This window comes from Nymphaea colorata, chromosome 2 (genome assembly GCF_008831285.2).
Source record: "Nymphaea colorata isolate Beijing-Zhang1983 chromosome 2, ASM883128v2, whole genome shotgun sequence".
NCBI classification, from domain to species: Eukaryota; Viridiplantae; Streptophyta; class Magnoliopsida; order Nymphaeales; family Nymphaeaceae; genus Nymphaea; species Nymphaea colorata.
The window spans coordinates 8,887,943-9,144,329 of record NC_045139.1 but is presented as its reverse complement, the minus strand read 5'-3'; the positions used below and the strand labels follow the sequence as shown (position 1 = coordinate 9,144,329).

Sequence of the window (256,387 nt, the reverse complement as noted above, 5' to 3'; positions counted from 1 at the left end):
AAGAATTCAGTGGGTACAGGATATAATAGCCTTATCGTGGTTGTTGTTTATGAAAGAGGTCAAGTGTTTGGGCAAAGCATATGTTCTGTTACTCTGTTTAATAAATGAAATGTGTATAGTTTAGGGAATTTCATACCAGGGACCCTTTTGTGATCACCATTCTTGTAAGTAAAAAGCATCGTAAAAAAGTTATTTTACTGGGTGCACAATACGCTAAGTTTATGTATTTTGCAAATGGGTGGTGGTAGCTTATTTTACACTTCACAGGAGACCAGTAGACTCCAGGTGTTTTGCCATCTTGCACCTTTAACCAGATATGGGTCTGAAGTCTCTGAGCTATCCAATCTTAATGATGTGCAACCTGCTTAGAGCGAGAGAGAAAGAGAGAGAGTATACAATGCATCCTATGTTTGAGGGTGAACCTTCAAAGAATGAGAAAAGATAAAAGAGGTACGCCATAAGCTTTTCACTTTCCCTCTGGAGCAAGCCATTGATCTGTAGAACCAAGAAATAATAGGAAGAGGTTGTCTTAGGCCTGCGAAGAACCCAAAAAAGCACAGTAAATTAGAGTCCCCATTAGTTCTGGCAGTTGTCACAAACACAAAGCAAGGCTATTTGGAAGCCAAGTGCCCACTATCTCTCCCAATGCCTGAGCATGCTATCACTGATAAAGTCACTGAATTCATCATCAGGACATTCTTTTAAATCAAATAACAATAGCATTTTCAATAAGATAATTCAATGACAACGGTGCCACTCTTAATAATGGACATTTCGACAAGGAAAAGTCATTATCCTTGATAATCTACACTACCTTAATGCTTCAAATTAGGTCTAGAGGTCAATATGTTGCCGCTTCTCTTTTACCAGGGGCAGATAACTAGAAAGGATTAAAACATCCACCCCTTATTCAGTAGATCTATGTGTTGAGAAAAAAAATCTCCGATATTCCTGATCATTGAACCCAAAGAAGTAGCTGTCCTTCTGTTGCTATATGAGATTTAGGATAGACTTTTATCAAATAAACTTTTTTATTCTCAAGTCCTTTGATGAGCAGCCTGTTAATTTCTTTCTCCACTGCATAGGAAAAAAAAAAAGGGTAGCCCAACTAAAAAAAAGGAAAGTTATAAGCATTAAAATAACCTGGTGTTACCACGAAATATTTTTGGATGGCCTGATTATGCTGAGAAGAAGCACACTATTTAAAAGGAAACTTCCTTTAAAATATATCCTGCTTTATTCTGATGAAAGAAAGATGATTTTTTTTTTTTACTTTCTTATTCTTGCCATTCACATTCTTTTACATATTTACTCATACCAGTATCTTCCTCGTGAATTCATCTCATGAGTCATAAGTTCTTAACATAACACCAGATTTTCCCAAGTACAGACAGAGGAGTACTTATTTTTTCCTCGTCAGTTTATTTTCGTTTACCGTGGTTTAATTTGCCAAACACCATTTCTAAATAATCCAGGAGACTTGATTAAACAACCACATGAACAGCTCGCATATGTTCACTGTAGCAACCTATGCACCTTTAATTTTTTTAACATTGCCATACCGATGCTAATCATGGCGTCTTCACCCACAACTCAAAAGGAAGACAGGAGAAAAGTAATTCCACCATCATGATCGTTGTTGTTTAGTATTAGGGACCCATTAAAAATAACTGCCACCATGAACGGCGCTCATTGAGCTCCAGATGCTGCAAGCTATAAAAGTGTCAATGGTGGTGTATTTGGTGCAAGCATGAAGAAACTTCTAACGTCAGAATGGTCATGCTGTGGCAGAAGGAGGTTCTTTCAAGCTCCTTATGGAAGGCGCCAACGAAGGCGAAGGAGCACACTAAGGCTAGGGAATAAGAGGAGTTTGTCTGTAGGCTTTCGAGTTGGCCGGTCATGCGTATGCTTGCGCTTTCGATCTATGGTGGCACTCATCCGCAGGATCAAGAAGGCATTGCTTGATAGCCAGTTGATAGACTCATGCTGTGGTTCATCGAATGCCTTCCCTTTCCTATGCTCATTTCCTTTCCCTGCCATGTGAAAAAATCTATTTCTTCAAATTTTCTGCAAAATTTGTATACTTGGCAGTCGAACTAGCTTATGCTATCTTTTTGTGACAATGCGTGCAGCTTGATTGTCGTTCATATTCTCCTTGTTCAGTGTATGTGACTGAGCATTTTTACAGATAGAAAATCAATCTTCCTTTTCATTTGGTTATGGTTGCAAGCATGTGAATCGAACCCGAATCAGCTGAGGACTTAGTCAGGGGTCAGTGAATTGGCTCAGAAAGACAAGCAATTACCATCTTTTTAGCATCGAACCTTCAGAAGTTAATATAATTTCAACCGTTAAAAGAAATTATCACCTTTCTGTGCCTTGAAAGTGTAACATAACATCCCTTCTGTATCATACTGTAACGTATGGTACACTATATTGTACATTATTCAAGAGTATAATACAGTAACACCCTGATTATGCTGCAAATCATAACAGTAGACTACCATACTTGAATAGCTACAACACCAATAGAGATAATTGTTGCCCAGAAAAATCTATGACAGAATACAGGAAGTTTCCAAATTCTCCCATTGAACTTTTCTCTCAATAAAATAATTAATGCAGGTATACCCATCTGCAACAGTGGGGCAAATTAGCTTGGCCCTCTACAGACTATGGGTGGGAGCAATTCAAATGCCAAGATGGGCAAATGGCATAAAGAAAAGGCCGCGCATTTGAAGTTGTTCGGTTTGTGGAAAATTTTGCTTCCTGGGACAGACAGAGCTCTGTGAGATCCTTTTCTTTTGTGGATAATCGTTTTCAGAAAACTTGCCGAGCGAAATCTTGAGGTTAAAGGACACAAAATCTGCCCTTGAACACAAGTTGAGGTTAATGTTTGACAGAAAAGCTGCAAAGTCCAAAGGGGTGGATGAATATGGCCGTTCGACAACCACATAGTTCAATTCTCGTGAGGACAGTGGTGTTTCTACTGAAAACAAATTCCAGGCACAACTACCATTGTCGTGGATCGAGGTACTCTCAAGGAGCTTCATGTTAACCCAAACGGTGTTCAAGTTCGAGCTTTCCCTTGACCAATCAAGAAAAAAGGTTTTGTAGTTACATTTTTGAAAATTTTTCATTTGGCAAATGTAAAATTTTTGAAAAGTATTGTTTGGCCCATGTATTAAATTTTGAAAACACTATTCGGTCCCCCAACAAAAAAATTCTTGACTCTACTCTTGAGTGTGTATTATATAAATTAATTCAGTCCAAAAGCCTGTAGACACGATGAAAGAGGAAACCTTTGGGCCTTCTCCCGGGTTTCACCCAAAAATGGCCCTACCTTTTTATTTTTATTTCAGAAAAAACTTACAAGAGGATTAAAAAATACAAAACAAATAATCCCTGAGAAGAATTTCTTCCCCACGATGTCATCTATCCCAAGATCCCAGTTCTCATCTGTTGCTATCTTTGAGATCCATGACTCCTTTTCCAGGAGAAAAGTTGGAAATATCAGCATGTAGAGGCTGCAACCCATCAATATGTCCCTGAAAACTACCTTCTCTAGCGACAGCTGTTCGCTTTAATCTTTATCAGATTTGCCATGAGATCGATCCTGTGCGGCGTTTCATTCAACATGCTTGTCTTAAGAAAAAAACATGTCATCTCACCCTACTGTTTACCCGTGTTAATGAGACAGCTCTGTGGAACCAAAGAAGGACAAGACATCTGAATGAACCATTGGCTATTATTGAAGCTATCTCGATGACCCAGCCTGTTGGAATCTGAGATTCTGAATCAGTCAGCACTCAGCAGGGACTAAGCTTTCTTGTACTAAACCTGAGTTTAATAACAAGCGGAACGGGAGCTTTTCATGCTAAATCCACCATTCGAATTCATGCTAAATCCTGCATAGGAATTCTTTACAAGCTAGTCCAAGTAATCATGATCCACATGTAAATTAGTTAAAGAAGGCCAAGTAAATAGAATATGATGCTAATCCTTAATATATTCTTACACAAACACATCTAGAAGCTAAAGAGATGCCAGCATGTTGAAACTGGCTTTATATGCAAACCAGCATCCACCAGAGAATCTCTCCCCATTATGCTCCAGTCCTCTTTCTTTTGATGTTTTGCTAGACCTGATTTCTAAAACATGTCAAAGTAAATATAGAGATCATCTAAAAGAAACAGCTGAAGATATTCTTGATTAGATTAAGATTTATTGATCGCAGCCGTTCTCTTCAATGGTCGACTCCTTACATGGCTATTATGTGGCTGTGTGAAGGGTACTTCTTTTCCTTTTAAGGACATTTTTGTTCTATTCAAATAGTTGGTATTTTAGATCATCTAAAATATATGTTGGCAATCGACCTCCGAGCATAGACTTCAATGAGCAGAGGACGAACATTAAATCTATTTACAAACGCATTACTTATTCATGGTGCTTGCTGAATTAAAAATGAGAGCCCCAGGCTTGGTGATTTCACCCTATGCTTCATACACTTGTTTCATTCCAGGCACTAAAAAATGACAGGTTATAAGAACAAAAAGAGAAAATGGACACTACGAATTTGTTCTACCCTTTGTAAAAGTAAAAATGTTCTTTAGAACCTGGTTTAATATTCTTTGGGCCTCGCTTTTTGCTGATAACTACTAATGACAGTTGAGTTACAACATAACGTCATGCTGGAACAATTAAAAGTTTGTTCATTCCAAAATTGTACTTTTGAATTGAAAAAAATTCTTGTTCAAATCTTGTTCACTATTACATAAGAAGAAAAGGTCTCACTGTTGTCTTCTTCATTTTAACTGATATTTTAGTTAAACCGTAACAGGAAACAGCATAGTTAGACCCTTATTTATCTGTTCTAATAAAAAGCAAGAACGACCTCGAATTAAGGGAAGGAAGCATTTTTAGATTATAGGTAAAAGCCGTCCCCACATTAAACCTTGCCAAGGTAATTTTCATGATATTATATGTTCTGGTGCTGATGATTAGGGTTCCTGTGCATTTTTGTTGACTATTATTCTACTTTCTGCCAGCAGAGGAGAAAGAGAGAGAGAGGAAAAAAAGCAAGCTTTGTACTACTGCACACCCACATGTAGGTGGGCCTACAAGTGCATGTGGCTTTCACATCATTCGCTTTTCACATCTGACTGTACTACCATGTTCTCTCTCTCTCTCTCTCTCTCTCTCTCTCTCTCTCTCTCTCTCTATATATATATATATATATATATATATATATATATATATATATATATATATATATATATATATATATTAGTGAGATGGAGCTCACCTTTCTAGTTATTCTGGTTCTATGTTCTTTCATGCTAATCGTTTGATCTTTCTTTTTCATTGATATTATTCCTAAATACTAACATATATTATGTTCTATTACTATGGACGTCATTCCTGTCATTTCTAAAGTTTTGCATCAATCTTTTATTTTTCACTTCTTGTGCAAGTTTCTTTTGTCCTCTAGTGAAAAACGTGACCTGCCTGCTTCCAGAACGTATATTATACTTGATTCCCTGCTTTTGCCTCTTGTATCCTATAAACGATGGTCTATCTTATTAACTACATTTTTAATTAGATCCTTTATCAAATTTCATAAATGCGTGGTTCCTCACCTTGGACAAGGAGATATGTACATTTAAGCGTTTTGGATTATTTACTTGCTCTATTAGCTTAGTAATCTGCCCTAGATTTAGGTTTTAAGATCATGGCGTAAGTACCAATTTTGAGTGGATTTGTGAATGGGACAGATCTGGAATACTTAATGCATTTGGAGTCGGATAAGAATCAAATCGAATATGGCCGAAGTACCAACTAAAAAATGCTGGAATTACTCCCAACTCATTTTAAACCAATTTAATTTCTGTTTAGCTGAATGTAGAGACTTTACAAGGAAAATAATAACCCAATTATATATTGTAAGAGATTACATTTATGTCATACTCAAATCAATCCGAATAACTCATTTTACCTGAACTCCAACATGAAAATGTCATCATCATTAAAGGGATACCATAAAATATAATATTACAATGCACAGAAAATAAGAAGGATCAAGAGAAATGAAAAAAGCGAATAAGAGAGACGCATAGATTTTACTCTGGAGAGGTCACTATAAAAGCATTCTTTTCATTTTTTTTTTCTCTGATCTTCACAAAACAAGAAGGGTTGAAGAAAATGAAGAATAAAAAATTCCTTCGTTATCTTCCTCTCTGGCCCTGGTCCTCTTTGTAGTTGCAATAATTGGCGAGCTGTCTCTCCCTTACTCTTCCTCTCTATGTAAACTATACTTTCTCTTCTTTTCATTTTATTTAGGGAGCTGTTCACACCTTCCATTGCAAGCAGGGTTGATCCTCACTTGTCATGAACAGTGTTCTCCACATAGAGTGGTTCCAGTCACACATATCTCCTACATCAATTATATGGAAGAATGTCTCACTAGACCATCGATGGAAAAACAAGCTTTTGAGGCAAATTCTATATTTATCATGTTTGTATCATTCTTATCTGCATGAATCCTTTCATGCTCTGACAATTTTTGCGACTGATATATCACATATGGAATGATAATTCATCCATCAATGTTATATGTTTGTAAATTTGAAACTGCTAAAACTTTACATTGCATGTAGAAACAATCAACGGAGTAACGTAAATTTCTTCAAGACAATGTTATATTTGTGTTGCATATGAAGTAGATTTTTTTTTTCTTTGTCCTTGAGCAAAGGCTTAAATTATCTGCGCATCAAATGTATTGACAATCCACTTAGTGCATTCAAATGTTTTTTTTTCAAGATTAGGGAGAAACCCAAACTGAATGGGTAATTTTTAGCTTTATACACACCACAACATACATTAAGCTGTAAAATCTTTTGCATCCACTTTTTTTTTTAATAGATAATCTTTGCTTCATACTGAGCTTGAATAATTTTCTAAGTGGGGTGCTTATTACCTTTGCGTTATCCATGTGTGTGTGTTTTTTTAATTATTTTCTCAATTTGCGGTGGTCATATTCTTTTAGTTTTCTTACAATGAATAAACTTCATGCCTAATATTTGCCTTATAGGATCCAAAAATTTGATGCATGGAGATGATTTAACTATCCTTTGTCCAAATTAACAATTTTTGGAATATTTTTTCCGACATCAAATATGTCATTAGTATAGAAACATAAAATAACAAAATCATTATTTTTAGAAATTACTGTATAAAAACTCAATAATAACTGTTTTTCAGTCATATTCGCCCATAAATGGCTCACACGTCTTTGTATAATTGTCTAGAAATATGCTCTAATTCATAGAACTTAATTTTTAATTACAAACATGTATATTCCTTTCTTTTCTCTACTAAACTTTTTAGGTTGCTTTGACTTTGTTCTTTAAGTTCATAATCAGAAGTTCTTACGTATACTGAACTTATAAATTTGGAGTTGCTACAAGAGTCACTTATATATGATATTATACTACATTCTCAACATCTTCAACAGTAGGATTCCTAATAAAGGCCAATTTTTTTTCTTCAGAATCATACGTCATGTATCAAAACTCATCATGTCCCAGAATAGATACATCATTATATCTTTATGTGCAAATTATTTCTCTCATGTTTCAAACTTACATAAAAACTTTGCATTAAAAAAAATCACCTAATGTATTTATTCTAAAATAACTCTTATCATAACATCACTTTCCTAATGTGCATAAACAGACAAACTAATTACATGTCCAGTGCCTGTAATGCTTTGTTTCAAAAGAGCTTTAACAGAAAAATGTCTAATTTTTTCAATTAGAGTCATATTCATTCTTTCGACTACACCATTTCGCTGAGGAGTCTTACGAGAAATATTTTGATAGTTTATGTCATGCATCGTGTAGTATCATCAATTGGATCCAACTATGCACTTCATTAGCAGTATGTACATCTTTCAAATTATGTAGTTTCTACTAGTCTTTAAGAAAACATGAATTTATGTGAATGCATCAAGTATTTGTTTTTGGCTTTTCCAACCATACAACAACCATATTCTTTAATGATCATTTATACAAATCATAAAATAAAATGAATTTCTATATAAAATCTTCTTTAAAAGGTCAAAACACATTTAGTTGGACAAGTTCTAACAACTTCTTCTTCCGAGGAAGAAAGACTCTTACAGTAAACTCATGTTTGTTTAATTCCTAAACCATTAATGAGCACACATATTTTTGAACTTAATATTTTTATTCAGATTAGTTTTGATTACATGCTTCAAATTCTTTTCACTCATTTATGATTGAATCCTTATGTCATAATGCCACATATTTTAAGAAATTGATGCTTGCATAACATATAAATTGTTGCATTTTTTCCACATGAAAACTTCACAAGTATTGCTGCCAATGATGGAGCCAAATGTGGGCTCGTGTGATGCCCAAGGGAGTTGGTAAATGGCTAGTCTTGGTTTCGAGCTCCTGTGGTGTCAACTACATATGTATGTGTATTTTGACGTGTTATTGGGTGGCCTTTGCACATGCAAACTTCACAAGTATAGGACAAACATGTTGGTGTCTATGCATATCATGTTAAATATCTGTCTACCATAAGTACCCAAAACTTAAATTCCAAAATTGAAAAGGTCAAAACACCTTGTTACCCTGACCTGATGGTATCAGTGTTTCACAGCACAGCTGGGGCTAAAGAAGATGCCCCAGAAAAAATAAGGTTGCTCAGCCATGGGGACATGTCACGAATGACATATATGCCACATATCCATAGTACTTGGTGCAACTTGCCCTAGCAATTGGCCAGGATGTGGGTCAGGGTGTTATAATATTGCTACCACAGGTACTCCCCCTCTTTGGTACTGGCTAATTGAAAGGTCTCTTGGAAGGTTATTTCTTTTCAGAAATGCCCTTTGCTCTAGTTACTTTTTCAAATACATGACATACTGTGTACTTCTGCTTTGGCATCTTGGCATATATATATATATATATATATATATATATATATATGTGCCTGCAATAAGAACCACATAAGTACTCGTGGTTCATAATTACAATACGAATTTAAACAATATAAATCCAAGCAGCAAAATTTATAAAGTAATATTCCTCAGACACATGCATGTACGTCATATTGATCTTTCCTTTTGTTTTCCTGAGAAAACCGTAACGTGATTTAGTCACAATCTCAAAAGCATAAAACCATATAGCTACTACCGTCACTCTCGTGGCCTAATTTGAGGCTTCCATAGATTTCTAACATGATTCTTTGTGTCCAATACACTTTACGAACGTCGACGTTTGTTGGACGACTTGAAATAATATATTTTTTTTGTTAAACTTCAACGTTCTTTTTTCTTCTCATTTCTTTTAATATATAGGAGAGCTTGTGTACAAGGGAATCGGCCGAAAACTACCAGTCAATAGAGAAAGGCTTCTTAGACAATGTTGCATGCATACGATTATGGTCGTCATCTTCATATGACTCTCTACTCTTATAATTGTTTATTAGGAGTCTCTACTCTTCTGGAAAGTTTATTTTCTTTACATTAATTATAGCGCTTTCTCATAGCCATCAACAACCACATAACTTTATGAAATGGCTTCTGCCATCTTTTATTGGACTGTAAATTAAAAGTTTTTTTTAACTTTGATCATTAATTTCTTTTTTCTGAATCATTTGAGAAAACTGAAAGTAAGTACTTTCTCACTTAAGTTATTGGTAAGAAGCACTGGGTTCTCTTGTACGCTAGAGAGTAGTACACCGAACTTCAAATGAAAAGAGCAGAAAAATTTTGGACTCTGTGCCGCGAACTGCATGTTTGAGGATTTGAAACTTGTGATGTCCCTGTCAACTTGGTGATATTTTATGAAATGTTTCTTAACAAATGAATAAGAACCATCTCTTTCAGCCTATCATATGCTTGGTACTGAGAATAAGAAACCCATATCTGTGTAAACATACTGATCACCAACTCCTGCTTCTTTGGGCCAATTCGGCTGTTCCCAGACCGGTATGGCTGAAATCAGGAGGCCCAATACTATGTAAACACACTGATTACCAACTCCAGGCTGTTGGGTCCAATTCGGCCGAGCCCAGACCGGCCTGGGCTGAGACCATTAGGGAAACTCAAAATAAACACACTGAATGCCTCTCCATGGGTTGTCGGGTCCGATTCGGCCGAGTCCAGACCGGCCTTGGGCTGTGACCATCACGGAAACTCAAAATAAACACACTGAGTGCCTCTCCATGGGTTGTCGGGTCCGATTCATGGGAGCCCAGACCAGTCCCACGGGTGGGTTTGAAACTTCATCCTCTTGTCTAGCTAGATAGACATGAAACTTCATGTTTTCACCTTCAGTGGGGGATCAGTACATGAGATGGGGAGCAAGCGCCAGTGGGAACGAACAGTGGAGGCTCTCCCACCCCTAGTGGTGCTCATGTCAGTGGCCTGTTCGTGCATGAACTTTGGAAAAAAAAAAAAAAAAGTTATCATGGACGCTTTTGATGTGAAAAGTTTCTCCGATGACCAATGTTGCTCGTACAAAGTGTGAGGATAAGGCCGCCTCAAAAGGGCGTCTCGGAAGGCGTCCGTTGCTCGGCCGCCCTTGGCTCCTTTGTTCTTTTACTTTACCATCTTCCACTGTCGTCTTCCTCCACATTCCGTGAATCATCTTATCCTGAAGCTCGCTTTTCTTTAATAAGTTTTACTTTTCACTGTTCTGTTCAGCGGGCGCATGGTCATGAATGACGTACAGTCGACTTTATTAATGCAGAGATTTTGGTTTTTCTCTCCTCTTTTTTCAGCTGCGAATATTTTCTCTGGTATTCTGTTTGCTTGGTGGCAGCGCCTACGGGCATAAATGCTGTTAACCCTCCCACTTTGATGGTCCTTGAGCCCTCATTTAAGCGCTTAAGCTTCAGATATCCGCAAGAGAGAGAGAGATTAACTTTGCCAAGTCTGAATGCACAGGTCCCCCACCAAAAACATGTGAACTTTATAGAATTGAATTTCAACTGTCCAATTCTCAAAAAAAGGGAGGATGCTTGTCCTCCAGCGGATGGTTTCATAAGTTCAACTGTTCATACATGGGTTATTTATATGCTTAGACGAATCTGCGAAGCTCCTTCCTGATGTAATGGAGACTCTCAAGCACTACTTTTAATGGCATGCCGAGGTTGGATACACTTACAGAATGGAGCAGATTGAAATAATTAAACGTATAGAACTCGAGAACTAAAATGGAGAGGCACTACAGATTGGGATCATTCCAGTGGGAGAGAGCTGCATGTGGTTCTGTAATGACAAGTTGCAAGCTCTAAAAAATGGGAAATAGGCTTGATCCTAGGTCCTAAAGCTGAGCGCTACCTTCCAACTAGAGAGCTAAAACCCCTCACCTTTCCTCTCATCCTCCACTGTATCATGCATACTTTGGATGCCTTGGGACGATACCCCTGCTATAATTCAACTTTCGAATAGGTCTAGCAATGTAAACTGCCACTTTTGGACATAGGTGGGCCTTAGTGTGTCTCTTAGGCAGATATTTCGGGCTTTGTTGTTGAATCATCAACTAACTTAGAATTATAATAACGTATTTGGCAATAAGAATAATAACACATTGTTTTATATAGTTCGGGCTTTGTTGTTGAATCATCAACTAACTTAGAATCATAATAACGTATTTGGCAATAAGAATAATAACACATTGTTTTATTACACCAAAGATTGAGGGAGATTCATAAAAATATTGTAGTATAACATTTCATGAATCTGCATCCAATGGTTGATACTGATTTACAGAATAGCTTGTTAATTGGCATTACCAAACGGTTCCTAAAAGCCACATTAGAGCATTGCATGCACCCTTATGTTGGCTAGGAGGTCATGTGTTGATGCAAACACAAGTTCAGCTCCCCAATGGAATGTCACGCCCTCGTCCCGAGCATGCAACCAAAGAGTCCTCACGCTGGGGCGTGCCATGCATTGTTGTCCATCACAGGAGGCCATGTCGGCCAATGAGGCCCCAGTCAAATATAATGCAATCGTTCCCTCTTTCGTTTTTGGTGGGTGGGAAACACTTCCAATGATGCCATACATTCACCTTCTTTTCTATTTAACTTTTCCTTTCTTCGCGGGGGAACTTTGTAGTGTCCTTTTACTAAATCGCAACTTCACCTTAGGTTAGAGACACCTGATCAGATATGGTTGGAAATGATGGTAAAGTTTAGGGCTTATCTCACACATAGATGAGAGGAAATGAAACAAGAAGAAGTGTGCAATGGTAATGGGAATCTTGGGTGGGATTGGATGCCTTGGGTGGGGAGTGAAAAGGCAGACCTTTGGTCCTGGCCACCTCCTGCCAATCTTTTACAGGGTAAAGTGAGAACCCTAAAGAGACCCCTGTCCTCTCACCCAGCTACTGATGAGGGAGCTAGCTAGGGTCATAGCATCATTCAACTCCATTGATCAACAAGGCCACCTTTCCAATGCAGGACACACTCCCTCTCCTTCTCCCTCTCTTTGCTGAATTATTTAAGTTGTCGTTTCTCGTAGGCATCGGCTGCCCATGACAAAAAAGTACAAGAGGAGTTAAACTGAAGTTGGGAAGTGGTTAATTACCCTAATTTAGATCCATTATGGCTTTATATACCAAGGAGGACGAACCACCCTGCTCAACTCTCTCTCCTCTCTTCGTCTCGTCACAGTAAATTCATCATCATGGCCAATGGGAGAAGAGAGAGAGTACAGCCCTAGCCTCTCTTTGGAGGGGGTTGCAGTGCTGTACCCTCTCTCTTCTTCCGTTGGTCCTTGATGAAAGACCAAAGAGGGACTGCATCTATCTGTGACAGTGCCCCTCCCAACGGTTTTCATTGAAGTTTGAACCCCATGAAAAGGGTTTTTGGTTTTGATGGGTAAGTAGTACTTCTGGTGTTTCACTTCCTCGATATTCCAGGGCTTTCATTCTTGATCCTAACCAGCTGATCATCTGATCACTTGGCCAGGCAAGTTCTTTAATCTTTCTTTCTAAAGGTACAGGTATTGGTGCAAGGTCCTCGTCTCTCCTCGATCGTTATCCTTTTGATATGGATCTGCCTCCTCCTCTCTCTCTCTCCTTCTCTCTCTCTCTCTCTTCTTTCTATCTCACGCCCGCGCGCCCGCACAAACACACACACTAACCCTGCTCATATATATTTCTGTCTCTCTGTCTATCTTTTCACTCACACACACGGTCTCCTGGTTAGGTAGTTTTCTCCCTCTCTTCCTCCCTCCCTTCCTCTCTTGCACACACACAGATGATCTCCTAGTTAGCTCTCTCTCTCTCTCTCTCTCTCTCTCACACACACACACACACACAGAGAGACACACAGAGCATTCCCCCATCACGCGCGCGCACACACACACACGGTATAGACGATCTTCTGGTTAAGTAGCTCTCTCTCTCTCACACACACACATGCGCCTAATCGTCGTCCCCTGAGCTTCCTACTTTACATTCAAGCTTCACATCACACTCGTGCATTTAACTTGTTAAGTGAATCAAAGTATGTGAATGGATTTTTCTTGGACGGTTTTCAATCTATTTACCCCTAACTTGATTTTATTCTTCAAGGATTTTAAAGTTTGTTTTTTAGTTTCATTGGAAACCAAGACGGGGTTGCGCAGATACCCAAGCGGCATTAAATTAAATAAAAAGGGAAAAGAAAAACAAGGATAACAAAAGGCGCCCAATTGGGAGGCTCCTTCTGCCACTGTTTCAGAGGGGAGTTTCATAACTTCATTCACTCACGACTGACCACATACGTTTGTCCTTCAAAATAATGTCATTAATGAATTTAATGATGTCCCCCTTTTTCGTAACTCTATGATCTTAGGTTGTACTCTCAACCAAAAGTTCAGCTCCATTTTTTTTTTTGTCAAGAACCGAATCTTCTCTTCAAAAATATTACCAGTCAAAATGGAAAAGACATCTTCATCCCTTGCTGGAAAAACCACCTTTCTATGTATAGATCCTCTCTTGTTCAAATACTTGCTACATGATCATAAACAAAAGGAATGACCCATACATATGTCATAGACAAGCTGAATCTAACTCTCTACTATTTTTGTCATATATAAATGTATGTTGCATCTGCATAAGATTTGCAAGGAGCACCATCTTATCAACCTGCTGATGTTTGGAAATAATAATTTTGAATATTGATTGCATTTTCTTCTCTATCAGTACTTATCAACAAGCCTTTTTTTTTCTGCCAGATAATCTCAAGGATTCTTTGAGACTTTTGAATTCCAGCTTGTTAAAGTTAAAACAATTACATGTAATTAGATGCCAAATTTCATTGGTTATTTGACAGCTCGTGAACATATGATCTTGTGTTCTCACCTTTCATATAACAAAATAAGGCCCCACTGACAAGAAAAAGATGTTGAGTTTCATGGTCAGCATAACTTGCACTCTATGAAGAAAGAGAAGAAAGACAACTAGAGATCCAGGGTTAGTGAGTAGGGTAATTTGGGAAAGAAAGCCTCCTGTAAACAGAGAGTAGACAATGATGATTATTCTTTTCAATAAAAAATACAAACACTTTTATATGCGGTTACATTTATGAGCTGTAAGACAACTGTATGCCAACTGTACTGCACTAGATGTAAGAAGGCTCTCGAACCCTTCTATAGTGGCTTCTTGAGGAAGCCTCTTCCAACACAACTCCTCCAGTTGATTGTCCTATTTCAAATAGGCCCAACTTGTCAATTATTCTACATAAATCTTCTTTGTTTAGTGGTTTTGTCATTTGCTCTTATATGTTTAGTAATGATCTCCTTAGCCCAAATCTTTTCTTTGATAAACTAGTAGCTCACTTCAACGTGCATTGTTTGCTCATGAAATACAAGGTTGTTCCCCATGTGAATAATAGCTTTACTATCACACGTTAAAGCCATCTCCTTTGTGGACTAAATACATATATCTCTAAGCAAGTATTTGATCCATAGTAATTCATATACCATAATGCCATGGATCGGTATTTAGATTCTTCTCTTGATTGTGTAAACAAAGTAATGAGAACCTAATGTTGACCTTCTATCATTGGGATCACTTGCTTAATCAGCATCTGCAAATCTGTTTACATGCAAGTCAGCACTTTTTTTCATCACCAGATGTTAATTTGTTCAATATTTTCTTTAAATACCATAATACTCAATGAGTTGCTTCTAAGTGAGGTAGTTTGGGACAGTGTATGAATTGACTTAGCAAGTTTATTGAATATGAAATACTTTGCCTTGTAGTTGTTAGGTATATCGGTCGTCCAATCAGCCATTTATAACAACCTCTGTCTATAAAAACTTTTCCTTCGACTTTCATAGTTTGAGGTTGGCCTCTATGGGCATATGTGCACCTTTTGCCTCCATCATACTCGTTTCTATTAGCAAATCTAATATATATTTTCTTTGATATATGCCACTTATAGTCCTAAGAAATAATGAAGTGTGCTTAGATCTTTAATCTCAAAATATGTTTTTTAATGTTTTTTTAATCAATTCAATGTGACTTTTATCATTGCATTTGACTATTGGGTCATCTACATATACTGTTATTGTAGTTATTTTTTTTCATGTTGTTGTAGAAATTGAATTGGTTGTATGGCTTATCTTGAAACCTTCTTTTAATAGTTTTGTACTCAGTTTGGAGAACATTTTCTAGGACTAACAGTAACTCTATTTATCTCCTTATGTAGATCTTCATGAAGAAATGCATTATTTACGTCTAACTGATAATGACTACCTCTTGGTTGTTGTTATTGATAACAATATATATGAATGAAGTTAATCTTTTTCGGGGCAAAGGTCTTATGATAACAATTCTATGAATCTGATTATAGCCTTTGACTACTAGGTGTGTCTTAAACCTTTCAATTTCTCTTATGTTGTACTTTATCTTGCATGTTCACATGCATCCAGTTGGGTTTTTATTTTCGAGCAGCTCTACTAGTTCCTAGGTGTTATTTTTCTTTAATGTAGTAAACTCTTCTTGCATTGCCTTGTACCATACTTCTTTTTCCTTAGGTTCTTGGAAGTTTGATGGTTATGATTCAATATATAACTTTTGTAACATATGTTTTATGTTTCTTTGATGTATTGTTGCTGTTCTGCACACTATAGATATAAAAATGTTTTAACCTATTGGGCATTGTTCGAATTCTTGCAGACCTTCTAAACTGAGTCTAATTACTTTTATTTTCATTTTCTACACCAATCATATCACTTGCACTAGCCTATTCTGTTTTTGTTTCATATTCATTTTCATTAGTACTTTGCATGTTGATTCCATTCATTTTAGCAATTTGTAGAAGTGTTTTATCATATTCATCTTAATTGAAAACATCATGACTGGGTTTTTGTGAAGTATAGCTGATCCTCTAAGAACTTGACATCCCTAAAGTAGTAAATTTTACTACTCTTATCTTTACATTTGTATTCATTCGGTTCACAAAATACAAAAAAAAAAAAAAAACATTTGATAGCACGTTGCTCTGTTCTATTCCATTGCATGATTTTGAACAACAATCAAATGTTTGCAAGTGTTTCAATGATTGTGCTTTATGTTTCAATATTTTTATTGGGGCTCATTAGATTTAGCCTTCGAGTGGGGGTTCTATTTATAAGATAGCATGCACATGCTATAGCTTCAAGCCAAAATGGTCCTGACACATTCATGTGACACATGTTCATTCTCGTTTCCACCAGATGTTTGTTTTTTCTTTCACAAACACTATTTTGTTGAGGGATTCCATGATAGGTTTTCTATTAGATTACCCTTTTTATTTGTAGAATCTATCAAGATTTTTATTTTCAAACTTTCATCCATTCTTAGATCTAAGAGTTAAGATCTTTTTACTATACTGAGTATCAATATATTGATAGAACTATTTGAAAGAATCATACACTTCACTTTTCTTATTGAGAAAGTACACCTAGGTAGTTTTTGACTTGTTGTGAATGAAAGTTATAAAGTATTTAAACTTTGATCAGGTTGATACTAAGGTAGATCCCCATATGTTTGTGTGTACCAGGTCAAACAATAACTCACTTTCATTTTCAGACTAAGTGAGAGGTTTTCTAGCCATTTTTTGCTAGTGTGTAAGTTCCATAGTATTTTGGATTCAGTTTCAAGTTAGGAAACAAAAGTTTTTCAACACATTATTGATTGGATGCTCCATATGAGAGTGCCATATATTTATATTCTTATTATGAGTAGTTGCATACATAACTGTATTTTGCCTTAGTTTTATGGTGTGTAACTCTTTTTCTTCGACCCTTTCACCAAACTTCATCATACTGTTGCTGTTCATTAGAGCCTCCTTTTGTTCAGAAAACACAAAATAACAATTTAATTGTTTGGTCATTTTGTTAACTTAAAGTAAGTTCATAAATAATTTTGGTACCAGCAGAACATCACCTTCATCAAATATTGCTCTCTTCATACGACAGACATGAAAACATGATCTATCAATAATCTTAACTAGAAACTCACTGCATTCATGCATGTCTAATATTTGATCTCTATCATCAGAAATATAATCTGTAGCCCCACTATCCAACATCCAATTACAAGTAGTCAAACTAATGAGAAAAATGAGAGGTTTACCTACCTCAGTGTTCACTTTTGGTTTGGCAATGGTTGTGATCACGATGTTTGATTTTGTTGTGACATACCTCAATAACTTAGTTAGCTCTGCTACACTTTCATCATGTTGCATTTCGGTTCTCTGACATCTTTTATGTGCTAGTTTACAACATAAGGCTCTACTAACTAGATGTTGAGTTTCTTGGCAAGCATAACCTACACTCTTTGAAGAAGGAGAAGTAAGAGATTGAGGGTTAGTGGACAGATAAGTTTGAGTAAGAAAGCCTATTGTAAACTAAGAGCAGACAACGATGATTCTGCTTTTCAGTAGAGAATACAAATACTTTTATATGTAGTTACATTTATGAGATGTATGATAGCTGTGTGTCAATTGTGCTCCACTAGATGTAAGAATGCTCTCGAACTTTGTAGTGGCTTCTTCAGGAAGCGTCTACCAAAAAAAAGAGAATCCCAAGTTAAGCAGTGAGTCTATCATCTCTAAGCACCCGATTTTGAAAAATAAAATACAATGTAATAGAAGCATAGGTCGGAAATTTGGGCTCATTTATTTCATAATGTAAGCGCTGACCTTCTTAAATTGAATGTGCCTTCACATGCATGCCACAACTGGAAGTCATCTTTTATGAAGAAGACCCATTCATGTAGCTTAACATAGTTCTGAATTGAACAGGAAACTCTAAACAAGCTGATTTCTTTCAACTAGCATCCCCATGAGAGCCTTAAATATGTCCAACATCTTAAGGGCCTTTTATTTTTTAAAGATTTCTTAAAACTTTCTTTCTAGAGGCACCCAAAAGCATTTGTATTAAGAGGTTGATACAATACCTAAGGCTATATATATATATGTGTGTGTGTGTGTGTGTGTGTGATGTTCCTTGAAATTGACACATTGTGGGCTTGCTGCTCAAGTGTCATTTGTCAATATATTAAGAATCATACATGCATGCAACAATTACATTATAAGGTTTGATGAGTGAGAAACATATCAAAATTTGTAAACCATTTTTAAAAATAAGAATAGGTGCTTGCTTTGAAGAGCACCTTGTCATATTACAAATTATGTGAATTCTATATATTTTCACGTATGCAGGAGGAAATTCTATCACTTGAGTGAGAGTTGAAGCTCCTCATATTCTCCCTATCTAAAGGTCTAGGGCTATGTTGGTGCATAGATATAAACATATATTCCATGTCAAATTAATGTTTTGTTTTCCTTATAAGGGTTATGAAATCCAATGCCACTCAAACTAGCAATCGGCCACCTAATTGCCAGCCACTCACCCAAAATCATATATTAACACAGTTGCATCTTTACATCCTATCAGCCAGCTGCCATGGCAATGATACGGGCCGATATACACAAACATTGAAATACCCCTCTATTGGTTCTCTCTAATGCAGGTCTAAACTCTTACATTCTAGATCAATATAAATAAATTTTAGTATATTAATTAATAAGGCTAATCAATACATGACAAACATGCTATATACATGGGCCTAGTATGCATGAGGTGCAAAGTGACCAGAGAGTACTTGATCTTTTAAAAAAAGAGTCTCTATATAAAGGCAAAGAAGGAAAGCATAAATTGTAAGATGTTTTTAGAATTAACCAAAATACCCCACATACAAGGCTGCATGAGGATAGTGCATTTGCCAGAGTTTTGGACAACGAATATGAAATGCAATGACTGAATGCACTTGCTTATAAAGGCATGTTGTATACACAGTGACTACAAAGAGGGCATTTGGGTAGGAAAATTTTTTCTTTTTGTGGACATATTCGTGGAACACTACATTCTAAAAAATACAGCATTCTTGTTGCAGAACACACTCTTAGTGCAATTAGCTTAAAGTGTCCAAGTTGAAGAGGTGCACTAGTCAAGATCCATCTTACATTAATGTGTGTGGTGTTTCAAACCATTCAAGCTCGGTGAGATTATGCAGTCAAGTAGTAAGAATGATAATTCAAGTTTGGCTTTTCAAAATCACCAGCTATCTAACACGGTTGTTTGTTCCAAACATGATGGATGGTTAAGAGAAAAATAAGCAAAAAAATTATTAGTGTTTTTATCATTTAGTATTATTTCACACATTTTCCTCCTTGTTTTTTCTCTAAACCATTCATCTTTTTTAGATGGATGACCCTGGTTAGATGGGTAGAAGACTCTAGGTAACTAGAGTCATCATTCACTCACTATCATTCACTCACTATATGTATATATATATATATATATATATATATATATATATATACACATATTCTTATGCATCATGGTCAATCCTTTGGAGCTTAAGTTTTCCTTTGGAGCTTAAGTTTTCCAAGTTGAAAGGAATGTGTATTGGATCCATTAAGTCTCTTGGATTCATGTGGGAACCTCGATCCTGTTTAATTAGTTTGTACGGTGCAGGACTTCAGCTATTGAGAAATTAACCCCTTCCACACCACCACCTCCCCCCCTCTCAACATCTCTTTCATTTCATCATATCGCTTCATATTGTTTTTATGGATCAGATCCATTGGTCCATTTGATGCTCTCTCTCTTACTTACATACCTTGTATCCTTCTTTATTTTAAAAATCTTTAGCCACATGGGCATGCATTAGCGACAGTTGATGGTACATTGATGGCTTATATGTTTTAAATAACAGTTTGTGGTGCTTTTAGCCACAGATTTTAAACTTTTTGGCCATTTGGTTGCATCTATCTGGCAGCGAGCTGATCCCAATGATTCTAAATATTATATTTATAGACTATAGTGACTACAATATATAATTCACAAATGAGACGAAAACCTTGCGTTCATAATCTGCATGTTGATGAACAGGAACTTTGATGTATGGGCCACAAACTAAGGAGCTTTTAATGAACCAAACCAAGCAGAGACATTATATGCTGTTTGATTTTTTGCTGAGGTCCACTCTGGTAGAGATTCACTGTTTAAACAAACAGTGGATTTCAAAATCACGATTTTAAAATCCATTTTATATTCCCCTGGATCCGAAATCCGATAGGAGGTTCAGACGAGAAGACACAAATTAAAAAAAGCAAAAAGCAAAGGGAAGGATAAGAGATTCCGGTGGGCCACTGGAAGCTTCTGCTGACCGTCGCTGAATATACTTTTCACCAGAATATTCCTCTATGTTTTGAATATATTTAATGTTATCATTAACATTTGATAATGCCCACGTCGACCAATTGTTTGTTTAAAAGAACAACTCAGAACATTCTTCACAAATCTATAGACCATCTGTTAATTTGAGGATCTTCAAGTAAGATGGAAGCCACTTACCACGTTGCAGCTTGACATTCCATTTATATATCAACCAAATTCATTTCAAGCAAAGATTTGAATCAATCAATTCAAATCGATTTTTACAACACTCCTATAACCTTTGTGATTTTGGCAACCAGCAAAAAAACAAAAAAAAAAATATTCTTTTAAAAATAATTTTTAATTGAGATAAGAAAAGGTACCCCATTTCTATAATACACGTAGTCAAAGGGGCCTATCTTTTTGCTGACAACCGTTTCACAAGTTTTAATTGGTCATGAAAAGATACAAAAACCTCACCTTTTTTTTTAAAGTAAATAGTTGAACTACAAATAAGCCTGGGCATCGGGCCGGGTCATCGCCGGGTACCCGGTACCCGGCCCTCCACGGGTTCGTGCCCGGGCCTTGACAAAAAAGTTTTCGGGCCAAATTTATCGGGCTCGGCCCGGCCCGGTAATTACCGGGCCTGCCACTGTGATCGGTGGCGGCCCGATAAGCCCGACATGAGTTTTTTTTTTCTTTTCTTTCTTTAAAAAAATGAAGTTAGAGAATTAGGAACTTAGGGTTATAGGTTAGGTTTTTTTTTCCTTTTTTCGTTTCATTAAGAAATTTCATCGCCGCGAGCTCGACAGTGCCTGCTCTAGTCTTCCTCATTGGCCGTCGCCCCTTCGCTGCCTCCTCCGGTCCTCCCGTCGGTCGCCGCCATCGCACAGCTGCTCTACTTGCTTCATCGTCGGTTGCATCGAGTGCTCTTCCAAAAGACTACTTTCTACTGGTTGGTGTTGTTCTTGTTTTTGTTATTCTATTAAGTACACATGGTTTGTGTTCGTGCTCATTTTTTTAGTAAGCTAGAGGCTAGCAAGTAGCAACCCGCCTCAAAGCCCGGCCCAGCCCGCCTAGCCCGTTAATAATCGGGCCGGGCTGGGCCTCGGGCATAAACCGAAGCTCGAGGCCTGATATTACATGGGCCCGGCACAGCCCGTTTTGAATGCCGGGCTTTGATTTTTTTATTTTTAACAGGTCGGGTCGGCCCGGCCCGGCCCAATGTCCAGCCTTAACTACAAATGGTGCCGAAAAGAAATAATCCTAAATTCACTCAAAATCTGAGAACAACACTAGACTAAGGGATGGGTTTCGGCCTATTCAGGATATCTCCCAAAGATGAAAGGCAATTTATTGTCTCATTAATATCACAATTCACAACTTACGTGTCATTTTTAAATTAAAGAAAAGCTACTCAGTGAGGAGCATGATTTTTTTCTTTTCAAAGTCACATGTCTTAATCGATGCTTTCTGACAGAATTTTGTGTTGTTGGAACATGACAAACATGGTGCAAAATTTGGAAAAATCCTACAGACTTTTTCTTTTTTTTCTTGGACACCTTGCACATCCTTCCAAAGCGACAAGTCCAATCACCAACAATGAATGATCGATTAGGAATGTCCAGAACCAGTTACGCTCTAAATCAGGAACTTCCGAAGTCCAAACAGGATCAACATTTTCTAGAAACATAAGTCCCATCGTTTCTCCATAAAGAATTCTGTCAGTGTCAGAGCGATGATCTGACAGCAATATTGAGAAGACACCACATAGAGTTAAAACCGAGGAATCGTAAACAATTGAGCCTGATCGAACTGAGTTAACCTCTTGCTTGGGGCGCGTCTTCATATGAATCCTATTTTTTGTTGTGGCCAAAATGATCTACACATAAGAATCAGATCTAAATCATATTACAAACATGATTGATTTGCAAAATCTCACAACTAGTTTGGATCCATTTGCATCCCTAGTCACGGTGTTGAACGTGCACATACATTAAATGAGGAGAAGATTAGAAAAACTTTGATCAAGACTGCACATTATCAAAGCCTGCTGGATCTGCCTGAAACCAAATCATGTCGCTCTTTTTTTATCTTTCTTTGGACCTTTCCTCTTATCTTCAGTTTCATAAATATTTTAGAAATTGGTAGTGGTAGTTGATATTGTAGAGATAGTTTGGTAGCTTTTTCTGCAAAACCAGCGCACAGTAATTTGCATCGGAGCTATTCTTGTTCTTTGAGTTCTCAGGATTGAATTACCCTAGGGATGTAAAGAGATTAAATCACCATAATTAACCCACTGTTGGGCATGTATAATTAAATGATTTTCTGTCTCTATATCGGAAATTTCAATCTTCATTTGTTCTTGTTCAATAACAAACAATTGAATGACGAGAAATGGGGAAAATTATTTAAGAGTCATCATGATCCACACATGACATCGTGGAAGCCAATGGCTCTAACTCAAAAAAAAGAGTGGTTATATTCAAAGGGATCCAAAGAGCATTAAATTCGACCCATATCTACTAAAAATTAACTTCTCTTTGTTATATTAAGATTTATTTGCTGAATAGAATAGTTTGTAACTGTTCTATGAATATACACCCAAAGTTGAAGCAAATTTATAAAATATTTTTTAAGGTCTTTTATGAATCTGCTCTAATCTTTAGACCTTATTCATAGAATAATTGTATATTGTTCTGTTTGCCAAATAGGCCTTTAAGAGTCATTTACCATGATGAATACTATGAGAGTGTTTCATAAATCTGCACCAAAATTGAGCAACCATAGACCTGTCTCTATTTTGAGGCATGGTGTTTCCGAAACAGCCTGTTAATATCCTTCAACCATTCTCAATAAAATAAAAAGACTCCCTCGTTAGAAAGTACAATACTTACACACTAAAAACTCCATGCATCGAAAAATTAAGATTCAAATTAACTTTATATTACATACTTTCTCTTTAACTTTTGTCTTTTTAATCGTGGTCGTGTGTCTTCTAAATCAAACTATCTCCTTGATTTTCGTTATGAGAGAAATCCTGTATGATGATTGGATTCAAACTCCAGCAATTGAGCCCAGGGTTAAATGGGTGAGTCCTAGTATGAAAGTTTTGCTATTTTTGGCTGCATGAGACCTCATTATTAGTTCTGACTAGTCCATGAACACATTCAGCTGTTCTCCACCCCACTCAGCCATGAAAAAGGCTTTCCAGCTTCCTGATTCCAAGCATGCCTCAACATGTTCCCCCTTTATACATTACATCAGTTTGGATCAGCATAGTGGTGCCACAGTGGAAAATGTTTCCGTTTCTTAGGAAAATTTCACGAAGAACATGGGAACATGTCTCCCATTCGAAACATTAGTTAAATCTTGTCAAATTTGAGCTTTTATAACCCGGAAAAGAAAATGTTTCATGGTTTAAGTTAATATTTTGGCAGAAAAAGTTGAAAAGTTTGTCAAATTTCTCAACTACTTTTCAATTTATCTATATTTCTTAACATAATTTTAAACATTTGGTCATCAATCTTGCGTATCTGGCAGGTTAAATTGCTGGAAAGCTAAAGAGAGTATAGGGCATTGTGTAGGCCAGGTAGGACTATAAACTTACCTAATTTTAGGCACAATAATTCCAGCAGTATGTATAGTTCCCTACCTCGGCTTCCATTTTCTAAAGCATGTCATTTTCTTTTGTGGGTCTATGCATCAATAGTAACATGAACAGATCTACAATCATTTTGAACTCGAACAGGACCAACTGCGACTGATTGAACTAGCGGAGCAGACCACCCAGCAGGTTTGCAGAATCCGCGTACAGAAGACAACCCCAGAAGCTCGGACAAGTTATTTTGCAGCTTTCTCAGGTAAACTGGATTCTCTTAAGTGTGGGAGTGCTTTTACCTAGGAAATTAATGGAATAACTTTCTCATCTAAATTAGTTAAGTGGGCGAGTCCCGTTTCCTAAGACATGAAGCCACCTGTTTTGCTAGCTATAGTTCTGTCTCTCAAGAAATTATTATTGGCCCACATCATTGCACAAAATTTATCATGTTTGCAGACAAATATTGCAGAGGATTTTAATGCCAGACTCCCTCCCTGCTCTTGTGGACTTGCACATTCTTTTTGAGAAAAGAAACCTGTCATTATTTACATATACAAAAAGTAGACCTGTAAGAATCTCTCCACATGGTGAAGTTATACATATATGTAGGAAACCAAGTAGCTATCAGACCCTCATATACAGATTTTCATGAGAAGTAATTGGATCATCGATTCCAAAGATATTAAACAGTAAAGATTGATTTGAAAGTTAGGAATTCCCCGTAAAAGAAGTGAGAGGGAGAGAGAAAGAGGTTAGTTTCCTTACACGACAGCACTTGTCTCTCTGGGAACTTTGGTCTCTTGAAAAAACTGATTGACTTCAGTGTTTACAACTTAAACTCTATAATCTAATCTGCTTATAATCGATGGCCCAAATGACTCCGATTAAGTTTAGTATACAAGAGTTTGATAGCTTCTTTTCTCTCTCTCTCTCTTTCTCTATATAGATATATATATATATACATATATATATATATATGGGGGACAGAATATGCATGCGTGCGAAAATTCATTAGTTGATCAGAACTGGTACTGCGCCAGGCCCTCAGCAGGATCCGCAGCTTAATATTACTTGGGGTGTACTTCTTGATGGTCGGGTCCAGAACTAGATCCAACCTCCTAATTTGGATCTGAACAAGTCGGATCTGTCCCACGTCATGAAGTTCCCGCACACCACAACCATCACAAGACATGCGGCTCTTTTGGCTGCATCTCGTTCACATGCTAACAAGCACAGCCACTGTTTTCGATATTTTCTCATACACATTAATTTTGTTTTCAATTGATTCAACTAAGCATGCCGTCTTAAAAGCACAATGCTCAAAAACAGAAACTTTTAAATTAAAAAGAAAAAAAAAAATCTAACTCTGCTTTGAATGCACAATGCTGCGTTGATATCTTAGTTTCACCATATTTTGTGTTCTTGTTTCAGGACTGACAGACTGGTGAAAGTTTGGTCTTTAGTTTGATTTTTGTGGGTGCTATTCTTATAAAATACAAACTATGGACGTGTGATACTTTAGTTGATGGGTATACCATTCCTCACATATGTTTTGAAGCCGTCTTGAACCCCATGAGCAAAAGGAAAAGGAGAGAGGCTTTGGCCTGTTATGGGCATCCCTCCTCTGTCCATATCGCGTGTTCTTAATTCATAGTTTTAAAATGGCATCTTTTAATTCTTGTGATCACCTTTTAGAATATCAGATTTTTTTAAGAAGAAAGCTCCAATCCCACATCAATTTGCTACCGAATTCTCTGTTCTTTTCTAAACCAGTGAGCTAGCAATTCCGATTGAAAAACTGACTTGTAGACAATATTGGTCCGTGAACATTCATACAACTAGATGGGAATGAACAAGGTCCAGCTCATGGACAGCCCCTTCACATATACATCAGCCCAGCTGGTTCACATGGGCGGACGATGCAAATTCTTAGTCCACAAGGCGAAAACCCTAATTTAGTCAAGGTTCCTGAAAGAGAAACTGAGAGCACGAGAACCAAGGAAGCCAACATAGTTGGGTGGCCACTAATGCCCAACACAAATTAAGGAACAACTTTGAAAAGATCGAAGCTGGTTATATGTTGGGTCCCAATTATCATACAAGGCGTTCGGTAACAGGAACACTGTATGTATTTTTTGGAACGGTATTCCATGAATATGCCTCAAAGACTTAAAACTACTACTTTCCAAAGAATGCAGCATTCCTGTTATCGAACGCCGTCTCATGGTGCTGGTGCATCTTGAACTGTCAGGGTTCGAGACTGGGCTTTCCTTTTGACCATTGAATTTTGAGAGAATGGATAGAAGAACGTAGCTACATCTTAGAAACAAGCATTTAAGAGACACCACAACTCTTTTGTCTCCTCATGAAGAAAAAGATCTGTGCTTTTTCAAAGGGCCATGTGCACTGGTCCAAAATTGCCCACCCACATGACTTGCATATGCACTCCCACAAAAGAGAAAATGATAGTCACATGCATGCTCTCCCTTGGATCACAGCCATTGATTGTGATCACTCAAAAACACATGCCACTCCCTTGGTGCTTGGGCTTTCAATGGGTTGGATCTCGGCTCGAGTCCGACACCACATCCCCACTCTGGGCCCATTCATGTATTTAACATGACCCTAGCTTGGTTTCATGTGCTCACTATCACTACCATGTAGGCTTTGCACTGGCAAAACTGAGCTAGAAATCAACTAAATATTCCCTTGCATGTATATTCCTCGGTCTTAGGAGTCAAGCCAAGGTCTTTCTCTCTCTCTCTCTCCCTCTCTCTTTTGCAATTTAAAATGAATATAATAAGATGGAAAACTGGACAAAAGTTGTTCAGTGGTGGGTGTTAGGTAGGACGGACATACACAAAAACCAGCTCAACCTCAACATATTGGAGCTATTCACGGAGAAGAAGACAAATACATGTCTGTAGAATTTTGTGAACAACAATGTTACACAACATGTTTGCCTTACATCATTGTAGGGCTACTAAAATACTGAAACAGTATACATCGTTGTAAACAGTGTTTAAGTTAATTAATTTGATCGCCATCTAAGTTGTTAATTTTTCCATTAGAGTAACTTTTTAAGTATGTATATATAGGGAAATAGGTAGCTGCTAAAAGCCTCATATGCCAGACTTGATTGGAATTGCACTAGCCGTGGATTTTAAAAATATCATATGGTGGAAACTGAGTTTAAAAAAAAAAACGAAAACTAGTTATATTTTCAAAAGATTGAAATACCACTCAAAAGATGCAAGGAGTCTCTTTTAAAGAAGCTCGTTTGCTTCCTTCTTTGGGAGACATTTCAATTTCTTAAAAGTACATTGGATCTCTATTTTCTTTTTTCAACTTAGTCTCCATGACATGAATTTGTTTGGCAATTGTTAAGTCTTGACATATAAGGGTCTGGTAGCTACTAGGGGAGCTTTCTTCCTGTTCACTGCACTAAAGCTTACAATATCCACAAAATTCCTTAAAGTAATATTTGTTTCACATGCAAACTCGAATGATTTAATTTGACATTGGATTATGACAACTACCATTCTTAACAACCTAACTTTTTGATCCCTCTCCTCATTAAATATACTCTTTCCTTTCTCCTTTCTGATTAGATATGATTTGGTAGAGAGGTGTATATATATATAACACACATCACACACACACTCACGCACACAAAAACACATAAGAGAAGAAAGCGAGAGAGAGAGAGATGCTCCGTTGTTAGGGTTTGGATAAGTTAGTATCGAACCGATGTCTCGTTCACTTGTGTTGAAGGATGGCAAACGAAGTTTGAATCTTGGCAACACGTTTATGGCATCAATTAATTGCTTGCTGAGGCAGGTGCCAACCTTCTTCAGTGAAAAATTGACACATATAATTATGGCCTTGTTTCTTATTGTGACAGATAACACCATAGAAGAATATCAATAGAAAGATTGAATATCCGATGCAAAGCTTCTATTATATATGGCTGCCCTCCACTCAATAGATTTAAATATGAACAAAAGCATTGACTTCACATTACTGGAAAAGGAATTTTTGTGATTCAGCGTGACACATGCTACGAACATATAGCCAGGAAGCATGCATGCATCTTACTCATGAAAATGTTCGATAATAAACAAATTACTTTAGAAGTTGGTCACCTTCCGGCGGGTTTAGCCTGTGATACCCCCAGTCGAATTCAGACAGAATAGAACTAAAAGTTGATACAATAAATATAACTGATAATTTTAGACTACTAAGTTTCTCTAGAAATTAAGTGCTTCCTGGATGGGTGTCCATATATTTAAATTTCTCATTTATTTTGAAGAGCATACTTTAGTTTGCAATCTTTTTATGCTTAGATATATATTCTCTAAAGTTCTACTTTATATATTATTCTACATGAAACGTATTCTAGCTAAGATTTCCACTTCTATAGGCAGGAAAACATATAAAAAGGGCATTAATGTAATGTACAAGGATCAGACATGCGAGATTCCTAATTCGCATTATAAGCTGTCATGTAAGAGATATGTATGGCCGAACATGTGCATGCGATCAAGGTTGCGCATGAGCAAGCATGTGAATACGTGCTTATTTTACACGCATAGAGTTATTGAATAACTACAAATAAAAAATGAACGAAGATGATGCATCAGACGTATAGATATGAGGTTAAAGCAGGGAACTGTTAGCTAGAGGCCCGAGATTAAGCAAGACCGGAAGATCAAAGTGCCAAGAATCATGACTGATCATGTTAGTTATTCATCAAACACCCACAAAAAACATATGACTATGCGGTTGACGAATAGTTATAGTCATCAAAATTCGGGCAGTTGTAAACACACTATATAGTTCCATATATATATATATATATATATATATATATATATATATATATATATATATATCAAGACAAAGAACTTTTTCTCTCTCATACACAGTACCCGTCTTATATGTGTATGAATATTGCCTAACAACCTTTTGGTCCGATAAGAATTTCCAAGATGCAAATAACACATATACTGTACACATACGCATGGGCCAATGTATCAGTTTATGCTTTGGATGGTAGCAGGCTGAAGACATAATCACATCTAGTTCATTTCTACGCAATCTTAGGGTAGATAACTGATCTTTTTTGTTTTTCTTTTCTTTAAAGTAGATCTCAGGAAAACAGCTACATTACACAACCTTTTTTCTTTTTGGTTTGTAGATCACTGTTATCATATAGTGTAAGTTGTTGGCTTAGACCAGCTAAGCTTCTGCTTTTCTGTCTTTTTACATCAGTTTAAGAAGAACAATCTAGTGATTCCATATAGAACTAGGGATCTTCAGCATGATCATTTTCATGAAAATTACTGAGGTTATTAAGTCGGTGGACTAATGAAAAAATATTCACAGAAAGGCTTGATATCCCAAACTCCCTTGGAAGAATACAGAGATCCCTAACGTCTGATCTTAGAAATCTAATCTCACAAAGAACATGAAAAAAATACAGAAGATAATAGATGAATTGCCCCTAACAAAGGTAACAGAAGATAACAAGTATATCTAAAAACTTAACCCCGTAAAGCGAAGCAGAAACACGAATTCAGATGGAAAACAGTAACAAAAATGAAACTGGCTCAACGGTGGGAGAATAAACGAGAATGACCAATACAAAAAGAAATCAACCACCGACTAGGAAGCAACTTTTGCATCTTACACTCTAAAAACTGCACCATCCGAGTGAAACTAAGAAGATCACGGGGCTCGCGAGAATGATCGAAATTAGGTTCAAATTTGCAAAACTTAAGTAGCGACCAGAATATGCTCAAATTTGGAAACTCAGTTGCGGTTCTCATGAAGAAAGAAACAATGGAGTGTTTGCAAAGTTGTGGTGCTGCCCCCTTACCATAGTGCCTCCAGCTTGCTGCAGTTGCTGTGGAAGAATCTTTACCAAGCAGAGAAGAAGTGTGACTTACTTCTTCTAATGCCAAATGAGAACGACCAACTGCAATTGACTAAAGGTATAGATGTTGAATATTCTATATTTTGGTTAAATCTTATAATTTTTTTGCAGGTCTACGTCTTCTCTGCATGACACTGTACGGGTGGATCAGAATGAAGATTACTTCTGTTCAACTCCTAAAGAAAAATGCATCTGGTGTTCAGAGAGAAAGAGAGAGAGAGAGAGTCTAGAATCCTATACTGTATCAGAGGCTTGTGGACAGCCTAATAATGTAAAGCTAGTTTGTTTGTGGAATACCCGGGAAATGGCAAGGCTAAAAAAAGCTAAAAGTCTTGTGCCTGTTTTCTTGTCTGGGCTATGTCTTTTTTCTAAATATATCATATCCAGCAGAAGCAGACCGCCATCATAGCCATCTAAACGAGAGGGAAAGATTGGCCGGAAAATTTCACGCGTCGGCTGCTTTTCCGACACCCTTCATCAGCCCACCAACAGTAACTGGTATTTTATCATGAAAATCTTTCTTTCGCTGGTCCAATGTCTTTCTGCAACACTAGCCGAACAGTTATTAGTAGAAGAAGAAAAGTAGAGCTCTGATCGATGGACAAGAAAAAGAAGAGAACAAAAAAATGGTAATCGCAAGAAAGTATGTGGGGTTTACCACGTATTAATATGCTTTAATGTCTCATAATGAACAAAGCAGACTGTAAATTGAAAACACCAAAAATCGTCCCCTCCTGGCATGTGCTTTTCTTCAGCACCACTAAATCACCAAAGTAAAACAACAACCTCATGCACTCAACAACAATCATAAAAGAAAAGGTGGAAACAGCAATGATTTCCACACAGCAAAAACTATTCCTTTTCCATCACCTTCTTACTATTCACTCACAAAGGTGCACACGCATCCAACAGATCATAAAAGAAACTTCTCGTTTTGATACTAAAATCAAAGAAATATCATTACCCAAATAATCTAATTTTCAATAGACATCAATATGGCGGAGAGAGAGAGGGAGAAAGAGCAAGCGATAGTTTCCATCACGCACTATTACTAATTTACATGGAACAAGCAAAGATGAGAGGCCCGATTATCATTTTACGTCTATGAATACTTATGTATTTGGATGTTTATTTCCTCTCTTCTTCTTATTCTTCTTCTTCGTCTTCTTGTCCAGATAGATTGTTCTTCTTTTATATGTATAAAGAAGAGACCGAGTTTAGCAGGAAAGCGAATCGGCGATGCACTGCATGACCTGTACCTGAGCCTTCAACGACTTAATATAATCGGCCGCCTCCTCTAACAAGCCGCAGAAATCCATTCCCACTCCTCCAGGCACCAGCTGCCGCAGCAACTCGGCTCGGCCTTGTTGGCAGCTCTCACTCTTCGGGACGGCCATGATCCGCCGTCGTTCTCTCAGCTGCCGCCGCCGCTGCCTGCAGAGGACGGCTCGGCTGCGTTTGAGCACGGCTCTGCTCCACGCTCTCTTGGCATTGCATGCAGCGGCCGCCGAAGCCAAGCAGACATCGGCGGCCTGTTTGATCCGCCGGGCGCGCGCGGAGACGGCAGAGCGCCGCCTGCTGAGGTTTATGGTGGTGAGGGCCTTGAGGAAGCGCCTCGCGAACATGGGTGGCAGGGAGTTAGGGTTTCTTGAAGGTTTCATTCTTCTTCTTCGAGAAAGAGAGAGAATCAGAACCAGAGAACGAGAGAGAGAGAGAGAGAGGTGTATGTATATGTCTGCGCCGGCGTAAACGAAGAAAGTATGGATAATCCAAAAGGGCGGTGGGTTTTCTTGGTTCTTGTGATTTTAATGTGAAAAAATGTCAGAGAAGAGGATTTGGTTTTCTGACAGAGAAACAAAGGGGACCAACTGCCGTGTGATCATCCGCGAAGGACGCAAAAGGTCACTGGAATTGGAAGACCAACTCTGACACACAAAGGAATTTGCTTTTAAAGGAGTTGGCTCCCCTGTTTTGCTTTGTCTCCAGGCCCAAACCAAATAATTGGCACAGAAGAGAGAGAGAGAGAGACAGAAGATAGATAAAGAGAGTTGCAGGCACATAGGAGGAAGAGGGAGGAGGAAGATGAACGAATGGTGGGAGAAGAAGTAAACGTGGGAATCAAGGTTTTAGGGTTGTGGGTGGGAGAGAGGTGAGAAGGCTGTGGACCACACCCAACCTCTTGCACATGGCGGCACATGCTCTCCTTGTCCCACCATGATGATGCTCAACCTCCTCTCCCCCTTTCCCTTATTCTTCTTCTTCTTCTTCCCTTTTCCTTTAAATTTCTTACCTCCTCTTCTACTTGCCTTCAATTCTCTTCTGCATAAGCTGAATTTTCTTTTTATCATATAATAGTTTTTCTGTTCTTTACAGAAACAAGAAATAAAGATATTCTATTACTCTACTCTTCTTTTTAGATGCAATATGAAAAATAATATATTATCATGCATTAATGTAGTATTTTCTTCGTTTTTTTATTTAATATCCATGTCTGTGAAAGGCATCATATCTTATCTATACATGTCAGATACTACTGTTGTTTTCATGTTGTGAAATTTCCTGTGTTTCGTCATGCATATTAACCTACCATTTGGCAACACTGTGGACCATTCTGTGATTCACTACCCGACCCACTTGTTCTATGGGCCGCGGCACGTTTTCCAATTGCCAAGATGGTTCGGGTCTGGTCTCTGGATTCGATTTGTTTTCTTGCAGATCCGGATGTGACCACAACCTTACCACCAGGTTCAGGCTCAGTAATATTCGGACCTCGTTGGAGTACCAAATAGAGTATTAGATCCAGATGTCAGACCCGGACCCGGATAAACCATGCCGACTGAGAAACCCGATTCAACCGGTCAATGCCATCACTCTCAATGAAACAGACGCTTGAGATTATTGATTTGATATATATATATATATATATATATATTATAACAAGCATATTTATATATTATATTATAAAGTTTTTTATTTTATTTTTTTCTTTTGATGAAATATAATAGCCAGTCATTTGGCAATTGTAGGTTCGTTTTCTCCCATGGGTTGATGTCATGATCAAAGGGCCTTTTTCTTGTCAATTTTTGTCCGTAGCTGAAGCCACTCGTGAGCATTGAAAAAATTGTCCATTATTCTCCATTATTGAAGGCAACTAATTTAAAGAATCTGCATTTTTTTTTTCTTATATTATTTTCAGGTTCTTGACAAATAAATAGTTTATTTCGCTTTTTTTTTTTTCCTTCTTTCTTCTCGTTCGTCTTGTTGTGTTGACAGATTCCCCCAACTTCTATAAATCTTTCTTTCTTTCTTTCTTTAACCATAAAATTGGTACATTAAAAAATATATATATATTTTTTCGTTAAAGAGAAAAGAACTAACTGTTCAGAGTTATGATATCAATCATCTTGCATATTATACATTTTATTCGATTCATTTCACTTGATCAATAATTACCATGATAAGGAAATTAAGAGTCGTACTGCCAACCGCATAGGCGGCTAGATTCTTCTTCATAGCCCTATGCGCTAATAATTTAGAATGCATCGTGATTTGGCTTCTTCCTCACTTCTGTTCTATCCACTCTTTCAGAAAAGTTCCATTCATCCCCCAAGGTTGAACTGAATCTGGCAGGCTTCTCCACCGAACCAACTGGCCAATGAAAAACAAAAGTTGGTCCGGTGGTAATTGAATCATTCTAAATCCAACTAATCGCAAATAGTTTCATTTGCATTTCACTTCTTTTGTAAGTCAGAAATTAAAAATGTCAGACTTTCATCTACAAATTTAACTCTCTCTCTCTCTCTCTCTATATATATATATATATATATAACTGCGTGTGTGGGGCAAAAACCAGACCCTTTAGATATGATATTTAAAGTTTTTTTAAATATAACCATACCTATATGATCTTAAGGATTTTTACCAATTTCACACACACACACACATATATGTATGTATGTATTAAGAATTTTAATTTGCTTCAGCTTTTTATGAGAAAAAAGCAAGTAAAAAAAAGGGGCATGCATGGGAGGAATATTTATGAAAAGCCTTGAACATAGAATAAAAAAAGATAGAGAATATGGAGGATAATGGAGAAGCTAAATGATTGACAGGCACAAGGATTTGTAGTGACTTCTTTATTGACATTTAAAATTTGTTTATGTCCGCAGGAGCTCAATCCATTTTTAACAGGTATTGAAGAATGATCTTGACCACACAAACAGATCAAACATATATATATATATATATATACACACACACTTTTATTTGGGGAAGAAGTGCCCATTGAATTTTTTAATATAAATTGCATTCATAATTATATCTAAACATGGCATTAGTACTCCAAAGTGATCCCAGTTGATTTCATCTCAATATTGGATCTCTTCAAGGGCAGAGTCAGAAATTTTTATTTAAAATACTCTAATAAAAAATTTTAATTTTTTAATAGGCATGAATTATATGTGAATGAGAAAAATTATTCTAAGGTATCAATATATTATGCAAATAAGTTCTTCTGTAGGGCGGACACCTGCCTCCGCCCTTGTGATCTCTCCTTAAATTCATGCAATCTAAGAACGTGGAAGTGAAAATAAATGTATCCTGTATAATGAACTGCTGCATGAACTCTTATTTCTGTGACAAATTTAATTAATTTTGACCCTTTATACACGACCGAAAAAAGATTAACCTTCTCTGAGCTAATTAGCTTTCGTGTTACAAGTTGACACTAAAACTTTTAGCGACGCTTTTCTCGGATCGGCTGAAGGCTGGGTCATCAGATCATAGAGTTGACTCGATGACTCGGTTGGTTAAGTTATGATTTTGTGTACTTTTTCTGTTATAGGTGAAGAAGAAGCTTGGTAAGTTAGTTGCATTGACGGAGCCACATACTGACTGGTGTGGGCAGTTGCTCACACCAGCCTCACAAACTTTATTTATTTTTATGTTAATAATTTCATATATTTAGTTGTTTATATATATAGGTTCCCCTTAAAACATTAAACTTGTTGAACTAGTGTCCCACCAGCTAAAATTTATGCCTCCGCTAGTAGTTTGTTGGGGCTTTATCTTTGATTTTTTCATCAACTAAAACTAAATGACATGTAATATGAACATTTGTGTATATTTAACAAAGTTTGTGATATTTCATAATTCAAAAATAAAAACTTCAGTATTCAGCAGCACACATCTTAGAAAAGAACATGCAACCCAACTAATTCAACCATCCCGGGCTCGTAACCCAAGTAAATAGATGTTCTTAGCCCAGTGGGGCGATTCGTTACTCAGATCGGCGAGTTTGCCAACTATGGATTCTAACATAAGCTAATTAAAATGATTAAATTAGGCATATGTTGTGTGCATGCATGCATGCATGTGTTTGGGAGGGAATGAAGGTGGAGAATGAGCACTAGCGAAGCCAGAAATTTTTTCTGGTGGAGGCACTCATTTAAAACCTTTAATTTCTTTAGGACACTCGTATGTATAATAATCAAATATATCAAAACATTAACATATATATTAAACTAATTTTGTAAGGCTGGTATAGGCAACTACCCACACCAACCACTATATGGCTCCAGCACTAAGAAGGAGCAAGAAAAAAGAAATCCTATATATTTTGAGAGACATGGTTGAACATGCATATGCATGCACGCATGCAAAGACGTGGGGCTCAACCAAGAGGTTCCAAATTTAATTTGGAAGATATGTGTGAGAGAGAGAGATGCTTCTGGTCCCTAGCTAGCTAGCTTCTCGCTTCTCATCTGCCTCTCTTTTCAAAATTGAAGGTGCTTACAGCAAACCTCTAGATTATTATAATGACTTTGATTAATTGCGCGATGCGTCCGCGTTTGTCCACATATGCTGTCGATGTCAAACATATGTCCACACGTCAAGATTCCCAAACCAACAACGTGCCGTCGTCGACGTGGCGCGCCGAGAAACGTCCGATCGCAAATGCCTTTGAGTCTTCATTAGTGACTAATCAAAGCAAGATTAGAAGTTTCTTTTGGTTTAATAATGATAAGTGGTAGGGCCTGAAGAACTTAATTCATATGCCTTTTTCCTCTTTGAAGATTTTTCCAAGTGGAGTGCATGAAGCATTTAGAGCTAAGTGCGTCCAAGTGAATCTATTCACAATGTGGAGAAATTCTCACTTTAAGAAGCAAAAAATTACAAACTTTATCTATATTTTGCAATCAAGAATGATCCAAAATATTTGAGTATCTTCAAGTTTGTGGTTCTCCCATTTTCACAAACGTACAAAACTTTTCCATCAATCCCAAAATCCACCCCCTTGAAAAGTCTTGTACACACACAAAAAGAAAGCAAAGAGTACATATTTTGGTTATTTTGCAGAAATTAAAGAAAGTTTTCTGCCTTCCAGTTTTTGCCCTCGGACAGGGGGCCTTCTTCTATATTTGTAAGGGCATTTTGGTCTTTTGATTATTTTCCCTTTCCAAAAAAGATCCGCTGTTCATATGTTTCTCAAATATACTCACTTTCCTGGATGCTTATCCAATTTGTACGACAAGATGACTCCCCTTCTTTGTTATTTTGGGATTGGATTCAACGATCCGTTAAATACTCTCCTGGTTTATCATTTATGTTCATATAGGAAGCCGACAAAAACCTCAATGTTAAATTGTCCGCTGTCTGATAACTACAATGGAGCAGGTGGTTATATATATATATATATATATATATATATATATATATATATATATATATATATATATATATATATATATATATATATATCGTCTAACCGTATTGACATTTGCATGCTGCTGAATGTTGGTGGATGAAAAAATTTTTAAAAGCTTTGGCTAAATAGTTTATAGTTAAAAGCGTCAGAAATCGCATGGCGAAGCCAAAAAAATTGGCTGGAGGGGCAACTGCCCACACCAGTCACAAGGCGGCTATGCCACTGATAAATCGTTACCAGTTTTTCCATTGATTGGTGTTTTAAGCAGTGATGGTGACTTGTACATATATTTGGTCATCTTGCAACATCTAGCAGCCGATTGATTTCAGTTCATTCCTCAATATATTTGGTATCTCATACATGCAACCCGATGCAGTGAATGGGGTTGGGTGTGTGATAGGCCACCAATTGGTAGGTGCTAGACACTCACATGCTAAATGAATGGATAGAGAATGCTTTCAACCTTTGATTTTTTTTTTTTTAATTTATTTGGTGATTCAAAAGAACAAGAAAAAAAAAAGTGATGAAACTTTTCCATCATATAATATTAGGTGACATCCTTTTTTTTCTTTGTTTTTCTCTCAATTGCCGACTTTGAAAAAAATTAAGGATTTATCAATTCACCTGTAAGTGTCTACCACTTATAAATTTCTCCCTCTAGGTTATAATTCAAAGATAGAAGACCGAAAGAAAATCAAAAAGAAAAAATTATGAATTAATGCTAGGTGACTAAAATCTCCTATCTCATTTTGCTTATTGATTTTCTCTCAAGCCTCCCATCTTGTAAAGGTCAATAACTAAAGAAAAGTTTATATCTTAAAGTGTGGGTCTCTTTGTACTAAACAATTGGGTTTCCATCTAAATCTTTCTCTATTTGTGTGTGCTGGTGTATGTTCAATGCGTGCATGCACACACCCACATGTAGATGTATATGTATCTTAAAGAAAGAGAGGGAGAGAGAAGATGAGGGAAGAAGGAGGGACAATAACCGGTTCACTTAGTCTCTATAATAACATTTTTAATCCCAAACTCAATATTTCTCAATACCTTCAAGATAGTAACCTTCAAGATTTGAACTAAGGACATGGCTATAACACGCCACTCAAACCAACCGGTTGCACTACCCATCACTTCGGAGTCGAACCAGGTTACTTGTTAGGCTGGGGTCACGTCAGGTCTCATCATTCATGGACACTCAGCTTATCGACCCTACTGACTGCAATTAAAAATTCACATGTTTTACACCAGACCTTACATGTGGGACCCTTTTGAAAAAAAAAATTAGAAAAGAAAAATTGTGTACATTGGTAGTATGAAATTAGACAGAAAAGATCACATTGGCTCTCTCTCTCTTTTTTTTTTTAAAAAAAAACTTTGCCCTAAGATTGATACTTATATGCGAGACTTTGATATCGATCATCTGGATCGTTGATTTCAAAAAGATTTGAAAATTAAGTTGTAAATATACAAGTCAAGTTGTCTTTTCAAAGTTTCAAACATCTATACTTTGTGTTGAACAATATGCAGTGAAAGGCGAGATAAATGGATGGGTGGATCGGCTCCTACCCAACATTCTACAACTTTTATGTATTTTTCAAAAAAAATTAGATATATGGATGTATTAAAAAAAAAATTGAAAATGTAAGGTGTGAAAACAAATCCAATTGAATGCGGATCTAGATCCAAATCTAGCACGCTGGGTTTCATGCATAAACACGGTATGTCTTATGAGATCAAAATCTGCCTGCAGCTTTAATAATGTAGGCGATTGAAGTAAAGTAGGCATTAGTGATGTCCCCACCCTAGGCCTGCGAAGCGGGGTCGTCAGCAACCCTGACCCGGATTTTTCTTGCTACGAATCCAAGGAGCGAGTCCTTTTAGCGCCTCAAATTAGAACGTCACATCATCACCATCTAATGGTCCAGATCATCTGGGTCGCAATCAATCTCGTTATCTAAGGTACCTCATCCATTCGGAAACGAGGCTCAGAACGCCCCCTTATTTCCCTTGCCTCCACGTCCTAACTGTATTGCAATAGCAGCAATGTACCACACCGAAAAAAAGGTCGTTTAAAGGTACTTTTATATATATATATATATATATATATATATATATATATATATATATATATATATATATATAAAAAGGATAAAGGGTTATATAACATTATAGTGTTATGATAATATAGAGTTATAGTGTTTCATAATAATGTTATAAAGACAATATAAAGTGGTAGAGTGTTATAGTGTTTTATACTGTTACAATGTTATATAGTTATTCAATGTTATACATTACAAGGTGTTATATTGTGTTATATATGTTATATAGTTATTCAATGTTATACATTACAGGTGTTATATTGTGTTATATAATGTTATAACATAATATAGTGTCATATCATTTAATAGTATTATAGTTTTATATTGTTATATAATATTATATATTGTTTTACAGTACTATAGTGTTATGATATAAAGTTTTATAATGTTATGGTGTTAAAATGTTATATAGTGTCACATTTTGTTAAGAAACGTCTAGGGCTAAGTGGAAGTGGACAGGGCTAAGTGAAAGCTGACAGGTAGGACCCAAATTTGTTCGGTTCGATTTTCTCTTATTTTGATCAGACATTTTTAAGTTAGTCATCTAGATTGGATCAGAATCGAAATCTGATCATAATTCCTAAAGAGAGTGGCACATATCTAGATTCAACTTATTTGGATCAGAAATTTTTAGTCATTTGGACCGGATCAGAATCAAAATCTGATCCTAATTTCTAAAGTGAGTGGCACATATCTAAATTCAACTTGTTTGGATCTGATTCAGACCTTAGTCTAAGCTAGCTAGGTAATGACAAAATTTCAGATTCGGATTCATACTGTTAGATCAAACCAACGCAGTATCCATCAACTGCGACCGAATTGAGTGCCCAAAAATAAAAAACAGAGCAACAGCCCGGACAAAGCAGCCTGCTGGCATCTGGTTGGGAAGAATGTCTCATAATATAGGAAAAATATAGGAAACAGCTCAGCAAGTTTTTCTCCTTCTCATAAAATGCAAATTAATATTTTGAACAATAATATTCGATTAAATAAAATATGTTTCTTCCATGTACAAAATCAACATATATATGCCGATTAATTTTCAATTTGACCTAACGTGACAAAACAACAGAAAAAATGTACGTATATGTTCATTATATAATCTGTCCTATCACATCATCTAATACATATCACATCATCTAATACAAATGGTCCTTCTCTCTCTCCCTCTCTTCACTTTTGATCACCTACAGCACCTTGCCATCATTTTAGTTAACCAGTATCCTCTAATCTAATACATATCACATCATCTAATACAAATGGCCCTTCTCTCTCCCTCTCTCCACTTTTGATCACATATAACACCTTGGCATCAGTTTGGCTAACTAGTGTCCCTTATGCGACTGAGTCTCGGGTCCACCTTTTTACTTCTTGCCATTTTTTCTCTAATGTCCTTGCTTTTACTTGGCATTCCCTTGTTAATAATCTTTCAAACCCACCATCCATTCGTCTTTTAGTGTCCTTGCTTCTACTTGGCATTCCCTTGTTAATAATCTTCCAAACCCACCATCCATTCGTCTTCTCTTCCTCTTTTGTCCTTCCCCCACTTGACTGCTTCCTAGGGTTATGTCTGGAGGCCGTGGCTCATTTAAGCTTGGTGGCGCATTTGAGTGGAGCGCAATAACAGGGTCTTCAGGAGCACCTTCTCTTCACCAGATTCTGTGGCTCGTCTTATGCAAGAGGATATCCAGTTCGTCATTCGATTAAAGCGCCGCCGCCTGACTGCGGTTGGGTGACTGTGCCGTTTCTTTCTTCTTTCTCTCATATATTTTTCTGTGCATTATATTGTATATTCTCTCCTTATTTTTCTGTGCATTATATTGTATATTTGTTGTTCTCTCTTATTTTTCTCTCTTCTGTCTCTTGTATTATATTATATATATTTGTTCTTCCTGCTTGTCCCAAATTTTGTTATATATTCTCATTTTATCGGCTCTATATCCCTACTAAGCCGCACCCTACGAGTCGAGTAAGTCTCATTCTCATTCTCCAGCTTGTCCGGCTTGACTGATGCCTTATCCCGAAAAATCAATACACAATTTCCCTTAGACGAGAGGGTTTTCTCATTCTCCAGCTTGTCCGGCTTGACTGATGCCTTATCCGGGAAAATCAATACACAATTTCCCTTAGACGAGAGGGTTGGTAGCACAAGAACACCATAATGATAACATGACCATAAGGACCATTTGATTTACGAGATTCAACTTAGTCGGATTTTAGTTTGCTTAATCACATTCAGACTAACTGGACTTCGATTTCGAAGTTAACATAGAACCTGAATCCCATTGCATACAATAGGATAATTTAAACGGATATATTGAACCAAAGATCTGTGGAGTAAATTCGGAGGCAATATACACCAACAGATGAGAATAAAAACGCACGCAAAATGAGATCTTACAACAAAAGCATTTTCACATAAAAGCATAAACTTCATGAGCTCCATAGAAGCAAGCTAAGTTAACGTATATTACATCTACAAACAACTACGTTGGAGAAGAAGACCACACTACATTACGCCTGAGCTGCTGCAGCTGCTGCCGCCGCCGCCATGGAGATGATGATGGTGCATGATCGATCAGACAAAAACTCGAGCGGTGGTGGTCGCCGTCTTGACGCAGTCGGTCTCCCTGAGCTCCGCCTTGATTCCCCTGCCGCTCTTCCACGAGTCCGCCAGCGGGTGGATGCCGTGCTCCGGCCCCCTCATGTACTGCCGGCTCTCCCTCTCACTCTCGAACGACACCCCCATCCTCTTCTCCACATCTGCACGCCAAAACATGTTTCAGTTTCAGTCTGGCCGGATAATGGGAATGAAGGAAGGAATTAACGAGAGTGGAGATTCCGGAATACTGTGCCTCGGGCAAGGAAGTCGTCGAGCTGGCCATCGCCGGTCAAGGCGGCCATGAGGTTGGGGAGTCCCAGCGGTAGGGCGTCGCCTCTGTCCACCTGCCAGAAGTGGAAGGTCTTGCCGTAGGTCTTGCAGACCTTCTCCAGATCCTGCCGCTGCACCGGCCCCGGCACCCCCGGCATGAACAGCACCCCGCTCTTCACCTCGTATACGTGGGAGTGCCATAGCTGCTTCTCGGAATCCGGCAGCGCCAGGAAGAGCGGTTCCGATATGATGTACTCTACGCCGATGAGCTTGGCGTCGGAGTCGGGGCCGTCGTAGATGAGGCACTGCCGCATCTCCTCGTTCTGGTGGGAGCAGAAGTGGTGCGCCTCCACCTGCTTCGTCATGTCGTACGCGTAGAAATGGAACCTGCCGCCATGCCCATTTGCATGTTTAAGGCCACCACCAAGTTTTAATGGAGGGGGAGAGAAGACTTACGCGCAGAGGTGCTGGTGGATCTTTTTGATGGGAGTGAAGGACTGCATGATCTCCGCTGCCGTCTCTGCCATGGATGCCTTCATCGGCGTCGGCTCCCCGGGAACATCCGCCATCTCTCCCTCTCCCTCTCTCTGAGACCTATCACAGGCTTGCAAAACAGAGAGAAACAGCTCTCTATTCCGTTGTGACTGTAATAATGCAGCACCTTTTATGACCTTGCTGCTCCTCGTGGCAATGGGGACGACACGAGCGTCAATCTACTGACACTTGTATCGAGAGGCGTCTCCAATCCAACACCCGGCAGCGTCCTCATCATCACCTGGCATTCATCTGCCCTCTCCCTCCATCCATAGTCCATGCAAATCCATCCTCAGGTCCAACGATTTGAATTGGATAAAGCTTGAGCCCGGTCTAAATCTGACCTACCTGAATTTACATATCTTAAAGGCGAATTTACTATCATCTTTCCATCCAACAAAAGCCAATACTTGTATATCCAACCAGCAAAGATGGCAAACCTGGATATTACTTTAACATCGATTAACAGGACCCAGGCAAAATCGATGGTCTTATACATAACAACATAGATTAGATTACCAATATTAGCTTGTGCATATAAAGTAAACATTAAGTTTTTGTTCTCCTTCTTTAGGACATCCACTTTTGCTTGCTAGTGGAGCTAGACATTTGTACCGCATACCAACACGTGCCAAAATAAATATGTAGAAAAACTAATAATATGAAATTAAAAGAAACTATGTGGGCCTTTGTGGGCAATTGCCCATACAAGCCCACACCAAAGGTTACTCCTTTTGTAATAGGATGTTCAATTGTTTTACACTTATAAGTTTTAAATCACTTTCAAACATGTTCAATCTATCTTTCTTGTCTATGCCTTAGTAACTTTGCTTTCCTGTACATGTGATTTTTATGTCTAAAATACATGAGGCTTTACCCATTATTTTATTTTAAAATTCTTATTCGACCGATATTTCATTCTTTATACCATTTCCCTATCATTTTCATGAGCAACAAGATATCGTCAATGCGAAGTAATGTATGCAAAACATGCTTCCCACATTTGCAAACGTAGATCGAGCTTGTTTGATATATATATCAAATCTTAATAATCGCTTTATGAATAATAAAATACAATTGCCTATGTGACTTTTGAAATCATGTAAGATATCTTTAGTTTATACACTTTTCATGATAACTTTCATTCACATATATTTCTAATTGTTTATATATATGACTCACCATATAAGAAGACGTTTTTGCTATATATCGTGATCAATAAGAGGCTTCTACGGCTAGTATAATCTTTAGTGAGGCCAACTTGGTTACAGGTGAATAAATTTCCATGTAATCTATTTCATCCACTTGAAAAAGCCCCTTCGCCAATAATTCGCCTTATATTTGTCGATGAAGCATTTAGCTTTAAATTTTTTTCGTAAGACCCATTTACACCAACTAGTTTTATTCCTTTTGAGAGATCAACCAATTCCTAATTATTATTTCTTTTCCATCGACTCTATGTCTTCATTAATTGCATACATTTTCTGATCAATTAAAAAGTACATAGATGATGTAAAATGTTGATCAACAATTTGTTTATGGCTGACAGCGCTACATTTAGTTTATTGTCTAACTAGTATGTAGTTGGCAAAAAGATCATCAGATTCCTCTACTTAATCATCAATTTGATTACTGAGTTATTGAAGAAATTCAATATCCCAACTTTCGATTGAGCATGCGTCTGGCAATATAACTAATTGTATGCCTTGGATCCCATCTAATCTCTAATATAATTACATCAGACGGATCTATTGTCAACCTACCTATTAATTTTACGTGTACTACTCATCCCTATTTTTTCATAATATTTTGTAAATTAAAAAAGTATGTATCTGCTTTTCATAAAGTGTATTTGGCATTACTCTACATGATACTTTAATATACACATTATTGTATGTGCAATTTCACCTTTTTTTTTTTTGTTAAAGAGTGCTTCTGCTAACATGAACTTTGTTCATGTTTAAGAGAGTTTTAGTATACCTCTTTGTATTACCAATTTGTTGTGGTGCTCTGCGCAGGATTCTTTGTCTGCCATATATTTGTGATTATTCAACATGTCGACATACTCTATGTTTTAAGTAGATATGCATAACATTGATTATCAATAGATATCTGGTAATGGCTCTCGTTCCCGAGTTTTCAAATGTTATTCATCTATCATATATTCCGCTACTTTGTTTGATCCAAGAGCTAAACTAAAAATGCAAGTTTCTAGGATATCCTCACAATCGAAAAGGTTACAAGATCTATGACAATGAAACACATAAAATCTTTATCACTGAGACGGTAAATTTTTTGACAACATTTTCCCTTTTGCAGATCAAAATCAAACCATTCAAATTGTCCCACCTTTACATGTTGCCAATCGTAGAAGAGAGAAATATATGACCGAGACATGGTAAAAATGACTTGTTAATCTTGCATGATCAATCACCTGAAATAACCAATATTTCAGAAAATTATATAACTTTACATATTCAGATTATCTCGAACCAGGCTAGGAAAATGAACTTCATTCTAATCAAAATTTCAAAAACTTCTCATCAACTTCGTTTTCTTTGTTGTTCTCAAAGAGAATCAAAACCATCTACCTATTAAGGAATTTACAGTATTGTAATGTCTCCACTCAAGAATTACACAGCCAATCAATGTCTAATCTAGGTAGTACGACAGATTATCTTATCTTCAATCATAATTCTTTAGTAAATTCTCTACTTTACATAAGTACTCCTTGATAGCTATTTTGCACACTATCGAGCAAAAATTTTGCAGTGAAATAATGTAGCATGAAGATTCGTGTTATCAAGGGAAATATCACTAAAAATTTTAAAGACATCAGAACACGGAGTCCCACCTACAAAAATTTTGCAGTGAAATAATGTAGCATGAAGATTCGTGTTATCAAGGGAAATATCACTAAAAATTTTAAAGACATCAGAACACGGAGTCCCACCTAAGTCAAACCAATAGATTGTAATTAGACATACGATATTAAGTATAGAACATGTAGAACTATTGAAACTTTTCAAAGGCATAATTAGTGTAGTCAAAGAACATGATCAAATATAAGGGCTCGATGGCAACAAAACTTATGCTCCAATACATGGAACATCTCTAACAATGGCCAATTAAGTTTTACTTTCACATTGGTGGTGAATGGACTGGGGATATACCTTGTTGCTGATATGAATTGAAAAATATTTGACAGAATCTAGTAAAGAAATTTGAATCTAATCACTAATCAGATTCAGAAATCGACGCCACTTGAGCGATTATCCACGGTACCGTTACTGGAGTCCGACGGGGTTAGGTTCGGTACCCGTGTTATGTAGGCCAGGAGCAGCAAGAAATCGGCAGATAGGGTACTCTACCTTTCTCTCGCTCGCTCTCTTCCGGAAAGGAAAGGTGGAAAGATGGCTCAACTCACGTTGGTTCGTAGCAGAAACATGAACTTTCTCTCTTTTTCTCCTTTAGAATTTTTGGGAGAATCGGAAGGGTTTGTAGTCTTCGTGGAGGATGGAAAAGAAATCTTCGCTACTTGGTGTGCTTTCATGTGATAAAGCGATAGACTGGGGTTGTCGTTTTGGTGCGGGAGTGGTGACTTTTTTGCATATCTTCTGTGAAGTGCGTGGGGTTTTAGGTGGTTCTTTTAGGGCTTGGGTAGTTGGTATCTGGCCTTTTTGTTCTGTTGCTTTCAATTGGATTTTGGGTGTGTGAATGTTGTGTTTGCTTCGATTCCACCTAATTTCGCTCATTATTTGCTTTCCTTCATTTGTTGAGTGAAAAATAGCGTATCTTTTCTTCGAAATTCGAAGATCGGGAATTGAGAAATCAAAATGTCGTTTGTTAATTGACCAGCGCGGGGGTTGTTTGGGAGGTTTAATTGTTTCATTTGTAACCGAGTGAAGGTTTGCCTATTTTTTGCGTAATACGTTAAAGTTGTTGGTTTAAATTACGATCGAAATGATTCTCTATGTGCAATTCTGCCTTAAGAGTGCCTAGAAGTAAAGGAATGACGGTGGTATTGGAAGAAGTTCATTTCTTACTATCCTAAGTTGTGGCAGTGAAGTTCATCTTTGAACCTGGATATGGCTTTTGGATATGATTGGTCTTCCTGGAAATATATGCTATATGCAGCAGTACCTTTAGAAAGAATATCGTCTGGACCTGTTTCTTTGCTCTTTTTGCTGTTAGTTCAGAATATCTAATTTAGATGGCTTCAGCTTTATATGAATCCTAATATTTTCTGCTGTATTTCATTTTCGTGTTTCAAGAAAAGTAATTCAACGTTTCTTCAAAAACGTTTAGGTGGAGGAGTTGGCTCTTCTTATTAAGGACAATTTACCTTGCAAGCATCTTGTTCTTTCTATGGAGGAATCTCTAGTTGAGTTTCTTCAAAATAACACAAGGTAAAAAGCTCCTCTCTCTTGTTGAAAGTCAAACTAGTTTTTCTTTTCCATTGTTGGTTCTCAGGACTTATACTCTTTATCTGAGCGTAAATGATGTGAGCGCATTATGAAGAAATAGAACATTCATGGTGATGCAGCTGGTGCTAGTAACTGATGTGCATGTGCATGTAATTGTAACATCTCATTTGGCTGGTGTATCTTAGATGCATTTGATTGTTCTTAGCTTATTCCTACTGTTATATTTCCAAAATGAATTCTTGTGCCAAAATTCAAAAAAAAAAAAAAAAAAAAAAAACTTGTGTCATGTTTCCTCTTTATCAATTGGTCCTCATGAATTTCTTTCACTAATTAGTCAAGTTATGATCAGTGAGTTCCCCTAATCAAACATCAGACATCTGCTTTATTTGGCTTGACATATAAAATTTCAATTTAAATTCCTTAGTTTTCAGTTCAAAGTTGACCAATGAAATGTAGCAATTCAAAAATTTAAGCATGTTTATGAAGAGTTGAATTGGGCTAATATGCAAACTGAATTGGGCAGCTATTGATAGGAAGAGCTGTAAACATAAGACAGTATTTTAACTTTTTCCAGTATTACTAGTACCATTGAAGGTGGAAGCACTACTGCTATGCTAATCATACAACTGAAATCAGAAGTACTGCCCCTTCCCCCACAAAAACTCAGGCTTCCATCCGTGTGCATGACATAAGCACTATTGCCACTCTGATCACACAACTGAAAGCAGAAGCACTGCCCCTTTCCCCACAAAAAACCCCAGCCGTCCATTCTTGCATGGCATACACACATACACACACACACAGAGACAGAGACAGAGAGAGAGTAATACACTTTATTTCTCTTCCATAATGTCTTTGTGGTTTACTGCAAAAGCTTTCTGAACATGCAGTACAATGGTGAACAGCCATCTTCTGTTATCAATAACTTTGCCCTTTTTTTTTTTGGGTTTTGTGTTTATACTTTATAGTGATTATTTTGAGATTATGTGGACAATGATCTTTTGCTTATGTTATTTAACAAATCAAACTTTTTCTTAACTCAGTCCAAATGCAATCCTGGAGCTGGAACCAATGACGTCTTATCACCGCATGCTTCTTCATCGTCTAGCAGATATATTTGGGTATACCTATTCTTTCTGAATTTTCTGCCTTATATTTTTGTATCTTTTGGAATCTGTTATGTCTTCCACATTATCTCAATCTTGCAGAAATTGCTTTTGCTATGAGCTTTTTGTTCTAGTGTGTTCCCATTTTTTAATATTGGAAGTTACTATGTATGTGCATTATATTTGCCAGGTTGGCCCATGAGTCTGTAGGGGAAGGAAATGATCGCCGTTTGATTTTGGAGAGATCTCCAGAGTCTGCAATGTGTGTTCAACTCTCAGGCATCTTTTCAGTGCCTTTGTGTTATAATTCTTCCCTCAACTTCTAATTTTCCATTGAAAGTTGATTTTTTACTTTGTTTTGTTGCTAAATATATATGATCAGAACAATATTTAGATGAGTTTAATTTGATTTTCTGATCTCTGCATATGAAACTTCAATCATTCAATGTACTATGTGATAAAGTGTAGCACCACTTGGGAGTTGGTACACAATTTGCAATCACTAATCTACTACTATTAGGGAAATCAGCATGTCTGTTCTTGTTGTTACGCTAGTTGTCAAATGAAAATGGTTCTTGAAATGTGTTGAGATGGGTAAGTGAAAGAGCTTCCATCTTTATGTTGGCTAAGTTTTGGCAACCAGCAGTTATGAAATGATGTCAGTGGGCAAAAAGAGGTTGCCTGAAAATGGGATCTGTTAATGCTGTTCAGGCCTTTGAATAACTAACATGGGTACATTGTGGATTGGCTTTGAAGCAGTTGCCTAACTTGCCTTAAACATTCTAACAGGGTTCCTCTAGACCTGAAAGAGTTTGCCAGGTGCATCGCTTAGTTATCAATGGAAGGCTCATACAACATGGGGGAACAAGCACATTGGCTCTCATCCTGTTCATTGTTGGATTGTGTTTTTTCCTATTACCAATAGGAGGCAGGATCAATATCATCTTGGCAAAGCTAATCCAGAGATAGGCAGTCTTATCATCTACTTTCATCAGAGAAGCCCTCCCCCTAGCATGCCAAAGAGCGGCTTTTGCCCATTTTAAGTTAAAATACAAGTTTAATATTTGGGTGGGTTAATAATAATACATCAACCTCCTATATTCCTATTAAAGAATGCCTCACTTTGTCATGTTCTTACAAGATAATCAGGGTGCCTACCTATTAACCCAATGCATGGAGGGTCCAAGGCTGCATTGGGGCGTGGCCATGGGGATGGTACACCTTCAGTTTGGTGCCACACCTCAACCTATAAGGGCCAGGGGAATAATGCCCATGGAAATTGAACGGACGGCCTGTAGTCTGCAAGCCTACCAGCCCAACCAGCTATGCTAACCTATTAACCCAATGAATCAAAGCTCTCTTCCTGTCAATTGATCATCTAAGAAGTACAAACTACAATACCCCATTAATTGTGGTATATTTTTTCTGTTTTGTTGTATATTGTTTGTTTTCATTCGTTTTCATTGGATAGCTGCATTGATACTTGTGGTCAGAATATTTTGGGAATATTTCTTATACTTGATAATCATAACACAGACCTGCTGTTTTGGTTAGCGATATCTTATGGCAGTTTGATCATCATCAGTCTCCAGTGGTTTCCCATCAATTGTTAAGAAGGAAGGAAGTTCTACCAGGTACAACTATAATCCTTTCCTCTTATCTATACTAGGAATTGCCTTGTCTTATCGATGTCTATAAGATGATGGATTCAATTAAATAATACTAAATGGCACAGTTGGCAGAAAGAGTGCAAATTCACACTTAAATCTGAAGAAAAGAATTTGAAAGTAGGAGATTGAAAGTTTTCTTAATTGAAAGGGTAAACTAGGAGAAGATGGGCCCTTGGATTCAGTATGACCAGGTAACACCTGCTCACAAATGAGAAGGGGGGCATTCGATAAGCTGGAAGGAATAGTTCTACAGCTAAAATGCATTCTAATGCATTTGATCTTGCATAGATGTATCTATTCAAATTTTATACAGATTGCTTTGTTCTTCTTCCTTCATGTTGATATAATGTCCAGTAGATTCACTCCAGCTGTTTTTTTTTTACTCTGCAGATTACAAGAACAGGCAAACAGCTTCTTTCTCACCTTCGATATCCGTTGAAGAGAGAGAAGCAGCTTATATGGCTGCACGTGAACGTATCTTTTCATCACACAAGGATGACGGCTGTGAGATGAAGGAAACACCAAAGCCTCGAAATGTCCCTGTGGTTGCAAGGAGAATGATTGCACATGCTCTGGGGCGTAGGACCTATTCAACTTCACCAAGTACAGAACGTAAAATGCAAAACAATGTCTTGGGTTCTGCAAGCATGAATACAGTCACATCTAATGGTCTTCAAAGTGCTTGTATTGACATGGAACCTGTGCAGGGAACTGCACCATTGCATGACCACAGTTCAAATCTGAATGGGGGGAATGTATCTGTATCAGCCATTGGAAGTGCAAACTCTGAGGGTGATGTTTTGCCCAATGAAAGTGGAAAGTCTACGATCAGGGAGAGTTCAGACGAGGAACATCTGGGAGCAGCAAAGAGAATATTTGCACAAGCATTGGGCCTTTCTTCACCAAAGGATGCCAATAATGTTCAATTTCGTTGCAGTAGTACAATCATGAACCAAAAGTCGGGCAGAACAAGAGGTTAAGACAGTTTCTCTGCTATTATGGTTGAAACCATGGCTCCTGTTCTGAAGAATACAGTTGAAACCATGTCTCCTCTATTCACTATAAGAATGGATTTTTGGCTGCATAATCTACAGACATGGTAAAGTGCTGCTTGGGCTCTGCTATTGGCATGAGAGTGGATTTTGAGCTGCATGATCTATTGACAAGGTTCACTGCTGCTTGGTATCTCTCAATGGCATGAGTATGGACATCTTTTACATCTGGAATTCTCTGTCATAGTCATACAGCCATAGGTACATGAAGCATTCTATCTTTGTATAGTTTCAGTTGAGAATAACATATAAAGATGTATTGCACGTGGTTATGTTGGAGTGCCTTTGTGATATGACTGAAATGTGTTCTTGATAGTTGTTTGGATGGGTTAGGTTCAGTTGCCTACCAAGGAAGCTATGAAAGGTATCAGGTAAACAGTTTTGGCCCTTTCTTCTGAAATAGTTAAACTTACAAAAAACTGTGGGTCAGCAGCAGGATATGGAAGCCTTTTGCTATTGAAAGAATCGTCAGACATGTTTTTTTTCATTTTACCGTTCTTTTTATCGTGAATTTTGCTATCCTCTTGGCGTGCAATGTCTCAGTGAACGGTTGAAAGAGTATCCACATCTTTGGAAGATATCAGCTGATGCAAGGAACAACCGTAAACATGTTTGAGTATCGGCCCCTCTTCCTTCCGGAATTCACTGTCGATGACATGGAAATAGCCTCTGTTCCATGTCTTCGATGTCTCTCAATCCTGTGCTTGTTTACATATTACCAGTCAGCAGCAACTAAGGGAACGGCTAACTTCTTAAGTACTTGCTTGTTCGGCAGTGACAGAAGCAGGGTGTGACACTAATGCATTCTGCTTCCTAAGAAGTTTTTCTGCTTTCTGTGTTTTCTCTGGGCAGGAGATGGGTATCCTTCTATTTAGTGACATTAGTTTGACTTCTGGGGCTGCCATCTACGTCTGCATTGTTGTAGCGACCAATGTTCATACTGTTCAGAATATATTCTATCGAATGCTTACGAGTTAATTCAAGCTTCATATCTTCGCGTATGCTTTGTTCAGTGATTAATGCCCTTTTTGGTCGTACTGGAATAGAAGTAGATGACATTTCTAATTTTTTAGACCAAGTAGTTAACTTAATTTGGTAAAAGTTTTTTGCCTTGTTTCTTAAGGTTCTTTTGGCTGGTGGAAGTTTCTCTATTGCAACTATGTTTAGTTGATAAAACCCAATTTATCTGAGTGGATGATTCATGGTAACCTGCGCAGATACGGCCATTTAAATGTATTTTATAAATTGGTAACCAATTTTATTGATGCATTATTCTCTTGGTTTCTTTTTTTTGTTAATGGTCTTAATACGAGTCCATTTGTTCACTATTGTTGTCCAAGTCAAACTTGGTACGAGAAACCTTAGTGGGAAGATATTTAAAAAACAGAGGTCTCAAATGTTCAAACTGCACGTGAAGTATAAAAATGCGGAGACTAGACGCGAAGGATGCTACCACAGGAGCAGTTCTCTGGAGGGGGTTGAGAACTCCTTGTTATGCTCCTGGAAATGCCAGTGTCTCCACAGTAAAAGGTTGCACAACTTTGTACGGACAGGTGTGCTGGTCGTTGGAACCACGTCCAGGAGTCTCTCCGACTGATCTATTAATCATGTTGACTCCTAGCACGCACTCTATAATATATTGTTTGTAGACACCTTGAAGTCTTGTGATGAAACCATTCTTTGTGGCCGTCAAACAATTGTCTAAAAATAGAAGCGCATTCTTAGCTAGAAATATTTACAAACCAGAACTTGATGTGTTATCACGTGATAGCAAGAAATTTACTCAAGTTCAAACCTGCTAAAAAGGCTCAATCATCGGGCACCATCAATCATGGGGCACCCAAGGTCTTGAAGCAGGCCTGGACCATGGGGTGGAGGGAAGGGGTGGCTTTGCCTCCACCACCACTTAGCTAAAATAACAACCCGCCGCCACCTAACCAAAATACTTGAAGCTGAAGAATTCAAGAATTTGATAAGAGGTTCTTTTGCGTTAATCTGCATAGGTGTCTTCCTGTCTCCCAAAGAACAAAACAAAGAAAACCCGGATGTGGGTAAAGGGCCCAGCTTACCCAACGACCTATGCAATTTTAGCAACATGAGCAAACCTAAACAAAATGAACAGTAACGAAATACAGTGTCATTTTCCAACAACGATCGACCAGGACCTCTGGCGCATAAAGCCATGCAGACAGACCAAACCTGAACACTACTAATCAAAGAGAAACACAAGTACGATTTCCTACATAAGAGAACTTGTTATTGTTCCTTTTTATCGGCCACGAGAGACGACTACGGTATTCTTGGAATAATTTGAGAAATCCTGGTTCAGAAGGCAGGCTGACGTACGCTCTTTGTCATAAGTGTAGCTTCTCCTAGACTTTCAGTTGGTGGGACTTCATCCATGAAGGAATTATAAACCTGCCGCTTCCACCTTTGGTTAAAGTCATTTTGCAGTATTTATAGCCTGTTCCAGGACCAGCTGAGTGTTCAAACCCTGCCCCTCTTTCAACAAATCAAGATTTCGACGGATGTCTTCTCTTGTTAACCTGCTTTTGAAAGATGATGTGCGCCCCTGAGATGATTTCTGTTTTTTATGATAAAGACCAATTATTTTGCGCTTACGCTGAGCTTTCGAGGACTTGATTGATTTCCCGAAGTGTTGGTTATGAGGATTGCAGGTCGATGGCGCTGAGTTAACTTCCTGATCCTCGTCGCCTGATATGTCCAACTTATTTATTAATTTACCGGTGGCAAGACCAGATGTTCGCGTTATATTCATCTTCTCATCCATGTTGGGAGATCGCCCAGTGCTCAACTCTTCATCAGAACTCAATAAAACATCTATATCTTCAGACCTCTCCCTCCAAGGGTGGCTAGCGCAGGAAAGTTGACTGCCTGATTCATCTTCAGGCTCGTCTTCCAGTAGCTTCCAATTACATTTTTCAAACGATCGACTAGGTGCACTCTCCCTGCTATTAAAGTTGTGCAGATTTACTTCCTTTCCATTTGAATTGACATCCAGAAGTTTTGGGAAAGATGCTGATGCAAAAGCCTGTGACATGATTGCTGGGTTTTCCTCCATATCACAACTATGAGAAGCCAAAACAGTTATCTCATGACGATGGCTCATGGCATCACTAGGCATAATAGGATGAGAGACAACCCTGCAAGTACTTCCCGACTGATCGAATATGACAAATCTCTTCTGCCAATCTTCAGCAGGATATCCATGTAAACCAAAATGGAGCTTCATCTTCTGAAACCCAATATTGTATCGTTAAAAATCCTAGATTTGTATCCCGAACAAAGTGTGTTGAAGTTCCCTAGGAGGCAAATCTGCCACTAGGAATCAAGAAGCTAGTCCTGCAAATGCTCTAAAACTTTTTTAGGCTGGAGATGACACCAGCTGAATCCTTTCATAAGAGGGAACTTGCGTGTTACTTGAATGATTTAGACTTCCTATGGCAACATAGGCTCCATGCGGCTGCAAGAGAAGAAATATGCAATTAATCTCTAAAATGACCAACAATCAGCTCAACAAAACTAAGGTAGAAAGACATGAAATGACATTAAGTCCCCTTTTGTATAAGACTTACCCGCTCCAAGTGCTTTCAGTTAGACACCAACAAGTCCCAGATAGAAACAATCAGACTATAAGATTGAACATATGTCTTAAAGACTCAATATCTAATTTGTCACAATCACAAGTTGCTCTAAACCATGCTCTTGAAGAGCAAACCAGAGATGCGATGTAAAAAGATGGATCCTGATCAATTTAACAACAGAACTGCTGAGCAAACCTCAAAATTGAAGGAGAATAGTGTGTAGCACCAAGAATTGACGTTGAGAAGACAAATATTGTCCATAAACTGCTTCTTGATGCTTTCTTCAAGAGATCTACTGATCACTACTAGAATGTTACGTGACAGGTTTAAGGAGCTGACGGAAATACTCTGCCTGCACATGCCACATTAATGCACTCTTATCATTTCAGGCTAATAAAACGATGGAAAGAGCTTATGATGAAAGAAACCAATAGAGTTGAAGTACAACAAAAATTATAACGTCATTGCAATTGCAGCAGTATCAGCTAAAGAGGCTAAAATTGCATATAATTTGGTATGAATGCTCACTTGACCGCCCCCACAAAAATCCTACCAATTCAGAATTATAGATCTCAATTATAAGGGAAACTGAAAATAACACAATGGAACAAAGAGAAGGCTAAATGTTGTAGCGGTGTTCAATCAAAGGTTTAAAAACCCATACTGCGGGCCGCAGTATTAGGAGAAGGAAACGAATATTCCAATAAGAGAATCATGGTATAAGTAAAAAACCACGTCAATATATTATCACCAACATCTACAAGTCAGAGTTATACATATGTTGCTCCTATACAAGGTTTTCATATATAGTGCACGTGATTGCGCCTGAAAACTTCACGGAGATCCTATTGCAAAAAGCCCCAGTGCATGATGAACTAGCTAAAAGAAAACCCAACTTCTAAGTTGCAAACAATGCATTTCCATTAGCTTGCTACTAGATGTACTCGGAAACCATACTTAATCGGTTAATCCTATCAAGGATCACCATTTGGTAATTTGCTGTAACTTATCCCACCAACATTCTCTGTAGCTTTTAAAGATATAATAACTAAATCCGTCTCCGTAGATATGATTTTCACAGTAGTTTGGGAAAGATATTTGTAATGACTATGAAAAAATTTTCTGCAAGCTGCCAGAAGGCAATCAGCGATCTGGCCTAATTCCAGGCCCAGAATTACATTTGCCCCTCTTGTGGCTCCATCTCAATCTCTCACATGGCCAGAAATAAACACTAGCGAGAAGAACAAAGTAAAATTTTCATCAGGAAAGTACATGGCTTGCATCCGGTGGACTCTTGGCAGAAATCAGACGAAAGCATATTTATAACCTTCAAAAAAAGCGCCAATACAAGGACTTATTCCTCCATGTACAGAATGAGAAACCAACCCTTGAAGAAGAAGAGCTCTTCCTCTGGCCCCTTCGCATACACAGAACAAGATTACCAAAACCATCGAGAGCAAAACAAGACCCAGAACGGCCACGATTCGGCGAGTCTAAAACGTTCTATAGCACGCATGATCATATGCAAGTACCACGAAAAAGAGGAAAGGACATTTCGGCGAAAAGAAAGACAAACCTGGCAATCATATAAAAGACGGAAGAAGACTACGATTCTCTCTAACATTGTCCGGGTCTCATCTGCGATTTTCTCCTTGTGCATAAACGATCGAAATCTTGTTCCACTGGCCAACTGAAACGATACTTCCATTCCCATATAATACCTTCCCTGTTAGGTCTGTGAGGGCAGCAACCAAACTACAGAATTTTGGGGGCTAAATTCCGTAAAGCTAAAAAGACGATAGGAGTACCGATTCCCAACACTCGGGAAAAATCAAATAAAAGGGTCCATGGAACCATCAAAGCACCGACGAGAACGCGGAGCCATCAGAACATCAACGAGAAAGAGAACTCTAACGGCCAAATAGAACTGTTAATCTTAATAAACGAATAGTACGTCCTCAGCTTCGTTGTAGAGATGGAGCATGATGGTAGTCACCAAAGCCACAGGAACGGGACAAAACTTCGATCAAAGAAAAACAGAGAGACAGAGGAACACTAGGAAATGAGGTATCAATGCTTGAAAAACTACAAGGCTAATAAAAAAGTCGAACAAATTCCAGATGGGCTCCGAGCTAAACAGGGATTTCAAGGACAGAGACCCAAAAAGGAGAAGAGCTGACGAAGAAAATCAGATTTCCTGCTTAACCTGCCGGACCTCTCGGAGAGCAAAAGATCAAAAACCCGGAAGCACAAAGAAAACAGAAGGACCAAAAACTCAAACCATTTCCAACTTAACGAATCCGATCGCTCTCCATAACTAGAATAGTAAAGATCACAACCTCAAACCAAAACTTTCTTCACTAGTGAACAAGGTAAAGACCAGAAAGCTACAAGCTAAGCGATCGGCGATAGACCTCCACCTTCAAACCAAAGCGCAGGAGCTTGATGATTTCTTACCATAATCCAGCACCTAAAAAGACCAATAAAGACACACGAATCGTATCGCGAAGGAAGAAAAAGGAACAAACGTAGACCGTCGAACCTTCAGAAACGGAACCTCAAGAAGGTACGACTCGAAAAAAATCAAGGAGGCCTAGCCATGGCGGAGATCAATCAGACTCAAAAAAGTGATCGAGGAAGCAACTGATTCTGTAAATCAAAATAGAACCAAGAAAACCCCGAAACCAGAGAGAGTGAGAGAGAGAGAGAGAGATGAAGGATCAAGGCCGCAGAGGAAGGATTTAAGCGCGTGAGAAGTGAAGGAGACGATGGACGACGAAAGACTCCGCAGTTCCTCGGCGATCTGATCGTCGGCAGCCGCTCCGCGCGTGCAGGACGTATGTTGAAAGGTCTATTTTGCCCCCCCTCCGTTGTAATTTTATATGTTACGCATGCCTTCACTATGGGGACAGGCTTGTTTGACGTATTATAATAAAGAGCCCGCGAGGTCGTGGAATTTTATGAAACTTTTTTCACTTTCAAGACTCCGTTTTTATCCGAATTCGAATGTAGGTCAGTTTTCTGAGTTTTTTTATTTGGTTGTCACACTTTTTTCAGAAGGTAACAGCGTACCACGTTGGCCTTGCAAGAGGGTATATATATATATATATGAGGATTCAAATGAGTGATGCAGGGAATCTCATGTTGCTCAATGATTAAAAATAAAAAACTGTTGTTGAAAAACACCATAAACTACTGTTGAAAATACAATAAACCATTTTTTGGCCATAAATTATCGATAATGTGCATGTGGCAACTGTTTTTAATTGATAGATTTTTAATTTTTATTCGTATGACACTTCCAACCCAATCTTTCATTTGAGGCTGCTGAAATTATCAGGCTCTGTTTGTTTACTAGGAACCTAAGATCCATGGCAATCTAAGAGGCCAAAAGATCTACTTGTAAAATTCATGATTCTTCAAACTAAAGATCTTACCAAAACCTAAGATCCACATTTAAGTTTTTTATGTTATCTTTTTAAAATGAAAAAAAGGTTAAATGTATGGTTGAAGGGGAAGGGTCTGATCTTACATCCACCGTTCTCAAGTCATGATGAATTTATAACCAAGGTAATCAAATGCACTTTTTTGAAGATCTCAAGTTCAGTTTTGAAGAATCAGTAGGGATCTCGTATCCACACTGTAGTAGTTTGTTTAAACTATGGATTTCAGTAAAAGGGAATCTGAGATGTAAGGCTGGGGCATTGGGCAAGGTCGGGCTGGCCCAAGGCTCAACAAAATCGGGCTTTGGGTTGGCCCCAAGCAATTGTTGGTGAAAAACCTTAATATTTCATATTTTAATATCTTAAAAACCTTTAGTTACCCGTTGTGAGCTTCTAAGAGTATCATTGCCGACTTATGAGGAGTTTCTAAGGGTGTCATCGGCGACACATGAAGAGCCCGGCCCAATAAACTTTTTTAATCAATCAATCTGACCCAAAATTCAAAAAACCAGCCCAAGCTCGTCCCATCACGGGTCGGGTATCCAACTATCCATTGGGTACCGGTTGCCCACCCTTATTGAGATTCACTCATATGAGAGACTCAAAAAAGTTGTTAAATGAACTTACCCTAAAAAATAAAGTAGATTCATATAACACCATGACAAGTGTTTCATAAATTTGTTCAAATTTTTGAAGCAGATTCATAAGTTAATAACAATATGTTATTAACGGGCCAGGTACCCAACTATCCATTGGGTACTACATCGGTTGCCCACTCTTATTGAGATTCACTCATATGGGAGACCCAAAAAAGTTGTTTCATGAACTTATCATAAAAAATAAAGTAGATTCATATAACACCATGACAAGTATTTCATAAATTTGTTCAAATTTTTGAAGCAGATTCATAAGTTAGTAACAATATGTTATTAACGGGCCGGGTACCCAACTATCCATTGGGTACTACATGGGTTGCCCACCCTTATTGAGATTCACTCATATCGAAGGCTCAAAAAAGTTGTTTCATGGTAACAATATGTTATTAACGGGCTGGGTACCCAACTATCCATTGGGTACTACATCGGTTGCCCACCCTTATTGAGATTCACTCATATCGGAGGCTCAAAAAAGTTGTTTCATGAACTTATCCTAAAAAATAAAGTAGATTCATATAACACCATGACAAGTGTTTCATAAATTTGTTCAAATTTTTGAAGCAGATTCATAAGTTAAGTAACAATATGTTATTATTGTCAAACAACCTCAAACAAATTTTCTTTTCAAATATGGTTTTCCAAGTTTTAGGCCTGAAAAAGTTTCCTTAAAAAAGCACTTTTATAATAAATTATCATCCAAAACAAATAAATTTTTAAGAGTAAAATAATTTTACGTACACTACCATTTTTTTTTCTCAAAATCTTTGAGCTCGCAAAGTGTTTCGGCCTAAATCTTTACTCCAAAGATTTTTTTTTTGTTTTTCAAAAAAGTGCCCTTCATTCTGGTTGAAAACCATGTTCCAGCCACGGTTTCAATTACATAGCACATTTACAACCAAACTAGCACATTATTTTAATTATTACAGTGCATCATGCAGGTGTTATTTTCTAATATTTTGCAACTAGCAAACTGTCACAAAAAAACGGATTTTTAATCCAATCAGGTTCGGGTATTGACAGTCGGCCGTCAGTTAGATTGCTGTGGATCCGCAAAATATATATATATATATATATATATATATATATATATATATATATATAAAATTAAAAATGAAAACCTTTAAAATTCTTCAGAAAATAGAGAAAAAATCCATAATTTTCCGTATGTCGCATTCAATCAAATCAAATTTTCACTTCATTTAGGCTCATGTCAACAGAGCTACATGTGGGCTAGCGTGGGCCATTGCCCACGCCAACTAACACCAGCCCTGAAAAAAAATTACTATGACGAAGCTGGATTTAGGTTCAGCCAGACGAGAGAACCACACAGCTCGTCCTCCTTCTTTTACTTTAGAAAGTACGTGCCTAGACAGACTTTTTTTAATACCTATGGCTATGGCTCAAGTTAAGATTGGTCCCTAGGACCAGATTATAGTTTCAAAACTTTAATAAAATCTGAAACATAATCTTTTAAATTATTAATATAAGTTAAACTAAACTTTTTAAAAATTTGTACGTAATTTTTTTATTTTTCTATTTACTTTTCTAAATGTTTTAAGGAATTTCTTAAACCCTAAATTAACTCGGAGTAAGCATTAATTGAACTTAACTGAATTAAATGTTTTTTTTCCTCTGCGACTGAATTAAATTATTAAAAAGCCTCCAAAGTACTGAGCTTTTCTAGAATGAAAAAAAAATGCCTCGGTGAATCCTCGACGTGATTGCCTTGCAAGAGAAACTGAAGCAAACAACTTTTATTGGAAGTTAAATATACACGTCGGCCTAAATTAAAATATATATTATCTTATATTTTACACAATTTATTATTCTTCTATGTAAAGCTTAGCTGGTAACGACTTACTTTAGCAAAAAATCAGAACCTTGCTTCTCATTTTTAAGGATTATTTGTTCCCTAGGTTTCACATAACTGCAGTTTTTAGCAACAAATTTTTTAATGTTTAGCCATTTAATAATATCCAACATTCAGTAGATTTTAGATATATATCTATATATATAATGAAAGAGAAAGATAGAAATTGATAGGTACGTGACTTACATGCATGATTCATACTAGATAGAGTAAATTATCATATATTTTTTTCTCCTTGATTTTCTTTAAACTTTCATTCGGGAAAGATCTATCGGTAAGACCATTCCTATACCTAAGAGTTAGTCACGTACTTACTAATTTCTCAATACATTTACAAAGAGAGAGGCGTATGATTTGAAGAGTGACTCAGGAAGAAACATACAATAAGGTAAGGATTTATATTTTAACTAATGGCTCTTGTAACATCAAAGTTTTATAGAAAGTCAATAACTGTCACAAAAACTAAAGCATGCTTTATATTAAATTATTATTCATAAGCATGTTAGCATATTTTATTTCATTCAAAATAATCTTCGCTAAAAATTTAAGAAGTCTAATTTTTGTCATTGATCTATGCGGTCCCAGATATATCAATTCGGTTTACATATGTACAAAGATGACATTTAGATAATATTCTTTTTTTCGCTGCTTTTGCGCTTTTTGTATGGATTTCAAACCTGCTGACGGCACTGACACAAACAGTTTGGCGTTCAATAAATGGCATGTAAATAAACAAATATTCTAATAGCTGTATTCTTTTAATTCCTCGTCCCACTTTTAACCAGTACTACTGTATGTTTCATTAATGTGCATTTAAAGAGTGGACTTACCTCCTGCGAATATATATGTCTGAGAATATATATATATATATATATGTATATATATAATCACACAATCATGATCCATTATCATGAATGATATTAAGAGAAAACAAAGATAAAAAATAATGAACATTTTGATCATCTAATATTAGTTTTGATTTTGTTTTGTCGTCAAGCAATTAAGTTCACGATAAAACAACCTACAATGGGGATATGTGGTTCCCTTTTATTTCGCATCAAAGGTCAACTACTGACCTCTTATTGGGGGTGATGTCAAGTGCAGTTGATATTTTGGGACCAACTCTCCATTTCTCCGTCTACCAAAAGACAAAACATAACTTCAACATCGCACAGTCTTGGTTGCGTCGATGCTCATGTAAACCAGTTAGTGGCTAGAAGCCTAGAAGAGATATTTTTAGCTAAAAAAAAAAATCCCAGACAAATGCAAGGTCTCTCTGTATGTAAATATCTTAGCAGACGTAAGAGCTGCTGAAAGTGCTGAAATTTGGAGTGTTGTAAACATCGAACTGAATCGGCCGATTCGGATTGGTGCGATGGAAAATGGGTTTGATTTGTTGAATGATACAAAGGGAATCGCCTATTAATTTTAAAAAAGGTTTTAAAATGTTTGAGGTGACATTCTTTGGTTTCATCATATATATATATATATATATATATATATATATATATATATATATATATATATATATATATATATATATAAAAGTAAAAACCAGACCTATTGAAATTAATCATTAAAATATATTTTTGTTTAAGTTGAACCTTATAGATATAATCTAAAGAGTGATTCCATGAGAAACATACATTTAGTTGTTTTCTGACATGAATTTAAGAGGTTTGGTCTTTATCCCCCATCCTGGCACCTACCAATCAATCAATATATAAATATATATATATAGTGAGAGAGTGAGAGAGAGAGAAAAAAAAAACTCCAACCATCTTAAAACATTGAAAGCATGACTAGTGAGGCAGGAGCTGAAATCCTCCAACCATCTTGAGCTTCGTCCAACATAGTCACAAATCCGGATAGAGAAATCCACAAATCTATATATATTGAGTATTAGTAGCCTGTTAATTTGATCTGGTATCTGATTTATATAGCTTTTGTTATCTCATTCATGAGAAATTTGTCCCCAAAGGGGTTCTTTTAAGGTGAAAGTTGGTATGCAGTCAGTTTTCATTTTGAGTGTCTCTTATGTTGTAAATAAAAGGTTACAAGTTGAAGATCAACAAGAGTAACGCCTCAAAACATTGGAAGCATACCTTGTACTTTAAAGAAAGCAGCAGAAGAGAGGAGGGAATAAATTGGTTCGGTCAGCATTGTGGCATGACAGGAAAAATCAAAGAATCTCTACTGCCATAAAATGGAAAGACATTTTTTTTTTAGAAAAAAAAAGGTACATAAAGGGGAATGCAACTAATAAATATCTTGACAGTCTGTTTGAATCCGTGGCTAACAAGACATATACGCTACTTTCAAGCAAACTCCTCTCATGTATCCTCTCCAGAAATAAAACAAAAAATTTGGCATTTTATCGTTTTTCTTGTTAATTCCTCTTTTTATTTTGTAAAAAAAAAAACGCCTTTCTTTTTCTTGAAAGATGTCGGATATAGCATCTCTCGACCAAATTTATTGAGTTAAGTATATCGAGTATACAGAAGATCTTGAGTTGGCTAACAATGGACTCTTGAAAGATGTCGTTTTTCTTGTTAGAGCAGCAGATCGAGTATACAGAAACAGCTGCCAGAAGTTATGCCTCCATCCATTTATTGCCTAATGTGAGAAGAAAGAAAGAAAGAAGAATTCAGAAAACTAAAAAAAAGAAGAGTTTACTCCCCACCATATAAAAAATAAGTGAGAAGCTCAAGCTATATATTTAAACCATGAAAATGTAGGCATTTCTTCATGGTTAAGCATGCCCAGGGACTAGCCAAGGCATAAATTTGGAGTGCCCAGCCCCCCAGCCAAGTGCTAAATACCGCCTTCCTAAAGGTTTGCACAAATAGATCTAAGAAATCAAATGCTTTGGAGGCCTGGATTCCACCCTACCCTACAATCATTTAACCATGACAGTGATTCGACGAGAGGCAGAAACTATCTTTCATTCTCCCGTTCATTCATTCTATGACTACTTCAGGAGGAAGTTGGACAACCATCAACTGGAGCGTAACACATCCACCCTTTGCACTTCAGTAGAGTATGATAAAAATAATTCTAAGGTCCTGGGGTCCTCCAACTATTTAGGTCGGAGGAGCACTAATTCCATGAAATTAGTATATATATATATATATATCAAAGCATTAACAACATCCAATGCAATGCAAGAACAAAAGAATAAGGAACTAGTCAACAACAGCAGGAAATGAGCTAAACAAACAGGTTAAGAAGCGTAATAAACAGAAACAGAAAGCTCAGCATCCATCGTAATAGACTCATCCGTAAATCGTAACATATCAGTCCAATGCCATCTTCAATTTTCTTTCTTGAAGCCATCTCATCGAAATTCTGCTGTTGGATTCAACAGCAGTAGACTGCTCGGTTCTTGGAACCATGTGCAAACGGGAGGGAAGTTCCAACCATGCCAATCTCTTCATGATCTGATGCACATTTTCTGCAAAAGAACAGCTCCACACAGATGAACCCCTCTTGACAGCATACTAACAATTTCAATGTCATAATGTTAAATGAAATGCTTTCTTCTTTTGTACTTTCTCAATGTGAATGCCTTCAGAGGGTCACGCTTTTTATTATTTGATATTGACATCCTGCAAATGCTTTTTTTTCTTTTTTTTTTTCCATTGTTGGTGGTATTAGTCGTGTAACTTTATAAAGTTCATCCTTGTGGAATTCTTTAGCTGTTTCTTTCTGTCGTTTTTTTTGTTGCTCCTTTACTCACATTCTCTGCAACACAATTCACCCAATATTCATTTTCTGTTTGATGTGTGTATATATATATATATATATTAAAAATCAAATACAGATTTTAATGCAAATGAGAAAAAGTCTATTATCACTTCTCACCGGGACTTTAAATTAACAAGCAAAATCGGTTTCAAATCTACTTTTAAATTCGCAACCTAATTTGATCCGAAATCCAATTTGAATGCAAATATATTGACTAATACTGAAAAAATTTAACCAATCAAAATGAATGTTATTAACCAATCAAGTCATTTTTTAAATTGAATAAAAAAGTCTCATTTGGTTTTTTAATATATTAAATTCCATGCGTGTGGAGAGAGAAAGATGGTCACAAAAAGGCGGAAGAGAGCCACGCCCACGATCTGAGGGGCGAGTAGTCGGTAAAAGATCGGCGAGGGGCGTGGGCGCGTGCCTGTAGAAAGAGGGCTTTGACGTTTTTGACCAGAAAATGGTCAACGGTTGGGTTCGGAGGGGGCGGCGGTGACGCCAGGAAGCACGGGCGCCGCCGCCGCCGCTATCCCGGGAACGCCGCCCTCCTCCTCCTCATCCCTATCGTATTTTTTTCTTTTAAGCCCCTTCAAAATTGCTAACAATAAAAATTACCTGTTACTTTTATAAATTTTCATTGATCTGCTAGAGAAATTTAAAAAATTAAATTTCTGTTAAAATTTTTTAAAACTATAATTCAACACCTTAATAAATAATCTCTAACTCTGCCCTGCGACGGGTACATAAACATAATGCCCATTTCTCATTCTTTCTCTTTCTTTATGCCTATAACAGTTTCAATGTTCAACTAAAACAGTTCAGATTGTACGTTCAGCTTGTATTATTTATTCGTTTTATGTTCGTATGCTTTTAATATACAATTGATTCATTGCATGCTCCATGTAAATGGTAGTAACTGGAGGTTGGAGATTTTCGAATCCCATTCGATGCTATTTACCAATTAATTTTTTCATTATATTCCTCAAAACTAATAATGGATACTGTAAACTTAAGTGGCTGTACTGTTCAACTATGAAAATAAAAGCAATGCTCGTAATAATACTAAAGCACGCTTGCATTTATTTTTTATTTTTTCTTGTCGATTCAATTAAGTGATTCCAAATGTTTTCATTCCTCACCATGTGTAGCACGTGAAAATGTGATTCCAAGATGCTTGACCCTCTCAAAGCAATTCAAGAAACGCACCAATTGATTTTTCAAGAAATTTAATGCAATGTGCATGGATGAGGCTTGCTTTGGAATTTGAACTAATTTGGTCTTCTTAGTCAAAATTACTTCCAAGTAAGGGCAAGGCAGGGGGTGAACAACAACGAGCAGATCGAACTCGACTCGTTAAAGATTGGCTAGAACTTGAGTTCGAGCCAGTTTTTTTACTCGATGAGTCGAGCTCGAGTTGATGGTTCAACTCGTTTATTTATCGAGTCGAGCTCGAGTTCGTTAAACAAAGCTCGCTTAACCAAACTCGGCTCGTTAACTCGAGTTGAGTAACCGATATTGTTCTTCCATCGATGGGTCAGCAGCGTCACTTTCCCATCTTTTTTATCTCTCTTCCCAGACTTCTCTTGGTTCTCATGAACCCCCACCCTCATCACTTTCCCATTCTTTTTATTTCTCTTCAGTGACTTTCACCCTCACCGGCGGCCATTCTTCAATCCCTCTACTCTCCCATTCTATCTTCCCCTCTTTAATCTCTCTCTCTCTCTCTCGTTTTGCCCAACCCTCTCCCTCTACTCTCCCCTTCTCATCTGACACTCTCTCGTTTTGTGTTTTGCCAAAGGGAGGCTTTCTGGAACCCTCGCTTGGGCAAGGGTTTTGCCCAAGCGAGGGTCTCACTTCCTCCCTCTTTTGGGTGAGGGCATGCCCAAATGTGGGGTTTTAGAAAAACTTGCTTGAGCAGGCGAGGGTTTTAGAAACCCTCACTTGAAACCCTTGTGTTGGGTGAGCGTTTCTTGTAGGTTCTGGGTGGAGGAGAAGCGGCAGTGGCTGAAAAATGCCAAGAGTAGTGTTGGCAGTGTTGAAGACGGTAATTGGGGGTGGCGGTGGTTTTGGGTTCAAAAGCACAAAGAAAGGCCACAGTGGTGGTGGGGGTGGTAGATCTCAAAGATTTGAAGGCAAAGCAGTGAAACGAGTTTGTCGAGTCCTATTTGCTTGAGCTCAACAAATAAGGACGAGTTGACGATCAAACGAGTTTGTCGAGCTTAATCGAGTCGAGCTCGAGCTTAACGCGTGACTATCAAGTCGAGTTCGAGCCAGTTTAGTCGAGCTATTTTCGAGCTCGAGGTCTTGTTTAGTCGAGCCGAGTTCGAACTGGCCTAGCTCGAGCTCGACTCGGCTCGTGTTCAGGCCTACCCCCAATCACCGTCTTCAACACTGCCAACACTACTCTTGGCAAGCAAGGATTTATCTTTAAGGGGGCTGAACAGTGATGCGACTAGTAAATAAAATTTGTAATGGGGACCAACCCTTATTTTTTCAAAAATTATGTAGGGCCAAACAAAAAACAATTAATAGTTAAATGTTAAATTTCCAAAACTTGAAAGGGGGGACATGGCCCTTGTCAGTCCCCTTCCCTCTGCCCTTCTTTGGAAGTGGCTAGTACCCTCCTCGATGCTATGTCTACATAAGTTTCCGTAGAAAGTGATGCCCACGAGACTAAGGGTGGGCATCGGGCCGGGCCAAGCCGGCCTGGGCCTGTTAGCCCGGATCTTGGCTCGAGCCATTTAAAATTAAAAAAATAATTTTTAATTATAAAATAACTTTTTAATATAAAATATATTTTTTAATAATAAATATATATTATTAAAACAAAAAAAATAAAAAAATAATTTTTTTATTCTTAACGGGCCAGGCCGGGTTGACTCGGGCCAGCCTATCGAGCCCGGTCCAGGCCTGGCCCAGGCCCAATCAGGCCCGGCCCAGGCCGACACCCACCCTTACACGAGACCTACATTTTATCATCTTTCTTCTGATGCAAAACCAAGGTCGAGGTGAACGAGAGGTTAACGGCCATTTTTTTGACTGGGTCACTACAATTAGCAACCAGAGAAGGAAAAGTTGGTAGCTACCAACTCTCTTAAGGCTTTCAAGAACAACAAACCTATGATTAGGCATTTGTATTGAATTCTTATTGAACTTCAAGATTGATCTCATCTTGTACTCAAAGTCAATCCAAAATTGCATACTTAATCGACAGTTTTTGTTACATATCTGAGGCGGTATGAGATCCGCAGAGATTTGGACATCCGCACCTGATTACATGTGAAAATTGAAATATGCTTTGTGTTTTTCTATATTTTAATTTGAATCCGCACTCAGTAACGTCATATTAATTGGCCAGACATTATAAAATACCTATAACCGATTCATATCCCTTCGATCCGTTGACTTCTAGGAGCATGGGGAGATGGCTGCCAAGTTGCTTATTAGCACAAATTGCAGATGCCATGTTTCTCTGCATTCATGTAAGATTCAAAAGTGTCGGCCCATGTCTGCCAATCAATGAAGAGCGTGAGTATCATATATAAGCAATACAGGGGGTATGGTACTCTCTAATTAGGAGGGATGAAATGTTTTATAAAATGAATGAAATGTTTTATAAAATGATATTGGAGGATTGCTTCGTACCCATTGCACCAAATTAGGTAAATCCTTAGTTTATTCTCTATTTTAGAAAATAAAACTATTTAAAACTTGTTGAATAACAAAAAGAGAAAATGAAATTGAAAAAAAAAAAACTAAACGTTTTCACAAAAACTAAATTAAGATATAATTATTTTGCAAATAACGGTCAACATTCTACTCATATAACAGAAACATGCAGACATCCGCCTAGGTTAAAAAGTCCTTCACAATAGCCCATGCAGAGAGAGAGAGAGAGAGAGAGGTTAATGGAATCACGCCACAGAAATATGACTTGATACCAAGAAACCTACCTGCCTCTAAGAAGACTCACTTCCTCACTTACAATTTACTCGTTACGCACCACTTCTACGAACCTGTTTTCCAGACATGCTAATGTGATATTTTCCGTAATATTTGTCTCATTGTTTCTTCTTTATTTATTGCTTCCTGTATCCTTTTTATTTCGCTGGTAATTATCGAGGGGATAATTAAAAATGATGTCAGCTACCAACTGAATGGTCACTGTAATGCAACAACATGATTTCACAAGTATCTAAAACGAACAAAAGTACACATTTACATTATTGCTCATCAAGAATGATTAAGTGTAAGAATCCAATCAATACAGAACGCATGAAACAACGCATGATACATGAGAAAGAATTCCTATAATGATTCCTATATTCTAAATTTGCATGGCTATGGATGTTCACCTCGTGTAATATACAGGTATGTCTCTCTAGTTACATACAGCAGCACCACTTCTCAGAAAAATACAGTGCAGTGCTGCAGGTAATCATACAACACCGGATCCCTCTGGGTCGCTGCACAAGAGAAACAATTGCAGTACCAGCTGTCTGATGAATGCCAATTCTTCAGAAGGTTGATTCATAGAAACTCCAGAAATGCGACATATACCACTCAAACCGGGCTACAACAGACCATGGCACATTTGTACAGGGAAGTTTGTTATTTGCCGTCACAATTGGTTAGATGCTTCTCCGTCTCTGCTAGAATCACCAGAAGGAGAAACCTTCTGTCTCAAGTCCTCCAGAAGAACTTGAGATTCTAAAAAGCTCTTCCTCAACTGAACGTTGTACTCATATAGGCTTTTGAGGTTACTCTTCATTTCTGATGTGTCCATCCCACCGTCAGTGGAAATTTCTGAAATATACAAGGTAGGCAAATGAAAAATAAATCAGGGTGTACCATCAGTGTCTCTGTGAATGAGGTTGAAAATTTTGCTAAAAGCAGGGGTTAAATGCTAACCTCTGCAGTGTTAAAGATTTAGCATGTTAAACATTGTAATCCAAATTTGCAAGGGAATACTTTGAACATGAACTATCAGGAGTACAAGAGGAAGAATAAATGCCATAACGTAATAGAGAGAATCTCACACTATCTTCAATTTCAAGGGGGTGTAGGCTACTAAAAACAATTTTTGCTTGCTCGTTATTGATGTCAGCTGAGTGTAATTCTTAAACATGTTATAGAAATCCAATTAGATTGACTGAATTGGTCACATATCACTTCAAAGGTAACCATTTGGAAGCACGTAGGTCACAAGTAGTATGAGTTTATCCAGCTACTTGAAAGTCAGTTTGCAAGTCATCATAGTGGCCCTTGTGAGTTCTCAAAATTTACTAGCTTTATAGATATATATTTGCTACAATTGTGTACTAGAATCTATTTCACATTTTATAATAAAAAATTTTTTGACCCAATCCAATCGTATAGATGTGTTCAACATGATGAAAACCTGTGAATCAATTCTATCTCTGTGCACTTTCACAATAAAAGGGAAAACTTTAAAGTCTGTAAGCTTTGAACTATTCCGTCATTAACCAAAAAAAAAAAACATTGATACAGGTCGGATAGTGTATTCAGAATTTCATCCCACTAAACCAACTTCATGCTTATAGATCTCACTTATTGGGTCCAATTTGGAAAGAAACGAGAAAAATAAAACCATCTAAATAGTACACAAAAACACACACACAAACATGTATGAACCATGAAGTTTACAAAAAAAAAAAACATGTATGAACCATGAAGATTAAAAAAAAAACATGTATGAACCATGAAGATTAAAAAAAAAACATGAAAACCATGAGTACCACTGCGAGTCATCCAATTAATCTGTTGGAATTTGACTTATAAATTTCCACATCAAATTATGGAAATTTTAACATAATCTACGCCTGGACTGAAACTCTGAAAATTCAAGAAACGGAGGTTCAAACAGCACACTGCATGAACAAGCAAATAATGCCAATTAACATGGAGTCATACCTGGAACAGGTGGAAGGGGTTGCATGTAGTTCTTCAAAAGAAGCAGCTTAGACCGACTGTTTGCCTTGACTTCATTAGAGATGGCTCTTTTTTCTTGCGCCTTCATGTCAGACACTTCACATGATTGAACCTTTAAGGCACAACATGTCAACGATGTCAGACACCAGAGACTGACAAAAATTATTGATAGATTTTTCAAGTCAAAATACCTCTTTTGCAAACAAGAATAGAAGACCTAGATTTATCAGATTATTACTTCACCAACAAAAACGATCAGTGATTGAACTTAAACTAAACAAACAAGTGCATAGCTGAATCAATCGGGAGAAAGGGCATTCACATGTAGTTAGCAATAATTATTTGAGAAAAGTTGGATAAACCGTTAACTGAATAACAACGTAGGGAAAAAAAAAAAAAATCCATGGGATAGAATGTAATGAACCAGCCCAAAACTAATCAGAGTGTCAGGTATTAGACATACCAAATAGCCCATAGGCAGCTTTCATTTGCTTTCAAAAAGACTGCAAACCAGGACGACTGGTAGAAAAGCGCATAGACGTATAAATCACTCAAGTTTCTTCACAACCATTCCTACACGCTAAACTATGCTACATTCTACCCCCCTTTCGGCACGTGTCTGTGTGCATTGACCTTGTGTCTGATTCTAACTGTGATGAGTGACGACCAAAGCCAAAGTGACCCAAGTACCAAGTATGGCAGATCCCAACTAATACCATCCCGTAGCTGATTTTGTTTAACTCCTGAAAAGGCTATAAACTAAGACAATTAATAGTGGGACATGGACATATAGCACCCAAGCTTCCTCACAACCAGCAAACATGATGCCAACATTATCCCACTTTGGGGCATTACATAGCAGATGGTTACACCATGTTACAGCCAAGGACTTCCAGTCTGTCCAATTCTAAGTGAAAGATATAAAGAATAAGGGAAAGCAGAACATCACTAGGAATGCCTAACAAAAATGCCCTTGCTCCCATATATATATTGATTGCACTAACATACTTTGCACATGTCCAAGAGCAATGTAAAAGAGAATCATAAAGAAGATGAAACTCACATAGGCAACCTCTGAAGTTGGTAAACTTGTTTGTGTAAGAGTGCTTTCTGGGACAGTGGCCTACATAAACATATAGAGCTTAAAACAAGGTACATTTTATGCATCACATGAAGAACAAATGCACATGTACACAAATGCCATCATCCCAAATATTATTTTTTGCCTTTCAGATTTTTGTCAGCAAGGTTTTCTTCTGAAGTCATTCTTTTTCATGGGAAACTCTTGAAAAGAAAAAAATTAAAAATACACACAAAATTGACAGAAAAAAATTGTGAACAGTGAGCTACTTTTTTATTTTCTTTCAAAATGATTGAAAACCATTTATAATAATTTTTCAAATTTCAAAGGGAGAGTGAGGGGAGGGAGGGGGGGGGGGGGAGAGAGAGAGAGATTTTACTTTCCTTTTGAGGGAAGATATTGTCACAATATTGTGATAAGCATATTGTGGTGATAAATTCAAAGTATCACAAATTTTCCTTTCCTCAGTTTCTTGAATTTTCCTAATATTATAGCAATATTTTGAATATATTGATGACATATGTGACAATGACACATACATACAGGTGAAAGCGCACACACACATAAAAAACCAAAAGAGTAGTGTAACCTGCTTAGAAGCATCAATATAAATCCCAGGATGTTGCTTTCTCTTGTGCAACAATCCAAGGCCTTGAAAAGGTCCAACCACCAAGCTACTAATAGAATCCTTTTTCTGTCTAATGGGTTGAGTCATTCCACCAAGCACGCTGTGTCCCCACCTGAACATTACATACTTCCTCAACTGGACAAATCATATAGATATTAATATCCCATCTTGAATAATGTTCAAGCAGTGGAAGTGTGTGCCCAATAAGTTTTTTGTAACTATCTGCAAAATGGAAAATATATGTATTTCTAGGTACTCCCCCTTTATTATCAAACTAGCAAAGAAAAAGGTAAGGATTGAGCGCCCTCCTTTACTCCTTTTTTGTTACATCATAAATGGAAGAAGGAAAACATGACTATGATTTTATCTTGTACTTTATATGTGCATGTGAGTGTGTTTGCATGCATGTGTATTCTGTGCAGTGCCTGACATTCACAAGGTCTGATACAAGTCTTCATGTCAATGTCCACACCATACATATATTTAAACATTAAAAGAAACGATTCATCACAGGGGATATGTAACTTCTTCTGCAAAACAAAGAGATGCCCATTGTTATAGGTAAATTTCATATTAGATCCTCTCTCTCTCTCTCTCTCTCTCTCTCTCTGTGTGTGTGTGTGTGTGTGTGTGTGTGTGTATAAACTTCTTTCTGTGTATAAACTACAATACATGAACCTATGTACTCAAAGCTGTCATAGGCAAAGTGGTTACTTTCATGACAAAAAAGAAAGATAATCTGATTTTGCAGATACCTTACATTTAGTTCAACTACACTGGATAAATGTAAAATGCAAAGCTTTTACACACAACCACTCTAAAGAGATGACAAGGTAGAGCAGGAACCTGTGACTTTCTTTCTTTTTTGTCATGAAAGTGGTTACTTTCATGACAAAAAAGAAAGATAATCTGATTTTGCAGATACCTTACATTTAGTTCAACTACACTGGATAGTTCAACTACACTGGATAAATGTAAAATGCAAAGCTTTTACACACAACCACTTTGAAGAGATGACAAGGTAGAGCAGGAACCTGTGACTTTCTTTCTTTTTTGTCATGAAAGTGGTTACTTTCATGACAAAAAAGAAAGATAATCTGATTTTGCAGATACCTTACATTCTAAGTCACATGGGTACTTTAGTGAGGTCCACGTACCCGTGTCGCCGTACCCGTACCCAAAATGAGTACTTTGACACTTGGATACTTATAGATCAAAACTGCTTAATTTTACTTTGATTTAATTTTTTCCACCTTACTTTTTATTCTATTCTTTGGATATGAAAATTCGATTGATGTTCATATTTGACTAGGGAGCTGTTTGGTTGTCCATATGTTTAAAGTTTTTCATAGGTTTCTTAAACACACTACTGCAAGAGCTGTTGATATATATTTTCTATGTTATTTATTTGTTTATGTTGATGTATATTCTTTATTTTGATGCATATTTTCTAAGTATTTCTTATTGTTTTTATATATATATATATACGGTCATACCCCCGCACCCAAATTTTTTGAAAATGGTCAGTACCCATACCTACACCGGCACCCGTACCCATACCTATGTGACATAGCTTACATTTAGTTCAACTACACTGGATAAATGTAAAATGCAAAGCTTTTACACACAACCACTCTGAAGAGATGACAAGGTAGAGAAGGAACCTGTGACTTTCTTCTCTGGCCATGCACAAATGGCCTTGTTATTCAATGAGATGTCAAGGAAATCATATGGTAGAACATATCTTTATTGACATTAATGGTTTGCCTTGTAAAAATAGGAGTCTTCAAAATAACTTTGATAGAATTGTTTACTTGATTTTCTTAATTAAGGCCCGCCCTTGGACTATCATTTCTACTAGATTGTGTGCTGCAACAAATGCATCCACTAAAGAAGAAACCACATTGCTTGTCTTTTAAAGTATTGGTTCCAAATATCAAAAGAGTGTTATTTCTGTCAGAGATTCCAGGTAAATACCTTATCCCAATGCTTTTGTGCTCTTTTCTTTGCTCTAATATCTCGAAGTTTCACATCTTCATCATGAAGCTTCTTGATTCTGTACTCAAGCTATAAACAAATAAAACAGTGTAAAGTTAAGATAAAAAATTAAAAGATATGGAACTTATGTGTTTAATGAAGAGTTGAAGACCAAAAAGCTTAATCCAACAAAGAAGGATCGACAAGTTAAATCTTTAATAAGTTGATGCAGACAAAGGCTCAAGTTTCCGTAGTCTTTTTTTTTTCTTAAAATATTTCCCTGCACGTAATAATATGGAAGGAAACTTTTAATATAAACAATTTACTGTTTGGTATTCCTCATCTGGAGTCCTGGACATAGACCACAACTTGCAGACGTTCACATGTTAGATCGTATGTATATAAATGTTACACACAACTAAGCCCTTTTGTTCAATTATTCATGCTTAGGTTTTCATTATATTACAGTATATTTACCTTGGTATTTTTGTTTTTGTCCTTGTGTACTTTACATAGACCACAACTTGGAGATGTTCACATGACACTGGTTTAAAGAAAGTAAAAGATGCTTCACGACCACCTCCTCCTTGCTTGACCCAAGCAAAATCATGAGGAGGGTGTTTCATGACATTCCATTCCTGGGATGCACAAGAATGCTGGAAAAGGGTGGCATGCTCCAAGAGTTTAAGTTTACTATTCTAAGGAGAACACACTTTTAGAATAATTTGTGGAGCAACGAACAGAAGGACAAAACCACAAATGGACACAGTTTGGAACTTCAAAAGCCAAGAAAAAGAAAAAGACGAGTAGAATGACATTATTAAAGTAAAACCAAACTTGAATCATAAGATTGGAGACCTATATAACAATCATAGGTTTCAAATGTATGGATAAGATTTTCTAAATGTCTAAACGATGATGGTCTTGAATTTCCTCTGGTTAACATCTATGTCACATAGGTGAGGGGTGCGGGTGAGGGTGCCGGTGCGACACATCCCCAAAAATTTAGGTGTGGCGGTGCGGTGAGAATATTTATTTGTTATTATTAATTGATTATTATAATATATATATATATATATATATATATATATATATATATATATATATATATATATATATATATATATAGACACACACACACACACACATAAGAATTAAGAAATTTAGAGTATACACTATAGTCTATACACTTTACACTACACACTTTATGGATAAATTATATATGAATATTATATATTACATACTTATAAGTTATAATGTATAGTGTATATGAATGTAACATATTAAGCATTAACACGCATACAAAGTACAAACATTAAACAAGTAAACAAAAAACAACAAAACCAGGACAAAACACAAAAATGGAAAAAAATTGTTAAACCCTCTTTTTAACGTTAAAAATTCTTAAAATAAAAAAAATAAAGAAGGACGAAAATAAGCTTGACGAGGTTTGACTGCACCCGACTCGAATCAAACGCGAGTTCGGTGTGTGTCCAAAATGGACAAAAATGATCGGGCGCGGTCAGCCGCACCTGACTCTTGTTGACCCAAGTCGAGTGCGAATCCGAGCCGCACCCACACCCGCACCCAAGTCGTGTTGACATCAGTGCGGCAGTCAAATTGCAGCGTTCGTGTGACTTAGGTTAACATGACTTATTTTACATAAAAAAAAAAAATATGCTACATTTTTAGACATGAAGATCACATATGTATCAATGTCACACAGGTACTGCTTTTATGCAGCAGCACCCATACCATAAGGGTACGGGTACAGGGTCAGCGTACTCAGGATCGTCTCCATTCTTTTTTGGGCTTGGTCAACATTCACCAAGTCCAATTTAGTCCAAAAATAGGATTTTATTTATTTATTTATTTATTTTTAGTATGTTTATTACTTTCATACCTTGTTCATTAGTTTCTTCTTTATAATCTACCCTTTTTGCAGCATGTTTGGCTTGTGGAGGTTACTCTAAGCATTTTCTTCATCTAACTTGATATGATGTCTGACATAAGTAACATAGAGCAGTGAGCTACAACACTTTGTGGATGCAATTAAAATGTTAAAATGTGTTTAATTGCTTAGAGTAACCTCAAAGTGTTGTAGCTCACTACATTGTTACTTATGTCAGACATCATATCAAGTTAGATGAAGAAAATGCTTAGAGTAACCTCCACAAGCCAAACATGCTGCAAAAAGGCTATTGTGGACCATACAGTTTGTTCCCTAATAGCATCTCCAAGTTCAGCCTTTGGCATAACAAATTTTTTGTCACACTGTAGCATAAACATATACAATGTCAAGAAGAACCATACAAGAGAATGATTAGAGTCTGAAACTTACCTGCAGCAGAATGAAGAAAAAAGTAGCAATACTGAAGGCATAGAGGCCGCCAACATTTGCAAAAAAAGTAACTGCATACATAAAAGGATCACAACAGGCATCAGGTGATAAATGAAGTAGGTTTCACATAAAGAAGTCATAACACCATGCTCATACAACAAGATAACCCCCTAAAATTCTTGAAACAAATAAGAAGATTATACGGTAAACACATCATGGTGAAATACATAGAGTAATACCCCAGAAAATCTCTGTGAATAGTTCAACAATGGAATAATAAATAATCTATTATCTATCAACTGCATCGTAGCATAAAATGCCATCATTTCCAGCACATACATATAAGCTATTAACTGAGGCCACCATTTCTTAGCTGCTCCTTTCTTACTTTGCTCAAGCTTCAGTAATTCACATGAAAATTTTATATAATCCTGGTTGTAACAATGTAATTAGAAAAAATTAACTAAACTGTTTATATAAACAGAACTGATCAGTCAGCCTAACAGTTCTTTGAAAATTCCTAACTGACTCAAAATATAGCAGAAACTATGAGAATCGCTCACATCAACATCACATGATGATAACATAAGAACGGTGCACAGATCATCAGGAGATTAGACAATGCAAAGAGTCAAAGCAGAATGTGGATGCAGTACAGTGAAATAAATTTTGGCCTTGAGACCAATGGAGGAACATATGCAGATAGCATTGTCATGATCAAGACGTTTCTTACCTGGCCCAATAATGTTTGCATTGTCAACCTCAACAATAAAATCGGAAAGGAAGCTGATATATAATGTCATATTAATCAATCCATCAGCTGGATTCTGTAGTGAACTTTGGAGTTGACTTGCCTCCACAACATTTGAACCAGGTACAAATTCACGAAAGAGTGGTTGAATAAGCTTCAAGTCATGAACCTTACGATATATTCTAGGAACCAAGTGGATCTTAAATATGTTTCCATTCACCCCCCTGAATGTCGCTGTCTGGTTTGTGCTGTCCTGAGAAGCCAGAGTCCCACTGACAAAACTGGTATGTTTAGTATCACCAGGCCTCTTTGCAGTGATGTTAAATAGAAACCCAACAGCAGTAGCTGGTTCATTTGGAAGATCAACAAATTGCCATGAAATGAAGTAGCTATCCTTAATAACATGACAACCATTACATCTAAGGGTTACTCTTGGTCCTAAACTAGTGTTAAAACAATTGGCATCCACAAATTTGGATAAAGGTAAAATTCTATAATCAATAAAGCCTGGAGTTCCCGACATTAAAGTTCCAAGTCCACGCAGATGCGAACAAGTCATGCTAGACACTGTTGTAAGATTAAACTCCATGTCATTGACAAATGATGATAAATCTGGTGCATTTACAGGTCTGACATTGTACACCTCAATTGTCCTCTTGGTAATGATCTGGTAAAGTAATCTGAGAGGAAAACACTAAACAAGTCAAGTTGATGCATATAACTTGATGTCTAAAGGGTCAAAGACATCACTCACGTAGAAACTAAGCCAATAAATAGTATTGCAGAAGCAACAGAAAACATTCCACCCAGCTCTGTCTTGCGCTTAATTACAGGCTTCTGATCCTCCTGCAATAGATGTCAGAATCCATTAGAAGTAGCATTCCATCGGAATACTGCAACCATATTCCACCAGATTATACTACAGGAAATCCTACCAAACAGTAGAAGCAGCATACTATTAGCATAACTCCTCTAAGACAATATGCCTAGTAAATGGAAAAAAAAAGCATTGCCACAAATGTTGCCAGTTTTTTCAAAAAATGAAATGGAAAAATAGCAAAAAAAAAGGAAAACCATGATATTTTAAAAGAAAATTGCTAAAATGAAAGCTCGGTAATTTTTCTTTGCTTTTTTCATAAAAAATGTTCCTAAGGTATTTACATTTTTTATGGTTATCTAATATTTGAATAACTATGCAGAACATGTCTATTTAAACTCAGCTTGAGGTTGATTCATCTAAAAGTCCAGCTGAAGCTTGACTCACCTGTTAACAAGTCAAGCTCGTGCTTTAGCCTATGATGTAATCTTGTATAAGCGATGAGTCAAACATAAGCTTCATTCCTCAAGCTCGACTAGGATCTTTAAAATTTTAAAAGAGATACCAGTACATTATATAATCTATTAACTATAATCTATTCTGAAACATTTAAGATGGATCTTCATATGGTGGCTTCATTTTCTCTTCTAAATGCAGAGTTCCAAGTTGAAACCATCCTCTACAGCTCTACTTCTCAACCAAGCCAAGCTCCTATTTTATTTATTTATTGATACATATTTTTTGAAGTAAACCAAGTAGGATCGAGTTTAACTCAGCTATAATTTGGCTTATTTAAGCTTAGATCAAGCTCACTGGTTTAGACAAACGAGTCAAGCTTGAGGAGAGCTCCATGCTCCTTTATCTAAAAAGGCCAAGGTTGAACACCCTAAGCTCTGCACTTGTGGTTATGATGCACCATGGGAAGCGCTGCATCCTGAGTAGGCTTCTGCCCAGTTACGACCATAACTGCAATAGGCTTTCCTAATAAACAGGTATGAAAGTGTTGGTTGAGTCGGTGTATAGCCGAGCGCGCTAAAGCTTGAGAACTGAATAAGAAGTTGCACTAGATATAGTTGCAACATTCTCAAAGGGAGAAAAAAATAGTTCCATATTCGATTTGCAATCAAATAGCTAATCGGAAGTTATTGATTGAAAACCACGAGAAAATCCTACTGACACATGTACACGCTAGCTCACAAGGTTTGAGACCTTAAATAAGAAGTTGTATAGGCTTGAGTAGCAGCATCCTGACAGAACGGTCTGAAGTTCAAGTTTGAAAACCTTCCAAATTAGATTCACAATCAAGTAGTACTTCACATTTATTAGGAATCATTTACAGTGCGAATTTAATCACATTTTGTCGGCCATATAGCAAATTAGTTAATTTCTTTTCAAGTACCCACCTAACCGAAGCTCTTCCAATTCAACCGAACGACAAATTTCTAGAAATTATTCTCCTCAACGCCCAAGAGACAAGAAAACTGATCGAAGAACATGCTGAATTCACGTTCACTGAAAGAGAAGCCTAACCCTAAAAAATTTCACCTAAGTGAGCAATTATAATCGTAAACCAACCGCGTAAGAGGGAACAGAAACGGAAAAGGAGATAAAACGGAGAGAGAAATTGAAGCTGACCAGCCAGTGCTGCGTGGAGTAGCAGACATCCATCCGAGTGATCCAATACCTCAACCGGAACCACACCGTGGTCCCGCCGTTGACCTTCCCGGCGCGAAGGGCAACAGCTAAAATGATCCACGCGAGCACAACTATGAGCGTGATCTCGAGGAATAAGGCCTGAGATTGGGTAAACTTCTTCAGGGAGTTGAAGGAGACGATGGAGTTGGGGAAAAGGCGCGAGTAATCAACCCCAGACTCGACCGTCACGTTGTTGCTCGATGTCCGGAAGAGCGTGCAATTCCGGCTACCGGCTTCCATCAGGTAGCCGGGAGCACACGCGCACAGCGTCGAATTGAAGCGGACGGCGTTCTCCGGGCACGCCGGGGCCGACGCCATGGCGGCTTTGCGGTGGAAGCGCGTCGGAATTCGGCGACAGTCGGTCAGGACAGGAGATTGGAGGGAAGATGCACCTGCGTGTTTCCCCGTTTGACTCGTCAATTTTACTTCAAGAAAATTCTTCAGAACTCAGCACTAAACTTTCGTGGGCCCGGATTTCCAGGTGAACGGGAAGCTGTGTTTGCCATTTGGGTAGACCTACTATCCAAATACTTTTTAACTTGGAAATCGCCATGATTTCACCTCAACTCCGAAGTCTCAAACATGAATAAATAAATAAATAAAGTATCTCGAAAATTTTATGCTTTCTGCAAGTTAAAAAATGTTTTTAATGTTAAAATATGTTTTTTTCCCTTCCTATTCCGTCTTTAAAAGAAGGCATTTTGGTTACACTAAATTTAAAATTCGTGAATTTGGTGTGGATTTAATGTGGTATACTTTTTATGAGACAAAATATTCATAATAAAATCTATGGTTCACTAAAATTACGTCAGACTTAAGATCCACACTTAAAATCTTTATGATCAGAAAAAAAAATTGGACCTTAAATCCATGATTCTTCTCAAATCCCAGGCTACCAAACGCAAAAAAAACAAACAAAAAACAAATGAATATTTAGATCCACACTTAAAATCTTTATGATCAGAAAAAAAAATTGGACCTTAAATCCATGATTCTTCTCAAATCCCAGGCTACCAAACGCAAAAAAAACAAACAAAAAACAAATGAAACCAACCAAAGCAGTATCTATTAAAGCAATATATATATATATAGAAGATAGCGTCTTTCGAACATGTAATTAGAAATATAATGTAATAATTCATCAAAATTTTACTCACATTTACTAATGGTACTTACAATGAAAAATTAACATTGCTTCTCATTTCAAATAACATTTTTAATAAAAAAGAGTGAACGGGTTTTAAAGGAAAAAAAAATTGTAATTTTTGTTTATCAAGATGACCAGAAAATGAAGTCATTTTAACAGGAGGTTCTAGGGGCTTCATATTTATAGCTTTTACGAATTGATGTGACAAAAAGGTTGCATTAGACTGTCAACGAGAGCTGCCATGTTGTGCTGCAAGCAACAATTGCTTTTTACTTGGAGTCTAACTATTATAGAGCTCAATTTGAATCTAAATATGTGAACATCTAATAAATTACATGTACCAAAAAGGAATATCTCATTCAAATCAGACCCTTTTAAAAGTTACACTTCATGAGGAAAAATACTTTAATTTCATGAAACCATCCATTATTTGTTATTCATGTGGAGTTTTGGAGAAAGATCAAGCCACGCATTACTTGAGGAGGAAGAATACTTTGCCCTGTTCCTCAAACAAGTAACCCATAAAAGAAAAAGAATCACCAACAAATCATAGCTAAGAAAGTTGAAACCCATTAAAAAGGTGAGAAAGTTTATTTACAGCTAAGGATCATAGAGCTTCTTTAATTAGAACCTTTGAGAATCATTATACAACTCTAGAAGGACTGCAACTCTTTGAGTGTTGGGATTGATTAGGAATTGTCTTCAACAATTGACAACCTCAAGATTCCAACTTTCTGGTGCAACCTTGTGGAAAGAGATCGACCTTTCTATTAATTAAGTAATAAAGAACAAGGAACTGTACAGACCCGTAGAAGAGACAGAAATTTTGGCTAGTGGAGGCACTCGTTCAATAACATTAATGTTTTAAGGGGTACCCATATGTATATATATAGTCAAATATATGAAATTATTAACATAAAATAAGTAAAGTTTGTGAGACTGGTGTGGGCAACTGCCCACACTAACCACTACGTGGCTCCAAAACTGGTACAGACTCGGTCCCAATTTATTGAAACGATTCCGCTCTCTCATTGAGTTTATGGTAGGTCGTGTAAAAGCATATCACTGGCTTTCATAGCTAGGCTGCACTGATTTGGAGGGAAGCTCCGGTGATGATTATGAAGCACTAAAACAGATATCGCGAGATTTTCAAAACATCGGCAAAAAATGAATATCCCTCTATTTTTTAGCAAGATTTTCATATTTTTTGGTGATTTTTTTCGTTTTTTGTGATTATTAGTTTCTCATTTATTTTATTTTTCTTCAACTTTTAGTATTTTTTATCTATTTAATTTGCCAAGATTTTTCTTATATTTTTTTCGAAAAAATAACTTTGCCGAAAGATACTTGAAAAAAAAAAAACCTGGTAGGTATTTTCACGAGAACAATATTTATGACAATGCTAAATACTCCATGCCTCCACCTTTTATATCTCCCAATGGCTCTCTTAAGGCAGGGGGCTGGTAGGGGCCCAGATTTTTAACATCTCAAAATTTTACATATAAATTATGAAAATTTATATTTTGGATTCCATTTAACTTTTATATATATATATATATACATATACACACACACACACATACACACATATATATATATATATATATATATATATATATATATATATATATATATATATACTAATTCAGATCTACTGCTGAAATATAGATAGTAGATATTCTTGAGAAAGTATGTATCCATGTAGGTGAGTGGCGAATATGATAGGCATACATGTATGTTTATCAAGGAAATTGATGATGGCATTATGTAAACCGAGTTTAACTCTTCATGTTCTGTATGTTGTTTGCCCCTAGTTCTTTTGGAATTGAAAGTAGTCCGACTGATTTTTCTTCGGAATTGTGTCCAAGATTGGATTCCATGGGAATAATTAGAAGATGATTTTTAACGGTGAACCCTGTGTAGATGAATAAAAGAAAACACTGGCTGGGTCTTAAGCAATGGCACATGTGAGTGCAAACTGAGTTCAGTGGATGTCTTTGACCCGAAAGGTGGTAGTGTGGCATGAACTCACATGGGTCATATAAGCCTCAGTCAGCGCTAGACTGCCCACAAGGTATTGAGTGGCATAATGACATGTGGTTTTGTTATTGTTTTGTTTGGAGAGCAAGATATCTCTATGTTCCTCAACCCGAGTGCCTAGAGAGGTCAGTCTACCACTTTGAGTGATGCTCGTAGTGTGACTCTATAGCTGCAATGACGATCTGAGATATCCAAAGAGCCTTTATTGGAGGTTACTCTTGATCTATGTAGATCACTTGGTAAAGATTTGTTATGTCTGCCTGTGGATTGTGCCCATATGGATTCTCTGTTGATGCTCGTCACTATGATCATCGTTGAAGGTTTATGGACTGTTGGTGTGTTTTCATAAACCTAACTGTCATGCATCCTTCCCATGTCATCTTTTGATACAGTAAATCTTACCTCTTTTGATGGCATGAATGGTTTGACTTATGGGTGATTGCCCTGAGTTTCCTGGGCCAGCTCAAGCTCGGCTCCACTTAGAAAACTCGAGCTCAAGCTCAGCTCGACTCAACAACACAACATTCAAGCTCAACTCATTTAACTTGTTTTTGTTAAGCCTGCCTCGTCTCTTTTAACTTGCTAACTCGTTTAGCTGCTTTTGTTTAACCATTCTTTCGTTACATTTCAACATTCATTATATTGTCGGGCCGAGTTAAGTTTAACGGGCTCGAGTTCTTACAACTAGAACTTGACTTGTTTAACATTTTAAGTATACATTTGAACTCAAACTTGACTCATTTATAAATGAGTCAAATTCAAGTTAAATTTTGACAAATGAGGACGAGTCGTGCTCGATCTGGCTCGACTTATTGTGCAGCCTTAGCTCCATATATGGTTGGATATTGTCATATATATACCTAAAGCAGGTAGCCCTCTCACTTTTATCTCTAAAGGTAGCTCTTGATTTATTAATGGCTTTTGGATGGACTACCTCAGCTTTGTGATGGACTGGTATTCGCAACTTGCACACTGAGCCGAGTCTTTTTGTTTAGATCTATATGAGTCCTTGAATATACTGTTCAGACATATTTTGGGTTGTTATGTATTGGTTATTACTAAAGTTATGATTTTGTCCAAGTGTTCAAATGTTGACTTGGTCATGTTAAAAAATTTTGGACCAAAACTTGGGTCGTGACATATGAGATGGCATATCCATTTGGATACCAATGCAAAACTATTTGCGTTTGAATGCATCCCTTGCTCGGATCTTGTTCCAGACACCTTATCTCAGGGGCGGAGCCAGAAAATTTTGAGTAAGGGATAGTAGATTTAAAGTTTTAAATTTTTGAGGGACACCAATATGTAAATGAGAAAAATTGCTTACAAATATCAATACAAAAATAGAGAAAGTTTTTTGGGGTCTGTGTGGGCACTTGCCCACACATGCCTCCAGCCCTACATGATCTCCATTTCACCATGAGGCTATTCTAGGGCCTACATAAAGCCAGCCGACTTTCACTCTACGTTTTATGTTCACGTTTCTTTAGATCTTCTACCAAAACAGTAAAACAATATCTCTCCCTCTCTCTTAAATCTGTCCTTCATGCTCAAACTGTAGATAGACATTTGTGATGCTTGAGTAGTTCTTGTTACTGTAGATAGACATTTGTAAATTTTGAAGCATTTAAAGGTCCATCAAGTGTAAACGGTTCCGAATTTTGTGAAAAAAAATTATTTAGTTGTATTTGTCCCAGGATCTTTAATCAAAATCTAAGGTCCTTTGTTTGAAGGATGTAAACAATTACAACATAGATTGTAATCCTTGCATCAATAATTCATGTTCCTCAAGAGATCCATGGATTTTTGGTTCTCAAGTCTGCATCTTGTTCCAAATCATAGACTCCATATCTATAGACCCCGTGTTTGATTTCACACCACTGGTTCTTAAACCCACGGGATGAATCACAATTTACCTAATCTTAGGTGGCACAAAGTGATAGACTTTTCTGTTCTAAGTCACATGGGTATAGGGGCGGAGCCATAAATTTTTCATGACGAGGCCGAATTAAAGTTTCTAAATTTTGACAGGAGCCAACATATCATTTTTCAAAATTTTTGTATAGGACAAATAAAATTTTGTAAAATTTACATGTAAATTTTATTATTATTTTTCTTTTTGAGCTTAGGTCAGGACTCCCGCTCCGCCCCCTGACTCCACCCCTGCATGGGTACAGAGATAATTCGGGTATAAGTATGGGTATAGAAATATGGGTATGATATGGCAACTTTAGCAAATGTGGCCACCAGATTAGGGCAAGATAATATATATATATATATATATATGTGTGTGTGTGTGTGTGTGTGTGTGTGTGTGTGTGCTCACGCTTGCAAAATAACAAGAAAATCCAAAGGAAAGCAACATCTAAACATACGAGTGATATAAATGTTAATGAACTATTACCAGCTTAAAAAAATAGAACGAAAACTGAATAAGAAAACAAATTAAATCAAGTAAAGTTAAGTAGCTTGGATCAGCTTCAAGCTAAAAAGCATTCAAATATGTTTAAGTACCCACTTTAAATTTGGGTACGACGGCTCAAATATGTGGATGTTACTGAAGAATCCATGTGACTTAGCCTTCCACAGAACTTCACCTGCATATGCAAGCTCTGATGGAGATTAGGTTCTCCAACTTCACCTTGGCCATTAAAGACTAGAAAAGAGAAGAACACGAACTACAGAAATTTCTTCCTTCGAACAAGTCAATGACTGTTAGACTTGCCGAGTCTTTGACAGGGGAAGACTTTGTCTCATGAAGACATCCATATAAATTTTCTTGTGGGACCATGAAATTAAATTAACTATTGAAATTTCAAGGGACAGCAACCTTCACTCTTTACGTATACGATATGCATGTGAATTAACAAGTTTCGTAGTCATGTCCACATAATGTGAATGGTACAAGTAAAACGCAAACTAAAATGCATGAATCTTGAATACCACAATATTATGGGAAAAAGAAATTCATGATAATGTGTTTGGTACTCGCAAATAATGTTCCATACAAAGTGAAATTATATGGATGAAAGAATATAAGAAGTTAGTTCTTCATCGAGTAGTTCATAGATCTGATTTCTAGTGGATAATGATATTTCTAAGTGTATCGTATATGGTGATTTTTTTTTTTTTGGGTTATAATGATTGAATACATAATATCTTGAAAAGGTAATACAGCTTGAATATTATTCTGCGAGGTTATTTTTCAAAATTCACCCATGAGGGTAGAGGTAAAGGTCCATCCATTCCTAGCTACTTTACACTGCAATTGGCCAAATTCATTAAGTGCAACTGCACTTTCGAGGTATATCAAATCACATTTCCTCTTTAATGTTAATTAGCAATTTATCTTTGTAATAAATATTGCTTAGTATAATCTTTTTACGTGACTCTAGAAACACTTTTACACCATTGCACTTGTTAACGGCTGTTCGATTATTTTCTTGAAAACGAAAAGTTTTTAATGAACAAATTTTGTTTGGAACGACTGAGTTGCACATCTAAGTTAAAAAGTAGGGATTGATTCAACAATAAAAATAATGCAGAGAGATTTGTCAAGTGTCTCTAAGTTTGTTGCATATAATATATATATGTATATATATATAATTTATTTATTTATTTGAGCAGACTGACCAAATGATGGATGGTGCTAAGTGTTGGCAGTTGCCCACACAAAACCCAGAAGAATTTCTTAATTTTGTATTGATATTTTTTAGTTTTTTTTTTTTTTTTTACTTATATGTTGGTGCCCCTTAAAATTTAAAATTTTATATTTGGTGCCTTTAGCAAGAATTTGCTGACTCCACCCCTAGGCAGATAAAATGTTCATGGGACACCTATAAACATTGAGTCAGTATTCTCTCTCTCTATATGTATATATATATGTGTGTACCACGTGCACGTAGAAAATGTTAGAAGTAGTTGTTTTTCATTCAACATTATCTCCAAAAAGAATAAAGAAAAGTTCACGTAGAAAATGTTAGAAGTAGTTGTTTTTCATTCAACATTATCTCCAAAAAAGAATAAAGAAAAGTTAATTTTGATTAGAAGGGAAAATTTTCTAAATTATCCTTCCGCTTTAACTTTTTTTTTTGTTAAGAGTTAACTCTTTGAGAATTCCTCCCAAGAGCATCTACCGTCGATTATCATGGGCGCTACTCACTTAAACTGCAAATGGTGAATGTGACACTTCAATTGACAAGTGTCATGCTTTTCACTCACGGGTCTTCGATTTTGTCAATAATTGTGTACTTTTTTTCTCTTTGTTCTTGACACATTCTTAAATCAATTCTTGAGCCAAAAGGATTGACAAACGCTTCATAGTAAGGGAATGGTGGGTGGAGATTACCTCTTACTCAGGGTTGAGCAGCACCAAATGCCAAGAAGACTCCATCGCGTCACTGTATGGTGTTTTTGTCCTTCCTTGTATATCGTGAAAATTAAGTGGACAATATTTCTTCACAAAAGACATATTTAAACTATTTAGAAAATATATTTCACGGTACTAAACACGCAATATATCCACAGAAGTCAATCTTTAGGCGGAAAAATGTTGAAAAAAATACAAAAGGTCGCTTAATTAACTGTTGATCCAATGACAACTCAACTTTAGTCACTATATAGTTTGAATGTGTATTTTCCAAAATAACTTGTCTGATTCCTAAGTCAATTAACGAGTGAAAAAGATTGAAAGAAACGCCCTGCTGTGGTGATGGAGTCTTCTTGGCATCAATAGCCATTGTTCAAAAGTGATTGGTCTCAATCAATTACCTTCGAAACAAAATATTTGAAGGTATTTTTTTCGAACTACCTTGAAGTATATGTTACTTTCATAACTTTCTACAAAGAGATAGTTTCAGTGAACAGAATCAAGTACTACATAACAATTGTTACTATCCAGTAAAACTGTTTTAAAAGTTGAGGCAGATTCATAAAACCCTACAACATAGTGTTCCATGATTCTATAGAAATTTTGAAGCAGTATGAATTCCAAACAACCTCTAAGCGTCGATCCATATATAATGGAAAATTAAAATGATAAAGTGGATGGATTCCACTAATCACAAATAGTAAGTGTCAGACTTTTAGGTGCTAGACTTGCATAAATAGTTAATGACAAGCCTTTAGATGCTAGACTCTACTTAACTATTTGTCTTTTACTTTACATGATAAACAGTTGAGAGAAAAATGAGATGAACCATGTTCAATATCTAACATCTCAATGAGGCCCTTTTGCGCTAGGCTTGAGGAATGTTTTCGCTACTGATTGAGGCTGCCAGTCTGATGCTACATACACACACACGCACACTTGCATGCACACACACACACACACATTGTCGACAAGGCTGTTTAACTGGGGTGTATTTTTTTTTGCAGTCAAGTGCAAAATGACAATTTCTCTCTCACATGACAGTTGTAGGGAAGATGACTGGAGTTTGTTCACTTAGACTTCGTCAACCTAGGGTAGTCGGACCCACATATTCTAGTTGGGTATGGGCCATGAGGCTAGTTGCCGCCACCCATTCAGGGAAGGCAACGCCGAGGATCCTCTAGCCATCTTCTTCCCCGCCTCCTATATATATGTATCTCCCCCATCTCCACCATGTCCATAGCACCTCCGATCACTGGTAGACCCATTGCCGCTTCCTTTTTCGGTTGGGTTGATGGGCAGGTAGAGGGTCTGTTATCAGTTCGATTCTTGTGGACGTTACGTCTCTGGTGGCAAGTTTGCTCTTTTTCTCTCTTTAGAGGGAAATGGCAGGTGGGAAGAAGACGTACGACTTGGAGTTCACGCCTACATGGATCATTGCCGCTGTTTGTTCTGTCATCATCATCCTCTCCCTTCTCTTTGAAAGGGGGCTTCATCACCTTGGAGAGGCAACTCTCTCTCTCTCTCTCTCTCTCTCTCATATGATCTTGGACTCATGCTTTCGTTTAATTTCTTGCTCATCATAGTAAAAGAGGGCATTAAATGCTCAAGGGAGCATCCGTCTTAATTAATTTCATTTGACAATGAGATGGTGGGTGCAGAGGCAGGACTAATATTCTTTGGTGAGAGTGTTCATCTTCATACTCTTCAGGTTTCTTTCCTATTAACATTTAAAGAGGACCAGGGTGCTTGGCCTATAGCCCAGCTGCTAGCTCTATTTTCATGAACGTGAACTCCTTATCTAAATCATAGCCTTTGGTGACACGGGTTCTAACTTTAAGAGTTTTAGGCTGCCGAACCTTTGAACAAGGGACAAAGTCTTTTGGCTCAAGTGTGATTCCCTTGAGTCATGAACAGAAACAAAAATGCTGGCCTAGAAAGAATATTATTCTTTTCAGCAAATTGTCTCACCTTCATAAATATTTTTTTGTTTTTTTCAGGGAAGTAGTTATTTTTCTACAACCCCGAAGAAACTGTAGCCACTTGTGTCCCCATTCTTAAGGATGTCAATATATCCGATTTGAATCAGATATCCAATCAATCTAATCTGAAAAATTCAGATATGGAAAAAAATTTAGTGTCCGATTAAGAAATCGGATCGGATCCGACTTTAATAAATGGCATCCGATCGGATTTGGATTCAGATTCGGATATACAAAAATTTTTGACTGGGTTTTGATACAGATTCAGATCAGATTCATTTTTAGACAAATATCTCATATCTAATGCTATTAAATTTTGAAAATTGGCAAAATCCGGTTCAAAATTTGGATTTGGATTCAGATATAAATATAAAAAAACAGATTCGGATTGTAAAGTCAGGTTTCAGATTCAGATATAACTTTTCTTTATTTGAATTGAAATCCGAATTTGAATATGAATATGTGAATATCTGAAAAAACGGATATGATTAAAGATATAGCTGATCTGAATCCGATCCGTTGACATCCCTACCATTCTCCAGGATTCACAAATCTTGTTTCATGACCACTTTACAATTAAGAAAAGTAGCGCCATTAAGTCGTGCCAACAGCCATGGGTATGGGTTTCGTAACTCCCCAGTGCCCCACTTTTTAGTTTTTATGAAAAAATCTCATTTAAATTAAAGCAATCATAGATAAAAGTCAAAATTTAGGTTTCTTTTTTTTCTTTCTCAATTTCTTTGGTCTATCTATATACAGTCTTTCGATGCGGCTAATTTTCGATGGCTTAGTGCAGTTATTGAACAAGAGGAACCAAAAATCGCTGTTTGAAGCAGTTCTCAAGGTTAAAGAAGGTTGGCCACCCCTCCCCTTCCCCAACTCTCTATTTTGCGCACGATTTATTTGAAAATTGCCAAAATCAGCACCACCCTCGAAGCAGGTTACGCTAAGGGGCATTTGACTACTTCATATTTAAGAATTTTGATGTGATTTGATATAGATATGATGTGACATATTTTTGTTCCAAAGCTGCATAAAAATGTTTTGTTTTGGAAGATAACATATATTTTAAAGTCATGCTACATGTTAAAAACCATGGATTTAAGGTTGATTGGAAGGGGGCATTCTGATCTTAAAATCCATGAAAAATCACAAATCACTGTTGATCTCAGATCTGCGGTGAAACAAACACACAACCTTATGGAGGTATTTGATAACCTCAAATATGAGATCCAAGGTGATTTGAGATCATTGGTAATTTTAGATCCACATAGTTGTGGTTGGACCTCTCTCCCATTTGAGGCCAAATATGAGGTTTTGGCCATAAACTTAGATTTCAAATCCTCATTTTCATGTAGTGGCAAAAATTTTGTGTTTGTTTTTATTGTGGATTGTCTCACATAAAGATAATCTTAGATCAGCCTCGGATTTGAGATCTAAAGCTATCAAACACACCCTCAAGAGGGCTTGAGATCTTAAGCTGCCAAACACGAAGGTTTTGGAGTATTTGGATGTCATAAAAATTGGATTTGGAAAAAACCTAGTTCTGGTTAAACCTGATTTCGTAAAAGAGAATGAAAAACCTAACCTTCCTCATGTTGTTTATAACAAACTAAGTCTTGGTATCACCCAAACAAATAAACCAACCTCCCCTTGTCGACTCTCTGCACTCCATTTCGAGTATACAAAATCGTATATTAAGTTGCAGACCTTTGGTAGTGAAAATAATATTTATTCGAAAAACTATATTATAAAACATATCCAAGCTATGGAGCACGCCCCATTAGCGGAGACATAAATTTTGGCTGGGGGATCACTAGTTCAATAACTTTAATGTTTTAAGAGGCACCCATTTATATAAACAACCAGTATATGAAATTATTAACATTTTGTAAAGCTGGTGTGGGCAACTGCCCGCACTAGCCCCCATGTGGCTCCGCCACTCAAGCACGGCATGAGACATATTTCTGTTAGTTGGAACATGAGTTCAAGACATGTGAATGATGTGGGTGTTTTGAACTGGTGCAACAGAGCTGATGCTGATGGGCTTCATCTCCTTCTTGCTGTCGGCCTTCCAAGCGCCTCTCAACTGCATCTGCATCCCAAGCAGCTACTTCGATCATATGCTGCCGTGCAGGAGGAAAGAGTTCGGATCAGTGTTTTGGCAACACCATCTCGAAGACCAAAAATACGAAAACCACTGCGAGAAGAAGGTGAATACTCTTGTCTTGTCTCATTACTGTGCTTACCGATTGATTCTCCGTGACATTCTATGACAGATTGTTAGATTCAATATAGTCACTTGTGAATGAAAGAGGAACCAGAAATTGAAGTGAGCATGGAGTTGCATTTCTTAAGGAAAAATGTAGATTTGGTAAGCCCCATAGTACTTGATGGGGGTTTCATGGCACATCATTATCTTACCGGGAGTACTCAGTTTGATTAGTTGGATCTGATATCTTTGGGATGCATTTGATTGCCCATCATTTAAAATCTTTAGGATTTAAGAATCATCAAATCCTACCCATCTTATGTTGAATACATAAATATTATTTATTTATAAAATGCATATATAATTACATATACATTTAAATAAAATTATTATAAAAATATGTTATAATGCCCAGGTGGTTGCTAAACATATATATGTGTGCGGATTTTCTTGTTTCATGGGCTTTCAAGGATTTTTTGGAGTGACCATTTTTACCAATCCACCTGGTCATTTGCTATTGATTGAGGAGGATCTGATTGGTGTAGCTCGACCTCGTGCTATAGTTAGTTAATGTGGTTCTAAACAGCTTCTTTATACCAAAAAAAAATCTCAATTTCTTCTTTTGAAGTTGAATCAGTTACAAATATGTTTGGTATCTCACAATTTTAGAATCTATTTTTGGTCTTTACCAGGGGAAAGAACAACTGTTATCAACTGATGCAATACATCAGCTGCACATTTTTATCTTTGTCTTGGCCATTACCCATCTTTCTCTCACCGTTGTGACCATATGCTTGGGTCGTTTGAAGGTAACTCCAAAGAACCCCTTTTAATTTGCTAATAAGTGTATATTTTTTCAATATAATAAATCTGTCATATATATATATATATATATATATATATGAATTTTCTTATTTTTCATCAGATTCTTCAGTGGGAAGCCTGGGAGAACTCGATTGTGGAAGAGGCTGACAATAGCAGTATGACATATTTTTCTTGAAGAACTAGTCAACTTCTCAGCTTTTTGGCTCATGTTACTTTCTTGATATCTTTGATATTTTCACCTAATCACATTACTCAGGGAGGAAGAGTGAGATGTTGGTAGTACTTGTTTCTCAGCTAGCACAAATAGTTTTTAGAAAAGTTTGCAAAATCGATTGAGTATTGAACATATTTACAGTAACATTCCTTGATTCACACGCTCCTACTGTGGTTGGACTAGGGTTAGGCAATATCAAATGAACAAGGCATCACCACCAATACCATTACCTTCATAATGGGACTGGATTCAAATAAGATTTAGTTCAAATCTAATATGTACGCTTCAAATCTAGTCTAACTTGCATTTTTAGATTGACACTTTTTTACAATCTGCAAAAGACGTTTGTAGTTTTATGAAAATCTTAGGGACACACCTAGTTTTTTAAAATAGCAAAAAAATACAGACCCGAACTTTTGAAATATTTGAGGGCAATTAAGTCATTTTATGTTGCCTAACTATAGTTCGATTGTGGTAAATATACTTGAGCTAAGGAAGCTTCTTTTTTAGAATTCGTTTCATGGCTTTAAAATGCAATTTCCCAAAATTTAGGTGTGCTTTTTAAATATGTCAATTAGTAGGCCTGCATGGCTAAAATGGGATCTCTAAATGAAGTTCTCTGCAATGTCAGAGCATTGTCAAGGATGTCAATATATCAGATATGGATCAGACATTCAACCGAACTATTTCGAAAAAATTGGATATGAAAAAAAAATTCAAATCTGATTAAGAAATCAGATCAGATTCAGATTTAAGAAATGACATGGGATTCATATATCTATACATATATAGTCGGATTTGGATTCGGATTTGAACCAAACTTATTTTTAAACAAATATGTTATATTTAATGCTCTTACATTTGAAAATTGGCCAAATTCAATTCAAAATTCAGATTCAGATATGTGTAAAATTCAGATTCAGATTGCAATTGGATTCAGATTCAGACAGATCCGATTGAATCCAATCCGTTAACTTCCCTAATTACTAATTTTGGTTAACCTCTTTGATCTATAGGATCCAAAATCACACATGTTCTGAGCGATCAGTTTATCATGGAGCACTACAAAGCATTAAAAGGCCATTCATGCGTACTAAGTTGGTTGGTAAGTTTTTATTTCCTCTTCTCTTTTTTTTTTTCCCCCTCAATGTCAATCAATTCTATGAGTTCATTGTTTGTAAATTGTCACTAGCATAATAATCTTTAAGAAGTATCCAAACTTGTGGAGTCAATTCAACCTTGATTTCTAATCCCCAGTTCTTTACTCCTAAAGAGATGAATCTGCTATCTTGCGATCACTTGTATCATCTTCTTTCATTTCCTTTCAAGCCTTCAATGGTCTTCTCCTTTTCAACCATATTTACCAACAATAATGTCAAAATGATTTTCTTTGCATCTTATGTCTACACCATCTTAAGCACTAACATTTGCTAATTATCATTTTGATTTATAAGATGCACAATTTACCATGTCCGATTATCAGATATTCATATATGTTGATTCTAATTCAGATTGGAATACGAACAGCTGGAAGTCTGTGCCTTATTCAAATCCTATTTTTAAATTCACAATTTGAATACATGGTTGCATTCCAATCTTCTTAAGTTTACATCTGAATCTGAATCCAGCTTTTAAATAGGCATGTCAAATTCAAGTCACATTGTACTGACTTTCAAAATGTGTGTATATTGTATACAGAATATCTATTAAACTCGAATCTGCATCCAAACATATATGTGCATATTTAAAATCGAGTCCAAATCTGATCTGACATCATTTCTTAAATTCAATTCTGATTCGATTTCTTAATCTGATATTTTTTTTTTTTCTATGTATGATTTTCTTGAAGCAGTTTGGTTAGATATGCAATCCAAATCCGATCCACTGACGACCCTACTTAAAATTGCTTCTTTCTGTAACTTAGCACTGGTCGTCTCTAATCTACATATAGTATATGTGTGTGTTTGGAAAATTGCTATGTCTTATGATGATTAAAGACACTCAAGATAATATTGCTTTTTAATGTCGAACCTATGTGATGTTATGGGTTGTGGTTAACTTGGAATAAGTTGAATGATAGTAGTAATTGTTTTGAAATTTCAACATCGATTAATTGACTATATGGTTTCTTTTCCTCTTTGAAGCATTCCTTCTTTAAACAATTCCATGCATCAATAACCAAGATCGGTTACAGAACACTGCGTTTGGGATTCATAATGGTATGTTTTGATTAAATAAAGGTTTGAATATGAACCAATTGAATTTAATGTTTCTTAAAGCTTTGCATGGTCACTTGCCTTCTTTCTAGATGCACTGTGGAGGGAACCCGCAATTCAAATTCCACAAGTTTATAATGCGTGCATATGAAGATGATTTTAAGAAAGTTGTTGGTATAAGGTAAATCACATATGTGCTTTTCTTTATAGAGTTTTTGGTCTTCTTGTACCAATTTCTTAAGTATTTTCAAGTTAAACGATTTCATCTTCCTGTGTTGCAGTTGGTATCACTGGCCATTTGTCGTTGTCCTCCTGTTGATGAATGTTGGAGGTGAGCTATTAAAAGTTATTGTCTAAAACAAATTAATGTAAAACTAAGATTTCTGTTTATAATAATTTATGATTTCCTGTTTCATAGTTATACATCTGCAAGTAAGTTGGCGTCATTGACCCAAAAAAGCCCAACGTAATAGGAAAATCTCTTATATATATATATATATATATATATATATATACTCACACACACACACGCACACACACATAAGTGTATGTGATAATCAATCTTCTATATTTGTTTAATCTAGTTCAAAACGACGTACATACATCAGGTGTTCAGCTTTGCAGCATATAACACTACCATAACATGCGCATTATTCATTTCATCTATGAACTTGTTTTTAACTAAAGTCAGTACTAAACTGTGTTAATCATAATTTTCACCAAATTATTGTATTAAAGTTTAGTCTAGATTATGGTTAACTGATCTGTTTAGTGAAAAAGATATCCTTCTAAGTACCAATCTAACTTATTTTGGTATTATGGTACTATAATTAATTTGGTATTGACAGAACATTTTGTAGGTATTCTACGATGGAAGGCAAGTAAGGGCACTAATTTGATCATTTAGTTGAGACCAAAATGTTACGAAAAAATGTTTTTAAAAATGTTTTTTGTTCTTCAGATATTATTTTACAGTCAACTTTTAATATGTTTTATAAATAGATATTTTTTCTCATATTTGCTTTCTTCCTGTTGCAGGGTGGCAGACACTTTTCTGGATGACACTTATTTCTTTACTAGTAAGCATATACTCCTTGCTAGTGCAGGAAGCTCTTTACAGGCACAAATACATGACATCTAAGCAAATAATATATACTCAACAAAAAACTTTTTTTTACCGTCTATTTACAGTTCTTCATAGAACCTGAATCTATTTCAGGTCAGCTTGATTATCCAATACACTTCATATGTTGTTGGAAGCCTAACTTAATATATATAACTGAAATTTCAAAAGAAATTATTTACATTCTTTCATAAGACATCTTAATTGTTTAGATGAAAAGTTTAACTTTCAGATGCCATAAAATACAAAGCATCCAGACGATAACTTATGGAAGAACATGCATATCATGCTCAGCAATCACGGATGAGTGATGTTTAATTTCATTCTCAGCAAGCAATCATTTGATCTCATCATCTTCTTCTTCTTGTTTTTTATTTTGTTAAATTCTTCTGCAGCTTCTGTTAGCTGTGGGTACAAAACTTGAACATGTAATCAGTCAGTTGGCCAAAGAAGTTGTGGAGAAACACACTGCAATGGAAGGAGAGCTGGTAGTTCCACTCTCAGACCGTCACTTCTGGTTCAAAAAGCCTCGCCTCGTCCTCCACTTTATTCACTTTATCCTCTTCCAAAATGCATTTCAGATTGCCTTCTTCTTTTGGTTGTGGGTATGATATCTAGCACTTGGGCGCTCTATGTCCGCCATAATCAACACAATTCTGGAATAAATTTTCTGACTTCGTTTGATGCATTGGTCGCAGGTCACCTATGGTTTTCGCCCTTGCATTATGGGGAAGCTCCACTTTCTCATTCCAAGATTAATTTTTGGGTTCTCTCTCTCTCTCTCTCTAAGTTCACTTTATAAATCTAATTAGGTTACATTTGGGTTTCTCTCTTTTTCTCTCCATATACAAAAGTGGGCATGATTTCGACTCTTTTACAATGTGAAAATCCAGATTCACATATTCACTGGTTTTATGTTTGATAGGGTGATTATCCAAGTTATATGCAGCTTCAGCACCCTCCCAATCTATGCCATCGTCACCCAGGTATACTAAGATCGAGTTGGATCTTTCTCCTTCTTCTCTCCCCCATAACCCGAGACCAACACAATTGGATATTGTTAAGGAGGATCAAACAACATAAGAAGCCGTTTGGCAATAAGAACAGCATGTGAGTGTTCTATGAATCTCCCTAAAATCAAAGTAGATTCATGAAACACAAACATTTTGTTTCTAATGCCAAATAGTCTCTAAGGAAACGTTTAACAGCAGTGACACTCTAATTGTCCTGTAAATTTGCTCAAAATTGAGTAAATTCATGAATCTGGTCTGATCTCTTAGACAGATTCATGGAACACCTCAACTGCTAAGTATTGTTAAGAGTTTCCCTTTATTTATGTCTGCTCTAAACTTGGGAATAAACTTTCAGATGGGAGACTCATTCAACAGGATGATTTTTTATGAACATGTCCAAGGGACCCTTGTTGGATGGGCCGAAAAGGCTAGAAGAAAAAATGCTGCCGGTCCGATGAGCAACCGTGCCTCACCGTCAATGTCTTCTTACACCCAAGCCGCTCACACAGGAAACAGGTCGCCTAATGAGGTTCAACTACAAGAAGCCCCTTTGGTCCATGCAGTTCCGACCAATACTCCAGCGACAGGCAGACTCGAAGCATCACCAGCCAAGAAAATACATGCAGAGGAAATTGCTCCGTGAAACCCAAGCAGGCGTCGCCTAGACTATGTTTACCATATGTATCACAGTATTTGCCAGTACTCTGCAGAGCATGTCTACTTGAACTCAGCATGAGGTTGACTCATCTAAGTTTGGACGAACCTACCAATAAGTGAAGCTTGTGCTCTAGCCTATTGTTCTGTTCTATCTTGTATAAGTAATGAGTCGAACATGAGCTTCAGTCCTCAAGCTCGACTAGGATCTGTGAAATTTGTAACAGTTGCCAGTACGTTATATAATCATATGGTGCCTTCATTTCTCTTCTCAGCGCAGAGCTCCCAAGATCAGTAGCTGAATTTCAAGTTTGAAAACAATCAGTTGTTCCGATTTGCAAATTAGATCCACATTCAAGTTGGAATGCAGATTGATTGGAAATCATGCAACAGAGTGATATTTTCTTTGGCAATTAAGCAAACCACTTAATTTCTCTTCAATTAGCCACCCAATGGAAGATCTCAACTAAACCACAAATTTCCAGAGAATATTCAACGCCCGAGAGGCAAGAAAGCAAATCGAAGATCATGATGAATTTCACCTAAACACTAACCCTAAAATCTCACCTAAATGAGCGACTGTAGACGTAAACCGATCGCGTAATAGAGAAATCTAAAAGGAATAAGAAGGGAACAGAGAAAGAAGTTGAACCTGCGTGGAGTGGCAGAGTACATCTGACTGATCCAATGCCTTAACCTGAACCACGCCGTGCTTCTGCCGTGGACCTTACCGGCGCCGAGGGCAACGGCGAAAGTTATCCACGAGAGCACAACTATGAGCGCAACAGGGCCTGAGATTGGGTGAACTTCAGGGAGTTGGAGGAGAAGATGGGAGTTGGGGAAGTGTGCGAGTAATGAAACCCCAAATTCCACCATCACGCTGTTGCTCGATGTCCGGCTAAGTGTACAATTCCGGCCACCGGCTTCCATCAGGTAGCCCGGAGCGCACGCGCACAGCGTCGAATTGAAGCGGGCTGCGTTCTTCGGGCAAGGCGGTGCCGGCGCCATGGCGGCTGCGGCAGGAGAGCGTTGGAATTCGGCGAGATTTGGAGGGAGGACATCTACCTGTCCCGTCACCTTGACGCGTCGTTTTTGTGGAGGGAAACTCTAGTTGTAACACTGCATACGCTCTTAACATTCTTCACGCACCATTGATTTCGTTTATCCTCTTACGGAGCATATTTCATTTCTGCTCATGACTGTCAAAGAGAAGGAAGCCTTCAAGTAATGAATTACAAAAGAAAAGAAAAAACTTCGTGGCGTTTGGATGAATTCCTTCCAAAAATGGTTTTCGTCAAAACCTTGTTTGTGAAAACCATTTTGAGTTTAGAAAACCTTGTTTTAGGTAAATGGCAGAACCAGGTCTTCATTTTTCACTTTTGGGCAGGTAAGAAGTAAGTTCTCCAAGGCACGATTCCTTCATCTACATGTACTAACTGTAATTAGACCAGAGTTAGACAACACCAATTTTGTGAGCCACTTTCGCCAAGAAAGTGAACTGTTGCAGGAAATGTCTGTGGTCTTCTGCTCTACTCGAGAGCCATCCACATGACCATCCTTTCTGGTTATCTGATAGAGGCTAACGAAAACAAAGGATCATTCCTTGTTTCCATGGCTCTAAACTGGAGGCTGAGTGCTTCTCCCTTTTGGATATATATATACCAGGCAATAAAAGGTGTAAATATAATTTAAAAAAAAAAAATTAAACCATGTGGCAACTGCCCCCACAAGTCCAGATGATGGCACTGAAGCTCATGTGAAGCGTGCAGGACAAGTGACATGTGGGACTTTGTTTATGCCTTGGAAGGAAGCAGAGGGTTGGGTGCATGGGAAAGGGTGAGATTCTTTTCCCATCACATTTTTCTAATGTACCGCAAGGTTGACGTTTGTTATGTGAGACTAAAAATTAGAAAGAACCGCAAGGTTGACGTTTGTTATGTGAGACTAAAAATTAGAAAGAAACAATGTAGGAGAATTTTGAAGTCGGAGAACCTATTTGGGTTTTTGGCAAGTTTACTGTCCGTTTGGGATGAGGAGATCTTGTCCCTCTAGTCATCTGATAATGTTTCTACGGATCAGTCTTCTCGTCTCCTTTGTCTCCAGAGTCTTGCTCAGGAGTGGCGGATTAGGGAATCCATCCACTGGCAGTAGCGTTCTAGGTTGGGTTGGCTTGCGCATGGTGACTAGAATTCTTGTTTCTTCTACTTGGCCGCCTCTCAAAGACGCCGTCAGGCGTTACTCCAGTCCATGGTTATTGGGCAGAGGGAATTTCTTGGTGATGACATCCTCTCGGCTTTGACCGCTCATTTTTGTGATTTCTACTCTAAACCTCTTCGCTTTCGTGCCCCGCTCCCAGACATTCACCTCTCATCCCTCTCTATCTCTTGCGTGATCACTCTTGAGCAGCCCTTCCTGCACCAAGAAATTAAGAATGTTGTTTGGATCTTCGGCTCGAGTAAGGCGTCTGACATTGATGGTTTTCTGTTGAGTTTTTTCGTACCTTTTGAGAGGCTTGTAGCGTTGATGTATTCGAGTTTTGTGACGAGTTTGCCTTCAACTCTGTCTTTCTTAAAGACTTTAATCAAGCCACCTGTGTCTTGGTGCCTAAGCGTCCTAACTTTACGGACGTCAGCCACTTTCGCCTTATCTCCATCTTAGGCACTCTCTATAAGATTGTCACTAAGTTGCTTTCCTTGCGACTTGCACATCTTATGCCATCTATCGTCAACCCCTTTCGGGTTGCATTCATCAAAGGTCGGCGTTTGCATTGACGCTGTCGTCCTTGCCTATGTGTTCATTCCCTCTACTGTTTGCGTCTTTCCTCATTCATCCTTAAGTTGGACATTTCCAAGGCCTTTGATTCTGTTAGTTGGGAGTTCCTATCTGACATCTTCACTCGCCTTGCTTTTGGTCCATTGTTTCGTCAGTGGATCCTCTCGCTCGTCACTGGGGCCCAGCTTGCGGTCTCCTTCAATGGGTTGTGTGGCGATTTTTTTTGTCTCGGTCGCAGCCTCCGACAGGGTTGTCCGCTATCACCTTTGCTTTTCAACTTAGTTGCCGAGTGCTTTTCTGCCTTATTTTGTCACGCGATTGTCGTTGGTTTCATCACTCCACATTCACTACCTTACTTGGAGGCCTTCTCCACCCTCTAATATGACAGATAATTTTCTCCTGTTTGGCACTGTTTCTCGCCAATAGATTGTGAGAACTTGGCTCATCCTTCGAGTTTTTGAGCTCGTCTCTGGTCTTTATATTAATTCCTCGAAGTGTTACATTTCTCTCATTCACGCGGATCCGGTCATGGTGCTTCTTGCATAAGCTTGTTTTGGGTGTAAGGCTACTAGCATGCCCATGGACTACTTGGGTCTTCAAATTACATTATCGCCTCCTACGCCCTCCTTTTGAAATGGTGTGGAGCAGAAGCTGTCAGATCGTCTCCATTGTTGGTAGGGTAAGCTGCTTTTCCTGCCATGACGTATTACCCTTGCTAAGCATTGTCTTGCATCTATCCCACTTTGCATTGGCGGTCTTTCGACCTCCTGTGGTTGTACGGAGAAGATTTGACAAAATCATTTGTAACTTTATTTGGGATAGTGATCGCCCTTCAGATTGTCTTGCGCGTTGGGATATGGTAGTCATTTCGCATCTTCTTGGGGGCTATGTCACCAAGGTGCGGGATGCGGGTGTCGGTGCGGGTGCGAGTGCAGGTACGGCACATCTTAAAAAATTTAGGTGCGGCGGTGCGGAAAGACTATTATTATTATTAATTTATAATAATAATAAATAATAATATATATGACAACATTATCTCTAAAGTCTAAACCACAAAATTATTAAATATCAAAATCAAAATTGCAATTTTCCCCCTTCCTTTCTTTCTTAATAAGGTGGTTAGGTTTGGGGTCCGAGGGATGGGGCGAAGAGCTCCGTTGTTCACTAACGAGGGTTATTCCTATAACGATTTTGGTTTTGGGTAAGTTGAATTGGATCAGGATCCAAATCCGGACCTGAACTCTATCGCTCGAAGAGGAAGCCCGACCGGTTCCCCTTCCTCGTCTTCCTCTCTATCTTCCTCTTCGTTGCCCTCTCAATCTCTCATTCCGTAGGTGAGCATCGACACAGAGAAGAAGAAGGTGGAGGAAGGAGCAGTGGCGGCAGCGGCGGTGCAGTACGGCGGCGATTTGGGTAACTAGCTCTTCCTCCCGTCCTCACCTCTCTTCCTCCCTCTCCCATTTGTTTCCCCTTTGCTCGAGCCCTCCTCACCTCTCTTCCTCCCTCTCCCATCCATTTCCCCCTCGCTCGAGCCCTCTCTTCCTCCCGTCCTCACTCGCCCTCTCTTCCTCTCGCGTTCAGTCCCCCTCACCCTTGCTCTCCCTCTCCCTTTTCCCCAAATCGTGTCCCTTTCTCCCGCACTCATCACTCGTCCTCTCTTTCTCTCGGTTCAGTCCCCTCACCCTTGCTCTCCCTTTCCCCTTGCTCTCCCTTTGTCCTGCACACTCTCCCTCTCCCTACCGCAGTGCGGTTTGGGTGCGAATCTAGGTCGCACCCGCACCCGAATCAGCACCTGTGTCGCGTCGACGCGGGTGCGGGTCCATTTCTACTGCACCCTGGTTACACAGCTTGGGGGTGCTCGGGTTACCAACCTTAGTCGACCGTGAGTCCTCTTTATGTTCTTAGTGATGGCGTCTGGCAACTGAGTTTTCTCCTCTCCCTTTTCATTTGTTCCAAATATGACATCTCTTCCCCTAGTAATTGGAATATTTTCATCTCTCATACCTCTCATTCACACTTTTGGAGCGGTCTGCTTTCTGCCCTTTCTCTTTTCCTCCGCCTTGTTGACCTCCCACCGCTCGCCCCCCCTTCCTGGCCTCTTTCGTTTTCCCGTGAACTCATTTTTTCTTCTTGTTACCTAGCCTCCTTTGGTTCTTTCGTTGCGTCGCTCCCACCCCGATCTCTTTGGTCCCTCTCCTCGTGCCGTTGCTTTTGCCTGGCTTCTCCTTGCTGGTCACATCAATACTTTTGACCACCTACAGTGCCTCGGTATTAATTTAGCTAACCAATGTGCCATCTGTCTCGCCGCGACTGAGTTTCAGGTTCACCTTTTTACCTCTTGTCCTTTCTTCTATAGTGTCCTTACCTCTACATGGCCTTCCTTCGTTAATAACCTCCCAAACCCACCATCCATTCGTCTTTTTTTCCTCTTTTGTCTATCATCTCACATGTCTTTTACTTGGGGTCGTGTTTGGAGGTTGTGGCTCATTTCTTTTTGGTGGCGCATTTGGGAGGAGCGCAACAACAGGGTCTTCAGGGACACCTTCTCATCATCGGAGTCTGTGGCACGCCTTGTGCAGAGAGATGTTCACTTTGCTATTCGGCTACGGCGCCGTCCTTCGTCTACTGTTGGGTGACTATACTGTTCCGTCTATCCACTCTCTTATTATGTTTTATTGTGGTACTAACTTGTATATTCCATTCTTATATTTTGTTTCAGCGGTTTGTTTTTGTACTTATGTTGTTAAACTAATAAGTGCCGTTTAATTCAACATGCTAATTGCTTGGTTAAATGTTAAATACTGGTTTTTATATATATATATATATATATATATATATATATATATATATATATATATGAAATACTTATATAAATTTTAAGGGGGGGGGGGGCATGGGGCTTTGGCCCCACCTTAATTTTTTTTTTAAATTACATGTAAATTTTATAAATTTTCAATTATTCTATATAAAAATTTTGAAAATGATATTTCGGTCCGAGTCAAAATTTAAAATCTTTATTTCAACACCCTTATAAAAAAATTCCACATGGGTTGCTTATTTATTTGAACGCAGCTAACTTCAATGAAAATAGTCTAATTAATTTGCAAAGATTTTTTGAGGAAGTGTACTTGGACTTAGTTCTTCTTAAAAGTCGTTAATAAGTGTGTGACGAGACTTGCAATTCCATATATAGGTGGCAGAATCAGATACTTTTGGCTTAAGGGCACTTGAGTTGCCAACCGGAGTCTACGGCATGCCAGCTTCAATTCATTCTAATGCAACTGCCCACACCAGTTACAATGTGGCTACGCCCGCGGTTACTGCTATTGTTCCAAACAATCCAAACTAATTATCATTAATTCAGTAAACTTGTTTACGCATATATGAATTTATTCAAGTTTCCGGGCGGAAAAAATTCGTGCAGGAAATTGTCAGTGGTTTAACAGGAATTGGTTTACTGACGATGATGCTCTAGCAGTGGCTTTTCCCTTTTGTCTCCCACTGCACGTTATCCTCATGGCTTGCCTTCCTTTTTGCATCATTCTGAGAATTTGTTCTTTCCCTTAGTCTTTCTGTAAAGCAAGTGCAAGACACAATGTTCGCACCAACTTGAGAAAGGAAGGGAAGAAATCAGATTCTTTTCCCTTTTCTCACGACACTGTTCTGTAGTTATTCCCACAGACACAGCTTTCATCCTCAAAAGTCGTGGCCAATGGTAGAACTTGCCATTGCACCATCATTTGCTTCATCAAATGCCCTGTGATTTCTTAATCTGATTAGAGATGTAAATTGTTTCTACTCAGCTAAGAATTTGTCGAAAATTGGATCCAATTGATCAATGAGTAGCGTTTCAGTTTAAAGTTTTGCTTCTGAAAGGCGATCAAGTAAACAGAATAACTGGTTCTCAACATCCGAATATGAAACCGACTACGCATTTAACTCTGCAACATTCCCAGGTGAACATGAGGTTAACAATCACACCACACACGGAAAAAAAACCCAAAAGGCCTTTCATCCTCCCTGCCTTTGAAAGTCTTGATTTGCATCTGGACTCGAGTGGAGTACAGTACACCCTTCCGCTTGAGCATCACGATCCTACTTTAGTTATCCAGGAGAGTAGCACCCACATGAATTCAACATGAGACATGTCTTTTATACTCCCACTTGTCCAACCAATTATACTATGCCCTTTCATGCCATTTAACTCTACAAAATTCTATCAGTGATATGGCAATGGAAATTTCCCATCGACCAGTGTCGCTAAAAATGTCGTGGATGCTTGAGGTTCACAACAAAATTATCTGCCCATATTTCAATGAAGGCACTTTAATGATTCCCTTGAGAAGTGCTTGCTTTGGCATCAAATTCTCTTGTTGCACCAAAAGCAACCCACGCCTGAACTGGCTTCGTAGGAGTAGAAAAGTTTAAGCCCATCCACCAAGGCATGGACATGAACCTATCCATGATTCAATAACGAATGAGAAGGGCACACTGATCCTTTATCGGCTCTTTTATAACCTTAGCAAGTAATTAGGTTGAGTTTGATATCCTTCGAGACTGCATTAAATGATGTTCTTTGCAAGATCCAATCTCAAATCCCACATTACATGTAAAAGACCATGAATTTAAGGTCGGATGGGCGAAGAGGTCCGACTTTAAATGTGAGATCCGTGGTGAAACAAACACATAAAAGAATAAAACTGAAAAGTTTCCACTAGTCTGTAACTTTCTAACAGGGCATACAGGGGAAGCCAGTTATAAATGCCTAGCAGTCCTTGCATACGTATATATAACATTCAAGTGTGGCTCATTGAAGCAAACCCGTAAAAATCCCTAAACTCACCTGCTAATTTTCTTCTCTCCCTCTCTCCTGTTTACTTCTCACTGTGCTCTGCCGTGTTGCTGTTTGCTGGTATGGGGTTGCAGGTTAATAACTCGTACAGATCCCGGAAGAATCTAGAAGTTCCAACATTGGTATCAGATATCAGAGCTTGCGTTTTCAGATTCTGCAAAAATAAGAAGCAGCAAACGAGTGAGTTAATTAGCGTTCGGTGAAGCCCAATTCATTCTGTGCGGGTATGTGCGTATTCACATTTCTGTCAAGGTATTATACTTAGCTGCGTTGAAAATTTGGTGCCTCAGTAGCGGAGGCCGATTGCCCCAAGTGGCATAAATGCATGATTGTGTTATTAGACGTGTTTATGTTACTGCCTTTGAGCAGCATATAAGCATGCAGTCGGCGTTCTTCTTCGGTTTAGACAGTTTACAAAACAAAAAGCACCGTCGCTATTCGAAGGCAACATTGTATTTGCAGAAAGATGTGGAAATCGGAATATCTGGAACTTACATGCCTCTCCAATCAAGTATGCATGAACAATCTTTGAGTATACATTACTATTCTGTACCAGCAGTGAAATATGAAGGGAGAAAAGAAGGTACCAAAATATGAAGGGAGAAAAGAACGTACCTATATGATAGTAGTACTGTATGCTAGCATGATTGACATCATAATATGCATGATTGTGGAATGTTTTGTTATGCAATAAAATTACGTAAAAGGAAAAAAGGAGATGGTATAGAATGAAGAAAAGAGGATAAAAAAAATGTTTCATGCTGTGATTATATATATATATATATATCATAGTCACGTCTTTTTCTTACCTATAATACGGCCAGCTTGAAAAAACAGAAAAAAAGGTAAATTTTTAAAAAAAATTAAAAACTAAAAATGAAAGAAAAATAAAATAAGTGAAAAACTAATAACATGAAAAAGATAAGTAGATTTGCAACAAATAAAAAATGAAAAATGAAAAAAAAAACCGCTTGACATTAAAAGAGCTGAGGAAAATTAAAAAACTGAAAAAAAACGTTTTTTTCAAAAAAAACGAGTTTCTTTAAAATTTTAAACAGATAGTTAATTAATCGCGCTTTTTTCGAAAAAAAAACACGTTTTGCACAGTCCAAGACCGTGTTTTGATTAAGTACTGGCACGCTTTTATTCCTTGCTTGCATGTTGCATGATTAATAATAGAAATTGTTCAGATCAATCCTACTTTGTTCATTCTATTACTTACCTAGAACAGAAGGCATGCAACAAGCTTAATGGATTCGGTAAAGGAATATATTTGAATAGAAAAAGGGGAATAGATTATCAAATAAACCGAAAAGGAGCAACGAGAGAGAAATATATCTGTGCATCCGTAAACCTCCAACTTTTGGTCGCGAGGATATCCAGAACAAAAGGACGAACAGAAAAGAAGGAATAAGGAAAGAGGAAGACTAAAAGGACTTGTTCTTTTTCTGCTTTGGTTCTGTTTTTCTCTTTGCTGCGACGTTACAGTATTCAAGTATATAAACAAATTAAAGATAGATTTATAGGATTGCTAGCATTCCCACAAAGGAATTCCTGATAATTTATTTATAAAGCATGTTGGCCTCATGAGACTAAGTATTTGCAGTATGTTATAGTGGATAAACATATATATGAAAAACCTTGTAACGGGTTCTTGTATGGATAAATGATTGAGTTATATTGAAAAACTAAATTGTGTAACTAGTTGTAAGAGGAAACTCACATAGTTGTAACAGGTTCTTCTGTTTGCTGCTTGATGTGCATTGTTGTGCTGTTGTTCGCTGAATTGCTGTTGCAGGTCAATGTCTCGTAAAGAGATCGAGAGGAAACAAAAGTTCCGACACTAGTGCCCTCCGATATCACCTCAACGGATTAGAGAAATCCATGGCTTCCAACCATGACATGAGAAGCATCCAACAGGTCCTCAACGAAATCCTTTCTGACAAGATACACATAGAGTCATTATCCTTCCACCACTTTCAGCCGTATGATGGTTGCTATCAAGAAACAGAAACTTCCATGAGCTTCAACATCTCTGTGAACAACATTTCCAATTTCTCACACATTCTAGCAGCATTGGCTTCAGGACGTGAGTCTCAAGCTTCTTTTAGGATGCTGGAGTTTCATAGAGTTGAATGGACCTTCCAAGAACAAAAGATATTATGCAACTGGCTCAAGCTAAATACATGTATCAATCGTGTTGTGTTTCGGAAGAATAATTTTGGAGACAGAAGCCTATCGGAATTCTCAGAAATGCTGAAAAGAAACATTGGCATAAAAGAATTGGTATTCTTAGAGAGTGGAATTGGGAGTGTTGGTGTGAGCTTCCTAGCTTTGGGGCTGAGCGAGAACAAAACAGTGGAAGAGCTACAAATATGGGATGATTCAATAGGCTCAAAAGGTGCAGAGGACATCTCACAAATGATAGAAGCAAACTCAACGCTAAAGCTTCTGATAATTTTGGACTCTGAGACCATCACTGCAGCACCAATTATCTCTGCAGTGCTAGGAAGAAACAGAATGATGGAACTTCATGTCTGGAACAGTACAAGCAAAGATAAAAATCACAAGATTGTCGAGCTGGTACCTGAAATGAATGCATTACGAGCTTACAAATTTGACATAGCAGGAGCTTGCCGGATAACGTGTGCTCTGGGTTGGAACTCTACGATTAAATCCCTAGATATGACTGGGATTCAACTAAAATCTCGTTGGGCAAAAGAGTTCCAAAGGGTCCTGGAACAAAATAAAAGTTTGAAATATGTCAACTTGTCAAGAACCAAATTGAAAGACAAGGCAGCCATTTATATTGCAGCTGCACTCTTCAAAAACCAGTGTCTAGAAGGCTTAGAGCTTGAAGGCAATCTATTTGGTGGAGTAGGAATAGAGCATTTACTTTGTCCCATGAGTAGATTTTCAATGTTCTACAACCAAGCAAATATGACACTCAAGTCATTGACTTTTGGAAGTGGGAAAGCTAAAATAAATGTCAGTGGGATGGTAGCAATAACAAAGATGATTGCTACAAATCAAAGTGTCACTCAACTGGCTATTTGCAACAACAAAAACCTAAAGTGTGAAGATTTCATTAAAATTTTTAAGTCAATTGAGGCAAACTCGACTCTCAAGTATTTGTCTTTTCGTGGCTGCCAGGGTATTGAGGGAAAGAGGATGCTAGAGGCTATCATGGACACATTACAAGTGAATCCATGGATTGAAGATATTGATTTGACAGGGACGCCACTGGAAAATGGCAGACACACAGATGAAATATATAAGAAACTTAGGATGAATGGACGATTGATTATGGAAGTAGACCTACTTAAAGATATACCATTAACGAAGCCTAAATGCTGCAGAGTCTTTCTTTGTGGGCAAGGATCCTCTGGCAAGAGCACACTATGCGGTACCATCTCACAGATTTTTTCTTCATCCAAGATTCAATACACGGATCACATGCGTAGTTTAAAAAGCTCAGTTGAGCAAGGAGTGAACACAGGTGGGATAAGGATCAAAACTTTGAAAGATGATGACCTAAAGATTTCAATGTGGGATCTTGCTGGAGAAAACACATTTCATGTTTTTCATGAACTTATCTTTCCAGAACAGGGTAGTCCTACTTTCTTTCTAATAGTTTCTAGCATGTTCAAAAAGCCTACAAACCGAGAGCCAAAACAAATGCATGAGATCGAGGAAGATATACAGTATTGGCTCAGATTCATAATCACCAATTCAAAAAAAGCACAATCGCAATCTCTACTGCCAAATGTCGCAGTAGTTCTCACTCATTTCGACAAGCTCATGCAACCAACAGAGTACTTGAAACAAATTGCAAGTTGCACAAACAGATTGAGGGAAAAATTTCAAGGCTATGTTGAACTGTACCCAACTCTATTTGCTGTTGACGCAAGATCATCTATGTCAGTAAGCAAATTGGCATGTCATATGAGAACAACAAGTGAAACCATTCGAGAAAGGGTACCTAAAGTTTATGGGATCTGTGAAGAGGTGCAAAAGGTTTTGTGTGAGTGGAGGTCAGAGAACTCTAATGAGCCAGCAATGAAATGGGATGAATTTTGCTATATGTGTCAATCAAGAATAGAAGCATTAAGGATCCGCTCAAGGCGAGATAATCTTGAGAAGATGGAAGCAAGGAGACGAGCAATTGTAAGTTCCTTGCAGTATTTGGGTGAGCTCATATATTTTGATGAACTTGGATTTCTTGTCCTGGACTGTGAATGGTTTTGTCGAGATGTAATTGGACTACTGATAAGAATGGGAGGAAAGCAACAGAATGTTGCACAAAGAAAAGGATTCATACCTAGAAAAGAATTGGAGAAACTTCTAAGAAAGTGCTTAGAGAGTTGGATACCAGGTGCAGGCCTGAAAACAATAAAAAATATCAAAGTCAGTGACCTCATCGAAATGATGGTAAAATTAGATCTTTGTTATGAGCAAAATCCTCAAGACCAACATTCTGAGGTTCTAGTTCCATTCCTGCTTGAAGAAAAACTAGGGAAATTAAATAAATGGATTTCACCAACACTTGATGGCACCTATGTTGGCCGGCATTTTGAGCGTGATGACTCTAACCACATGTTTTTGACACCAGGATTCTTTGCCCGACTACAGGTGACTTTTCTAACTTATTTCTTTTCATGAAAATTTTGTGTGGTAAAATTATTGTATGAATATAACCATGGTATTACAACAAAGAGGTAGCACATTATTCAAATAATATTTAATTTGATCAACACTTTCAATGGCATATTCATAAGGCTTGGGTATCACAGTAAGATTATAAACAGTTAAATACGTGCACCTAAGAGCAATGTACACATATTGTTTAGCTCTTTGATAAGAGCAATCAGTGAGACAAAATTTATCTGAAACACTTTCATTTATACAGGTCAATCTCCATAACAAGATTCTTGGACCAAGGCAGCAGCATAGTGCAACATACACACTCGAAAGGCACCTTATATTGATAAACGTAAATGGTGTTGACATAAGAATAGAGTATGGAGGAGAATATGATCAGTATGTAGATGTCTTAGCCTGCTCAAACAAGAAGATCACTGAAGTTATCAGACTAATTCAGAACCTTGTAGTCCCTTCTATTTTGGCTCTTTGCAGAGGTGTTACTTTAACAGAAAGCATTCTACGGCCAAAATGTGTCCAAGAACTCATGCCACCTCGAGACAGGAAGCTCCAACAAGTTTTACTGCAACAGTTAAAAGGTGCCCTCCTTTCACTTCCTGCTAATGATATGTATGAGTACCAACACACTTGGCCTCCTGTAGCAGAAGGAAGCATAATGAGAATACCTTCAGGTTTTGACTTTGCTAGAGACCTACTCTCTGAAGATGAATTTAATGACGTACTGCAAAAACGGTATCATGATCTCCACCGCCTCGCAATTGAGTTGGCAGTCGCACCTGCCAACAATACCCATGAACCATCACCAGAAGCTGAAGTTAAGCCTCAAAGTAATGTAGAACCAACAATTTTAGGCATTGCCAAGGGGATAGAACTGGTGTTACAAAGACTGAAGTTCATAGAGCAAGAACTCAAGGACATAAAGCATGAGATTCAAGGGTTAAGATACTATGAGCATATTTTGATATGTAAGCTGCATCGTGAGATTAATAACTTGGCCAATTTCAGTATGCAATTGGAAGAACATAGAGTCCCTATTATGTTTTACTTTGTTCAAGGCACAGGAAGCTACTCAAGACGTCTAGTCACCAGGATGATTTCAAGCATCACACCCCTTCGCCTACACATGCTATGTGAAATGAGAGGAGAGATTCATGTAGTTGAAGATCAATTGGGATGTGAGGTGATGAAAGTCGACAACATAGTAATTCAACAATTGGCTCCTTATGTAAACAAATTCATGAAGTTGTTAATGTTGGCACTAAAAGTTGGTGCTCATTTTGCAGTTGGACTAGGAGAGTTGATTCCAGATTTAAGCAAGGAACTTGCTTTAGTTGATTCATCAATTGTATATGGAGCAACAGCAATGGTTGCTGGAGCACTTATGATAGGGGGAAGTAGATCATCTAGACAGGGCAGTTCAAGAGATATTCAACAAGAGTTTAGGGTAGCTCAACAATGGCTGAAGGATTTTCTGCAGGAACAAAAGTGTTATAGGGGCAAAGATATTGCAGAGAAATTTTCATTATGGCGTGTTAGGTATCGTGATAATGGCCAAATCGCTTGGATATGCAGGAGACATAGAGAATCAAGGTTAAATGAAATCATAGAAGTGCCAGTGTAAGCTTATTCCACTCGGAGAATCAGATGGAGATGGTTGAAATGGAAATGTATCTGTATTTCTTTCTTTGTAAATCAAACCTCAAATATCTGATGTCCATGATATGTGGTGATCAGGCTTACCTTTAAGTTGTAACCACTGTGGTGGACTTTCACATGTAATTGCTATATATCTCTCCCCTATATATAGTGAATGAGATGATGAAAAAATAAAGGAGTATCAAGGCCACCATGCTGCTTATCTCATGGATGTTGGTCCTTCGATCAAACCTCATCTTCTATTTTTTATTCTTCCTTTAGAACATTTGGTAACAAAATGGTTTTTCACGTTGTGCAAGGATACGTCTATTGTTGTTATGTCAGACAACTCAAGTATCAAATGTGTACACCAACAATGTGATCGAAAAAAAATTGTTGTGCATGAATTGTTCAACCATGTAACCAAAATCACTTTGATTTTGTCAAATGGCTCAATTGTTTGGCATGATGGAAATCTGCCTTGTTATATCTCGGTATCCAAATCAAAATAAGAACGTCATTAGTGATCTCCCATAACTTGAAGAGAATGTTCATTCATCCAAAGAATGGAGATCCTACGATCACCTTCTGATCTCTTGGTTGCCCAACTCTATGGTGCCCAAGATCTCTGAAGGATTTCTTTTGTCTGAAACGACTAAATAGACCTGAAAATTTGCCAACGAACTACAAAGCAAAAAAAATGACATCACTCACACATTTCAGCTAGCTCAAAATATAGGTGATTCGATCTTCACTGATTATTTAAGGGATTTGCAAGATATGTGGAACAAACTGAGCTTTTTGATTAAACTGTCATCTAATCTTAAAACAAAGGAAAATATGTGTGAACAGGAAGAGAGCTTCCGGCTGCTTGTGGGTCTTGGTGCTCAACATGAAGCCACATGTAGCCAAATTCTTATGGCCCTTGAACTTCCATAATTGTCTATTATGTGTTCCATCTTAATTTAGATGGATCAAGGAAAAAGGTTATGAATATCCTGCCTAAATTGGATCAGTTGCATTCTATGTGATTTATAAGGTGGAGAATCAACCAAATGGAGGAATAAGCCCATGTGATTGTACTCACTATAAAAAAGAGGGTGTATTTGGGACTTAAATGGCAAATTGAACTTTATGAAATCAGAAAAAATAAAAGAATTTGCACCTATTACATCTTAAATTTGCTGACAAAACAACAAAGTCAGAATTGCTGGAACTGCCTCTTATTTTGGAATAGATAAACTAATTAATTAAAAGTGTTAAAGGTCATCAAAAGGTTGTGCTTGTATCAGCTAGTCTGAATGCTTACAACACCAAAAGGAAGAACTCTTCTCCCTTACATATATTTTTGGATAGTGTATTGTGGTGCTAGCAATCACATGACCGCAGCTAAAACTTCTCACTATTGCTAATGATGGTTCATCCATACTTATTAAACATACAAGTGAACTAATGCATCAGAAACATGTCCAGGTTCTTTACATGCCAAAGCTTGCACCTTACAATCTTTGTGCAATATCACCTCGGAATTGAATTGCCATGTCATCTTCACACCTACTAACAGAGTGTTTTAGGACCCTGTGGTGATGACGATGGTTGGTGGAGGTGTTCTGCAAGGTAGGTTGCACACTACATTAGAAAATAAGGTTGACTGCTCATGCCTATTCAAATGGATCTTAATGGCATAAGTAACTTGGGCATCCTTCAGATTATGCTTTGAATGTTTTGATGCCAATTTTTGTTTTGATTCTCAATTGTGTGAGGTTTGTAAGTTTAGTTGGGAATGATATACAGTTTCTTTTTTTCAAGTTCCAAGAAGTTTACAAAATGGCAGAGACTCAATTTTAAGTTTGTATCGAGGCCCTTCGATCAGATAATAACTAAATTTAAAAATCATGAATGTGAATGGTTTGAAAGAAAACAGGCCAGGGTCAATCACCAATAAACTGCATTGAAATTCCATGGAAAATGGGGTTGCCTAATGCAAAGATAAACACATTTTTGAATTGACCATAGCTCTACTATTTTAATTGAACATTCCTGAGCAATTTTGGGGCAATGTGTAATGCCCACTGGTTGTACCATCAAACATATATATATATATATATATATATATATATATATATATATATATATATATATATATATCCGAAGTTGGCTGATGAGAAATCTCCACTTGAGGCACTTATGAGTTAAAAAAAATGAAAGTTAATTATATGAAAGTTTTCAGTGCATTGTTTGCGCCAAATGCAAGGGCATGGATAAACTAGGTCATAAGGACAAGAAATATGTTTTTCTTATATATTCATAGAAAAAGAGTTATTCTGTTATGATACTAAGTCAAAACAAGTATTTTTACACATATCTCAATATGTTCATTTGACAAAATATAACTCTTTTTACAAGTAAAATATTGGCAGCAGGGAGTAGAACATGCATAATATTGTGCCTTTACCAAATATTTCATATTATCAGGAATTTGATGTCATTATAGACACCACGTAACAAAATGGTGAGGGTAAAGGCATAATTATTGAAACTAGGCGACAACAACATGTTTTAGGGTTCACTCCTGAGCTCAGATTGAGTCAGTAGAAACCTTATAATAAGGTCATCGAAAACCAATCATCCTCAAAAGAAGATTAATTGATCACTTATTCTGCTACTGTTCATGCACTAGATACGTGTTTAAATATGATCATTTGCCTAAGCATCATGTGACTTTCTTGCGTAATATCTCGGATGAAATCGATCCAAAAACTTATTAAGAGGCAAAAACACCAAAAGTTTGGATTCAGGTTACGAAGGAAAAAAAAACCATGACTCTTCACAAAAATCATGCATACGATATTGTTACTTTGCCCAAAGATAAGAAGGTTGTGGGATGCAGTTGGATATTTAAAGCTAAATATAATAGTGATGGAATTGATGTATGGGAGGCATAAGGCACAATTAATGGCAAAGTGTATATTAATACTCATGGTTCGGATTTTGAAGAGATTTCGCCCTGTTCGAAGCGATTTTTCCATGTTCCTAAATAAAATAAAAAAAGTAGTTCACATAAACCATTGTGGTTGGTAAGTGGTCAATAAAATATGCCTCTTTCATATCTCTATCTTCTATATATGTGTTGCCATGTTTACCCTGGGCTCCAGTGAATTACATAAGTTAACCAACTAATGCACCATGAAAAGGAAAGAGTTCCGCCTATATTGTGATGTGGTTTTTGATGTAAGCTTTTTAGAATAAAATATAAATGTTTTTTTTTGCCTTGTTCAAATCACTTCAGGTTGAGAAACTTCGTCACTCCCACAACACATAAAACTCATTGTTTGCATCCCCAAAATTTATTTCAGTTTTTAGAGTGCTTCGAAAAAATAAAGTTTTTGAAATGAGAGAAAAAGAGACTCATCTGTCGGTATGAAAACTAGCTATTCATGGTGCCTTTACTAGGGGTAACTAATCCAAAGGTTATACTTAGTCTTGATGTATTTCATTTTTACTTAAACGTCTCTTTTATTCTAAAAGTAGTGTGGTGCTTAGAAATAATGTTAAAGATTTAATGTTTCAAATACTTTTGGATAAAAAAAATTTAAAGTATTATTTGAGAGAATAAACCATTTTGATTTAGGAGATTTTTGAATCAAGAAATCTTTGCAAATATCATGTGGAAATCTTTGGGAGATAATATGGGTGTTTTGAATATTTATTTTCAAAATCGATTTAGTATTCTCTAAAGAACTTAAGTAGGTTTAAGATTTTTCTCTAATTCGACTGCTACCTAACTAACGCTCAATCTCATCTTGCTTAAGTTTTCTTGGAGAAGTGCTTATGATCATTCGTGAATTTCACAAATGAATGTGAATGTATAAATGCATCGATTCTATATGATTGAAAGTAAATTATTCATTCCTACCATATCATTCTTTTAAGGATGTCCCTACCATCATATATATCTACATTTATTTGCATACTTGTCTTAAATATTCTTATAAAGAGAGAAAAAAATAAAAGAAAGTAAAACAGGGTTATAGACCAAAGCATGATTTTAATATTGGGTCATTAATTGAGTTTTGGTCTTAGTGAAGTCGACAAATGAAAATTAAAATTTTAGTTCTTAAGAAAGACATATTCGAAGGAATGAAAAAAAGAAAAAAAAGAAAAAGAAAAAACTTTAAGCCAAGAGAAATAGAGAGAAAGAGAAATAGAAAGAAAAAAATATAGAAAAAAAAGAGAAAAAAAATTAAAAACAGAGAGAGAGAGAAGAAGATTTTAGAGAGAGAGAGAGAGAGAGAACTATATATATATATATATATATATATATATATATATATATATATATATATATATATATATAATTTTGTAAAAAGAAAATATTAACTCGAAGAGAGAGAGAGAGAGTTCTCTTTCTCTTTTCTCTCTATTTCTCTTGGCTTAAAGTCTTTTGTTTTTGTTAAGCCTTTTCTTTTTGTTTTTTTTTCTTTCTTTCTAAAAGATTCTAAAAAGAGAAAAAGAAATACACATATATATTATTTATATGTATATGTATATGATAATCTATAAAAGAATATGTCAAATAAAAAAGAGAGAAGGATAACGAGAGATATTCATGTACATGTATACATATATAATATCTATATATACATATACATATATGAAAATTAAAATCAACATATAACTTGTTGCAATTCCGACTTCGATTTTCTATGTAGGCCGGAGAGAAACTTGGTTTATATAAGAGTCAAGGCTAAGTCTCCAAGGCATCATTGAAGATGGTTCTAACTTTCAAAATTTTTTTGAAAACATGATTCCATATATTTTCATATAAGCATAAAACAATAATCATTTCGTCTATTACAAAAAAAAATTTTCTCTCACCATTGGATATGAAAGAAAATCAAGCACACATGAAATGAGAAATTAATAATATAAGAAAGCTCTCATTGGGATCCGTAATCGGGTGATTAAGAGAAATGCTAAACATAATAACAAAAAAATCTCAATCCAAGCACTCATTCTTACTAGTAAAAAAAAATCAGTCTACTATGCATGAACATCATCTCAAACATAAACAATGCACACATTCAATGAGGAGAGAAATGAAATAAGCATATTTCAAAAATAAATGAAAAAATATATTTTTTTCGCCTTGCTCGTGCTCCCGGTGCACTGATGAATGACTCTTGACTCCGGATATGAGATCTTTAAAGCTCCCTTGCATGGCCATAGGTTGATGGCTAAGGGGAATGAAATGAAATGAAAATGAGAGGATGAATGCATACCTCTAATGAAAATGCTTTTATAAAATGAGTCTCCTTTGACGATCCCAATGCTTCCTCATGTCTTTCCAAAAGGTCTCCTCGTGCTTCCTTGAAGAGTGAAAGTTGGAGAAGCTTGCTCTCACGGTTGGAAAAGAAGAATAAAAAGATAAGGGGAAAAATGGGGAGAGTGTTGTGGGAAAAACTCTAAGTCGGTTGCCCAAGAGTTAGCTTATGTCCAAGAAATAAGATTTTGGGAGCATTTCAAAATTTGATTTTTTTTTTTTTAATTTGACAACATTTTCATGTAAATTTCAAGTATTTTTGAATTATTTTAATTTTTTTACGATGAGTTTTTGCCAAGAGGGATTCGCCCTTAGCCATGGGATGTTTGCAGGGCTAGTGCCCACACAACAAACCAAAAAACACCCCCAAGGGGGCGGTTTTTAGCCAAAACGGGGGTAGCGGTCACTGTCGCGGTCGTGGGCCCTGGCCAGAGCGCTTGGCAGCGTGTTGGGCATGCGAGAGGGGGACAAAACACCCCTTTATTGGCTCATTTTAGACCAATAAGGGGTGGCTTTTTGCCTCCCTGGCATCCATGGAGGTCCCACACATAAAAAAATATAAAAATTTATTTTTTTAAATACATATTTTAATGGGTAAAAATGGTCTTTTGATACAGATGGGTCTGACTTCATTCTGGGTGGTGTCGGGCTCATTTTAGATCTGGATCGGGTTTGCTTGATCGCCAATGCATTCTAATCGATACCCGAGGCTCAGATCAATGATTAGATGAGTGGTTTAGGCTCAAAACATATGTTTAAAGTTTTCAGCTCAAGATTGAGATGCAAAACAAAGGAAAGATCTATGTGTACGAAAATGGCGCTCAATAGCATCGAAATTTGTTATTTTAGCCTCGACCTTGGATTTTGAGTTGAAATTCTTGATTTAGATTCAAACTTTGGTTTTAGATCTAATTTGGATCCGGGAGTGGCTATATATGAGTCTATTTTCCTTGTTTGAACTTGATTTCATTCGTTGGGCTCAACTATGGTCTTTGTTTTCATATTTCATATCAATTTGTTATTTTCCAATTTTCTGTTGAATCTTTTAGCAATGTCTTTCCAGGCTGAGACTGCCATTGTACAGTCAACAAATAAATCAATAAAACCGATTTTACAATCCGAAATCCGGATTTTGCCAATTTTCAAAACGTAATAGTATTAAATGCAAGACATTTGTCCAAAAATGAATCCAACTCGAGTAGGTAACTGAATTTGATTGGATATTTATGTATATCCAAATCCAAATCTAATCAGATATTAAATGTTTTTCTATATTTGATTTTTTAAGATCGGTTCGACCAGATATCCGATGCAAATCAAATATATTAGCATTGGTAAGACCAAAGTCACAAGCTTGGTTGCAAATGAAAGCTCTAACAGACATATTGTACGGATAGAATTAAATATTCCGGAGACAAATTGCACCTAATTAGGTGCAACTTTACTTTGGTATTCAAAAAACACCAGATCTACCCAAAATTCTCGGGATCTTTATTTTATTCCACGTTTGATGGAAAGTAAATTTTTTTTTATGTACGATGAAAAGCAAAGCTCCAGTGCTACAATAGAATTTCTTCTTATTCAACTTACTGCTGGTAATTTCATGGAATGCACAAAAGTCTTTCAACTTACTCCTGGTAATTTCTCTTAAAATTCTTTTTCGTGGTTTGATTTTAACCGCTTTGAAAAGTCTTTTAGTTTATTTTCCTCCAATGTTACATATTCAACCAATATTGAGGATTCAATAAGAAAATGAGTCCCAATATTGAGCATTCGAATCAACATTAAGGATTCAATAAGAAAATGTGTCAGGCAACCAACTGAGCATTCAATAACGTGAAGCTGTGACAGTTGTTAACCCAATTTATTATACATTATGACAAGCTTTCGTTGATTGCATATATGGACGTCAATGTTCAAACGTCACTAATATCTTCACTGACACAATCATCACTGACACGTCGATAACGCTTTTACTAAGTTTTCACAAAGCATTAGGGATGTTATTTGCACATCAGCAAAAATATTATTTTCGTAGTGCCAATTGCCCACGAGTGTCAGATAAATTGGTTTTTTGTATACTAACACCTCATATCCTTTCACTTATTTACATATTGGCAGCCCCTCAAAAAATGTAATTTAAAAATATTAATGCCTCTCAGATATTTCTACCTCTGTTAATGTATTTATTGACTTCTTTTGAAAAAGCGTTTTTCTTGTGCTTTAACTCAACTCTACTAAGGAAAACATTTTTGCTTAGTTTTGTTTTTCCTTTTGCCAAAGAAAAGTCCAACATAATTTTTTTGCTTAGATCGAGTTGGGAAGTCTGGCTCTGCCATGTCCTGGTTCAGATTTCTTCCTTCTAATTTGTTCAACCTCTCTCTAATTTGTTCTGCAAAGTTAGAGAACATAGCTGTAATTAGTTTGTAATCACGGTTGTGTAAGCTTACGTGAATTATGTTTCTCTGTCCATGCTTCCCACAAAATGGACAAAATGATAGAGGGAACATCGTTACCACCAAACGATAATTGACAGGAAGAAGTGTCCATGTGCTCGTGTTTTCTTCTCGACAGTTCAAAGGGGGTGTATGAGGATGCATTATCTTTGAAGGGGCGTTTGATGATTTAGAATTTTAATTCAAGAATGAAAATTTCAAAATCATAATTTCTTCTCAAACTAGAATGAAATCAAAGTTCCAAGTTTCAGTCTCCTAATTCCGGAAACAAAATAACTTTTTTGTTTAATAATTCTAATTTGTTAAAAAATGAACATTTTGATTCTAAACTTTCATGATAATGGGTATAGCAAACGCCCCCATAAGAGGAGTACTTTTACACGCATGTTAGGGGCCGTCAGGCTTTTGGGCCTCCGGCCTGAGTCAGGTCGGAACCGGCCCAGGCCATGAAAATGGGGTCGGGCCAGCCTTGGCGCAGACCCGGCTTGACATCAGGCTGGGCCAGGCCCAATAAAGATAATTTTATTAATTTTAAATGTATATGTATATAATGTTTCACATATATATATATATATATATATAATATTTTATCTTTTTTTATTTAAATTGAATTGGACTGGGCTCTGGCCCAGTCCAAGTTGGCCACTTAGCCGGGCTTGGGCCTGGGTTGCCAAAATGGGTGCCCCAAGCCCACTTGCGCAGCTGCGCTATGCCACTCAATGCACCCTTGAAGTTCATTTACCGGGGAAATGTTCATTGTGGAGAAAAAAGAGGAAATTTTGATCATGGTTTTATGGAGAAAGAGACGTTTAATTTCTGACATGTTAGTATTGGATTACATCATGCGGTTGATTTTCCACCTAACTTCGCCTTGGCTGTTAAAATTAGAAAAGCGACGAAACAAACTGCAGAACATGTCAAGGATGGTTAATCCATTTAACGAGTCTTTGAAAGGAGGTAGACTTGTCTTACAAAGGTACGATATGTCAAAATTTTTCGTCAAACATTTAAGACATGAAGTCCTATGGCCAATGAAGAAATCCGTTTAATTTTTCTTGTGGGACCAATGCATGAAACTTAACTATCTAAATTTAAAGAATGACAACTACTTTGATTTATTACATATTCGTTTAGTAACATGCACGTCACAGGGGCGGAGCCAAGGTAGGGCCTACATAGGCCCTGGCCCCACCTTAAAAAAACATTATATATATATATATAAATTTTAAAAAAATTCACTTGTTCTATATAAAAAAATTAAAAAATGATATTGCAACCCTAATCAAAATTTAGAAACTTTAATTCTGCATGCCTTATCAAAAATTTCTGACTCCGCCCATGTGTCCACAGCAAGTTTCACAGGCTTTCTGGCTTCAGATTGTTATCCGCATAATGTTAATTAATGAGAGGGTGAAGCTAGAAATTGCATGGGGCCGAATTATCTTTTCAAAATCATTATTGAAACCGAAATGTGTTTTCTAAGAGCCCTTGCCTTCGCCCCTGAATTTTTTCTTATAGCCTCATGTTTTTTCCCCACATGCGTATGCCAGAAATATCTAAAAGTCAAATAAATTAAACCTTCCTTTTGTCATTGTTAGTTGTGTGTTAATATCTCATATCCTTTTACTTATTTACATACTGGCTGCCCCTTAAAAATTGTGATTTAAAATATTAGTGCCTCTCAGATATTTCTACCTCTGCTAATGTATTTATTAACTTTTTTTGAAAATATTGGTAATCATTTTTCCTGTGCCGAACTGCGCTAGATGTGTTTTAACTAAACTATTAATTAAAGAAAAAACGTTTGTTTCGGTCTTTTTTTTTCTTTTTTGCCAAGGAAAAGGCGAACATATCTTTCTTATATGTACTGGTTCAGATTTAATTGATTTAAAACTCTATTAATTGATTTAAAACTTTTTGTTTTAGATCGAGTTAGATGGTTTTGGATCCTACCCACTTTCAGGCAATACTTTCCCTTGCTTCTGAAAATGAAGAAGCTACCAACCAAAAGATCAAATGAGCAACGCATCAAGTACCTTTCTTTTGAATTAATTTAACATGAACAAAAACGTGAAGTGAAAACTATGTTTAAAGTTTATCTAAGAAAGGGAAACATGATATTTATTCCCATGTACGTGCACTACATTTAGTGACAATGGTTCGTTTTGGCTTGCCCAGTCCTTATGGTTATGTAGATAGACATTTATAAATTCCAAAGAATTCAAAGGTAAAGCAATGATAAAAACATGAGAAATAGCCAGTAGAAATTGAAAATTGCTTAACTCGTAATTTCCCAAGTATGTGTAACGGTGCATGCACTCTTTTTCAAAATCTATGGCAGTGAAAAAATTTCCTTTTATATATATATATATATATATGTATATATATATATATATATATATATTGACACACACATAAGTCCTCAAGCGGAGCCATCCACACTGCCTGTGATAACTAGCGGAGCCAGAATTTTCATTTTTCTTTTTCTTTTTTGTTTTGTGAAGGCATTCATTGAATGCCTTTAGTTTCTTTTGAGCACTTATACGTATAACAATCAAATATATCAAAACATTAACACATATATTGAACTAATTTTGTGAAGCTGGTGTGGGCAACTGCCCACACAAACCACCATGCCTCTGATTGAGATCCATGGGCCTGAGAGAAAAAAAAAAAATCTTAAACCTATATATGGTTCTAAATCTAGCTTCATATTGCTAAATCGTAGATTAAGACAGACCCCTACCCCTCAGCAGATCACATTCTCGCATCTTAAATCCAAGGTAATCATGTACCGGAAATTCATTTCCGGTGAGCGAAAGAGTTATCTCACTGCGAAAAGAGTTATCTCACTCTCTGGGTGAGAGCTGTAACCTCCGCTCTTTCCCATGTCGGTAGGATTCAGAGTTGAGAGATGTGATGAGATCATGCGGTGAAATCGCTGCATACTTTAACTTGCATATAGGAACTGTTATGGTACCATTAAACACGCCTAAGAGTGGGCATCAGGTCGGGACACGGGCATTAGGACAGGCCAGCCCAGCCCTGGCACGACAAGGAAAAAGGCCAAGCTTTGGCCCTGACCTAGGTTAACATTGACTTGGCCTGATAAAAATAATTTTATTATTTTTAAATATATATATATATACTTTTTTATTTAAATTGAACTGGGTTGAGCTTGGGCCTGGGCTGCCAAAATGGGAGTGCGGTGTGGGCAATTGCCCACTTGCAGTATGCCCTCAAGGCATGCACCGTTGAAGTGGATTCACGGAGTGAATGTTCCTCATGATTTTGGAGAAAGAGAAAAATCAACGTTTTATAGACAAAGTTGGGTTGTTGATTTTCCACCTAACCTCGCCTTCCTTGGCCATTAAAACTGAAAAAGCTAAGAGCCAAACTGCAAAATTTTCTATCCTTGAACAAGTCAATCTGATTAATGGGTCTTTGAAAAGAGGCAGACTTTGTCTTCCAAAGAGACGATATATCTAAATTTTGTTAAACATTTTAGAAATGAATTACTATAGCCGCGAAGGGGGGCCGCTCTTCTTTCAAGTTTTTTCCGGTGAAAAGTCATAACATCCAAGTGGTCCTTAAAGGGCTTAATTAAATTTTTGTTATCCCCACAAACCAAAAGAAAAAAAAAAAAAAAAAAAAAAGGTTGGGTGGACTTTTCTTCAATATTATCCTTTATAATTGAATTACATACTTGTCCTTTGAAATGGTAAATTAAAATTTGATTACAGCACAAAAGACAGTAATGTAACTTAGTTGAGGATAATATTGAGAAAAAAAAATGCACAAAATTGTTGTCTGACAAATTAATAAAAGATTATTTCAAGGAGATCTTAATCAGACAAAGGCAGTATCCGATCAGTTTATGCTCTTCAATTTCTTACGGAAGTTAAGATTAGGAAGGGTTGAATTTATATATATCTATATATATATTACGAGCTGGATAACATCTGACCCCTTCAATGGCTAATTTTTTACCCGCTTAGCTTCCAACTCAGCACAACAATGGTGTTTTATATTTGTGATAGAAGGTCCAATGCCGCGACTCGTGGAAGCAGTCAGCAGTCTGCTTCCCCCGGCACTGATCGCCCTCTTATCCATATATCTTTCCGTCTCTGCAAATTAGATTTCTGTTTCTCCTCCTCTCCTGCCCTCCCTTCCTTCTCTTCCTATATCTCTCTGCAGGGAAAATGGCAGGTGGGGGGAAGTCGTATGACTTGGAGTACACGCCTACATGGATCGTAGCAGCTGTTTGTTCCGCCATCATCATCATCTCCCTCTTCCTTGAAAGGCTGCTTCACTACCTCGGAAAGGCAACTCTCTCTCTCTCTCTCTCTCGCGTATGGAGGCTTATACATGATCATCGACTCATGGATTCATTTAATTCTTACCAACTCATATTACAGTTGCGATTGTATACGGCTTCCATAGATAAGAAGAAGGGGAGAGGGTCGTTTTTGTTTAATTCGTCTAATGGGGAACCACCGGAGCTTGATTTTCGAAAGAATTTCCTTTTTCCTGGCCATTTGGAGCTTTTAAGTTCTGCAAGGAGCACGAACGCCTGGAATATCTTCCGCTTCGTCGACGTTAGTAGTCGCCTGGCGGTGGTGGCCGCGGGCAGCGCCGCCCTCTTTGCACTCTACACACCCCAACGAAGCAAACTTTGTAATGGGAGGTCGATCTTTTCCATAAAAAATGGCACCAACCAAGAAATTTAGCTCTTGTTAGATTTGGAAACACCGACTTTTCCGGTCGTGAGTTTTGTTACGACAGGAGTAAGCCCAGGGGGCTAACTCTTAAGAGAAACGAAGCTCAAGCCACAAAAATGGCACCATTCGTATCCTGTCCTGAATTCAGGCTCTGTAACTCGACTCTTCATGTTAGTTGATACCAGTTTGCTATTTTTTCAAAGCAAAATTGGCTCATCCCGATAGAAATCAATGTGTGGAAGAAACAACGTCCAACTTCTCTGTCTCTCTTTCTGCCTACTCCCACTACCGGCTCGGTCTCGCCGTCGCCGGCTCTCCACTGCCTGATGTTATCAAGCCGGTTCGCGGTGCATGTCTGATGCGTGTGCATCAAGCACATACTGTTTTCACTTTCCGTCTTTCTCACTCGTTACCATTCATCTCTCTAGCCTCTCCCGGCAATCATTTCTCCGTCGCCAGACGCCCAACGCCGGACGCCCCCCACCGCTGCTCGAAGCGGAGAGGCAGGTGGGGTCTCAGTGGGGGTTTACGCCCCGCTGAGCCCATTATTTTAAAGGTTAATTTAATATTTTTTTAATTATATGGAATAAGTCTACCAGATTCGAGTTACTGATTCGTTGTCAATTAAAAATTTGTTAAACATACATTTTTTTCCCTCTCGATTCTGTTTTTCATTTTCAAACCGAAAACAATATGATCTAAAAAAATTTGTCAGATGGACACGAATTGATCTCTTACTTAGGAGAACGAGTGATTGCAGGACACTTACTCAAGTTTAGTGTAGAACTATGCGATTGGACTTAGTTGAACCTAAATCCAACTTAACTGCAATGCAAGATTTCAGATAAGCAGTCACCCATGCCGATCACATAGCCCGCTACTAGCCTACTAGCGGCCGGTCACCCATGCCGATCACAATGCAAGAAAATTCATAGAAATGTTTGTATGGTCATAGATGGGAAAACATTTTAAAAGGGAAGGGTTCAAAGGAGAATGCAGATAATAAATATGTTGACAGTTTGTTTGCATCCATGGCTAACAAGACATAGCATGACGTGGTAGATCTAGAGAGCAGGCGAGATTTGTGTATTCTACATGATCTCCAAATTTATGAAGCAAACATTTCAACTGTCTTCAAGATGGATGGCTTAACCCAAGGGGCCTAAAGTTAAAAATGTTTCGTTGGATGCACATGACACCTGAATTAAATGATATACTATAGGTTTATATACCATAGGTTACCCAATTTCTGAAGCACAGCCATAACTTTTGAAGCATATAAAGATACAGCCTTGGAGATTTTACACCAAAGATGATTTTCCCTATAGTGATAGTGATGATGTTTGTGTTGAATACTTAATGAGGAGGTAATTTTTTAAATTATTATCGCAATTGATGAAAGTAAAAAAAAAAAAAACTCTTTCTATCTTTTTTATAATATTTGTCCGGCGTGGTTTTGATTTTGATTACTGTGCAGTTGATGAAGAAGAGGAGTGAAAAGTCGCTGTATGAAGCAGTGTTGAAGGTCAAAGAAGGTTGGGCGCCCTTCTCCTTTCCGACTTCCTTTCTTTTTTTTCTCTTTTTTATTTGAGAATTGCAAATTAAATTCAGTCTAAGTCCCGAAGGGAGTTGGTGCAATGGTTACCATGGGAACTAGTATGTGGTTAATTTTCATTTCAGATTCATAAGTCACAACTCTATGTTATAAAAGGAAAACACTGACATGCAAGTTGAAGCACATCGTCAAAGGTGACACCCTGAAACATCAAAAACAGACCCTTTACCATATAAAGGTGACACCCTGAAACATCAAAAGCAAACCATTTACCATACAAAGACAAGGATTTGAGTGGAATCTCTGGCTTTCTTTTGGACGAAAAATTAACTTAGCTAAAGTAGGCACCCTAAGCTTTTGATGACTTTGTAATTTGATGTGTTTGGATGATAGGGTGTTCTGTACACAAAGAACATCTCCTCTTCAAACATGGACAAAGTCACTGACAAGACAACCTTTATACCATGTGTTTGGTTGTTTAACTGATACAGTGAATTAGATGACCTTTACTTGAAGTAAAAGCAATCCAGTAAAACGCATCCAAGCTATCAAACACGGCCTTCGACATATTTTTGATAGTGGGAAACATATGTGAATGATGTGGGTGTTGTGAATTGGTGCAACAGAGCTGATGCTGCTGGGTTTCATATCCTTCTTGCTGACGGTCTTCCAAGGTAGAATCAGTCACATATGCATCCCCAGAAGCTACCTTCATCATATGCTGCCGTGCAGGAGGGAAGATGACCGCCGGCCGGGGGACGGGGACGAGCCCGGCCACTTCCAAGTAATGGGAAAAGCAATGAGACACCTTCTCGCGGACACAGATTCCGAAGAACATTGTGAGGCTGAACATGTGAGTGATAGTGAATAGCCTAATTTTAACGAAATACCATTTTCAAGAGGGATTGAATAACCTTGCTATCAGTGGTGGAGTCAAATGTAGGTTAAGTGGGGCATTTGCCCACACAAGGTAAAAAAGTTTTTATTTTCATATTGATTTTTTCGGGGCAATTTTTCTCATTTATATATACCATCCCCCTAAGTTATTCACTGGTTTTGTTAATGTATCATCCAAACGCAACCTTCATATTTAAATGGTTGCAATGTGGATTCTAAGATTATCAACTCTCTAGTTTTCAACTGATTGAATTGCTTTCAGAGTTGCATTTGCTACCGATATGTTTGGCGTCTCACAATTTTACAATTTCTTGTGGTCTTTACCAGGGAAAAGTGCAACTATTGTCGCTTGCAGCAATACATCAGCTGCACATTTTTATCTTTATCTTGGCCATCACTCACGTTGTTCTCAGTGTTGTTACCATATGTTTGGGTGGTTTGAAGGTAACTCTAAGAGAACTTCCTTTTTGACAAGTTTTTTTTTTTTTTTTCATGTAATCAAGTTCTTGTCTATGAGTGGTTGATGTTAATTAGCATCCAATTTTTTCCTCTGGACATGCTCATTTTTGTCAATAAAGGTAAGGAACAAAGCCAGAGCCAAAGGGGGCAAGCAGGGGGCCATGGCCTCCTCTTAGCTTTTGGAAAATCAAATTAACTCTCTGACATTTTTAATTTGGTCATGGTAAAGGTTTTGAGAGCTACATAACAGACCGCTTTTCAGAAAATTCTTGGCTCCTCCATTGGTAGGAAGTAGGAGTGGAGTCGGAAATTTTTCATGGGAATTGCCGAAATTAAGCTTCTAAATTTTTATTATGGCCAATATAAATCATTTTTCAAAATTTTTATATAAAACAAGTGAAATTTTCTAAAATTTACATATAAAATTTAAAAAATGAATTGAGGTGGGGCCATGGCCTAAGCTGGCCTACATTGGCTCCGCCCTTGGTAGGAAGCCTATCTCCCAACGTATCCTTATTGGAAGTCCTTGTCTATGAAACTATTCATTTATGTGTACCTTCTTATTTCCTCATCAGATTCGTCAATGGAAAACTTGGGAGGACTCAATTGCAAAGAATAACTACAATGAAGAAATTAACAGTATGACCTTTCTCTTTTCCTTGAAGAAGTTTGTTAATCTTCAATCTCTCAGTTGTTGGCCCGGAGAGGAACGCTATATGTTAACCTTCTTTTGAAAACTCTCTCCGGCCCCTATAGGCATGCAATCGGGCTCGACTCGACTCATATGGAGCCGTCACCCTCTCCCTTCCTACGCCCATAAGACCCAAGTAGGTTTCTGTACGAATTGCTTGATAAGGACCACAATTTGCTGGTAACTCTCAAAATTAGGCATGTCTCTATATCCTTCCAATTTTATGGATGTCTTCAAAGAAACAGAAAGCATGTCTCTAAATACATGCAAAGTTGATTGGATGTTTTCTTATACAAATTTAGATTTTTTCTTTCAGACTTTAATGGGTTTTCATAGATTTTCAAATCTAGGTAAGAAGGATAATACTTTCAGAAATGTATAGTACGTTTTCAGTTATGCATAGATTGTAGTTATTTTCATAAATGGATTGATGTTCCAACCTAAATTAGTCTTGGTTTAGCTAGTTTGTAAAAGTTGTTTTCATGCAAATGTTTCGAGTAAGGTCTGAGTGCATATATAAGTCGGATTTCATTTGTTAAATTGACTATTTTCATGGCGAGATTGGATTTAAGCATGCATTTAGTTCAAAACTGATTTCTATAACCTTTAATCTTAATTTACTTTTTATACAATCACTTCAAAAAAAGTAAAAGAATATGCATAAGATTTATGGCCTACTAACATACCAAACTTGAGGGTCCATTTGGCAGCAGAAATACATTGTTACTGTCTCATAAGTTTTTCCTATTTCTTAGGAAGATTCATGAAATACTGAAACAAATGTTCCATGTACCATTTCTAAATTTTGAGGCAAATTCGTGGGGCAGTAACAAAGGATTGTATACTATGCGAAAACGGGGCCTCTAAATAAAATTCTCTTTAATTATACAGTATTAGTGACTTTTTGTCTTGTACAAGCATTCATTTAACTGATAGTTCAAAGAAAATGATTACCAAACTTTTTTTTTTTAACATGTAATTGTGCAGATGTCAATGCAGAAGCCAAGGTCACACATGTTCAAAACCATGCTTTCATCAAGGACCACTACTTAGATTCAAGCATATTAAGTTGGTTGGTAAGTTCTTCCATTGTTCATAATCAAAGGTTATTTTATTTTATTATGTTTTTTTTTTCTCAATGTCAGTCCATTCTATAAGGTTGTGTTTGATAGTCTTGAATCTAAGATCCAAGACTGCATTAAAAGACATACTTTGGAAGATCCTCACATTATATGTAAATAACCATAAATTTACAGTCAAAAGGGAGGGTCCGATCTTAAATCTATGAATATAAGAACCTAGTGATCTCAGACCACTGCGGATCTTAGATCTGCGGTGAAACAAATGCATACCCTAATTTATTGTTAGTCGTTAGCATAATCATATTCAAGAAGTACCTAAGCTTCTCTCTTTCTTCCTTTTAAAGAGATGATTTAGTGACCTTGTAACAACGTATGTCATTTCTCTTTTTCGAGTCTTCAATTACCTTCTCTTTTTTTATATTCCTTTCACTTTTATTTATTTCAAATGGGTTCAGGTATGGACCTATGCATGTATGTTGATGTAGATGTGGATATAACTATATATATATATATATATATATATATATATATATATATATTATTTATTTATCATACTATTAGAAACATCAAAATTAAAGCAATGTTTTGGGGTTGTTTGATGGCTTTGAATTTTGATTTTAGAAATAAAATTTTGAAAACAAAATTCCAATTTAAATTGGAATTGGAATGAAAATTATAGCTCTAGTGATAGTTTGGAAATTAGATTTCAAAATTGAAAATGATGTGTTTAATAAAACAGAAACTAAAATTCTATAATTGATGAGTTAAAACCATCATGACATGTGCCTTAAAGTGAGAAGAAAAAATTTTAAAATTCTAAAGTCATAATTCCAATACCTAGAGTAGAATCTCAATTCTAGAATTTTGATTCAAGGATGTACTTACAATTCTAGAATCAAATTATTTGTTTGAGAATAAAATTCTCAATTCATTAAAAATTGAGGATTTTAATTGGACAATTATGCTCCCATCAAACACTGCTTAAATAAACAAGTACACGTTAACAACTAATAACCCATGAAACTTAGTTGAAAAATAAGCTAAATCAAGTGGAAAATAAGTCGCTTGGATTGGTTTTAATCGAAAGAGCAGTAGTCGGGTTGTTGTGCTGATGCTAACACAGGCATGGGGACCCTATCCAACTACCCATGTGACTTAGATCCTTCCTTAGAAGGATGAGGAGAGTTTTTTTTTTTCTTTCCTAGGGTTTTTGGTGCTAATGCAGTGTGAGTTTGAGGCAGTGTTTCCCTTTTTGAGTGATCGAAGGGGATTGGAGGATTGGAGGATGGATGTGACTACAGGAACTAGATTGCACAGATCTGGAGGATCTCGATCATGGGGAGGATCTCGATCATGGGCGTAGGTAGTGTTGAATAAGCTGAAAGGTGAGATGCCCTGTCTTCCGCCCCTGGGAGTGCAAGAAATCGACGGCAACCATCGGATCATCATCCCAAAGAGTGAATACAATCGATTATCTGCTGGTTTCCGATGGGTAGCCATCGCTTGCTTCATCAACTCTTGTAAAAAGGTCAGCATCGACTATTCTTTCAATGTTTCAGGAACTCGGGAAGCTGTTGGCGAGGCAAGGTTAACCTTAGATTCACTATGCTGGGGAAAGGAGATTTCATAGTGTCCTGAAAATGATGACGAACTTCAGTGGGTGCTCAAGAAAAGAGTCTGGATGGTCTCTGATAAGACATTGATTGATGAGAAATGGAGCACAAGGATAACCGTTCTACCTGAACCCAGAAATTGACACGCCAATTTGGGTCCCGCTTTCAGGTTTGTATCCAATGTTGTAGGAGCAAAGGACTTTCCAAGCGGTTGCTAGGGATCTGAAATGCGAATTGCTAGAGATAGACACCCAATTAAGCTCGTCCTTCGAAGAGCCTTTGCTTGCACTCGTGTGGATTTGTTATTGAAGGCTGACCTTCAATCAAAAGTGAAATTGTGCATGGTGGGAAGAGAGGGTTGTGTCCTTCAATCGGTTGTTTATGATGGTAGGTTGGGGTTCTGTCATAGGTGTGGAGTCAACCCGCGTGGACCAGATTCTTGCCTCAGCAAAGTGCAGAACCAAGAGAAGGCAGGGAATCGCAACAATGAAGAAGGATGGGACTTAGTGAGAGTTAGGAAATCGCATGATCTTCCTTACCATGTGATTTATTCTGGAGGAGCACAAACCAATAGATTTGGTGTTCTTGCTTATGACAAATCGTTCGGAGGAAGGTGGCTTGCGGCGATCCTTTGTTCTATATGAGAGGCATTAGGGGAGGATAAAGGAGAAATCCAAGGGGTTAAAGCAAACAGAACTTCAGTTGTCTCAGTTGCTAGCTAATTCGTTTAGCTATTAAGGAAAAGCTCCATCCAAGGAATTGTTGGAGGAGATCCCTTCCGGGTTCCCCTTCAAAGCGGCCGTGAAGAAGTTTCAAGAGGATGCAGCAGTTAAGGATCAGCAGACTTCATTTGAGGTAGGCGCAGGCCGAACAGATCCCTTACCGCTTAATCTTGCTAACAGAGGAAGAGGATGTCGCAGTACTAGAGGTCAGCACATACTGCAAGACGTTAGCAACTCTTTGTTCGACAATCCTTGTAATATGAAGTCCTCTGAAAAGCAAAAGAGACTCAACCCCAAAGGTGTTGTAGTCGTCCAAGCTGAAGAAACTATCATTTCCTCTGATCCATGTGAGTCTTAGCCTATAACCTTTGAGGGTTGATAAGAAGGGTAGCTCAGGCTAAACTCAGGTATCTTCTCCAGTTTCATAACACTGGTTGTTTCTTTGTATTTGATTCTTTTCTTTCGCTTAATATGCTACACTCCTGGAATCTCAAATGGAATAAGTTTAGTTGGGCCTCCAATGCCCAGCCTGCTGATTGCAGAGCCTGCATCCTAGTAGGTTGGGACCCTGTTGTGTTGCAAGCACATTTATTGCTTTTGATAGATGTTGGCTTTTCTTTCACGTCACTGCATGGAGAGGGCAACTAGGTTCTCTTTTTTTTGTGGGAGGAATATATCTCCCGCCAGACCTTAAGACTGGTCTTCAAGCATTAGCTCAGTTGAATCATTTGATGCTTGCTCCCACCGGCCCAATTTCTTCAAGCCCCGGGCCGGGGCCAGAAAGCCCGACGTGCACCCCTACTCTAGGGTCTGACTATTTTTCAGCGGGTTTTTATCAACAGCACGGGCAAACTGTTGGTTTAAACATTTTCAATGTGGTGGTTGGTTTCTTTAAGACGGGAAAAATTGTTTGAAAACTAAATAGGGCTAGTATTGTTCTTATCCCTAAGCATGAAGGTGCTCGTCAAGTTCAGGATCTTAGACCAACTGCCCTCTGTAATAATCTCTTCCAAGGTGATGTCCATCCGTATGAAGGGTGTCCTATAGCGCATTGTTGGTCAGTAATAAACTGCCTTTCTTCCTGATATGGGGATTTACGATAATGTTATTCTTGAGAACGAGATTGTGCGCTCTTTTGAGGATCTCCACTCCCCTTCTGCTTGTCTGAAAATTGACATTTCTAAAGCCTTAGACAAGTTGAATTGGAAATTCTTGTATAATGCATTTCTTGACATCAGATTTGCATCCCAACGGGCTGACAGAATTCTAACTTGTGTCTTCACTGCAACTATCACAATTTCTATTAATCGTCGATGTGGCAGCTATATGGATCTCAGGCGATGAATTCGGCAAGGAGACCCGATGTCTCCTTACCTCTTTTTGGTGGTAATGGAAATTAACTAGGTCAACTAAATTTAGCATTGACAGAGGTAGCATCCAAGTTCTCTTAATCCCCTGAGTTTGACGTTGTCCTGGTCTCCTATCATTTGCTGGCGACATCTTATTCTTTTGCAAGGCAAAGAGAGGCGATCTATTGTTAATGTCATGTATGTCCTTGAGGACATGGGTAAGATGTTAGGCTCAAAATGAATGTTGTCAAATCTTCTCTCATTGTTCTAAGTGGTGACAAGGCTTTTGCCGATTGGTTGTCTCAGTTAGTTGGCTACTCTTTGCAGTCTTTACCTATTAAAGACCTTAGCATGCTTTTATTTCAATGGAATTTATGAGTCGAATGGTATGAGGATCTCATCCATAAGGTGGATAGTAAGCTTGTTGGATAGAAGGTTCCCCTCCTTTCCTTTGCAGGCCGGAAAAGTCTGTGCAAACATGTTAATATCCAGACCATCTGCTATTGGTCAGGTATGTTTCATCTCCCATCAGGTATGTTTCAACTCCCTTATGTCCAAGTTCTTGTGGGGTGAATAGAACGAGATTAAAAAATATCACATGATGGCCTGATCTATTTGTATGCCTATTATGGAAGGTGGAGTGGGTCTAGCAAGACCAGATCTTGGTATAGCAAGATCTAGTGAGATCTTAATGATGACTTAGGCAAGATTTTCCAGCAGTTCCATTGAAAATTGTTGTCGCCTCCAATCACTCTAGATGGCTTAAACTTTTGGTTGAGCAGCTTGAAGGCAGGAAGCCCTTTGTTCAAAGTTTCAAACATTTGGTTGGATTCTTTTGTATGCAGTGAGACTTTATATATCTTACTGTTCTCTTGCTCTGGACGTTGTTAATGCTTTACATTCTTTGTTGTAGGACCCCTTGTCCGTAGCTTGTTCCTTGTAATTTTCTGCCTACTAAATTGATGGAGGCATAACCTCCGACAGGATTGTTTCCAACTTAGGTCCTTATCATATGTCTATAGACTCTATACCATCTTAAGCATTAATATCTGCTAATAATTTCTTTCATTATTCATAGGAAAATTTTCACATTAGAGCTGCTCTTCAACATAATGTGTATGATGTTTAATGTTTGTGGTTAATGTTATACTTTTTGAAATCCTAAAATTTGTGATTAACTTTGCTTCTTTTCTTTTGGTTTTCTTTTGAAGCATTCCTTCCTAAAACAATTTCATTCATCAATATCCAAGTCTGATTACATCACACTGCGGTTGGGGTTCATTATGGTATGCTTGATTTAAACACGAATTTGAATATTAACAAATTGAATTTAACGTTTCTTATTAAAGCTTTATTTACACGGTTACTTGCCTTCTTTCTAGACGCATTGCAGTGGGTTCCCAGAATTCAATTTCCACAGGTGTATGGTGCGTGCATATGAAGCTGATTTTAAGAAAGTTGTCGGCATAAGGTAAATTATATATTTTTCTTTATAGTATTTTTGGCATTTCTTGCCAAATTTTCACACATTTATAAACTAAGTATGCTTCATCTTCTTGCCTCGCAGCTGGTATCTATGGGGAATTGTCATTCTCTTCTTATTAATGAATGTTGAGGGTAAGTTACAACTAACAACTTAATTCATCAAAACAAGTTGTTGTAAACTAAATCTTATGATATTTTACTTTATAATCTAATTCCTAATTTCATGTTTCCTAATTATCTACAAGTAAGATGGCTTCTTTTGACAAAAGAAAATGGCCAATTCAATCAGAAATTTCCTTTTCCAGACCCTCCTTCTTATCAAACATTTTGTGGTGTCAAATTTTAATATGCTTTATAAAGTATATTTTTTCTTTCTCCGTATTTCAGGGTGGCATACATTTTTCTGGATAACGCTCGTTCCTTTAGTTGTAAGTATATCTTCATACCACAGTAAGAAGCTCTTGAATGAGTGGACACGTGAAATCTAACTCAATAAATACATAATGACGAACAATCATGGACTAGTAATATATAATACTTAGCTTGTTCATATGCCGCAGCAAGCATCTGATCTCTTTCTTTCCACTTCTTTTATTTTCTTTTCATTCTTCATTGTACTGCAGCTTCTGTTAGCCGTGGGTACAAAACTCGAACATGTAATCACTCAGTTGGCTAGAGAAGTTGCCGAGAAACACAGTGCAGTAGAAGGAGACTTGGTGGTCCAGCCCTCAGACGATCACTTCTGGTTCAACAGACCTCGCCTCGTCCTCCACCTGATTCACTTCATCCTCTTCCAGAATGCCTTCGAGATCGCCTTCTTCTTTTGGTTGTGGGTATGAAATCTAGCACTCTGGCATTCAATGTCCACCATAATCAACACGATTTTGGGCTTCATTTGCCGACTTCATTTGATGTATTTGCTGCAGCTCACCTACGGCTTCCGCTCTTGCATTATGGGGAAAGTCGGCTATGTGATTCCCAGATTAGTTTTTGGGTACTCTCTCTCTCTCTCCCTCTCTCTCTCTCTCTTGATTTTGGTTCTTGTACTCTGGGGAAACTTCACTTTGGTGCTGTAAGATTCTATTAACTTTTAGGTTCTCTCTCTCCCTCTCATATTTTGGGCCTTCTACTATGGGGAAAGTCCACTTTCTCACACATTCTGTGGTTTTATTTATTGTTGATAGGGTGATTATCCAAGTTCTATGCAGCTTCAGCACCCTTCCACTTTACGCCATCGTCACCCAGGTATACCTTAGATGGAGTTGGATCTAACATATCCTTTTATCTGTGCTCTGTTCTGATCTTTGGGAGGGAAATTGCAGATGGGGAGCTCGTATAATAAGGCGATCTTCGGCGAGCATGTCCAAGAGAACCTTTCTGGATGGGCCCAAAAGGCCAGGAGAAAAGCCGTCGGTCCGATGAGCAAACCAGCAACACCATTCATGGCTTCGAACACTCACGCAGGGAACAGATCGCCTGATGAGATTCAGCTACAAGAAGCCCCTTTGGTCCATTCAGTTCCATACAATAATCCTTGACATGCAGCCGCTTATGCATATCCGTTGGCAGGCAAAGTCGATGCTATAGTAGCCAAGGAAGGACCTGTAGAAGCAAATCAATGAGACCCAAGCATCCGCCGGCCAAACTCTGTTTAGTTTTCCTCTCTTGTGATTTTTAAATTAAAAACAAAAAGGAATGAAGAAGTCAGTTATGATTCTAGGCCACTCGGCAAACGCTTGTCCTTTTGTTTCTGTTTTCCTTTTTCCTTTTCGGAAGGTTGAATGTTCATCTTTGCGTATAAAACACTGCTTGACGTTGGTGGAAGATGATCAACCATTGAAAACTTGTATATAGGTCAAGAGTTTTAAGGCAAAGCATCTCCATTTGAGAACTCAAACAATCTCATTTCTGAACTTTATATATATATATATATATATATATGTGTGTGTGTGTGTGTGTGTGTGTGTGTGTGTGTGTGTGTGTGGGTGGCTACTTGAATCTTATATGTCAGATTTAATGGGAATTGTTTAGGACATTGATGTTAAGGAGATCTAATGATAAAAATTAAGAAACCTCAAGCGTGCATTTTTATTGGTCATCAAATCTAGGATACGTTTGCTTAAATCCTATTAATGGCAGCATTACTATATAACGCCATGATGAACACTCTTTCTTTGTTTTTTGGTGTCCATCTCCTTTTATGGCTGATGAGGTTTCAAAATGGTTTGTTATTCACTAACAGACACATTCCTCCTACTAGTGGTGACAATTAGAAGTCAACCTTAGCAAGCCAATGTCTTCTCAACCTGTCTACTGAAACCCGTTCCTTTAAGAATAACTGAACATGTCCCGGCTGGCCGAGTGGCCGAGCTTCCTCTGCTCTGCCTTGCTACGCATGAGAGAAAGAAAAGGGGCAAGCACTTCAACGGTCAAAAAAATTTGACCAGCAATAAAGTTCCACCAGGTGGAACTTTATTGCTGGAAGCAAAGTTCCATATGGGAACGAAAATTCCCAGGTTTAGTTCCACGTTTGTTTCATTGTAGAACTTTCCACCAAATTTGAACTTTTGTTCCACTTCTGCAGTAGAGTTCTACCAATTCAAACGGGGCCATAGTGATCTTATCCAATCACATGAGTTGCCTACTGAAACTCCTAATTATATGAAAATCCGAGATGCAATTGAACATCGACCTTTTAAGAAGCCCAAACCAACCTCAAATGGATCCATGCCATGCAAGAGGAGATTGATGCTTTGCACATGAATGAAACGCGGGAATTGGTTCCTTGCAATACAACTCACAACTTAATGTTGTTGGATCTCAATATATATATAAGATCAAAAGACATGCCGATGACAGCTATAAAGCTAGACTAGTTGGGAAGAGATACAAGCAGTGTGAAAGGAATGATTATTTTGTTACTTTCAGTCCTATTATTATGCCACTTCCATTAGATGGGTTCTCACTATAACACATAATCGTGTGTGGCACATACATCATCTCGATGTCAATAATGTTTTTCTTCATGGCATCCTAATATAAGAAGTATACATGGATCAACCGTCAGGATTTAAGTATCTAGATCAGTGCACACATGTTTGCAAGGTAAAACAAAGGCTTTGTATGGCCTCAAACAGGCACCCAGAACATAGTTTGTTAGTCTAAGATTTATTTGAAATCCAAAGAATTTACTGAATCACAGTCATATTCATCATTGTTTATTTGATCCAATTTGTCGTCTGTTACTTATTTTCTTATATATGGGGATGACATCATTCTTATGGAAAGCTCAGAACATGATGTGCAGAACTTTATGGATGAGATTGAGAGGAATTTTTCCATCAAAGATTTGGAATCCGTTCAATATTTCCTTGGGATAGTGGTGATGCACATAGGTACAGATTTTTACTTCTTTCACAACAAGAGTATATTTCTAATATTTTTAACAGGGCCAATATGTCAAATGCAAAGAATGTGCAGCCCCAAATACAGATCTATCCAAGAACGAGGGGGAAACATTGGTTGATGGAACCCTTTATAGAAGCATAGATGGGGCCTTGCAATACTCTTAGATCTTCTGTTTGAAGTGTACACAACTTACAATAGATTTATAATCTTTGCATGTTTGACTCATAAATCTCAATTTCCACCACCCACCCACACCTTGTGATCGAGATCCATGGACTTGACAGTAAATAGAAATCTTAAACCTATGTCTCTCAAGTGTTTAACAGTAAATAGAAATCTTAAACCTATGTCTCTCAAGTGTATCTGTAAACAGACCCCCTCCCCCGAAATCTGAAAACCGGGTTGGGCCAGCCTTGGCGCAGACCCAGCTTGACATCAGGCTGGGCCGGGCCCAATAAAGATAATTTTATTAATTTTAAATGTATATGTATATACTTTTTCTCATATATGTAATATATAGTTTAACTTTTTTATTTAAATTGAATTGGGCCGGGCTCGGGCCCAGTCCAAGTTGGCCGGCCTTGGGTCTGGGTTGCCAAAATGGGAGCCCAATGCCCACCCTACGCGCCCCAAGCACCCACTTGCGCTATGCCCCTCAATGCACCCTTCAAGTTCATTCACCGGGCAAATGTTCGTTATGGAGAAAAAAGAGGAAAATTTGATCATGGTTTTATTTGATGGAGAAAGAGACATTTAATTTCTAGCATGTTAGTATTGGATTACATTATGTGGTTGATTTTCCACCTAACTTCGCCTTGGCTGTTAAAATTAGAAAAGCGAAGAAACAAATTGCAGAATTTTCTACCCCGGAACAAGTCAAGGATGGTTAATCTATTTAACGAGTCTCTGAAAGGAGGTAATGACTTTGTCTTCCAAAGATATCGAAATTTAGTCAAACATTTAAGACATGGAATCCTATGGCCAATGAAAAATCCATTTAATTCTTCATGTGGGACCAATGCATGAAACTTAACTATCAGAATGACAACTACTTTGATTTAGCACATCACAGGGGCAGAGCCAAGGTAGAGTCTCCATGGGCTCTTGTCCCACCTCAAAAAAAAAATAAAAGTACATGTAAATTTTAAAAAATTTCACTTGATGTATATAAAAATTTCGAAAAATGATGTTTCGGCCCTAGTCAAAGTTTAGAAACTTTAATTTAGCCTGCCTCATGAAAAATTTCTGGTTCCGGCCCTGCATCCACATGACAAGTTTCACAGACTTTCTGGCATAAGATTGTTGACCACATAATATGAATTAATGCGAGGGTGAAGCTAAGAATTTTTTTCTTATGCATGGGGCTGAATTATATTTTCAAAATCATTTCTAGAACTAGAACCAGAATATGTCTTTTAAGAGCCCTTGCGTCCGCCCCTGAATTTTTTCTTATAGCCTCATGCTTTTTTCCCACATGCATATGGGAGAAATATATAAAAATCAAATAAATTAAACCTTCCTTTTGTCAAGGTTATCTGTATGTTAACATCTCATATCCTTTTGCTTAATACATATTGGCTGCCCCTTAAAAAATGTGATTTAAAATATTAGTGCCTCTCAGATATTTCTACCTCTGCTAATGTATTTGTTAACTTCCTTTGAAAATATTGGTAATCATTTTTCCTGTGCTCAAACTCTATTAATTAAAGAAAAAACTTTTGTTTCAGTTTTTTTTTTTTTTTGCCAAGGAAAAGGCCAACATATCCTTCTTATATGTACCGGTCCAGATTTAATTTATTTAAATTTTTTTTGTTTAGATCGACTTAGGAAGTCTGTCTCAGGCATGTACTAGTCCTTTTAGGCAATTCTTTAAAAGGAATAATACTTTCCCCTGCTCCTGAAATGAGGAAGCTACCAACCAAAAGATCAAATGAGCAACACATCAAGTACCTTTCTTTTGAATTAATTTAACATGAACAAAAATGTAAAGTGAAAACTATGTTTAAAGTTCATCTAAGAAAGGGAACGTGATATTTATTCCGTTTCAGTAAGTCTCCAAGATCCAAATATTAGAGGCAAGATATCATGTTACACTAATTCATTACAGTAAGTGCACTACATTTAGTAACAATGGTTCTTTTTTGCTTGCCCAGTCCTTATGGTCATGTAGATCGACATTTGTAAATTCCAAAGTGTTTAAAGGTAAATCAATGATAAACACATGAGAAATAGTCAGTAGAAACTGAAAATTGCTTATAAATTCGTAATTTCTTAAGTATGTGTAACGGGGCATGTACTCTTTTGCAAATCTATGGCGGTGTGAAAACTATATATATATATATATATCCCTGCCCAACCCCAGCATCCTTCAATTGTTGCTAGTATGCGAATATGATTAAACAGATTTTGCGTATAAGCATAATTGTCCTGTGAATGCATGCAGACACCTTGTAGTTTGAACAAACATTTGGTGTTTCATATGAATAGATGAGATTTGTCTTAATCTTATTGTAAAGGTAGAGCACATAGCTATAAGTTTGTAATCATGGTTATGCATGGGTGAAGCCAGAAATTTTGTTCGGAAGACATTAAATATATGGTTAACAAATTTTGAGCTGACTATGCCCAGATCTGGTGGGGCTGCCCCATATAACTAGACCTAAGTTCATCCAAATTTCAATGGTTTCCAAAAATGGGATCTGCGGGGTGCCTGTCTCCGCACCTGTGGTTATGTAAGCTTACATGAATGATGTTTTCCTGTCCATGTCCCCCACAAGATGGACAAAAATAAAGGGAACATCATTACCACCAAACAAATGTGCTTAGATTTTCATCAAGAGTTCAAAGGTTGTGTTTTCATATGCATGATCTGATCTTTAAGAGAATTACTCTTAGATCTTCTGTTTGATGGAAGTATACACAACTTACAGTAGATTTGTAATCCTTGCATCGTAACTCATACATCTCAATTCCCTCATCCAACCACACTGCCTGTGATCACTAGCAGAGCGAGAAATTTTTTCTAGTATGGGCAGTTATTCAATACATTTAATTTCTTTGGGGCACTTATATGTATAACAATCAAATATATCAAAACATTAACATAAATATTAAACTAATTCTGTGAGGCTTGTGTGGGCAGTCGGCCCGGCCGAAACCAGCGCTGACTTTAAATCAGGCCGGCCTGACGCCCAACCTGCGCGCCCCCCAAGCATGCCCACTTGCACTATGCCCTCAAGGCATGCACCCTTAAAGTTCATTCACGGAGTGAACATTCATCATGATTTTGTAGAAAAGGAAAAATCAACGATTTATAGACAAGGAGACATTTAATTTCTAACATGTTAATATTGGATTGTTGATTTTCCAACTAACTTCGCCTTGGCTATTAATTTTAGAAAAGCGAAGAGCCAAACTGCAAAATTTTTTACCCTTGAACAAGTCAAGGCTAGTCAATCTGATTAATGGGTCTTTGAAAAGAGGCAGACTTTGTTTTCCAAAGATACGATATATAAAATCGAAATTTCGTTAGACATTGAAGAAATGGATTCCTATAGCCACAGAAGAAATCCATTTAATTTTTTATGTGGGACCCAAGCATCAAACTTAACTATCTAAGCTTAAAAGAATGACAACTACGTTTCGTATTAATGACGTGCACTTATCGCATAAGATTTGTCCTCGGAATGTGAATTAATGCAAGGACAGACCTAGGAATTTTTCTTATATATAGACTAAATTATATCTTTCAAAATCATTATCAAAGTGAAAATATGTCTTTTTAAGAGACCTTGCCTTTGCCCCCGAATTATTGTGACATGTGATTAAGCTTGGGCGCCGGGCCCAGGTACTCTTATCGGGCTGGGCCGGCTCGATGCCCAGGTCTGCATGTGATATGCAAACAAGACACACGAACCGTAAATATCATGGTAGATGGCGAAGAATAATTCATGATAATGAATTTAATCAAAAGGGTAGCCTCATGTTTTTGCCTTACATGCATATGCGAGAAATATCTAAAATCAAAAACAAATTAAACCTTCCTTTTGCCACGAAGTGAAATATTAGTGTATTACGGAGACATGAACTAACCACATATGAAAGCGAGAAGAGATATAAATGTTTGAGATCACGTTCTTCATCACATTCAAGTTCAAATCTAATTAATGGGACATGGAAAGGAAATTTAGATTGGATTATATTGGCAACCAAGTTAATTTGATTCTTCTTATCAAGCCCACCAGCAAATGGATGCTGATCGCAAGTAAATATTTGAACGAGGTTTCTTTTGCAAAATTTTATTTTCAGTCCTACTTTTTTTTTACAATTTGAAAAAAAAAAAAAAGTCCCCTTTTGTAATTTTCTTTAGAGGTGCTTTATTTTTCATTATACTTTTCATAAAGATCAGACAATATAATCGAGAAGGTTACTCTATAGGAGAGCATGAAAGGATGGAGTCCCTTATAGCGCGTACCATGATGGACCCACACGCGCTGTTGGGGGCTTGTGGGGTGCGTGTCAAAGGGGGCAGTGCTTCTTTCAAGCTCTTTTCGTGAAAAGTCATAACACCCAAGTGGTCCTTTAAGGGTTTGAATTAAATTTTTGTTATCGCCCACAAATCAAGAAAAAAAAAAGTTTAGCGGACTTTTCTTCAATATTATCTTTTATAATTAAATAACATTTTTATCCTTTGAAATTAATAAAACTTTTGGAAGAGAATGTATGTGTATATATTAAATGGCCAGTGTCTATGTATTATATAGTGTATTTACTCTCTCTCTCTCTCTCTCTCTTATATATATATATATATATATCGTTAGGGATTACATTTCAAGAAATCTTTTAGTTCAAAATTGAATATTTGTGATAGAAGGTCCAAGCGGCGACTCGTGGAAGCCGCCAGCAGTCTGTTTCCCGCAGCACTGATCGCTCTCTTATACATATATCTTTCCGTCTCTGCCAATTAGATTTATGCTTCTCCTCCTCTCCTGCCCTCCCGTCGTTCCCCTTCTCTCCCTATATCTCTCTGCAGGGAAAATGGCAGGTGGGGAGAAGTCGAAAGACTTGGAGTACACGCCTACATGGATCGTAGCAGCTGTTTGTTCCGTCATCATCATCATCTCCCTCTTCCTTGAAAGAGCGCTTCACTACCTCGGAAAGGCAACTCTCTCTCTCTCTCTCTCTCGCGTATGGAGGCTTATACATGATCATCGACTCATGGATTCATTTAATTCTTACCAACTCATATTACAGTTGCGATCGTATACGGCTTCCATAGATAAGAAGAAGGGGAGATTGTCTTTTTTGTTTAATTCGTCCAATGGGGAACCACCGGAGCTTGATTTTCGAAAGAACTTCCTTTTTGCCGGCCATTGGGAGCTTTTACGATTTTGGAAAAGGCCATTGGGAGCTTTTACGATTTTGGAAAAGGCCATTGGGATTGCTGTCGGAGTCCCCCTGCCGGGAAATCCGGTCGAACTTTTCCATACAATCAAGAAATTTAGCTCTTGTTAGATTTGGAAACACCGACTTTTCCGGTCGTGAGTTTTGTTACGACTGGAGTAAGCCCAGGGAGCCGAGTCTTAAGAGAAACGAAGCTCAAGCCACAAAAGATGGCAGCATTCGTATCCTGTCGGCTCTGTAACTCGACTCTTCATGTTAGTTGTTGCCAGTTTGCTATTTTTTAAAAGCAAAATTGGCTCATCTTGATAGAAATCTGCGTGTGGAAGAAACAACGTCCAACTTCTCTCTTTCTGCCTACTCCCACTACCAGCTCGGTCTCGCCGTCGCCGGCTCTCCACTACCTCATGACTCATGTCACAAGCCGGTTCCCGGTGCATGTTTGATGCATGTGTATCAAGAACACACTCTTTTCACTTGCCATCTTTCTCATTCGTTACCATTCATCTCTCCGTCGCCTGACGCGGCGACGCCCAACGCCGGAAGCCCACCACCGCTGCTCGAAGGGGCAGAGGAGGGTGAGATCTCCCTGGGAGCGTCAGGTATATGTCGCAGAGACTATTATCCTATTATTTGGAAAGTTAATTTAGTAAGGAAATTTGAGTGAACTTGTGAAGCAGCTCCACAAGATTCGGGTAGACTTTTTTGTCAATTGAAAATTCGTTATATATATTATTATGCATGGGCCCGTAGCCCAGGTCACCGTAGGGTACCCAGTACCCCCACCCGGTTGGGCCCGGGTCATTGAGTCCGGAGCTGGATTGGACCATTTAACAATTTTAAAAATATATTTTTTGTTTTTAAATTTAATAATATTATATTTTATTATTAAAATAAATTTTATATTATACAAAATTTATTTTATAATTTAACAATCTCTTCCTGTCTTTGCCCTGTTGGCGGGTGTTCCAGTGTTCACGAGCCCATCGGGCTTATATACTATTGAATTCCAATTTCTAGCTCCTTCTACTTTCAACTACCGTGTGCCTATTTGGAGCTTTTCATAGTCAAAGTCAAACATTTGTCCGTAGCAACATCGGCATGGGTTATATCATACTTTCCGCGAATTTTGATCGTCCCTCCTTGATATTGATATAGTTATAGGCTTCATAGTTGGTCTGGTTTGGAACTCCCCTTGGCTTGTTTGCTTGCTCGCTTCTCTCCTCGCCTAGCATGTCTTGCCAAGGCCCCACCCACCTCCTTCATTTGCCCGCCAGCCGGCGGAGAGTCAGTGTCACCCTTGGTTGGTTGCCTATGGGTGGAGAGATTTGTTTGAAAGCGAAGCTTTTGGTGGGCGACGCTAGAGGCAAGGGCCTTATCTCAAACAACAAAATGGGCCTCATATTTGTTGTTTTCTGCCTGATTTCTTCCCTTAATTCTAAGTCGTTTTTCTTCTCCTTACAGCTGATGCTTTTTATTTTTTTTTTATCAAACGGGATGGGCCAGGTTGGGCTCGATCGAGACCCGGGATATCGGGCCGGGGCTTCGAGCCGACGGGCCGAAACGGGCCGGATCTTACCGGGTTGGGCCTGGGCCGAGACCCGAGATATCGGGCCCGGCCCGATGCCCACCCTAGTTTTTATCTTTAATTTCCAAATGGGTGGCATTGTGTACTTTCTCTCTCTTTTTGCATGCATTCAAGCCAGACAAAACAAAAAAGAAAATAATAGATAAGGCCTCGTTTGATGTCAAGTAAAATTTGAAAAGTTAAAGTTACCATGAAAAAAAATTCATTGTAAAAAGCCGGACCTTTCGAGGATCTGACTTTTTCAAAGGGTAAAATTGCTAAGTTCCATCTAATTTATCATTTTTTTGTGTGTGATTTGAAAAAAAAAATCGTACAAAAACTTGGAGTTTCTTCAATACACAACAAAATTCCTATGCATCAAATGGAACTTAAAGAATTTGATAAATTGATAAACCGATAAACTAAATCATAGACAGTTGGATGTATGTCACTTATCAGTCTCAATGTGACAAACATATCCACCTCAAGCTTTCAATTAAAGCCATAGACAAATAATTTGATAAACTAATAAATTGTAAGTCCTAGACCAATAAACATAATATAATATATAATGAAAAATAAACAAATAATCTTCATTTTGAATGTCGAAAGCATCAACATAATGGATTGAGGGTAGTATCTAGAAACATCAAATGCATGTCTTGCACCTTAAAAAAACAAAAAGAGAGAGGGAATAAATTAATTTGATCAGCATTGAGTATGATACCAAAATTTATGGAAATGTGTGTACTTCCATAAAAGGGGAAAACAATTTAAATGGAAAGGGTTGAAAAAAGGAATGCAAATAATAAAGATGTGAGAGTTTGTTTGAATTCATGGCTAACACGACATACCATGATGTGGTAGATCCAGTGAGCAAGCCAAAACTTTGGAAGCGTATAAAGATATGGCCTTCTAAAATTTACACCAAAGATAGTTTTTCCTAAATACCATCATAGTGATGATGTTCGTATTGAATACTTAATAAAGAGGTAAATTTTTAAATTGAGGTTATCCTAAATTTTTAAATTAAGGTTATCGTAATTGATGAAAGTAAAAAAAAAGAAAATCTTCTTATATTTTTTATAATATTTGTCCGTGTGGTTTTTTCTCTGAAGTGGTTTGATTTTGATTACTGCAGTACATGAAGAAGAGGAGTGCAAAGTCGCTATATGAAGCAGTGTTGAAAGTCAAAGAAGGTTGCACGCTCTTCTCCTTTCCTACTTCTTTTTTTTTTCTCTTTTTTATTTGAGAGTTGCAAATTAAATTCAGTCTAAGTCCCTAATGAGGTTGGTACAACAGTTAGGATGGGAATTAGTAGGCGGCTAGTTTTCATTTCAATCCATAAGTCACAACTCTATGTTGTAAAAGGAAAACACTGACATATAAGTTGAAGCACATTGTCAAATGTGACACCCTAAAACATCAAAAGCAGACCCTTTACCATACAAAGACAAGGATTTGAGTGGAATCTTTGGCTTTCTTTTGGACGAAAATTTAACTTAGTTAAAATAGGCACCCTAAGCTTTTGATGACTTTGTAATCTGATGTGTTTGGATGACAAGGTGTTCTGTACACAAAGAACATCTCCTCTTCAAACATGGACAAAGTCACTGACAAGACAACCTTTAAACATTTATACCATGTGTTAGTTTGTTTAAATGATACAGTGAATTAGATGACCTTTACTTGAAGTAAAAGCAATCCAGTAAAACGTATCCAAGCTATCAAACACGGCCTTCCACATATTTTTGATAGTGGGAACATCAGTTAACGTATGTGAATGATGTGGGTGTTGTGAATTGATGCAACAGAGCTGATGCTGCTGGGTTTCATATCCTTCTTGCTGACGGTCTTCCAAGGTAGAATCAGTCACATATGCATCCCCAGAAGCTACCTTCATCATATGCTGCCGTGCAGGAGGGAAGATGACCGCCGGCCGGAGGACGGGGACGAGCCCGGCCACTTCCAAGTAATGGGAGCAGCAATGAGACACCTTCTCGCGGACACAGATTCCGAAGAACATTGTAAGGCTGAACATGTGAGTGATAGTGAATAGCCAAATTTTAACAAAATACCATTTTCAAGAGGGATTGAATAACCTTGCCATCAGTGGAGGATTCAAGTGAGGGCATTTGCCCACACAAGGTTACAAAAAAAAAATTATTTTCATATTGATTTTTTTGGGGCAATTTTTTTCATTTATATATACCATCCCCCTAAGTTATTCACCGGCTTTGTTAATCTATCATCCAAACGCAACCTTCATAATTAAATGGTTGCAATGTGGATTCTAAGATTATCAGCTCCCTAGTTTTCATCTGATTGAATTGCTTTCAAAGTTGCATTTGCTACCGATATGTTTGGCGTCTCACAATTTTACAATTTCTTGTGGTCTTTTCCAGGGAAAAGTGCAACTATTGTCGCTTGCAGCAATACATCAGCTGCACATTTTTATCTTTATCTTGGCCATCACTCATGTTGTTCTCAGTGTTGTTACCATAGTTTTGGGTGGTTTGAAGGTAACTCTAAGAGAACCCGCCTTTTAATAAGTTTTTTTTTTAATCAAGTTCTTGTCAACGGACATACTCATTTTGTCATTTTTGTCAATAAAGGCAAGGAACAGAGCCGGAACCAAAGGGGGCAAGCAGGGGCCATGGCGCCCCCACAGCTTTTGGAAAATCAAATTTTTACTATTAAACTCTCTGAAATTTTTAATTTGGTCATGGTAAAGGTTTTGAGAGATATATAACGGCCCCTTTTTAAAAAATTCTTGGTTCCTCCATTGGTAGGAAGCACGAGCGAAGCTAGAAATTTTTCATGAAGGGGGCCAAATTTAAGGTTTCTAAATTTTGAGGAGGGTTGAAATATCATTTTTTAAAATTTTATATAAAACAAGTGAAATTTTGTAAAATTTACATATAAATTTTAAAAAATGAATTGAGGTGGGACCAAAGCCTAAGCTGGCCCTACATTGGCTCGGCCCCTGGTAGGAAGCCTGTCTCCCAACGTATCCTTATTGGAAGTCCTTGTCTATGAAACTATTCATTTATGTGTGCCTTCTTATTTCCTCATCAGATTCGTCAATGGAAAACTTGGGAGGACTCAGTTGCAAAGAATAACTACAATGAAGAAATTAGCAGTATGACATTTCTCTTTTCCTTGAAGAAGTGTGTTAATCTTCAATCTGTCAGTTGTTGGCCCGGAGAGGAAGGCTATATGTTAACCTTCGTTTGAAAACTCTCTGCGGCCCCTATAGGCATGAAATCGGGCTCGACTCGACTCATATATCGTGGGTGAAGAGGGCCAAGGGAGCAGTCACGCTCTCCCTTCTCATGCCCATCAGACCCAAGTAGGTCTGTCCGTGTTGTGTATGAATTGCTTGATATGGACCACAATTTGCTGTTAACTCTCAAAATTAGGTATGTCTCTATATCATTCCATTTTTATCGGATATCTTCAAATAAATTGAAGGCATGTCTCTAAATACATGCAAAGTTTATTGGATGTTTTCTGAATACAAATTTAGATTTTTTTTTCTTTCAGACTTTAATGGGCTTTTCATAGATTTTCAAAGCTAGTAAGAATGTTTTAATTGAATTTCATACTTTCAGAAATGTATAGTACATTTTCAGTTATGCATAAATTGTAGTTATTTTCGTAAATGGATTGATGTTCCAACCTAATTTAGTCTTGGTTTGTCAAGTTGTTTGCATGCAAATGTTTCGATTAAGGTCTGAGTGCATATGTAAGTTGGATTTCATTTGTTAAATTGACTGTTTTCATAGTGAGATTGGATGTAAGCATGCATTTAGTTCAAAACTGATTTCTATAACCTTTAATCTTTATTTTGTATCAAGCACATTGAAAAAAATAAAAGAATATGCATCAGATTTATGGAAGTCCTACCAACATGTCAAACTTTAGGGGCAATTTGGCAGCAGCAACACATTGTTACTATCTCATAAATGTTTCCGATTTTTCAAGGAACTTCATGAAATATTAGAAAAAATGTTCCATGCACCAGCTCTAACTTCTGAGGCAAAATTCTGGGGACATTAACAAATATTTTTACTATTACCAAACTACCCCTTCTTCGTATCCAAGTTTTCGAAATACTTTGGGACACAATCCTAGGTTTTGAATTTGAAGAAAATTCAAAAGCACACCAAAATTTCAATGCCATGCATAAGCTTGTTACAGCAACCAGCTTTGTGGACAATTGAGTCATTTATGGTAAACTTCAGTGCTTAAAAATATAATTTTTCAAAACCTATATGTGTTTTTATTAATATGTCAAAATTGGCTATTTTTGTAACTTGTTTTTATTTGAAGGGCAAGATAACGAAGTGGCCTTGATGTCACTGTTTAGCCATTATTTGCCACAAAGGAGCCCGAATTTTGACATGTTTTTGAATTTTTTTTTTAATTTTAAAGGCAATATAATTTTAACATGTAATTGTGCTGCAGAAGCCAAGGTCACACATGTTCAAAACCATGCTTTCATCAAGGACCACTACTTAGATTCAGGCATATTACGTTGGTTGGTAAGTTCTTCCATTGTTCATAATCAAAGGTTATTTTATTTTATTATGTTTTTTTTTTCTCAATGTCAGTCCATTCTATAAGGTTGTGTTTGATAGTCTTGAATCTAAGATCCAAGACTGCATTAAAAGACATACTTTGGAAGATCCTCTCATTATATGTAAATAACCATAAATTTACGGTCAAAAGGGAGGGTCCGACCTTAAATCGATGAATATAAGAACCTAGTGATCTCAGGCCACTGCGGATCTTAGATCTGTGGTGAAACAAATGCATACCCTAATTTATTGTTAGTCGTTAGCATAATCATATTCAAGAAGTACCTAAGCTTCTCTCTTTCTTCCTTTTAAAGAGATGATTTGGTGACCTTGTAACAACGTATGTCTTCAATTACCTTCTCCTTTTTTATATTCCTTTCACTTTTATTTATCTGCAATAACGTGTTAAACGATGACCCTTGATTTAGTCAAATGGGTTCAGGTATGGGCCTATGTATGTGGATGTGAATATGACCATGGCTATATATATATATAGATATATATATATATACCTATTTATTTATTTATCATACAATTAGAAAAAGGCAAAATTTTGGGGTTGTTTGACCACTTTGAATTTTGATTTTAGAATTATAGAATTGGAATGAAAAATCTAGTTCTAGTGATAGTTGAAAATGATGTGTTTGATAAAACAGGAACTAAATTTGTATAATTGATGAGTTAAAACAATCATGACATGTGTCTTAAAGTGAGAAGAAAAAAATTCTAAAGTGATAATTCTAATACCTAGAGTAGAATCGCAATTCTTGAACTTTGATTCAAGAATGTACTTATAATTCTAGAATCAAATTCTTTGTTTGATAATAAAATTCTCAATTCATTAAAAATTGGGAATTTTAATTCGACAATTCTGCTCCCATCAAACACTGTTTAAATAAACAAGTAATATAAATCAAAAAAATACACGTTAACAACCAATAACCCATGAAATTTGAGTTAGAAAAACAAGCTAAATCAAGTGAAAAATAAGTCATTTGGGTTTGTTTTAATCAAAAGAGCGGTAGTCAGGCTGTTGGGTTGTTGTGTTGATGCTAACGCGGGCATGGAGACCCTATCCAACTAACCATGTGACTTACACCCCGAGGGAAAGGGAGGAGAGGAGAAGGAAGGAAAGAAAAGGAAATATCAATCCCTTTATTTTTTTTCCTTTTCCTCCTAGCCAAACAAAACTACAGTGGGTGCTCAAGAAAAGAGTCTGATGGTCTCTGATAAGACATTGATTGATGAGAAATGGAGCACAAGGATAACCGTTGTGCCTGAACCCAGAAATTAACACGCCAATTTGGGTCCGGCTTTCAGGCTTGTATCCAATATTGTAGGAACAAAGGATTTTCCAAGCCGTTGCTAGGGATCTGAAATGCGAATTGCTAGAGATATAAACACCCAATTAAGCTCGTCCGTCGAAGAGCCTTTGCTTGCACTCGTGTGGATTTGTTATTGAAGGTTGACCTTCAATCAAAAGTGAAATTGTGCATGGTGGGAAGAGAGGGTTGTGTCCTTCAATCGGTTGTTTATGATGGTAGGTTGGGGTTCTGTCATAGGTGTGGAGTCAACTCGCGTGGACCAGATTCTTGCCTCAGCAAAGTGCAGAACCAAGAGAAGGCAGGGAATCGCAAGAATGAAGAAGGATGGGTCTTGGTGAGAGTTAGGAAATAGCATGATCTTCCTGACCATGTGGTTTATTCTGGAGGAGCACAAGCCACAAACCAATAGATTTGGTGTTCTTGCTTATGACAAATTGTTTCGGAGGAAGGTGGCTTGCAGCGATCCTTTGTTCTATAGGAGAGGCATTAGGGGAGGGTAAAGGAGAAATCCAAGCGGTTAAAGCAAACAAAACTTCAGTTGTCTCAGTTGCTAACTAATTCGTTTAGTTCTTCAGGAAAAGCTTCATCCATGGAATTGTTGGAGGAGATCCCTTCCGGGTTCCCCTTCAAAGCGGCCGTGAAGAAGTTTAAAGAGGATCCAGCAGTTAAAGATCAGCAGACTTCATTTGAGGTAGGCGCAGGCCGAACAGATCCCTTACCGCTTAATCTTGCTAACACAGGAAGAGGAAGTCGCAGTACTAGATGTCAGCACATACTGCAAGACGTTAGCAACTATTTGTTCGACAATCCTTGTAATATGAAGTAGTCCTCTGAAAAGCAAAAGAGACTCAACCCCAAAGGCGTTGTAGTCGTCCAAGCTGAAGAAACTATCATTTCCTCTGATCCATGTGAGTCTTAGCCTATAACCTTTGAGGGTTGGTAAGAAGGGCAGCTCAAGCTAAACTCAGGTATCTTCTCCAGTTTCATAACACTGTTTGTTTCTTTGTATTTGATTTTTTTCTTTCGCTTAATATTTTACATTCCTGGAATCTCAAAAGGAATAAGTTTAGTTGGGCCTCCAATGCCCAGCCTGCTGATTGCAAAGCCTGCATCCTAGTAGGTTGGGACCCTGTTGTGATTGCAAGCACATTTAATTGCTTTTGATAGATGTTGGCTTTTCTTTCACTTCATTGCATGGACAGGGTGACCAGGTTCTCTTTTTTTTGTGGGAGGAATACATCTCCCACCAGACCTTAAGACTGGTCTTCAAGCATTATTAGCTCAGTTGAATCATTTGATGCTTGCTCCCACTGGCCCAATTTCTTCAAGCCCCAGGCCGGGGCCCGAAAGCCCAACGTGCACCCCTACTCTAGGGCCTGACTATTTTTCGGCGGGTTTTTATCAACAGCACTGACAAACTGTTGGTTTAAACATTGTCAATGTGGTGGCTGGTTTCTTTAAGACGGGAAAAATTGTTCGAAAACTAAATAGAGCTAGTATTGTCCTTATCCCTATGCATGAAGGTGCTCGTCAAGTTCAGGATCTTAGACCAATTGCCCAATGTAATAATCTCTTCCAAGGTGATGTCCATCCGTATGAAGAGTGTCCTATAGCGCATTGTTGGTCAGTTATAAGCCGCCTTTCTTCCTGATATGGGGATTTACGATAATATTATTCTTGAGAACGAGATTGTGCACTCTCTTGAGGAGCTCCACTCCCCTTCTGCTTGCATGACAATTGACATTTCTAAAGCCTTTGACAAGTTGAATTGGAAATTCTTGTATAATGCATTTCGCAACATTGGAGTTGCATCCCAACGGGCTGACAGAATTCTAACTTGTGTCTTCACTGCAACTATCACAATTTCTATTAATGGTCGAAGTGGCAGCTATATGGATCTCAAGCGATGAATTCAACAAGGAGACCCAATGTCTCCTTACCTCTTTTTGGTGGTAATGGAAAATGACCAGATCATCTAAATTTGTCGTTGGCAGGGGCAGCATCCAAGTTCCCTTAATCCCCTGAGAGACGATCTATTGTTAATGTTATGTATGTCCTTGAGGACATGGGTAAGATGTTATGGCTCAAAATGAATGTTGTCAAATCTTCCCTCATTGTTCTAAGTGGTGCCAAGGCTTTTGCCGATTGGTTGTCTCAATTAGTTGGCTACTCTTTGCAACCTTTACCGATTAAATACCTTAGCCTGCTTTTATTTCAATGGAATTTAAGAGTCGAATGGTGTGAGGATTTCATCCATAGGGTGGATAGTAAGCTTGATGGGTAGAAGGTTCCCCTCCTTTCCATTGCAGGCCGGAAAAGTCTGTTCAAACATGTTAATATCCAGACCATCTGCTATTGGTCAGGTATGTTTCATCTCTCATCAGGTATGTTTCAACTCCCTTTTGTCCGAGTTCTTGTGGAGTGAATAGAATGAGGTTAAAAAATATCACATGATGGCGGCTGATCTATTTGTATGCCTATTATGGAAGGTGGAGTGGGTATAGCAAGATCTAATGAGATCTTAATGATGACTTAGGCAAGATTTTCCAGCAGTTCCATTGAAAATTGTTGTCGTCTCCAATCACTCTAGATGGCTTAAACTTTTGGTTCATTAGCTTGAAGGCAGTGGGAGCCCTTTGTTCAAACTTCAAACATTTGGTTGGATTCTTTTGTATGCAGTGAGACTTTATATATCTTACTGTTCTCTTGCTCTTGAATTGTTAATGCTTTACATTCTTTGTTGTATGACTCCTTGTCCTTAGCTTCTCATATGTCTATACCATCTTAAGCATTAATATCTGCTAATAATTTTTTCATTATTTATAGGAAAAACTTTCACATTAGAGCTGCTCTTCAACATAATGTGTATGATGTTTAATGTTTGTGGTTAATGTTATGCTTTTTGAAATCTTAAAATTGGTGATTAACTATGCTTTTTTTCTTTTGGTTTTCTTTTGAAGCATTCCTTCCTAAAACAATTTCCATCAATATCCAAGTCTGATTACATCACACTGCGTTTGGGGTTCATTATGGTATGTTTGATTTAAACACGAATTTGAATATTAACGAATTGAATTTAACGTTTCTGAATAAAGCTTTATTTACACGGTTACTTGCCTTCTTTCTAGACGCATTGCAGAGGGAACCCACAATTCAATTTCCACAGGTTTATGGTGCGTGCATATGAAGCTGATTTTAAGAAAGTTGTCGGCATAAGGTAAATTTAATATATTTTTCTTTATAGTGTTTTTGGCATTTATTTGCCAAATTTTATAAGCTGACTATGCTTCATCCTCTTGCCTCGCAGCTGGTATCTATGGGGAATTGTCATTCTCCTCTTATTACTGAATCTTAAGGGTAAGTTACAACTTAATTCATCAAAACAAATTGTTGTAAACTAAATCTTATGATCTTTTACTTGATAATCTAATTTATAGTTTCATGTTTCCTAATTATCTACAAGTAAGATGGCTTCTCCTGACAAAAGAAAATGGCCAATTCGATCAGAAGTTTCCTTTTCCAGACCCACCTTCTTATCAAACATTTTGTGGTGTCAAATTTTAATATGTTTATAAATTATATTTTTTCTCATATTTTTTTCTTTCTCCGTATTGCAGGGTGGCATACATTTTCCTGGATAACGCTCGTTCCTTTACTTGTAAGTATATCTTCATACTACAGCAAGAAGCTCTTGAATGAGTGGACACGTGAAATCTAACTCAATAAATACATAATGACGAACAATCATGGACTAGTAATATATAATACTTAGCTTGTTCATATGCCGCAGCAAGCATCTGATCTCTTTCTTTCCACTTTTGTTTTCTTTTCATTCTTCATTGTACTGCAGCTTCTGTTAGCCGTGGGTACAAAACTCGAACATGTAATCACTCAGTTGGCTAGAGAAGTTGCCGAGAAACACAGTGCAGTAGAAGGAGACTTGGTGGTCCAGCCCTCAGACGATCACTTCTGGTTCAACAGACCTCGCCTCGTCCTCCACCTGATTCACTTCATCCTCTTCCAGAATGCCTTCGAGATCGCCTTCTTCTTTTGGTTGTGGGTATGAAATCTAGCACTCTGGCATTCAATGTCCGCCATAATCAACCCGATTTTTGGGCTTCATATGCCGACTTCGTTTGATGTATTGGCTGCAGATCAGCTTCCGCTTCCGCTCTTGCATGATGGAGAAAGTCGGCTATGTGATTCCCAGATTAATTTTTGGGTACTCTCTCTCTCTCTCTATCTCGATTTTGGTTCTTGTACTCTGGGGAAGCTTCACTTTGGTGCTGTAAGGTTCTATTATCTTTTAGGTTCTCTCTCTCCCTCTCTCATATTTTGAGCCTTCTACTATGGGTAAATTCCAGTTTCTCAACATTCTGTGGTTTTATTGATAGGGTGATTATCCAAGTTCTATGCAGCTTCTGCACCCTCCCACTTTACGCCATCGTCACCCAGGTATACCTGAGATGGAGTTGGATCTAACATATCCTTTTTATCTGTGCTCTGTTCTGATCTTTGGGAGGGAAATTGCAGATGGGGAGCTCGTTTAAGAAGACGATCTTCGACGAGCATGTCCAAGAGAACCTTGCTGGATGGGTCCAAAAGGCCAGGAGAAAAGCCGTCGGTCCGAAGAGCAATCCAGCAACACCATTCATGGCTTCTAACACTCACCCGCGGAACAGATCGCCTGATGAGATTCAGCTACAAGAAGCCCCTTTGCTCCATTCAGTTCCAAACAATAATCCTTGACATGAAGCCGCCTATGCATATCCATTGGCAGGCAAAGTCGATGCTATAGTAGCCATGGAAGTACCTGCAGAAGCAAATCAATGAGACCCAAGCATCCGCCAGCAACTCTGTTTAGTTTTCCTCTCTTGTGATTTTTTAAATTAAAAACAAAAAGGGATGAAGATGTCGGGTATGATTCTATTCCACTCGGCAAACGCTTGTGCTTTATGGGTGGCTACTTGAATCTTATATGTCAGATTTAATAGGAATTGTTTGGGACATTGATTTTGAGGAGATCTAATGATAAAGATTAAGAAACCTCAAGCTTACATTTTTATTGGTCATCAAATCTAGGATACGTTTGCTTAAATCCTATTAATGGCGGCATTATTATATAACGTCATGACGAACACTTTTCTTGTTTTTTGGTGTCGATCTCTTCTTATGGCTGATGAGGTCTCAAAATGGCTTGTTATTCACCAGCAGACACGTTTCTCCTACTAGTAGTGGCAATTAGAAGCCAAACTTACTTTGAGGAAACCAATGTCTTGTCAACCTGTCCACTCAAACCCTTTCCTTCAAGACTTAACTGAATATGTCCCGGCCGAGTGGCTTATAGTAACGTTTGAATACGTGGAACTAATACCCCATATTTAGTACCGGATACTTTTTTGGTGGAACTTTTGTTCCATCTCCCAGATACCCATATTTGTTTGATTTTTTAGAATTTTTATGTCAGGTATTTTAATGCCCTGTTTGCTTATTCATGGAACTTAAATGCCAGCTCTTTTCAACAATATTCAGCACCAGTAAATTAAGAAAGGGGTACATGAGGAAAATCATTTCTAAAATTATGATACGCTTCATCCTGCATTTAAAGTTGCACCTTCTTATACTTCCAAGAAAATGAAACAAAGTGTCAAGTTCTTTAATATTATTTATTAAATTAATTTGGGTAACTGGGAGCTGAAATGTAAAGATTTTTGGAAATGGAAACCCCTTTTCAAAAATTTATTAATCTGTTTATTCTTGTATTTTCTATTTTTATTTAAAAGAACAAAGTTACAACAACGTCGACAACAACAACAAATTGGGGGTTCCAAAACAGCAAGATGACACAGCTTCCTCAGCTCTGCTTTGCTACGGATGAGAGAAAGAAAAGATGCAAACACTTCAACGGTCAAAAAAAATTGCCTAACAATAAAGTTCCACCTATCGGTACGAAAATTCCAAGATGTTTAGTTCCGTGTTTGGTTCATCGTGGAACTTTTCAACAAATTTGAACTTTTGTTCCACTTGTGCAATAGAGTTCTACCAATTCAAATGGGGCCATAGTGATCTTCTTATCCAATTCAACCAATGCCCTGCCTTTTCTGAGAAGTCATCCCATGATTACTTATTCTCAAGATGGCACCCAAAGACCCAAATATATACCACTATGAAAAACCGAGTTGCAATTGAACCATCAACCTTTTAAGAAGCCCAAACCAACCTCAAATGGATCCATGCTATGCAAGAGGAGATTGATGCTTTGCAGATGAATGAAACGCGGGAAATGGTTCCTTGCAACTCACAACAGATGTTGGATCCCAATATATATATATAAGATCAAAAGACATGCCGACGGGACCACTGACAGCTATAAAGCTCGACTAGTTGGGAAGAGACACAAGCAGTGTGAAAGGAATGATTATTTTGTTACTTTCAGGCCTATCATTATGCCACTTCCATTAGATGGGTTCTCACTATAACACATGGTCGTGTGTGGCACATGCATCATATCGACGTCAATAATATTTTTTCTTCATGGCATCCTAATAGAAGAAGTATATATGGATCAACCACCAGAGCGTTTCAGGATCTAGATCGGTCCACATATGTTTGCAAGGTAAAACAAAGGCTTTGTATGGCTTCAAACAGACACCTAGAACATAGTTGTTAGTCTAGGATTTATTTGAAATCCAAAGAATTTAATGAATCACGGTCATATTCGTCATTGTTTATTTGATCCAATTTGTCATCTGTTACTTATTTTCTTATATATGTGGATGACATCATTCTTATGGGAAGCTCAGAACATGATGTGCAGAACTTTGTGGATGAGATTGAGAGGAATTTTTCCATCAAAGATTTGGAATCCGTTCAATATTTGCTTGGTATGGTGGTGATGCACATAGGTACAGATTTACTTCCTTCTCAACAGAGGTATATTTCTAATGTTTTTAACAGGGCCAATGTGTCAAATGCAAAGACTGTTGTCACTCCTGTAACCCCAAATACAGATCTATCCAAGGACGAGGGGGAAACGTTGATTGATGGAACCCTTTATAGAAGCATAGTTGGGGCCTTCCAATACGCCACTTTGACATGCCCAAATGTCTCATTTGCAATTAATAAAGTGCATCAGTTTATCCACCAACCAACTGATGCACATTGGACTAATCTGAAATGAATTCTTAGATATTTGCAAAGAACTATTCCCCATGGAGTTCGAATTCAAGTATCGTCAAATTGGAACCTTGCAGCCTACTGAGACGCGGATTGGGCAGGATGCCTAGGAGATCCACCAATGGCTATATAACATTTCTTGGAGGCAAAATGTAAGGCCATGGTCGGCACTGTTTCAGAGTTGATTTGGTTGGAAGCAAAACCCTCTCTCCTCTCGCTCCTTCCCTCTCTCCCTCATCTCAGCAGGGAACCATCTTCTTCACCTTTCCTCATCATGACTGTAGAACTTTAAGGAATAGATTGATGTATGAAAGCTAAGAGTTCAGTAGCAGTCAATTAAGTTTTAAGCATTGAGCAACTCTGGAAGAATATGCTTTGAATTCTTAGTTATGTAATGCTATCTAATGCTTGTTGATATCATGTCTTTGATTCCAATTGATATGATCTTGCAGGAATATGCTCATTGAGTCAGTAGGACTCACCACTTGTGTATTTCTCTTTTTCAACTGAGCAAGATAAACTTTTCAGGAAAGGCAGCTAAGCATCGGTTTATATTGAGGCCTCTGAGTTCTCAGTGTAATAGGTAGAAAATAGATTTGTTTTCATTGTGCATTGCATATCATGTAGAAAGTAGTTGTTACATTTAAATTTCCAGCTCATATTCTAGGTTGAATTTGAGATTTTATCTTGGTAACCATTAGATTCTGAATTCTGTGAGGTAATTACAGCCTCCTCCTCACTCCCTAAAAACAGGAGGTGACAGTTTCTATCTGTAGTTTCAGCTTGACACACTTGACTATTTTACATCTGTTGCATCACATAGCTGTGGAAGAGGTAAATCTATGATACGGCTTACTGTTTCCTTCCCCCCTTTCGCTTGTCCTACTTCTGCTCTGTAAATTCTTTCTAACGTTTGAGACTACGTTAGTTTTCCTTCTGAACTTTGTGTTGCATTGGCAGTGCTTAAGTCTGCAAATTAAAACATGTCTTTGGCAGATAGTTTAAAAACTTGCCGTTAGATTCAAAATATCAAATTAAAACCAAGCATGCTACTTCTTTTATTTGTTCTTATTAAAATGAAATGTTGGCAAAGATCAAAAACTAATTGATCTTTTAGTAACAAGACACAATCTACTGTTCCATGGTGACTTGCCATCAAAAGATGAATATGTCTTTTAAAAGAGGGGTAAGAGGGCCTCCACCCCTGAATTAATTGTACAAGTGATGTGGAAAAAGAAGGCAGGAAGTGTGAATACTTGGTAAATGGGGGGAAAATAATTCATGATAATGTATTTAATCAAAAAATGGTAGCCTCATGTTTTTTTTTTTCTCCACATATATATGGGAGAAATATCTAAAAACCAAATGAATTAAACCTTGCTTTTGTCAAACAGTCAAATTAGTGCATTAGGGGCACATGAACTAACCACATATAAAAGCTAAAAAGTGATGTAAATGTATCGGATCATATTCCACATTGTATTCCGGTTTAAATCTAATTAATGGGACTTGGAAAGAAAATTTAGATAGGATTATATTGGCAACCAAGTTAATCTGAATTTTCTTACTAAACCTCAAGCAAATGCTCATCACAAGTAAATAATGGATTTTGGTTTCTTTTGGAAATTTTCTTTTTCAGTCCTATTTGTTACTTACAATTTCAAAAAGAAATCCCCTTTGTAATTTTATTTAAAGGTAGTGCTTTATTTTTCATTATACTTTTGACGAAGATCCTAACCAACGAAGGTGATGATATAACCAAAGAAGGTTATTTGTTACGGCACCCTATAAGAAAACTTAAAAGGAGGGAGTCCCCCTATAACACGCACCATGATGGGGCGTGTTGGGGTCATGATCGGTTGTGTGTTAAGGAGGCAGCTATTGTCATCAGTACTAACCATACCAAAAATGTGAAGACTAATTGCAATTCAATGTCATTAGTACTCATTGTACAAAAAAATGTCATTAACCATACCTAAAAAAGTCAGGACTCATTATAATTGTATGTCATTAGTACCCACTTGACCAACAATTGTATGTCATTAGTACTCACTTGATCTTTTGCAAGGTCAGGACTCATTGCACTCTTTCATCAATGAAATATCATAAAGTGGTCACACCCGCTGAAGTAAAGTTTTGTTGCCCGATGGACCAAGAAAAGAAAAAAGAAGTTTGGGTGGACTTTTCTTCAGTATTATCCTCTATTATTAAATTATATTCTTGTCCCTTAAATGGTAAATTAAAAATTGATTACATAAGCGTAACTTAGGTGAGGATAATATTCAGAAAAAAAAAAAAAGTTTAACTTAATAGTTTGCTTCTCACGAGTCAATAGAAGTTTATTTGAAGAAGATCTGGTAAATTAGACAAAAAGAAGTAAAAGAAGATGAAAGGTGGAGAGTGCCTGCTGGCGTGTAACGTATGTGAGGGTTGATTGACCGACGAGGAATGGGCGTCATCCGCCGAACGAGTCCAACCATCCTTTTTCTTTCCGGCGGCCACTTCTTGGTTTACTCTTTCCATTTCCATTTCACACGGCACAACGCGTTTTCAGACAAAGGGAAACAGATACAATTTTGTTTTACGTTTATTTTTGTTTTTAAAATGATTTAAATTATTTTAGTTTATGAAATAGAAGATAATATCAATCTTTGCTTGTGACGGTGGTCGAGCCAGGAGTTTTTGTCGGGAGACACTCATAATCATAAGGGCACATGAACATCTCATCTAATTTTTGAGTCATTATAAGTCCTTCCAACCAAATTTTTTGTGAAGATTGGCGGAGTCAGGATTTTCTTCGCCGACAGTCTGACCTTTACATCCGAGTAGGGCCAAATTAAATTCTAATACAAAAAATATATTACGTAATTAAAAAATATTATTTTTTTCAATGCAAATGAAAAAAATTTCATTGGCTAGGGTGGAGCCATGACCTAGGCGGGCCCCCCTTCCCTCGGCCCATGATAGCCCATCTCTTCTACTTTTATAGGAAAGAAGGTAGAGTGCCACAAATACCTTGGAGTATCCTTTAAGCATCTCGAACTTTATATGTGTAAACAAATATTTTAAACAAAATGTGAATATTTGGATAAACCGTAATTCAATGCAAATCATATTGTAATTCAAGTTACTTTTTTAGAAAAAACATTGATTTTTTACTTTTTAGAAAAAAAGAGCTGTTTAGTTTTTTAATTATTAAAAATGATTGAAGTGGAAAAATAACTAACTTAATACATGTTCAAATCACTTTTAATCATATCCATAAGGTTAGATTGCATGAAAAATAATTAATAATTATTTTTTAATAGGTCTGGTTTTCATCTCTTTTCAAATGAATGATATTTATCAATATATATATATGAATATAGATATATAGTGAGTAAAAGTCACCCTGCCATTTAGCCTCAGACATTCATTTAATGGTTGAGACAAAAGATAAAAACTAATATTAAAATGCTCATCATCTTTTGTTGTTGTTTTATTCTTAACCCTAAAAAAAACATTTTTTTAATAAATTTAATTTTTTTATCTACCAAAATGGTATTAGCATTTAACAGTTTGTATATATATATGAGAGTGCTAGCGAAAGGATCTGGTCATATCATCGTTTTGTTGAGCACTGGGGAAGGGAGGTCAGCTCTCAAGTCAGATGACCAGAGTTTCTAGATTTTGATTTTGTCCCAAGGGTGACGGTTGGGGCCCTTATGTTGAAGTGGGTGTTGCGATTCGAGGAAGGTGCAAAGCAAATGCCGCGACTCGTGGAAGCCGCCAGCAGTCGTCGCCCTCGGCGCCTATATCGCATCGATCTCTGCGATTAATTTCTGCACCTCCTCCTCCCTTCCTTCCCCTTCTCTCCTTCGATCTCTCTCCCTCAAGGGGGCGGGAGCAAGATGGCAGGTGGGGAAAAGACGTATGACTTGGTGTTCACGCCTACATGGATCGTCGCAGCTGTTTGTTCTGTCATCATCATCCTCTCCCTCCTCCTCGAAAGGGCGCTTCACTACCTCGGAAAGGCATATCTCTCTCTCTCTCTCTCTCTCTCTCTCAATCTTATGGAGGCTTATGCATGATCATCGACTCGTGGATTCATTTAATTTCTTGCTAACTCGCATTATTTCGTCCAATGGGGAGCTTGTTATTGGAAATAATTTCCATTTCCCCGGCCATTGGGAGCTTTTGAAGGCCATGTCTGCTCTAGCCACATTCTGCAAGGAGCACGAATGCCTGAAAGTTTTTCCGCTCCGTCGACGTTAGTTGCCCGGCGGCGACGGGCAGGGCCGTTGTCTTTGCAGTTTACACGCCGCAACAAAACTAGTTTTCAATAGGAATTGTTCTTCGATCGGACTTTCCAATGAAAAATGTCACCAACCAAGACATTTAGCACTTGTTAGATTTGGACGCACCTACTTTTCCTGTCATAAGTTTTGTTACGACTGGGGTGAGCACAGGGCGTTAACTCTTTAAGAGGAAGAAAGCTCAAGCCACAAAAATGGCAGCCTTCGTATCCTTGTCCTGATTCGGGGCTCTGTAACTCGACACTCTTCATGTTATTTCCCTTTCTTGCTTACACTTAGCCAAGAAAAATTGTTATTCTTTTCAAGTAAAATTGGCTCATCTTGATAGAAATCTGTACATGAAAGAAACAAAAGGTGCAACTTCTCTGCCCCTCTTTCTGCCTAATTCCACTATTGGCCGAGGCATATATAGACTGGTATTTACACACTTTACCCACACCAGCCCATGAAAAATACTATATTTACACATTGATGCCTCATTTAATGAACCATTTTTTTTAAGTATAGTCTCACATTTCTGATTTGCTTGATACAGGCGGGAGTCTGACTACCAACTGTTAAATAAGGGTCTAACTTTAACATTGCCACTGTCTTTTCCTTTTTCCTTTTCCAGGGAAAGATAAAGTCCATTTATCTCTTTTCCTTTTAAAGTCCATCTTTTTGCTAGAAAGGGCAATTTTGGAAATTACATGTTTTCCCAATTCATATAATCTTGAGTTCACAAGAGGGCTCTTTTTGACAATTGTCAGTAAAAACCGGGGCTTGTATCAAAATAATCAAATAAAAATGTGACTAGTTCACATTCAAAATATTTTTTCAACTGGGGCCCTTTATCATTTTTGTGGTTAGGCAATGTCACATCTAATAAAGTAAAAAACCTAAGCGCGCCAATTGCTGGTTGGTAACTGGGCCCTTTATCGATCACCATCATCGCCACCATGAGCGACGGTGGATGAACAAGAACAATGTGAGTCAAACTTTACAATTTTATATAAAAGTGGAATTCCAAAAATGTTTCTTTTTAAGTTTTTTTGTCCTTGAATGAGGACAGGTTTAGGTTTGCTGAGGCGGCTACCTGCATCAGTTTCATTATTTTATCAAATAATAATTGGGTTAGTTCGAGATATTGACAATTTCATCAACTTGTCCATGCATGTTTGGTGCACATATTTAATGTTCCGAATTCCTTTCCTTGGTCCAAGTTTAAATCACAGCAAACTCGTCTTAGTAAAGGGAAGTGATTAGGCCAGATTTGTTTATCCAAAAACTGCGTCTAAAGTTAAGAAGTAAACATTTGATTTCACTGATCATACTTAAGGGGTTTGAGGTTTGAATCATGAAGTCACTGATGCAGTTCTCATGTGCTATTGTTTTTATACCACAAAAAACAGTTTTCCCTGTATCTCTTGACAGTTTATTGTCTAATTAATTGTATCCAGACTTTGGTCTCTGGCAAACTCACCTTCTGCCCAAGAACTGATATGTGCATGGACATACGCGTCTTTGAAAGTGCAGCAACGACAAGATTTATTAAGAAAGATATTACATGAAAACAAACTATATAATATATGTGTGTGCATATAAAACTTAATTTTGCCAAATATGTCATCACGGTGATGTTGTTTTCATCGAGTACTTAATGAAGAGATAAATTTTTAAATTAAAGTTATCGTCGTTGATAAAAGTCAAAAATTAGTTTTTTTTTTCCTCTTTCTGTCTTTTTTATCATATTCGTCTACGTGAGTTTTTTTCGCTGAAGCGGTTTGGTTTTGACTGCTGCAGTCGATGAAGAAAAGGAGCCAAAAGTCTCTGTACGAAGCAGTGCTGAAGGTCAAAGAAGGTTGGCCACCCTCTCCTTCCCCGTCTCTTCTTTCTCTTGAATTGCAAGTTAAACTTAGCACCAGCGGTCATAGTTCAAAGCCGTGTTTGTTTGAAGGGCGGGATGTTCGTTCTGTACACGAAGAACATCTCCTCTTCAAACATGGACAAAGTCACTGACAAGACAACCTTTAAACATTATCTACCATGTGTTTGGTTGTTTAACTGATACAGTGAATTAGATAACCTTTGCATGAAGCAAAAGCAATCCAGTAAAACTTGTCCAAGCTATCAAACACGCGGCCTGGAACATGTTCTTGTTAGTTGGAACAGCAGTTAAAATATGTGAATGATGTGGGTGTTGTGGACTGGTGCAACAGAGCTGATGCTGCTGGGATTCATCTCCTTCTTGCTCTCTGTCTTCCAAGGTGCCATCAGTAAAATATGCATCCCCAGAAGCTACCTTCATCACATGCTGCCATGCAGGAGGAAAGATTACACCCTACCCGAGGAAACGACCAGCCATTTCCAAGTGATGGGAGCAGTAATGAGACACCTTCTCGCGGAGACAGAATCCGAAAACCATTGCGAGAAGAAGGTGAGTGAGTGATAATGTATAACTTAATTATCAGATAATGCAGTCTTCAAAAGGGAGTAAATAAAAATAACCTTGCAATTTCCGAGTTAGGATGTCAATTGATCAATCAGATATATCATTAACTATATTTGTTTTCTCGAATATGCATATATTCGGATTAGAATACAAACAAAGTCATATGTGAATCTTGAAATCCAATTTCATAATTTGAATCCCATTTAAATCCAATTTTTATATTTATGTATGAATTCGAATCTGAATTTTGTATCGAATTTGGCCGATTTTCAAAATGTAAGAGTATCAGATATAAGACACTTGTGTAAATATACATCAGATATGAATCCGATTCCATTTACGTATATCCAAGTCCCATCGGATGTCTTTTTTTAATTTTGAATGTGATTCAATTTCTTAATCGGAAATTAAATTTTTTGTCCATATCTGATTCTTTCAAAACAGATCGGTCGGATGTCCAATCCAAATCAAATATATTGGTATGCATACATGAGGGGGGAGGCAGGTATAGGCTAAGTGAGGCAATTATCCACACAAACCCAAAAAGGATTTTGTTTCCATATTGGTTGGTGTTTTAGAATAATTTTTCTCATTTTTATATTGGTACTTTTTAAAAATATAAAATTTTATAATGCCCTTTAGCCAAATGTAACTTCACGCCTGCTTGCCATTTAAGATCGTTTGATATTTACTTTGTTATATATGTAAGTGCCCTTTCAGGTATGAAAACCTTTGAATCAGTGCCCCACCATAAAATTTTTCTGGCTCCGCCACTGCTTGTCATCCCCCTGTAAGTCATTCACAAAAAACGCCAGTTTTTGTCTAGTCATCCAAACACACAAACTAGGTTTTACAAACCCTAATTTTCGCATAATGTGGGTTTTTTAATGTATCATCCAAACCAAACCCAACCTTCATTCTTGACACCATGAAATGGTTGCAATGTGGATTCTAATATTATCAACTCTCTAGTTTTCAACTGATTGAATTACTTTTAGAGTTGCATTTGCTACCGATACAGCAATTTTACAATCTCATTTGATCTTTACCAGGGGAAGGAACAACTGTTATCAATTGAAGCAATACATCAGCTGCACATTTTCATCTTTGTGTTGGCCATCACTCATGTTGTTCTCAGCGTCGTTACCATATGTTTGGGTGGTTTGAAGGTAACTCTCAAGAAGCCTCTTTTCCTAACAATTATGTATTTTTTTTCATGCAATCAAGTTTGTATCTATCAAACCATTCATTTATGTGTGTACCTTCTTATTCTTCACCAGATTCGTCAGTGGAGAATTTGGGAGGACTCGATTGCCAAGAATAACTACAATGCCGAAGACAGCAGTATGACATTTTTCTTTTTCAAGAATAAGTTTGTTGATATTCAGTCCCTACATTTCAAAAACAGCCGGACGTTTAGCAGGAAACTAACTGTTTAGCAATTATTGGCAAAAAAACACGCTCGATTTTGGGCATTTTTTTGAAGTTTTTTTTTATTTGAAGGATAATATAAGGAAGTGAAAATCAACTTTTCAAAACTACTTAGCAGCATGGAATTGTGTTTTATGAATATGACTGAAAATTTTGGGTAGATTCATAGGACACCTTAAAAAGTGTTCTATAAATCTGCTCTAACTTTTATGACAGTTTTGCATACTTTTCCATTTGCCAACCAAGCCCTTAAGTTTAACGTAGGCCTGGGCATCGGGTCGGCGAGATGCCAAAAACCCAAGTCCCGACCTAGCCCAATTAAAATAATATATATATATATATTAATATAAAATAAACAAAATAAACATAAAATATATTTTTAATAATAAAATATTTTTATTATTAAATAAAAATACAAAAAATAAATTGCACCTTATCCTTATCGGCCCTGTCGAACCAATTACCCATCAGATGCCAGGGCCCCAAGCCCAGGCTTAGTTTAATGTCACTGTTTAGCTACCCCGATCGTGAAATTCATAATTCAAAGGGGAACAGCTAAATAAAATTCTCTTTAATTATAAAGAATTATTGTCTAGTTAATGTAATAGTTTAACTGGTAGTTTGTAGATAATGATTACCGATCTTTTTTTCCAACGTGTTTGTTTGTGATGATGTAGATCCACAATCCAAGGTCACGCATGTTCAGCACCACGATTTCATTAAGGAGCACTCCTTAGCTTTAAAAGGCAATAGTTGGTTGGTAAGTTCTTTCATTGTGCATCATATGAATTATTATTGCATCTTCTTACGTTTTTTTCGCGATGTCAATCGATTCTATAAGTTCATTGTTCCTCATTAGCGTAATCATCCTCGAGAAGTAAACAAGCCTGTGGAGTTAAAGCCATTACCTTGACTTCCAGTTCTCTGTTCTTTCCTTTTGAATAAGATGATTTCGTTATCATGTAAGAACATATATCATTTCTCTTCATTTATTTTCAAGTCTTCAATTAGTTTCCCTTTTTTGATATTCCTTCCACTTTTATTTATGAGAATCATAAGCCTTCCCTAAATCAAATGGGTTCAGGTATTAACCATGCCAATTGTAGAAAATATGGGTATTGGAATATGGTAATATATATATATATATATATATATAAGTAATACAAATAAAAATAATACAAGTTAATAACCAATAATCTACAAAAAGAATGAAATTTGAGTTAGAAACAAGATAAATCAAGTGAAAATAAGTCATTTGGATTGGTTTCAATCCAAAGAATAGTCAGGTTAACGTGTCAATATGCTAATGCGGGCATGGGGACCCTACCCAAGTCCCCATGTGACTAGGAGGACCTGGACCCCACCTCAAAAAAAATTATAAAAAATAAAAAAAAATCTTTTAAAATTTTATATATAAATTTTGAAAAATGATATTTCAATTCTAATCAAAATTTAAAAACTTTAATTTGACCTCCTCATAAAAAAAAAATTTCTGGCTTTACCCCTGATTATATGTCTATACCTCTTCAAGCATTAAGATCGCTAACAATTTCTTTCATTATTTATAAAAGCATCTTCACATTAGGGTTGCTCTTCAACGTAACATGCATACGAAGTTTAATTTTTGTGGTTAATGTTAATATTTGTTGAAATCTTAAAATTGGCCGACTGACTTTTGTTTTTTTTTCTTTTGTTCTTCTTTTCAAGCATTCCTTCGTAAAACAATTTTATTCATCAGTAACCAAGCCTGATTACACGACACTGCGTCTGGGGTTCATTATGGTATGTTTGATTTAAATACGAATTTGAATATTAAGAAATTGAATTTAACGTTTCTTATTAAAGCTTTATTTACACGGTTACTTGCCTTCCTTCTAGACGCACTGCAGAGGGAACCCACAATTCAATTTCCACAGGTATATGGTGCGTGCATATGAAGCTGATTTTAAGAAAGTTGTCGGCATAAGGTAAATCTGATATATTTTTCTTTTTATAGTGTTTTTGGCATTTATTTGCCAAATTTTATAAGCTGACTATGCTTCATCCTCTTGCCTCGCAGCTGGTATCTATGGGGAATTGTCATTCTCTTCTTATTAATCAACGTTGGGGGTAAGTTACTGCAACTTAATTCGTGAAAACAAATTGTTGTAAACTAATTCTTATGATATTTTACTTTATAATGTAATTTATAATTTCATGTTTCCTAACTATCTACAAGTAAGACGGCTTCTCTTGACAAAAGAAAAGGGCCAATTCAATGAGAAATTTCTTTTTCTATACCCACCTTCTTACTGTAGTGTCAAATTTTAATATGCTTGATCAATGATATTTTTTCTTTCTCCTTATTTCAGGGTGGCATACATTTTTCTGGATAACGCTCATTCCTTTAATTGTAAGTATATCTTCTTACTGCAGCATGAAATCTACATATACATGAAATCTATATATACTCAATGTACATATACTCAATAATGAACATAATGATGAACAATGAGTGTATAGTAATGTTTAATTTCATCATCAGCAATCATTTTAAGGGCTTGACTACATTGGGAAAGTTAGAAAATGCACTTGCTATAATATAATACTTAGCTTGTTCATATGCCGCAGCAGTCATCTAATCTCTTTCTTTTCTTTTCATTCTCCGTTGTTCTGCAGCTTCTGCTAGCCGTGGGCACAAAACTCGAACACGTAATCACTCAGTTGGCTAAAGAAGTTGCCGAGAAACACACCGCCATAGAAGGAGACTTGGTGGTTCAACCCTCAGATGATCACTTCTGGTTCGGAAAACCTCGCGTCGTCCTCTACCTGATTCACTTCATCCTCTTCCAGAACGCCTTCGAGATCGCCTTCTTCTTTTGGTTGTGGGTATGAAATCTAGAACTCTGGCGTTCAATGTCCGCCATGATCAACACGATTTTGGCCTTAATTTGCCAACTTCATTTGGTTTGTTGGTTGCAGGTCACGTATGGTTTCGACTCCTGCATTATGGGGAAAGTCAGCTATGTTATTCCCAGATTAATTTTTGGGTACTCTCTCTGTCTCTCCCTCTCTTGATTTTGGTTCTTGTACTCTGGGGAAACTTCACTTTGGTGCTGTGAGATTCTATTAGCTTTTAGGTTCTCTCTCTGTCTCTCCTGATTTCGAGTCTTCTACTGCAGAGAAAGTCCAGTTTCTCACACATTCTGTGGTTTTATTTCTTGTTGATAGGGTGATCATCCAAGTTCTATGCAGCTTCAGCACCCTCCCACTTTACGCCCTCGTCACCCAGGTATAAATGAGATCGAGATGGATCTAACATATCCTTTTATCTGTGCTCTGTGCTGATCTTTGAGAGGGAAATTGCAGATGGGGAGCTCGTTTAAGAAGATGATCTTCGACGTGCATGTCCAAGAAAACCTTGCAGGATGGGCTCAAAAGGCCAGAAGGAGAAAAGCCGTCGGTCCGATGAGCAATCCGGCGACACCATCCGTGGTTTCTAACACTCACGCGAGGAACAGATCGCCTGATGAGATTCAGCTACAAGAAACCCCCTTGGTCCATTCAGTTCCAAACAATAATCTTTGACATGAAGCCGCCTATGCATATCCATGGACGATCAAAGTCGAAGCTAATAGCTATGGGTAGAAGCAAATCAACGAGTCCTAGGCAGCCGTTTAGTTTTCCTCTCTTGTTTGCATTTTTTAGATAAAATAAATGGAAAAGTTAGGTTACCATTGTAGGCCACTCATTGAAGGCAAATGCTTGTATTTTTGCTGCCATTTTCTTATTTTGTGAGGTTGTTAGTTCATATTTGCGGATAAAACATCTGCACTGTTGTTGGTGGTAGAAGATCGACCATTACTAGTTGGTATATAGATCAAGAGTTATTGAGGCAAAGCATCTCCATTGAGAAATCAAAGAATCTCATTTCTAAATCTTGAACATATATATATATATATAGCTAGCTACTTGATCCTTATATGTTAGATTTGCTAGGAATTATCTGGACAGTTGAATTTAAGAAGATTTAATGATGGAGATTAAGTTGAAATGTCATTCAAATGAATAAACAAATAAGTTTCCTTAAATTGAATTTCTTACAATTTTTTAGAGTAATTCCATTGTTTAGAAATATAATTAAGATTTCAATTTTTTCAATTTAATGTTTACATAACCCAACAATTCGCATCCAGTCTACATGTTAAAATCTGTCATAAGATTCTCAGATTTTTCTATCCAGATTAGGCATCGTAACTGCAGATTAAGCATAAGCAGAAAACGAAAATCTGAAGCACATTTTATAGGCAATTCTTCCACGACATTTTTTTTTTTTTTTTTTGGACGGACAACTCTTTGGTTTGTTTGAACAAAGTGGATGAAACTTCATTGGACATGAAAAGCTTTTTCATTTGTAGGTGTTAAGAGAATAAAGCGCGCGGAAAAACATTTAAAAGAAATTCAAGACGATGAAAAGACGCCCACCGTGGGGCTCGAACCCACGACCACAAGGTTAAGAGCCTTGCGCTCTACCAACTGAGCTAGACGGGCACTCGTTGTTACTCTTCCCGTTGTTATTTTACAAAAACTTTCTATTTGATGTTCTTTACATTTCCCCTTCCCCGCCTTTGGTCGTCCCTTACATCGCTGAGGGATGAAGCAGTGGCGGAGCCAGCGTGGGGCAGGTGTGGGCGCCTGCCCACGCCAGCTCAAGAAAACTCCATATGAAATGGAGTCTCAACCCAGCTTCACCCCTGTGTTGCCCACGCCAATATTTGCTTTATTTTTAAAATAACAGAAAATTTTTTCACAAACTATGTACTAGTGCCCCATAGCCAAAAATTTCTGGCTCCGCCACTGGGATGAAGCTGCATGTGGGGTTGTGTAGCAGTTGCACACACTGTCCCACAAATTTTATTATTTTCATGTTGGTGTCTCAATCATTTTTTTTTATGCATTTGAAGAATCTAATTTTTTTTCTAAATTGGCACCTCTCTGCCAAAAAATATATTGCTTAGCCACTAGAATCACTTTGAATGGCAGTATACCATCTGGATGCATCTCTTTGACTTGGAGTCAAGAGATAGTTAGGGCACCTCGTTAGTGAGTTTGCTTAAAGTGGCGGAGCCACATGGCGGTGGGTGTGGGCAGTTGCCTACACCAGCTGCATAAAGTTTGTTTAATTTTATCTCTCCTAAAACATTAAACATATTAAATCACTGCCCCTCCAGCCAAAATTTTAGGCTCCGAACGTAGAATTATACAATCGGATTCATTTTCTAAAAGATGGGTTTAAGGCAGTGTCATAGATATTGCAAGATTTTCAAAAGTCTCACCATATTTACGAGAGAATCAAGTAAAATGAAAAAAATGGAAAAACACGAGATTTTGAAAATCTCACGAACTGTTTCAGATTTATCGCATGTTTTTCGTGATTTTCTCCCCTGAGTTTTTGAAAATCTCGCTAAAACTAAAAATTTCACGAGCTTATGGTGAATGTGTCGCGATTTTCTTGTATTTCTCCTCAAGATTTTAATATTTTTTTATCTTTTCTAAGGTTTTTTATTATTTTTAAGCTTAAAACCAATCAAGATCAAGTCAAATGAGGAGTTCGTAAACGTGTAAAACTCAAACCAGAACTTGGTCTATCCAATCGAGCTCAAGCGGTCCTTATACCTGAGCTCAAGCCAAGCCATATATAAGCTAAGTCGATTCGAGCTCGCTCGACCGACTCGGCTCCCGTACGGCCCCAATGTCAACATCCATAAAAAATGGCTACGAGACATGCCGGCGTTTCTCGTGTTTCCTAATACACCCAATCCTTGTTCTGCATGATGATTCTGATCAATGGCATTCCCCAAAAAATTACATATAAAAATGTTTAAAAATACCTATCTTTTTGCAAGAACATCCTGTTTCTTCTAGCAAAGTGGAAATTTATCAAGCCGTAACTCGCTTGGCAGGCGTTGATTGTTTCAAGACACAGAAAGTTCCAAGGACAATATGAACTTCTGTTGAATATCTTCGAAAGCTGCTGCCAGAAAGTAGAGTACTTTTTAGCGCTAGATACAAGTCATATGGTCATGTCAACTGAACTTTTGGATGAGCTTGACGAGCCATGGACAGATCAGGCTTCACTGAGCCAAACCATCAGGTGACCAAGCCTGGTCATGGCTTGCCCATTATGTTAAATGGGTCTTAATTGACTGTGCCACATTATTCACAACATGGTCAATAGTCTGATCAAAACCAGGCCCAAACTTGGCCCCACTAGCTGCAGTGCAGCCCATTGTCCCACCCTTAATTTCAGGCATGGTGTTCACTTGCAATGGTGAAGGCCTCAGCAAAAGAAACTAGTTTGCAAGATAACAGAAGGTAAGAGCCAGTTTTGCAAGTCCATGAACAGAATAATAGCAGGACAATAAAATGCATTCCACAAAATTAAAGTCATTATTGCAATCTTACTAACATGAAAAACCGCACATAAATTTTAAAGCCTACAAATGCTTGGATGGAGAAGATACTTTTGTATCATTTATGCAGGGACAACAGAAGCTAGGAACTCTTTTATATTGCATGGATAGAATACAGGAACCAGCTTCACATCTCTATGTCTTCGAGGTCGGGCAACGGAAATCTTAAAATAGCTGCAATTCCAGTCAGTTGTGCTAATTCTGCAAATGCACCACAGGGGGGGCATAAGTGAGGAAAATTCATAGGGAAAGAAATGCAGAGAATGAACATGAACTTAGGCCTTACGTTCACCAGAGACGTGCATGGAAGAGAAGACATGTGCTGTGCCCCCTGAATCTTTGACAGAGTCGATCAAATTCACATATTTTTGCCTTGTCTTAATATCAGAACTTCTGAGGAAACAAGTATCCAATGATTACAGTTGATCCGCTTTAGTAACAAAAACTATGAACTTCCTGTAAATGTCACTAAACAACACAAGCTTCTGGGAATCTAAAAAATTTGAATCGTAAAAAAATTTGTTCCATGTACACAACAAAGAGAGAAGAGATGGGAGTAAACTGGCTTCAAAAGTTCTTGTATGTTCCAACATATCTGAAGCCTAGTATCAGTTCTCAACATTACTTATCGTAAGCATATTTTATCATTGGACCTTCTATACGGAAAAAGCCTGCTAACTGCAGCATCTTGTTTTGTCGTATATACATGGGAAAAAAGAGCAACAAACTAAACCGGAAGGTTTATTCCATTTTACTGAAAATATTTAGAACGAATAATCAAGCAAACAGATTCATGATACTTGACTATATATTGTATCAATACTGTTTAAATCGAAAAATATATGCCATGGAATACACTTGAAATAACCAGGGAAAAAAGTTACTCATGCCATAGGTACTCCGTACCAAGGTCACAGTTTTGACCTAAAAATGTTCTTTTCCTCGGAAACATGGAGACATGGAAATCATGTCTCAGTCAATATTGCTTTAGTTTATGTTAAGACTAATAACATTGCTTACACCATGTCATCTTTTAGTAAATCAAACGAGATAAGCCTAACCAACCAATTTGAAATCCAATAGATTACATATCTGGAAACAATTTCTTTCCTATCTCTAAATGATTAACTAAAACAGCAATAGAAGAAAAAAGATGCTAGCGCCTGCTAACTGCAGCATCTTGTTTTGTCGTATATGCATGGGAAAAAAGAGCAACAATTAACTAAACCGGAAGGTTTATTCCATTTTACTGAAAATATTTAGAACGAATAATCAAGCAAACAGATTCATGATACTTGACTATATATTGTATCAATACTGTTTAAATCGAAAAATATATGCCATGGAATACACTTGAAATAACCAGGGAAAAAAGTTACTCATGCCATAGGTACTCCGTACCAAGGTCACAGTTTTGACCTAAAAATGTTCTTTTCCTCGGAAACATGGAGACATGGAAATCATGTCTCAGTCAATATTGCTTTAGTTTATGTTAAGACTAATAACATTGCTTACACCATGTCATCTTTTAGTAAATCAAACGAGATAAGCCTAACCAACCAATTTGAAATCCAATAGATTACATATCTGGAAACAATTTCTTTCCTATCTCTAAATGATTAACTAAAACAGCAATAGAAGAAAAAAGATGCTAGCGCCTGCTAACTGCAGCATCTTGTTTTGTCGTATATGCATGGGAAAAAAGAGCAACAATTAACTAAACCGGAAGGTTTATTCCATTTTACTGAAAATATTTAGAACGAATAATCAAGCAAACAGATTCATGATACTTGACTATATATTGTATCAATACTGTTTAAATCGAAAAATATATGCCATGGAATACACTTGAAATAACCAGGGAAAAAAGTTACTCATGCCATAGGTACTCCGTACCAAGGTCACAGTTTTGACCTAAAAATGTTCTTTTCCTCGGAAACATGGAGACATGGAAATCATGTCTCAGTCAATATTGCTTTAGTTTATGTTAAGACTAATAACATTGCTTACACCATGTCATCTTTTAGTAAATCAAACGAGATAAGCCTAACCAACCAATTTGAAATCCAATAGATTACATATCTGGAAACAATTTCTTTCCTATCTCTAAATGATTAACTAAAACAGCAATAGAAGAAAAAAGATGCTAGCGCCTGCTAACTGCAGCATCTTGTTTTGTCGTATATGCATGGGAAAAAAGAGCAACAATTAACTAAACCGGAAGGTTTATTCCATTTTACTGAAAATATTTAGAACGAATAATCAAGCAAACAGATTCATGATACTTGACTATATATTGTATCAATACTGTTTAAATCGAAAAATATATGCCATGGAATACACTTGAAATAACCAGGGAAAAAAGTTACTCATGCCATAGGTACTCCGTACCAAGGTCACAGTTTTGACCTAAAAATGTTCTTTTCCTCGGAAACATGGAGACATGGAAATCATGTCTCAGTCAATATTGCTTTAGTTTATGTTAAGACTAATAACATTGCTTACACCATGTCATCTTTTAGTAAATCAAACGAGATAAGCCTAACCAACCAATTTGAAATCCAATAGATTACATATCTGGAAACAATTTCTTTCCTATCTCTAAATGATTAACTAAAACAGCAATAGAAGAAAAAAGATGCTAGCGCCTGCTAACTGCAGCATCTTGTTTTGTCGTATATGCATGGGAAAAAAGAGCAACAATTAACTAAACCGGAAGGTTTATTCCATTTTACTGAAAATATTTAGAACGAATAATCAAGCAAACAGATTCATGATACTTGACTATATATTGTATCAATACTGTTTAAATCGAAAAATATATGCCATGGAATACACTTGAAATAACCAGGGAAAAAAGTTACTCATGCCATAGGTACTCCGTACCAAGGTCACAGTTTTGACCTAAAAATGTTCTTTTCCTCGGAAACATGGAGACATGGAAATCATGTCTCAGTCAATATTGCTTTAGTTTATGTTAAGACTAATAACATTGCTTACACCATGTCATCTTTTAGTAAATCAAACGAGATAAGCCTAACCAACCAATTTGAAATCCAATAGATTACATATCTGGAAACAATTTCTTTCCTATCTCTAAATGATTAACTAAAACAGCAATAGAAGAAAAAAGATGCTAGCGCCTGCTAACTGCAGCATCTTGTTTTGTCGTATATACATGGGAAAAAAGAGCAACAATGAACTAAACCGGAAGGTTTATTCCATTTTACTGAAAATATTTAGAACGAATAATCAAGCAAACAGATTCATGATACTTGACTATATATTGTATCAATACTGTTTAAATCGAAAAATATATGCCATGGAATACACTTGAAATAACCAGGGAAAAAAGTTACTCATGCCATAGGTACTCCGTACCAAGGTCACAGTTTTGACCTAAAAATGTTCTTTTCCTCGGAAACATGGAGACATGGAAATCATGTCTCAGTCAATATTGCTTTAGTTTATGTTAAGACTAATAACATTGCTTACACCATGTCATCTTTTAGTAAATCAAACGAGATAAGCCTAACCAACCAATTTGAAATCCAATAGATTACATATCTGGAAACAATTTCTTTCCTATCTCTAAATGATTAACTAAAACAGCAATAGAAGAAAAAAGATGCTAGCGCCTGGTCTTGAGATCCATGAATTTGTAATATAATTAGAAAAAACTATAACTCAAGCATTTTAATTACATCCAGCTACATGGAGGCAGCTACACGCACTTCATTGTACAATTGTTACCTGAAAAGGTCATCAATAATAAGAAGCGTCTGAATAGACATCCTTTCATGTGCAAATTCAACATGCTTAGGTCCATAACAAGCACGAGCAGGATCCTAACAACAATCCAAGAGAAAAACTTAGTTTGCATGATTATTGTAGATAGCATTGAAGAAATCATTGGCCCAGATTCACCATAAGAAAGCATCTCCATACATTTATAAAAGAAGGAAAAAGGGACGTTTCATGTAGCAGACTAATGGAATATGCAAACTGCATTCCAAAAACTCGCAAACTAAAAGGCTAATCTCATCAGGAAACTTAAACTTCAGAAGCTCACATTAGACAGCATCTCGAAGAAGTCTTTAAGTGCTCGAACCTAAAAAAAGAAGCCAAAACAACTTCAACGTTCACAGTTGACTAAGCTTATCAGTACCAAAAAAGATAAATTCTTTTCTCCATTACCTCCTGAGCAGCTTTTGTATCCTTTATCATTGACATGACATTTGGAGCATCCAGAACCTCTCTTAAACTATGCCTAATCAATACAGAAGTGAAATATGAAAACACCACCCAAGTATTTGGCACCAATTAAAAACTAGGGAAAATAAAACACATCATGAATTATATAACAATCGCACATAAAGAAACTATCAAGTATGATGACAATTCAACCATTAAAATAAATCAAGAATCATAGTTAATAGAACTAGATCACTTTTTGGACCTATGAGCAGCCTCGGATACCAATTTCCTAGAAGAGAGAACAATCTATGTTTCTTACATGAATAAAAGCATCATATACAACAATATGTTCCTTCGTAAGGCACTATATTGAGTCACTTGTTCAATATTTATATATCCTGGCAGAATCAACACATTCAAAGTACATTGATCATGTGAACACATGAACCTTTTTGCAACTCCACATATCAATCCTCATAATGAAATTGGCGTAAGTGAACATGGAGCCATGATATAATATGTAGAACTAGGATGGGCTCAATCAGATATTTTTTATGACCTTCATGCAACATTATAGGCTTGCAGTGTACCACATGAAAACTTATGTACCATGTGCGACATGAATACATGGAATAATATGGTAATCCATTAAATTAGCCAGAAATCCTCTAGACAAATAAAAAGGTAAAGCTTAATCAAGAAGCACAAATTACATCCGAACTATATAAAACCTCAACTTGTTCACAAGCATACTTGTAGCCGGATGATGAATGGACTAGAAGAATGCGTGACTTGTTCTCAATTATCGATCTAAGCTCTCGTCTTTCAGCCTCTAATAGCAAAAAACTGTGAAATTGGTCCTGATATGCATCAAAAAAGTAACCTTTACAGATGTATAAAAGAGAACGACAATTTGACATCATGTCTATCAAGGTGAAAGAAGTTTTCCGAGCAGACAAGAACAGCAATTTAATTTTGTGACAGGGAAAAAGGATAAAAATGTTCAAACAATTACCATATCTTTCAAGAGGACAAGCAATTCACTCATTGAATCATAAAAGAAAGCCAACCCATATGGACATGGATAATCATGGGGGAACCCAAAAAGATTACAATGGTCATGTCAAAAAGAAAAAGCTGTAGCCAACCTGATCGTGATCAGAATTTTCTAAGTAATCATGATCATCGATTAGTGTGCAACGAACATAACTATGGCATATGGAATATTTACTAACCCATCAAATCGTTTTGTACTTTTTCACCACCGTCTATTTTCTCATTTGTTTACCAGTGCCTATATAGTAGAAAAAGTTACTAATAGAGCTAATTAGTGATTCTTATTCGGAAGTCCAAAGTACCACCAAGATACCTGGTTAAATTTGTTATGCACTACATGCAATTTTTTCACTGTTAGGTACAGATCAAACAATCTAAACTATATTCTTTTCTGCTTCCAAGTCCAACCTTTTGGACATTGTCTTGTATAATGTAGCATATATCTGTTTCTTCAAATTACTCTTTTTTGTTAGAGGGTATCTTTTGACAATAGAGTAGTCAATCATTTTATCATTAAGAACTCAATGCCTTCAGAGAACCTACAGTCACTACCACTCCACTCCCAAGGTGAAGCTTGTCCGCTTCACCCAAGGGGCGGAGGGAGGGGGAGGGCCACCTGGGCCATGGCCCCACCCCAGCCAATTGGAAAAAAATAAATTACATTGAAAAAATTATAAATTTTTAGTTGCGCCATATATTGTTTGGATTCGAATTCAGTTTGGCCCTACCCGGATGCAGAGGTTGGACTGTTCAGCCCGCCCCTAAAAAAAATCCTAGCTCCACCCCTGGCTTCACCTGACTGCCAGTGTCTATGGAGTGAGAATGACTTTGAAGGCAAAGATCAGAACAGTAAACACCCTTACAGACCAGACAACAAAAGGATTTATAGCAGCCCACAACCTCAATGTTAGCAAATGAATGAGCCACACACACCCCATATCTTATACTCCTCCATCCTATACTCCATGTTATCCTATATGAAAATCCTCATCTGAGTGCTTAATTGAATTGAGATACCGATGCAAGTTCTTCCCTTAAGAATAACATTGGTTCTTATCTGAAAGAGGCTGTCATTGACTTGAGGGTTAGCTCAAATTATCAAAGTATCACAAGTTTTCTGCTAAACAATGCCAATTCTGTTCATAAGGACATGCGCAAAACAAACTAAAAATTGGTTTACCACCCCGAGATTACTTTTAATTCCTTTCAAAGGCAGGATATTCACTGCTCAGGCTTGAATTTATTTGATTTTCTCCATCTAATGCTTGACCCATATACATATGACCTCCAATAAAGAGCTCTTTAGCTTCGTTCAGAATCTGTGAGTTCCATGATCTGAATATGTATGTCTTTGTGACTGCTTGTCAAGGTACACTCAAAGACCAACCGTAATATATTGTAGTGAAACAACAAGAATCCATAATGATCGGAATCATGAATATGAATCTTGGCGCTATTTTCACAAGGAAGAATTTTATAATATTAATACTTTACTACTAAAGCTTGGAAAATCTCAGCAATTAATGCATTCTAAACAATAATTGAAAAAACAAAACAGAAAAGGGAAAGAAAAAAAAAACTAGCTTTTAAGCAAATAAATTTCAGATAATATCACGAGATTTATATCATTATCTAGTTTCTACATGTCACACTTAATTATAAGATTTTCAAAAGTTTTTGCTTGAGAAGTTGTCTCAGCACTCCATGTCTGTCTCTGAGCTTTAGTGACAGCAACCATTCAGTACCGTTGGCCTACTCCCATTTTCTACTGTACACAATTTAGAAACATATGCAGAGTTTAGCAAAAACCTTTGTGAAACCAGGACTTGCAAGCACAAGACAGCGAACAACTTTGAAGTCAACATTCTTTAGGACTGCCTACAAGTGAGAGAAAGTCGTCAGATGCAATAGGAGCCTTGTATGAGCAAGAATAATGAAAAAAATATTATTTAAAATTATATAATAAAAATATAATAAAGTAACGTCTATTAAAACAAACTAACCTGAAGAACATTCTCAAAGAACTTATTCAGTGCCTGTCAAGTAAGCAAAGACAATTTATTACCTCTCTTTAATGGCAAACAAAACTTTAGGCAGAGCCCCAAAGTAAAAACAATCTGTTTCATGCATGCTAAGTGATATTTTAGGAAAACAAAAAGTTTAGTTGCTGAATAAGAAAATACCTACCCAAAGTCAGATGACATAATTGACAAAAAATACCTTCTCATAACCAGCAATAGCAGGCCCGTGCTTCCGAGGAATTGATGCCTCTATCCTAGAACGTGTTGTTGTTATGCTGTCAAAAAAATTGGCTCTTATTAATGCCAATAATTAATGCTATGTTTTAAAGAATGAAATCCATTATTTTGAGAAGCAGTAAGCATGTGATAGACGTGGAAGAAGATGGAAAAACTACCATAAAAACATTATAGTTCCTGTACAGCTATAATTGTATATGGACAAATGCACATGATACAAAAATTATGATATTTATAACTAGAGCTTATCACCAATAATTGCTATTTACCAAGGTGCCGATTGGACAGGCTGCCCTAACAGACCTCTATTACTAATGAGCATGTAATCCTACCCATTTGTCTGCTGAGGAATGTAGTATCTAGAATTCTAGATTGGTTTCTACACTATGTTCATTCTCACTTTGGTCCTATGAATGTACCGGGTTGCCTCTTAGAGAAAATCAAGTGCTCCTTGTTCATTTGAATAGGGTGAGTAATTTTTTTGCAAAATAGGTGTCGACTTTCCTCCCATCAGATTTTGATCCACTCACCATTTAATAAGGGATAACTTCAATGATATTAACAAATAACAATAATAAATAATTCTAATAATGAAGAAGAGGATAAGGAAGCTTATACGGCCACCATGGCACTCTGAATAGGTTTCTCTAGCAAAACATGTACAGCACATTGATAAATGTCAGCTAGATAACCAACATAGAAACTCATATGATGCCAGTTTATTCTGATCGCTAATGTTTTGTTAGAACCAGCTAACAATAAGTATATCAACAGAAGCCCAGCTTCGATGAGTACCCAGTATATCATTACTCGTTTTACAGTTAATCTATTCACACTATATATAAGGCATATTGGGTTGGCTTTATTACACACTTGGGTTGACCACCCGACCCACTTACTGGTTCAGTTTTACAGGGCATTAACAGAGGCCATGAGGGACCCGATACAGAAAGAAAAGTAGAAAACACTAGGTTCTAAAGTAACAGGCCTTATTATAAGATGACTCGAGGTCCACTGATCTGGACCAACTCCTAACAACTATTCCCCCCAACAAAAGCACCTTGTCCTCAAGGTGAAAATTCTGGGAAATGCCTCTGGATCTCGTTGACTGGTTCTCAAGTGGGTCGGAGATCTTCGTAGCTCAACCACTCAATCAGCCACTTGCCTCTTCCTTCCCATTGTTGCTGACTTTGCACGTGCCCAACCTTCTGAAGGGGGTTATCTGAGAATTCTTCATCAGAATTGGTGCCATAGCTATTTCTTCTTCATTGGGCCGATTGTAGAAGGCCTTTGGTTTGGAAACATGAAATACTGGGTGTATGAGGCTTTGACGCAGTGATTAGAGTTCCTCACTCTAATATCCACGGGAAAAGCACCAAAGAATGCAAACAAAGGGGAAAGGTGCAGGAAGAACAAGGAAATCAATATCAAAGGAAATTAGGGTTCTCACGATGCCAATTATCTCTAATCACAAGAAATTATGCCTTTTTAAGGGACCTAATCCTAAGCGCTGAATTGGATCTCGGATCCTATAAATAAAAGATCCAAACCCAACATACATCAAATAAATCAAATCTATAACCTAAATGGATCCAAATATAGGATCCAAACTAATCGAAACACAAGATCTTCAAGCTTTTTTTTTAAATTTTCTTATTCTTTTTCTTTAGATTTTTCCAAAGTAGTTCCTAAGCCTAGGCATAGGGCCGGCCCGACACCCAAAACCCGGGCCTGGCCTAGCCCGACCATTCAAACCCGAGCCCGGCCCGATTAAATTAAAAAATATTTTTTAATATAAAATAATATATAAATGTAATTAATCATAATAAAATATCATACTTATATATATATATATCATAATAAAATAAATATTTAAAAATTTTATCGGGTCCACCCGGGCTTACGGGCCCAACCGGGCCGGGCCGGGCCGGCCCGGTGCCCTTTTTTCCAGGCCCGGGCCCAAGTCTGGCTGGGTACCTGCCAGTGGCCCGGCCCGCTGCCCAGCCTTAGTCGCTCCTCAAGACTTCAGCCATTGTGAAGATCAAGGAAAAAAAATCTAGGTTTTGATACCAATCTGACACCAGTGATTAAAGTTTCTCACTCTAATCTCTGCGTGAACTGTGAAGGGCACCAAGGAATGCAAACAAAGAAGAAAAGTATAGGAAAAACAAGGGAATCAATAATCAAAGAAAATTAGGGTTTCTGACAATGCCAATGAGCACTAATCACAAGAAAATGTCCTTTTAAGGGGCCTAATCCTAAAACCCGAATTAGATCTCGGATCCTATAAATAAAAGATCCAAACCTAATATACATCAAATAAATCAAATCCATAACCTAAACAGATCTGAATATAAGATCCAAGCTAATCTAAACTATACTGAGTCAGGTTTCCATCAAGCAACCTCCGCTCATAGGCTAAAGACCCAATTCGCTTTTTGATTTGGTAAGGACCTACAAAGGGGGAGCCAGTTTGTGATTCTGGTTTGCTCCCGAAGGAATCAGCCCATGAGGTGGCCTGCGTATGTACACCCTGTCCCATTCGCTGAACTGCTGATCACGGTGTCTCCTGTTATATTGTATGACAGTTCGATTTCGAGCAGCAGCCAAATGCTGTTTAAGATCTCTTAGCATAGCATCTCTGCAGTGTAACTGTGCATCTGCATCCAACTCATCCTCCTTAGCAGTGCCCAACTGATACTTGCACAGGTCTGGGGAAGGTCTACTATAGACGGCCTCAAATGGTGACATGCCTATAGAAGAATGACAGCCGGTATTGTAGGTGAACACAACCCAAGATAAATAGTCTGCCCACACCTTGGGACACTGGCCCGCAAAGCAGTGAAGGCACGTTTCCAAGCTGTTGTTGACGATTTTGGTTTGTCCATCCGACTGGGGGCGGTAGGGAGTACTTATTTGCAGCTTTGTTCCTTACAGCTGGAAGTACTCCTTCGAAAAGGAACTTAAGAAAAGGGAGCCTCGATCACTTACGATGGGACGAAGCATGCCATAGAGTTTCCCCACCATATCTTGGAATGCTTGCACGACTGACCTTGCTGTAAAAGGGTGGGCCAATGGTATATAATTGTGTATTTGGAAAGCCTGTCCACCACCACTAGGACCACAGATTTCCCTCTTGATTTAGGGAGACCATCAATTAAATTCATTGAAATATCCTCCCTGTTTTGATTGGAATAGGGAGTGGCTGTAGAAGGGCAGCGGGTTTCCTTGTTTCGTACTTATTTCGCTGCCAGCTAACAATAAGTAATTTCTTGCTGTTAACACTTACAGAAGCCCACCTTCGATGAGTACCCAAAATATCATTACTTGTTTTAGGGTTAATCCCTTTGCACTATATACAAGGCATATCGGGCTGGGTTTATTACACACTTAGGTTGACCATCTGACCCAACTACTGGTTCAGTTCTACATGGCATTAACAGAGGCCACGAGGGACCCAACACAGAAAAAAAGGAAAAGAACACTAGGTTCTAAGGTAACAGACCTTATTAAGATGACTCCCAACATGTTTGTAATTGTAATATAAATGTACAGATGTAAACTAAATAAAAGGATACCTTTGTCATAGTTTCCTATTAGTTGTTATTATTATAAAAATGTCAGTTGTATGGCTAATGAAATATCTGATCTACATGGAACAGAAGAACGAAGAGAGCAAATTCCAGAAACCATGGAACAGTTTCATCAATAGAGCAGTCTCTTCATGAGCGTTAAATTTAAAAGATAAATAAGTAAAATGATAAGAGTTCCTATTGCCTCTACTTAATCAACCGTGACAATACCCAGATAGTAGTTCATTTAAACTACAACTGTAATGAGAACAGAGTATAACAACATCATTTTTTTCAGGGAAAAGCAAAAGATATATAGATAGCATTCCTACCTGTTACCAACTAACAAGATGTTAGCTAAACCTTCCTGCATCATAACAACTGCTAAATCAGCCCTTGCTCCAGGATCTGGCATTTGATAAGTTGAATAAGCATATGACAATAGGAATTACTATGATTATTACCATTATTGTTATTATTATTATTATTATTATTTTATTATATATATATATATATATATATATATATAGACTGTAGATGTATGTATATAGGTCAGAAAAAGTTAAAAGGTGCAGGGGAAAGATTAAACTTAAAAGTTAAAATGGTACTCTATTCCTTGCTTTCTTTTTAGTTTATACTTTATACTTCATAAATCTCAAGTTCAGCAAGTTTCTCAAAGCTCTAGCAATTGCACTTAATTATGAAGATACTAGATAATTTCTAGATCTAGACTATAAAAATGGGCATACCGCAAGCTTGGCGCAATACTTCAAGAGCCATCGAATCCCAAACATCCTAATATAATAAAAAACAAACTTAAAACACTATAAAAATGAAATAATCTATTAACATGAAAAAAGCAATATTGATTTGACCAATCCAAAATCTAGAGTTAAGAAGAAGAACAGAAAGTAGAATAAGTGGGTACAATAAGAAAAAGTGGATGTGAAAATGGCATCATAGCTGTCACTACCAAGCAAGAATTTTCAAACTAATCCAAACAACCGAAGTTGCATGCACGAGAGTTCCAAGAATATAAGTTGCACAGTTCAAAACCTTATAACAAAAGACTTAGAACTTCAGAGACAACCCAGGTGAGTGAGATATCATTGAACAAATAAGACAACCATCTCCGATCCAAGAGATCTAGACCCAACCAAACAATCTCCACATGTAAGTTACTACTTAACTTAGAATTTTGAAACACAAACCATGTCTGCTACATCACTAATCTCCTTCTTTGTGCATTACCTGCAGAGGCCAGAATAGTAACAGAACTATAGACATTTGATTTTCGAAGTCGACATATTTGTCAAGGAAGAGTATAGCCATCATTTGCTTCTTTCCCCTGGTTTTCTCCAAGTATAAGACAAACTCCCATTATGAGAAACTTATCAAGGACCCATTCGAATCTGGCATAAGGCATCTTCAAAGTTGGTCTTAAAACTTAGGAAGAGCATAGCTACCTGTCTCATTGTCTTTCAGTTGTTTGACTGCAGACAAACTTATCTTAGATAAGTCCTCCTATATAATTTATTCAAGAAATTTGACTTGCATAAAGGCTTTTCACCAGAGACCTAGGGAGAGGTATCCACTTTGTCCTCAATTGTCATTTTGTGTCCTAGAAAGCACCTAGAATCCTTAGATAGCTTATCTTTACCTTTTTTAATGTGAAAATAGTCCCCTCATTTTGAAAGGATTATTCATATGATCCTATCCATTGCTTTAAGGGGAACGCAGACAGATGAGACAGATTTGAAGGTAAAGTTTGCACCTTTCTTTGACTGGAGGAGAAGTGGCAACCCTCCATTGTTTTCTCCCACTTTTAAGTGCCCCCTCATGGTTAATTGAAGGTGAATGCATCCTTCCGGCAGTGGGAGAAGGATGTAACATTCTCATGCTGAAGGATAACAAGTTTTACATTTTTGTCACGTTCTGAATACACGAAGCCACTAGCTAGTTAGGGTGGCTCTACATGTTTGGCTCACCTAAGGCCTTACATGTATGGACTGCCTTTACCACTCTTTATCTGATGAGGTTCATAACAAGGACGCTACTGTGGGAAAGAATGTGATTAAGGGATGGACCACAGAAGAAGGAAACTGATTCTTGGTTTATATGTCCAACTAAACTTGCTTGCCCTTGGACTGAGTAAAAGAATAAGCAACAGAAATCTAGGAATATATGCTAGATGCCTCTAGTTTCTATGCTTTTGGTGATAATGGTGAAGATGACTCTCTGTTTGGTTTTGGTATTGAGTATGATGGTGAAACTTGCAAAGCCCATACAGCAATAAGAATCACACGACAGTGTCAACTGTCAAGTATTACAGGATCTTGGGATGAAGTACTTCTAGTTATTTTACTTGTTGAAACTTCATTGTTGCACATAATATCTTGAGATCGTGACTTAACAGAATAAGTTATGTTTAGAGATAACTTTATCCCATTTATTAATCAAATTAACCAGAGTTAAAGACTGTCTATCATGGCTATGATTTTTATGGAAAACCAAAGAACTTAATCTATGCGCATAAGCCATAAAGTACATAAGTGCTTGACTAATGAGGACAAAGCCGAAAATTTCAAAAAAATAATACATGCCTTCTTCAAAACAAGCGGTCGATGCTGCTCGATTTCTATGGTATGGAATGCCCCGATCTGCAATGATGTAACACAAATAGTTGTATCTCAGCAGTGTCTCCAGAATGTATTGAAGTGCCAGAATAAATTTAGATAATATCACCTTAACATGCTCGTTCTCCATAATGTTCTTCCCGCGCAATCTCAACACTGAAGCCACATTGTCATAATCTATGTCCTGAAAAGTACACAAATAGAATCCCCACAAATTTAAGCTCCAAAATATATTCTAAAACAGAAGCATCGGACTTCCACTCTCTTTCATATTGCAATCCAAAGATTCATGTATCATTTTTTCACACAAGATGCAATCTTAACAGAAAGGGCAAGCATCCCACGAGCTTATTTCAATTGGGTAATTATAAAAGAGCAAACAACTGACAAAGAGAGGAAGATAGACAATTAATACGCAATGATTTACTACCTGCACTTGAATCTCCAGCTTGAGCCTCACGCGCTCCGAGTCCCTTCCGCCAGAAGCAACTTCACGTTGAACTTTCCTAAAATTTTCCATGAGAATCAAACAACCGATTGAACCACCTAAAATTTCAGGATTTCTGAACTAATCCCACGAAACATTCCAAAAGAGTTGAAAGAAAAAGAAGAAAATGAAGGGCACCTGACGGTATCAGCTAAAACTTTATCTCCCACCGATACAATGTTATAAACATGCCACAAGTCATCCGTTTCCTCTGGAACAATCTGCATAAACACCGGAAACGAAAAAGGTTACCAACCATATAAGCCATTAACAATAGTATGATCAAAACACATTAAAATAGTGAAAAAAACAAAAATACTTACCTTTATGCTGCCGGAGCCGTTCGGAACGACGGATTTGCGCACGATTCTCATGGTAGCAAGGATTACAGAGGTAGATTATACAGGAAGGGAATTTTAAAGAAACTAAATAACAACGTCAAGGGGCCAGAACGAGAGAACTACGTTAGAGAAGACAGAGGGATAAGAAAGCAAATAATGAAAGAATCCTGGATATTCCCAGAGCCGTTGCTGCGATTCCCTCTGCTTCTCATGGTTTCGGTGTCTCTCTTCCGGAAGGGCAGCCGAGGCCCGAGGGGACCTTTTACGTTCAGCAAAACCGATACGGATGCTTATGACTCGGTCAACGAGGGGCGGTCCGAACGAGTCGACTCGTTCGGGCGATTCTCTCGTCTCTTCAGTCTCCCCTCGTTTGTGTTGGTGTTTGCAATTGCAAGCGGTCTCCGGTTCGTATCGTTCCAATATAATTTTGACTCGGTGAAAGACGAACAGTTGCTTCTACAGATTAATTTGAGGAACGTCCATGTGTGAAAAATGTCGATGTCTTTCAACCTCAAATCTTATTGCAAAATATTCTTATTGATTTTTCTAAGAGATTTTCGCATGTTGAGATTCATTACTTGAAAGGGTTGAGTAGGTTTTTCATCCAACGGAAATATGAATCCCAGTCACCAATAGGTGAGAGACCAAAACCGTACACTTTAAATATGATATTTAAAGTGTTATTTTAAAGTTAATCATACCAATATGATCTTAAGGATATGTTAATGTAAAATATGTGTTGAGTTTAGCTTCTTTTAGGTTTTAATGGTGTTTTTATAATAAGCAAAAAATGAATAGCTCTCGTAAATAATAGAAAAATCAACATTTTTTTATAAAAATGACTTTATTCAAAGCATGTTTTATTTGAAAATAGTTTTTATAAATAGTTTAGGATTTTATATTTTATTTAAATTATTTTTTAACAAAAAAAATAAAGCTAACCTAAGTGTCTGGCTTCCCAATTTAATCGCTCCGTCTCTCTCTTTCTCCCTCTCTATATATATGTATATGTAGAGGTTCTCAATGATCTCAAATCACCTTCAATCTTAAATTTGAGGTTACCAAACACCCCACAGAAGTTGGGATGGTGAGTTGAAGTCGTAACTCTTTCCACACTGACGGCGCGTTGTTTGTTATTCAAACTCAAAAAAGTCTCGGTGGGTACCTTTTCGAAGTTAATTGAGATGCTTATTATGCATTGTTTTTTTTTTTTTGTTGTTCAAGCTAAAAAAATACAGAGTTGACACATTTTTTAAGTTAATGAGATGCATATTATGCATTCTTAGCCATCCAAGCTAAAAAAATACTAAGTGAACACATTCTTTAAGTTTATTGAGATGAAGTAATAATTAAGATGTTGACAAGATAATGAATGTCAAAAAATTCTTATCATAAAACAATTATGGTCTAACGGCAGCGGATATTTGAAACTATGTCTGCATGAACTTTTTAATAACTTTGGTGTCATTCGACTGAAACAAAAGCCCCAAGAGACATAGCATGCTTGGTTGGACAGGTAAAGTGGTAAAAGTTCAGTGGTAAGTTTAACTCATTTGGACAATGTTCCTATAGACTGCATGCAAATGGCGGGTGTACGACCACTAATTGATTGGTGTCTAACTTCTCACTCAAGTTTCGAAGCAGCCTTTAACTCTAGGGGCAGTGAAAAACGGAAAGGCCTCAGCCTCTTTGGAGTATTCCGTCAAAACAAATACAGTTTTTGGATCCATACATTGAGTTTTTTTTTTTAATTATGCACGTAAAAAAAAAAACAAATATGACAGATGAAGTGGGCACTAAAAGACTCAAGAAAGATAAAAATTATGAAAACACCACGATGAACTATTTGATGCACCATAGACCATCGTGAATGTTTATATGGCGATTGTTTTTTTTAGCAATAGATTTTTAATGTTTAACATCAGATAACATCCCTTATATTTAAATTTTCCTGTGTACATATATTTGTATAGCCACCAAAGTGTAGCATATAATTGCCGGTATAGTTTATTTGGTAATTGTGAAGTGAACAATTTTTGGAAACATGGTATTTTTTGTCAAAGCAAGTTCGAAAAAACATGCAACTTTCTCATATAAGCTTTGTGGCCAGGACGTAAAAGGAAACTACTTTTTCAAAGTCCACAACGATGGATTTAAAGTTGCTGCATGCTCTTGCAACTTTTGCAATCGTTCACTCTTTATGAAAAAGCGTTTTACTTTCTTCTCAAATATATGCTGATTCGTAGAACATTAGGGTTCCCATGTTCGATTTTATTTTTTAATTTTCGTGTTTAGATTCCTATGATGCCTACTGTTGATCACATTCTCATGTAAATCTAAATTTAAATCCAAATACGGAATTAGATTTGATTATACTTCAATAATTTATTTCATATTCAGTGTTGGATATCCCACTTGTATCTGAAACAGTGACAGCTTCATCTTGAATGTGCTTTGCAATCTTGTGCTTTTAACGTGGGAAGGTATGTTCTTACTGTTTACCAGAGGTGCAGTTAGATCATTTTACGATGTAAAAAATCTTTTCACATATGTTGCCCTTTATTAGAATTATAAAAAACATACGGGTTCACGAGGGAAAATCTAGCGCGGGAGAGAAGCCCGTTCGATTGGGATGGCGCAGGGGTTTCTCGTGCACTGCCGCGTTAACGCAGCGGAGCTGTACTGGGCAGCATGTGGAACGAGCACCTGGCCGCTCCGTATGCAGGCCACGTCGAGATGCTTCAGAGTCTCCGACGCCATCACGGGCAGCACTCATCAGATTACCTCCGCCTCCGGCCACCGTTACAGATCGCCCCTTCGTCCTTCTGTCTCCCCTCGCTCGCTCTTCGATAGCGTGCGAGTGAATTCCACTCCAAAGTGCATGAACGTGGCGGTTGCTCGCTCCCGCTGTAAGAATCAGCATCTCGTTCTATATTCTTGTTCTTCTTTGCCTATCGGTTGCTTTCGTGGCGTTGGTTGACGGACGAATTATGAGATCTGTTTTGCTGTCCAGAGAGGACCTGGTGTTTCTGTCCGCGTCATCCTTGTGGGGAGGCACCGTGCGAAGAAAACCTCGGGCTCTGTGCCCCAAGCAAAGGCGTCTGGTGGATAGCCGAACAGAGTGGGATGCTTCAAGAATTGTCGGAGTGCGCATGAATTTCGAGCGCTTCGGTGATTTTCGGCGGTGAGAACGATAAAATTTAGCCCGTTTATTTCAGTAATGCTTTCATGTTTAGATGGAATTATTTCACAAGAATAAAACGCGAGAACATGAATTTGCTGGAATTTCAGTTTTTTTCTGTTTTATATTAGAATTTTTTATCATTTCTCACACATAGATCTATTTATCATGGTGGCGTAAGGTAGTGACTGGTGTCTTATTTTTTTGTCCCCTTTCCGTTTGAGATCCAATGGCATGCTACATTATATGCTCAGAGAGGCAGATTGCACAAGGATGTGTATTCACAGCCTTGATCTACGCCAATTTGCCCCTTGAAAGGGAAACAACCTTCTGAATTGTCTTTAGGAGGATTGATGGCAAATGCAATCTTCGCGAGGCCTTGCCTAAATTTTCATGACATAATAAAAAATCGTGAAAAAGTAACCAGGGAAGCAATAAAAGTACCTCAGCCAGGACTTGGCTCGAGTCCACTAGAGCTGGCACCATCAGGACAGATCCCAGCAATAGATAAGCAGCACGAAGTCTATGGATTAATCTTCTTCATGATTATCGCCTGTCTAAAGGATAGGTAGCTATTAGGTGGCGAATAACATCTTCTTCCTGAAATATAGATTGTAGGTGTGGAGTGGATAATAATAGATAGATGACCAACTTTATATCAACAAATGCTACTCTTGGAGTGTAGAAGATTGAAACCATAAACATGCATTTTTTGCACATTATTACGATAGCATACCTGCAGATGAGACTAGTGAATTGAGTTGGTATAATTAACAACTAACAAGTGATGGTCTCAAATTGCAAAATCACATGTAATCCATGAAGTTGAAAGCAACAGGGTTATCCATCTGGAATGTCAAACTAAATTTAAGATCATCAACTTCTATTCTCAACACACCGTTTCCATTTCTGCTATTCCTTCTCCTTCTAGCTGTGATCGTAGGCTGCCTTTTCTGTAGTATATCGGGAAATACGAACATCAAGTGGTGTTGAGATGGAGGAAGGGTGCAATATAGTAAGTGCGGAAGTGACACACTGGAATTGCTGTGCCAATCATCACCCAGTAATATATAATCAAATATTGTTACCATTGAAGATAGCTAAGAATCTGGCCCCCACTCATCACTTTGGATAGAAAGATAAACGTTATTGCAAAATGGCACCTGGATTGGAAAGCTGTTTACCAGGTATGGGGATCAACACTTAGAAGTATTTCACTAGAATTTTAGAGGATTAAGAAATCAAGAAGCAAGAAAGAATAATATGGGAGTCAAAGGAAGCAATATGAAATTCTATAAGCACAAGAAAATGGCATTGTATATTTTGTTTGATTGGTTTAAAGTTTGAACAGGAGAAAGGAAGTTTAATTATGCTCCTGTTGCATGTGGAAAGGATAATTTGAGAAATAAATTCGATGTCCCTTGAAATTCCACCTTTTAGGTCTTATAATTTTCATGGTCCTTTTTGCTTAAATGGTTTATCTAGAAATCGTTAAGTAACCTCATCTTTCTTGCTTCCTTTGGCTTCAGGTTTCCTAGATCGATAAATCTGCAATTGTAAAGAACCCGATCTGGCTTGCCAATGTAATGCATTTATGCAAGAATCTAGGAATCGTTTCTCTTCACTTTTAAAATCTTAGATCCAGTTATGTCCTTTACCAATGTAATTTTTTTTTTCCATTTTTAACTTTGATGCTTCTCCCAAAAATATTTATTTGTAATTACCTAGTACTAAGCACTGGAGCACGAACAGGACATGGAAGTTGTTTTAAATACCTCACAGCAGCCATTTGGGTTTTGTGGGCAGCACTTACAGATTAACAAGATGTTGGGTTTGATATGGAACTGGGGTAAGAAAGTTGTAATAACTGGTGCAGTTGTATCAGCTGCACCGTTTGTAATTCCTCCACTCTTTCTCATCTCCAGTTTGGGGTTCATGGTTTCTGTCCCTTTTGGTTTTGCATTCATGGGATATGCATGTACTGCAAAGGTCTTGAAAGTGTTGTCGATCAAAAGACACTTGTTCTTGGCTGGGGAGGACGATGGTCACTTGAAGAGTATGATCCAAAGGTTTGAAGGTGGCAATGATAAAAAGGGGCAATTGGAAGGCCTGCCAGAAGAAACAGAGAGGGAGACAAAAAAAAAAGATAGTTCAGAGGAAGATCCTGAATCTTTAGATGATAAGCTTTGTCAGTCAGTCAAATGGAAAGCCAAAATTATTGAAGAAGAGGCACAGCAAGTGGCAGATGATAGGGTAGTTGAGAAAGGAAAGAGCAAAGCATTTGGTGAGAGGGGTACCAAACAATCAGAAACAGATGAAGACTGGAAAGAAGAGGAGATGGAAATGGAAACCAAAAGAGAAGACAGAATAAAGAAGGAAGACGTTGAACCTGTAGATGAAAAAATATTTCAGTCAACAAAATGGGGTGATGGAGCTAAAAAAGAGACCAATCAAGTGGCAGATGAGAGAGTAATTGAGGAAGGAAGGGGAGAATTATTTGAAGTTCCCAAAGAATCAAAGGCAGTTGAAGGAAGGAAAGAAGAGGACAAGGAGCCAACCAAGACTGGAGAGAAAAATTTTAACCATGAAGTGGATGTGCATGTATCAGAGGAGACCCTGCCTGGCGGGCATCCATCGACTCAAAGGAGTGAACCTGCTTCTTCACCTGGAACAGAAGGGTATTTTGCTCCACCTACTTTATCATTCGAAGATTTGACAGATGCAACCAAGGCTGCAGCATCATCAGAGTATTCTTCCCTCGTGGTGGAGGCTCCTTTGGAGTCAAATGGATTGAGCACAAAATGTGTGGATGAGGTAACACTTCTAGCTAGTTTATACTTTAACCTTGCCAATTCAACATCCAGGGCCTTGTTTATATGTTTCGTTGGAGTTTCCCCTTCCACATGATGCACATATGTATATTATAAATGAATGTGAGTGCGAGCATATGTGCTTGGATGCATGCTTTTGTAAAATGGGGTGGATGTAACTGAGGTACAATTCTTTGTTCTTTTTTCAAATTGCTTGTGTTTATGTTTTGTGAGGTTGCCTTGGTTTCGTCTGCCAAGCTTGGAGACAATATCCGCATAATATTTTATCCCTTGTCATGAATCTGAACATGAAAAATAGCAAACAGGTAATGTTTGGCAAAATCCAGAGTTTAGTTTCCTTTTATCACACGGTCACACCCAATATTGATCAAGATAACTGCCTTCTTGAAACTCATTTAGGGCAAGAACACAATGAGGGAAATCAACAAGAGAGTTAGAGAAAGAAGGATAAGAGAATTAGTGAAAAAGAAAGGAGAATTCTCATTCTTGATGCTTCATCTTTCAATTCCAATCTATTTATATCTGTAGTCGTATCAGGTCTAAGATTGTGCAAAGTTGATCTTCTCTCATCTTGGTATTATCTTCATTTATAGACTTGGCTCACTTGAGGTCTGCCCCTACTCCTATCTCTAACCAATGGCATATTACCTTTATAATGTAGGTTCCTTTGAGCTAACTTTGTGAAACTGCATCTTATTTTGTTTCTTAATTGTAGAATGTGAATGCATGAAGGTAGGTAAGTGTGTATTAATGGCATTAGAAAAACAACAGAGATTATCTTTTATAATGGTAGTGAATTTATCTTGCACTTTTTTGCCACTTTGTCTATGTGAATGCAACTTCAACTTCCACTATGAAGGGTTATTTTCCAAATCATTTGTTTTTGTTTCTTCTGGTTAACTGTATACATTAATTTGACTATTTCCCATGCTTCATGGGACCCATGAATATGACTCTCAACAATCTTGATTCCAATTGTTGTTGTTGTTAGAATACCCAAAATTTGTTCACAGCAGAAAAAAAATTGGAGACAATAGGAAGAGAAAGTGGCCTAGAACCACACATCTCTATCAATAGGAGACAATAATTAATAAAGGGTGTCATGTAATTAAGCCTTTTATAGTAATATCCTTATACATAATGGGTATTTACAGATATCTACAAATAAGAGTGCAATACATGAATATCCCACTATACTATATATAGTTTTTGTGTTCAAATGTTAAAATATGTTCTTCATGTGCACTTTTTGATGAGCTTGAATAAACTTTTACAAGCCGAGTTAGCCTAGCTTGAGATACTCATTTAAGCAAACGGGTCAACCCTTGGCTAGAAGCCTTGAACATGATTTCAAGCTTAAGACAAGCCTGTATGAGTCGAGCTCAAAGTTACAAGACCTGTTGTGCAGCCTTATTAACAGGCGATGTGGATTTTATGGAGAGTGAGATGAAGTTGATGGCAGAGAATGATATGTAGTTGGTTTATCAGATGCTCAAATAGGATTCTCTGTTCCAGTTATATTGCAGGCTTGCACATTTTGATCAGCAGGGTAGAGTGGTAGGGGCTGACTTTACCCCAACAATAAGATGCAAAACCTTGAAAATACTTGTTTTCATCATAGAACTTAGATAGCACCAAGTATAAATCATTATTCCATTTTCACCTTTCAGAGGATTTCTATGGTTTTCCCATGTTGTCAGCTACTGTATCCTTCAGTTCCGAGTGCCTCCAGAAATCTAGGCACCATTGCCCAACAGATATCATGCTGTTGTGGTGGCAAGGACTAGATGGATGCAATAGTGCGCTTAGACACTTAAATCCTCATCCTGCCCAGAATTGATACTAATTCTTCTGTCTGTGCTCAATTTGAGTGGTGTATAAGGATTCTATTCCCTTATACAGAATTCAGAGCCTAGGCAGGTACGCATGGTCAGGAGATAACCTGAATCGAGTCGCAGATGTGCTTGTTTTATACCTGGACAGATGTTTTGCTGCAGAAATCAGAAAAATCTTCTGAAAAAGGGGAAATATTGTTTTCATTTTCTGAGTGTTAAAGAGAACACAGTGTGTTCTCGAGGGGTATATCAAATGTTTGATCAGTTATCATCTTTTCCTTTTTTTCCTAAATTGCAGTGAGACGTAACTTGTCAAGGAGGAAATTTATGTTTTCAACCCCTGACTTCTAGGAGTATGGCTTGGTCTCAGTAACATGGATGACTTTGCCCAACTTGTCCCTCGTAAAGTGATGATTGTCATGTTTTTTTATCTGAAATGATTTTTCCCCCTGCTTTGTGGACACCGGTTGCTTCACATCTGCACATGGTTTTAGTTATAGAATAATTTATGTAAGGAACTTCAAGTTTGCATTTCATGCTTAGCCACCTATACATAAATGCATGTCATATACCTTCCAAAATGTGCAATACGGTTTACATCCTTTTCTCCATAAATTTTTTGTTAGATGAGTCTAATTCCCAGTCTATTAATGTCCATAGGCAATTTTAGAGTCAAATGCCTTCTTTCAATGACGGGAAACAGCCTACTATTTTGAATGAACTGGAGCATTCGACCAAGCAGATGCATGTGCATCGTGTCTATTCTGGTTGTCACTCTCTATGTAAGACACAGAGTATCCTTCCTTGCCACCACCACCTTCAAGTGTTCTTGGAACATAGGTTTTTGAAGGATGTACTTGAATTTAATAACTGAGACGGGGATCTGTGATGCATAAATTAATTAATGTTTTCCGCTGCTGTGCTTTCTCTGCTGTCTTTTTTGTGGTTCTCTCTAGCTTGCACAAAATGCATCATTGTTTGTTGCCCTTCTTGATATGCTTGGCTCAGCAGGGCGTGTTTGATGAAGGGAAAATATGGGAGGAGATCGAGTCCTTGCGAATGATCATTGGGTGCAAAACAGCCTTGCGGACATCCTTTCTGGTGGAGCTGAAGGCACTTTACATTTTCACTGGCATCGAGCCACCGTCTGCCTTCTCCCCTGATCTTGGGGATGTGAATCATAAGCTTCGTTACCTCAAGTCTGTAGTGGGAATCAAGAAGCCATGAACCACCTTAAACAGTTTGAAAGTATGTTGTAAATTTCTGTGTTGACCATCTTTGGTTCCACAGTTGAACATATGTGAATCAGTTACTTGCTAACATGGTTGATAGTGAATTGTGCAAAATGTGGCAAGTTCACGGTGAGTTTAGAACACTCTCTCTCTTAAACATACGTATGTACATTTTATCTCTCTATATACTATTTTGAAAGGCGTTCCCATTTCTTTTTCTATTTCCGTTTTTCTTTTTGCTGGAAGCCATGCTCCGGTAGGTTCTTTGGAATGGTTACCAGTTTCAGCCAAGTGACGGGCATTCTTTACGTTGGCCTCTTCTTCAACTTGAAGGTGTTAAACCGAACCTTCTGGGCAGGATGATGATGCTCTTACAGTCATGGGCATTTGAACAATGGGAAAGAGGAGGGTTGCAACCTGCAAGAGCTGTGGAAGCGTTACCTGCATTAGTTCTCGTCTTTCTGATGAGAAAGGAGACGAAAAGCGCAATAGTTCTCTCGTATTTGATAAATACGGGAAACAAAGTTGTCAAACAAAGGTGTCAAGTAAATTCCAGTTAAGAAACAAAAACATTAGGCAGAACGTTCTACGTGAAGTTCGCTTTATGGTCGTATTTGATGAATTTTCATAAAAATTTAGAGTATTGCTTTTACTAAAAAATTAGTTTTTTTCTTTTTAGAGCTGCCAGGAAGTGGAACTTTTCCGATTTGTATCAAACATAGCCTTAATGTGAAAACAATGCATAGGCGAGACGGATCATGTCCTAAATCTGTATGATCTTATGCCTCAATTATAAAATCAAACAGAAGAGCAGTTGTAACCTATTCGGTGTGCTTCGTCTAAATCGAAATAGATGTGCAAGGTATTCAAGTTATTCCCCCCAGCCAAGTAATTCAAATGTAAGTGGACAAACTTGGATTTGGTACACCATTTTAAATCCGAATCCATATCCAATTCGGTATTAAATTCCCAAGATGGCCATGGCAACGGCTATATGCGGCCATCTCACGCTTCAAAAGGGAACACTATTGGTACGAGTAAACTGAACCGATTCGCGACGTAAAAACCGATTCGCATTAGCGTAACGGGCGGGAAACGGGCTACTTATAACAGAGTCCTCCCTCCAAAAACCTCCTGCTCGGAGACTGCAAATCTTCCCAGGCAGTCTAGGGCGGGCACCACATTTTTCTCTTTCCGTGGAATCCCTAAACCGTAGAATTCCCGTGGAGGAGAGAAGCCCTAGAAAGGTAGAGGAAGGGCGGATACCGGGCCATCGATTGTCTTCTTGCTCGAAGTTCCGGTTCAGAACGCCATGGAAGAGGAGGAGGAGGCCGAGAGCGGCTCCCCGAAGAGGTACGTCCACATCGATCGCGTCTACACGAATTCCTTGAGTTGTACTGTCCAAGCCGGTCCATCAAAGGCAATGTCGAGGAAAATCAGAGCCAGGAAATTTCTGGAGCGTCTTGAATCGGAACCAAGCAGCGTGCCGGAACCGGTGCCCAGGCCGCCGATCGTCCATGTCTACCGTAGAAGGAAAAAGCGGCCGCGATCGTCTTCTGGTGTGTGTGCGAAGACCTCGTACGCTGATTCTGCGGTGTGTCCGACGAGAGACTCTGTTGAAGGTATGGATGGGCTGCATTCTGGGGATGATCATAAGAAGAGAGGCCGGGTGAGGGGGTTCAAGCACGAGCTTAACAATTTGGGCGTCGATCGGAAACAGTTCGTGGACTTGGGTTGGAGCAGAAAGCGAGAGAGAAGGGAAAGGAAAGCGAGGCATGGCCCGAACTCTTTCAAGAGTTTGTGGAGTGGAGGTAGCCGTTACAGGATAGACGTGCTGAAGCACTCGCGCACGAGCTCTGTCAAGAAGTGGGTTCAGTAAGTATTCTTAGCTGTGATAGCTACCATTTCACGCTTCGATATAGTCAAAAAGTTCCAGTCAAACGGACTTGTCCTTTCTAGCTTTTTGGTTAATCCATTGAGAGGAAGAACGAAAAACCATTGATTGATGCGTGTTAGCTCAATCTGGTACTTTGATTTCTATCTTACTGGCATGAAATTCAGAAATTCTGGAAGTCATCATAATCCAGAGTCATTTTCCTAAATATATAGGATGAATTGTTTGATCTTGTATACGGATTATTCCATGTATAGAACGTGAACTTCAGATATCTCTTCTCATCTCTTGCTTCAATCCTTCAGTTCATTCTTCGTTTAGCTTCATGTGAGTCTGACTTCTCAGTGTGTGATAGGTCTTCCTAGTTAGCGTCAATGCGGTAGAACTCATGTTATACTAGCGTCACAAAGAAAAATATAGTCAGCTATACTTGTACAACATTTTTGCCCGTTCTTGGTGCAGGTTGAGTTTGGAAAATGTTGATCCGACCACATTAACCGGATTTAAATGCAAGGCAAGTGAAATTGATTTCTGTAAATTGTCCCATTCGTTTGTATTATTTACACATGGTTGACAACTTGACATATCTACTTATTTAATTATTATGTATTTGCGCTATTTCAAGTGAATTTTGATGGTGGTACGGTAGATCAGCTTGTATCTGAAACTGAAAGCTGCAGGTGTTTTGGCCGTTGGACAATGATTGGTATGTTGGATCCATCACACAGTATGATCCAGAAAAAGCAGAGCACCATGTATGATTCATTTCTCTTCCTAACCATGAAATTTTAGTTCTTCCTTGCGGATCTCCTTAGATAAACAGCAAGTACATATGTGATTGGGGAGGATTTTTATATTGATGGTATCTCTTCTGTTTCAGATTTAAGGTTGCTCTTACTGAATAGTTCTTGGCTAGAATGGGATACCTTGGGATTTCTATCATGATCAATTTGTATGAATCGTTTGGTACCAGACTTCATGAATGCTTTTTAATATTTTAAAATTGTTGTATCATACATTTATCCAGCAGGCTTACAATTCGAGTGCACTCAGGGGACTGGGTCTAGAACTGATGAAACAGTCCCTATTTTTCATGGATGTAGCATTCTATCATATGTACTGCATAATGATACAGGATGCATCTTGTGACATCAAAGTATTTGTCTCCCAAATGACTCCTAGTTATTTTTCTCTTTTTGGTTGTGAAACTTGAAGTTTCGAACAGTTCAGAGTTTAGTGCTCTTTGGGCCTTATTTTTAAGTTACGAAGTTGCATATCTTACATAAATTGGATTTCTTTGACTGGTGTAATAGAATGAAATGTATATCTGCCTGTCAGTAATTTGCAACTGCGCTTCATCACCTCTAAAAATTCTTGAAGCAATTTGCTTCCATTGAATGTCATAATATGTGTTTGTGTTTGCATACACCCGCACATAGAGCAAGCGAGAGAGAGAGAGAGAGTCAGAGATTTTGCACGGTTAGTTTGGCATTATATCTGCTGGTGATGGTATTATTCTTGGTGAGCTTGGTATTGCTATGACTATTGCAGTTGTTTGTTATGTTTTGTCACTAGAAGGGAGGGTGTGGAAGAAAATTTATAGACTACAATATCTTATAGGATTCAATAGCTTTGGAACATTCTAGAAATTGAAGAAACTGATATTTTTGATTTAAGCAAATTATCTATTGGCATACTCTCCGCCACTAGAAAAACCATAGAAACTGTATTGACTATCTGTTGGCATCTTTTGAACCTACAAAGGTCCATATGGAGAGGCATATATTTTTCTTGATTCTTGACTCACTGGAGCATTGCCTTTTGGTAGTCCCCATCCTTTACATGCAGCATGACTGGACATTATGTGGCAAGACAAAATCATGAATTTAAAGTTCATGAGAATCTCATTTTATGCCCTGTAGTAGGTGAACTTCGGCCCATGTGTTCTTTCTGTGCTTGTGACGTGAAGTATTTGGGAAAAGCTCTTTTTGTTAAGGATTATATTCAATAGAATATGTGGGAACCCGAAGTGTTTCCATATAAGTGTTTTCTGTTTACAACCACATTATACATATTAAAAGATAGAAAATGTTATAGAAAATCTATATTAGGTTGTTTAGCCCATTTCTGTTTTGACTCAACAGGTGAGAGGGATGTTCACTTTAGCAGAGTCCTGAACAAGAAAAGGGCATCAAACCTCTATCTGTGGTCGTCTTCTTATCTTTTCCATTCTTCATTGCTCATATTTCTCTCCTTTTCCATTTTCCTCCTTCTCTCTTCCTTTTTATTCTATTTTGGTCCATCAAAAGTTTGCAAAACTGAGTGGTGTATCTATCCACTATATCATCTTTAAATGTTCATATGCAATAGAATCTCCAGTCCACTCCAGCAAGCAACCATACTACTATTTTCAGTTGCACAACTCAGATAAAGAGAGAGAGAAATGCTTCCTCTTGTGCACATGGCAACTCCAATAACACCACCAAGACCACCGCCATTGTCACCGCCCTGCCAATGGCATGCAACAATGCTAACTAGGCCACCATTCTGTGGACGGTGTGGATTTGACCTCCTCAATATTGTTGAAGAGAGTGCATGAGCTGGAGGAGGGGAACCATGGTTTCAGTCCAAGGCCCTCTGTAGCAGTACGAGCTGGCCTGAAGCTCATCCCTGAAATCCACCCTGATAGAGCCATCTTCTTCTTCCCACGGAGAGGGGATGGCAGGGGACCTTCACACAAAAAGGGGAGATTGGCAGGGGACCTTCATGCTGGGGGAGTACTATGGTGGAAGAGCAGAGGTCCTGCTCAATATAGATTAGGTTTTTCCAGTTATCCCCATTTGGGAGGTGAGAAAGTCAGAGCCATCCAGGCCTGGTTTTCCTCCCCCCTCATTTGAGAATGGGTGGATATATTATTCCTGGAGTAAAGTTTGGGTGTCCAAACATTCTCTCAACATTATCTTCAATACGGTAGACATCTCGTCTATGCTGGTCATATATCCTTGAATTCAAACAGTACCTAAAGTTGTAAATCTTAGTTTTATCAATTAGTCACAAACGTCATTGTTTTCTGAATTATAGTTTCAATGTTGTACATAGTTAGTCTGTTCTGTGATGTATGGCTTTGTTTGAGAGTTAATGGTACTGGTTCATGACTTAGTTTGCCAGAGAAGTTGTTAAAATTGTTATTCTTTCAAATTTTGTTAAGAAAAATCTCTGTAGTTTCTAGTTTTTACCATATTTAGAATTTATTCTTGGCATTTTCATGTTTGCTAAATACACATGTAACAAATTGCAAGGCATCAATGTTTTCTTTTTGCTAATTATCTCCTGCAGATCAGGTATGAAGATGGTGATGATGAATGGACTTCTCTTTATGGGCAGAAGATAAAATTCCATCTTTCTAAAGATGAAATGAGACAAAAGAACTTGAAATGTTGGGACCCAGAAAGAGGTTTGGATTATGATGATATAATTATGTTGGCAGCCAGCTTTTATGATAATGAGGAACTTGAGCATGGAGATGTTATATGGGCAGAGATTATGGGTAAGTCAACGCTGTCTCTGTTTAGTTGTACTCAACTTTTTACATGTATATTTACTGGAAGTGTATCCTAAAATTCTTCTAGTTTCACTTGAAATCATATGCCAGAAGTTGAAGTCAAAAGTTGGAAACAAGCCATTCAAGTTCTCAAAAGACGATATGGGACCAGTAGGTCAAAGTCAATTGGTTAAAAATAAATAAATAAATAAATATGTATATATATATATATATATATTATAGTCAACTGACCAACAAGCTTGGCTGATTAGTCTGACCAAGTAGTTGCTGGTTTGACAACACACGTTGGTCAAGAATAAACTCAACTAACTAGTCAGACTATTCATTCAACTAGTTAGGATTTTGACTAAAAAGCATATGCCTCTTTCTGTATCTTGATATGAAACTTCTTTTTCTCTATTTCCCTATATAACTGGTTTTCAACACAAATGGTTGTTTACATGCTCTCCTTATTGTGTTCAATGCAATTACTGGAAAGAAGTGGGTGTGCTCTCAAATGTGAGTGCAAGCATCTGCCTGCTGGGCAGATTATACAGGGATGACTTGTTAGACTGCCTATCTTGGTCCCAACTTTTTGATGTGAAGTGCATGCCAATTAGCATGCAACTCTCAATATTCAGTTGCTTCATGCTCTTGCACCTTAGTTTTCCATGTTATGAAAGTGTTCCTGAAGTAGATAAAAAAGATCTTAGTTGAAGATAGTTTGACTTTGCATGTTGAGCACCTGAATATTTTATCTGAGTAGACCAATATGCAGAAGATAGGACCGGAAGCAAGAAGAAGGATAATATTGCAACCATGAAGCTTTTTTTCTCAGGGATAGGAGGTTTCATTTTCATCATAAAAATGTAGACTATGTAGTCCTTACATTTAGTTGGTATAAGGACCACAAATAAAGCTAACTGCCAAGTTATTGCCATTGCAACTGTGTTATTGAATTAAAACATTGACTATATTATTAACTGAATTTTGAAATGCAATCCAGCTTAAAGGTTTCTATTGTAGCCAAAATATCTTGATATTTTTGAAAATAGCATGATGTTTACGAGAAAAATAAGAATGAAAAAGTCAGAAAAAAACAGGCCTTTTTGAAGAAAACGTGAAAATATATTTATCGCATTTCGTTGTTTTTTTTCCTGTCTTTTTCGTTTTTCTCTTTTTTAAGGTTGGTGGCATCATGGATTGACCTTCAAGCTTAAATGAAATTATTTTTTATCATTCTTATCATCATTAAGTCATTATTTTTATCGTTTTGTCTAGGTCTTTAATTGTCTTCTTATTAGTTTCTCATTTGTTTTATTTTCGCCTAAATTTTAGGGTTTTTTCCATTTTTTCAAAAATTTGCTGAGATTTTCCCAAGAAACAACTTCACCGAAAAATACCGAGAAAAACCTCACCGCTAAAAACCTGAGAATAATATTTATGGCTATGGTTTCTAGTCCACTCCCACTCTGCAACTTGCATGTGAACTTACTGCACATCATTCTGATTTGTTTGGATAACTACTTTGAAGCTTAGGGAAACTTCTTTAGTTAATTTCTGCTGCTCGATTTAAAAGTTAGTATGAGCTATAGATACACATATGCAAGACTGTTGTAGGTAATGAACTGCCAATTTAGTCTATGCAAAAGTAACCAGATAATCTAAAAATATTTGGGACTGTCATTGATTTTGGACTGACAACATAATTCTAGATTTTATGGCTGGATTCAGTAACAAAAGCAGTTACAGTCAATCACCTAAATGCTGTTTCTTTTCTACTAATTCCGAATGCATATTTTTTCTTCTTTAGATATGTCTAATTTTAATAGATCAAATAGAGCTAGTTACCCATATTGATGAACAGTAAGCCAGCAACTTTTAGATGGTTTAATTTTTTCCCAATATAAGTTCACACAATTGTTTCTGAATTACCTCCAGTAATTCCATGCTTGAAGATTCCTGCAGATGAAACAGTTCTTCATATCGTGGATTACAAAAGTAGGACTATGAAGATTATATGTCCAGCATCATAATTATTAAGAATGTGATACATTTTATTTTCCTTCAATTAAATAAAAATCACACAATGTCCATGTGATGATGCTTCCATCCTCTATATTTTCCATAATTGCTGAATCTCGATCCTTTTTGTTCTTCCTTTTGACATGACTAGGCAATAACATAGGTGGCTTGTACAAGACCTAGATATGATTCATATGAACCATTTGAGTTAGGGCTGATGGTTGTTTGACACAACCTAACTCTTTATTTAGGTAAGATGACACATGTCTTGAACATCATAGTTCGTGTCCAAGTATTGGTGCTACCGGCACTTCCAAATTTCTCTTTCAAAAATTTGTCCTTTAAAAGGTCACATTTTTTGTTAACTTTTGTTGCTTAGGTCGTGACATGCTGTTACTGCTAGGTAGAATGGTGACATCTAGAGAATTAGTTTGACATTGAACCATACTTTGAGCCATGAGCATGAAGTTTGTTTAATCATTGATGTATTCATGGTCAAGTTAGAGTCACCAACCATTTGTAATGTTAGTAGATATTTTTTTCTTAAATTAATTTGATCAAGCTCAGGAAACCATCACCACCTTTGGCATTTTTATTTTCCAGAAACTTTTACATTATTTTTAGTATTTTAAGCTTCAGTAACTTTTCTGGAGTATTCAACATTCAATTGTTTGCTGGACACTCTGGCTTTTAAGAAGTGTTAAGATGGGTATTGTCTTTTTGTTGATTCATTTTCTTGCAGTTTCTACTAAACTCATGTGAAATCGTTAATTTTTTTTTTCTGATACAGGGCCATTGATAGTTTTAGATAACAACATGATAGACTGCAAGAAAGTACTCTTTCTTGTCTTTTAAGGTTTATGATAGGGCTCTATAGAAAGAAAAAGGAAAAGTTTGCAGTGTCAGCATTTATTTGACTTTGTAAACATTCGTGCACCCACTAGCAAATTAGATTTCATAGTTCATTCTGCAATCTTTCTTGGACTAGCTTCTCTTACTGGTGTGGATTGATCTCTGCAGGAAATGCTATGTGGCCAGCACTTGTTACAAATGAGATACATGTGGATGGATATGAAGGCCTTCAGCAGCATCCAAGAGAGAAACTAGTTCCAGTTCGATTTTTTGGGACTTACGACTATGCAAGGTTTTCTTCATAACATATGCAAACTCTTACTAAATGTTGCACTCTATAGCTTGCAAAGCAGATACATATTGAAGACAATTATCCATTTGTAATGTGCATTTTGATCTGCTTACCTTAACAGTTGCTGGCTTGCATGGTTGTGAACTGCTTTCCTTGAAATCTTTGCTGGCATGCATGGTTCTTTTCCTAGTACAAATTAATTCTTATAAAAATTTCATCCTTAAAAGCATAACGTATCTTCCCAAATAAGAATAAAGAGAAAAACAGATGAAAGGTTATCTAACATGAAGCTGCATATATTTTGAATTATATCACATGGGTGTAGATGTGGACTAATTTCAGAAAACCTGGAAGTAGGACACAGCTGTCTCTCTTTCTATCTATATGTATGTGTATGTGTATTGCAATAAGACAAATGAATGAAGTGAATATTGATAAGGTAAACAAAAATTGATGCTATTCAATTAATTGAATACATGAAGAATCACCCATGCATAGACACATGCAGTCACACAAACCACATGGTTAAGTAACCCAATTAGCTAATTTAAGTCACATGCATGCATGGCCAATGATATAAACAAGTAAGCACAATAATCACGTGCACAGTGGCACACAAGCACCGTGGCGCACAATCAATGTTTGTCAGATAAACAAAAACATGCTCTAACAGGGTAAAAAAAAAAAAACTTGGAGAAAAAAATGCATGGATCTTTATGCGTGACTTTAAATTCAGATCTGCGTTCCTGAGTGTAAGAGAGAGCAATATTATAAAAGGGTGTACTGTGATGAGATTGTTCATTGTTGGGCCAATGGTTAGATACATACATGATGTATCATAAAATATCTTAAATTTATTTTTCAATGTTGACATATTCAAGAAAAGGGAAAATAAGAAAAGTTAGATAAGGATCAGGAAAAATAAAGAAAAATATGTTGTTTTTATAAAAATACATGTAACACATAAATATAGTAATAAATGTTCATCAATTTAACATCACATAATGTCATGACTGATGACACATTAAGAAATAAGTTTCAAGTCTTATGCATCACAAAATATAGCTTTATATATATTCACCACACTCACATCCTCACCCTCACGTGTGCCTGCACCTGGTGGCCTGTGTTACACAGTACATATATATGTGTGTGTGTGTGGTTGTAAAAAGACAATCAGTGTTCATATCTCCCATTCTTGTCTTATTGTTGCAATTCATACATTATGACTTTTTCATTTTATTATTTGTGTATGCTGTCCAGTATTTGAAGTTCTTTTTCATTATTCTAACCAAATAGATGGATGCAAGATATAGAAATGTGAATAAAAAGCTGAATTACAAAAGGATGAAGCACAATTTGATTTTATGAGCAGAGAAAGCTAAGACAGTTAATTTTTGAAACACTATAAAAACCAATTTTTTTTTGACATGCGGTGAGAAGTGTGATTACCTGTTTCTTGTTAGATGTTGAGCAATTTAGGTTACCCTGGGTCTCATTCAACTATTTGTTCTTACTTTGACAGGGTTAACAGAAAGCAGGTAGTTACATTACTCAGAGGAATTCTTTTTTCCTTTCATTTGAAGTGCCAAGATTCACGTTTCATTGACGGTTTGGAAGAAACATGGAGGTGATCTTTAACATTTTTGCTGTATTAATTGATTTAGCTTCGAATCATTTTCTTTTGGTTGGTTTGTCATCAATGCTAGGTTCCTATTCTTGCTGCTTCCATTACAAGGCTCCTAATTTTTGAAATGTCTTGAGTAGTAAACTTTTTTAATGCAAATTCTTCATCAAGCACTTTGTAATAACTTATATCTCTCATACTCCATGGTTCTTGGAAGAAGCTCTGCAAAGGGGAATTAGTGATCCAATGTTCTGTTACTATTAAATCAATCCCCAAACAAAGGAATCTGGAAAGGGAGTGGCATTGATACTTAAAAGTCTATTAGTTGAGGTGCATCATATTGATGGCAGCATTCTTGCCAGGTACCTGAGAGAACAGAAGCTTCCAGACAAAATGATGCATTTGCAGTGTGGGAATACAATTGATGATCCTGATGTTGGGAGTGTGGGGGATGATACAAGCAATGTAGAGGAAAATCATTTATCTGATGAAAAGAATGAACATATTGAGGAATGCTCTAGTCCCTGTCCATTGGAAGTGGGGGATCTTCGAGTGACTAGGCTAGGTATGTGCTAGTCATATCTTATACAACTATAGTTCCTTTGTCTGATTATGCACTATCATGTCCATACATAGCTGTATTTGCTTAAGCATATGACAGTGTGGCGCTATGGTTTTTTGGCATGAGAAGGCTCTTGTCAATTGCTGTGTCAACGGTTCATTATTTATAATGTCAAATCTGAAACTTTACAGGAAAGATTGTGAAAGATTCTGACCATTTCCACAGTGAACGTTGTATATGGCCTGTGGGCTATAGTGCAGTAAGAAAGTTCACGTCTGTTTCAGGTATGTACTCATGTGTTGCTTCATATATGGTGCCTGATCCGGATACCAAACTGCCAGTCATGATCTTGTTCAGATATAGGACTTCTGGATGGTAGTTATGTTTAAGTGTGATACTAGAAGATAACTTGGATTGATAGTGACCGTTTGGGTTCATTTCTAAATAGTACGTAATCAGTGGGTTGAGTTCATGGATCTGCATAATTTTGAATCATGTATATATGAATAAATAGGAAAAGTAATGCATGACATGCGTTTGAAGTTTGAAATTTGAACTTTGAAGGATGATGTTTGACCTAAGCTAGAGCAAATGTGAACCTGCATCCTTGACTTGGACCCTCATGGTCATCCATTTAAATCCATGCTGCTAGTTACAGAATTAATTCATTTAGTAGAAGAAGATCCAACTGGGATTCATTATCTTAATTTCTTTTTGACCCATTGTTTGTCTAAGCAACAAGAGGTAGTCCTATTTATTGTCTATGGATATTCTCAAGCACATTTTGTTTGTTATTGCAGATCCAAATGATGTTTCAGAGTATAAGATGGAAGTTCTAAGGAATCCAAAAGCAAAGTTGTTGCCTTTGTTCAGGGTTACATTGGATAATGGTCAGCAGGTTGAATCTGTTCTCCCAATGCTATCTTGTACTCATTCCCTGTTTAGCTTTCTTGAAAAAAAAAAAAAATCATCTATGGAGTAAACTGAGATAGAATTCTGATGTGGTGGACATATTGCCTCTAGCAGTATTTCTAGAACTCATTCAAGTGTTTTATGACATTGGCATGATAAGCTCACGTCTTTGTACAAGGTTTTGTATACAGTCAACACACACATAGTGGCCCTTATGTTGTTAAAGGCGAACTAACTTATGTAAAAAGTTTTATGCACATGAATATTTAGATTTTCCGCCTATTATTTACTAGTTGGATGTCCATTATGTAATTCCAATGACAAATATTTACTCTTTATTTTTTTATTTTTTTCTTCAGGTGAATCCTGTATTTCCTTCTACATTTGTTTTTCAAGCATGTCTTATGAATTAAAAAATACATAGTTTTGACACCAAGCATGATTTCCATCTCTCATCTGCTTGCTTTTTTTTCATTTGTTGAGCTGAAAGAACATGTTTGTTTTTATCTAAGATTACTGTTTGGCTTTATAGCACTTTGGCCTTGTCATGATTGTGAGCAGTAATTTTGGTTTTTTCTTTAGTTTTTATATTATTTGCTAGTTTGCTACTGCATTAATTTTTTGCTTCTGAACTATGATCAATTTTTCTGAAAGAACTTTATATTGTGCCTTTAAATCCTAGATTAATGGGAGCTCCCCATCAGCATGCTGGAAAAAGATTTACTGCCTGATTAGAAAAGCAGGAAGAAATCTATGTAATGATCATGGACTTGAAGGTAGAACAATGAGACGCCGATCTGGCTCTTATATGTTTGGTTTTTGCAACAGAAAGGTTCGGAAACTCATACAGGTAAAGGGCCTTATTGTTCTGATCTCTACCTGCTATCTGGTTGTTAATACTGCTAGAATATGCTAATTGTATGTTTTGCCCATTTGGAGATTTGTTTTACTTGTTTACCTGTCTCACATTTGTTCTATTTGGCTTTCATTTCGCATTATCTTTCTCTGGAGATCAAACCCAAATTCAATATGTTAACTGATGCAGCTTTTTGCTAAAATCCCCTTCTTTTTGTTTTCTAGAATTTCCTTTTTGCAGTTAACGGTACTCCTGGACATAAGGCTAAGAGGCTGAGAGCATATTCAGAAGAACTCAAGCAATTGGATTTAATGGTTCATAATGTGATTTGGTTCATAGATTTGATATCTGAATCATGTTATTTGAACTTTGAACTAATTGGATCTTGGATGTCTCTTGGCTATAATTGGGTATTGGATGTATCTTGTCTATGGCTGTTTTTTTAATAAACAGTGCTTAAGTTGTAGAAGAGTTCATGAGTTGATTATTTTTCAGTTATTTAGTTTATGTTCCTGCATTTCTTTAATTTAGAATACTTTCTATTGATCCAGACAGTGTGCTCTGCACCCTTATTATGGAATAGATCTGCACCAAATTTAGCCTTTACTCTGAACTAGTGTTAGTGGATTGTTATTTGAGCGTGCTGCATGATATGAGGTTATTATCTTGTTAATTACTTAGAAATTTGGCAAGATTTTCCTGGTCAAAGTGCACATGTGCAATAGAAAAACAGCTTAAATGAAGAAAAGCAGCTTAAATGAATTTTTCGCAGAAATGCTTGATAAGTATAGCAAACAGGATTAGTTTATACCACAGAACAGTTCACATGATTCATTGTTTGGAAAGGCATCTATGTTCCAATCGAGGTGATTTGGTGTCCTGATCCTCAAAAATAGTAAAGGTGTATGAAATCAAACTCATCCAGTGCGGTGGTAACTCTCAAATAAGGAACCAAAATCAAACACCTTGACTGTAGCTTCTTGAAAATGTGGCCTTTTGGTTGGTCATCTATAGCTTGATTAAAACCAGGTTGGAAGTTGCTTTGATGATTTTTGAGAATGGACAGCATGTTAAGCTTTCAGCATCAAATTAATATAGGTGGATTTCCTTTCTTTTCCTTGTCTTCCTTCTGTTAATCAACTAGATAAAATGATCTATTATAGATGGTGTCCTTAGACACCAAGATTCCATCATCCTGAATAATTTCACAGAAATCCCCATCCTGCTCCAAATAAGATGACACTGGCTGAAGCACAATAAGTAAATTACCTCAATCATGCTGTCTGGGTGAAACTCCTAGCTTTTTGCTGGATGGGCACCAAAGATGTCAATCGATTCCCTTTACACTTTTTTGATTGTGATGCTAAGCCAAAATGATTTATTGCAGAGATGGAAGAAACTTTAGTAAACTGTAAACCAAGTTAGTTTTTATTGCAGAGATGGTAGAAACTTTAGTAAACTGTAAACCAAGTTAGTTTAAATAAAATATGCTAAGTCACATAAGTGCAAGCATGGGTAAGGTGAGACAGGTAGGGGCACATCAACTTTAGCAAATATGGATATGGGGTATGACCAGGGGTGTCTGAGTGTATGTATATGTATACATGTATGCATGTACATATGTATGCAAGACCCCACAAAAATTCAAAAATTAAAACAAGATTCATACACAGTAGGTGACACAATGTTTAATAGCTCATTTCATAGTTTATATATGTTGAACAGAAAAAGCACAGTGAACTCAAAATGAAACGTGGTAAACCCTCAACATGAGGAAAAAAACCACGATGTTATAAGATGATTCCGGCGCTCACCAGCTGCCGGCCACTCTCTCTTAATTCTCATTAATACTCAAATTAGGGTTACACAGGTTACTTAATTAGGACCCAACATGAACTGCCCCTTTAGAGTGGGTTGGATCGGGTCCAGACTGGGACCCAGTCATACATAACACGTCAACAATATATATGATCTCATGAAATTAAAATTGAAAACGTTGCCTACCATAAGGAGACCAAGATCATCATGATTGTAGTTCCTTTAGTCCCTAGTGTATTCTTCTCCAGTCCTTTAGTGTTGCATTTTGCTGGTAACAAAAAAGTTGTTCACCTTTGCAGCAGCTTGTAGGCCTCATATTGTTTACATTATTGCCTTAGATATGGCACTCTTTTCTGTGGATGGCCTTGAGTTCCACTTTTCGATGTCCTTGCAAATTTGCTCCTGGATCTGGTTACATGGATTAATGGCATATGCTCATCCATGTATATTTCTCATGCTATCGTTTCTTTTCTTGGGGAGAGAAATAAATGTTCCTTTGAAATGTTGTTGTCAGAAGCTGACTTGCCATTCTCCTGTCATGTATTGTGCTGTTTTTACCCCACAATTTTCTCGCAGGCTATGGCCAACAGTAGCCCGTACTCAAATCCATCCAAATATGGTTCTCAAGACCATGGAGATCATCAATCTGGCTCTCAACCTGTTTATATTAACTGGAAAGATCTTGACAGATGTAACGTATGCAATATGGATGAGGTTCTATGCTTTGACCATCGCATCTTGTCCCTTGCTGCTTAGATGCTGTTGTTAGCTGATAAAAGTTGTTCATAACCTTGGCTATATTATTGCTTTAGTTTTCTTTTTCTTATTCTTGAATAAATCTATATTTCGAGTTAGTGGTCATCTGTCTCATGGCTTTTGTTTTCCTTTTTGTTCTTATTATTCGTTTTCTGTTTATAGGAATATTCTAGCAATCTGTTTCTGCAATGCGACAAATGTAGAATGATGGTAAGCATTAAAAGAATTCTGTTTTTCTTTTTGTTATAGGAAGTAGACGATTTAAATGAAAGATGAACAGTTTGATTGTGCTAGAAAGCTACCTGAGTTAACATGCAACTTGGTGTATGATCTTTCTGATGCCAAACTATTAAGCTGGCAAATGCCAGGGAGGGATATCTAACAATTTTTCTTTCTAAGCATACCCTAGACATTATCTTCTTCTTGGAAGACAAGTTTTCTATCTTGCTGTAATTCGTGCATATATTTCAATAAATGAAGTTAAGTAGTTCACCATGAAAAATCACATTCTGTAAGGAATGATTCAATCTACCACATTTTTTGGTTTTGTGGAAACATAATGGAGTGGCTGTACAGAAGCAGCATAGCAGTTGAGCCCTAAGCATTGATATTTCTGGTGGGGCTCTGCTTGTGATTAAGTTCCTTGTGTAGCACATAGTCGCAAGCTTGAATGTTGCTGAAACTTGATCTCTCCTGCATGTTGATGATTCTATTGGTGAAAACAGTTGGTCTTTTGTGTTTTGGAGGCTACTTTTGCATCCATAGCTTTTGTTATTTCTTTTCTGCCCCATCTCTTTTACTTGCTGCTCCAGTAGCAGTTCTTTTACTTTCTTCGGCATCATGGACTTTTCACGATGGTTTGTTATTAAAGCCATGTGTTTGTCCTATTCTTCTAGTAACAATGAGAGTTTGGTATCTGCTTCAATCTTCCTTGTGTTTATGCGGATCCCTAAGTTATATTTGAAGATGACATCACTTCAAGTCAATCTTCCATGTGGCTTAAGCAAAACGTAAGATCCACATAAAGAGGTGGGAAATAGGCTAACCATAATTTATCAAAGAGAAAAAGCCCTTTTGTAACCTGGGACTGATTGGGAGAAAAAGAAGCTGAACATCCTTAATCAAAAGAAATACCCTCCATTCTCCTCAAAGGCCGTTCATCCAAGTCCTCTCGTGACAAGTCATTCCTTGAACCTAGACATGTACGCTTTGGTTCAGGCTTCTAGTTTCGAGTTTAGTTACTTTTCAGGTTTTCGTGTATGTGCCTTGTATTTCCGAGTTCTTCTATTTACATCTTTATGTGGATTTTCCACACTGTTGCTCAACTGCTTGATTCAAACTTCAAACCATGCTTGTATGCTGGATTTTCCCTTCCCTTTTGATTTTTAAAGAATTTTGAATTTGTGGAGTAAGGGCCCTGTGGAGGATTTATCAATTTATTTTGATACCCATAGGCCATAAGCAACCTGAATTCCATTCTGCAGTTCATAACAAAATTTGAAGCCATTAAAAATGTTGTTATTCATTCCTCAGGTTCATGCACGTTGCTATGGGGAATCAGAACCTTGGAGTGGGAAGCTTTGGCTATGCAATTTATGTCAGCCAGATGCTCCTAGTCCTCCACCAAAATGCTGCCTCTGTCCTGTTGTTGGTAAACATCTTGGACCGTTTGTGTTGCAGTTTGCATGGCTTTTTAATTTTTCAAACTCAGTTTACCAACACTCTTATAGGCGGTGCACTGAAGATCACCACTGATGGACGTTGGGCTCATCTAACATGTGCCATGTGGATACCTGGTAAATCATATCCTTTTTCTTGCCTTTGTGCTTGACAACTTTCAGATCTTGAAAATGTTCATTCATCTGCAATCAACTGTTAACCACTTACAGAAGAACAGCATTTTGCAGAAACTTGCCTTGTTGATGTGAAGAAAATGGAACCAATTGATGGTTTAAACATGATACACAAAGTATGGATGTCTTTTGCCCTTATTCTATTTCTTTCCTAATTACTTGTAAGTGCAATATCTTGTATTTTATTTAAGGACTAATTACTAGGTACTTTTAGGTTGTTGTGGTAGTCGTTATTTTAGATCTCAGTGACTTGTGACTCTCTGCTCATGAGTGTCAACTCGTGACTTGGCATGGTTTTGTAAACTTTGGACTTTAATGGAAAAAGTACATTAATTGTTATTTTGAAATTTGAACATAAAAAGGCTGTAGAATGTCTTGATTGCTAATACAAATGGGGGTCGATGCGCGAGGACAGAAGATCTCTCCTTCCTTTCCACTTGCTCTCCGGGTCCAGGACTGCTTCGATGCAGGTTTGGGCGCACTGTGCATCAACTAACACCGTGCTTCCAGCCTATAGCGCAATGGTACAACACCCATGGGAGTCAAACTGATGATGGGAGTTTCACTCAATTGCCAGCCAACCAGCTAGCATGCACAAATGGAGAAATAAATTAAATGAACATGAACGCTTTCTCATTTAATTACATGAAACTTGCCACTTGAGCTACTATATTGGCTGCATATTCCAATATAATTGGGTACCTGTTATTATTATCTCAGTTCAAATCAATAACTCCACAGAAACAGTAACAGAAAGTTTGAGATATTCAATGTTTTCAATTTGGAATGATTAACAATACCGGCATTTACATTTGATCCAAAATAACAACCAAAAGAATAGGTTTGACATAACTTGTAGAGAGCTAGCACAAGACGTTTGTATTTGCATGCATACATGCACACCTATGTACACGTCTGTAAGAGAGAGAGAGAGAGAGAGGTCTATGTTATCTTGTGAGAAGAACAGCCTTGTACTTCTGGTGAGATATCATCATGAACTGCAAGGTTCTTTTTATGAAAAAGTGTTGGTTGATCCAAAAAGGCCAAAGAAAAACCAGGATAGGTTGTCTGCCAGAAAACCAAAAGGAAAACTGGAAGGAAAAACAGAAAAAACCTTTGAGCAAGTTTTCCAGTCATGGTAAGAATTATTCACATTGGAGATAGAGGTCTCGGATCATGGACAGCTCATTGTAGTTGAAACCTATACTTTGAAGATTTGGAAAATGGAAAGAGAAGCCTTGTGTAGGATAGTTAAAGAAAACCAAAAAATATTGAATCTTTCATGTTATTGCTTCTTCATGCATCTCAATGCATTTTGAGTCGATTGAGTTATGACATTAACTGAGATTTTGCAAGAGTAAAAAAGTTTTCGTAGCTCACCCAGAGTCAAGTTTGACTCTTGGAATGGCTAAATCCAATATTTTAGGATGATTCTTACTGAATTAGTTCACACTCCATCCACGGGGTTAATCTAACAGCAGGTCAATTTGGTTCAGCCACATTATCGAGTCATCAATGTGTGCTTTAAACATCGATGGCACATTCTGATTGTTGCACATTCTTAAAACATTTTTTATCGTCACAGGATCGTTGGAAGCTCTTATGCAGCATCTGCGGTGTACCTTATGGGGCATGTATTCAGGTAAATGGCTGTGACGCTATCGAATTGTTGCATGGTCTTAGATGTTGAATCCTATGCTGTGACACCTTTCATGATCTCTTTCCTGAGAAGCTAATCTGTTAGTCAATGTTTTCTGTGGTGCTTTGGCTGATAGGTACAGAAATCCTTAGGCAGTCTAAGCCATGTGTCTTTCCACTTTTCTTGTTCACATTTTGCATTCTCATGATTATGGGTTATGAGTTATGACTGCGTATTGCCTTCTAGTTATAATCAATATTCACCTTGTAAAATCTCAATGAATAGACAGGCATAACAGAGACAAATGCATGCTCGCGTGTATGTGAATATATGTGTGCATGTAAGTGAGTGAACACACTGATGTAATTCCTGCATAACCAAGATGCTTCTCATGTCACTGAGAAATCCATCACTTGTTGGTGTTGGTGAATGATATAGGTCCAAAGAATTTTGTGTCTCTTTAAAAGCTTTTGTGTGTGTGTGTGAATGTGAGAGGATAAAACAAATGTAGAATCAAATGCAAAAGTTAGAAAATCGCTTTCATTACTATTGAATCTTTATCATCAAGAAAACTCATAAATCATAATTGTGAACATATTACACATAGGATACTTCTCTTTTGAGTTTTGCAGACATCTAAAAGTGCTGTAATCTAAAGGTTTCATATGAAGCTGTTGCATGATGCACGGGGTAGTTAATTGTCATAAGCAATGTTGTGAGGAATGGCCTGAACCAGCCAATTCAAATCAAATCTGTGCCAAACAAATTTTGTTTTGTGGTTGACAATAACCTCTGAATAATTTAAGATTTATTTATATTTTCATTTATTTTTTTATTTGTTTGGTTGATTCACAACTGATTGAGCAGATTGGTGATTTGGCTGATTCACCAAACCGCAGTCCCATCAGTTTGGTTCAGGAGCCAATTTTTGCGACATTGGTCTTAGGCAAGAAATGATGGAGACACTTAAATATGTTAAGTTAGTATCTTCATATTCAAGATTTGGGGGCTTCATCTGAGAGTTGGGTGCAATGCAGGGCTAGCTAAAATATTCAAATTCCAAGTGTCAAACACGTCTGCTACAGTAAAAGCTCCATTTACAAGCGTGAGACATCCATGCACCTAGAGGTCCTATACACTTCATGTCCATCAACCATATGACATGCTTGTCCACCTTTTTATTAGTGATGCTGTAAAACCAAAACATGCTAATGAAAGTATTGCTAGAATTCTTCTTGCTAGTGATAAGATATTTTGACATAAAAGCATGAAAGTCTTTTTGCAGCTGCAACACATCCTTGATTCGTGAAAAATTGAATAATGTCTGCGACTTGCAGATAAGGAAGGGTGAGGAATTCACTATTAAAAGCAAAGTTTTACTGATCCGTATGCCATAGGCCACAGGAATCCCTTTTTCCCTCTTGAATAATATTTTGGGAGTTGGAGATAACTTATAGTGCAAATGTTTATGATTGGAAGAACATGAAAAAGTGAAGGTATGTACTGTGTGACCATGTCAGTCTCTTCTTATGGCTATGCTTGAACAAAGATCTGTAATTTTTCAAGATGACCATTATGCTCTAAAGAACTTTACACTGAAACACAAGAAAGAAATATGGGAAGCATGAGGATATTGCATATAAAAGGCTGAAAGTTCATAAAACTACACATAGAGAATTTACATTAGAGAATGCACAAGAAACTGTGACGATCAATAGCATAAGAATGTAGAAGTTGACAATGAATATTGCGCAGAAATAATAACTAGGAAAATTTTGAGCATTTTTTGGTGTGTCATCATGAACTTGCTTTAGACTGTAGGATATTGTCCTGTCATATTCTTTCTGGATTTATGTTGTGACCTTGTTTCTTACACACCATGAAAGATAGGCTAATGAGTTTCAATTTCCAAGTTCTTTTCAGTGTTCAAATAGTTCTTGTCGAGTAGCTTATCATCCACTTTGTGCACGTGCAGCCAATCTTTGTGTCGAGGTATATATAATTTTCACACTCAATTAATCTCCTTGGCTATTTAGCTTTTAATTTTGATCTGTTTATGTTGCAAGTCTGACCACCAATTAACTGTAAGTTTTCTTCCTTATCCAGCTTGAGGATGAGGAGAACATCCTCCATCTCCTTTTTGCTGATGAGGATGATGATCATTGCATACGTCTTCTTTCCTTTTGCAAGAAGCATAGGCAACCAGCGAACAAGCAAGTAGCAGCCGACAAGCAAGTATACAATGCATTGCTACCATGTCCCAGCTACACTCCTTCTACTAATTTTTCAGGCTGTGCCCGAAGTGGTAAAGCAGTTAATTTGAAGCTGTTATGAAGAATTAAATGCCGTTCAACTGTTAATTGTGTTTGAGGTTATAGACTGAGCTGCTTTCTTACCAATATATAGAAACTGAGATGTTATCTGTTGCTAGATGAATATTTGATACTTTTATTCTGGTCTTCTAACATTTCCTATCTAGGACCCCCTTTTCCTTGATGTCATATTTTTTGCTCTTTTCTGCTAAATATTATTTATTGACTAGTGAACATTATGATACATTGTGCAATTTGTCCAGGGTAATCCTTTATTTTTAAATCATTCTTGGACCAAAAATTGTCTATCTTTACATTAATGTATCTGCCTGCTTTTTTTGCCCTTTACCTCCTCTTGCACAGAGCCTTATGATTTTCTTGGAAGAAGGGGCCGTAAAGAGCCCGATGCCCTTGCCGCTGCATCTTCAAAGCGGTCGTATGTTGAGAACAGACCTTATATAGTTGGTGGCTACCGCCAAAATGGGGCAATTGAGGATGCTTCCTCCTATGGCGTCCTTGCACCAACTTGTCACCCCACAGTCTCCTGCCAGTTGGAAAGGCCAAGGTTTCTTTCTTTGCATGAGAAATATGAGTACATGAAGGCTACCTTCAGGAAGAGGCTTGTATTTGGTCTCTCTCTCTCTCTCTCTCTCTCCAACAGTTTTTCAGCTTTATCTATTCTTGTCATGTCTTATGTGGCTAAGGCGGTTTGCGCTTTTTTCTTGCATAAATTGGTTTCTAAGGGAACAACAATGTCCAGTAGTATGGATTAGGTTCAGTTCTTCTGACCATGTTGGTGCTTTGGTTCACTTTTATATCTAGCTCTTGAAGAAAGATGTAATGAACTGTTTGGGTGTCCACTGTCCGGTCTCTTGATAAAGTATATCATACAAATACATGAACATAATCTAAAAGGAAAATTATCCATGTACGATGGCCTATAGTAAAAAGGTTTATCAAGTAAAAAGGAAAAAAAGAGAAGAGTAAATGATTTATTTCCATTTTACTAAGCCATATCTTAATTGAATTTCTTTCATAACAATGCAGACTTCTGTGTTCACTGTTTATTTTATACATCATAACTTTTGCCTGACCTTCCATGTGATAAAGGTTATTTACGTAAATATTAAATATTTAGATATTATTTTTTTAAAAATTGTGTGGAGGTATAGCCTGGAGATAGTACCAACTCTTCTGTTTTCAGCTGTGTGCTTAGTTTATTTTTGTCTTGAATTTTTTTTTTGTTGGTGTCTTTCCACTCATAATGATTCCTAGATTTATGTGCAATACTTTTGGCTTATTTGAATTATTTTGCTTTATAAACTGTAGGGAAATCAGCTATTCATGGATTTGGGGTCTTTGCGAAGCATGCACTTAGAGCTGGTGATATGGTAAGTTAATAGGTTCTTAAATCCAATGAGTCCCCCATCCCTCTTTCCCTATAGACGACCGAATGGTTACTTATTTCATTTCTATCAGGTCATTGAATATACAGGAGAGCTTGTCAGACCAATAATTGCAGACATACGTGAAAGTCTTATATACAATTCATTGGTGGTATGTTTTTAGTTCTTTTGTTTGTGAATCTTGTAAAATTAAGTTAGGATATCAATTTAACTTCTTGGTTCTCTTAAATTTTTAGGAGAGTCATGTTTTTGAAGTGGATACAACTTTTTTTTCCTTTTCCTTTTGGCAGGAAATAGTAGTTGTGCACTCTGACTTGAACTCATCACTTATCATTGTTTTTTACAACCCCAGTTTGATTTGTAGCCTCATCTCATTTTCTCTTCACAAAATTAATTAGAAGAATGTTTCAAGTATTAAACCAAGTGATTCCTCCTGTATATTGTTCTCCACAGAAATTGCAAATCAATTTTTCTTCCTCATTTAATTCTGCATGTTGCCAGAATATGTTTTTGCCTTTAGGCATGATTAAAAATGTACCACCACCACCTAAACCATTCAACAAGTTAAGAAATTAAGAAAGAATCAAAGAACTACATATCAAAATAGTCAACAAGGAAAATGGTGTTTTTTTATGCAGAAGACTACAACTCCGGTGTTAACTCCTCATGTAAATCATTCTATATCATGTGAAAAGAGTACAACTCTTTGTAGAAACCTAGCATATGACAGTGCAAGGACCTGTTACTGCACGATTCTAACTTACGAACATAACAAAAGTACAAAACAGAGCTTACGTCCCAACACCATTGATGCTCGACTAACCAACAAACAAACAAATTATAAATTTAACATAATAAAAGTGTAAACCAGAGCTAGCCGAACCGTTGATGCTCGACTCCCATCAGCCTCCGGCGATTCCTGTTAGCTTCCAGCGATAGCCTTCGGCGATTCCCATCGACGGTTCAGTCAACCTCCGGCGACTCCCGTCGACCCCTCTCACCGTTCATGGCGGTCGGCGACTCCCCTCTCCACTTTTAAGTTTCACTCGAATGAGAAGACGAGAAGGAGGAATTCGATAGTCGATTTTAACCTAAGCCCTCTTTTTCTATCTAAAAATACATTTTGCCATTAAAAGGGGCAATCAAGTTTAAAATAAACCAACATTTTTATAAATATTACATGCGGTGTCACTTTTTAAAACAAGTCTCGCGCTTTTAAAAAATTTGTGCGAAAAACGCGTATAATACGTGTTGACGGGTTTTGTTGTTCGGGTCCGGATCCGTACCCGATCCGGTTTGTCCTAATTAGGACTACTTATACTTCTGTAAACCCTAATCTTTGTGTTAATGAAGTGTTGAAGAGAGAGAGTGTCTGGAGGCTAGTGGGCACCAGACCTCCTCACCCGTGGTTTTTCTTCCCTCGAGTCGAGGGTTTTCCACGTTACATCCGTGTGCTTTCTTCTTCTCTCGTGCACATTTTGTTTCTACATGGTATCAGAGCCGTCGGACTTGGAGAAAACAAAATCTGTTTTTTGTTCTATGGTTGTGAAGTTCCAACCCTGACTGCCGCCGCCGCTACCACCGTCGCCGCCGCTGCCCTTGCTGCGCCGCCGCTGTCCTGGCCGTGACCGTGACCACCGCCGCTGTCGCCGCACCGTGGCCGCGTGACTGCCTCCGTCGCTGCCCCGCCGTGGCTGTGACCGCTGCTGCGTCGCTGGTGTCGTGACTGCCGACGCCAACGTCTCTGCTGACGCCTCTGCCGACGCCGACGTCCGACCACCGACGCCGACGTCCGACGCCGTCGCCTCTTCTCGGCGCGCGCTGCCAAGCGCGGCCCTCTGCTTCCGCCGCGTCCTGCTGCTTCCGCAGCTCCCGCCACTTCCGCCGTTGATCCCCGACTGCGTCATCTCACCTCTTCTCTCGGTTACTGCTGCTGTGTGTGTTCTTTGGCAGCCACTTCTACCTCGTGATCATGGCTGACTCGTCTTCTTCTTCAGTCAACACTACTCTGCCTGATGTTGTGTCTGCGCGGACTGATCATGTACCGGTTCAGGTTACCACCATTCAACTTACCAAGGAGAACTATTCCCGATGGTCTGCTGCGATTACCATGGGGATTGCTGGGCGAGGACGCATTGCCTATGTGAATGGGAGAAAGGTTGAACCTGCTGCAGATAGTCTGGCTTGGGATACATGGTTTCTTGAAGACAACCAGGTCAAAACCTGGATTGTCAATTCAGTGTCCCCGGATATCCAACCCCTCATTCTTCGTAAGAAGACTGCAAGGGATATGTGGATTATTTTGGAGCAGATGTATGGCCAAAAGAAAAGGAAAGTTCGTGTGTATCAACTTATGAAGGATGTGTATTCCCTGCGACAAGGTGCTCTCTCGGTTGCAGACTTTTATGCAGCATTAAAATCTAAGTGGGAGGACCTTGACTATCACTCTGATATTCCATGGAGGTGTCCTCACGACCAGATGCAGTACATGACTGATAAATGGGAAAACAGGGTATTCCTTTTCTTATCCGGACTGAATGATGACTTTGAAAATATAAGGGGTCAGATTCTTAACTCTGACGAATCATTTAGTATTGAAGATGTCTATTCCCGTGTTGAAGCTGAGGAACAGAGAAGGCTGCTCTCTAGTGGACGAAAGGGGGAAGAACAGTCTGCCTATGTTAGCCGTGCCCCTGTTGGAACTCCTCGTTCTTCCCGAAAATGTACTCATTGCAAAAAACTTGGTCATACTAGGGATTTTTGTTGGGACCTGTATCCAGAGAAGAAGGATAGTAGGGGGAGGTCTTCGAGTGGGAAGAAGCCTGTATCGTCTGCAACAAGTCTGAGTGATGGGAAAGGTTCTATTTCTGCAGAGCAGATTCGTGAGCTACGAGCATATTTGAGCAAGATTGATGTTGGTCAGGCAGATACACCAGATGAGGTGAAGATCAATCAGGCATTGGCTGTTTCAGGGGGAGAAGGTACTTCTTCTATGGGTGAATGGATTGTTGACAGTGGTGCCACTCATCACATGACTGGCAACCCCAAGCTTTTCCATGACTACAAGCTATCCTCGGGAAAGGAACGTGTGTCCCTTGCCGATGGTTCCTTTACTTCAGTGGCAGGGAAAGGGAGTCTTTCCTTGTTAAATAATTTTTTAGTTCATGATGCCTTACATGTTCCTCATCTTCCCTTAAATTTGTTATCTGTTAGTAAGATTACCAAGGAACTGAAGTGTGAGCTTATATTTTCTGAAAAACGTTGTGTTTTGCAGGACTTGGTGACAGGGAAGAGGATTGGGATTGGTTTGGTGTCTGATGGGCTGTATCGGCTTCCTATACGCGTTGTCACAGCTCTTATGTCAGCAGTCAGCAGAACAGAGAAGAAGGAGGAAGAGTGTCGTCAGTTATTTTTGTTTTGGCATGAACGCCTTGGTCATCTCCCATTTGGGATTTTGAAACATTTGTTCCCTGAACTATGTTCTAGTTTAAACATTTCCATGTTATCATGTGATGTGTGTCAGTTTGCGAAGCATGTTAGAGCTTCTTATCCAATTTCAAATAGTCGTTCTAATAAAGCTTTCTCCTTGGTTCATTCTGATGTGTGGGGGCCTTCGGGCATTCATTCTCGTGGTGGTTTTCAATACTTTATAACCTTTATAGATGATTATTCAAGATGTACCTTTGTGTATTTGTTGAAAGATCGTAGTGAGGTGCCTCACATTATTGAAACTTTCATCCTCCTAGTGGAAAACCAATATGGAAATTCTGTCAAGACTTTTCGGTCTGATAATGCTCGTGAATATCTGTGTCTCACTGTTGAAGAATTCTTTCGAAAGAGGGGGATTGTTCATGAGACATCCTGTAGTTATACCCCCCCTCAAAATGGGGTTGCTGAGAGGAAAAATCGTCAGTTGCTCAATGTCACCCGAGCCATACTGTTCCAAAGACATCTCCCAAAATACTATTGGGGTGATGCAATCCTTACTAGTGTCTACTTGATTAATCGCATGCCCACTCGTGTGCTAAAGGGTCGTACTCCATACTCTATGCTTCCAGGGAGTAGTCAACCTTTTCATCTTCCTCCTCGAGTCTTTGGATGTGTGTGTTTCATACATAACCACAGCCCCAATGTAAAAAAACTTGATCCCAAATCTATTAAGGGCGTCTTTCTTGGGTATTCTTCCACTCAAAAAGGTTATAAATGTCTAGATCCTACCACTGGTCGTCTTCACATTACCAAAGATGTCACATTCTTGGAACATGTCTCCTATTTTGGTGAGAATTCTCTTCAGGGGGAGAAATTAATGTCTAAGGAAGAGTATTCTCCCACACAGGAAATTCAGTTTACAGACTTTATGGATTACAGGCGTGAAGAGAATCCTGTTGCCAAGGTGCTTGGCAAAGATGAAGATGGCAAAGATGAAGAGGGGACGACTACTGATGTACATGAACAGGAGAAGGAGGGAGAGCATCCTTTGGTGACAGAACAAGAGGGTAATCGTATGTTTGGACAGGTGTATTCCAGGAGAAGAGCTTGTACTGACAAGGTGATTGATGATGAGGAGGTTACACCGAATCCCAATCCTACTTCTTCCTTGGATGATCCAAGTCGTGTTCAGAAGCAAGATGTTGGAAAAGAAAAGGAGGATCTTCCTATTGCCTTGAGAAAGGGGGTCAGGTCATGTACCCAGCACCCTATTGGTAACTTCGTATCTTACTCTAGATTGAGCACTGACTATAAATGTTTTGTATCCTCCTTGGCTGTGGTTGTGATTCCCAGGAATGCTACAGAGGCTCAGGGTGACACTAAGTGGTCTCATGCAATGAAAGAAGAGATGGAAGCTTTAGACAGAAATCAGACATGGGAGGTGGTTGATATTCCTGAAGCAGCCCACTTGGTTGGGTCGAAGTGGGTCTACACTGTTAAGTACAAACCAGATGGTAGCATTGAAAGGTACAAAGCACGATTGGTGGCCAAGGGGTTCAGTCAGAAATATGGGATCGACTACTTAGAGACGTTTGCTCCTGTTGCAAAGATGAAGACTGTTAGAGTTATTATTTCATTGGCGGTGCTGAAGGGTTGGGAGATGTGCCAACTTGATGTAAAAAATGCCTTTCTCAATGGAGATCTCGAAGAGGAAGTGTACATGTGCATGCCACCAGGTTTTGAGAAGCCTGGAAAATGTTGTAAATTGAAGAAAGCTTTGTATGGGCTGAAACAGTCTCCCCGAGCATGGTTTGAACGGCTCAGACTTGTTATGAAGAAACATGGCTACAAACAAGGAAATGGAGATCATACCCTGTTTGTAAAGAGAAGAGAGAGTAAAGTTACTCTACTATTGGTTTATGTTGATGATATGATTGTTACAGGTGATGATAAGGAAGAGATAGCAAGATTAAAGGGTTTACTATCTACTGAATTCGATCTAAAAGATCTTGGTAAGCTGAAGTATTTTCTGGGTATTGAAATTGCTAGATCAGGTACAACTCTTGTACTTAGTCAAAGGAAGTATACCCTGGATCTACTAAAGGAGACAGGAAAACTGGGATGCAGACCAGCCTCTACTCCTATAGATGCTGGGCATAAACTTGGTAGCAAAGATGGAGAACTGTTGGGTGAAGAAGCTAAAGGGAGATATCAACGTCTAGTTGGCAAACTGATTTATCTCACTCTGACTAGACCTGATATCACATTTGTTGTAAATGTGATGAGCCAGTTCATGCATGCACCTACAGATATGCACTTGAAGGCTGTAGATAGAATTTTGTGCTACTTGAAGAAGAATCCCGGAAAGGGACTTCTATATGTGCAACAAAGATCTATTGAAGTTGAAGGGTATTCTGATGCAGACTGGGCAGGCTGTGTTGACACCAGAAGATCTACTTCAGGATACTGCGTCTACTTGGGGGGAAATTTGGTTGTTTGGAGAAGCAAGAGACAAGATGTGTGTTCCCGCTCGAGTGCAGAGGCTGAATATAGGGCTGTGGCTACTGGGGTATCAGAATTGTTATGGCTGAAGATCTTACTGACAGATATTGGAATAGAGATTGAAGGGCCTATGAGGATGTATTGTGATAATAAGTCTGCAATTAACTTGGCTAACAACCCGGTTCTTCATGATCGAACAAAGCATGTGGAGATCGACCGTCACTTCATCAGAGAAAGAATTGATGCTAAGGAATTAACGCTACCGTACATGAAGTCTGAAGACCAAACTGCTGATGTCCTAACCAAGGCCTTAAGTGTAACTCCATTTGAGAGAAATGTATCCAAGTTGGGCATGTTTGATATGTATGCCCAACTTGAGGGGGAGTGTTGACGGGTTTTGTTGTTCGGGTCCGGATCCGTACCCGATCCGGTTTGTCCTAATTAGGACTACTTATACTTCTGTAAACCCTAATCTTTGTGTTAATGAAGTGTTGAAGAGAGAGAGTGTCTGGAGGCTAGTGGGCACCAGACCTCCTCACCCGTGGTTTTTCTTCCCTCGAGTCGAGGGTTTTCCACGTTACATCCGTGTGCTTTCTTCTTCTCTCGTGCACATTTTGTTTCTACAATACGCATTTTATATTTTTTGCCATTTAAAAAAAAAAACGCGTCTTATTCCCGTTTTATTCACCAGATTCGTTTTTGGCATATAATACTCGTTTTTTGTGACACTGATTTATAGTGGGCTCAGATAGACTATGTATACTCAGTTCATATATACTTAGCTTTCGAGAAGAAGTTGGGGAATGATCATGAGAGGGATCCTGTCGATGTGTGTAGACCAGCGGAGGATCACAAAACTTGGAAACACTAGAAGAAGACTCACTAGAAGGAGACTCACATGGGAATGACTCCAATGGAATAAGGGATAGGTAGTGGGTCAGATAATTGCGGCATCTTAGTAGAGGTAGGAGAGAGACTATAATAAGGCTGAGACTCAAAGAATGTGACATCCGCACTTATATACTCTTTTTGAGTCAATGGGTCGAAGCATTTGTAACCTTTATGATTTCTAAAGTAGCCAATAAAGATACATTTAATTGCTTGAACAACCAAGTTATCATGTATAGGCCCAAGGATGTGAACAAAGCATGTTGCAAGTTTAATGAGAACCAGGTTGTCAATGGAGGCTGGGTAAACAGTTGGTCACGTAATAGGCAGTGAGGATGACATCTCTAAAAAAATATGCAGATAAATGAGTATGAAGCATTAGGGAACGCGCCACATTTAAAAGTTGGTGATGTTTTTGTTAGAATGTATGTATCCCATATGTATACATATATACATTTATATATATCACATATATTAGTCATCTAATATATGCTTTATATATATATATATATATATATATTTTATATTTTGGGTACTTAGGACACCTATGTAATTTTCACTTTCTTTATGTATTTTTTCTTTATGTATTATTTTCTGTTTTCCCCTTTTATCCCTCTCCTTTTTCTATTTTTCATAGAGGGAGACTAGTCCCAACGGCTAGATTTCTAGCCGTTGGGACTGCCTCCTCCTTCTTCTCTTTGGCCCTCTCCTCTATAAATAGGGCAGCTCTCCCATTGTTTTAGGCATGACTTTTTAGCCCACTTCTTGTATCTCTTTGTGTGATTAATTTAAGTTCTTCTTTACCTCTTGTTTGAGGGTTTGTGAGATTGACTTGTTAGTGAAAGCTTCAAGGCTGATATTACTTGAAGAGGTTGTTTCTTTGGGCCTGATTTACATGGTATCAGAGCCTCGTCTTTGGCTCTTTGTCTTGCTGCCATTCAAGATTGAAGGTTCAGTTTTTATTCTTGCGTTGGAGCTGTGAAGCACTCCAAGTGTTCGAGATATTGCTTGCTGCAGTTTTACACAAGAAGAAGAGTGTTTTTGCTGGCTTCTTTTTGGTGATTTCTTGACGAAATCTAGCTCCCTTGGTGGTGAGCTCGTGGCTGTTGAAAGGGTGACTGGTTTCTATCATTGTTGAGTTTTTAATCCTTGCCGTGGTCTTCTTTTCACGTGGCTGCCATCTTCTTCATAACTTGTAAGTGGATCTACCTTGTTGATTGTGCCCATGGATGACAAAGTCTCTTCTCTTCCTTTTCCCAAACTCTCATCAACAAATTACATACAATGGGCTAGAACTATGGAACACTTTATTCGTAGTAAAAGCCTTTGGGGACTAGTTGATGGGACAAAACTTGAACCACAACTAGTCCTTACGAAAGTTGTTGATGGAAGGGCTATGGAATTGGATGCAACCGAAAAAGAGAAGGTAATGGCTGAATACAACAAAAAATGGGAAGAATAGAGTGTTGGTCATCACAAAATCATTACTTGGATCTTGACTTGTGTTGACAATGCTACTAGCGGGCAAATCTCTAAATTAAATTCTGCCCTAGAAGCTTGGGAATATCTAAAGAAAACTCATACCATGAGAGATGTTGCTTATATGCATCATGTTCAACTCAAAATTCACAATCTTCAACAAGGAGATAGATCCATTAAAGATTATGTGGCTGAAATGGATCAATTGTATGATGAATTGAGTATTTTTGAACCACATTGGACACAAGATCTTATTCTTAGAGAAAAGCAAATACAACGTGAGAAGTTTTACAAGTTTATCATAGGTCTTAGACCAGAATTTGATGGTGTCAAAACCGCTTTACTTCATCGTTCTAAAACACCATCTATGAATGAGGCTATTGCGGAACTTCAAATGGAGGAAAATCGTCTTTGTCTTGATAAAGAGAAAGTCAACAATGTGCTTGCCACATCTAGGCCGGGGGCCTACTTGAGACCTTATAGACCTCCTCACTTCAATCGTACAAATGAAGGAACAAGGAAAAAAATTATTTGCTATCATTGTCAAGAAGAAGGACATACCAAGCCAAGATGTCCAAAACTTAGAATTTTTGATAAAAGAAGCAATGTTGCGGCTCAAATTCAAGAAGAGAAGAAAGAAGCAAGTTCATTCCAACTTGAGCAACTCATAAGTGCTCTTCAACCTTTTCTAAAAGGAGGAAGCATACCTTCGACTTTGGGAGCGACCGTGGCATCTACTTCTTCAAGTAAGTACTCTTGGATTATTGATTCGGGTGCATCTTTTCATATGACTCCTTATGAATCCCTTCTCACCGAATGCACTAAAAATGATTCTTATTCCTTTGTGAAAACGGCGGATGGTACCTTTCTTGAAATTGATTTTATTGGAAATCTTGACCTATCTTTTGGATCCAAAATTTTAAAAGTACCTCAAGTAAGACATATTCCTAAATTAAACTTAAATTTATTGTCCGTTTCTCAAATAGCCGACCTTGGTTTTGATGTAATCTTCTCACAATCCAAATGTTTGATACAGGATCGGATATCCAAGAAGATGATTGGGGAAGGTTTTAGAACAAATAATCTCTACTACATAGACTTTTTGGACCTTTCAAGACCATCTTGCAATATCTCCAAAGAATGTGACATTCAAACTTGGCATCAAAGACTTGGACATTCCAATATAGAAAAAATGTCTCATCTTCCATTCATGGAGAATTTTTGTCAAAAGAACTTTGATTGTAATGATTGTATTAAGGCTAAAATGAAAGTCTTACCTTTTGATAATAGAAATTTTATTGCCCAAAAATCTTTTGATTTGGTGCATTCGGATGTGTGGGGACCCGCTCCTATTATGTCAAAAGGAGGATTATTGTACTATGTGATCTTTATTAATGATTATTCTAGGCATACTTGGGTTTATTTTCTCAAGCACAAATCGGAAGTATTCACAAACTTTAAGAATTTCTACAACATGATCTATACCCAATTTGGCTCAAATATCAAAGTCTTTAGAAGTGATTCGGGAGGAGAATTTATGTCAAATGAATTTCAACAATTTCTAAAAGAAAAAGGCATTGTTCATCAAAGATCTTGTCCTAACACTCCACAACAAAACGGAGTGGCCGAACGTAAACATAGGCACATTATTGAAACTACTAGAGCCCTTCTTTTATCTAAAAATGTTCCCAAAAACTTTTGGGTAGAGCCCTTCTTTTATCTAAAAATGTTCCCAAAAACTTTTGGGCCGAGGCTGTTTTGACTTCAACCTATTTAATTAATAGAATGCCTACCAAACTTTTGAAACATATTTCTCCTTTTGAAAGACTTCATCATGTTAAACCTAATTACAATAGACTTAAAGTCTTTGGTTGCAAATGTTTTGTGTTAAGTGACAAAGACGATAAGCTTTCCTCCAAAGCTATTTGTTGTGTTTTTATTGGGTATTCCGAAACTCAAAAGGGTTATAGATGTTATGATATTAAATAAGATAAAGTTTATGTTTCTAGAAATGTGATCTTTTTAGAAAATGAAGATGGTTTCAAAGATGAACCCAAGAAACTAGAAGATTATACTTTTCTTTGGACTAATGATATTGATGATGATGAACCCGATAAAGGTATAGAGGTACCAATTGAAGAAGTCAACAATGATAATTCTACTCATATCATCCCTCCAAAAGAGATCTTAGTTTATAGAAGAAGAGACCCCCAAAATCAAGAAACTAATCAATCTCTTCCTAGGAGATCCCAAAGGCACATTAGGCCTCCTCAAAGATTTGTCTCTTATGAGTCTTTTTCTCCAAAATTTCGAGCTTGTATTATGGCACATCATTCTTTTCATGAGCCATCTTCTTACCTTGAAGCTAAAGAAGATCCCAATTGGATTGAAGCCATGAATCTTGAGCTTAAAGCTCTTGAAAGCAATGAAACTTGGGATATTGTGCCTCTACCAACGGGGAAAAAGACTATTGGTTGTAGATGGATCTATAAAATCAAAACTAGAAGTGATGGAACCTTAGAAAGATATAAGGCCAGACTTGTTGCCAAGGGATATGCTCAAGAATATGGGATTGATTATGAAGAAACCTTTGCTCCTGTTGCTCGCATGACTTCTGTTAGAACCCTTATTGCCATTGCCTCTGTTAAACATTGGACTATTTTTCAAATGGATGTTAAAAATGCTTTCTTAAATGGTCACCTACAAGAAGAAGTTTTCATGAGTGCTCTCCCTGGTTTTGATCTACCCCAAAACAAAGTTTTACGCCTTAAGAAAGCTCTTTATGGTTTAAAACAAGCTCCCAAAGCCTGGTTTGACAAGTTTAGTAGTGTCATGTTTAATCAAGGTTTTAAATCTTGCTACTCTGATACTGCCATGTTTGTAAAAACTACCTCCGTAGGTGTAATTGTTTTATTACTGTATGTTGATGATATGGTTATTACTGGGAGTGATGATGAAGGGATTATAGAGGTAAAACACTTTCTTAGCAAATGTTTTCAAATGACTGATTTGGGAAGACTAACTTATTTTCTTGGAATTGAAGTTGCTTATAGCAAACAAAGTTATCTTCTTTCTCAAATGAAGTTTGCTAGTGAATTAGTTGACAGAACAGGTATCTCAGATGACAAAGTTGTGGATACTCCAGCAGCACTGGGAGTAAAAATGAAAATTGATGATGGAGAGATATTGGAGAATCCCACTCCTTTTCGGCAAATAGTTGGCGCTCTCTCTTATCTCTCCATCACCAGACCTGACATTGCTCATGCTGTGCATGTGATAAGCCAATTTCAACAAAGACCCACCTCAGTACATATGGGAGCGGCAATGCGGATTGTCCGTTATGTGAAAAACACTATCAACAAAGGACTATTTCTGTCTTCTTCTTCTATATTAGAATTAGTTGCGTATACAGATGCTGATTGGGGTGGAGATCCCAATAATAGGCACTCCACCACTGGTTTTTGTGTGTTTTTAGGTGACTCCTTAATTTCCTGGCGATGCAAGAAACAGAATAAGGTATCGCTATCATCAACAGAAGCTGAATATCGAGCAATGACAACTACAACAATGGAGATAGTGTGGCTCAAAAGCTTACTGAAAGATATGGGAATTCATATTACGAATCCTGTCAAGCTTTGTTGCGACAACAAAAGTGCAATCTATATTGCTAGCAATCACACATTCCATGAAAGAACAAAGCATATAGAGATGGACTGCCATTATGTTCGTGAAGAGTTCCTTCAGAAAAACATAAATCTCTCCTATGTCCAATCAGAGTATCAACTTGGCGATTTCTTCACTAAAGCTCTCGCTGCTACCAGATTTAATTTTCTTCTTGGCAAACTTTCGGTTATCACACCGTAAGTTTGAGGGGGGTGTTAGAATGTATGTATCCCATATGTATACATATATACATTTATATATATCACATATATTAGTCATCTAATATATGCTTTATATATATATATATATTTTATATTTTGGGTACTTAGGACACCTATGTAATTTTCACTTTCTTTATGTATTTTTTCTTTATGTATTATTTTCTGTTTTCCTCTTTTATCCCTCTCCTTTTTCTATTTTTCATAGAGGGAGACTAGTCCCAACGGCTAGATTTCTAGCCGTTGGGACTGCCTCCTCCTTCTCTTTGGCCCTCTCCTCTATAAATAGGGCAGCTCTCCCATTGTTTTAGGCATGGCTTTTTAGCCCACTTCTTGTATCTCTGTGTGATTAATTTAAGTTCTTCTTCACCTCTTGTTTGAGGGTTTGTGAGATTGACTTGTTAGTGAAAGCTTCAAGGCTGGTATTACTTGAAGAGGTTGTTTCTTTGGGCCTGATTTACAGTTTTCACTCAGCTACTCCATTTTGCTGGGAGGTATGATGACAAGCATCAACAATGACAAAGAAATGACAAAATCTAGGCCTACTAGCAACTCTACTAGGACCCCATGCATCAACATGAAAAAGATCAAATAGTTCACAACTGGACGGACTTAGACTTGATGAATAACTGCTGCAGGTGTGCTTGACAAGTTGACAGGTTTCACACTGGAACGACTCTGATACTGATAGATGAGGAAGTAGGTGAAGGAGCTTGGAGACAGATGGATGTCCTAGTCTGAGATGCCACTGGAAAGAGGATAACAATGAAGAAGTCGAGGAGGCTGCAATGCTCACAGAATCAGACAGTACGTAAATGCCCGCTTTCTTATAGCTTCCACCAATCGTATTCCCAGTTTGCAAGTCTTGAAATGAACATAAACCACAACCAAATGTAACACGATAATGTAAGTCATTAGTCAATTGTCCGACTGATAAAAGATTAGTGGAAAACTTAGGAGCATATAACACATTAGGAATTGTCATAGACTGAGAATTCTTAACATCTTCATAACCCATAATAGGCGACCATCTGCCATCTGCAAGTTCACATGACGAGTCTGAGGTAATGTGTGGAACAAGGTAAACAATGAAGGTCTACTTCTCCCGAATCAATAATCCAAGTAGTACTTGTATCGGGTGGAGCAATGTTGGCAGACATACCACTGTCTATCATAATTGCGGAGGCCGACAACTGAATAGATCTGTGTGCTAAGACTGCTCATACTCTGACTTGTTGATATTCATTGCCACAGTCTCAAGATGTGACCCGTTTACTACTGATGAAGTTTTCTGGATAGATTCAATAGGAGACTGTAATGAATTATTGCACTGCTTAGATGCAACACCTCTGCTTAGGATGTAGCGGAAGGTCAGCTTGGGCACCGGGTCGGGCTGCCAGCGGGTACCCGGCCCAATAATTTATCGGGCTGGCTCGATAATTTTTTTAAATATTTATTTTATGAATATATATAATTATAATATTTTATTACGATTAATTATATTTATATATTATATTATATTAAAAAGATATATTTTTTAATTCAACTGGGTCGGGCCCGGCTTGGGTTTTAATTGTCAGGCCGGGCCCTAGTTTCGGGTGTCGAGCAAGCTCGATGCCTAGGTTTAGTGGAAGGACGACCATGCTTATCCCAACATCTGTCTTCCAAATGCTCTATTTTCCCACAGTTGGTGTATTGAAATCTTCCACGACCTCCTCCTGACATTCGGCCTGTGCCCTTCCTCCTGAAGAAACTACCCCCACGGCCTCTGAAGCCACCAAAGCAGGGACAGGAACATTAATGGAAGACTAAGAAAGGGTCACAACATGACGACCTATGTCACAATGGTACACCCAAATGGGTGGCGTACCCGTACGCCAGTACGGAAATACTGGTACGCCGGTACGTGCTGGTACGTTTGGATCTGGTTTCGGGTCGGAACCGGATCCAAACCATATCATAATAACCTAAAACCTAAAATCGCGACGGGTTCGACCTTCCTTCTCCTTCTCGACTTTGTTCCTTCCCTCAGCGGTGAGTTCTTGCAGCAACCTTGGGCAGCGGCGGTAGACGGCGTGGACGGCAGGGGCAGTGTTTAGGGTTTTGTCTCTTGATGCCCGACATTGTGATTTTGTTGTCTCTTGATGCCCGATTTTGTGATTAAATAGTAAATACATGTTTTGGCTTTTCGAGTTTCCGTACTGCATTAGTTTTGGCGGTGTTCTTTTCATTGATTGCATTGATGCCCGATTTTGTCTCTTGATGCCCGATTCGTTCTTCATTATTCTGGGAAACTATTTCCTAGTTTTCTATGATCTTCTTGATATGTAATCTCATACTAATTGAGATGCTTTTATGTATAAGCTGCCTACGGTGTCCAGTATCATGTTTCTATTTTCTGCACTCCTACTGATGGTTGTTTTCCATGAATGGCTCCCAATAATGTGTAAGCGTTAGTCATAGGGGTTGCTATAGTTTAAATTGGTTTCTTTTCTCTCACAGTAAATACCTGGTGTTCCTTTTAGTTTATTGCTTGTTTCATTATCTTTGTTATTATAGTATGGCTGCCTCAAGTAAAGGGAAGGGAACTACTTCTACACCTACAAGTTTAAGTTGTGCATCGAGAGTTTCAATTCAGTCACAAGAGGACCAGCCATTATGGGGTTATGTGGAAAAGAAAGGAAAAGCACCTGGCGGTGGTGGGAATGTAATATTCGAATGTTTTTTTTGTAGAAAGGAGTGAGACATATACAAGAGTTAAAGCACATCTACTGCACATCAATAAGAATTGTATTCAATTGTGTAAAAAGATCAAATCTGATACTATGAATGAGTTGAAGGAGCAAGAACAATATGATATAAAGAAAAGTGCTAAATCATCTGGTTTTGTTGACATTCCATCAGTACTAGTATACAATAATGTGTCCGAAAGGTAGAAAAAAAGAAAGGTGGACACATCTCAAAAAACAATTAAGCAGACGTTTGTTTTACAAAAAAGACAGGAATTAGATAGAAAAGTTGGAATATTCTTCTTTTCTAGTTGCATACCGTTTAATGCAGCTAGAAATCCATATCGGAAGGATCTAGTTACATCGTTGACAAATAGCAATATGTCTGGATATATTACACCAAACTCTGAAAAGGTTTGAACCATCATCCTTCAACAAGAGAAGAGTCGAGTAGATAAATTACTACTATAGCAGAAGTTGGCATGGGAGTGACATGGAGTTTCAATTGCATCTGATGGCTGGACAGATATTCAAAGACACCCACTTATTAACTTTATTGCTACTTCAGCTAATGGGCCAATCTTTCTAAAAGAAATAGATGCATTTGGTAAATTTAAAAATGCTGAGTATTTGAAAGGGTTATTTGTAGAATTGATTGAAGAAGTTGGAAAGGATAAGGTTGTCTAGATAATTACAGATAATGCACCTGTATGTAGAGCTGTCCGTCTTTTAGTAGAACATGAATATCCTCACATTTTTTGGACACCTTGTGCAGTCCATAGTTTAAATTTGGCATTGAAAATTATATGCAATCCACAAAACAAATAACAAGATCTTCATGCTTATGAATTGTGTTTGTGGATTGAAGACTTGGAGAGAGATGTTAAAAACATTAGAAATTTCATAGTTAATCATCAGCACGCACTTTTCATTTATAATAGATATACTGATTTGAAGTTGTTAAGAATTGCAAAGACACGTTTTCCTTCTATCATTGTTATGATGAAGAGAATCAAGAAGGTTAAAAGTGCATTAATCAATATAGTGATAGATGATGATTGGAACTTCTATTCTATCGTGCTGTTGATGATGACAAAGCTCAAACCATCAAACGATTGCTTGTTGGTGATGATTTTTGGGGTAAAATCTCTTATTTTTTTGCATTCACTGAGCCTATTTGGGAGGTGTTGAGGGCTCTTGATTGTGACAAACCAATGCTTCATTGTGTTTGTGAGATGTGGGACAATATGATTTGCAAATTACAGGATATAATTTTCAATCATGAGAAGAAGGACTTTGCACTTGAAAATTTAGACCTTTTTGATATGTGCACAATATATTAGGTAACAAGATGGGATAAGAGCACCACCCCTTTGCGATGCATGGCACACTCATTGAATCTTTAGTATTATGGATTAAAGTGGCTCTCTGAAGGTGTTGGAAGAACCCCACCACATATACATCCTGAATTATCAACACATAGGGTGACATGTCTTAATAAAATTTTCAAAGATTCATATCAAAATGAACGAGCTCACATTGAGTTTACAAGCTTTTCTACAGGAAATGAAAATATGGCTGCAATAATAGATAGAGACACGTATCTACCAATTCCTTGGTGGGTCAAACATGGACATGCTTATCCCACTCTTCAGTACCTTGCTTTGAGGTTGTTAGTTCAGCCTGCTACATCTTCATGCTCTGAAAGGAATTGGAACACTTATTCACATATTCACAACATTAAGAGAAACAAATTTACAAGCAAGCGTGCAGAAGATTTAGTTTATGTGCATTCTAACCTTCGATTACTTTCACGAAACAATGATGAATACAGGTAAATCAACACTTATTGTCTTGTAAAATTTTCGTATCTATATTCTTGATTACTTGATAACTATATTCTTAATTCTTATCCTTTGTAGGGAAGTTAACAGTAAAAATTGGGATGTGAATGGTGAAGAATTTAACTTCGAAGGAGAGGACGATCTAGACCATCTTAATTCGGGGTTAAATGAACCATGTACACTACAAGATGTAGAGGTGGATGAGGAGGATGTTGCAGAGGTTGACAATGAAGAGGAAGAACTTAAAGAATGATCTATGGAAGGAACATTTTATGTTTTTTTTTTAATGACTTATGAGATTATCTATGGATTCATGGAAGGAACATCGTCTTAATGTGATGATATCATTTGGTTTTTTCAAAATTTTGAATTAAAAATATATAATAATATATAATATTCACCGTATCGCCGTACCAAGATTTACGAAAACGCCGTACCAGTACCCGTACCATTGTGACATAGATGACAACTGAGTCTATTGTAAGCCTTTGCTAGGTTAGGAATTTCTGCTCCAGTCAATATCTGCACCTTTGCTACTGCGTATTCGGGTGAGAGCCTCTGTAAAAACTTTTCCACCATAGACTGTTCACCATGAGTGTTGTGGCATGTGGGACATGGAGGATGCAAAACTTTCAATCTTTCATAGATTGACTTGATGGAAGCGAAGTACTGAGTAAGACTTTGATCACCCTGTTACAAATTCAGTGATTCCTCCTCCACCTACAAGATCTTGCTAACATTCTTGTCACTAGAGTATGTTTGTTTCAAAAAATCTCACGTCTGTTTGATAGAGGTAATCTGTGGTTGCATACTATTCATGATCTATGACATGACAATATTATTATTTTCCTTCCATATACTATATTTTCCACTTTTCACCACAAGCTCATTTTCTTCTATAACATGCTCCTTCCGATGTCCAATCACAGACACATAAACACGCGAGACCAAATCTCATAAAGATCCATCTAACTTTACAGTAGAGCCATAAGAAAAGGGATTGCCCGTGTTCTTATACTCATACTGCATCTCTGTCTTGCCTTCATCAGCCATAATGCGAGATTGGACAATATGACCTTAATCTGGTTGCACTTTGATAAAATCAAGAGTATAGCACGCAACAATCAACTTGAGAGGATTTAGGCAACAGATTTTTTCCAGCATCAATAAAAGTCCGTAAAAGTACAACAATCAATTTGGGATGATGTAGGCAGCAGAATTTTTTCAGCATCAATAAAAGTACTTTAAAAAAATCTATGAACTGCTATGCTGTAAATCAGTCCACCATACTGCTGTTAAGATATGGTTTGGGTCAAGTCAGACCCGACTCATCTTCACCACACGCCACACATAAGGGATGGTGGCATACTTGTAATATTTATTGTTTTGTGTATTTACTTGTAACACAAATTAGTATATATTAATGACAAAGGTCAGGTGCCAAGCCCACGACCCTCTTTCTTCTCTCTCTCTTTTCTCAAGCAGAATTCCTCTTCTCATCTTCTTGCATTCTCCTTAAGACTCATCTGGTGGTTTGGTGATATACTTCAAAATCTTACATGGTATCAGAGCTAGGTTTTGCTAATGAGAATGTCTGGTAAGAATCTCTTATTTTTTCCTTAATCTCTGTTTTTCTACCCTAATCCCAAAATCTTTGATTTTCGCCCTAATATCTATTTTTCTGCCTAATCCTAAAATCTTTGATTTCTGCCCTAATTTCTGTTTTCCTGCCCTAATCCCAAAACTACTGCTGTCTGCACTAATTCCTAGATCTATCGTGCCCTAATTTCCAAAGTCGTCTGCCCTAAGTTCCTACCGTTATACTTACAACCTCTAAGAGTCACCGTTTCTATGGGCATCTCAATGGCACCTGCACCACTAGAATGGATCATGCGGGAAGTGAAGAATGTTGTAGGGCATGTTCAAGAAACCATTGCAGAAACCAATCCTGACTATGAGATGTAGATGGCTTATGATCAGTCCCTTGTTGCATATACTACCTCCACGCTATTAGAGGAAGTTTTGGCGGGCGTTGATGACGATATTCTCAAGTATCAAAAGCGAGATTCCTGCAACTCAAGAGGCAGTTTCAAGATTACAACTCCCACGTAGTAGGCTTCATATCATTGCTTACTAGAATCCACATATGCATATAAGAAAGACAAGCAATTTGATAAGAGTATGCCCAACTTGCATCCACTTTTCCACGGTTAGCAAAAAAAAATCTGATAAGAATATGGTCTACGTCCAGCCACTCTTCCATGAACCTAGATCTGACTTAGAACGTGCCAACGCAACCCCCACGCAATTGCTCACGCTCCACTACATCCACGTTGGGAACCTAATCACACATACCTCTCATGTGTGATTAGGTTCCCCTTCCACGCTGCTCCACTGTCTCCTGATCAGCAGAGAGAAGAGAGAAAGGAAGGTAGGGGAAAAAAAGAAGTGGGAAGTGATGGGAGAGAGAAGAGGAGAAGAGGTTGGCGGAAAGTCACGTCAACCGCTGGCGAAGAAGGGTGGATATCACCGGCTCTGATACCATGTTACAGCCGTCAGTCTTAGAGAGAGAAAAACTTCTTATTAACTAACTTTAATCTCAATAATAAATAGATTGGGGCAGCGGTAGAGACCTACAAATAGCATCAACCAAAAATAAGGAAATGTTTAAAGAGAACTCATAATTATTAAATATTGCAAAGGACCACCTAGAAACTTCAAGTTTTCTAACTCAACATGAGCGTTTTCCTTGTATCTTCCAACTCAACATGAGTGTTTTCCTTGAGATACGTGTTACAATGTTTACTTTGAGGCTACATATGCTATGTAGGCATCAAAGAATCTTGGATGGTGTCCAAGTTGGTTATCCTAGTTGGATTCCTCAATTAAAATTTAAATATTTGTTTGGTCCAAGGATTTGGAAAGAACATAAAGATAAAGCATGAAATAAGGTGTTTCAAATTAAATTTTCTAGGTTGAATTCTTAAGAAGATGTAATTATTTATCTTGGGAGGAATATGGTGGCCTTATCTGGTAGCTTTTTTCATCTAACCGAAAAATTGGCATATTATCGTATTAGTTTTATTTTAAGCCTTGCAGTTTTAATATTTATTCTTTTCGTTGCAATTTCAATGCGAATTATAAAACACATCTTCACTTGGAAAAAACTGTTTCTAAGTTACTCTTTTATGTTCTTTTAGGTAATTTTAATAATAATTGGCTTGTTAATAAAAAACAGTAAATATTTTTGTAGGCATTTTCATGTGTTCTTTTAAGTCCAATATAACTTATATTTTTTGTATTAGTTAGCCCCACAATCCTATATAGGTTGGATAATTTAAACAGTTTCAAACTAATCATCAACAAAAATTTATATTAGAGGCTTTCCCAAGCAAAAACAGGAGTTACAAGGAATCCTAAGTCAAAATCTTGAAAGGGAGCTAAACCTTATTCCGAACAGATGATGGCATCCAGAAGCCCATGGAAAACAAATTCTCCTATGAAATCTAGTAGTTGCAATTCACGCAAGACCTTGGAAATCAGTATATTCTCTTGACCTGTACCTGAGGTTTTCTTGTTGAATTATCACATCAGATGATCGGATTGTCTGGTAGAAGTTCCTTCTTTCATGTGCATTGATAGATGGTTGCGAGGGGTTCAATCTGTAACGTAGTCTGTTCATACTATAATTATTTCATACTAATCAAAATGGCACATAACAAACCCATTCAAATTGGAAGAGAAGTTCGGGGCAGTTATAGTTTTTTTTCAATTTAGATTTCTTGCTGTTCTAATCATGAACGGTTTCCATCTTATTGCTAAATCCTAATGTCTGAAACTCATTGGCCAGATATATGTTTATTATTTAACTTGAGGAGTTTAGGGTATATACCAAAGTTATCTCTAATTCATAGTCTGTGACACATTTGTCACTACTCTATTGTGATCGACAAATCCATCCATTGTGTTTGTAAGATAAATCCATCTTTTCTTGACTTTAACTACAGTTAGCAGCTTAGCATGGTCGTACACTTAGCAGAATGGGTTCATGTTATTTGAAAAATACTGGCCATTCTACTAGCTCGAGGGTAATTATGTTATTTCATTTCAAAATAGACAATTTTTAAATAACAATTGTAATATTAAGGACTAGCACCTAAGTAAAAGGCGTGGATAGATTTGTCAATTTCCTATAGTTCTGGAATGTATTTGGAAAAGCTACTTAAATCTAATTAAACAAGTGGTGTGCTTTGTGATTATGTAATGCATTAAACAAAGCAATAATCTAAATTATTTTTTGTTTACTTTTCTATTCAGAATAAAAAAATCAAATTGCTAACAACTATTGCATCTTGTCTTAAGTCTAACAGACTCTTTGTTAGGTGAGAAATCTAATCGTGTTTATCTTGGACCAATTGGATGCTTATATTGCTGACAGTGCAACATTTTTTTGCTGTGTAGGGTGCTGGAACATACATGTTTCGAATTGATGACAAACGGGTTATTGATGCTACAAGGGCGGGAAGTCTTGCTCATTTAATCAATCATTCTTGTGAAGTAAGTATTGGAGGTCAAAGTTATAGAGTCCATAAAATATGAATACCCAACAACAAGCTTTGCACAAGTGCTGGCTTCTATCAGTAAACATGCATGAAAATTACAATATATGTGGTAAACATGTGCACATCTTTCCTCAAATGGCTATTTGTGAACAATGTTAGACCAAAATTATGTTTGAGCAAAAGAAAAAGTTACTGTACCTTGCTGTTTTGTTTCAATGAAAATAGCTGTTGTTGCGGTGGTTTGGCTTAGCCGAGACCATTATTCAGTCAAATGATACTGTGAGTTTTAGGACATATGAGTTAGAGTATTGAGGAGAAAGAATTTTTGCCAGTCTCCATTTAATTCTGGTTTCTGATATGGCCTGACCAATCAGTCTTCTGTCCTCTGAGTTGCATTAACCGAAAGAATTTCTCGCAATTCGTACGTTTCTGTTTTCATGACCAGCAATTTTCTTTCTTCCCGTTTCAAATTGTTCTCTGGACGTTTTATCAATATGAGGTGATCGTAGCTGTAAAACAGTAAATTTGACTCGTGATTCAGGCAGTCCAATCTGTCATGTGTAACGCGGAAGCCCCCCCAAAAGGGTTTTCCAAGAATTTCTTCTCAAAATATCGATCACTATGCATATCTTGCTTGTCATTAGAAAGGTGTGGTTTTTTGTTTTTTGGCTTACTCCTCTTCCTGTTCTATGGCTTAGAAGCATCCAGCTGGTCATAATCTAGGCATAGTTCTGTATAGGAACTGAATTCGCCTTGGATCAGGGTTTGCTGTCAATGTTTTAGGGGCAGGCCAGTAAAATAGCCAGACCTTATTGATCCTAGATAGAATCTGGTCCATGTCAAGTTTAGGATGGAGGATGACTAGGAAAGGTATTTTCTGGTCATTACAATGGACCGGATTTGCACCTGACCTATGTGAATTGAATCCACTGTGAACATTCCAGTCATTCATATTCAGGTTTTGCCCTTGGAGAAACTCTTATTTTTCAGTTGATTAGTCAGTTAGATGTCAAGCACGTCAACTTTGTAAGAAATGCTTTTGTTACATAATGTCAATCTTCTGTTCTTGATACTAGCCGGGGTTTCTTACCTTCCTCTTTTCATTTCTTGAGTTTGTTTGATGGGAGTTTGGACTTCAGTGGCTTTTCATATGTAGTCTAGTTGATAGATATATCTGGGAAGTTTTTTGGATATATGGTTTGCAATCTCATTGTTGCTGACAAAGGCCAGAAGCATTGACTGAATGAATGCATTTCATTAGCAAAAGATGCATAAAGGTTCATGTTTTGTTAGGTTTTTGTAATGTCAAAATACTGAAATAGGTTTCTTATTACTTCCGTTTGTTCTATATTCCTGCAGCCAAATTGCTATTCACGAGTGATAAGTGTTTCTGGTGACGAGCATATAATCATTTTTGCTAAACGTGACATCGACCAGTGGGAGGAGTTGACATATGACTATAGGTTCTCCTCGTGTTAAACACCCCTTTTCCCCCTTCTTAGTTTATAACTTGCTGATTTTTTTTTCTTTGTTTGGTTTTGCTTTTACAGATTCTTTTCAATTGATCAGCAGCTTGCTTGCTATTGTGGCTTCCCAAGATGCCGAGGTGTTGTTAATGATACTGAAGCAGAGGAACAAGTGTCTATAATACGTGTCCCTCGTCATGAGTTGACAGACTGGAAAGCTGAATAAGTTCCCCACTTCTATTCTATGGCATCTGGTTTCAAGCTCAGATGCAAAACTTTGAACTCGGATGTCGGAAGGATCACATGAGTTCTACATGAGATGCAAAGCTTTGAACCCAACTGTGCTCGAATTGTGTATCCAGCGCTTCAAGGTGTGATGGACAGCTTCCACCAGCATGAAGAACTTGCAGAGAATATTACAATCAAAATAAGTCGTCCAATTCATTGTTCAAAAATTAAATTATATCATTTAACATTGGTAGGTGTTGATTTACACTTACACTGATTTGAGAATATCAAAAATATTCTCTTGAAGTACAAGTTAACACCTATGTAAATCTTAGAAAATTGAGAATGAAAATTTGTTTTTAGGTATTTGATTATATCATTTTTGTGTTTCTGCATTAGTTATTTTTGTTATAAAAATCCACTGGCTTGACTGCAAAGAGGATCAGGTAACCAAATTGGCTTCTATACCTGCAGGGGCAACACACTGTTAGATATATGGAATGTATTTGTGTTGCTGTTCCCCAAGGATGTTTCAATTTTTCGGTTTTTTGTAATTTGTGACCATTCTATCACATTTTGTGATTGTTTGCTATTTGCTAGTCTGGATTTGTTCTTTCTGCCTTTCTTGCATCTTGTAGTAAAGGACTATTTCTTCCTATCTAGGATGAACGTCCATGGAGTTTGAAGTGGGATATGTGGTTATGGAGATTGTTTAATAAATGCATCTAAGTAATTTATGCCTTGGATTTTTGAATTATAATATTTTGATTGTTTTTTTTTGCAGCACGTTTATGAAGCATATTTGACCATTAATTTTTATAATAATCTTCAGTGAGAAAAATTGGATATTTTATTAATTACTTTTTGAACTTTGTCAGCCATTTTGTTGCAGCTTTTTTGCTTTTTTAATCCTGACTAGATTCAAGACCTGTGGGAAACCATGAACGCACACCTATGTAACATGGGGACACTATACAGGCTGCATACCCGTGTCTGTACACCACTTTCTAGACACAGGTATGCCATATCAAGTGGGTATGTTTTAGATCAGGACTCGTCAGTCCTGATCAGTTCTATCTCTTTGAGACGTCTAACTCTCTGTCTTATTCCCCTCTTGCGTTCCTCCTCAAACTGCTTTGGTAGCTGAATGACAACGAGCGATGGAGGCAACATATGGTGACTGGTGACAGATGATGGCTGGTGATAGATGGTGACGAAACGATGGCAGTGAGGCGAAATTTTTCTATTTTTGTTCTTTTTTTCTTGCCATTCAGATTTCTCTTGCAGCAAATACTTGGAATGGTATGGTTCATACTTGTTTTATTGTAGATTATTATCATTGATAATGGGCTAGACTCTAGGACACATGGGCACTTCATTTCAGTCAATGCACACGTGTCGACACGTCCAGACACAGGTGCAGGTTTGGACATGGCTCAGTCATGGGTTTGACCGTATCGGGTGTAGTCAACTCACTTGTGGATGACTCCGTCCATTTTTCGACTCAGTCAAAGTTGATCGAGTCTAATTTTGTCTCAAATTTGGGGCTTCTTTTAACCCCTGCACATGTGTGTAAGGTTGAGCCTTCAACCCTTCTGGCGATTCTTGAAGGCCATTAAGTTACATTCTTGCCCTTCTTCACTCTTATTAGTATTTGCATATTTAAGTGTTATGAATATGTAATAATGCAAATATGCTATTGTTTTATTTCTAAAGCATTATCATTTTCTTTTTGGCATGCAAATCATAGAAGTTATATAGGACGATTATGTTACAATTTTGTGTTCTTGTTACAATTTTTATGTCTATTGTTTTTACTATAGGAACTTGTCAGAGAAAAGGAGCACTTTTTTATTAATAATTTGTTTGTTGGTTTCTTCACTTTCTTCATAATTTATAGATTATGAATCATGAATGCATTATTTTTTTCTTTTCTATTTGAAGTCTTATTCATATGTACATACCATAAACACACACACACACATATATGTGAAAAATGAAATCAGTAATTTGCCTGGTTGCCAGATGGATAAATATTTAAACCCGCTGCTAAAAACCATCATAAATTGTCACTAAAGCACAATAAACCATGGCTACACCTTGAACTGTCACTATGCTCCTGTGATAGGGTGCTTTTAGCGGTAGTTTTTAAATACCATGTCATCTGGCAACATTCGACAGCCAGTTGATTTCAATATATATATATATATATATATATATATATATATATATATATATATATATATATATATACTCTTTTGGAATTGGACGTTATCCGCGCTCATGCCCATGTTACATGACTAGAATTCACCCACAAAATGATATGAACAGTACTTGTGTTATTTTTCAAGTTTCGAGTCACTATTACTTCAATTTAGGGTTTGTTGATTTTGTGTTTTTAAACTCATTGGGCGATTGTTGATAGGGTACAGGGGTTTTCTCATAAAGCAGCAGATACTTGTGTAGAAGAAACTTGGTATATTCATCTTGGTTGGATTTTTAAGTTCTTTTATCACTTATAATGGGCTAGAAAATTTACATGCAAAAGGATTTTTTTAATGAACCCGATGGAGTTGAGTTCTATAGGTTGTCTTGTATGACCTAATGGTCAGCCCCGAACTTTCTCTGGTTACCGACTGAAATAATGTGTAGGCGCCTAGGCGGCAGGGATTAAGATTAGGTCACCTAGTGTTCCATGGTGTCATGTTAGCCCATTTTGCAATATGGACTCATTTTGTCTGACAAGTGTTGATCACCCTTCTAAGGTGGAGGAGGTGGACAAGGAGCTAGAATCATGATAATCTTTTTATGATAAACAAGTTTTTTAACATTAATTTAATAAGATTAGATATATGAACTATCAGACTTATAGGCTATGCTATTTGATGCATTATTATGTATGAACTTATGAATTGCTTTCTTTAGTTTTGAAGTTTTTGTGGATTGCACATGATGTATGTGTGTGTCTACTCTACCTTAAAGCTGTACCCACATTTTTTAAAATTTCTGCATCCAAACCATACCCATGGGACTTAGACATGAACAGATATACGTAGTAAATAAATGATACCGTTTTCTCTTTTCTCTTTTCTTTGAAGGTTAATAAGGAACGTGAACTGTTGGTCCTAAAGTGAATAAACTGAAGACACATGATTGAGGGTACATTTGGGAAACAAGCAACAGGTAAGATCTTCCTACAGATAACATACAGAACTTTTTGTGGCGAACACGTTTAGTAGAGCCCCTTTCGTCAGCAGGAAGGATGTCTCCAAGAAGATTCAGTTGTTGTAAGTGAAATATTTTATGAGGTGAAAGAATCTTTGTTCATCATGGTCAGTGAGCATAGCAACCGAAAAGAACAAGTGCACTGAATGCTACAAGCAAGGGGAACACCAGAATTATGAAAAGTCTGAGAGCACAAGCTTCATCGGGTGATGAAACATGACAGACTTCCACAAGTACAAACAACTACCATCTTTTGGGAACTCTCAAATGGTGCCATCAGTTTCAAAGCTCAAATTTAGCAAGCATGCCTGCAATAAAAGAATTCCTGCTTGAAGAATATAGTTTAATTCTTAGCTGGCTACGATGCTATTGTTTTATCCTGACGTGTTGTTACACTTAGTTGGGATTTCCTGGCTAATCTAGCTGGAGCATGTCGGGGATCATCAGGTAATGTTCAAAGCCATTTTATCAAAATTAGTTGAGTCATGTTTACCAGAAAAATTGTTTAAATTGTATCTATTAGGAAAGATGGTTTGTGGTAATAAAGTTTCGAGAACTGGAGAGAATCTTGTTGCTCACATACTTGGATATACATCAACCATCAGGTTCATTAATATGTACGTTTTTTATCAACGTCCTAGTCCTGAATAGCTAGTTAATGATTGATTCTCCCCATTTAAGTTTTATTTTAGTTTCCCGTCGAAGTGGAGCAGAACTCAGCCTACATGTGCTGTGCTGTCTCACGAGGGGGATCAATTTTCGAAAGTATGACCGTGATTCTTTTCCCATGGTCATTACACTAACTATCTTTCACGGAATCATGGTCTTTTGAATTTATTCAGCTATTGTGATCAACCACTAAAAATGGTAATTGTTTTCTGATACAGAAAGTTTCTGGAGCCGATTAAAATGCTTTTTCACATTCTTTTCTTGATTCTCCAGGCAAACTTGTAGGTACCGGATTGTGTATATATATATATATATATATATATATATATTGGTACATACATGACACTCCTAACTACTCTTTTATCTCTTTTGTTTATGTCAAGACACTCAACGAAGAGAGAGCTAAGAAAGTAATCAGAGTTTCTTTTTTCTGCTGTAGTGTGGATCTAATTTCAATATGCTTACGTTTGGGCTTTTTCGTTATTAAACAAGCCTTTGGGTCTAATCTCTTCCGTTTTTCTTTTGTGGGCTCCGATGCTTTATGTAACAGCCTCAAAATCTGTTCCCTCTCCTGCTGAGACCCTACAAGGCGTGAGTAGCAGACTTTTTGGAGTGTGCCATAACAAGGGACTGCGAGCAATCGTTTGCTGTGTTTTCCTTGAGCAGTTCAAAGTGTCGCGTGCCTTCTGCCGCTGCAAATTCTGTAGACCTGTGACGTAGTGTTTCATCGTTGATTCGCCACTTGCTTTTTCATACGGCACAGGGGTGCACCTCCTTGCACTGATGGTAGTGGTGCCTCGGAGAACTGCAAAACCCGCTTAAAGCTACCAGCAAAGTACCGAATAATTCGTGTCACTCCTGAAAAAACATACATTTGGAAATAAATAGATGTATTAATTGGTCATTTGCGTAACTGAATCCCTTTAAGAAATGTATTATATTGCTAATCTCATTCTTATTTCTGGAGTGTGGGGGTCCAAGTATCGACCTGCTCATGCTTGGGAGTGGTGCTCCTTCAGCTATGTTGGAGAGAGTGACAGAACATTGATTGCAACTGACTCAATCTGGATTGGATGGCTCTAAAGGATACTTCAGGGCGTTGCATATGGATCTTATGAGGGTGTTTGGCAATTGTAACCGGCTGTTACTATTCAATGATTGGAGCAGTTTCATTGAATGCTTAATCACATTGTTTTATGAATCTGTTCCAATTTTGGGGGCATATTTAATTGGGAATTAGCAATCTGTTACTGTTGCCAAATGGCTTCTAAGCATCTGTTGTTTTATGCATTTAAATTAAGCCATTTCTCAAGGGTTAATCTTGCTACTGGGTTGCAGCTAGTTTGGGAAAAGGAGGGTTAATCTTTCTACTGAGTTGCATTTAGTTTGGGGAGAGGAGAGCGACGGCAGAATTGCGAAGACTTGCCCTCTGGATTTGGTTTTATCAAGAATAATGTTTCTTAACCCTGCAAAACTGACTGACAAGTAAACGTATTGTATGATATCGATCTTACATTGTGTAAATGAAAAAGTTGTATGTTACAGGTTCAATTCATACTCTGAAAGCTATCTTTAATCTTGACATTGTTCTGCATTAAGATCATCTGGTACACATTCTGTTAGACAAGCGTCCTGCTCTGTTAGATCCACCTATCTGAGTCGCAGACTCTAACATCTACTCTGAATCTAAAACCAGAGTGAGACAACATCAGATGGAGTATTGCGAGGTCTGAATTTGAAATACATATTCACACATTGGGTCACATAAAAAAATGGTTTAGAGCACACTATTTACATGTAAAATCTGCATTGATACCAGCTTTTGATCTTACCCGTATTGGCCGGAATTGCAGTATTGATCATAAACTGAACAGACGGATCCGAGCCTGATAGAAATGCATAATTTGATGCTTTTACATTTTTCTAATTTAAAATTTTCAGGCATCCAAAGCTCAGGGTTGAGCGGTCCTCTGCTAGTTGATCTCAAACGAGGGCTCCATGATTTTAACCCTAATTAACGTCCTTCAGCTTGAAAAGCTTAGGTCAAAACCTCCTGACAAGGATGGCGAGCTTGAGACCAAGTTCTTATGTACTGTAGCTCACTTCAAGAACCAGTCCCATGAAGAGGACTCTGGGGCCAGGAGATCTCGTGTTCGAACCCAAACTATGTCTTTGACCACTTCCTGGCATGACATGCCCCGGGCTGGTGTGGCAGAGGGGGAGGGGAGGAGGGACAGGCCTAGGTTCTTAAGTTTCTTGAGTCTTAGGTCCAAACCCCTTTGCCAGTCGGCTGGGTTCTTGTTGAACATGCCTAGCTAAAGTTCACTCAGGTAGTCATCTTCTACTTCAAGATGTGATCAAGTGGATCCAAAGGAGACGACTCCAGGCATCGAGCTCGTGACGATCTTCAACTTGAAAGTCTTAGGTCCAAACCCCTGGCTAGGCAGGTGAAGCTCATATTGGTTAACCAAGTTAAAGATGTGTTCTACTTCTGGTACTTCAATGTGGAGGTTTTCTTGTATTTGGGAAGGATGGGGAAGTTGGGAGACTATACTTTAGAAAGAAGTGGGGAAAGTTCAGACAGTATATTTCAGGAAGAAGAGGCGGGCTCCTCAAGTTTAACTTGTCTCTCACACCATTGCATTAGGTGATACTTGAAATCTGGATTATGATTTTAGAGTTGTGGTTTTATTTTTCCCCAAAAAGGCCATTCCATGCCATATAATATGCAACTGGTTGATAAAATGTCTGCATTAAATTCATGGTGGGAAGCAAAAACAGGCTGGATTTTTTTCATTTTCCATCAAAATCAGGGTAAAGTCTCATCATTCATATCTCATTGTAGCTTCTTATTTGGCAGAGCCTCACCGTGCTTGTCATGGTGTGTGCGTATATATATATATATATATATATATATATATATATATATATATATATATATATATATATATATATATATATATATATATATATATATATATAATTTGAATGATGATTCTGAGTCGTCCAGCTCACTTATGAGGGCTTATCGACCAAAAATTAACTTATGAAGAAAATCAATGGTATAAATGCTAAAGCCATTTCTATTTTTGTGATCTTAGATTCATCATGACAAGTAAATAATCAATCTTCTTGACGACCATCGACTCAGTGTGTCCGACTGGTCGGTCTGAGATGTATGAACGTAGCTCCGATACAGTGTCGAGAATTGCGATGAGAAAAAGGATTAAATATGAAACTATAGAAGTCGTTTCCATTTGGGTCCATCTTAGGCGTCGAACCATTTGGGTCATTTAAGTTATTACAAAAAGTTACATACCAACATAAGCCATTTTCCGAACGAGTTTAGTCTTTAGAGCTAAACAGAACCAATGGGTCTATATGAATCAGGTTGAAGTTTGACTTCATACTACAAAAAGATCTCTTTGATTTGGGTGCGGTTTCCCTTGTTAGATTCTTATTTTCAATATTCAAATTCAAGCCAAATTTGCTTACTTGAATTCAGAAAGAAAAAAAAAAATCGAGCCTGATTAAGCACAACAACAGGAAAAATTTTCTTATTCAATAGATATTCAAGTCTGTAACGTAAGAGTTTTTAGGTCGATTTTAGAAGGGGAAAATATAACTTTTATTAACTGGAAAGAAGCCGTTTTTCTCAAAATAAAATGCTGGCGTTCTCTCACCAACGACCTCCGTGTGAAAACCTGCTGCCGGATCCTATTTTTACGCTGCTTCTCGCTGCTTTTCTTTTTCTTGATCCATCTGCCGGTAACCTTTGGCGTGAGAATCCAACTGTTGGTAGCTGGAAAAAATCAGAAAACAGGCGATATCTGGATGTCAATACGTTGAATTTCTGCCGGACGGCGCTGCTGTTTCCTACCGGCGAAACCATTCTTGCATGAACACATTTGAATTATAATCCAATTTTGAACTGCACTACCCATTATCCAATTAGTCAAATGTGGTAAATAGTTAGAGAGAGAGAGAGAGAGAGAGTGAGAGAGGCAGAGAGAGTGAGATTGGATACATTGGCACGTGGGTGCAGGTGTAAACATTACCTTCTCTTCTCAGCAGTAGCAGTCGACTCTTTACTCTTCGTCGGTCCACCATTGAATTTTGTAGACCCAACTAATTATTGTTAGTTATTGTCAGCCCACTGTCCATTGCTGTCTTCTTGCTAATAATTAGTTTCGTCCGCATTAAAATATCAGCGACACCATTTTTTATTCACCGACCCCAGAAAAAGAAGAAGGCCAATCATACAGCAAGCTATTCTCCAGATGCGGCCCATTGGTTTTCCGCTATTTGCTATAAATGCTCGAGTCCGAGCACTCTCGCTTCCCTATGACAGCCGTGCGTGTTGATTACTCAAGTCGAGTACCCGAGTACTCGATCATCCTGTATAACACAGCCATGTGCATGGAGGCGATTCATCCTGTATAACACAGCCATGTGTGTGAAGGCGATGGGTCCTGCTGAACCATTGATCCTTGAATCGAGTACCAGAGTACCATTGATCACTTAATGCTCATAGCAATTCTTTTTCGAAATCTTAATTCCTCCAGGATTACATGGGTTCACAATACTGATGCCGCTGCTCAAACCACAGCATTCCAGTTGTTGGCATAAATATTAATTGAAAGAAAAGAAAAATGATTTGGAAGCATCATTCAGCTACGAAGGCAGATCCAAATTTGCTGAGGCCTAGTGCAATTATTGTCATGGCACCAAGTTGCCTATTCCTGAAATCAGAATCCAGCTCAGCCCACAGATATGGTCTTCAGAGTTCAGCCAGCTTCTCTGTGCTACGTAGCGCAAGTTCTTTACCTGCAACTATCGATTACCTATCAAACTGCTCTAAAGGTTCGGAGTTCGAGCAATGGTGCCCAGCAGCTAGCAGTTAAAGCACCAATACATCGTCAAAGGATTCGTTTGCTTCTTAGAAGTAGTGAGCATGCTGGATAAGCTTAAGTGAAACACATCGAAGCTTCATGAATCTAGGAGAAATATTCAACTTTTCCAGTTTATAACTGAAATACTAACGATCATAAAGGAAAATATCCTAAGAAAGTGAAAAAGAATAATGTTCAATCAACAGTTTCGACTCTTAATATATTGACCATTGTCATCCTTAAATTTAAGAATTTGCTTATACTGTATCGCATTTCTGTTTGTCTTCGGCATATTTAATTTTCAATCATGTTCTTCACATGAACTGTATCCGTTTTGCTACTAATTACTTGGACGATGGTTCTCATTAATGATCTTTATCCAAGCCATCCAAGTTAGGCAACTAAAATGATTTATTAAGACACACTGTGAATTAGCAATAAAGAACCAAACGCACCTTTTGAAGCATTCCAGCATCATCGTTTTCTCTTGAAGAAGTCTGTCCCACATTTGCAAAGGAGAATTAAACGTAATATTTTAATTTGAAGCAAATGAAATTTGAAGCATCTACTCTAATCGCTTGAAGATCATCACTTGTTTTAGTAGCAAAGCTTCTCAAGTACCGTTGCATGTCACTAAATTGGTAAAAAATGCATGGATTCACTAGAAAAATATAACAGCAACTAAAAACTGTAAGAACATTCTCTTGAAGCTTATCAGGAGAAGCAATTGCTCACTTTTAAGTTGCATTTTGCAATTGATAAGATGAGCATTATTACAAAAGAGGAAGGCCAAGAATATAATGACATGAATGCATTAAGCGAAAGCCAAACCTGTTGTCACAGGCGTTGGAGATGATAAAGAATCAAAAAATGATTGTACAAGTGAAAAAAGATAGACTTCCTTTTCCAACAAATGATTTGATACTCCTTATTTGATCTAATTACATGTGATTGTACAGAGAGACCAAAGGTTAGGGCAGTGGAGTTCAATTAATTTGGAATTCACTTGAGCAGGGGCTTTTATGGTTCGAGCCTGAGAAATTGACACAAATGACTCAACTCCATATTTCACAAAATTATAATTTGCTTTTACAAAATACCACATTATCAAAACCTGAAACGGACAGCTTATCAAACTAATTGGCTCAATCACCTTGACATAATTTGATTGTACATCATGATTTCATCTCTTCCGCTTCCTCTGTCTATTAATGCACGCAGCACACATCCTCATCCTGTCAAAATTTCATGCTCTCACTGACAGAAATCCAACTCAGTCTGTACTCTAGTTCAAGCACACTGTGGAAGCATACAACCTGCTAGACCACACTTTCTGAGACTTGTCTTGATGGCAAGAGAGACCCATATCTATAGCTTGATGAATCACAACCAGCTGATTGGCAACTTCTAGTGTTCATAGCACGGCCATTTGAACATCCTGATCATATTCATAGCGGAGCTTTCCCTTTGTGCTCTGTCAAAGAACAATCTTAAGAATTTCAGCTATGTTTTTTATAAAAACTAGGGACGCAACATTGTATAGATCAACTTGAGAGGATATCAAATAGCAGAACACAATGTACAGCTTCAAAAAGATACTGCAAAAACTATAAGACCTCAGTGAAGGTTCAACAGTCATGTCCTACTGTCAAATGTAAACTGGAAACTCTCCGTGGGTAATCTTCTATGTAATAGTATTTTCGCTATGACAGCCAACAACTTCGATGTTTTCTACCATCTAAAAGATGGTATAGAAAACCGAAAGTCAGAGGCAAGAGCAGAGTTGCATATTTATGATGATCAGTGGCAAAAATAGCATAACAAAGGGAGAAGAGAATAAATCTTAGTCCTGTAAGTGCACGAACAATTTGGAACCAGGAGATGCGGATGATCGCCTTTCTTTAGTTGCGTAGATCTGACAGAAGAATTCCACTTACTTGACCAAACATATCAAACTCAGGAAGTGATGAAAAAACTAACAAATCCAGACATTGACTTAAATCTTTCAGTAGGCATCGAAGCAGAAATGAAGCAAAAGAAACGCGTGAACAATTACCTAATACAGAATTGAGGAAGAAAAGGAAAAAAAAAAAAAACGAAACAGCAAAAGGAGAGCCAGTACACCTGCAACAAGATGGCCAAGAAAGAATCGTAGAGCATGAAAAATGAAGAATCCAATATACCTTAAGAACAGCATCAGCAATCCTTTTTCCCTGAAGAAGATCAGGAGCATTGTCATGATCAACCACCCTGCATTCGCGTGGTATCTCAAATAGGGACAGCGAGAACTGTTTGTAGATGACACCCACATCAAAATAGATCAGGCCGGAGCTGGGAACGTCCACTCTGATGCCCTTCACAGGGAACCAAAGGAAGAGTTCCTGGGCAGAGATACCAGAAACAGCCCCAATCTGCCCATAGCTCAGGGTACCCGATATATTCTTCTCATAGTGTACTTGGTTCTCAAACTTTGTATTGCAGGCCTGATCCAGATGGACCTCAAAGTTCCCCTCAGCATCTATGCTGAAATTGCTCACTCCTTTGGGCAGCAGCCCAATTGGAAGGCCGTGGATTTTCAGGACGTCATAAATGGTTTCGGGCTCTGCGTCTTTCTGGGAGGCTGAGAAATCGATGACCAGGAGAATGACGAGGATGGCAAGAAGAATTCTTGGTGGGAAAGAGAAAGGAAACATTTTTATGAGGTTTGCCACAAGTGAGAAGGATGAAAGAAGAAAGGTGTGATTTCGGAAGGGAGAAGTGGAGGTAATGAAGAAAAGGAAGATGGGGACTCTGGAGATCTTGGAGATCTTAGAGAGAGAGAGAGAGAGTAAAAACTGGGGAGGCGGCAGGGAGAAAAGGAGGGGTGAAATGAGGGGGATGGAGGTTGATTGGGGGGTTTTGGGAAGATGGGTCAGAGAGTCCAGAGCAGTTCTTGTGTTCTGGGTGGAATGCCAGTTGCCAATGAGGGAGGTGAGAACTGGCTCATGTGTTTTTCTTTACACTGCATAATTGAGAGGAGGACATGGAAGAAGCACGTGAAACGGGAGGGGGTTGGTTGATAATTATGGTTTTGTCTTTGGCACCATGTGTGGCAGACCCACAGCACATCCATAATAATGCACTTCAGAGAGAGTGAGAGGGGGTATGGTTATGCTTGCACATATCGCCTTTAGTAATTTCATTGCCTTTGTCCTCTTTCTCTCTACACATGTATCCTGATACACTTTCACACAGAGAGGGATAGAGAGGTTTTTCTCGATAGCATCTGTCAATACTTAGCTGCCCCTTTTCTCCTTTATTCGGTTTCCATCCACTGAGCAGGGCTACAGGCCTACAAAAACTGATCCTGTACCATTGAGGTGAAACCTACATCCATCAGAAGTCAGTAGATCTGTACTGTCAAGCTGAATCCAGATTCGGATCAGAAAATTTCTCAGTCAAGTCCACTTCAAATTTATGTTCATTCTACCATGATTTTACACTCTTCCATTCGGATGGTACCTGGTGGCTCACCCTGATCTACTAGGATTAGACTCAAATGAGAATTTAGAATAAGATGTTTTTAAGATAACGCAGGTGAACTCTCACAAGCAAACCTTAGGCAGGCAATGTTGTGAAAAACTCAGGATACTGAACAACATAACTGAGACTGGATTCTGGGTCTTCAATTGAACAAGGATAAGCAGCTACCCAGTTTATATTTTTTGGATGAATAGTAGGAATATTTCATCTTAAAGCATCTCCTCATCTTCTTTGGATACCAGGTCTGTTTTTAGTGCTTCAATCTGCTGTTCTTCAACTTGCATATCGGTGTTTCCTCCCTCTTCTCTCTGTCTTTTTAATAACACAATGGATTACAATGGATTGATGTCACGGGCACTCTCAAACAAAGTTCCCATTTCATCTCTTTGTTGGCTAACCACAAGACCATTTTGCACTTTAGGTACACATATGGTTCCAGATCTCATTTCTTTTTCAACTTTAACACTCTTCGTATTCTCGTCTTACTGCCTTTGGTGATACTAAGTTAATCAAGAAAAATTATCATTAGGCTTGAAAGCAAGTTAAACCACTTAGTGGGTGACTCTTTTAAAATCAAATAGCAGGTCGTTCTCTGTCTCATCAGCAGTGCAGCAAAGGAAAAGCACGGCATGTGTTGCGGCCAACGCTGCACGCACGAAAGGAGGATTACTCACTTGCTGGTTCCGTCGGTTCTCATTAATACGTTACTTTTATTAACTTTTATTCCAAGATCAGGCGTCCATGAAACCGCAAAATGTGGTCCTTGTAAAGTATTTTGAAGTCTGCTTAAAAAAAAAACTTTTTTCATAGTCATTAAGTCAAAAAAGAATTACATACACCACCATAAAATGTGAACGAAGAGGCACTATTACGATTTAATTTAAGCTATGCAGTTTTTTAAAATTAAGGAAGGATCATAAAAATGGGATTCTATAAATCAGTTTTGTTGGAAAAAGTGCGAGTTGTTTTAGCAAAGTTTAAAACATCGGGGAACTTTTTCCTAATACAACCAAAAGGTGGCTCCAACAAAGACATTTCTGAATTGAAAATCATAGACTATGCATAAGGGTATGCAGGTACCCATGTCACCTTACCATACCTAAAATGGGTACTTGACAATCTTGGATACTTTTTAGCTCGAAAATGATTCACACTACTTAATTTTACTTGACTTAAGTTTTTCTAACTCAATTTTCATTTTGTTTTTCAGAGTTATCGTTCACTAACATATAATGTTTTATTCATATCATTTGTTTAGTTAAATGTTGCATATATATATATATATATATATAAAATGTTGTATCTTCATCTCATATTTTCTAAAGCTACCGTTCCCATACCTATATCTCCGTATCCGTACCCACATAGTGCTTGCACCCATGTGGCTTATACTATGGACTTACTTTTAAGTTCTGCGTGCATGTTAATTTAGAGCTTAAAATGTTAAAAGGCGTTGCAACTTCCACTCTCTAGAGAATCTCCATGACAATTAGGAACATCAACAGAGACATAGCATCCCCCTTTCTCAACCCTCTCATTCCTTTAAATTTCCCAGGAACTTCACCATTTATGAGAAACAAGAAGGATGCAGTAGTATATTTGATCCTAATCTTGATCCAAAGTCGGGTGACTCCCCAACCTGATCATGCTGTACATACAAAAAATTCAATGACACTCTACCATATGTTTTTGAAAGGTCCATTTTGTAACCAACTACTGAAAAATGTGAAGAATTTGATATAGACGATGTATGCATGCTTGTTATAAAATTTACTAACACCCGCAACTAGTACAATCACCAAACTCTATGTTTTCTATGGTTGGATGAGGATGAGGAGGAGGTCAAGGCTGAAGGTTTGTGCTTTCTATGGTCATGTTGGATCGTACTATATAAACTTGAAAAAAATTACTTTCACTATATAAAAATTTTGAAAAATGATATTTAAATTTTAAAATTATAATTCAGTCCACATTATAAAAAATTTCTTATATAAACATAGTGTGTTTACCATGATGCATGTTCAAGAGATACTTTTAAAACCCGAATGAAAGTTCAGTCAAATTGTGATATGAAGACAGTATAGTGATTTAGTGGAAAAGTATGGTAATTTTTCAACTTTATGGCTTGTATTTGATTTTCACTATAGTGTATATCATTTATTTCATTCCCATATTCTTTTTTTACGTTTGAACCCAATCCAATCCAGATTCCCCTTGTGATCCAATAAAAAGGTGTTTGATGTTTGTCGTGGGCGATGGATCCAGCACCGCACTTAAGATTCTGTTCAAATTCATTTTCAGATTTTTTGAAGAATAGTTGCAGGGAAATTTTCAATAGAAACCATAGGTTTGAAAATAAAATAAACCCATTGACCATGATATATAGGGAACATGTGAACACACCCGGACATGACCTTATCTAGGAATATTTTAAAAAGGCCTGCTTATAATTAAAAAACAAGGACCAAATTAGTCTTCCTCCTTTGCTCCCATCTCTCTGACATGTAACATATTGCATATGCACCTGAGAAAATTTATGGACCTAGGAACACAATTTCTCACTTCTCTTGGTAAATAAACATTCAAATCCAAATGATCCAAATTAAGTCCAAAACTATTGAAATAGAATAGCATGAATGCATCCCGTAAACGTTGATTAACTTCCAATTCAATCATTATAAATATATTTTATATTTTAAAAAATATTTTTTTAATTATAACCGGACCGGGCAGGGCCCGAGCTCGGGTTTTGGGCATCGGCCCAGGTTCGGGTTTTGGACATCGGGCCGACCCAGATCAGCTCTTATTGGGCTGGGCCAGGCCTAATTGTGACAAGAAATATGCACTCCAAACATTAATTTTAAAGGAAACTGGGCGCCCAATCCTGACTTTCATCAATTGGGATGAAATTAATGTGGTCATTAAATGCTTATTACTAGCATTTAACAAAGAAATTTGTCACGATGTAAGGTCTGAATCTTGCTTCTCCCAATTTTAAAACTGATTCAACCAGTTAAATTGGAGTCTTTAAAGCAATCCTTTCGGTGTAAGCCATAACGCAAATCCTGCTACTTAATTTTTCTGTATCAGCCAGTTTTAGACTTCCATGATCAGTTACTTGAATCTGCTAGTGGATGTTCTTGACTTATACAGGGCAGCTTATAGTTTCGTGCGAGTGGCGGAGTCAGAAAAAATTTCATTTTAATGTGTTAATCTTCCTAGATTTTCAAGTTTGAAGGGGCACTCATATAAATAAGATAGTAAATCTTTAAAAATATTCATTTGAAAATCAAGAAAACTTTTTGGATTTGTGTGGGCAACTGCCCGCACCAGAAACAGCCCATATGTGGCTCCACCTCTAGTTTCACGTATTCAAAAGGGCATCAAATTTCTGAATCTTCCGGTGACATGATCATTGCTTGTTCAAGTTGCTCTTGCAAGATTAGTGGAAGCCCTTGTCAGCAGGATCGGTCGATCTTATCCTACTGAAATAACTTATAGAATAATCTGTTTATAAGCAGTCATTATACAATATTCGAAATATAAGGGTGAGCTTGACTTTCAATGTTTGCTTTTGAAATCTTAGAGTTCTTGAACCAAGAGACAATGGCTGCCAGCTCATAACAAACACAGGACTTGACTTTCC

At 37.5% G+C, this 256,387-nt stretch overlaps 16 protein-coding genes and 1 non-coding gene across 36 annotated transcripts; 9 read left to right on the top strand and 8 right to left on the bottom strand.

Moving 5' to 3' along the window:
• Positions 1–31,214: 31,214 nt before the first annotated feature.
• Positions 31,215–32,466, bottom strand: LOC116247114 (transcription factor IBH1). Its single transcript, XM_031619081.2, has one exon. The coding sequence runs from the start codon at positions 31,941–31,943 to the stop codon at positions 31,500–31,502; it is 444 nt and encodes a 147-aa protein (XP_031474941.1). The 5' UTR covers positions 31,944–32,466; the 3' UTR covers positions 31,215–31,499.
• Positions 32,467–41,665: 9,199 nt separating this feature from the next.
• LOC116248932 (oil body-associated protein 1A-like) lies at positions 41,666–42,536 on the bottom strand. Its single transcript, XM_031621972.2, has 3 exons — positions 42,416–42,536; positions 41,943–42,346; positions 41,666–41,850 (listed from the first exon to the last, which is right to left on the bottom strand). The coding sequence occupies exons 1-3, from the start codon at positions 42,526–42,528 to the stop codon at positions 41,666–41,668; spliced, it is 702 nt and encodes a 233-aa protein (XP_031477832.1). The 5' UTR covers positions 42,529–42,536.
• A 3,232-nt stretch (positions 42,537–45,768) lies between these two features.
• Positions 45,769–51,737, top strand: LOC116247942 (uncharacterized). Of its 5 annotated transcripts, none has more exons than XM_050076153.1 (6): positions 45,769–45,924; positions 46,802–46,902; positions 47,964–48,041; positions 48,217–48,288; positions 49,581–49,660; positions 50,087–51,737. In XM_050076153.1, the coding sequence occupies exons 1-6, from the start codon at positions 45,907–45,909 to the stop codon at positions 50,674–50,676; spliced, it is 939 nt and encodes a 312-aa protein (XP_049932110.1). In that variant the 5' UTR covers positions 45,769–45,906; the 3' UTR covers positions 50,677–51,737. The 5 variants fall into 5 exon arrangements, with proteins under 5 accessions (XP_049932110.1, XP_049932111.1, XP_031476277.1 ...); XM_031620417.2 differs by having other exon boundaries at positions 45,770–45,924; positions 49,563–49,660; XM_031620420.2 differs by lacking the exon at positions 45,769–45,924 and adding an exon at positions 45,937–46,079 and having other exon boundaries at positions 49,563–49,660.
• Positions 51,738–52,694: 957 nt separating this feature from the next.
• On the bottom strand, positions 52,695–57,151 carry LOC116248182 (uncharacterized). Of its 2 annotated transcripts, none has more exons than XM_031620829.2 (3): positions 55,930–57,151; positions 54,345–54,705; positions 52,695–54,232 (listed from the first exon to the last, which is right to left on the bottom strand). In XM_031620829.2, exon 3 carries the CDS (start codon positions 53,999–54,001, stop codon positions 53,192–53,194), a length of 810 nt encoding a protein of 269 aa, XP_031476689.1. In that variant the 5' UTR covers positions 54,002–54,232; positions 54,345–54,705; positions 55,930–57,151; the 3' UTR covers positions 52,695–53,191. The 2 variants fall into 2 exon arrangements, with proteins under 2 accessions (XP_031476689.1, XP_031476690.1); XM_031620830.2 differs by having other exon boundaries at positions 54,549–54,705.
• Positions 57,152–68,271: 11,120 nt separating this feature from the next.
• On the bottom strand, positions 68,272–79,796 carry LOC116248288 (uncharacterized). 2 transcript variants are annotated; one of them, XM_031620992.2, is made up of 9 exons: positions 79,258–79,790; positions 77,560–77,651; positions 76,788–77,485; positions 76,055–76,125; positions 73,714–73,803; positions 71,698–71,871; positions 71,091–71,150; positions 70,010–70,139; positions 68,272–68,881 (listed from the first exon to the last, which is right to left on the bottom strand). In XM_031620992.2, exons 1-9 carry the CDS (start codon positions 79,633–79,635, stop codon positions 68,697–68,699), a joined length of 1,878 nt encoding a protein of 625 aa, XP_031476852.1. In that variant the 5' UTR covers positions 79,636–79,790; the 3' UTR covers positions 68,272–68,696. The 2 variants fall into 2 exon arrangements, 1 of the variants encoding a protein (XP_031476852.1); XR_004170984.2 differs by lacking the exons at positions 68,272–68,881; positions 70,010–70,139 and having other exon boundaries at positions 71,089–71,150; positions 71,698–71,848; positions 79,258–79,796.
• An 8,325-nt stretch (positions 79,797–88,121) lies between these two features.
• LOC116248908 (MLO-like protein 1) lies at positions 88,122–97,386 on the top strand. Its single transcript, XM_031621939.2, has 14 exons — positions 88,122–88,381; positions 89,652–89,709; positions 90,887–91,068; positions 91,760–91,876; positions 91,993–92,047; positions 93,123–93,211; positions 94,251–94,325; positions 94,415–94,503; positions 94,604–94,653; positions 95,361–95,401; positions 95,841–96,050; positions 96,144–96,211; positions 96,371–96,431; positions 96,814–97,386. The coding sequence occupies exons 1-14, from the start codon at positions 88,259–88,261 to the stop codon at positions 97,099–97,101; spliced, it is 1,506 nt and encodes a 501-aa protein (XP_031477799.1). The 5' UTR covers positions 88,122–88,258; the 3' UTR covers positions 97,102–97,386.
• LOC116248909 (uncharacterized) lies at positions 90,847–98,718 on the bottom strand. 2 transcript variants are annotated; one of them, XM_031621940.2, is made up of 2 exons: positions 97,765–98,718; positions 90,847–90,981 (listed from the first exon to the last, which is right to left on the bottom strand). In XM_031621940.2, exons 1-2 carry the CDS (start codon positions 98,118–98,120, stop codon positions 90,975–90,977), a joined length of 363 nt encoding a protein of 120 aa, XP_031477800.1. In that variant the 5' UTR covers positions 98,121–98,718; the 3' UTR covers positions 90,847–90,974. The 2 variants fall into 2 exon arrangements, with proteins under 2 accessions (XP_031477800.1, XP_031477801.1); XM_031621941.2 differs by lacking the exon at positions 90,847–90,981 and adding an exon at positions 97,294–97,410.
• A 5,910-nt stretch (positions 98,719–104,628) lies between these two features.
• On the top strand, positions 104,629–111,273 carry LOC116249118 (protein TORNADO 1). 3 transcript variants are annotated; one of them, XM_031622257.2, is made up of 4 exons: positions 104,629–104,707; positions 104,811–104,960; positions 106,535–109,368; positions 109,646–111,273. In XM_031622257.2, exons 3-4 carry the CDS (start codon positions 106,621–106,623, stop codon positions 111,017–111,019), a joined length of 4,122 nt encoding a protein of 1,373 aa, XP_031478117.1. In that variant the 5' UTR covers positions 104,629–104,707; positions 104,811–104,960; positions 106,535–106,620; the 3' UTR covers positions 111,020–111,273. The 3 variants fall into 3 exon arrangements, with proteins under 3 accessions (XP_031478117.1, XP_031478120.1, XP_031478116.1); XM_031622260.2 differs by having other exon boundaries at positions 104,811–104,988; XM_031622256.2 differs by lacking the exon at positions 104,629–104,707 and having other exon boundaries at positions 104,718–104,916.
• Positions 111,274–122,884: 11,611 nt separating this feature from the next.
• LOC116249282 (MLO-like protein 1) lies at positions 122,885–135,277 on the top strand. The gene is made up of 14 exons (XM_031622503.2): positions 122,885–123,137; positions 125,011–125,068; positions 125,715–125,941; positions 126,313–126,429; positions 127,020–127,083; positions 128,123–128,211; positions 133,113–133,187; positions 133,284–133,372; positions 133,469–133,518; positions 133,774–133,814; positions 134,010–134,219; positions 134,313–134,380; positions 134,571–134,631; positions 134,709–135,277. Exons 1-14 carry the CDS (start codon positions 123,015–123,017, stop codon positions 134,922–134,924), a joined length of 1,488 nt encoding a protein of 495 aa, XP_031478363.1. The 5' UTR covers positions 122,885–123,014; the 3' UTR covers positions 134,925–135,277.
• A 6,521-nt stretch (positions 135,278–141,798) lies between these two features.
• Positions 141,799–154,686, top strand: LOC116249283 (MLO-like protein 1). Its single transcript, XM_031622504.2, has 14 exons — positions 141,799–141,954; positions 144,903–144,960; positions 145,576–145,802; positions 146,167–146,283; positions 146,840–146,903; positions 148,232–148,308; positions 152,630–152,701; positions 152,798–152,886; positions 152,977–153,026; positions 153,287–153,327; positions 153,520–153,729; positions 153,824–153,891; positions 154,064–154,124; positions 154,203–154,686. The coding sequence occupies exons 1-14, from the start codon at positions 141,832–141,834 to the stop codon at positions 154,416–154,418; spliced, it is 1,473 nt and encodes a 490-aa protein (XP_031478364.1). The 5' UTR covers positions 141,799–141,831; the 3' UTR covers positions 154,419–154,686.
• A 5,771-nt stretch (positions 154,687–160,457) lies between these two features.
• On the top strand, positions 160,458–168,715 carry LOC116249042 (MLO-like protein 1). Its single transcript, XM_031622153.2, has 14 exons — positions 160,458–160,858; positions 162,923–162,980; positions 163,339–163,556; positions 164,624–164,740; positions 164,852–164,915; positions 165,680–165,762; positions 166,710–166,784; positions 166,881–166,969; positions 167,062–167,111; positions 167,354–167,394; positions 167,661–167,870; positions 167,964–168,031; positions 168,213–168,273; positions 168,351–168,715. The coding sequence occupies exons 1-14, from the start codon at positions 160,736–160,738 to the stop codon at positions 168,567–168,569; spliced, it is 1,476 nt and encodes a 491-aa protein (XP_031478013.1). The 5' UTR covers positions 160,458–160,735; the 3' UTR covers positions 168,570–168,715.
• A 744-nt stretch (positions 168,716–169,459) lies between these two features.
• Positions 169,460–169,532, bottom strand: TRNAK-CUU (transfer RNA lysine (anticodon CUU)). Its single transcript has one exon. It is a non-coding gene; the product is annotated as a tRNA-Lys (tRNA).
• A 1,850-nt stretch (positions 169,533–171,382) lies between these two features.
• On the bottom strand, positions 171,383–186,230 carry LOC116247747 (protein PELOTA 1). The gene is made up of 16 exons (XM_031620046.2): positions 185,984–186,230; positions 185,799–185,881; positions 185,604–185,679; positions 185,283–185,357; positions 185,141–185,197; positions 183,287–183,332; positions 182,870–182,945; positions 178,928–179,003; positions 178,711–178,743; positions 178,517–178,585; positions 176,405–176,511; positions 175,652–175,724; positions 175,527–175,565; positions 175,208–175,302; positions 171,741–171,847; positions 171,383–171,655 (listed from the first exon to the last, which is right to left on the bottom strand). The coding sequence occupies exons 1-16, from the start codon at positions 186,032–186,034 to the stop codon at positions 171,582–171,584; spliced, it is 1,137 nt and encodes a 378-aa protein (XP_031475906.1). The 5' UTR covers positions 186,035–186,230; the 3' UTR covers positions 171,383–171,581.
• Positions 186,231–188,632: 2,402 nt separating this feature from the next.
• Positions 188,633–195,301, top strand: LOC116247171 (uncharacterized). Of its 6 annotated transcripts, none has more exons than XM_031619176.2 (4): positions 188,633–188,910; positions 189,015–189,185; positions 190,998–191,996; positions 194,857–195,301. In XM_031619176.2, the coding sequence occupies exons 3-4, from the start codon at positions 191,007–191,009 to the stop codon at positions 195,073–195,075; spliced, it is 1,209 nt and encodes a 402-aa protein (XP_031475036.1). In that variant the 5' UTR covers positions 188,633–188,910; positions 189,015–189,185; positions 190,998–191,006; the 3' UTR covers positions 195,076–195,301. The 6 variants fall into 6 exon arrangements, with proteins under 6 accessions (XP_031475036.1, XP_031475035.1, XP_031475032.1 ...); XM_031619175.2 differs by having other exon boundaries at positions 190,989–191,996; XM_031619172.2 differs by having other exon boundaries at positions 190,935–191,996.
• A 922-nt stretch (positions 195,302–196,223) lies between these two features.
• On the top strand, positions 196,224–245,293 carry LOC116249348 (histone-lysine N-methyltransferase TRX1-like). 6 transcript variants are annotated; one of them, XR_007572480.1, is made up of 27 exons: positions 196,224–196,955; positions 197,437–197,488; positions 197,655–197,729; positions 200,311–200,521; positions 203,561–203,684; positions 205,210–205,314; positions 205,674–205,876; positions 206,065–206,157; positions 206,674–206,771; positions 207,468–207,635; positions 210,036–210,173; positions 210,378–210,425; positions 211,749–211,866; positions 211,946–212,011; positions 212,123–212,184; positions 213,654–213,710; positions 215,631–215,699; positions 215,814–216,012; positions 216,383–216,649; positions 217,349–217,410; positions 217,499–217,576; positions 238,639–238,734; positions 240,099–240,202; positions 240,290–240,683; positions 241,326–241,450; positions 241,577–244,105; positions 244,878–245,293. XR_007572480.1 is itself a non-coding variant. In XM_031622598.1 (24 exons), exons 1-24 carry the CDS (start codon positions 196,393–196,395, stop codon positions 240,429–240,431), a joined length of 3,198 nt encoding a protein of 1,065 aa, XP_031478458.1. In that variant the 5' UTR covers positions 196,224–196,392; the 3' UTR covers positions 240,432–240,807. The 6 variants fall into 6 exon arrangements, 3 of the variants coding, with proteins under 3 accessions (XP_031478458.1, XP_031478459.1, XP_031478460.1); XR_004171124.2 differs by having other exon boundaries at positions 241,312–241,450; XR_007572481.1 differs by lacking the exon at positions 241,326–241,450 and having other exon boundaries at positions 243,532–244,105.
• Positions 218,904–220,827, top strand: LOC126409776 (uncharacterized). The gene is made up of 2 exons (XM_050075986.1): positions 218,904–220,406; positions 220,700–220,827. The coding sequence occupies exons 1-2, from the start codon at positions 219,398–219,400 to the stop codon at positions 220,741–220,743; spliced, it is 1,053 nt and encodes a 350-aa protein (XP_049931943.1). The 5' UTR covers positions 218,904–219,397; the 3' UTR covers positions 220,744–220,827.
• Positions 245,294–250,260: 4,967 nt separating the features above from the next.
• Positions 250,261–252,260, bottom strand: LOC116246943 (uncharacterized). Its single transcript, XM_031618863.2, has 2 exons — positions 251,403–252,260; positions 250,261–250,693 (listed from the first exon to the last, which is right to left on the bottom strand). The coding sequence occupies exons 1-2, from the start codon at positions 251,910–251,912 to the stop codon at positions 250,634–250,636; spliced, it is 570 nt and encodes a 189-aa protein (XP_031474723.1). The 5' UTR covers positions 251,913–252,260; the 3' UTR covers positions 250,261–250,633.
• Between the last annotated feature and the right edge of the window lie 4,127 nt (positions 252,261–256,387).

Excerpts from the sequence above, each read along its gene's own strand:
- LOC126409776 (XM_050075986.1), top strand. The coding sequence starts at position 219,398 with ATGGCTGACTCGTCTTCTTCTTCAGTCAACACTACTCTGCCTGATGTT. Across the intron at positions 220,407-220,699 it reads GGCTGTTTCAGGGGGAGAAG|GACTTGGTGACAGGGAAGAG; the intron begins GTACTTCTTCTA and ends TGTGTTTTGCAG.
- LOC116249282 (XM_031622503.2), top strand. The coding sequence starts at position 123,015 with ATGGCAGGTGGGGGGAAGTCGTATGACTTGGAGTACACGCCTACATGG. Across the intron at positions 128,212-133,112 it reads CAAGCATATTAAGTTGGTTG|CATTCCTTCCTAAAACAATT; the intron begins GTAAGTTCTTCC and ends TTTCTTTTGAAG. Across the intron at positions 133,373-133,468 it reads AAGAAAGTTGTCGGCATAAG|CTGGTATCTATGGGGAATTG; the intron begins GTAAATTATATA and ends CTTGCCTCGCAG.
- LOC116249118 (XM_031622256.2), top strand. The coding sequence starts at position 104,799 with ATGGGGTTGCAGGTTAATAACTCGTACAGATCCCGGAAGAATCTAGAA. Across the intron at positions 104,917-106,534 it reads AAATAAGAAGCAGCAAACGA|GTCAATGTCTCGTAAAGAGA; the intron begins GTGAGTTAATTA and ends TTGCTGTTGCAG. Across the intron at positions 109,369-109,645 it reads GATTCTTTGCCCGACTACAG|GTCAATCTCCATAACAAGAT; the intron begins GTGACTTTTCTA and ends TCATTTATACAG.
- LOC116247171 (XM_031619172.2), top strand. The coding sequence starts at position 190,938 with ATGGAAGTTGTTTTAAATACCTCACAGCAGCCATTTGGGTTTTGTGGG. Across the intron at positions 191,997-194,856 it reads GCACAAAATGTGTGGATGAG|CAGGGCGTGTTTGATGAAGG; the intron begins GTAACACTTCTA and ends TGCTTGGCTCAG.
- LOC116247747 (XM_031620046.2), bottom strand. The coding sequence starts at position 186,034 with ATGAGAATCGTGCGCAAATCCGTCGTTCCGAACGGCTCCGGCAGCATA. Across the intron at positions 182,946-183,286 it reads AGTATTGCGCCAAGCTTGCG|ATCCTGGAGCAAGGGCTGAT; the intron begins GTATGCCCATTT and ends ATCAAATGCCAG. Across the intron at positions 175,725-176,404 it reads CATTCATCATCCGGCTACAA|GCATAGTTTAAGAGAGGTTC; the intron begins GTATGCTTGTGA and ends TGTATTGATTAG.
- LOC116249283 (XM_031622504.2), top strand. The coding sequence starts at position 141,832 with ATGGCAGGTGGGGAGAAGTCGAAAGACTTGGAGTACACGCCTACATGG. Across the intron at positions 148,309-152,629 it reads CAGGCATATTACGTTGGTTG|CATTCCTTCCTAAAACAATT; the intron begins GTAAGTTCTTCC and ends TTTCTTTTGAAG. Across the intron at positions 152,702-152,797 it reads TGCGTTTGGGGTTCATTATG|ACGCATTGCAGAGGGAACCC; the intron begins GTATGTTTGATT and ends CCTTCTTTCTAG.
- LOC116248182 (XM_031620829.2), bottom strand. The coding sequence starts at position 54,001 with ATGAAGCTCCATTTTGGTTTACATGGATATCCTGCTGAAGATTGGCAG.
- LOC116248908 (XM_031621939.2), top strand. The coding sequence starts at position 88,259 with ATGGCAGGTGGGAAGAAGACGTACGACTTGGAGTTCACGCCTACATGG. Across the intron at positions 94,326-94,414 it reads TGCGTTTGGGATTCATAATG|ATGCACTGTGGAGGGAACCC; the intron begins GTATGTTTTGAT and ends CCTTCTTTCTAG. Across the intron at positions 94,504-94,603 it reads AAGAAAGTTGTTGGTATAAG|TTGGTATCACTGGCCATTTG; the intron begins GTAAATCACATA and ends CCTGTGTTGCAG.
- LOC116247942 (XM_031620417.2), top strand. Across the intron at positions 48,042-48,216 it reads CGTCTAGCAGATATATTTGG|GTTGGCCCATGAGTCTGTAG; the intron begins GTATACCTATTC and ends TATATTTGCCAG. Across the intron at positions 48,289-49,562 it reads AGATCTCCAGAGTCTGCAAT|ACCTGCTGTTTTGGTTAGCG; the intron begins GTGTGTTCAACT and ends ATCATAACACAG.
- LOC116249348 (XM_031622598.1), top strand. The coding sequence starts at position 196,393 with ATGGAAGAGGAGGAGGAGGCCGAGAGCGGCTCCCCGAAGAGGTACGTC. Across the intron at positions 197,730-200,310 it reads CAGAAAAAGCAGAGCACCAT|ATCAGGTATGAAGATGGTGA; the intron begins GTATGATTCATT and ends TATCTCCTGCAG. Across the intron at positions 212,185-213,653 it reads GTTTAAACATGATACACAAA|GATCGTTGGAAGCTCTTATG; the intron begins GTATGGATGTCT and ends TTATCGTCACAG.
- LOC116247114 (XM_031619081.2), bottom strand. The coding sequence starts at position 31,943 with ATGAAACCTTCAAGAAACCCTAACTCCCTGCCACCCATGTTCGCGAGG.
- LOC116249042 (XM_031622153.2), top strand. The coding sequence starts at position 160,736 with ATGGCAGGTGGGGAAAAGACGTATGACTTGGTGTTCACGCCTACATGG. Across the intron at positions 166,785-166,880 it reads TGCGTCTGGGGTTCATTATG|ACGCACTGCAGAGGGAACCC; the intron begins GTATGTTTGATT and ends CCTTCCTTCTAG. Across the intron at positions 167,112-167,353 it reads CTTATTAATCAACGTTGGGG|GGTGGCATACATTTTTCTGG; the intron begins GTAAGTTACTGC and ends TCCTTATTTCAG.
- LOC116248909 (XM_031621940.2), bottom strand. The coding sequence starts at position 98,120 with ATGGCGCCGGCACCGCCTTGCCCGAAGAACGCAGCCCGCTTCAATTCG.
- LOC116246943 (XM_031618863.2), bottom strand. The coding sequence starts at position 251,912 with ATGTTTCCTTTCTCTTTCCCACCAAGAATTCTTCTTGCCATCCTCGTC. Across the intron at positions 250,694-251,402 it reads TTGCTGATGCTGTTCTTAAG|AGCACAAAGGGAAAGCTCCG; the intron begins GTATATTGGATT and ends GTTCTTTGACAG.
- LOC116248932 (XM_031621972.2), bottom strand. The coding sequence starts at position 42,528 with ATGGCGGATGTTCCCGGGGAGCCGACGCCGATGAAGGCATCCATGGCA. Across the intron at positions 42,347-42,415 it reads ATCCACCAGCACCTCTGCGC|GTTCCATTTCTACGCGTACG; the intron begins GTAAGTCTTCTC and ends GCATGGCGGCAG. Across the intron at positions 41,851-41,942 it reads CGACGACTTCCTTGCCCGAG|ATGTGGAGAAGAGGATGGGG; the intron begins GCACAGTATTCC and ends TTTGGCGTGCAG.
- LOC116248288 (XM_031620992.2), bottom strand. The coding sequence starts at position 79,635 with ATGGCGTCGGCCCCGGCGTGCCCGGAGAACGCCGTCCGCTTCAATTCG. Across the intron at positions 71,872-73,713 it reads CACAAAAGCATTGGGATAAG|TTGAGGAAGTATGTAATGTT; the intron begins GTATTTACCTGG and ends TGATTTGTCCAG. Across the intron at positions 68,882-70,009 it reads ACCCCTTCCACCTGTTCCAG|AAATTTCCACTGACGGTGGG; the intron begins GTATGACTCCAT and ends TGTATATTTCAG.